At 37.7% G+C, this 288,358-nt stretch overlaps 6 protein-coding genes and 1 long non-coding RNA gene across 25 annotated transcripts in view; 3 read left to right on the top strand and 4 right to left on the bottom strand.

The window, feature by feature from the left end:
* The window catches only part of msn (serine/threonine-protein kinase msn), a 161,349-nt gene extending 68,382 nt beyond the window's left edge, over nucleotides 1-92,967 (bottom strand). For 4 of the 8 annotated variants that reach the window (XM_067790384.1, XM_067790390.1, XM_067790391.1 and 1 more), the window contains exons 1-8: nucleotides 91,861-92,967; nucleotides 64,915-64,980; nucleotides 12,351-12,795; nucleotides 12,037-12,279; nucleotides 11,092-11,471; nucleotides 10,818-11,021; nucleotides 9,288-9,308; nucleotides 1,186-1,526 (exon numbers count right to left, since the gene is read on the bottom strand). In XM_067790384.1, coding sequence (XP_067646485.1) covers nucleotides 1,186-1,526; nucleotides 9,288-9,308; nucleotides 10,818-11,021; nucleotides 11,092-11,471; nucleotides 12,037-12,279; nucleotides 12,351-12,795; nucleotides 64,915-64,980; nucleotides 91,861-91,932 — 1,772 coding nt within the window. In that variant the 5' untranslated portion in view covers nucleotides 91,933-92,967. The remainder of the gene's footprint in view (nucleotides 1-1,185; nucleotides 1,527-9,287; nucleotides 9,309-10,817; nucleotides 11,022-11,091; nucleotides 11,472-12,036; nucleotides 12,280-12,350; nucleotides 12,796-64,914; nucleotides 64,981-91,860) is intronic. The other 4 variants (XM_067790385.1, XM_067790387.1, XM_067790386.1 and 1 more) reach the window with 4 other exon arrangements.
* Nucleotides 92,968-97,562: 4,595 nt separating this feature from the next.
* On the top strand, nucleotides 97,563-99,542 carry LOC137251799 (transcription factor Adf-1-like). Its single transcript, XM_067786661.1, has 4 exons — nucleotides 97,563-97,649; nucleotides 97,716-97,854; nucleotides 97,915-98,068; nucleotides 98,128-99,542. Exons 2-4 carry the CDS (start codon nucleotides 97,722-97,724, stop codon nucleotides 98,615-98,617), a joined length of 777 nt encoding a protein of 258 aa, XP_067642762.1. The 5' UTR covers nucleotides 97,563-97,649; nucleotides 97,716-97,721; the 3' UTR covers nucleotides 98,618-99,542.
* Nucleotides 99,543-102,051: 2,509 nt separating this feature from the next.
* LOC137251798 (uncharacterized) lies at nucleotides 102,052-104,268 on the bottom strand. Its single transcript, XM_067786660.1, has 5 exons — nucleotides 104,079-104,268; nucleotides 103,948-104,019; nucleotides 103,300-103,601; nucleotides 102,300-103,243; nucleotides 102,052-102,235 (listed from the first exon to the last, which is right to left on the bottom strand). Exons 3-4 carry the CDS (start codon nucleotides 103,434-103,436, stop codon nucleotides 102,313-102,315), a joined length of 1,068 nt encoding a protein of 355 aa, XP_067642761.1. The 5' UTR covers nucleotides 103,437-103,601; nucleotides 103,948-104,019; nucleotides 104,079-104,268; the 3' UTR covers nucleotides 102,052-102,235; nucleotides 102,300-102,312.
* Nucleotides 104,269-112,447: 8,179 nt separating this feature from the next.
* kst (spectrin beta chain, non-erythrocytic 5 kst) lies at nucleotides 112,448-268,363 on the top strand. Of its 9 annotated transcripts, none has more exons than XM_067790372.1 (21): nucleotides 112,448-112,670; nucleotides 127,671-128,159; nucleotides 220,610-220,788; nucleotides 221,146-221,313; nucleotides 230,100-230,216; nucleotides 230,286-230,548; nucleotides 230,623-230,752; nucleotides 236,943-237,130; nucleotides 237,196-237,975; nucleotides 238,035-238,626; nucleotides 239,376-240,451; nucleotides 240,526-240,672; nucleotides 242,062-242,440; nucleotides 242,499-242,638; nucleotides 242,701-244,311; nucleotides 244,392-250,269; nucleotides 259,293-259,505; nucleotides 259,567-259,708; nucleotides 259,767-259,898; nucleotides 262,111-262,491; nucleotides 267,341-268,363. In XM_067790372.1, exons 3-21 carry the CDS (start codon nucleotides 220,669-220,671, stop codon nucleotides 267,586-267,588), a joined length of 12,705 nt encoding a protein of 4,234 aa, XP_067646473.1. In that variant the 5' UTR covers nucleotides 112,448-112,670; nucleotides 127,671-128,159; nucleotides 220,610-220,668; the 3' UTR covers nucleotides 267,589-268,363. The 9 variants fall into 9 exon arrangements, with proteins under 9 accessions (XP_067646473.1, XP_067646472.1, XP_067646471.1 ...); XM_067790371.1 differs by having other exon boundaries at nucleotides 127,668-128,159; XM_067790370.1 differs by lacking the exon at nucleotides 112,448-112,670 and adding an exon at nucleotides 116,712-116,880.
* On the bottom strand, nucleotides 124,549-172,647 carry LOC137253449 (uncharacterized). The gene is made up of 3 exons (XR_010953804.1): nucleotides 172,556-172,647; nucleotides 170,550-170,671; nucleotides 124,549-124,772 (listed from the first exon to the last, which is right to left on the bottom strand). It is a non-coding gene; the product is annotated as an uncharacterized lncRNA (long non-coding RNA).
* On the bottom strand, nucleotides 261,901-287,659 carry LOC137253448 (T-cell activation inhibitor, mitochondrial). 4 transcript variants are annotated; one of them, XM_067790376.1, is made up of 4 exons: nucleotides 287,592-287,659; nucleotides 286,815-287,513; nucleotides 285,813-286,756; nucleotides 280,305-284,208 (listed from the first exon to the last, which is right to left on the bottom strand). In XM_067790376.1, exons 2-4 carry the CDS (start codon nucleotides 287,361-287,363, stop codon nucleotides 284,136-284,138), a joined length of 1,566 nt encoding a protein of 521 aa, XP_067646477.1. In that variant the 5' UTR covers nucleotides 287,364-287,513; nucleotides 287,592-287,659; the 3' UTR covers nucleotides 280,305-284,135. The 4 variants fall into 4 exon arrangements, with proteins under 4 accessions (XP_067646480.1, XP_067646478.1, XP_067646477.1 ...); XM_067790379.1 differs by lacking the exon at nucleotides 280,305-284,208 and adding an exon at nucleotides 261,901-261,919 and having other exon boundaries at nucleotides 286,815-287,644; XM_067790377.1 differs by lacking the exon at nucleotides 280,305-284,208 and adding an exon at nucleotides 267,666-271,867 and having other exon boundaries at nucleotides 286,815-287,644.
* On the top strand, nucleotides 274,854-276,908 carry LOC137253019 (uncharacterized). The gene is given in 4 exon segments (XM_067789250.1): nucleotides 274,854-274,941; nucleotides 275,568-276,251; nucleotides 276,254-276,445; nucleotides 276,448-276,908. Coding segments are annotated over 4 exon segments (1,425 nt in total).
* Nucleotides 287,660-288,358: the final 699 nt, after the last annotated feature.

Raw genomic sequence — 288,358 nt, 5'->3', positions numbered from 1 at the left:
CTGCAGCTAACATTAACCACGGTCATCATCTCATCTCTTTTGTCCCCATACTGTTTCCGTATGTAGCCTTGTCCTAGTATTTATGCCTTGTTGCTGGTAACATTTAACCACTGTTCTCTCAGACCCTGCCTCCTTGCATCATCTGGTTAAGTCTGCTTTCGTCTTTAGTTTTCCGGCCGCCTTCGTCATCATCTCATCTCTCGAGTGTCTAAATTTGTTCCCGTATGTAGCCTAGTCCTAGCATTTATGCACCTTTGCCTTTGTCGTGGTTTTCATGCATTTTTTTCTTCCTCCTTTTCTTTCTATTGTTGTTGTTGTTGTAGCGATAGGGACGCTTCCCGAAGGCCTTGGGGAGTGTTATCGAGTGGATGGTCCTTTGCCGGATGAAGATCCGGCACGTTCCGGTACCAAGCCCAACCATCTCGGGAACGATTTGTTATGACCACATGCAACCTTCTAGGCCATAACGCCCTCCCACCCCTTAGATCCATGAGTAATTCGGTCTCGCAAAGCTTCGGCTGTTAATGAAACAGGATTCGCCACGGATAGGTGAGGTTGACAATTAGGTTTGGAGAAGCTATGTATTGCGCTGGCAACCTGTAAGAGCTGCGCTACACAAACCCCCTGAATCCGGTAATTTTGTCGCCTCTTACGACAGGCATACCTACCGCGGGTATATTCTAACCCCCTAACCCGCTGAGGGGTTTATAAATTGCTTCTAATGTTTTCTTTCTCTTCGTCGTATTTGCCTTCCTCTTCGTCCTCCGCTTTGCCTTTGACTTCGCCTTCGATTTCTTGTCCCTCTATCGACTTTGTCCTCCTCTTTCTCTTTCTTTTTCATCGTATTTCATCGTATGCTAATAATTCAAACATATGAAATTCACTAAAAATTTTCATTCGCTTCGCCAGTGATAATACCAGCCTTAATGGAAATAAAGGTCATTGCTGATTGCTGTTGATTGTTGTATCAAGTTTGTCCCTGATAAGGAAAATGGTCTTTAATAAGTTTCTTTGGATCAAATTAAATAAAAATTATAATAAACCGCTTAATAGCCCCACACATCGACTAAGCTTATGATCGTGAAGGGGTTGAATTGATGATGGACATGAAATATGTTCTCGAATGAATTAATTTGAACAAAAAGTTTTTATATAGCTCATACAAATTATATATTCATTACTTACAGTGGTTTCGGTGGATCACTTGCCAATAATGTGCCATCATTACGTCCACGTTCATTGGGCTCATCGGGTTCACTATCCGTATCGCTACTATCCAATGGATCCAATGGATTTATTGGCTGCGCATGATGATGATTATTCGCTATCGGCGGTACAGCTGGGGCCGATGATTTCACCTGTGATGATGAAGGTGGCACCGATTGACGATTATTACGTGGTGGCGCCTCTGGTTGGGCCTGTTGTTGCTGTATTTGTTGTGATTGCTGTTGTCCAAAAGCGGTTTGTGGCTGTGGCTGTTGAGAGACGCCCAATTCATTTAGTTGTGCTGCTATCATATCCAAATCCTAGTTTTTTGTTTGATTGTTTGTTTGTATGGTGAATTTGGATATATGGTGGTGTTGGTTGTGGTGGAGGTGAAGATGTGTTGGTTTTTACGAGGTGGTGGTATTGGTGATTTGGTGTTGTGGTAAAATACATTGTGGAGGATTTTCAATACAATTGCGGTTGTTGTGTACAGGTGGTGTTTTTTAAATTTTTTTTCGTTCAACGGTGATAGCAAATCAATATACCAATTCAATTGATAAAATTTTATTTTGTGGTGAAAAAATTGTGAAAAATAGTAAAAGTAGAATTAGAGTGGTTATTAAAAAATACGTCGCTATTCTCAGTAAAGATATCTGGAGATGCAGTAACAAGCAAGCACTTAAAGCTAATAACAGAACAACTCACAAAAACTCGAAAACACTTGACACAGCCTGAAAAGCTTTCATTTGCGATGTTTCTTTAGATAGGGGGCGTTTGAGAGTTTCAGTGAGCTGCTTTTATACGAAAACCAAAAGCTTTGTAACGATTAAAATTTCTATAGAAAAAGTTTAGTATTGAACATATGAGTTGGGAATATAAGCCACATACATATATCGACGAATGCGGCGATGCTCAACTGAGCCGTATCTTTACCTCTGTCTCTACTTTGCCAACCCTGCATCTGGCGCGATTTCTTCTCCTTATAAGTATCCCTTTCTAGTGTCTCATTTCTTACTGACCTAACGCCACCTATCGCGTATCACTGAAGCCTATAACCAAGCATCCATAAAAGAGCATACTGAAGTTTCACAAGCAATGTTCGAAACAAATTTCAAAAATAAATCACACATAGTGTAGAATTTTTTGATTTTTTGTACTGAACAAAATCGACCTCTTTTATTTTCTTCCGTTTCCTCTCATCCCCCTTCTCTATACCTTTAACTTCTCCCTTAAATTTCCACTTCTATTTCTCGTTTTTTACTTATCCCTACTCTTTCCCGTCCTCATTCTATCGTTTTGCTTGCTACCATGATGGTAGCGTGCTCCGCCTACCACACCGAAGATTCACGCCCCGGGCAAAGCTACATACATCAAAAGTTTTAGAAACAAGTTTTTTCAATTAGAAGAAAATTTTTCTAAGCGTGGACGCCACTCGGCGGTGTTGGACAGAGAAAACTCATCTGCCTGGCAGATGCCGTTCGGAGTCGGCGTAAAACAAGTAGGTCGCATCCAGCCAATTAGTAGGAACAATTAAGAGCACGGCGCAAATTGGAAGAGAAGCTCGGCCTTACATCTCTTCGGAGGTTATCGCGCCTTACATTTATTTAATTTATTCTACCTTTCTCTTCCTCTGCCTCATTTTCGCTTAGCCTCACTCTCTTCCTCTAGATTCATCTTCCACTCTTTAACGCTTTTGTTTTTCAATATTAACTCTGCTTCTTATTTTTCGTTTCGCTTAACCCAATCTCTTTCAGCGTAAAACTCTTCTTCCCTTTTTTGTCTTTTATCCCTTCATTCCTCCCTAATTTCTTTTCACTCCGTCTTCACCACCCCCTTCTCTCTTTCTGTCTTTCCTCCATTTCCCTGTGCATCCGATTCTCTCCATACCTTGCTACGGTAAAGTGAAATTACTACCAAATGAAAGTTGCAATAAAAATGAAATAATTTCCAACATAAAGTAATAAAATAAACGCAAATAAAGAACTTAAATAAGTCCCAATATATGGGAGTTATTCCATTCAAATCACATTTCGAAATAGTACTAAACAAAAGCCACGAAACTTGTTAAATCGTAATTTTAGGAAAAAATGAAATTAGTCCTAACAAAAACTAATTACTGCCAACCATACAAAAAATATGAAATAATTTCCAACACAAAATAGCGAAATATTATTTCATAATGAAACAATACCCATTTTGTATGACAAATAGGAAATTATTTCACTTATTTTTTGGGACTTATTTCACTTGGCAGTTATTTCACGGCACCCCTCGCTATATTTTTTTGCCAATTTTCCGTTTTTCTCTTCCCCTCCCACTCAACTCCTCATATAAAGGATCACTACACCAAACATTAGACATTTTTTTTGATTTTTGTGAAAGGGGCATGGCATCCGTAATTTCCCAAATTTGCATACTGCTTTATCTTTAGAATAGATATCCAATTCTTTTTTAATACTGGTCTTATATTTTATAGTGTCCCCTTCCCTTTTCACATTTCCCTCCACCTCTACGAACTTTAGTACCTTGGCGACAAATTATACAGAAGGCTTGGAGAGAAAATCGTTAAAAACAACAACAGAGAAAATCTGCATGGAGAAAGGTAGAAAGTCCTGAATGGTTTACTGGTCGTGTAAAACACACACAAATTGGGGTGTAATGCTGAAACACGTGACGTGATATCATAAGATCGTTACCACTACTACAGTACGTACTAGTTTATGAAGCCATATGCGGCAGTTACTCACGAACGTACGTACCAAAAACGTGTCAGCTGACACGACCTATCTTATGAGTGTGCAATGTAAACGAAAACTCACCGACGTGCAACGCCCGTACGTACGTAGCCCGGAACGTAGAAATCAAAACAATTTTGATTTTTTCCGTAAGAACGTGTCAGCTGATCTCTCTCTCACTAGACAGAGTTGCCTAGTAAACTTTTGTGCGCTAATTTTTGACCGTTTGCAGTTTTATGCAAAAACACCTAATTAAAGTTTGAAAAATTGTGAAAATAATTCGAAATAATTATGTAAAAGTGCAGATTATAAATATGTAATATATTTATATTTATTTAATATTAATTCCAGCCTTTTACAACATCAAAAATTAAATTGGAAAAAGTTGATGTTTCCATAAGCATGCAAGCAAAATGGTCAATGGCAACAGTGCTAATCTGTAAACAAAACACACACAAATATGTTATGTACATGTACACAGACGCACACATTGATTCCTACGTGCTTGAGGGTTCGGTCAAACGTGCTTCGTACGACAAACGTCCGTACGTACGGCACACGTCGGTGGGTAATTGCCGCTTTAGTCTCGTATGCAGTCATGTATTAAGAATATTAAAATGCTAAATAAAAATAATATTGATCGTGCCCAAGTGACTTACTAACCGTGATTCCTAACCAGTTAGATCGGGACTTTAACACACATGAAATACAACCATTCGGCAATAAGATTCAGAAGCCAGATTTTTAGAACTCGAGGCAGTGATATATTTAGAATGCTTTTCAGTGTGGTTGCGACATAGGATTACTACACGTCCTCACTGAATTTTAAGGAAAAAGACTGGAGAGTAGACAAATCGTTAAGTGTAAATCAGAAACTCTCAAATTACCATAATATAATTTGACACGTTGGAAGCATATTTTGTTTTCAGTCTATTTTTAATTCAACAAAGCTAGCATAATAAGCATAGAATGAAAAAAATTGTAGTAAATAAAACGATTAGAAACATTGTAAAGGGGAGTGTAGCATTTGAATTTATGCTTTGATTTTATAAAAAATTATGTTTACTAATGCTGGAGGTAACCACTCTAATAATCTACAAATACCAAGCCTTTATTGTCGCCCTTCTGCCAAAAGCAAGAGGACAAAAAAAAAAACCAGAATAATTTGCAAACCATATTAATGAAAAGTTAAGGGAAACAAATTTCTAAACGTTATTTTTAGAAACTAATTTGTCCCTTCTGCGGTTCCAGCGTAAGGGCGACAATAATATTGAAAATGTTAAATTTTTTCGTGCTGTGTTAAAACAAGAATTACAGGCAAGAAAACAGGGTTATCGCTGTATATTTAAGTTACTTTTGTGGCACCTCCGTTGGTAATTTTATGTATGTAGATGAATATGCGATGGTTACAATTAAATCCTGAGTCTTAAAAAACTTTATAAAATATATTATGTCATATACTAATGGCCGAGCCACAATCAATTTTTTTATATAGATGCGTTCAACGTAATCTTGTGCATTGCAGTAACATCGCTACAATCACTAGGTATGCAAACGATACATCGATGTTTTCCCCATTAATATCGATGTTAACAGCGATGTTTTGCTAGACGATACATCGTCGATACATCGGATAAAAAAATCGAGAAACATCGACATCGTCCATTCCTAAATATTTATAGAAAAAAAACGCGCTTTTGCATTACCTATGATATTGGGACAGAGACAATGCAGAATAAATCATTTGCAAGTGTTACAATACGTCCTTTGGATAAGTTTAGATTCCACAGTGGAACCCTGGGAAGTTTTGAACTGACATACATCTGCATATATATGAGAAAATCTTACAGGTATTTTCGCAGAGTGGAACATTTCTATAGACAAAGTTTCGGCAATCATTACAGATAATGACCACACAGTGATGAAAGTCAATCGTGAAATGTTTGGAGTAAAAAATATTATTCCTTGCTCTCACACGATTAATTTAGTCGTTACTAAATCTATTGACGAGTCAAGGGACTGGGCCGATTTGATAAATAAAGTTCGAGAAATTGTAAAGTTCATAAAAAAGAGTGTTATTCCAAGCGACGAAATAAGAAAACGACAAAAGGAAATGGGGTTAAAAGAAGGTAAAATCAAAAAATTGATACTCGATGTTCGCGCACTTTGGAACTCTTTCTTTTACATGTTACAGCGGTTCATTGAATTGTTTGAAAATATTAAACCGAAGAATACAATAATTTCGAATTTCAAAGAGGAAATTAAAAAGAATTTTCTAAAAAGATTTGCTGTTTTGGAATATTCTGCAATTCTTGCGATTTCAACTGCTCTAGATCCTGGATCAAGTTTATGCATTTCAAAAATGTCTTGCCAAAGCGAAAGTAATTAACTATTTAAATAAAGATGTGCGCGAGTACAGCGAACCTGTAGCTGATTGTGAAATATCTGTTGGATCTGATAATGATGACTCCGAATTTGACATCTGGAAGTATCATAAACAATTGATTCCCAAGAACATGAAAGACGACTCACCTTCTGTTTCGAAAAATGTTGGTGAAACTGAAGTTCATATGTTCCTTTTGTCTCGTGTTACACCAACAAAATTGAAATTTGGGAGGATATGAAATCCGTGTTCCCAAAACATGCGAAAGATTGCAAGGGCATACCTCCCCATCGTCGCCACATCTCTGCCAAGTGAACGGCTGTTCTCAGAGGCTGCCGAAACCGTCACTCAGGATAGGAATAGGCTTTGGGGAAGTAGATTGTCAAAGCTCATTTTCCTAAACTCGAACTCAAAACTTTTTATGTAATTAAACAAGTAACGTTTGTACCTGTGCATCAAAATCATATTGATGAGTGCAATTAATGTTAAAGTTCCTTGAAGGAAATTCCTAAAAAGTACATATGTACCTATATAAAAACGTTCCTATTTTATTAAGAATGTGTGTGTTGTTTTTAAACCCATTGGCTTGTAAGTATTGATAAATTTACATCGATATTTGCGTTACACTAATGGGCTTTTCCATTCAAATCCTATTTCTTGTAACGCGAGCTAGTATGGAAAAGCCCGTACTTTCAAAGTTAAAAAAAAACTCCTGGCAATACATTATATCCGTTGTTTGATTTAAAATGAAAACATCGGAAAAACATCGATGTTTAGACCGATGTTTTTTAACATCGATGTTTTTTGTGAGACTATCGATGTTGAAAAACATCGATGTTTGTTTTTGGCGATGTTGCATCCCTAACAATCACGCAAGATGCTATGTTTTTTTATTTAAACGGTTTTTTTTAGCTTGACTTGACAGGGTGGACGGCCGGCCGGCACGAATTTTGTAATTGAAATTTAAGTAACTTCCCGATAAGCTACGAGCTTAAAACTAGTTTAGAACCCGGTGACAATGAAACAATATGAAAAAAATCGCCGCTAGGTGCCGCAAGGATCGAGAAATTCAAAAAAGTCGTAAAAATCGGACATCATAGGTCGCCCAAATATGGACCAAATCTTGTGGTCCGATTTGGTCCATATTTGGGACACATAATGCATGTATGAATAGAAAGCGACCTATGATGTCCGATTTGGCTCATATTTGGAACAAATATTACATACAGTCCGGTATAAATGACATCAAAATATCTTGGAGTTGGAGGAGGGACAAGCATACTTGGCGCAGAGTCGAGTAAGGTCTTTGGAAGGACTATGTATTGAGGAATTAGATTGTAACAAATTGTCAGGAAAGTCCTTGCAGTAATGAGTCACTAAATGAACTAAATGGATTGAGAAATAATAGGCAATTAAATAAAGACAAAAAACTTGAAAATAAAATAATTTTAAAAAAATGTTTAAGCTAAACGGTTTTATTGAAAACAATACTTACATGAAGTAATAATAATACTAAAAACTAGAAAGTAAGTAGGTAGGTCCAACGCTTTTATTTGTCTGATCAACGGCCTAGATTGATGAGGAGTGTGATGACTAGTACCTAGGACCTACCTAATTATTTCCTAGTTTTTAGTATTATTATTATCCAACTTCCCAGAGATGATACGAGGAAGATAATTAAGTCTGAGAAGCGCTTCAAAATAGAGCTGGGGAACAGATGTACGTGGGACACCTCCAGGATTGAAGCGCTCCACCAGGAACATACTATAATATGGTACACCGATGGCTCGAAAACACCGGAGGGCATAGGAGCGGGGATCTTCGGCCTCCGAATCAAAATATCGCTATCACTCGGAAAATATCCCAGCATCTTCCAAGCCGAAGTTGTCGCCATAAGCAGAGGTAAATTTACAGCGGGGATATACCAACGAGAACGACAGTCAAGCTGCACTCAATGCATTATCTTCAGTTGAGATTAAATCATCAACAGTCCTTGGGTGCGTAGAGAGGTTTAACAGTCTAGGAGTTAATAACACCATCCGTCTAGCATGGGTACCTGGACACAGAGGAGTAGATGGTAACGAGCGAGCGGACGAGCTTGCCAGGTTGGCAACGGCCGGAAAGCCAATAGGACCTGAGCCTATGGTCCCAATAGGGTCACATACAATAAGGGAGGAATTTAGACAAAAGGAGGCGTGCCTCAGAGAAAAACACTGGCGCGAAAGTCCAGGACTTCGGCAGGCAAAAGCACTAATAGGAGGGTACAACTCAAAGCGATATAAAGCTATGATTAACCTCCCAAAAAGTAGCCTTAGGATTTTAACAGGTATACTCACAGGTCACTGTAGGCTAAAGAGCCATATGCATAAATTGGGCATATCGGCTAGTAGCCTCTGTCGATTCTGTGATGTCGAAGATGAGTCTGCAGAACACATCCTGAAGGAATGCGATGCACTCGCGAGACGAAGACTTAGGATCCTAGGATTATCCAAATTAGAAAATAGTCACATACACTCTCTGAAGAGAGAACCATTCGGGATTTTCTCAGAGAACTCGGCTTGGATGAAGTGTTGTAAAGAGAATGAGGGCACAATAGACCAATAGGTCGCAGTGCTTAACATCACAACATCTATCTATCTATCTACCTAATTATTTTCTAGCTTTCAGTATTATTATTACTTCATGTAAGTATTGTTTTCAATAAAACCGTTTAACTTAAAATTTTTGTTTTAATTATTTTATTTCATGTCAGATGGCGGCAGTGTCGGTTGATCTGCCGTTCTCCATAAAAATACGTGCAATTTACTAATCATGCATAAGATCGCGTTAAACGCCTCAGTATGAAAAACTGCTTATGTGACGGGGCTTTAGCATATACTTAATGGTATGTGCTACAAGTGGTGTGAGTGTGTGTGAGTGTTGATATTTTGTGTAGGAATTAAAACAAAAATTGGGAAACATACCTCAGGTCTCCTTGGTGGCAACTGTTTGGTGTTTCATGATGAATGACGTTTATGAAATGCGTGTTTTCGTTGTGTTCATACATAGATATAGTTTATTTTTATCATGTCAAGTGTATATGGGTATCCAATATTGCAGTTATTAAAAGTTGAAGGGACATCGTTGATTATAAATATGAAGAGGACGGACAGGCAACATTTAATGTGGTGATATCAAATGATATGTTTGTTGTTTGATTGATTGGTTATATGATGTTTCCGTATCCAAAAGCCAAAAACAAACAAATATTAAACGGGAGGACAACGAAAAACATGAAAATAAACATTTAATAATAAATATAAAAACAAAACAATGGAAATATTATTATAACTTATGTAATACATTTTTAGGTAATATACTATTTACAGGGCATAAAATTGTATCAACATTTAATATAAGCTTTTCGATATCTAAACATAACAGCAACAACTATATAACTAACATATATAAATATCGTCGATGTTTTTAGCCAAACCGCCTATCGATCAAATGCAATACTGCCTACAACTTAAATATGGTATATCAGAAGCATAATAAAGAGCATATGAGTCTAATATTTATTTCATATTCAGAAACAGAGTTCCTACAAAAATGTTTTGTATTCCTTTGCGGTTTCTTTAGACAAGGAAGTATAGCTGAAAAACATGGAATATTTCCTTCCATGCTGCAAACGGATAAAATGATCATATTATAGCACAATATAATCTTTTGCGCATTCTTAGTGGACGGCTGCCGTGGTCTTCCTTTCCAAAGGCTAGAATAATCAGACTAATTAGCCTGCATTGTTCCTGCTCAAGACCCTTCAGAGGCCAGTAGTAGTGTGTGCTAAATAATGGGCGAAAGGCTCTTCAATCGGCTATGTGTTGAGTTGTAGGAAGATTACTTCGCAATGCGGTATATATGACGAGGGACCCGTTAAATTGACAGCGAACGCAAATGACGCTTCAAAAATTATATGTGCTAATGCCATCCAAAATTAGGATATACATACATAACTGGGCATCTGACATCGGATAGACCGTCAAAGCGGATATAACTGATATGGTCTTGCATAAGGTATACGGTCTCGATTCGGACTAGGTCTAATATAGCAAGAGTTAACTGGCGGACGCTAATAGATTTCCGGCGATTGTCTGGGTTTCTGTTCGTACTGAGGCTACAGCTAGGCTAGGAGTGACACTCGATGGTCGTGGTTCTCGATAGTGGTTCTTGGTTTGGCCTTACAAACTTCTGGCAACACTATGGACATATTCAACATCTGTGAGAAAGCAGTAGCTGATCCGGACTTCGGCTTATAACCTTTTGTTTTAATGATTTTAAGAATCATTATCTAAGTGTACTTCTTGTTTGCAATCAATGGTTAACCGCTCATGTACAGTTTGAATGCCAACAGCTTTAGAGCGGTATTGGACAATTGCACTATAAGTGGTTTTGCAAAAGAATCGACGATATATATATATTAATACTAAGAACATTTTGACAAACACACATACCGATGGTTTGAAATTATTTTGTGAATTGCGCTGCTGTTGTTGTGGCGTTTGGGCAGCGGGTTCTGAGCTTTTAGGTGTCGGTGGCAATGGGCGATTGGCATGTGGTGGATTTGCGATTGGTGGATCTGGTACCACAATGACGCGAGTCGGCAAAGCCGGACGTGATGGCGGTCCTGGTTCTTCAATTTGTTGCCTTTGGTCACGCTTTATAAAATTAAAATAAAAAGTTAACACTTTAAATGGAAACATATTTTGTTTTAACCAATCTAGTTACCGATTGTGGCTTCTGGTTGCGATTAGCTTGCGGCTGTTGAGCTTGTACTTGTGCCTGTGCTTGTGCTGCAGCCGCTGCAATTTGTTGTTGTTGTTCGGCAGCAATACGACCTTCCTGAATTTGTTGAAAGTTGCGACGTAATGTATCGCCACCTGGTGCTTGTATAATAGAGCTTGGCTCGCCAGCAATTTGTGGCTCATCATCATCATTATCCGAACCAGAATAATGAAAGTCATCACGATCTTTCTCTTGCTTTCGTTTCTTGCAACGATCGATATGATCTTTCAACTGTATTCGCACCTGACGATCTGTGGGTTGATCTTTGATGAATGCGTGCTTTAACAGTTGTTCTGTGTAAGGCCGCTGATGGTAGTCTTTCACTGTGTAAAATGGATTGCAAATAAAATTAAAAAGATATATTGCAAGTGCGTTAGACTGGGTCAGTGCTCAAAAATAAAAAAAGTTGCACAAGGTCGCCCCTAAATTTGAAAATTTGAGTCCCGGAAATTTATTTATTCTTTTTTCCCCTTCGACACACTGGAAATTGTTATTCTGTTTTGTAATTTGGTCAGTTGGTTTCAAATTTTTAGAATTTTGAGCATTACTATCTATTGCGAAACGAACGCTTCTTTCGCCTCAGAGGCAAATCGCTCATTACTTTAGTCTGAAGGAGCCCTTTTTTCTTTGTGCTATGCAGTCGTTTTCAGATAGTCGCTATATTATAGTTTGGTAAATCGAGAAGCATACTCATAGCTCATAAGGACATACGTTTAAAAAAATGAGGTTCGGTTGCTTTTGCAAGGATCAAAGCTTATTTTTTTTTTTTTGCTTCACCCTCTCAAAATAAACTTTAAATTTAGTGGTGGTCCTTTGGAACTTTTTTCCTCGACCCAGTCTGAAATACCTATTATATTTTATTCTTATATGATCTATTTTTATTTTTACCAAGAACTGTATCAATAAAACCATGAAATTTCTTCGACCATTTTTTGGATTTTAGACGTGGCGGTGAATTGCGTGGTATTAAAAACAGTGCACGCATTGGATGCAGATCACACAGAGGCGGCTGAGATTCGGCCATTTCCAGTGCGGTTATACCTAGCGACCATAAATCCGATCGATTATCATATGTTGCTTCGGGATTTTCATCACAGGCAATCACTTCTGGTGCCATCCAATATGGTGTGCCTGCATGCAAAAAAAAAAAATAACCAAATTAAAAATTTTCTCGCACTTATAAAATATTTTTGTGTACCCACCTATGAATGTGTTTCGTCGTCCTATCGTGCGATCCAGCTGTGCTGATACACCAAAGTCCACTAATTTAACTTCAGCATTATCTGTAAGTAGCACATTCTGTCCTTTGATATCACGATGTATAACTTTATTTGAGTGTAAATAGCTAAGACCACGTAATATTTCACGGCAAATATACGCAATCCATTCCTCTTTGAGGCTCTGACCTTTCGTCGATTTGACGAGATCGGTCACTGAGCCGGCACCACAATACTCCATAACCAACCATAATTGATCATCTTTGCCAGGTGGAGATTTTTTTATAAAAGCGCCGTAGTATGTAGCTATATTACGGTGATTTGAGTATTTCTTAAGCACATTTATTTCCAATTTGATTTCTTCTTCTTCATCTTCGGTGACATCCATCACCTTAATGGCAGCCAATTGACCAGTCTTCGTGTGGCGACCCTGAAATAGTCAAATAGGAAAAAAATTTAAAATTAAATATTTTCATTTTCCGTACACAATGTAATCATCTTAATATTTAATTTAGTTCAAATGTTTGAGCGTGCAAGGCCTACAGAAACTTGAAATCAGCGAAGCACCTACGGGGGGAATATTTCTAGTCCACGGACAAAAGGATAATTAAAGAGCATTTTGTGTTTTTCAAAGGGTGGTGAATGAAGAGGTCAGTTAACGTTATACCCAATTCAAGTATCCAGAATATAGAAAAAGAAGCGCCGTAAGCGATTTCTTATTCCCAATTTTCTCTTAAGTTTAAAGACCTCATTCTCTATTACGAAACGAACATTCGTTTCGCCTTAGAGACGAATCGCTAGTGTATTTGCTCTATGTTAAACGATGGCAACGTATCATTTGACAGCTGGCTTCGTTTTCCTGTTTGACATAAAGTAGGAAACATAAAGGCCGAACGAAAATGGTAGAGAATACCATTGCTTAACGAAATCGTTTGGAGGCGCATCGTTCGTCCGAGCAATCGTTCACAATACAGAATGGAGCCCTAAGTTCAATAAATTCTTCTTATCTCAGAGTGAACCTCAGTACATACTTTAGCACCGTATCCGAAAAAAAAATTCTCTTTTCATTCGACTGAACCAAGATGTAATGAAAATATAAAACGCAACTGCAGTTCCACATTTGTTAACATTTTAATACATGGAGGTGCGAAACATAATAATTGATCTTATGGCCATGTAACACAAGATTTGACTGCCTGACAACTTCGGAAAAGCCGGATGGTCAAAATATCAATATCTTTGACATTGTAACCATTTTAAATTTGACGTTGTGATAATTTCATATAGTCATAACTCCAATTGAAGTGCTCATAATGTCAAATGAAGTTTTCGTCGTTGTCTTTATGGACGTCCGAATAACCGGTGAATCGGCTAGCACGTTGGCGGCGGACGCACAACTGTCATCGAGATGAGAGAGGTGCGAACCGATAATTTAATTTGTGACCGAAGTTACCAACCGGAGTGTGATTGGAGAGTGGGCTAATGCAGTATAAGAGTATTGAACTGAACAGACTTACCTTACCGAATACCGCGCTCTCAAGACTTTGTCAAGCCCCATTTGGTATTTTTAAATATATGTATATAGGTAAGAAATTTTAAAATGTTTGAGAAGTCAACACTATGTGAGGTCTTCACAGACCAGCCATTTCAACATTGCGTATTCGCGGTAGGCGATTTTCTCAAAAATCATTATGCCGGGATCTTTCATTTCGTTGATAACCATGCGGTGGGGTGTAGTGCTAACTATATGTTCATGAAGCTACTGACTGAAGCAGTCTAGCGACTGGTGTAATGGCTTCTAACGCTACTGAACGGGGCATTACAAATATAGATACATGAGTTAGCTTTACGCAGGTGCGCTACTTTCTCTTCGCCACATTGCCAATGTGCTCTCTGAGCATGGCGTCACACTATCAAGTTCTAGAAAGCAACGTGTGCCGAAATTCGGGGTTTCCTTGCCTATTATGATTGGTTTATAATTCACATTTGACGTAAATTCTGAAAATGTCTGTCCACTTCGAGGAATCCATGTTTTATGAATCCAACCAAGGCATGAAGAAGACAATATAATTTACAGAATTTTTGTGAATGCCGCCTACTGCGCGACGGTACAGCAGCCGATCCAAAGACTGCTTTATGCATAGTTGGATCCGCAAGCAGGCATTCGCTCGAACGGCTTCTACGCTGCTTGCATGGTACTTACATCGTCGTCGACTGTGGTTTCTTTATTCCCGGCCAATGTTTATTTAGATCAAGGGTCACACAAATTTAAACTGACTGTGTTGGTATACCATGAGCTACGCGAAACTGGAACATAGATGGCTTGATGATACTTTTTTTTAGTGTTTACTCTTATAAGAGTAAAATATTTGTAGTGGTACTGGTTAAGCTGGTGATTAAAAAGCAACTAGGCAAGAGGCTAAAAAAATTTAGTGCATATGTATATGTAAGCGTTTCTTTGAAAAATATGGTTTTTAAAATGAACAAATAAACCATTTCAATATTTCCACTGTGCTTGTTCAGTGACTACTAAACGAAAGAGAATAAAAATTTGTGTGAAGTCAGCGCGAATATATATTCCAATAGTTGACGGCCTCTGATTTAGATGTCTTGTTTCAGCGGCAAAGTCACCAGAGAAATGGAAGGGCATATCAAAGATTAGACCCAGCATGTTTGGGTGGTTGACAGCCGGTAGCATGGTGACATCGATGTGGATGCTTATTACACCAAGATGAATCATCTCATCTTCCTCGTTCAAATCATGACTTATTTGATGATAAAGTAAAGTCTCACGAAGTGAATAAGTAGCAGAGATATTAAACATAACCGAACAAATTAAAGGTCCTTTGGATTATAAAAAACTCTATAAGTTTTTAGAATTTTAAATACATCCTCAATGTCGAGTTAGGATCAAAAACACCTTCGCAGGTTGAGGCATACTTCGGCATGTAACATTATTTATTTTTATACTACGAACGAACTTTTTACAAAAGGTGTCTCAAAAAGACGTAGGGCAAGGTGCTGTAGAGAATGAGAAGCTAGGTGATTACAAAAATTTGAACAGAAAAAGGTAGAGAGAAAAGAAAGTAAAAAGTGCTAGGTTGAGGAATGGGGAAGTAAGTGTATAAGCTGGGGAAGTGGTAAAATAAATAAATAAATAAATGTAAGGCGCGATAACCTCCGAAGAGATCTAAGGCCGAGCTTCTCTTCCAATTTGCGTCGTGCTCGTCTTGATTTTCCCTACAAATTGGCCGGACGGGACCTACATGTTTTATGCCGACTCCGAACGGCATCTGCAAGGCAGATGAGTTTTCACTGAGAGCTTTTCATTGCAGAAATACACCCGGAGCGCTTGCCAAACACTGCCGAGGGGCGACCCCACTTAGAAAAATTTTCTTCTAATTGAAAAACCTTATTTCTAAAATTTTGATGTTGCTTTGACCGGGGTGTGAACCCAGGGCAAACGGTGTGGTAGGCGGAGCACGCTATCATCACACCATGGTGGCCGCCAAGTGGTAAGGAATGAAGTTTTCTGAAAAAAGTTCAAATTTGTTTGCAGGTAAATCAAATCTCAAATTCTGCAACGTCTTACGGATCCGCTAATTTAAATTATAAGCAAACAGCTGACTCTTTCAATCTTAATAAGAATTAGGAGGTCAATAATATAAGTATTTCTAAGTGGCTAATGATAACATATTTAGAGACGGGTTTAGTTATAGTTAACGACAATGTTTTCATCATCTTTCTCAGCCAAGACAGTCAGAGTCATTGAATCTTTGCTCATTGTCTAATTTCTCAAAGACTACAAATTCAAGATTAATATGCGAGCTCATGTTTGAGTGTAAATATCTACACATAGAGGAACATATTATTAGTGCTAAAATTGTATACATACATATATAGGAATCTATGCCGTATGTATGTATGTTTGTATGCCGAAGTGTATGGAAGTGGACTGCTTGGTACTTCTAGTGCCGCTTTTGCTGCTTTGTACTATCTTGAACTTTTACAAGGAGTGCAAGTAAGTTGGGATGCCGACACCCCGTCAACTTTTTTTCTTTTTACAACACACGCACAAACACAAACGTACATAACACATAGTTAATTCTGGTACAAGTCAGTGCAATCGCATTGAGAAGCTTTAACGTCACTCCCTCCAACAAAGTTTCGTCTCCTTCAACTCCTCGCCGCAAATTTGAGTCACGTAGACCAAGAAAAAGATTCGACAAGCTTCGTAAAATGACTGAGTGATTAAACAAACAAAGCAAAGTTGAGAAAGAGCAAGAAGCTATGCATAAAAAATGGAAGAAAAAAACAATAGAATGTGTTATTTATAAATAATAATAAAAAAAAAAAACAACAACAAAAGTATTTAACAGCATAAAAGCTGAAGAAAAAGTGCATAAGCGCTAAATAATCGAACTAAATATGTACTCATATGCATTTAACTGCTGATTGTGATGCTGACGCTGGAGCCAACGACGCTAACGCAACAGAGGTGAACGGGTGTGGCTGGTGGCAACAAATGCTCCGACTATGCATCGCATGATTTTCAAAGTGATGCAGATTAGGAGTACCAGTATTAGGTATGATTGTTGTACTTCGGTATTTCGGAATTTTATTTGAATTAGCTGTGGCACTCGATTTTGCAGAATCCCAACATAAGAAAAATAAAGAAATTCCTCAACTCTTGACTGCCCAGGGCAAAATCAGGCCAAATTGTTTATACCCCCAGCAACGCGAGTATCAGCAGAACTCATTAATTTAAGCAGACCTAAGAACTTTCACTGGGTACTATATAGGGCACTGTAAATGCGTCGCTCTGGCAAGGCAGAGCCTCTCCCATATAAATAGCGTGACATATCACTTCATGATTTTGAATGCGAGGAGGCACGGAAATTGTCGGCTATGCATATGATATTGTCGTAGTAGCAGTGGCTAAGAGACCTGATCTGCTTCAAGCATTATGTAATGGCGCCGTGGGAAGAAAAAAGGAACGGCTAACGAACATGGGGCTGGAGATGGCTAGCAATAAGACAGAAGTGGTTTTGGGGAGCTCAAAGCGGACTGTGGATGAGTTAGTCATAACCATAGGAGATTATCAAATAAAATCAAAGCCTTCATTGAAATATCTATGAGTAATCATTGGCTCAAAACTAACTTTTAAGGATCACTTCAGGGCGGTGGGGGAGAAAGTTTCTAGAGTTAGTGGTGGATATCGGCGGCCCAGGCGAAGCTACCCGTCAGCTAGTATCCAACGTAACCAGCTCTATAATATTATATGCAGCACCAGTACGGCACGGATCCAAAAAGGTCCACCAAAAAGATATACTAGCAGCCTACCGCATTACTGCTATACGAATAGCATGTGCTTATCGGACGGTGTCTGACGACGCGATCCATGTTTTATCCAGGAAAATCCCAGTAGATCTACTCTCAGGCCGATCACAGAACATGTAATGTTTCACTGCCCTCGTTTTTACGGCGAAATACTCACTGTACATAGAGTTTTTGGAGAGGAGCCTTCCATTAGGAATTTAGTTCCACGGGTGTGCGGACAAATAGATTGTTGGACTGCTGTGAGCAATATGGCCTTTATAGTTATGACAAAACTGAAGCATTCTGAAAGGGAGCGCAGAGAAATGCGCATACGAAGTATGTCTAACGGCGGTCTCACGGGGTGTGGACACATGAACAGGATTAGCCTGGTTTCATTGGGCCACTTGAGAGTAGTGCGCTAGCCCAACGTCCAATAATTAAAAAAAATTACTTCATGATATGGAGTAAAAAGCCTGAAGGGGTACTTTAATACATTAAAAGCCTCCACATTTAGTAATAGGCTCAAACGTCAAGCACAATAGATCTAAATCTAAATAGTTTATGCGCGCTGATTTATTATTGTTTAGATATTTTCGTACATAGACGCACAAACAAACAACAGTTATGCTGGCTTGTTGGTTTGCTCGCCCCTGATCTTGGTTTTTGTTTTTTCGCTCTCGAACGAGTATAAATAAGTGTGATAAAATAATATTAATATTGCATTACTATTTCATATTTTCAATACTTCAAAAACTCTGCTATCCCGTTTTTACGAGATTCCCATCCTTGCTGCGTGTGAAATTATGCCCAATCACTCGCACCGAAACCACACTTTTACACAAAGTTTGTACGCCGCTTATTCCCGACCCCGCGTTTCTATTTTGAATATGTGTGGGTGCGTGTTGGTATGTCAACCTTGATATGCGGTTACCAGAAATAATATTTACGCTTAAAAAAAGAATTAAAACGTTTAATTGCTGCCTCAGTTTGGAGCTTTCAAAGTCACTGCACTTTCATGACTCCAACTATGGACAACGCATGGTCGCCGTCGTCTTTCTTCCAGCTATTCCTGCTTGCGAGAATTGAATATCTATGCAAGCGACTGTTGCCGCGTTGTATTGTTTTAGTATCCGGTTTTTGATTATTATATTAAATAAATTGCCAACAATCGCATTGCAATTGTTGATTTCGTATGCATCACATCGCTTACAGAGAATTCGACGTTAACTGTCGAGATTAACGTCACAATCATTAACGCCATGAACAATATAAAATACTCAGAAAATACTTGCGAATAATTAAAAAAGAAAATATACATATTGTTATATAAATTTATGTAATGGCATTTAGACGGCTGAGTTTAATTATTCTCATCTTAGAATTTTTGTCCTAAACCAATAAAGCTGTTATGATGCCAACTCCGACCAACATCAGCTTAAGGAAGTTAATTTTTGCGCGCAATGCACTCATGAGTCACTTTCATTTGCGATGGTACCTGCCTTGGGAATTGAATTTGAGATCTTCGGTATGAAAGACAAGCACATCAGAAGAAAAGTTAAAACGCGCTTCTTTTGTAATTTGGTCCGTTTCACTTTCTCTGTGCAACTGGGATACAATCCAATATTTGACCTACAGGCTCAATTTTATTTCGATATCCCAAACTTATGTGATTTTGTATAACGAAGTTTTAACAAAAATGCATAAAAGACTCAAGCTAACAAAAATTTTTTTTTCTTCCATTGCATGGTCTTTTACTTCACAACCGGTTTATGGAATATTCTAAAGATATAGGTTAGGTTTGTTATTTCAAATCTGTGGCTATATCAGCCATATATGATGACTTATGTAAGTCGTAGCAATTATCTCACAGTGACTATAGGTGTAACGGGAGCTTCAGCTTCCAAGGGAAAAAGACATTTGCATAATAAAAGTAGACTAGGTAGAACCCACCACACGTTCTAAACAAATAATATTGTAACGAATTTTGGTTAATTCTGCTTATTCCAAACCTTCTGCTAACGTTAGAATCGCTAAACTGTTGAATTAATAACTCCAATATTCAATAATGCAAAATGGTCTTTATTAGACTACTTTGAAAGTACTTCACAATAACACTTATACTTCACAAACAATAGCGTGCTTAAATCAAAACTGATTAGTCATGCCTCAGCTTGCGCTGCTTTTATACTCTCGGTTTCCTCATTCACTCATTTCTCCTAAGGTCTAGTAATTTCGTGAACTTTATGCTTGGTTACCAGCCATATACATGTATATTTGCGTGTGTATATGTGAGTACTACTTCGGCTGATGGTGAGTATCTCTCTGTTGCCTTGTATGTACATGTGTAAATGATGATTGATTTGTTTCCATATATACGAGTGGCTGCTTAGTATCGGCTTAGGGATGCTAGTATCACTTAATGATGTTAATATTCGTCACAATATAAAACATTAACCCGAATCAGCTACTCGCCGTCATATCTCCCAAAGCTTAGATAGACAAGTTTAATTAGAAGTTGCCATAAAATGGGTTGGCAAGTCACTGAAATGCAGCTTTGTTCAAACGCATACTCATTCAAAGACAGTGTAGCGACAGTTCGATTGAGGCTCATATAGATCTCCTTACGCGCATTTGAGCTCCACTGATATAACTACATACATATGTTAGTACACAGATGCGTAAGCAGTGATGCGTTTGTAGAGAAAGTGCGTCCAATAACAATAACAAGTACGGCATCAATTATTGCTCAATTACCGCCTCCCATTGACAAATGAGACAAAAAATTACACCAGCAGCGAGTGTTTATGTGAATATAAATATAAAAACAGTTGCGAATAAAAAAATAGAACCAAAAATTATTGTGAAATTTTATCAGCTATTTCTTTAAAAGGCTTTAATGTATTGTACAATGAAAACTATGTAAAACAGATTGAAAAAACGTTTTCGAATATATTCCAAAAATCGAGTTTCAAAAAAATGTATTTTTCTTTTTTAAAAATACTTTCGCTTAGTATTGGCAAATTCAAGCATGAAGTGACTGGATGACTCCAACTTCTTAATTCTACATGCAGCTGCAGCAGAAAGGGGTTTTTGGCAAGTCGCATGAAATGCCGTTGAACAGTCATCCGTCAGAACACCAATCGCCAAGGATAAAGGAGCATTAGCTGACCCAATCACTTCTGCAGACCGCCTGCCATCCTCTTCTAAGAGCAGTCTTCAGGTGACAAGCAGGACTCCGGATTCTCTACGGCCGGTTTAATTGTACTCTTTCACGTTAAGAGATCCCCATGAGAGTTGGGTGGGATAATGTCTTGCCTCGGAGTATAGATGATCATAATCTTAAAATAATTTGAAGAAATTGAAGAGCACTTCCAGACCATCCCCAATCGCAGCACAGTCAAACTCAGAGCCTTGATTACCACTGGGCAATGTAAGTATATGTTACATTCTTAAGCCGTTGTAGTACTGGATAGTATTCCATTCATCGCATCATTAATCGCGGTGACTACTGCTTGGAAAACACTGCAGTGATCGGGCAACTTGAGCTTGCGGTTTACATCCCTTGCAACTTCGATCCACCCGTGAACCAGTTAATTGATCCACTGTTCCACCCACCTTACTGCGGTGAAGCCAAAGTTCACAAGAATGCTGCAGTGGCGAAAGTCAGAGAGTCCATTTTCCACTGAATCTATGTACATATGTTTAGCATCATGTTCATAGCCAAGGTGAGTGTTGTTCTGATTGCCGCTGACATCATTCCCCTGTGGGTTAGGGGTTAGAATATGCCCACGGTAGGTATACCGGTCGTAAAATGCGACTATAATACCATGGGTACCCAATCCATGTGTAAGGTGTTTTACTCGAAAGGTAGCAGGGTGGACGCGGGTATCACCCTGTGAGACCCTACGCATGGTCTTTATAAAAACTGCTACCGCGGGAGCAGAAGCAAGCCAATGTAATCTGATGCACTGCATCGTAAGATGCTTTGTATTCCGGTCTCATCTCCTGTCCTGGGATGGCCCCCTTGTGGGAGCATCGCGGGGGTTGTGGTTTCAAATAGAGTTCACTTATGACACACGCTCTGAGTAGACTTGTTTTCCCTTGGGGCGTGCAAACCCAAGGGAGTTCGGTCTCATACTTGCCACAGCAATCCCAATTTCATTGAGAAACTGACCCTGAGGGGCAGATGAAAGGTTGGTCCCATCCCTTGATTGTGGCAACCGGAGATGCCGGTTATATATGCTGAAAAACGGTGACAAAAGATGGTGAAGAAACGCATGTCTATCGTCAGCCGAAAAACAATCGATAATTGTACGAGTGGGCCGGTGCTCATCTCGTCTTTTGAGATGTTTTAAGGCTGCTTTAGACTGCGTAAGCGAATAGGAGGCGTTCGCGGAATGGATGGCCACATCCAAAAATGTGGCAAGATTTGACGCTGTCAAATCACTGCAGTGTGGCGGGCTGAAATGCAAAGATGTTGCTGGGGCAGGTACTCGGTACTTACAGGTCTGTGAGCGGAAAAGGTTGGACATATCCCTTTAATTGTGGTAGGAGTGTAATTGGAGGCAAAATGGAGCATAATTGTTGCGTAATTGAGTGAAAATTGGAGTGAAATAATAGTAGCAAAAATGGAAGCCAATAGTAGCACAATATGGCACACAATGTTTGTCAACGTAGTGTGGCCTCAAGCGATGTCGAGGGGCATTGTTGAGGCGGGCACTCGGCACTCACTGGTCTGTGTGCGGAAAAGGTTGGTCACATCCCTTGATTTTAATTGTGACGGAATTTAAGACGTAGCATAATTGGTGCCAAGCTCACTCTGTTTCTCAACGTAGTGCGGCCCTTAAGCAATATCTAAGCAAAACCAGCTCCGTCGTTAACAATGTATTTATACATTGTTGTAACACTGCAGGACAGAAAAGGTTGGTCACATTCCTAAATTGCGACAAAACACAATATCTCAATCTGATTAACTTGTTAATCAGATATCGAGATATCAAAATCAATGAAAGAGGGATTCTGAGGAACTCGCGGTGGAGTTGCCGTGCAACCGGTTGCCATTACCCGAAAATGGAAGAGGAGGATGGATAGTCCTCCTCGGCCAAACCAAGGCTGGTGGACTTGAACACCCCAGCTCACCGATTGGTACCAACTTGTTGGGCCGAAGATCAACGGATATTGATCTGTGTTTTACACCGGAGGTAAGTCTACCGAGACAGGGACTCCTGTAAGCACTCATTGTCTGTCTGTCTGCCGGTTTCGGAGCGATCGCGGTGTCCAATCTTTATTCTCAAGTTCACAATCCTTGGCGACTGAACCAAGCTCTTATGTGCCTCTGGACTCTTCCCTCTCTATTGCGTTCCCACACGACTCCCGCGACAATTCTGTTGCATGGAAATTTGTTAATGTATTCAACCAGAGCCCCCCCCCCCCCCCCCGGCTTCTAAATCAACCAGTGATCCTTCGGCAGCCCCCAAGGAACTTTCTTAAATGTCACTTCGATAATTAAAGGCAGCCAGGGGACAGTAAGTATATTTATTTTGAAATTTTATTGGTTTTTATTGAGGCTTCTCTCAAACTTTGTTGTCCTTAAGCGATTCCTGAGTAAGAGCGCATAAACCCAAAACTTATCAAATCGTTCTCAACAAAATTTTAATTGAGAATATTTTAGTTCTTCATTTCTTCAAAATTAGAGAAAAAGCTCTAAGGTTTACGTAGTCCTTTCAAGGTTGAAGATATAATAAGTATTTTATTATTGCTTGTTGGGTTGGCGGCTTAAACTGAATTTTCTGAAGTCATAATTCCATTACGAAATTTCTGAAATATTTCACGCAAGTTAATGACATTCGACAATTCTGGCTACCAAAAGAATCACAAATTGGTTTTGAATAATTTAAAACACCTCAAATATGTAGGGAACCTTAATACCAGTTTGAGGTGAAATCAACAAAAACAAAATTCCGCACAGCAGCAAAAAAGGTGAAAAACAAAAAGAGAAACGAAATATTGGGAGGCAGGCACTAAACAGATGTTGTGACTAAAACCCATATAGCGGTAATTTAGCTGACGTTTTTAATTTGACTTTGTGCAGAAAGTAAACTGCAATGCTTAAACAAATGAAGGTGCATACGAAACATAGCCCCGAAAAACGTTAAAAGTGATGAAATCATAAGTTTTAAGGAGAGCAACGAATTGGGTTTTTATGATCCCGGTCTTTGTAATTTTTCCGCTAAGTTAATTTTCTTCATTTTTTAGCGCACAAAATTATCAAATGCTCTGTTGTTTAAGGGGTGGTTGAAAAGAAAAGGAAATGCAAAATACATGATGATGGAACGAACGTAAAACAGTTAACAGTTAACCGGAAGGGTGACATAAGGTCAACGACCACAGCGTCAATTGACCTTATGACCACTTCAAATGGCCATACAGTCAAGTCTAAAAAAAAATGTTTAATTGAAGAGCGAAACAAGTGTACATAAAATTTTTTCGGATTTTGATAATTTATTATTTTCCTTTCCAATATCTTCCAGATAGCAACTGAAATTGATAATTGTATTTGTACATATAAAACTATTAAATGTTTTGATTATATTTTCTCAAATTTCTCGAAACTGTTCGGTTGTAATTATTGCGTTTTGATTTGGAACTCCTTACCTATAGTTACGTTGTAATGTTTTCGCTATATTTTCGTTAAGTCAAACATTTTTTTCTCTAGTCGTAAGGGTAATTAGTTTATTTCGCCCCTCCATGTATTAAAATGTTGACAGCTGTTGAATTGGAGGGGTGACATAAGGTCAACAGCTATAACGTCAAATTGATCTTATGACCACTTCAAATGGTCACAACATCAACTCTAAAAAAAAATGTTATTACTTTTCAATTACAGTTCCGTTTGAAGTGGCCATAAGACCAGTTGATCCTATGGCCATTTGAAGGGATCATAACATCAATTGGTCCTTTGGCCGTTGACCGTACGTCACTTCCCCTCTAGGACCTTCTACGATCACATCGCGATTGTTTTTGAGATAATTTCGATACAAATTCGCCACCATTTCTGCATTATTTGAGAACTATCTTCGGAACAATTCGGGATAGCTTCGAGATTATTTTGGGACTGTTTCGGGGTTGACTTCTGGATAATTTCGGGTATATAAATATCTAATCTTTCCGTGATAGTTTCATGATTTTTTTTGGACTAATTCGAGATTGTTGTCTCAATCATTTCGGGAATTTGCTCGGAATAGTTCGAGGAATAATTTCAGTTCCGTTATTTTCCGATTATTCTGACAAGATTTCAGCGCTATTTCAGTATCATTTGGGGGTCATTTATTTCGGTATCTTTAGAGACTATCTTCGGACCATTTGTTGTTTGGGGGATAAAATCGTGATCCTTACAGGGGCTGTAAAGTGTTGAAGATTATGTATAAGTCTTACAACTTTAGACTAACAAAGTTGCTTCTATCATTAAAAAGAGAAGACTGTAGACTCATGACGGGTATTCTGACTGGACACTGGCTTCTGGCGTCACATGCCTTTAAATTAGGCTTGGTCAGTGATAGCAGATGTAGGAAGTGCGGGTTGGAGGAGGAAACGATCGAGCACGTTCTTCGCTCGTGCCCTGCACTTGCCAGGCTAAGACTCTAGCTATTAGGAGTAATACAGCTGTCAGATCTAGAAGCAGCAAGTGGCTTAAATCCTGGGAAGCTTCTAGTATTTGCCAAGAGGACGGAGTTATTTTATAACATAGGTCCTGGTTTTTGGTAGAGTTTTTCAGTTTGGTCGTTAAAACAAACTTCTGGTAACACTACGGACTCAATCAGTCTATGTGAGGTCCTCATGGACCGGCCAGTTCAACCTAACCTAACCTAACAGGTCTTTCTCCTGATCATTTCGGAGCTATTTGGGAATTGTTTTAATGATAGCCGCGGGAATATTTCGGGATCAGTTTTTACAAAGTTTTTCGCGGCTATGTTTCATAAATGCATATGTAACCATACATGTAGTATAGACAGTTACATATGTATTGTTTTTAACACGGTGAATGGTGCATGCAGACTCAGCAAAGCGGAGCTGAAAGCATTTGCAGGTAAGTAAAATAAAAATAAAGTATGAGAAAAAAGAACAAAACATTTTATCAGCAAAATTTTGTGAATTTTTTCATAGTAAAAAAAATGTATCATCATTTCAAGTTTACTAAGTACATATACATATGTATGTGCGGGCACTTTGTTAACTGGCAAAATGAAAAATGTGAAAACTTTGAAGAGGCTTGAGCACAACAACAACAATCACAACAACCTAACACTTTCCGCGTAGAGGTATGGGATGTGCGGTGTTGTACAAAATGAGTTATTTGGTCTTGGTTATTGCTCATTGTTGCTTGATTTGTCGCAGGGTTTTGTGGTTTTACAACAACATTCGCTGTGACGGCTACTTAATTTCAACGCAAACAGTGAAAATGCATAATCAGTCAATTATTATTTAATTTTTTTTCTTTTTATTATTTCTTAAACATTTGCTGAGTATTGTGGTTTTGTGCATACCACACTCTACTGCGCTACTCGTCTCATATCAAGACAACAACAAAAGTGCTGACAATGGAATACACTGTCACAAAATCACAAGGCAGTAGCAGACGAGCGAATCTTTGGAAATCAGCAAACATATTCCATCCATGTTGCATAAGACCTACCTCCACAGGTGCACATAGATAATTTATAAACAATATGACATTACAAACTTACAATATGAACAAACAAAAAATAGCTAATAAATAAATACGAGGTAGCTCATGCAATACCAACAATCTAAGCATCTCAATTATTTCTGTAGAGAAGTAAATAAATAGATAAACAAGATGGATGCATGTGGAGTATCGGAGATATCAACAAAGATTTGAAATACTGAAACGCAAACAAATTTTTATAAGCGGAAAAAGTGTTGCGATATAAAATAATATTTTCCTACCATATATGATCAACTTTTGCTGGGAGCTAAGAACCTCCCAAATATGACGGGAACCTAATTAGAAGCACAACATCCATTTAATTGTTAATCTTGGCACGGACCCATATACCTTTCTCTTTTTACAGGGATATCATTACTATATATGAAAAAAAGACCCTAATTCTCTTACAGCAAAACAGCCAAGTCTTAATATGACATATGTATCTCCGCTCCAAATTTACATAATATTTTTTTAATAATAATTGTGATAAAAACCTGTTAAACATGGAGAAAAAACAAACAAAAACAAACATGTTACTCTCTAATCTTCTCTTTTTCTATGCATGCAATATAAATTGGCAAACCGTTCATTATCTTTCAATAAAACTTAGTCAAGTTATTGTTTACGCTTTGAGGAAGGTAATATAATTAAATTAAACAAGAAGGGAAGGCTAAGTTCGAGTGTATCCGAACATTACATACTCAGCTGAGAGCTTTGGAGACAAAATAAGGTAAAATCACCATTTAGGAAAATGAACCTAGGGTAACCCTGGAATGTGTTTGTATGACATGGGTATCAAATGGAAGGTATTAAAGAGTATTTTAAAAGGGAGCGAGCCATAGTTCCTATGAGCGTCTTTTCGAGAAATCGCAATAAAGGTGGACCAGGGGGTGACGGTCTTAAAAGGAAGTGGCCCTTAGTTGTATATGTGAACGCGTTTTCGAGATATCCACCAAAATGTGGACCAGGGTGACCCAGAACATCATCTGTATATATAATGCCACGCTGACTTCACGTGAAGTTGGCGGTTCAACATAAAAAAAAATTTGAATTTTTTTGTTTCGAAGTTATAAAATATGCCACTTATCTACGGCAAATTCGTGTGCAAGAATTATTTTCTTAGCTGGCCTCTCAGGTGGTTTTCTGAGGGTGGCACGCTAACTTCACGTGAAGTTGGCGGTGCACCTTAAAAAAATTTTAAATTTTTTTTTTCGGATTTATAAAATATGCAACTTATCTACGGCAAATTTACGGCAAATTCGTGTGCAAGAATTATTTTCCTAGCTGGCCTCTAAGGTGGTTTTCTGAGGGTGGCACGCTGACTTCACGTAAAGTTGGCGGTTCAACATAAAAAAATTTGAATTTTTTTTTTTCGAAGTTATAAAATATGCCACCTATCTACGGCAAATTCGTGTGCAAGAATTATTTTCCTAGCTGGTCTCTAAGGTGGTTTTCTGAGGGTGGCACGCTAACTTCACGTGAAGTTGGCGTGCCACCCTGTATTTTCTAAAATATGGCCACGGCAAATTTTTTTGTTTCACGGATAAATTACGGCAAATTCACGGCAATTTTCCCAACAGGTAATTTTTTTCCACGTAAAAGTTGTCTTGCCAACTTCAGAGAGGTGTTTTTTTTTGTGTTTGGCATTGATTAGCATGAATTAAAAGTGACTCCGTGGCGGCAACTCAAAATTAAACAACGCTATTCACTACATAGCTTTATACATAGCACACAAGCCCATTTCATAGATATAAGACCAGTAATAATCTTATTACACAAATCTCCTCACTCTCCAGCCTGACTCATTATTTAATGCGGTATAAACTTCCCTGGCTTGCAAGCTTATTCTCCATATCCTCGTTAGCTTTCAAGTGATCCATCTTGGTCGTGCGATGAAGTGCCCAACATGGCATGCCCAACGGCCTATTATGGGAAAGAAATACCATACGCCACAATAGCGCCTCTACCGTATAAAGAAATTCTGAAAGGATTCGAACCGCCGATCTCTCGACTGCATCAGGAAATCTGTGACTAAGAAGAGGCGAGGTTTTACTTTTCAAATCGAATCGAAATTCAGAGCAGGCCTAATTGTGTGTATAAAAAACCCCTCTCCCACACCATATTCTTCTTTCTCTCTCTTAAATTATTTCTCTTGGTACACTCTCGTAAATCTAATCAGATATATCACCATTTGTAAATGAATGTTTTTCCTCGTTTGGCGCGCTTTTTAGGTTATTAAGGAATTTTATAACGGGCCTTATAAATATGACACGGACCTTTGTACATACATACATACATACATATGTATGTATGAATGTATGGCATGTTGGTGCTTGACATCAATTTCATCAATTTGGGGTATTCGATAAACGATAAAATGTAATATCACAATTGTAATGCAAAATTTGTATAACCATGTAGAGTTATGTTTGTAAAGCTAGCTAAGGGTTGAAGCAACGTCTTGCAGATGCAGACGGCCTTAGACGAAGTGATGGGGGAGTTAAGCGCCATGATCGCGGTTTGGTTATCTGAGTAAATGCACACAACGTACCTTTAGGGGATACTACTATGGTCATTCTGCCTCAAGATCGTACAGTCAGACTCACGAAGTCTCACTGCCGAACAAGTTGTAGTTTGACGTATGTGAAGATCCAGAATTAGCTGATTTAGGTGCACATTAAGTGGATATGTTTGGCCTCAGTTGGATATGTTTGTCCATGGTCGTCCACTATGCTATAGCTCCATATGTTACTGTGGGTCTGACGACGGCCCTATATAGCCGCGTCACAAGTTTGGGTTTTAGACCCCCGTTTCTACTGACGCTTATTTTACACGAGTAGAAGGCTATGTAAGTCTTATCGACCCTACGTTCGATATTAGATTTCCAGTTGAGCATGCTGTTTATCTCGACGCCTAGATACTTGGCTCTCGTAAACAGAGTGAAAGCAGTACCATTTAAAAAGAGCAGACCAAACTGTGTAGTAAACAGTATCAACTTCGTCTTTCTAGGGTTTACGTTAAGGCCCAGACGTATAGCCATTGAAGCGCCTCTTCAAGTATTTCACCTAAAATCGAGCGGGTTATTGTACTCAAATAAAAATTCTAAAATTAGACGAGGCAATGAAATGAACAAGAACGAGCTATATCGGGTTAGGGGTCAGAATATATTTATATTTTATATTTATTTAAGTCTATGAAATACAGGTTTCTTACAGACTAAAAGCTATGCGTATCAAACAAACGTAAAAACTTAACAATATATTACAAAACTGTATTCAATATGTTAATAAGTTCATACTTAGATATTGAGAAGTCAAACGAGACAGTTAGAGATCCTGTAAGTTCATTGATAGCTCGAGCGATGGGAGCATTTCGAGCGTAATCAGTTCTAAGAATTTGCTCATAGAAGGGAACAACAATACGCAGAGACCTCCGCGGGATGTTAAAATTAATCCGAGCGAGAAGAGATGCACAATCTATGTCTCCACTGATAATATTGAAAAAGAAAGATAATGAAAGAACAACTCGCCTTGTCTTCAGCGTTTTCAAATTTATTCGAAGTAACCGCGAATTATAAGTAGGCATCGGCTCAGAGAAGTTTAGTAAGCGTAGCGCGAACCTAAGAAATATTTTTTGGACCCTTCCAATTCTATTTATTGTGGAAATATGGTATACCCGCGGTAGGTATGCCTGTCGTAAGAGGCGACTAAAATACCAGATTCAAGGGGATATGTAGCGCAACCCTTCAGGTTGCCAGCGCAATATATAGATTTTCCAAACCCAATTGTCAACCTCACCTATCCGGCGAATCCTGTTTCACTAACAGACGAGGCTCTGGCGACCCCAAGCTCCTCATGGAACTTGGGGGTGGGGAGGGGGGAATGGCCTGAAGGTTTAATATGGCCACATGAATCGTTCCCGAGATGGTCGAGCTAGCACCTTAATGGTGCTGTTGTACCGGAGCGTACGGATCTGTATCCGGCAAAGGACCATCACATCGATAACACTCCCCAAAGCCTTCGTAGAGCAACCTTATCGCTACAACAACAACAACAGCTATATCGGTGTGCTTGTCAAAAAAAAATGAAACAAAAATTACGACTTTTAAAGAACTATGTTTAAAAATTTTTTAAATTTCCTGTGTACGTTACACTGTTGGACGAAATTTGTCGAAATTCTGCTGCGGCCTTGCACTTATTATTATAGCAGGAATCTAAATACACAAACTGCATAATGTTCGCAAAAGGGAGAATTTAACATAGTTATTTTTTATTTGTTTTCGATGGAAGTTGTTGTGTTTATCTATTTATCTTACTTATACATTTCTATTTTTTTTCTGTTTATTTTCCCTTTTTTATTTTTTGGTGTCACTTTCGATCGAACGATTTTATGTTGATTACATAGCTTTTCCCAATATCAAATTTTGTCTGAACCTTTTTTATTTTTATTTTTTGCCTAATCAATTTATGGAAATTTTATGTAATTTAGCACTTTCATTAGGGGAATGTAAGATATTTTGTGTGAATTTGTGAAGCGTTTTCTGGCGGCTTTAAACATTTTTTCAACGTTCGTGTGCAACAATTAAGATCATTTAAAATTTATTGGGTTTGATGCCGGAATTGTATCACAAGATGCCTACTTTTAATTGATTTAATGATTTTGACGATGATTTTGATAATAATTAAATAATTTTATTCTTTTTATTGAAAAAACAAAAAATTGTCATATATAAGGTATATTTAGGCATATGTATGACTGTAAGTTTATTTCCTTATCAACTTCAAGATACACTCATACCAAGACCTAAGGGTCATCTTTTATGAGTTGCTTTTACTTAAAAAAAATTAAATCTTACAATATTATGCATGTGAATGCTTGTGTGGTTCCTCTTTTTTCACAATTTTATGATTCATTCATTGACCCACCATGACATCTAGCGGTTGTGTCGTCTGTCGTTAAATACGGTATGTATGTATGTATGAAAAGTGCAAGAGTTCTTGATCTGGAGCCTGGCCACTGTCATTGAAATGTCGCATGGGAAGTCGACAGAGAGCGTAACAATTATAACTTTGATTGGAATAAAATTTAAAATATATAAAAAAAAACAACTCCTTTTGCTCTGTTATACCAAGTTGTACACTGACTTGTGGCTTGTAATGATATAGAGGAATTGAGATAAATATAGAGTCCATACATCATAACTATTAGTGTCGAAAAAAAAATTGGTGAACGTGTTTTTTTGTACTGAAAATGGATTGGTATTGAAAATTGAAATACAACTATGCCTATTTTTTCGATATCGAAAATTTCACAAACTGACATAATTTTTAACGAAACAGGGCTAATGGATTTTTCATATGATGCAAGTTATAAATTTGATAAAATGTTGAAAAATGAGCGGGGCGGTGCTTAACAACGTTTAAGGGAATAGTATTTATATAAACTTAAACAAGTCGTTAATCCAAGGCCGTTAACTAGAGCATGTTGAAATTTGGCAAAGAGTTTATTCTTGCTATTAGCTATACTGCCGTCATCAGCAAACAAGCTGCAAATTGTAAAGAGTTAAATCAGAGAAAAGTGAGTTTTTGCATGAGAGCTTGAAGAAAATTTTAAGTAAACATTAAATTTAGTACCTTGTTTTTGTATTTAAAGGTGATTTTTAAATTAGTATTTGTTTAGTTAAACAGTAAATTATAATCGCAAAAGATTATTGACATCAAAATTTCTAAATGACTGTAGGTAAGATTTGGTTTAACGCGCCGGTCAATAAAGATTTCAACAAAAACTCAGAAATTTTCAAATAAAAAGTTCGAAGTTTTCGTAAAATATTATCGAAATTTTTCGAAAACATTTTAAGATTGCTAGAAGTTTTTCTTCAAATATCGATAATAAAAAAGAGTTTAACTGACGAAATTTGAAAAAAAAAGTACAAATGCTAATCTCTTTATACACAATAGATCTACACAAAGGTCGCTGTGCTTAATAATAATAATAATTCTCTTTAACTCAACAATCTATCTAAGCCAGATATTTGAAAATATTTGATATAAAAGGCTCAAAACTTAATAGGGGGACTCATGTAACCTTATAAATGCCTCATAAAGTGTGTAAACATATAAATTTATCTAGTGCGTAAACGAACTGTCAAATTTTGTATGAAAAATCATTTACATAATTTGTATAAACTTACGCGCACATTTCAGGGTGTAAACGCGGTAAACTCAAAGGAAGGCAACCTTGCACAAATAACAGCCGTCATTTTCATCAGAAATCGCTAACATCAGCAAGTCTCCCTAATATCTTTGTACCGCTTTACAAAAAAAAAAATTGGTGATATTTGCGGTAGAGTTGGGTGTATTATGTTAGATTCCAGCCAAACTAAGACTTTCTCACTTGTTTTTGACTAAGGCTGAGGGTGAGCGTGGATTAACCCACATTCCCATTTATGTCTTTTATGAATCATTTCAGCAAGTGCCAACCATGGCAAAATTATACTAAACATCGACCAAGCAGGTCCTAGTTCAAATATAAGGTACTTTAGATAACTATTCCTTTACGGTTCCTGGCAATTGGTCCCACTGAAGCAATTAAGTTATGGATTAAGAAAAATACATTGAATTCTTCATCAGTGTAAAAAGAAATTAGAACTATGAATTTTGGCCTTCAAATAACAGGCTCTTTCGGTCTTAAAAGCAAGATATAGTTTATTAAGAGGTTTAGGTATTTCAATTCAATTTGAACAAAAAGTAATGAAATATCTATCGCTTAAGTGAATCGATATATGTAGTTGCCTCTTCCATGATAGTTTTGAAGACCTTTCTCACTACAGTTGGTTTGCCTATACAAGTTAATTTCTACGATAAAAAGCCTTTATAGATAACATTCGAAGCCGGTCCTTATAGAGCAGTGCCGGAACACAAATGATCAAAATGCATCTCTGCCAAAGCTATGTTCCAGAGCTATCTACGCACGGTTTCATTAAGAACAACAACAACAAAAAAACAGATTGTACGGAATATAAAGAATTAAGCAGCACCAAAAAATAGATAATTTTCATAAAAAAATGTTCCTAGTCATCACTTCATTTTAAAGCTTATTAGAACTTCTAGTTTTTTGTTGTTGTTTGTTTGTTTGGCAATAGCATGTAAAAAGTGATTATATTGTGCGTTTCATTATCTGTGGGCGGTGAGCCGAAATAGGTCTACGCTTTCAGTTTTCTCTCTCCAAAATTAATAGTATTACAAAGCTTATGTGTATAAACATAAATACTTGCACAATAACTATAGATACATATGTACATATATGTATGTACTATAATTATGTACAATTAGGAACATAAAAGCGCACGTTCACGCTATCGTACTTTTATAATAGTCCATACTCTGATATAAATTTTATGAAAATATAAGAACAAAAAATTGTGTGTAACGTTGCATACCCATATGTATATGAGGGTGGCCCTTATAAATTAAACTTTCAGTTTTTTCCAGTCCAGACTATCAAACGGTAATACCAAGATCAAATATATCACATATAAATTTTTGTCCCGATTGGAAACGGTTAAGGGGTGTCGCAGACGGGACAAGGTAAAGATTGCTCAATGGAAACTAAAAAATCATGATGCAATTACAAGGTGACTGACGTTGGCAGCTTCTCTTTCTAATCCGCCATCTTGAACTCCCACTCTGAAACTCAATTTGCCTCTTTGCGAAACTACTTTTTCATTCAGAGGAAAAATTGTAAAAACCATACAAATCAATTTTCCTGGAAAAATATGCAAAGGCATCACTTTTTTCTCCAATTCTATTTTGAGCTGACTTTTCTATAACTCAAATGCGTAAAATTTTTTATATTAAACGAAATTGTTTTGAATTTTAATATTTCCATCGAAAATAATGGTAGGATGTTTTTTAATAATAATTCTAATACATGTTTTAACTATTTTATGTTTCTGTTTAACTGCTGTTGCAGGATGTATGTTTCGCAGCTCAACATCAAGGGCTGACTGGCTATGACGATAAGGTGAACCGTTTTGATATTGATTCTCGAATCCTGCGCATGTCAAAAAGAACGAAAGCATGTGCCTTCCGCTTGTCGCGAGTTGGTCGATCAGGCTGCGTTGTTTTATATGTCTGATGTTTGGGGGCACAGATGAACACAACATTGAAGAACAATGTACATATTTCACCTCATTATTGCGAAACATTCAAACAGAGCCATGAATCACAATATCTCTACCAGAATAATTTCTTTCATACACACTGTAATAAACATCGCGTGATGCTGCTTCCATCGCATCTTTTAATAATTCTTTAATTCAGTACAAATGTGTTTTTATGTAGCAGTTACCTATGCAGCTCAAAACTCGATCTGCATGAAAAAGTTTTAATACTCATACAGGTCATCACTATACCTCTTTCGATGTTGTTGTAGCGATAAGGACACTCCCCGAAGACCTTGGGGAGTGTTATCGAGTTGATGGTCCTTTGCCGGATGCAGATCCGGTACGTTCCGGTACCATGCCCGACCATCTCGGGAACGATTTGTTATGACCAGATGAGACCTTCTAGGCCATTCTGCCCTCCCACATCCATGAGGAGTTCAAGGTCGCCAGAGCCTCGGCTGTTAATAAAACAGGATTCGCCACGGATAGGTGAGGTTGACAATTGGGTTTGAAGAAGCTATATATTGAGCTGGCAACCCCTTGAAAGAGTTGCGCTACACAACCCCTTGAATCTATGTTTGGTATTTTAGTCGTCTCATACGACAGGCATACCTACCACGGTTATATTCTAACCCCCTAACGCGCTAGATTATCCTTCGATACTCGCCCGGCCATAAATCTTCCGGAAAACTTCTCTCAACACTCCAAGAGCCATTTTCTCTCGACTGGAAAATTGAACTGAATTTCGCCGAAGAATATTGGGCTAGAAATCACCCCTCTTATAAGTTTTACTACAAATATGACACCAAGCAACTCCAAGAGCCATTTTCTCTCGACTGGAAAATTGAACTGAATTTCGCCGAAGAATATTGGGCTAGAAATCACCCCTCTTATAAGTTTTACTACAAATATGACACCAAGCATCTCTCTACGGCTCTGTAGCGTAGGCAACTGTAAACGTTTCAATCGGCTGCTGTAGGGCGGAAGATTCCGTGACGTATCCCAAGGTAAATATTTCAAAGCGAAAATCAAAAATTGTTTTTTGATTGATTCCAGTTTATCACAAGGAACCTGATAACGAGGGTTCCAGATTATCGAATCCTACTCCAATATGGGCCTCACCAATGATGTAAAGAGAATTTTAGTAACATATGGACCATCGTTCAACAAACGCCAAGGTACCTTTAGCCCTATTTACACAAGATTCAACGTGTGATTTAAAATCAAGCCTGGGGTCCATTAATACGCCTAGTTCAGAGAAGCTGGTGACTTGGTCAATAATGTAATCACCAAGCACGTAAGCATGGGGATGAAAGGGCTTACGTGTAAAACTATTAGGTTATTAAGATCTGACTGAAGAAGTGCTCTACAATCTGGTAAGCTGATAGGCATAATAAGTTTGACGTCATCCGCATACATCAACGGCTTGCAGTGCTTTAAAACACTTGGTAGGTCGTTAATGAAAAGTAGGAATAGCACTGAACCCAGGTGACTACCTTGCGGAACACCAGAAGTGACATTAACAAAATGGGAACAAATATTTTTAAATATAACGGTTTGCTTTCTTCCATATAAATAAGAAGAGATCTAAGAAAGAAACACAAGGTGGAAAGCTCAGTTGATCAAGTTTGTACAAGAGTAAGCTATGAGAGACTTTATCAAAAGCCTTGCTAAAATCAGTGTAAATTACATCATATTCACAATTTAACTTGATGCTGTTGGATACAAGGGTTGTGAACTCGAGCAAATTAGACACAGTCGATCTCCCCTTATAAAAGCCATGTAGTGACAAGTCAATCACCGAAGATGCACTATGCGCTAGTTGCTTAGTGATTATTGACTCGAAAAGCTTTGGAGTAACACTCATTTTGCCAATTCCTCTATAATTTGTGACACAGGATCTGCTACCACTTTTATAGAGAGGAGTTTAAAAGACTCCTTCCAGTGCCTGGGAAACATCCCTTGTTTCAGGGAATCGTTATACAGAGAAGTTAAAGGTTGATAAAGATATAGAGCACATGTTTTAAACATAATTGATGGAATTTGGCCAGGTCCGGCAGAATAGGCAACCTTCAGCTTTCCTAGATGCCATAAAACATCCTCCGCGCAAATACTAGGGACTGACACTGAATTCAGCGGACACAGTCTAAATGGGTAATCCGAAGGCACCGAATTATTTACCTTGTTCACAGATTTTGGTAATGCTCGGTTGCCCGGGTATTTGGATCCCCCCAAATGAGTACCCGGGTATCTCATTACTGAAGTAAAATGATCACCTACCTCTCGCCAGGCGTATTGCAAACTAAAGCAGGCCACTGGTATTTCCATCGTCAGCGCAACGTCATCGAACCTCCTTCCCTCACCGCGTCATCTTATGTTTATGTTTATGTATGTATAGTAATAACTACTATGTAAAATAGCCGCAAGCATTAGTGGAGGACTTTGGTCTTCATTAAGTTGCCACATACCTTCACAATTTATTCTTCTTGTAATTAATTTTGCCTTTCGGAACACAAACTAAGCGAAATATCTCAGGTTTGCCATGCTACAACAAAATTCACGAACTTTAGGTTCACAAAGGCTTTGAAGAAAGGATAGTAATCTATTTGTAAGTGGCGGCCCTGCTTGTTTTATGCAAATTTCGAACGGCAGAAACTTTTAATAGCAGAACCAGAGGTATATTAGGAGAGCCTGACATAAACGTACTTTAATATAAGAATTATTTTCATGAAAAGTGTAAAAAACGTACATAGGCGTTGATACAAAAAAGTACTTTATTTAATACTATTTCATAAAACGGCCTCTTCTATTCTTCCCCTTTCTCTCATCATTCGTATTGTATGGGAGTTTTCAAAATGAGCTGTCACTACATAGACCACTTTGTCGTTATTACATCATGCTAAAAAATAAAATCTAATAATATATTTTTTAGTTTCCAATACCCAAAATCTTTTATAATATTGTAGGCGATATCATATTTTAGCGAATTCCATGAGTTGTCAATAAATCTTGGTTTCTGTTATCGTTCGAATCAGTGAACTGTCGAATAAATAAACTCAAAGGTTCTGTATACAAAATCCTCTTTATGTACAGCACTACTATGGTAGTGCTTCATTTACAATTGAAATTATTCGCGTACTCCACTTACAATATCTTAAACTCAAACTGACTGTATATTCCTTAGATTGCGCCTCTTTTATACTCAGTTGCATATTTCTCCCAGGGAGTAGACTTTTCGTGAAAAGCTTTCTCAATTAGTTGCTTATTTATTTTTCTTATCTCTCGGCATCTCATATTCGCTGTTACCTAATATGCATATGTGTGTAGTTTATATAATATGCGCTCTTTGTTGCTGTGTATATGTATGAGTAATGCGTCTAAGCTTCTCGCTGCTGTGTAGTTGAGGCGTAGCTGTTTGTTGTCTCATCTTCTTAGATTGATATTGTAGTTTTGCAGCATTTATTTACAAGCGGCATAGTGATATATCGGAATTGCTAATATGCGCCGCTTTCTATAAATTTTGCTTCTGATTTCAACCGGTCAAGTGGTGTGGCACAGTGGTAGGTTCCGATAAATAGTACCTTTGAGGCACCATCCCGACCATCTTGAGAACGAATTGGTATGACTACATAGAACCTTATAGGTGCCACCCCCTATTTCCGTGAGGAATTTGGGGTCGCCATTGCCTCGCCTGCTAAGTATGTATATGACACATTCATATTTGTAACAGGATTCGTCTCGAGTAGGTGAGGTTGACAATGGGGTTAGAGAAGCTGTGAAGCAATAAAGATTTGTATTGCGTTTAAAGCCCTGTGTGTCCCACATGAAGAGGGAAAGACATTCACAACCTTATTGTCGATTTCAAAGCAGCCTTCTTAGCCGAATAGTTTACATAAATTGTGAATTGTATTCTTAATGTTGTCGGTATGGGCGCGATTCCGGGCCATGTAGGCAGGTTTTAAAAAGTTGAAATTTTTCAAAATGCAGCCTGCATTTGTATAAAAGGCAATAGGGAATACAGTCCTCCCTCGACCTTCCTTTGACAATTTTCTTTGAAAAGAAATCGATATTTTTAATTAAATCTTCAGTACTTGGGTTACTACAAACACTGATGAGTTGTTTTATTTGAAAAGGTTTTAGCGGTAACATAGCTAGTTTAAGAAAATTGGCCGGCTTTTGGAAGGAGGAAGGCTCAATGTGGTCATATTAACTCGTTCCCGAAATGGTTAGGCTAGTATCTTAATGGTGCTAGGAAAAAAAAGACCAGTCCTTGATAAGAAAAATAATGCTTCCTAATAAATATTATCCTTTTATTGCTAAACCGAGACCGGAAAGGTGCCGAAACCTATTTTGTGGGGATTTTCTAATATTCCTTTCTTTCTTTCTGTTTCCTAAGCTCAATGTCATCGTGGATCACCTGAGGTAGCTTTTTAGAAAATTTCCAAAACTTGTTTTATTAACAACAATTTTTCAGGATGCCTAGTACAATTCAGTTGTTCTTAACATTATTCCATAATGTTTTAAAAGTGATCTTACAAAACAAAATTTTAAATTTCGATGGAAATAGTGAAACATGTTTTTGTAAGGCACGCCAATATACGTCTTGCAATGGAATGCATGAATGGAAGTCAGAAGTGTCAGAGTAAAATTTTACTAAGTATTTACTGAATATCTGGAAGATTGGCGGCGACAAATGGTGCCGTTTAATTCTTTCTACGTTCATACATACATATGTACAGCTGAGGACGGAATAATAAAAACAGGCTCGGACTTGTATGTGATGTATAGTAAAGTACAAACAAATTTAAGGTATTCGTCAAATATTTGTTCAGGTTTGCGGTTCCCAGTAGAAACACTGAAGGAAAATAGCCACAACTGGGGCCGCGTCAATGTTTACATTGACAGCCAAGCAGCAATTAAGGCTATAATCTCTCATAGCACAACGTCTAAAAGTGTGCTAGAGAGTAAGCAATCTTAGGGTAGAATCGAAATAGGGAGAAATATACATATGGGAATAGAAGGAAATAAAAAAGCGGATGAGCTAGCTAAACATCCCTCGAAGCTTGTTCCGTAGATGTCCCTATTGGATAGGTCGAGAGTTGCACATGATCGCCCAAGCAGGAAAGGCGTGGAAACAAAATGTTGAAGATCATGTGCAGGTCATACAACCTAACAAAGATAAAGAATAGGCTATGGTGGATACTGCCCTCTGGCTTCACATCTTTTAAATTTGTCCTTGTCAGTGATAGCAGATGTAGGAAGTGCGTGTTGGAGGAGGAAACGATCGAGCACTTTTTATGCTCGTGAGCTGCGCCCGCCAACCTGCAGCTAGTTATAAAGAGTGGCACAGCAATCAGATCTAGAATCAGCATATAGCAGAGGTCCTAAATAGGGTTTTTAGTTTGGTTGTTGAGCAATTTTCTGATAATGCAATGCACTCAATCTGTGTAAGTGCGGTCCTCTCGGACCGTCCAGTTCAACCTAACCTATTGTTGTGATGGACTATGTGCGATGCTTATTATCAAGTCCATAGCTGTATGTACTGCAGCGAACAGAAAAATAGCAGTGTCAATTTTTATCAAATTTGGTCAGTTAATTCTTTTAATTTAATTTTATCAAAAATTCTATGAACTTTTTAAATGAGTCTATGCAAACCAATCACAAAAACATGTTCGAAAAAATTCGATTTTCTAACTTTATATTTAGTTCTCCAGATTTTTTTTTTGTAGACAATGTTTTAGCCCAATCTATTTTAGTCTAACAAAATACAAGCTCTCTTAAAATTTGCATTGTTTTTTCAGAATTTTTATTCGAAAGGTTGTTTTAGATTTTCCTCAATACAAAATGGAAAATTTTTATTTTTATATGTAGGAAAATCAGAAAAACTTTTATTTTGAGAAACCTATAACTTGTACTTCGCTAGACTGTTAGACTAAAATTGATTGGGCAAAAAAACTGCATAATCCAAAAAAATTCATGGAATTCCAGGAATTTTTTCGAAAACGTTTTTGAGATTGGTTTGCGATATTTCAGTTACAAAATTCATTGAAGTTTTTCTTAAAATATCAAAAATGAAGAAGCAGATTACAATCGACCAAGTTTGATACAAATTGACACCGCTATTGTTCTGTTCCCTACTGTATGTATGTATATACTATGTATGCGTATATGACAGAGCATTTGTCAATTTTTGCTTGAGCGATTGGAGTGTTGGTTGCCTTTAAGTAGATAGTCATGTACGTACGGAATTTATAAAAAGCACACCAATAACAAAATTATTATGAATGCAATTGCATGTATGAATGTATGGGTGTGTTTTGGTGATTGCAAGGGGTATACACAACGAATATGTCAATGACTTTAATAAAATGTTTTTTTGCCATTTATTTCATACTTTTGTGTATAATTTGCGTAATAATTACTGCGCTAGACTATGTCAGCGCTAGCTAATGTGATTAAAAGCGTTAGTGAGGCGCAGGCGGTTATGATTGCTTCAGTGTGTTTGTTTGTGTAGTGCAAAATAGGCGCAACTGTGCGTATGATTTTCGAAAAACATGTTTTTTTGTGTTTTTATGTTGCTGCAACTAATTTGTCTCAGCAGCTGCGAACGGAATGATTTTGACATTGGCAATGCATACAATGAAAAAGTAAAAAAAAAAAACTATATATTAAAATAAAACAAAATAACAAACTCGCACATCACAACAATACACCGCCAACAATTACACTTGATCGTTAAGTTCAACTAACAACTGAAGTGCTATTAAATCAAGTTGTTGCTGATTTTAATTCCTGACAAACACGTAATGAATTTCAATTTACCTTTTATGAGGTCTAACAGTCTGTTAATATTTATGTTTTTTAGGAATGTTTTGGTTTGAAACACGTATGTATGTACAGCTGCGAGTAAAAAATAGTAGCAAATTTTGTCATTTTTATACTCAGTTGAGCAGAGCTCACAGAGTATATTAACTTTGATTGGATAACGGTTGGTTGTACAGGAATAAAGGAATCGAGATAGATATAGACTTCCATATATCAAAATCATCAGCATCGAAAAAATGTGATTGAGCCATGTTCCTCCGTCCGTCTGTCTGTCCGTTAACACGATAACTTGAGTAAATTTTGAGGTATCTTGATGAAATTTGGTATGTAGGTTCATGGGCACTCATCTCAGATCGCTATTTAAAATGAACGATATCGGACCACGCCCACTTTTTCGATATCGAAAATTTCGAAAACCGAAAAAGTGCGTTAATTCATTACCAAAGACGGATAAAGCGATGAAACTTGGTAGATGAGTTGAAATTATGACGTAAAATAGAAAATTACTAAAATTTTGGACAATGGGCGTGGCACCGCCCACTTTTAAAAGAAGGTAATTTAAAAGTTTTGCAAGCTGTAATTTGGCAGTCGTTGCAGATATCATGATGAAATTTGGCAGGAACGTTACTCCTATTACTATATGTATGCTGAATAAAAATGAGCAAAATCGGATGACGAGCACGCCCACTTAAAAAAAAAATGTTTAAGTCAAATTTTAACAAAAAATTTAATATCTTTACAGTATATAAGTAAATTATGTCAAAATTGGAATCCAGTAATGATTTGTTGCAATAAAATACAAAAATAAAAGGAAATTTCAAAATGGGCGGGTCTCCGCCCTTTTCCATTTAATTTGTCTGGGATACTTTTAATGCCATAAGTCGAACAAAAATTTACCAATCCTTGTCAAATTTCGTAGGAGCTTAGGTTCTAGGACGATAACTGTTTTCTGTGAAAAAGGGCGAAATCGGTTGAATCCACGCCCAGTTTTTATATACAGTTGACCGTCTGTCCTTCCGCTCGGCCGTTACACGATAACTTGAGCAAAAGCCGATATATCTTTACTAAACTTAGTTCACGTACTTATCTGAACTCACTTTATCTTGGTAATAAAAATGGCCGAAATCCAACTATGACCACGCCCACTTTTTCGATATCGAAATTTTCGAAAAATGCCATAATTCTATACCAAATACGAAAAAAGGGATGAAACATGGTAGTTGGATTGGTTTATATATAAAACTTTAGAAAAAACTTTGCAAAATAGGTGTGACACATTAAGTAGAAGAAAATGAAAAAGTTTTGCAGGGCGAAATGAAAAGCCCTTGGAATCTTGGCAGGAATACTGTTCGTGGTATTACATATATAAATAAATTAGCGGTACCCGACAGATGATGTTCTGGGTCACCCTCGTCCACATTTTGGTCAATATCTCGAAAACGCCTTCACATATACAACTAAGGGCCACTCCCTTTTAAAACCCTCGTTGATAACTTTAATTTGATACCCATATCGTACAAACACATTCTAGAGTCACCCCTGGTCCACCTTTATGGCGATATCTCGAAAAGGCGTCCACCTATAGAACTAAGGTCCACTTCCTTTTAAAATACTCATTAACACTTTTCATTTGATACCCATACCGTACAAACAAATTCTATACTCGCCCCTGGTCGACCTTTATGGCGATATCTCGAAAAGGCGTCCACCTATAGAACTAAGGCCCACTCTCTTTTAAAATACTCATTAACACTTTTCATTTGATACCCATATCGTACAAACAAATTCTAGAGTCACCCCTGGTCCACCTTTATGGCGATATCCCTAAATGGCGTCCACCCATAGAACTATTGCCTACATGGTGATTTTCCCTTATTTTGTCTCCATAGCTCTCAGCTGAGTATGTAATGTTCGGTTACACCCGAACTTAGCTTTCCTTACTTGTTTTTTAATACCATTAGTTAAAAAAACGTTGATGAATTGTATAACGAATTCGAAATTTTTTTTGAAAATAGTTCAAAAATTCGAAAATGTTTTCGAAAAAATGTAAAATGCTTTTATAATGTACATTTCAAGCATCTTTTTTAAACGGTTTTATTTAGCTTGACTTGAACGGCCGGGCGTACAGAATTTTGTAATTGAAATTTAAGTAACTTCCCGATAAGCTACAAGCTTGAAACTTGGAATAATGTAGTTCAGAACCCGATGACAATGCAATAACTATAAAAAGTGTCAAATTTCTATTGATAGTCATAAATAATACCAAATGAACCTAAATAATGTTATACTACGCCTCACATTTTTAGAAATTTGACGAGACCAACCCTTCCATTTAATTGTCTGATCAACGCCCTAGATTGATGAGGAGTGTGATGACTAGTACCTAGGACTTACCTAATTATTTTCTAGCTTTTAATATTATTATTACTTCATGTAAGTATTGTTTTCAATAAAACCGTTTAACTTCAAATTTTTTTTTAATTATTTTATTTATATTTAAATTGCAGGAAGCTTTTTGAGCGTGCTTTTCAGGTTTTCTCCCATACAACCTACAAAATTTTACAATTGTATGATGAAAAACTGAAACACCCATTGGAAAAAATGGTCAAAATTCAATGCGAGGTTTAAGATACTTCAAACTTGAACTAAGTTAGACTAAAGTTGATTGATTACAAAACTATATACTTAGAAAATTTCTAAAAACTCTAATTCAAATTTTTTACAAAAACGGTTTCAGAAAGTATATACAACCATTCCATATCGACTGCTGAGTGAAATATCACCCTATCTCGGCTGCTTTTTCGAAAACGCCCTATCTGAGCAAACTTTTGATTTTATTTCATTTTGACATTAGCTGGGTGTTTATAAAAAAAATTTGAGATAGGACGCTCGAAACGGCAGCCGAGATAGGGAGATATTTCACTCAGCAGTCGATATGAAATTTGCAAAATTTATTTTACAAGAAAGAATTCCGAAACATTATGATATAACATGAAAAAAAAGAAGAAAGAAGAAATTGCATAATAATGTTTTGCTGCTATTTTCGTGTTCACAGCTGTATCATCTTTAACACCTTAAAGTTTGAACCGTATGACCACGTGCATCCATAGATAAGCAAAGCAGAGGTCATTATGGGGCACAGATAAAGCTTCGATTTGGTTTTTAAGAACAAAGCTGATTTTATAAGACTGTACAGTAGCTATAAAGTCTGCTTATAAAATTAGGAAGATAGCGAGTATCAAAAGCGTGTAGTTCCAGCTAGCTCAAAAACATCGATCTTTGAAGATATAAAAGCCATCAGGTCTCAATTCAATTTCAAGCGATCTGTATAATCCACTACTATCCAAAAAACTACTAAAAGTAAGTAGTGATTTTTTCGAGTTTTCTGAGCTAATTTTCAGCGCAACTTGAGTGCAAAAGGCCAAAGGGTGACAATGACGACGTCATGTATCAAACGGAGGGGGGCATAATGCTCAAGGCTGGTTGAAAAATACAGCTAAAGAAAAGGCGTTAGGCCGAAAAGTTCGTTTATTTTATTGCTTGTGCATAATTGAGATTACTTACGTATTGCATGAGATAAATACTTATACATATATACACCTGCGAGCAAAACAATTGCACCAAAGATTATTTGCACTTTTCAAATTTTGTCTTTTTTTTTTTTTTGGATAATATAAACAAGAAAACTTGTATGCATTGTATAACAAAAACTATGAAAAACAGTTTTGAAAAATTTCAAAAATTCTAAAAGTTCGAAATTTTTACTTAGAGTTTTCAGAAACATTTTGAATATTTATGTTTCGTAGGCCAATCAGTTTTATAACAAAGTACAAATTTGAATTTATACATAATTCCATATGATTTTTCCTTTTTTACATAGAAGAAAATCTGAAAAAATGTCAAAAAGCGATACGAAGCAGAACTCAAATTGGTACTTTGCGACATCAGATTGAAATGAGTCGTACTACAAAACACTCAAAAAAATGTGAAATTAAACTTTGGAAATCTTCACGCAAATTTTTAAAAAATCCACATTTTTTTAAAACATTTTCCAATTTAAATTTATTTAATAATTTTGGAAAAATTTAAACAACGAGGCATCAGGACGGACAAGGCGTCAGCTATTTCGATTATACCTTGCAAATCTCTTCAAAGCCTTTTCTCCTGGGAGTGGGAATCGATACAGCACTCTTGCAATGGTTGAACTGTTACAAACACATTCAGCCAAGCCATGGCTTTGTTGTTGGCAGTTTCACTTTAAGAACGGATTTTGCTTTGTTCTATTTATAGAAATACAATTTTGTTTGCATTGTTTTCGTTATGGAATTCATATAAGTATTTTTAGAATCAACAAAAGCAACAACTGGTAGAATTTTTTGAAAATTTGTGCTGCATTTTTTTTTACTCACATGTGTATATCTGTATGTATGCAATTTGTGCGTTAATAATCGCACAAAATTTGTTTACCTGTTCGCGACGGTCTATATGTGCATATAAAAGAATAACGCACACCTCGGCCTAAAATGAACTAACTCAAAATTGTTAATTTATAGGTTGTGCATAGCATAAAATTCGACAAAACATTACGTAATGACCCACATACCAAATTCTATTAGAGCTGAGCTGCTTAGTACCAAAAACCCTTAAGAACTAGGTACACATCAAAAATCAAACTCCTATAGCGCATATGTTATTTAAATATTTTGAAAAACATGGGTTTTGAGTCACTTATTGTCGTTTGGATTTCGTTGAGTTTGCTTGCACATGACTAAGGCTGGGTTGCTCACAAATGTTTCTTGTTAGATCTGAATAGTCAGAGTAATAAAACTAAATACGACGCGAAACAAAGCAAAATAAAGTTATTTGACATAAAAAACGAATGCTCATACAATCATGTGACTGCAAATAGGCATAAAAATCGTTTAACGATTGTCAACATAATGCGCCGATAGTCACATTATTTAAAGACTATTTTATTGTTTGTTTAATTAAACAAGCAGTAAATTAAATAAATTTTAATGTAAGAAACCAGGAAGTGTAAAACGAAGTCATTTTTATCAGTCTTAAGTAATAACTAGCATTCATAAATATTGTGGTTTATGGGAGGTTCACGGTCGTACAACGCGTAGAAGTTCGGTGATGAAATATGGACACGACCTCCCACCACGTTATCCCTGTGTTTCGATAACTGACGCAATTTAGAAAGATGGTTGGATGATTTTATTACCTTTATATTAAGTCCCTTTCATGTTTGTCCCCTCATTTCCATACGAATTTTTGACCCACGGAAAAGTCTTTTTCGGTAACTTCCCGTAGAGCTAGACACTTGATACTTAGAACATAGTTCAGATCTGGGAGCAGTGTTGCCAGGTTAGCCTTTTCGAGGCTAGATTTAGCCTTTTGTTTTTGCCTTTAGCCTCGAAATTTTGGGTTTAGCTTCGTGACTTTTTTCTAGCCTTTTTTACTCCGAATGTATTTTTAATAATTTCTAAAATTAAATAATTTCAATAGTTCCTGTGAACACCTAATACCTAATAATATGAGTTCTCTACAAAAGTGTAGTTATTCTTCAAGTCAAATAGCATTAATAGAGCTGCAGTGGCGAAAACTTATAACTATACAATGGAAAAATGTACACTCCACCATGGAATTTTGGTCGGAAGTCCGAGAACATAAAAATGCATTAAACGAACCTCCTTTTTTAGAACTTGTCGAATTCATATTTAGTTTTTTAGTATTACCACTCAGTAACGCGGAGGTTGAAAGAATTTTTAGTGGCATGAAAATTCTGAAAACTAAATTAAGGAACAAACTAAAAATTAAAATGTTTAATGCGCTGCTTAATATTAGATGCTCGTTAAAACGCTTATCTAAATGTTGTAATGATTTTGAAATTACCGATGATCTCATATCTATGGTAAATAGCCAAACTTTATACGCAGACCTAAGCTCTTCTGATTCTTCAGACGGGGAATATTTTATATAAATAATTAGTTTGTAATATTTTTTTTTGTATATACACATATGCAATCATTTAAAGTAATTCCATGTGCTAGTCAAGGAAAATGTGCCTGATATGTTTTGAAACAAGAAGTTATGTTTATAAGTTTTTATTTTCAAATGTGTAAACTAAAATATAAAAAAAATGTTATGAATTAACCAAAAAAATTTCTGGCCTTTTTTTAGCTGCTTTTTTTCTAAATTTAGCTTTTTCTAACCTTTTTTTTTGCCAATCTAGCTTCTTTTTTTTTTTCATCACCTGGCAACACTGTCTGGAAGACATTACAATGCAAGTGAAAAAAATCCGCAAGGTGGCGCACGGATCGAGATATACAGAAGATTAATTTTAAAATGTAAATTTTGCGATCGACTTTTAACTAACTTCTCGGTGATCAAGAGACTTGAAACCTAGCACATAGTTTGCGAGTCGATGGCACTATAATTCGTGGAAAACAAAATGCCGCCAGGTGGCAGACGAATCGAGATTCACGAAAATCCCTGAAAAGACGAAAGGAACCTTGCGATCGATTTTTAGGTAACTTCCCGGTGAGCTAGAGACTTGGGCCGTGGGTCAGAACCCGGTGACAATGCAATATTTTATCAAAAAAAAATCCGCTAGGTGGCGCATGAATAGAGATATTAGGAAAATTAATTTTAATTTGGGAATTTTTCAATCCATTTTTAACTAACTTTTCGGTTACCTAGAGAGTTGTAACTTAGCATATAGTTCGAGACCCGGTGACAATACAATTTACTGTAAAAAAATTCCGCTAGGTGGCGCACTAAGTGAGATAACTGCAAATCCTTGAAAAACGAGGGGAATATTGCAGTTGATTTTTGTGTAACATCCCGGTGAGCTGGAGATACGAAACGGGAGCCGTAAGTCAGAACCCGGTGACAATGCAATATTTTATCAAAAAATTCCGCTAGGTGGCGCATGGATCGAGATCTTTGGAAATTTTATTTTAATTTGGGAGTCTTTAAATCCATTTTTAACTAACTTCCCCGTTACCTAGAGACTTGTAACTTAGCACATAGTTCGAGACCCGGTGTCATTACAATTTACAGAAAACAAAATTCCGCTAGCTGGCGCGCTAAATGTGATAACTACAAATCCTTGAAAAAATCTTCCAATCGATTTTAGAGTAACTTTCCGGTGAGCTGGAGATATGAAACTTCAGCCGTAAGTCAGAACCCGGTGACAATGCAATATTTTATCAAAAAATTCCGCTAGGTGGTGCATAGATCGAGATATTAGGAAAATTAATATTAATTTGGGAATCTTTCAATCCATATTAAACTAACTTCCCCGTTACCTAGAGACTTGTAACTTGGCACTTGGTTAGAGGCCTGGTGACAATACAACTTATAGAAAACAAAGTTACGCTAGGTGGCGCGCTAGTCAAGATAACTGCAAATCCTTTAAAAACGGGGGGAATCTTGGGACCGATTTTCGAGTAACTTCCCGGTAAGCTAGAGACATGAAACTTGGGACGTAAGTCAGAACTCGATGGCAATGCAATATTTTATCAAAAAAATTCCACTAGGTGGCGCATGGATCGAGATATTGAGAAAACTAGTTTTAATTTGGGAATCTTGCAATCGATTTTTACTAACTTCCTGGACTTGAAACCTGAACTCGGTGACAGTGCAATGTTTGATCAAAAAATTTGAGCTACGTAACGCACAAGTCGAACTATTTAGAAGATTAGGCCATACCTTCATGGCTAGCCTCCTGAGTGTTGCAGGCGTTGTAGAATTCCACCTCGTTGAAGGCCGAACTCAATGTACGTCCTTGCATACTTTTAAGCGTACGCGACTTTCACCACGATTCTTTTAGACTTTCAGGCCTATGCGAATTTCACCACGATTTTCAGCTGTGCAAATTAAGTAGCTGACAAACGAGGTGGAATTCTCTTGGTATGATGCGAGGTGGAATTCCGTTGTTTTCGCCAGTGTTGTCAGCGAAAATTCCACTAATTCTCTTAAATCTTGCTATTTTGAACAAATAAATAAAGATAAGAATTTTCACTTAGGGATTACTTAAATTACTAATCAAAGTTGCAATTGCCTTTTTGTAGGCAGTACTAAAAAATTGAAAATAAAAAGATGATAAACAAATTGTAAAAATAGAAGGCAATTTTTCCTTTAATACAGACATAGTCTTGTTGAATTTTGACTAAAAAACTTTAACAATAGCTCTAGTAAAAGAATTTTGGGTAGAGCGTGTGTTTAAATTTTAAATAATCAATTAGTTAATCCCAAGTACATGGTTTGCCTTAAATTGTAAGATTGCGCACCACCTTCATAATTTTAAAACCCAAAATTCTTTTACAAGAGCTATTGTTAAACTTTTTTAGTCAAAATTCAACAAGACTATGTCTGTATTAAAGGAAAAATTGCCTTCTATTTTTTGGTCCATTTATATAAAGGTAGTCCTTAAAATTTTTTATCATCCTTTTATTTGTTCTGAACCCATTTTATGATTATGAAATCATATTCATGTACCTGCATTCAGATTGTTTTCGTTTGCATTCGGAATTGGGATGGTTTTTACGCCGGTAGTTTTACTCGTTTAACTTATTTTGTGTTTTCAGATTTTGGTCGTTCATTTTATGCTTGGTTTCCATTAGGCCAAATGACTGACATCAAGAACTGCCTCAAACTGACCTTCTGCTCATTTAGTATCAAATGCGTTTCCTGTGACTCGAAGTCGATAATGGTGGTCAAAACCTAATGCTTGGTCAAATTTGACCACAAACTTGGCAATATATATGAAAGCGGTGAAACAATAGGAGATAATGAAATGGGTTGTGAAATAAATGAACACAAAATTTTAGCGAGGGTTTTGACCACGCACTACTTTATCGACTTCCGAGTCAGTATTGTGACATAATGGAAATGCTTTTAACTTCAACTCAGTCAGCTTGAGGCAGTTTTTGATGTCAGTCTTAAGAAAACCAAGCATAACCTCAAATTTCGCGTTAATTTATTTCGCAACCTATTTATGGAACGTACCCAAATTACGTGACCCCTTTAGGGGGTTCTTTAGGTATTACACATGGTCACAGGGAGATTTGTATTATAAATTCAAGGGACATCAGTTTGCCAATTAAAAAAAAATTCCAGTATATTGACAAATGAATTTTAGATGTCAAATTTGTCATACAGCTGAGCAAATGCCGTTTTCACTTAATTGTCATTTTAATTGTAACTTCATAGTCAAATCGGATGGCAAACGCATTTGACGTTGTATGAAAAGCCGTTTTCATTGATATGACAAAGCTTGCAGTGAAATTATGCCAATTGAAAACAGCTGTGTTTTTTGTTTACCGTGCATTGCAAAATATTTTCAAGGGTTCGTCTGAAAAGTGTTTGTGTGTTCATTTTTTATTCTACCGTGGAGTATTTTCTGTTTGCAGGTTTCCATGTTTTCAGGCACATTCATGAGTCGGCCTTTTGTGTGCACGTGAAGAAGACTTGGAATAGCACCATCATACCAGAGTCCTTCCTTGCGAATAACATTGTCAAAAAAAAAAAAAATGCGCAATAAAATGTAGAATACATTTTAAACTTCTCATTTGGAATGCTTAGAACAAATCTTAATACACGATTACGATTTTTTCGCCATTTTTATCGCATTTACTTATCGACCCTGGTAGAGTTAAATAGATTTCCGTGAAATAAGCATTGTGTCACGTCCGTGTTTACCTAGAAAATGTTTTATACAAACAACTACATTTGAACTAAGTAAGCAAAGTTTACAGCAAACGAGTTCATTTAGCTTTGCTGTTATGTCAAATAACTTGACGACGTTGATACATAATTCATGTTTTTCTTTCACTTTCAATTATTAAGTACTAAATTCATCAGTTAACGAGAAATAACGATACATTATATAATTCTGAAGGTCGTAATTATCAAAATGAGAACTTAATAAATATTCTTATTAATGAGCTAAATTCTGTCAAGTAAGTTGCAAAATACTGTCCTAGCTTCAGAAGACCTGGCTACGGCTCACAAAAAGAACTTATCGCACCTTCATCATATCCTAATAGAGCATGGCAAATTGAAATTACCTCAAGTACCATAATACAATCTACCTTTACAGAACACAGAACAAATACTTATCTAAGGTAAACATATTGTACAATTTTCTGTATTGAAAAGGTTTAAAACACACAAATACACAGTTCGACATTTCGTGATATGATAGGTGATTTATTTTCTATATTTGCTAACTTACAGAAGTCACGGAAGTATGTAAATAAATATTCAGATGGCAAACATAGCGCATTAAGCAAATCCTCTAGGAAATAAATCATTCATAACATTGTACAAAAATTCGATATTTATTTGTTTGGCCTGACGGTAGATTATTTAACTATCTGTTTTGAATTGCAAAAATTGTACTGCATAATTTATTTTTGAAACAGATAAAAGCAGATAATTTGAATGAATGTTTACGGTTCCCTTCCCCTTCCTTACCTTTAACAAGAGTGGGAACTCACAACTTTCAGATGTTTGCTGTTTCCTTATATGAAGAAATAAATCAGATCTACATAGAGTTGACAAATATTCATGTATCTGTGATTTTGTCGCAGCGACTGAAATGAGCTACAGCTTCATAAGTGTTTTTAAAACCCTGGAAACAGTTACTTTTTAATTATTTTTGTATCGTTATAACTCTAAGTATGCTGGCCTAGCCAAATAATATTGAGCAAAGAATGGTTATATACATATGTACATAAGTCGAGATCTATGTTGACGTTTTTAAAAAAATTGCCATTAGGGGGATGGCTCCTTGCGTGAACTGTTTGGCCTAGACCAATATTGAGCACTGTCAACCTCCCACTTCCTTCTCCAGAATCGGTTTAAAAATCGTTATAACATTCAGATAGAAATCTAAGCAATTTCTTCTTATTTTCATTAATAATCTTCCAAACGTTTTGAAGTACTGTAAGCCGCTAATGTTAATTGATGATGTTAAAGTTGTCATGCCTATCCGCTCACCAAAATCTTCAAACGGATCTGAAGATCCTAGTTGAATGGTGTAAAGTAAATGTTATGTCCCTAAACCTGCCGAAGTGCAAGTTCATGTGCTTCACAAGGAAGTCCTACCAATCACATGTTTAGCTTCGTAGACCTAGGCATTACGACGGACCCTAAACTCGACTTTAAATTGCACATAGAATGTTGCGTGGACAGAACGAAAGGAACTTTGGCGTTTGTCAAATGATGGTATAAAGAATTTAATGATCCATATTTTACTAAAACTCTCTTTATATCTTTGGCGTGGCCAATATTGAAATATACTTCCGACATTATGCAACCCACGTCATCAGACCCACTGCGACAAATTAGAATCGGTTTAAAAGCAATTTCCGCTTTTTGCGCTAAAAGACTTACCGTGGGATCACTCAAGAATTCTTCGTCCCTAATCCAGACGTTATTATTCATCTTCTTACATGACAGAGTCGTAGAGAGATTGTAGGTGTGTTATTTCGAAATGTACGAACCTCTTCGTTGTCTGTATACTGACTTCCATAAGTACTGCAAAAATATTGACACCAACGACTCCCTCCTTTAAATAAGCAGTGATTTGGGAGGGTGGCTTGGAATCATGTGCTTTCCAGCCGCCCACACTTATCGTCAGCTCCAACGATTTAGGCGGATGGCTTGGAATTACGTCCTTTCCAACATCCAGTACTAAGCACCCCTGTGATTATTGTGTGATAAATATACTATAGCTGCTCGACACCATTCATCACTTCCGGAATGTGTGGAAATTGTTTTCAGAATCATTTGGAAACAACTTCTGAACCATATCCATTTCGGTATAAATTTGGGTACCACTGTGAAACTATTTCGGTGTCATTTTGGCATTTTGGCACTGATAATTTCAGGATTGCTGTCGGTATAATTGTTGAAATAATTGTAATGGTCCCCATTCCGGGACTATTTCAGGATAATTTCCAAACTATCTCTGAATTATTTCAAGACCATTTTGGAATTTTACCTGAATCTGAATCTACTTTCTTGACTATGTAAGGGTCACTTAGACATTGTTTTCGGAACTGTTTCGGATTTGTATTGGGGACCATTTTGGGAACCATTATTTTACTATAAAAGGATTGTTTGCGTGATAATTTTGGACACTTTTCGGTATCATTTCTCGAGTGTTTTTCCGGCGATTTCAGAGTTGTTCTCGGGATCATTGCAGGACTATTTCGAAATTATTTTCGGGATCATTCGTGGACTATTCCCAGAACATTTCAGTACTTTATCGATTTTATTTCAGGGCTTTCTCCAGATCAGTTTAATGAAGTTCCAACTTTTATTTTCTTCATGCGATCCGAGCCGTATATTATATATTGAAAAATGTGCATTAATCTCTCAGGTGAGTTACAATTCTGATAGATAATGAAACAACTTGGTTTATTAGCTATTAGCATAATTATTATACCTAATTTTTTTAGCCATATTGCTTTCACTAAAGTCATTATTTTGAATAGCCAGTCATACGAAATGATCTTGCATGCCCATTAGATAAATGGAGATTCATGTTGCCTTTGTAATCCGGTTTGAGACGAGTTCCAAACGCTTTTGTGCATTGCGAGTGATTCACAACATGGTCCCCATAGTTCAACATCGTGGTGATCATCATCATCATTGGTTTCCAGGAATTTTAATTCATTTTTCTTATTAAACGACGCTTTGCGCGTTTTTTGTTGCGTTAACTCCATCCAAATAGGTAACGAAGGAATACTATATTTCAGCTTCTCGCAATTCTCCACTCGCATTCTTCACCCATTTATTTATCTTTGACGAGCGATCACATCAATTGAATGCTGCAGTTTCAGTTCCAGTTGGCTCTCGCTGACGCACGATGAGATGCAGGTGTTGGTGCTGGTTGCAAATACAAAATAACCAATATTGATCGTACAGGTTAAAGTACTCTGGTGGATTGGTGTGGTGGTGGTGTGCAGAGACGTTATTAGCTGACATGATAATTGCCATGGGGCTGCACCACTGATAAAAATGTTGGCGACATTTTACTCACGTACGTATTTACGTACTCACCTATTGGTGGTGTAGTTAGTGGGAAGGACCAGTTTCTCGAATGGGGTCACATGGTGTATAATACAATTGTTGTTTTTTTTTTCGGACGTAGATATTAAGCATGTTGGCATATTTTATGCTGGTTTGTGAGTGCATGTTACAACTAACCACACAGGCGAGGATGGCAATGCTTTATGACTTTTTGAACGACTGCTCGTATTTGCCTTTACAATTTACTTACGATCACTAATGATATTTTTTATAACTGTTTACGTTAGATGAAAAAAAAAAAACGAGAATAATGAGAAAAACCTGAGCTGTGGGATGAATAAAAGTTGCTAATTGGTTGTAAATCTATTTGAGGCAAGTCGAAACATTAGACATTGATTAGATAGCTTCTAATTGGGTTATCATCATTTTGTCAATCAGATACATTTCTAAAAACAATCATTTTAATAACATCTTTATGATAAGCTCATTTATGAGTTGGAAAAATGAAATCTTAAATTTTGAATTTCAAGGCATTTCTTTATTTGTTTATCAGCCTTCACTAGCGGATGCAACCGTACGAAGATAGAATATTTATAACTAAAAATCCCAAATTTCATGGATCTCGGTCTATGTAAATTTCTGCGATTTAAAAATTATTATTACTACAGGTCGAATAATGAGCCTGAAATAAGCTAGAATAGTCCCAACAATAATCCCGAAATTGTCCTTAAACCCATTTTTAAATAGCTCCGAAATAGTCCCTAAATGTTCCCGAGATGCTGAAAGAACTATTGGGAGATAGTTCGAAAACGGTCTAGAAATGATTTCTAAATAAGTTTGAAAATACCACGAATGGTGCCAAAAAATTGGCGTTAAAATCCTTCAAAAGATGCCGAAGTGCTGCGAAAGCCAACTGGATCCCAGTTAATAACGATTTTTAAAATAATCCCGCAATGGCTTTTAAAAAACTCCAAAAACAATTCCGAACGAACTGAATAGTCCCAAATAATGAAAAAGTATGAAGATCATCCCTTATTTGGGAAATACTACGAAAACGAGGGATGCCCAATAAAATAATCAACATTATAAAGGCAATGTATGCCGAATTTAAGTGCCGGGTCAGTCACGATGGGTGCCTCTCAGAACCCTTCGAAATTAAAAGCGGGGTGCGACAGGGATGCATACTCTCGCCGCTCTTGTTTATCTTGGCATTATACGAGATTATGAGAAACGCAGAAAATGATGGACACGGTGTAAAGTGGACGCCTTTCACTCAGCTAGGGGATTTAGAATATGCAGACGATGTCTGTCTGCTAAGCCACAGAAGTACTGACCTTCAACACAATTTAGAAGCTGTCAACACACATGCAAAGGAGGCCGGACTAAGCATCAATACAGCGAAAACCAAAGTCATAAGATGCGGCTATAGTATTTCATCAAGGCCATTGATGCTTACGGTTGACGAAAATGAAATCGAAGGTGTAGAGTCCGTTGTTTATCTTGGTAGTATTGTCTCAAATAAGAGCGGTGCAGATGAGGACGTTCAGTCTCGCATAAACAAAGCAAGAATCGTTTTTGGGCAACTGGCAAACGTGTGGAGGTCCAGCCAAATATCTTTAAAAACGAAGCTTCGACTGTTTAATTCGAATGTTAAATCAGTACTGTTTTATGCTTGCGAGACGTGGAAAAGCTCAACTTCAATTCAGAAACGTCTACAAGTTTTTATTAATAAATGTCTGCGCCGAATCCTGAAAATTCGATGGCCGGAAAGAATATCAAATGACGACTTATGGTCTAGAACAAATCAACCTAAGGCTGCCACAGAAATAACCAAGCGTAAATGGTCGTGGATTGATCACACTCTCAGAAGACCTCCAGTAAATATAGCCAGACAAGCATTGCGATGGAATCCACAAGGAAGCCGACGACCTGGTGCACCTGCGAAAACTTGGCGCAGAACTGTGGATAAAGAACTCGAAGCCGCAGGATATACGTTGAATGACATCACAAGAACTGCACCTAACAGAATAAGATTTAAGTCGGTGGTCGAGGCCCTATGCTCCGATAGGAGTTGAGGAGGATGATGATGATGATGATGAAGATCATCCTTAAGTCGTGAAGTAGTCCTAACATAAATCCTTACTACGATCCGGACACAGATTCAAATGATCCCGGTAGCATCCAAAACAGTCTTGAAATAATACCACAAATATTCCGAAAAAAGGCCAAAATACTTACTAAATTGGTGCTTAACCGCTTAAACAGTTAAGGCCGTCTAACACCACGGGAATGTTAATCGTTTTCCACTGGTCCTGCCAGCAGAGTGGGTGCCGCCCTCTTCCTCCGCTTCCATAAGCGGGTTTCGATAAGAATTCTTTTTTGGCCGGAGCATCATCTTTCAATCGCATAACATGACCTAGCCAGCGCAGCCACTGTGATTTAATTCGCTGGACTATGTTGGTGTTTGCATTACTGTTGACAGCCATAACTTCGAAATAGTATTTGGGAACCAGCATTAACACTAACAAAATCAGCGAATTGAACGCAGCGGCTACCCTGGCTAGGCCATGTTATGCGAACGACGCTCCGGCTAAGAAAGTGTTTCTATCGGAACCCGCCTATGGAAGCAGAGGAAGAGGACGGCCCCACTCCGCTAGAAGGACCAGGTGGAAAACGATTTAAACTCTCTTGGTGTGACCAATTGGCTCCAGTTGGCAGAGCGAAGATGTGACTGGCGCGCCAAATAGGTAAGTAAGTAGGTAAGAGACTGATGACGGCAAGTAATCTTTGTAGGAGTTTAACCTCTGAGAAGAGATAAATTTCTGTTAGTGGCCTTGGTAGTTTACAAGAAGGTATGAATGATGTTAATAAGCTGCATGCCCAGTAGGAGGCTAACGTGAAGTGCTCAGAGGGGAGGTGGCGCGATATGCTGAGGAAGGAGTGGGGAGCTGATGTGAAGTGCTCAGAAAGGAGCTGAAAGGGCGCTGCTTATTTGGAGTCGTATGCCCCTGAAGTGCTGAGAAAGGAGCTATATGCCCAGTAGGGTGCTGACACGAAGTGCTCAGAAACGAACTGTATGCCCCGTTAAGTACTTAGAAAAGAATTATATGCTTATTATGGGGCTGAAATGTAGAGTTCAGATAGGAGCTGACAAGCAGTGCACATTAATTTATATTGATATAGCAAGAGTTATTGAATTCTTTAGATCATATTTTAAAGAAAGTCAAAGCTCTTTGGTCCATCCACGGAAGTCTCAATATGTAATTCCAAACGAACTTGGTGGTTTATAGCGACTTGCTATAGTGACAAGCTGATAGTCATCAATGTTATAATTGTGCACCTGGTATGATTTTCTGGTACAATATGTAAACACATTTTTCTAAACGTAAGCCAAACTCAGCACGTGTTTTGTCATTATGTCATATTTCAAATATCCAATGACTAAGCCTAGTGAGCCAAGTGACAGAATCGCCACAAACAGCGGTTTTACAAGTTTTTTCTTTCCATTCCTTATTGTTTTACTTTAAGTAGTTCATTATTCCGTTCTTTTGTTGTCACTTGTCGCTTAAGCTCAATGCTAATGTACCCATGCCGCCACTTTGAGCCTTTCTTTGGCATGAGTCGGTTTGGATTCTGTGGTAGCCCATACAACAAATTTCCATGAGTAATTTAGGCAAATAAAAAAATGTTCTTTTAAAAATTACATTCACATACATACAAACCATCAGCCACCAGCCATCGTATAGTCCAGACGTAATCTAGCAAATTCACGCCTTCTGCTTGGTGAGTCGCGACTTCGATTTTACACGGTCTATACAAGAACGTCCGTTGCAACTGCCGTTGACTCGTATTTGTACTCGTTTACGTTTATGCACAGCTGTCTCACCACCAGTTAGCTGCTGCTTGTCTCCTTCACGTTACTCGTACCTTAAGTGTACCAAATATAAACGAAGCCAAGCAACAATAAAAAAGCAAAGACGAATCAGCTTGTACGTGGCTTTCAGCTTATGGTGTCACAATTGCGGTAGGCCCATGTCTTTGGTGAACTGTTTTAAGTTTAGTGTTAGTGCTGCCTGGTAGATTTACAAATATGTACAGTGTTGCTCAACAAAATGGCAACTTATCTATTACTTTCTGGCAGTATTTTTATTATTAGGCCTCGATGCACTGCGACCTTTATTTAGATCTATTGTGCTTGACCTTTCACTTAACTGTATGTGAAGGCATTTAATGTATTAAGATCCTCTTCAGACTTTTTACTCCACTTTACGAAGGGAATATGAGTCGCGCCACTTACATATATGGAGGGGTCTCTACTTTGCTAGAGCGACGGATCTGCAGAGATTGTGACCCTGCGTTTCATCCACCAGCTAACAACGTACAGATTTGTGTATCGAATAGATTTAACTTACTTAGGTGATATCATAGACTACATTGTCCCGCATAGTCCCCAGTGAGAGTTCGTAGGTCCTCTCTGCTTAGATTGTATTTGGCAGATACTCTCGTTTGCCCTGGCAATTCAATGCAGTATTGTCTGAACTGCTTTGTTTCCCAGTTACTAATGGTTGCCGATAGAAGGGCTCTGGACCTTAGAATGCTGCTATAGCGCCCTAATTGGCTAGGTAGTCTGCCTGTTCATTACCGTCATGTCCCTGATGCCCGAGAACCCATCTGGCAAAACCTTAATCCTGGCTCCCAGATCATCTGGGAATCCAAAATATTCATCCATTAGCTTAGAAATATTTTTTAAAGACTGCAAGGCACGTATGGCTGTCTGGCTGTCACAATGAGGATACTTCTCGGGGATAAGCCTCTTAGTAGACATTCTCTACAGCGAACTTCTATTGCATGAATTTCTGCATGAATAATAGTGGGACAGCATCCCATTGGTATTGATTTCATGACGTTCTGCCCATAGAACTAGCTCCTGTTTTTCTCTCATCAAATTTTGATCCGTCAGTGGGCCAGAAATCGGAGTCAAGGACAGTATATGGATTTCGTTTCCCAGTCTTGTCGAAGCCAGTAGGTGGTAGATATATACCTTTTGTCAGTCCATCTGAGTACACTCATTAACGACCTAACTCAGAATTGAGGGGAAGAACGCCCTATATCGGAATTTAATAAAAAAAAAGTGCCATCTCAGCGTAAATTTATTAAATTTTGCAACTGAGATAGGATACCCCCACGAAAATACCCCATCTCAGCTGCTAGTTAAAGAATAGTGAAAGGTGACCTTCCGCTCAGACGTCGATATTGTTTTCGTTAAGCGTGTACACGAATTTTTTATTGTAAGCAAAAGGCTGAGATTCATTAAAAGAAGTGATTTATTTTATAAAACTGTGGTGCCGACAACGTTATTTTATACTCCACAGGAAATAAGGTTCACCGACACCTATCTTTTTTTATGTTATTATCGTATCTCGTCATCCAAGCTCACCAATATTTTTCACGCGGCTATTTTGTTGCACAACACTATACGCATCTATGAGTTGATTCAAATTCCAGAGCGTTTGACTGGTCTTGGACTAGAGTTACATCGAACAGTAAATAATCATTCGATGATTTACAACTAGGCGGAAATGTGGCACACTTGATTGAGAGTTTTGTTGGTAAACCACAAAAAGTGCACTTGCGCCTGGAGTCGTAATTGCCCGCTTCCCTTGTGTGCTCCATACATACAAAGTCACAACGCTTCTGCGATTGGTATAAACACAGATAGATAAATACTGGTTTATATTCTTATCATAGTAAAATTTAAAAGAAAACAACAACTTTAATTTTAAATAAATAAAATAATAATAACTGCGACACTGTGGAGTAGACAAAGAAGACATCTATCAAAATAAAAGATAAAACTGAATAAAATTTAGATGGGGAAAGCGTTGAGCGAATGGGGACTAGCGCGAGGTATTTTTTTCTATTTTTTAACAATTTGCTTATTCATGCGTTCACTTTGAAAATTAGCAAAAACAATTTGCTGGTAATCTGCATATAGTTTCTTCTTTCTTGCCTTTCAAGCAGCTCCAAGGCAAGAGGGGACAGAAAATAATTTTTAATGTTTAATGATTTTTTTTTAAATTAATGCGATGCTTAATTTTTTAATGAGAGCAAAAAAAAGTGGGATAGGAGCCGGTTTATTTTATCCAACGAAAATAAAAAATTGTAACAGGCACTATTTATGGCGCCATCTAGTGTTCAACGGCAATAAACTTAGAGCGCTCAAGTTGGTGTAGTTTTGACACTTAGGGCCAATTCGATGCGGTTAAGTAGTAGAAGATGTTTAATAAATATGTTTGTTTAATGGTGTGTTCAATTTAAACTTATTATTTAAGAATTCATGAGCTTAAAACCGGCTTATAATGATTGAATATTCAATATAATAATTGAATATTCAATTATTATGTTTTTCTAAGAGAAAATGAAAAGAAACAAAGAAACATTTACTGGCATATTGCGATGGTACCATTTCGAAAACCGTCACGAATTCCTCATCAGGAAATTTCGTAATGTTATCAAAGGTAAAACTGAGCCCGAGTTTACAAAGCTTCTCATTCGCAACGAAAAAGAAACTTTACAAAAAAAAATCTACATACACACAAATTAATATAGAGCTCGAAAGTCTCAATTGTGTTGTTAGTGTAGAAATGAGATAAACTGAATTAAGCAAGGAAACAAGTACAAGCAGGATAGCCTTGTGGTTAAGGTGACTGCAGTTTCACCGTGTTATTCGCGGTTCGAATCTCGGTGAAACCTTTGATAACATTACGAAATTGCCTGATGGTGAATTCGTGGCGGTTTTCGAAATGGTACCATCGCAATATGCCAGTAAATGTTTCTTTCTTTCTTTTCAGTTTGAATATTCAATTATTATAAGCCGGTGTTAAGCTCATGAGATGCTTAATAAAATAATTGCTAATCATTAATCGACTAGTTGTTTGCATTCACTAAACGCATTAAACAGATTCGACTATGTATTCGCATAGTTCTTTCAGCACATATATTTTGTATTTTGCTACTTTAAAAATCTCGAAACTAGAAAAGAAATTCCATACACAGCTATGTTTTCGGAAACTCATTTTGCAGCTAACAATTTTATTTATTTTTTTTTAATTTTCATGACACAAAATTAAACTTATGAAATCGACTAATAGCTTAGCCGAATAATCGATGATAACAAAAGCCTTAGGGGAGGGTATGCGTGGCTGTGGGAGTGGCAGTACACTAACACGCTTGTTCGTCTACGAATACACTTATTTTATTTTACGCTTTTACAGTAATATGCTACTACGCATTTACACCAGTGCGACAAAACGCATATACGCTTTTCAGCTGTTACGCTAACACGCTTTCCCGCTACCATGCTTTTACTTTGGTTCGCTTTACCGCTACTACACTGATACGCTCTCACGGTTTTACGGTGTAAGTATGCTAGTATGCGACTTTGCGCTAATACACTTTTACGTTGATAAATTTTCACGTTTAATAGCTTTTGTGACGTTACGTTATAACGCTTTATCGCTAATTAATTTATCGGCCAAATTGTGGTTACACTAAAACCTAAATGTTTTCAAACACAAATTGTGATAAAAGTATTACCCTAGATCGTATCGTCTCGACATCAATCTTACAAATTAGATCCCTATCCTGCGGTCTCTGATATCAACAGATTTTCAATATATTTATGAGTTTGTGATAGTTGATGTGTATGTAAAAATGTAAATGCGTTAGCCGCCTTAGATGTTGAAACAAATGTCGATGGTGCTCTCAGCCGTTGAGTTGTCATGGTCAATGGCGATGATGAATCAGGCGCATATGCTTTCTTCAAAATGAAAATGGAAATAAGAAATAACCGGTTAGCTAGACAATCGGCGTGTGGTGCTAATGTCTTAAGTTTAACACTATTGCCTATTTGTACATGTTGTTACATATTATTTATTGGCATTTTTGCTGCTCATTCGCCAAGATCACGTTTTGCTGGTATAGACAGCTTGGCCGTTATTTTGATTTAAATTTATTTAGGAGAGGTGAGTAGAGTTAAAAAGTTGGATACAAGATATGCACGTACACATGTTAAAATTTTAACGTTTAGAGAAGCATGCTTTTTGTACTTTTTCCTCTCTTCCTCTGTGTCTGTCTTCCTTTTCTTTCCACTCTCCGTTCGCCTCTTGAGCACCAAGTTCACAATTTGGCTAATATTTGGCTCGGGTGGAAAGATGGGCCTCGTGTTTGCCGCGCAAGAGCCACTTTAAATAAAAATCTTAAACAAAAACATGGGTAAATCCCCCTATTTAGGGGCCTTAACGGATAAGGAGTGCTGATTGATGTTCTCGGTCAATGCAAAGGCTGACATCACCGACCTAGTTGAGATGCAAAACACAGGGCAAGACTAAACAAAAGACGGCAGCTTCTTCTATAAGTGCATGGAAAATCGAAATTCTCGAAGGAGCGCCTGGCTTTTAGATCGGTGTTCCAATATTCAGCCCCCATAACATACATCTGTAAATAAATATATAATTATCGCGGAATCAGCCTTCTTAGTATCGCATATAAGGTCAAGTGTAATGTGCAAAAGATAGAAGCCTACCTTGAATCGGCTGATTGCACCTTATCAGTGCGCCTTCAGACCTGGCAAATCTACCGTCGACCAGATTTTCAATATGCGCAAAAATTATACCGCTGTGCAGAATGACGTTGAGCAACACCATCAGCTCGCTCAGAATTGGGAAGGACCTCGCCGAGCCGTTCGAAACTAAACGAGGTTTCACATAGGGTGACCCCCTATAGTGCGATTTTTTTACTTTGATGTAGAGGAAAATATACTACCTACTGAACTTAGACGATATGGAAATAGAAACGGACAATATGGGTTTGAGGGTGAATGAGGACAAAATGAAGTACCTGCTGTTATGAAGCACAGAGTCAGCGAATTTGCGCATTGGCAGCCACGTCACTGTTGGCAGCCATAATTTCGAAATAGTAACGTACTTGTTATTTTGGAAACCAGCATAAACAGAGAGGCGCGCCTTGTTGAACGGCCGTTACCCTTTAAGCGTTTCAGCGCCAATTAAGTAAGTAATTGATTTCCCCGACCCCAAATATATGTACATATATCTCAAGTATAAGGTTCCAGCATTAAAAGATCTATTATATGCCTGTATTCATATAAACAAATCACTCACGTCTTGGTCAACGTGATGCATGGCTGTAGTGTGCCTCTAATTTCTAAACCGTGATTTGGATATAATCTGTGGCAGACAAGGCATAAACTGTACAGCGAAGAATGGGATCATAGGACCGTAAGGACAGTTTGGCCGTGGATATCATGTTACTGAATGGACAGCAACGTTAAATATACATAAATTTTTACAGCGTTATAAAATAACGAGGCTACAATAGCATTTGTTCCTTATCGGAAGAACTGTAGTTTGTAATTTGAGATTACGATTTCTCTAACAGTTCGAGAAGAGATTTCTGGCGAGTCTCGCCTTCTCGCGAGATTCTCGACTCTCGAATTACTCGTAAGGCTCGCGAGATTCCCGACTCTCGAATTACTCGCAAGGAATGCGAGATTTTCGAATCTCGTATTACTCGTAAGACTTGTGAGCTTCTCGACATTCAACTTAATCGATTCATTGGCTGTTTTATATAGAGCTTACAACTTCTTCTGGAGCACAAGCCAAAATGTCCGCAAAACCACAAGTAAAACCCCCGAAATGTATAGAATATTGCCAATGAATCGATTAAATTGAATGTCGAGAATCTCGCGGGCCTTACGAGCCTTACGAGTATGTAATTCGAGAATCTCGCGAGAAGGCGTACGCTCTATATGAAAGCAACCAAACAAGCCAAAATTCTGGTTTCCTTCTGCGGTGCACATAAAATAATTTCAAATTATTTAAACATTTAAATGCAAACTCTACACCAAATTATGTTGAATCTACATTAAAAACTGTAAAATTTGTGTCTTGCCCTGGAGAAAAAAAAATGTTTCGGTGTATGTTTCCGTTAACCGTTTCCGTTAAAAATTGAGCAGAAATTTATTTTACTTATTTAGTCAATGTAATATTTACATTAGAGGATGTCTAATCTACATGAACAAAATGCAACTTGTACAGTTTATTTTTACTGTAGACAATTTTTCTCACATGATCATTCAATAGGCAATCGAATATGACGATTTTGGAATAGTTTTCATGTAAATTTCAGTTTTTTGTCGCAAAAAGCGCTTTCGAAATAAACAATATAAGAAGTGTGGGCATAAAAAAAGCGAAAACCCCTGGTGCGATCAAAACTCGTAATATACTCGGCTTTGTTTTAGTTTGGTATAGGATTCATCATTACAGGTAACTGTGAAATCATTCCGCCACGAATAATAGGCTAATCGGCGATAAACCGCGTAAGTAATTTCAGGAGTCTCTAGATGCGAATTATAAAGCTGTTAAATTAAAAATATGACTTACTTTGTAAACTTGCCCGTAGGTGCCATTGCCAACAACTTCGATTAGTTCAAAAATGCCAGCGGGATCCTGCAACGAAAGAGGGTGGAAAACCAAAATGATTAACACACATATGACCCCTTAGACTATTTATCAGTAATATAACAATTTATGGTATCAATAAAACAAAATCAATTTGAAAGTACCGATAAATATCCTTACGCAGCGTACATGTCAGTCAAATTCTTTGTTTACAAATCACTTCAACCGCACTCAGGTCAATGACTTGAACGAAGAGAAAAGATAAAAATTGAAAAAAAGCATTACGAATGAGAGCAAATGAAAAATTGTTGGGAAAAACACTGAACAGATTTATTTATTTTAGATATTTGGATCGTAATTACTATAATTTCACTATTTTTGGTTGTTCTCTATGAGGAATATGCACATCCACATGCTCATATGGATTAGGGTGGGCAAAATAGTTTATACTAAATTTGTTCGATGACGCGTGAACAATTTTCGGATTTCATAGGCAATTAATATTGTAACGAATTTAGGGAAATTCTGCTTATTTGAAATCTTCTGCAAACGTTCGAATCGCTAAATAAATAAATAACTCCAATATTCAGTAATGCGAAATGGTCTTTCTGAGACTACTTTGAGAGTACTTCACAATAACGCTTATACTTCACAACTAATTGCGTATTTAAATCAAACTGATTCCTTATTACTCAGCTTGTGCTGCTTTTATACTCCCTGTTGCCTCGTCTGCATATTTCTACAAAGCTCTAGACGTTTCACCTTCTTGAACTATTGTATTTGTAACTACTTCGGCTGATGATTACATGTGTTTGTGAGTATCTCTTCGTTGCCTTGTATGTATGGGTGTAAATGATTGATTTGTTCATGTACACAACAGTGGCTGCTTTATTGTTGTTGTGCATTTATTTAGTAGCAGCTTAGTGATGCTAATATTCGTCACAATATATTCATTAAGCCGACTGCTGAATGGAATATCGTCCCATCTGGCGCTTTGAAAATGCCATATCATAACAAGCTCTTGAAACACGCACATAATTTGATAGACCAACATCCTAATTCAGAATTGTTTTCAAAAACTTTCTATTCCAGAATTCGTTTCGAAAACGCGTTATCTTAGTATAAAATCAATATATTTTGAACTGAAATAGGGCGTTTACGAAACAATTTCCGGCAAAGGACGTTCTTCAACTAAATTTCGAGATAGGTCGTTTTTAAACAAAAGCTTTGCTATGTGGCGGTTTTCGATCAAATGCTGAGATAGTGCGTTCTCGAAATGACAAGTGGGATAAGTCCTTGCAGTGAGTGCCAGACTGCGATGAACTAAGAGCACTAATGCATTGCTTACAACCATACAAGTGGAAAACAAACTGTGACTGCAGCGATAACAGGAAACTCACTACTTACTGATCTGGAACGAGTCACTCCGATGTTCTGCCAAAGTAATAAGTGACTTCTCCATGCATACCGGCTCTCCGGACGATTTTAAAACCCTTAGTAACCAAACCTCTTCGGCGTACTTGGAGTCAACAATAAAACAAAAAAATATATAAACAAATTTTACGAAATGAAAAAGAACAATGATATCGGACACAAGCGAGTCTTCGACTGACGTGAAACTCCGTCTCCGTCGACAACTACGACAACGGCTGTGAGCAATACGGTCTTATACAGAGCCTCCTTGCAATATGTAAGGGAACCCGGAGCGGAGACGCTTCTCACTCCTCTCAGGAGATGATGGTTAGTGCTTGCGTCTATGCTATCTATAGTACACCAAAAGTACAACTAGTAAATTACAGCAAACATACAAGTCAGTATCTACCATAGTACTCAGGAACTAAAAGCCAACCACTGTGCACTGGCTGTTAAAGTAGAAGGTAAACAGCAGGAAGAAAACCGAAGGCCGGATGATCAAACCACACAGCTACAAGCGGCCGTTGCATATGCTTGATAAGCTAACAAACAATGGTGCTGTAAGCGATTCTAAAGACATCGCCTACTACAAAGAGGAGGTGGAGCAGTAACAACGCTTACAAAAGAAGCACACGACCCCTCAACACACCAGGCAAGCAGATTCGGACGGTGATTTTTCTCCGAAGAAACCCAAAAGGACAGAGCCGGAATAAATGTCAGAGCGAGACTTTAGTGAAGTTGCCTGGGATCAACTGCAAGTGGATATTGTGAAATGTTGGATACGATCATTAACCACTGTCTCTCAAAATTCGCATTGCTTTTTAATAATCTTTTTTTTTAAAAGGTTTTTTTTAGATTTTCCTCCATAATAAGTGTGAACCATTTGAACCGGGCGGCCACCGTGGTGTGATGGTAGCGTGCTCCGCCTATCACACCGTATGCGCTGGGTTCGCACCCCGGGCAAAGCAACATCAAAATTTTAGAAATAAGGTTTTTCAATTAGAGAAAATTTTTCTAAGCGGGGTTGCCCCTCGGCAATGTTTGGCAAGCGCTCCGGGTGTATTTCTGCCTTGAAAAGCTCTCAGTGAAAACTCATCTGCCTTGCAGATGCCGTTCGGAGTCGGCATAAAACATGTAGGTCCCGCCCGGCCAATTTGTAGGGAAAATCAAGAGCACGACGCAAATTGGAAGAGAAGCTCGGTAATAGATCTCTTTTATCGTGCCTTATATTTATTTTTATTTTATTTTTATAAAAGAAAACCCGAAACACCTGAAAAATTATTGTCAAAAATCAATGCGAGTTCTGTGTGACCTATAACCTGTACTTTGTTAAACTAAGATTGACTGGCCTAAATACCTGCATACTCAATAATTCCAAAATAAAAATTTCGAAATTTACACAAAACTTTCTTGAGTTCTCCAAATTTTTTCGAAAAAGTTTTGAGTTTGGTTTGCATAGTTCGACTTACAATGCTCTTAAAAAATCGAAAAAAAATAATTAAAAATTTATTAAGGGCACTTGAAAAAATTGTCACTGCTATTGCTCTGTTCGTTACTGTAAGTTAGGATTAACCTAAGTAGTTCGGTAAGAGTTCCTGTCGTCCATACTAAGCCACAGGAATAAGGAGTTGTATCAGTACAACATATGCTTACCTGGCCGAGGTGACTGCTGCAAGCATACTCTGGTAATAGGCCGACGGAAATCTAAAATGCTTACTACTTCAAGAAAGCCTCAACTACAAACACTGCATATGCGTCTATTTGTGATATTTGGCTTCCGTGTGGGTGTGAGTGACTGATATTCTCACAGTCCTCCAACTACTTTTAAGATATTTTTTTGTTAAAAATCTATAGAATCCTTAAGTATCATACGTTTTGGCCAAAGAATTTAACCGCCCTAGCACCTGCACACACGCACACATTTCTAACTACCCACACAGCGATTTCAACAGGTACACTTCGATTACAACAAATTACAAAAACAATGCCCTCCACAATTGAGGCTACAGATGGATATCACAAAAAAAAGCATATGGATAAATATTTTTACTTTGTTGTTGTATTTCCTTGGTAAACACGCAATTGGGTACACCCACACATACATACATATCTACACAACCACAAACAATCCAATGAAAGAAAGCAAAGGTAAAACAATTAGAACGCCAGCACCAGGAGCCAAAGGAAGGATGCAAAACAATGATATGAAATGTAATCCATCCAGCAATAACAAAAACAACAACAATAGCTATAAAATCAACAAGCAATGACTGGCGAATAGAAGAGGTTTAAAAAGTAAATAAAAATAAAATAAAAGTAAAAACAATAGTGTGTTCAAAAAAAATCTGGCTTAAGTGGCAATGTTCGCTCGTAACTGTCTTGGGGGTGGGTGATAGTCGATAGGTGGGATGTTGGGACTTGTGAAAGGCAAAGCTTTTAATGTTTTTGCTTTTAATTTTTTTTATTTATTTACTGTCGTTTCACTTTTTTGACGTATTTGAGTACAAATAAACAAATTTTTTTGCTGTTTTTTGACTTTGACTGGCATTGTTTTAAGTTTTGATTAGCACTATCTCATGCTTTACGGTTGAAGCAGCCGAAATATGTGTCATAAGCTCATAAATGAACAAAACGCACTACAGCGGTTTGCGTAATTATATAAGCTTTCCGAAACCATTTTCAGCCTATGATTTTATGAAATCGAAAAATAAACTTCAATAATGGTTTACCCAACGTCCCTAATTCACCGGCAAATCGCTCTAATTTCAATCAGTTCCTAGCAAAACCCTTCTGTAACTTCAGACTTGTATTGCCACAATTAAGGAATGCGGCCAACCTTTTCAACTGGGGGGTGTCACACCGACATCTTCCCGTTGTCGATTAGTTTTTTAAATCTTGATACTTGCGCCACTTGGGGGCTATTTTTTCTTATACTGATACTAAAAATCAATTGCAAACCCATATCAGAACTTTTTGCTGTACTTGGTGCACTCGTAACCTCAGGGCATTCTTGATACCCTACCATTGGATCTTGCGAATTATCGAGCAGCGGCACCGTCAGCGTATAGGAGAGAAAGGACGGATAGCTGCGCGACTATAAAATGTGCTGAAAGCAACTCTATAGTGAATATTCCCAGTAAGCATTATTGGCCGGAGTCGGATAGGTGTCATGCTGTTGACACTGACGGTTCTAAGCTAAACGGCCGAGTTGGTGGTGGAGGCTGCTCAAAGGACCTAGGCCTATAACTTTCCTTCAGACTATCCGATCACTTAAGTGTCATCCAGGCAAAAGTTTTAGCCATCATGGAAGCCGCAGTTAGGATATGGACACACAACATCGGCAAAGATTTTTTTTTTCAGCGACAGCCAGGACTTCCTCCGATGCCTGGCCAAAATGAGTTACTAAAAGATCCCGTTACGTTTACACCCCAAGTGAGGTAAAATGTCCACATTTGTAGGAGTATAGGGAGTTCCCTTTCTGGATAATCTACACCCAAGTTCCCTAGTTCACCAGGAAATCTTCCCTTTGTAAACCTTGATATTAGGGCCATTTAAGAGTATTGGAGGCATTGACATGTCGTAACAAAATTCGCACACAAAATACATTTTCTAAAATGAGAAATAGTTCTGGTAAAACTGAGTAAATCAGTTAATAGCCGCGCCCACTTTCGATAATGCTAAATGTGGAAACAGTTTCTCGGTAAAATTTGAAAACCAATATCTCTGAATTTAAATGAGCTATACGATTGAAATTAACAGAGGAGTATACGCTGAGTGGAATATAATCCTATTCGGGCTGCTGTTTCGAAGACGCCCTAGATCAGAGAACTTTTGAAAAACGTACTGTATCAGTATTGCGTTGAAGAAAACCTCAGATATTTTTTTCCAAATCGTCTCACGTTATTTCAAAAACGCCCTTTTTCAAACGCGTAAATTCAATACATTTCGAGTTTGCGTTCTGAGATAAGAGTTTTCTTTCTACCAGCAAATTTGGGATAAGACGTATTCGAACTGACAGCCTAAATAGGGTGATATTCCACCCAAAGGTCGACACTGGACGTTCGCCCAGCAATCGGAAAAAATGGAAACCGCCTTCAATACCGGGTTGTAAAAAAACAGTCAAATTATCAAGCATCGAACTTTGAGTAGTTTTATGCCGCCCGACCTGAGGGCGAAACGAATAAATAATTCGCCCAAGAAGAAAGGGTTTCGAAATGAAGCCTTGCCAGCTCGGTTTCTCCGGCAAGGCTTCCTGATACATCTCTCCCCCTCTTCGTGATACATACAACTTTTAATATCTAACAACGAACAAATAACACTCCCACACTTACTCTTCCGCTTCTGCTGCACTATTTCCCTGATATAAATATACAGTTGTGAGCACATAAAAGGCAGCAAAAAATAGAATAGAACTTTGATGATTTGTATAACTAAAACAGAAGTCAAAAACGTATACTAAAATTTCGAAATTTCAACTGGAACTTTTAAAAATATTTTCATCACTTTTAAATTGTTTGCGAAAACGATTACTGCAAAGATGTTTGCCATGAAGACCGACAAAAGAAAAAACTCATTGGTTAAGGCACACTAGCAAAAGGAAAAATTTTCTTTTTAACTCGAGCGTTAACGTAACATGAGGGGTCAAACCAAATACATTTTTGACAAATTTTTTAAAATAACTCTGAAAAGCAATGTGAATTTTGAGAGAGCTATAACTTGTACTTTGAGCTACAAAACTCCATACTCAATAAAATCCAAATAAAAACTTTGAAAGTTTCTCAAAATTTCCCGATATTTTGAAAACGTTCTTGAAAGTGGTTTGCATAGTTTCAGTTACAAAATGTATAGAAGTTATTATTGAAATATCTAAAAAAAAAACTTCATTGACGAATTTTTGCAAAAATTTGTCACTGCTATTTTTCTGTTCGTTGCTTGTGTATGTATATAAATAAGGCACAACTACTCGCTCGTTTCATATATAAGCATGTAAAATATGTACATATGTGCAATAAGAAATATTTGTGGTGATTACTTCATCATTTGCTCTGAACTCAGGTGTTACCTACTGAATCTCCAACACCGGTATTAGAGTACGAAAAGTTGCGCATGTAGAGTATAGAGTGAGTGCACACAAACATGCATATGTACATAATGCATAACAAAAACAAAACGCCCAAAATTATAGTTAACTGAAATCTCCACAACTTCATGCAGACAGTAAATTAAACAAGAAATTTATAAACAAATAAGAACAAACACAGATAAGATTTTTGTAGAGCAAAAAAAACGAAGTATTTAATAATCATAAAACGCTAAAGGCCGCGGCATAATAAAATTTTTCATATAGATGCTTTTAACGCAAGCTTATGCATGATGTGTTGTTTGTACGTATTTTTATGGAGAACGGCAGATCGAGCGACACTGGCGCCATCTGATATGAAAAAGTAGTCACCTCTCAAATGTTGTTGCAAGCAAAGCATAAGAAGATTTGACATTTGCTTTGACTAAGGGTGCTGGCACGCTTTGCAAGTGAAATTATTTTTCCCACTCGTTGGTAACTTTTCTAACTTTTTTCGCAATTAAAAACTGCAATATAACTAATGAATACGACACAAAATATGTTAGCAAGTATTTTTGTTGTATAGGGAGAATGTGTATAACACTGCTTCGCGAAATTTTGTATGTGAGTGGGCAAGGCGAAATGAACACCAATTGCCAAGTCTGAAGTTCCTTTATATTTACAAACGCAACATCTTGGTTGATTGTGGCGATGTTACTCGAGTGCATAGGATTGCGTTGAACGCATCTAGAGTTGTGCTTTTTCGTTCATTTCAGATGAACGAACAAGATGTTCTTTTTGTTTATCTGTTCTTTTTTTTTCAAGCAAATTTGTTCACTGCTGCTCGCACCCGCGAAAAAAGCCAACAAGTATAGATGGGGGTGTGTATGCAGCAATGCTTTGTGTAGGTATATTTAAATGTGTTATAAATAAATAAGTTAATATATATATGTATAATTAACTTCAAAAAAAGTTACAAATTTCGTAAGATCCAGGAAATTAAAAGAGTAGAGACACAAATTGTAAATATGAACTTTTCAAGTTTAATAAATGTAATAATTAGATTCTTACAAAAGATGTTTTTCATAAATAGTCCATACATAGTTGTTGTAGCAGTGCCACACACACATGACCACACAAATCTTTAGTGTAATGCGGCAGTTACTCACGAACGTATGTACCAAAAACGGTCAGCTGACACGACCTATCTTATGAGTGTGCAATGTAAACGAAAACTCACCGACGTGCAACGCCGGTACGTACATAGCCCGGAATGTAGAAATCGAACCAATTTTGATTTTGTCCGTAAGAACGTGTTAGCTGATCGCTCTCTCACTAGACAGAGTTGCCTAGTAAACTTTTGTGCGCTAATTTTTGACCGTTTGCCGTTTTTATGCAAAAACACCTAATTAAAGTTTGAAAAATTGTGAAAATAATTCGAAATAATTATGTAAACAGACGCACACATTGATTCCTACGGGCTTGAGAGTTCGGTCAAACGTGCTTCGTACGACAAACGTCCGTACGTACGGCACACGTCGGTGGGTAACTGCCGCATAAGTGGCATCATCGACATTCGTGCTCACTGTGCATGGCGGAACGATACAAGGTGGCAGCATGGGAAGCTGATTATAACCTTTTTTATTTGATTTGATACATCAACTTCCGGCGCAGTACGTTTTGACATTTGTCCATCGAATTTACAAAAACAAAATACATGGAATTTTTATTTATGTTTGTGAGTATGTCACCATGCTGCCACCTTTTATCGTTACGTCATGTCACTGTGAATTTCAGCGTATGTGTGTATGAATTTACAATGTTCCCGAACGAGAAGAGAGAAAGAATAAATTTAGATAAAACGAACTAAAAGAACAAATAGAACCGAAATCGAAGATCTAGTTCACTTGTTCAGTTGAGAGACCCGGTCAATTGAACAAGTTCAGAACGAAACGACCCAACTCTAAACGCATCTATATAAAAACTTTAATGTGTTCCGGCCATTAAACGCATCTATATATAAAACGTCTTATGTGACGGTGCTTTGAATGAATTTTCAAAACTGTGGCAATGAATGTATGCAGGCAGCAGGCTATTATTAAATTTTTATGCCGATAGTGGAACAGCTGGAGACAGACCGACAATGGAAATGTTGAAAGCACAAACTAAAATTACAAATGAGAAATAGAAAATATGCAACAGACGGTCAGAGGTTGAAACAAAAAATTAAAAGCAATAGCAATATGAAACTAAAAACAGAACGAGAATCAAGGAAAGGCATGGAAGCCGTAGATAGCGCAAACGTAGATAAATATTCGTACATTTGTAGATATTCACATAAAACATAGTAAAGTAGAGTAGTCCAGAGAGTAGGAGGAGTTCGTTAGGTTAAGCAAGTCCGACGACAGTGAAGCCCCAGCAATAAGTATTTGTATATTTCCGGTATGTGCGTATTTACATATATATAAAGCATTTGTGAAGTAAATTTAGTAGAAATTGCTTTAGAAACTGAAATATATGTAAATTGCAAACATACTAACGCAATATGTCACAAGAAGCAAATTATAAAAAAAGCTGATGGATTGCTTCCTGCTATGCGTCATTACTCAATACAACGTTTATGACAACTTTGATAAAAATCATATTGGTGTTTTATCTACTACAAAAAGGGCAATAAAAAAGAGAGCGTCGCAATATAAGAAATTAATAATAATTTAATGAATGACCTTTTTTAATTTTTTCTGAAGTATATTGAAACAAACTAAGTATACCGGATTTTTAACCTGGGATCTTCCGTATAGAAAGGAAAAAACTTCTTTTTTTTTTTAATCAAGAACAAAGGTAAATATTTCAAAGTCTATAGATATGAAAACAATAATTTTATGATTTTTCACCACTTTTCGTCAAGCTGCCACCCCCCTTTTATATATTCACATTGAAAATAACCAACTCACATAGCTTAGTTTTTAAATGCGATGAAAAGGAGATAAAACAAGTAAGGAAGACTAAGTTCGGGTGTAACCGAACATTATATACTCAGCGTGAGCTTCAATTTCAGATAAATTACTTTTCTACATAACACGTGGCACCACCCGATTGAAAAAAAAATTTCTCCCTTAAAAATCTTTTATATAAAAGTGGGTGTGACCCTTAACCGATTTGGTTAATTTTTCTTCAAAGCATTCGTTATAGCAAAGGCAACCTCTCTGCCGAACTTTGTTACGATAGGTTTAACGATTTTTGATTTGTTTAATAATATTTGTAAAATTGATTTTATTACAAGTGGGCGGTGCCACGCCCATTTTAAGAATTGTTTTTCAAATTTTTATCAAGAGTCTCAATATCAGTCCAAATTTCAACATTCTAGGTGTATTATTTACTAAATAATCAGGTTTTTTGTTTTTTACAAAATTTTGTATATATAAAAAATGGGCGTGGTTATCATCCGATTTCGCTTATATCCAATACCAATCTATTCTTTGTTGAAGATAAAAAAAATAAATAAATGTAAGGCGCAATAACCTCCGAAGAGATCTAAGGCCGAGCATCTCTTTCAATTTGCGTCGTGCTCCTCTAGATTTTCCCTACAAATTGGCCGGATGGGACCTATATGTTTTATGCCGACTCCGAACGGCATCTGCAAGGCAGATGAGTTTTCACTGAGAGTTTTTCATGGCAGAAATACACCCGGAGCGCTTGCCAAACACTGCCGAGGGGCGACCCCGCTTAGAAACATTTTCTTCTAATTGAAAAACCTTATTTCAAAAATTTTGATGTTGCTTTGCCCGGGGTGTGAACCCAGGGCATACGGTGTGATAGGCGGAGCACGCTACCATCACACCACGGCGGCCCCTTGTTGAAGATATCTCAATATTTACTCAAGTTATCGTGTTAACGGACAGACGATGGACGGAAGGACGGACATGGCTCAATCAAATTTTTTTTCGATGCTAATGATTTTGATATCGATTCCTTTATTGTACAGGTATAAACCAACCGTTATCCAATCAAAGTTAATATACTCTGTTTGCAAAGCATGTTGAGTATAAAAATGTTAAACACTTCCTTTTATATACATAAATGGATCAAAATCCACTGGACACAGACATAATTTTGATGTATTTTGATTTTGACATTTTACTATAGGGGCATAGCATTGTAAGGGGTGGGACATTTTCACTCAAGTTTGCCGCAAACTTGAAGTAATTTCTCTTTAACAAGTAATTTTAGAAAGTTTAAAATTTCGTCTCTTTAAGGCAAAGCTTTGGTTTACATCAAAAATTTCTTTTTTCTAAGAATAACGGTTGGGACTACGAAATCAACTGACTATTAATTCGAATTATTTAAAAGTTGGCTTTACTATATCTTTTAGTGAGATACTAAAATCCAAATTGCACTTTAACCTAACCTGGATATTTTACAATGAAAAAATATATGCTCATTTTAGCTTGTGACGGGTGGGACGTTCCAATTGTAGCACACAATCTGTCAGCAAATTTCAGCTGCTTCGAATTTTCACGGATTAAAAGGCAATAATTTGATTTAAATTTTTTAGCCGAGATATCTTTCTCGCTATCGGAACTTTTTGTGAAAGGTATTTTACATCCTTTTTGTGTCCTCTGAAAATTTTCCAAGTCTTTAACCTAAAGGGCACCTACTTAAAAAATGAATCGCAAAATTTCAAGTCTCAAAGAATTTCCTAATTACTTAGACTTGTACGCCACCTAGCGGAATGCTTCTTAACTGAGTATGAGGTATTAGGTTTGCGGCATATAGAGTCTCTCAATTCTGAAATACATTTGACTCTTTCTCAAATATCTTTACACTTTTCTGAAATAAATTTTCCCGTTTCTTAAATACGGTTGGAAGGGATTTGGTAGAATATTTTTTTATAAATATTACCCATATTGTGTATATGGGTAGTTACTTAAAAATCGACCACAAAATTTCCAAATTCGGATGAGTTTTTCAAATATGATTTTCCTGACGCCACCAGCGTCACCTTTTTCTCTAATGTTTCATTGTCATCGGGTTCTGATGTGTGTTCCGAGTTTCAATACATCCACGGAAAGTTACTCAAAAATCGATTGCAAGATTTTGTACTGAAACTTCTGGATACAAATGAAATACAAGGCGCGATAATCTCCGAAGATTTTAGGCCGAGCTTCTTTTCTAATTTGCATTGTGCTCTTCCTTGTTTTTGACTACCACTTTTGTTATTGGTGCAGACCAAGATACGGAACTTTTTGGAACTGGATTGTAATTTTCCTGCAGGGCCTCGCTTCCACCACTCAATCTCTTTTCTTTCCAAGCTTTCTCTTCCACTCACTCCACCATCTGCTTTCTTTGTTTATTTCTGTTGCTATTTATTTTCACCATCTTTTAAATTTCTCCTTCTTTCTCTTTTTCACTCTTCCGCTCTTTCTCTCTATACTATAAATATTTTTTAATCTATCTTTTTCGATACTTCTTTTTCTTCCGGTTTCGCCCAAATTCCTTGCATATCTTCAAGTCAGAAGACATCGTTTGAAATGCTACACCTACTTTGCCAAACAAATTTGCATTCATCCAATTTTTTTAGTAACGATCGGAAGAAATTTTACTTCGATATCTTTTGCGACTCGAGTCTGCTCAGCCTTTCAAAGCAAAACGCCTTAAGACCGTGCCTAACTATATCTTGCTTTTTGTAGCTAATTTTATTCGATTCCACGACTCTTATTAAGACTGAAAGTAGAGCCAATATTGAAGGCATACATCTACATATTATAAATTTTATTATTTCGGAGTGCTTCAAGGACAAACAAAGTTTCCTATTTATTGCTTCTGATTACTTTAAAGTTTACCCCACTCCAAAAAAAAAACCTACATACATACATGTGAAGCGTACAAAAGCATACGAAATTTCAGTCATTGCAGTGAATAAATTTCTCCTCCACGTACTCCCCATACTTTGTGTGTGTATATGTCTGGAGTCCAATCAAACCCGTATTTTCCTTACCCACTCCAATAAGGGTCAAACCCATAAAACACCGAACGATTACAGTATTTTATCGCCGTAGTTGCTAAACTTACTTAAGTCTTGCTGGCGATTTCCGAAGTGCGTATATCAATTCGTAGATAATGTAGGACCAAAAAATTAGTTTACTCAGGCCAAGTCAGAGCAGCCTGCTATAAACATGAATTGGTTGGCGAAAGATAGAGGGGCACTGTCACGGGAAATGCATGCAGCTGGTTCAATCAGTAATGCCACACTTTAGTGTATGTGTATGTACAGTAGGGTGACTTTCGTTTTGGAAAATGTTCGGCTCCTCAACCTCAATCGCTAAAAAGCTAATAGTCGACAAGCACGAATCAGCATAGAATCAGCTGAATTCGGGGACAATTCGTTTTAGAATCGGCAACCAAAAGATGATTCTGAGTTTTTTTTTTTTTATACTCAACTGAGCAGAGCTAATCGATATAGATATAGACTTCTATATATCAAAATGATCTGGATGAAAAAAGAAATTCACTTAGCAATGTCCGCCCGTCCGTCTGTCCGTAACCACGATAACTTGAGTAAATTTTGAGGTATCTTAATGAAAATTGGTATATAGGTTCCTGGGCACTCATCTCAGATCGCTATTTAAAATGAACGAAATCGGATATAACCACGCCCACTTTTTCGATATCGAAAATCTCGAAAAACCGAAAAAGTGCAATAATTCATTACCAAAGACGAATAAAGCGATGAAACTTGGTAGGTGGGGTGATCTTATGACGCAGAATAGAAAATTAGTAAAAATTTTGGACAATGGGCGTAGCACCGCCCACTTTTAAAAGAAGGTAATTTGAAAGTTTTGCAAGCTGTAATTTGGCAGTCGTTGAGGATTTTGGCAGGAACGTTACTCCTATTACTATATATGTGCTAAATAAAAATTTGCAAAATCGGATGACGAACAAGCCCACTTTAAAAAAAAAAAATTTTTAAGTCAAATTTTAACAAAAAATTTAATATCTTTACAGTATATAAGTAAATTATGACAACATTCATCTCCAGTAATGTTATGGTGCAACAAAATACAAAAATAAAAGAAAATTTCAAAATGGGCGTGGCTCCGCACTTTTTCATTTAATTTGTCTAGAATACTTTTAACCAATCCTTGTGAAATTTGGTAAGAGCGTAGCTTCTATGACGATAATTGTTTTCTGGGTGAAATGGGCGAAAACGGTTAATGCCACGCCCAGTTTTTATATACAGTCGACCGTCTGTCCTTCCGCTCGGCCGTTAACACGATAACTTGAGCAAAAATCGATATATCTTTACTAAACTTAGTTCACGTACTTATCTGAACTCACTTTATCTTGGTAATAAAAATGGGCAAAATCCGACTATGACCGCGCCCACTTTTTCTATATCGGAAATTTCGAAAAATTAAAAAAATGCCACAATTCTATACCAAATGCGAAAAAAGGATGAAAAATGGTGATTGGACTAAATTAATATAACTTTAGAAAAAACTTTGTAAAATGGGTGTGACACCTACCATATTAAGTAGAATAAAATGAAAAAGTTCTGCAGAGCGAAATCAAAAGCCCTTGGAATCATGGCAAGAATACTGTTCGTGGTATTACATATATAAATAAATTAGCGATACCCGACAGATGATGTTCTGGGTCACCCTGGTCCACATTTTGGTCGATATTTCGAAAACGCCTTCACATATACAACTTAGGGCTACTCCCTTTTAAAATACTCATTACCACCTTTCATTTGTTTATTTATTTATTTATTTATTTATCAGTCTACAAATTAAACAATTATACAGATCAAATATACCGACACTTAAATCTCAGATGTAATACACGATATAAACAACATAAGCAGTCATCAATATTAAAGTAATATTTAAACAGTATTTAATAAACGCTTGAAAATTTCAATTAAAAACTTAGAAGTAAGCAAAAGCTAAAATGTTGTAAATGTGTTAAAATGTACTCATGAAGGAGCTATTAAATAATAATTTATGAAATTGACAATAAACCAAATTAATAGTCGATAAAATATATACAGAATAGCATTTATACAGAGTAAATTTGATACCCATATCGTACAAACACATTCTAGAGTCACCCCTGGTCCACCTTTATGGCGATTTCTCGAAAAAGCGCCCACCTTTAAATACACTTTTAATACCTTCCATTTGATGCCCATGTCATACAAACACATTCCAGGGTTACCCTAGGTTAATTTTCCTACATTATGATTTTCCCTTATTTTGTCTCCAAAGCTCTCAGCTGAGTATGCAATGTTCGGTTACACCCGAACTTAGCCTTTCTTAGTTGTTTTTTTTTTTTTTTTTGTGATTATATACCGCATATAAGTATTTACGTTCTCCATGCAGGTAAGGACCACTCTAATGTACCTACATATGCATATGTTGTCACTCGTCATCCTCATCGCGCTGTGCTGCTTACTTTTTTTTTATCATTGCAGTCGATTTCTAGTCTTTTTACAATCGCCACTATTTTTTCGAAACGAGCGTGGGCGAACATGTTTATCTTTCTGCCAAAATATGATTAACCAAATAGCAACACTGGAAATTTTGGGTAGGTAAAATCGTAGGCAATAAAAATACTAAAAATATCTATAATTCATTTTGAGGTAAATTGAGTGCATATGGCCTTATGTAACGTTAACTTTTAAGTTTAAATATTTTCTTCGAAAGATAAGAGTTTCCACGAAAACGAGACACCGGTTTGGTACTTTAATTAGTCCTCAAGCTAGTAACATATGAGAGAGTTAGAATCGCGGCTACAGAAAATCACATATTGCCTCAATACTTTGCGATAAGATCCCAAATTGAAGAGATTACCACTGTCAGATGTGATAGTCCTATTCCACATCGTCATCTTTAATGCTCTTTTTAAACGGTTTTTGCCTTGATTTGACAGACAGGCCGCACGGTCGTCGTGAACGACAATTATAACAACATACGCAATGTTTATCTTGCATATAGAATTAGTGGTGTATTTATCGAAAAGAGACGGCGCATGGACCTAAGTGCTTCGCCCCTTCGAGTGTGTGGATTTTAGTCACCTCCAGGTGTGCCAGGTATGCCTACAGCGGGAATATTCTAAGCCCCTTAACCTACTGAGTTGGCCGGGTACTGTTGTACCAAGCGTAAGGCTATGCGGAATCGGATATAGTGTGAATATGGTTAATAGCTGAGGATTTTTGTTGTTGTTGTTGTAGCGATAAGGACACTCTCCGAAGATCTTGGGGAGTGTTATCGATGTTGATGGTCCTTCACTGAATGTAGATCCGGTACGTTCCGGTCCCAACGATTTGTTATGACAACATGCGACCTTCTAGGCCATACCGCCCTCCCACCGCCTAGATCCATAAGGAGTTCGGGGTCGCCAGAGCCTCGGTTATTAATGTAACAGGATTCCCTACGGATAGGTGAGGTTGACAATTGCGTATGAAGAAGCTTGATATTGCGCTGGCAACCTGAAAGGGTTGCGCTACACAACCCCTTGAATCTATTTGGTATTTTAGTCGCCTCTTACGACAGGCATACCTACCGCGGGTATTTATTTATTTATTTATTTATTTAAAGTCAACTAACAAGAGTGGTCGACTAACAAAATATAAAGAAAAGTAACATAAAAAAAAAATAGCGTAAAAATATATACAAGTATAGAATTAAAAATGGAATTAATAAAAAAATTACAATTTTGTATGACGTTGAACAAGAACTAAAGTTAAACTATCGTTACAAATTAAACAACTAAACTTTAAGATATCAGTTGAGACTGAAAAGTATAACATTGCGTAAGGCAACAAACGAACATTCGATACTAATGCAATTATACAAGTCGTTATAGTACGAGCACCAAACACGTATAGGATCATTTTTGCCAAAATTTATACGACACAGGGGTAAATGGAAGGGTACGTAGTGTCTGGACGCCCTAGCAGGAACTGCAAAGTTCAATCGGCTTAGCAGCTCAGAGGAGTCAACCTCACCTAGAATTAGCTTATGCAGGAACATTACCCCGAGTAATATTCTACGATTTTCCAGAGTTGGCAAATCAATGAGAAGAAGTCGACTTCTATAAGACGGAAGATGAAGATTTGAGTCCCAGTTAAAGGCCCGTAGAGCAAAAATTAAAAATTGCTTCTGCACAAACTCAATACGCTGTATATGAGTAATATATAATGGACACCAAACATACGAGCAATACTCAAGTATTGGGCGGACCAGCGAAGTGTAGAGGACTTTGGTCAGATACGGATCGTTAAACTCCTTAGCCCAGCGTTTAACAAAACCATTGCTTTATTAGTAATAGCTGAAATATGTGAATTGAAGCTCAGTTTCGAGTCAAACAGAACACCTAAATCGTTAATCGAAGATATACGCTCCATAAAAGTGCCATAAAGTGCATAAGACGACAGGACAGGCTTCACGCGATGAAATGTCATGAACTTACATTTGGAACAGTTTAGAACTAATGCATTTATTGTACACCAACGTTGAAATGAGTCCAAATCAACCAGAAGTAGATTTGAGCGAGTTAAATCCGAAGGCAAGCATGTATAGCAAATTTTTTACATCATCGGCATACATTAGAGCTCGTGAATGATTCAAAATCTGTGGCAGATCATTAAAAAAAAAGAGTAAAAATTGTCCAGTGTAACCTCAAGTGTGGGGAGCAAGGGATCTTCAGGCAGGGATAAGGCAGGGATTCGACTGAGGCCAGTACCCATTGAACTATCAACAAAAACTAAATCTAACAACTTGTTTTTAGAGTTTACCACATTATTGATCTGAACTAGCGGCAATTCAATAAGCGAGCCAATAAAATCATGCTGAGTGACAGGAGTCAAAAAGTTTGAATCATCGTTGCAAATCCAACTAACGTATGGTAAGTTAAAGTCCCCAAGAACCAATAGGCGATCGTTATCACGCAAACGAGAATGCAGGCTGTGGATAACTGCTTTATGGTAATCATAAACGTACATATCATATATGTAGGAACAAGAAATATATAAGACAAAATTCGGGAACAAGAGCTTTACAGCTATGAATTCAATTTCAAGCACGTCATCAAAGTTCAAGAATTCAGTAGAAATACTGGACAATACAGCGATCAGGACACCGCCTGCTCTCGACTGGCGATCATACCGAAAAACAACGTAGTCATTTGAAAATAACTCTGAATTCAAATTATCAGGTTTTAGCCAAGTCTCTGTGAAAGCGATCACTTCCGATGTAAAAGTAAAACTGTTAAGGTAAACAGCATTTAGTTTAGAACGTAAACCACGAACATTCTGATAGTGAATAGTTACTTTTGAATCGTATTGGCAGGGCTGGTAATTAAGTTTTTTGAAACTATACGTGCGCGAGGCTCAACCTTCGACTTTGTGGTGTACAAATGTACTACCGAATGTATAGGCCAAAAAGATTTGTCAAGAACCATATCAAAAAAAATCATCTGGAACTGATATTTTAAATGATGAAAATCCCTCACATACTTAAAAACAAATTTATGTGCACTAATGTTAATAGAACCTGTACTATTAATCTTAGCTAAGATATAATTAAACACATCAGACTCCGTCAGAGATGGATACAATCTTGATACGAAAATTGCCCGTCTAGGCGGCACGGCAGTAACCAACCTAGGACCAGCCGGATATAAATTAGTATCACCCAAATTTCCAGCAACATCAACAATCAACAATGTTCTAACCCCCTAACCCTCTGGGGGTCGTAAACTTGAACGAACATTCATCTAGTGTGAAACTGATTATTGGATGAAACTTTAAGTCGTAGATTCGAACGGACAGTTCATACAATCCGATATTAGCAAAGGTTTCAATCACATCCCTTGGTTGTGAAGCAGTTTATCCTGGTGCTCAGTAAATGTTCGTCAGATCCCTTGATTCTTGTATTGAAATTGTGGAATTGTATCATGTGTCTGATTAGTAAAGCATTAGAACATGATGCAAGGAATTATTTATGCTTGGATTAGAATGGTAATAAAAATTAAAGTGCAGTTGCCTCGCAACCTACAGCTTGTATCTAACCAAGGTAAGACATTGTGATTGTAATTTGGTAAGAACGATCGTAAACTGAAGTGTTTGGATGAGAAACATGGAGCTGGTCGTTTAAACGCTGATCACGCAATTAGATCCGTGTGTTTGACACTGTGAGGTTGACCCTTAGAGGCAGTTTCTCACGTTAAGCATATATATGTATATAATTGTCTTTTCTTACTTTGTTGCTACAAAAACTGCATATACGAAGACTTACTGGGCTGAGTTAAGCTTCAAAAACAAGTCTTACGCCTTACACTCTGAAGTGCGCTTCTAAAATAAATATGTTCGCCACTTTAGAGTTTATTTTTTCCTAACTCGTGCCAAGTGTTTATTTCAATCCACAATACTTCTGTCTGCCAAGATATTTGTAATTTATTTCATCTTTCATCGACTAACTTCAGTCAAGTGGAATGACTTAAAGAAACTTAGTAAGCTCTTCCTTTTATTTTAGTTTTCCCATTTCTAGTGAGTTTTATGTCACTTTCTTTGTGTTTGTGCCACGTCGACGACATTTGTTTGATGACCTTTGTGCGCACAATACCGTCTGTGTACGCCTTTTTTAGCACATTGAACGCTCATTCAGAAGAGCAAAAAACCTTCTCGTAAATATATTTGTGCGTATTAAAATAACAAAAACAAAAAAGGGAACATTCATAAGCAGCAAAACAGCCGGCGAGACAGCGTTTCAAAGAGGTTGTTGCCACAGTCATTGCTCTTTCTATATCTATCTCTCCCTCGAGCTCGGGTTGGCATCATCATCACTCAGCACAGTTAAGTCAACGACGACAATTGCCGGTATTTTGTGGCTTATTAATAAAATTAACTTAAATGGCATTTGATAAGATTTTCACTGTCAATTTGGTAGTCATGAGGAAAGTCAGTGGAATGGGACGAAATTCCTAAAAATTTGTATCTTTTTTTTATTTTAAATTTTATCATTGTTACCACCAGCAGTGAAACATTGCCACCCGGACCGCGCATACGCCAAAAATGTTGAGTTAAGAATAGCAGAATAAAGGCGAAAAGCTTAACGACACCGGCTGGCTGGGCTATTGACATGTGATGGGCACACCCCCATTTTTAGTACGCGTTGGCACGCACTGACGCAAACTTTTAAAGGTTATTGAATGGAAAACACAGTCTGTCGGCTCAGTGGACTTGTTTATGTGTTTTTTCCAGGCATTTGAATGAAAACCGATGGGCGGTAATGGGATGTAAGTGTGTCGAGCAGTATATTAAAGGATAGAAAAGTTAAAGAATTTAAGAAATTGCATATTTGCAGGTTATGTTTGTTGTTATTGTTTTAGCACCATTTGAGCTTGGTGGGCGGTTATTTAACTGGCATTATGGATCATCTATCGGCAAAATTGCTGTTTCTAATGGGAATAAGGAATAATTGATGTTTGGTTTATGATTTCATGGAGATCATCATGCAGGAGGTGGGGAGGTGTATAAGTATAATTTCAGTCTGCTATATTCTGAATACCAAGACGACAACAAACTTAGGACTCAACCAGTGTGTTAAGAACAAACCCGCGATTAGCTATGGCCATCATAGGAGGCGACCATTGGTCAAACAAATCCTTCCCGTTGCAGTTGGGCCAGTATCAGAAGGTATTAGTGCCAAATTAATTTCCAGCAAAGGGCAGTCCATATCCCTAACACTACCTTAGACCATTGGGATGTGCTGTGGGCCTTCATAAGAAATTTAATTTTGTTTCAGCATCTTAAAAAAAATAAAGTCGGGAGCAGTGGAATAGTGGTGCCAGAAAGTGAAGGAACTAAAACCACATTAAATACTGAACATGATATATAAGGGTATAACTGGAAAGTTCTGGAGTGGTAGATCATCCTTCTCAGACCATGCATATAGCATACCCGTTAAGAAAGTAACTGTTACGGTCTGTCGTAGCTCCTTATTTGGTACTTTGGAACCTTCGCGGAGCATTGTTACTGCAGGTTTTTTTGTAGCGACATATACAACTTTATAGCAATTCAGCTTTTCGAACCTAATTTTCGACCTCAACTACACAAAACGAAGCCAGTACCGGATTAGCCCGCAAAGGACTGCCCATATTACTAAAACTTCAGTAAACTTGGGGGGAGTGTTATCCCGGTAACATGTTGTTGTAGCGATAAGGACAATCCCCAAATGCCTTGTTATCGAAGGTCATGGTCCTTTGCCGGATGCAGATCCGGTACGTTACGGTAACAAGCACCATAAAGGTACTAGCCCGACCATCTCGTGAACGATTTGGTATGACCACATGGAACCTTCTAGGCCATACCGCCCTCCCACCCCCTAGATCCATCAGGAGTTCGGGGTCGCCAGAGCCTCGGCTGTTAATGAAACAGGATTCGCCAGGGTATGTGAGGTTGACAAACTATATATTGCGCAGGCAACCCCTTGAGAGGGTATTTTAGTCGCCTCGGCCTACGGCGGGAATATTCTAAGCCCCCTAACCCGCTGGTGATCAGCATGCCGCCGACTTCAACGATCCCTTCAACTGGATAATTCGTCATGCCGCTATCGACTACACAACTATTCAGAAATTTCAATAATCTGTTTAATTCTCAAATGAGCGTATATGTATTTATATAAAATATGGAGTAGTCCATATTAACAACAAAAGAATGACAACATTTTCACCAATGATTATTTCAAGTATGGATGCGGGTACGTACGTAAGTAGTTAATATCTTTCAACCCTAAAGTTGCCAATAACAAAAGCGCACAAATCCAGTGGGTGAAAAGGCGAGCGTCAACAGTGCACTGCAACCAGTCTCACATCATTGGATATGCACGAGTGCGTGTGCATCTCTGTAGAATTCGAGTGCGCGTAATTGAAAGTGAATTTGTCAATTTGATGATTTCGGGTCCAATTGAAAGGCAGCCAAATGAAATGCGAAGTAGTAAAGAACAAAAAAAAGGGGTGGGTACTGCGAGAATGCAAGGCAAGTGAAGGAAATAAAATGCGAAATGAAAGTAAGTTATTGGCTGGAGTCGTCACCACGATAGCCAATTTAGTTCGCTTGGATAAAAAATGACTTTTGGCTTACTTTGAGTAAACTGGTCCCTTATCTTCTGGGAAGACCTTTTATGGAAGTGTTTGGCAAATTTAATACAAACGTTTTAGTTTCGAAATTTTCGATTGATTGAGAACTTTACGTGCTGTTTAAGACGGCATATACGACCTTGGTTGTTGTAAGGATAAAGAAACTATACCCTGCCGAATATAGATCCGGCATGTTTCGATAACTAGCAGCTTTAAGGTACTAGTCCGACCAACTCGGGCGCTACTAGATACGATCACGTATATGCAGGGATTCAAGGGGTTGTGTAGCGCAATATATAGCTTCTCCAACCCAATTGTCAACCTCACCTTCGAGCGGCGAATCCCGTTTCACTAACAGACGAGGCTCTGGCGACCCCAAGCTCCTCATGGAACTTGGGGGTGGGGAGGGAGGGATGGCCTGAAGGTTTAATGTGGCCATATAAATCGTTCCCGAGATGGTCAGCCCAGCACCTTAATGGTGCTGTGTTACCGGAGCGTGTCGGATCTGTATCCGACAAAGGACCATCACATCGACAACACTCCCCAAAGCCTTCGGGGAGTAACTAATCGCTACAACAACAACAACAACAACAACGTGTATGCGAGGGGTTGATAAACGCAGTTCATTGCTTCCGCAAACCAATTGGCAGTCTCACCTGCGCTAGGCGAATCCTGTTACAAATATGCATGAATCATATACATATATGTTTGGAACCAGGGCTTGGGGGCGGGATGGCCTAGGAGGTCAATGAGGTCATATTAAAATTGTTCCCGAGATAGACGGGCTTGATGGTGCTTGTTACTATAACGTATTATTATTATTATTTATTTATTATTACGGCGTTTTAAGGCTAAAACTTAGATTATTGCAATTTGTAAGTACATTGTAATAGTAATAGGATATCCAAAATTTGGGCTGTTTGAATGCATGCGATTCCGATCAGCACGGGAACTGGCGATCCCAACGGGCGTGTCCTGGAGTAATCTTATTTGGATGTTGGAAAGAACGTGTTCGCAATCCTGCCCTACTCCAAGACTTATGAATACATAGTTTAATTATTTATGTTGTCGGAATGCAATAGATTCCAATCAACACATATGACTCGGGTCTCAGAGTTATAAGGCACTTTTATTGGGAGGTTGGAAAGAACGTATTTCCAATACTGTCCTGTTCCAAACTTATGATTACAAAGTTTCGTTATTTATGCTGTCGGAATGCATTTGATTCCGATCAACACAAAAGCTAGCAGCTCAGAAGAATGAGCCACTTTTATTGGATGGTTGGAAAGGGCGTGTTTCCAATCCTCCCTGCACCGGCTTTTATATAAACATAATTAATCATAATATATTATTGTTTTTTTATTTTTGTTGGAATAGACGTGACTCTCAAGAACTCTCCAACTGTTTTTCTGAGATGTCCTTTTCGGGAACTCTTCCCAATTTGATTGCGAGCGATATATTTGATCTGACGCATAAGGTTCCTCTGTGTCTGTTTGGATTGCCCATGTACGCTCAAGGATCAGTAACATGAAATACAGATACAAAATATTTTATCTTATTAGAAGGGTTTTGCAATATTCTAATAAACTTTTTATGAAAGTGTTTACGTTTTCACAATTTTTAACATGATTAAAGCTTTTCAGGCCTATGTAAAATATATTTTGATTGTCCATGTCTGTTTTGAAAAGAGATAATCTAAAATTTTTATTTTCCCTAATTATGTAAGTGGGTTTCATTCACATACACAAGTTTTTCACTTAGGTAGACTTGTAATTTACCATGATTGATATTAAATACAAATTTCATACCTTGGTAAAATATCAGCTGTTTTACACTCAACCAGTTTAGTGCATCGATCATACTCTTTATGGAAGTGTCGTACCTCATTTTCAATATAAATCTCATAGCTTTGTTTTGCCTAATTTGTAACCTGAGGCCCTATTCAGTAACTATGTGTTTTGAAATGAAAATTTTTTTTTATTGGGCATATGGTTTGGGCTAGCTTAAACTAACTTAAACAAGGGTAATAAATTTATTTAACCCGTATTAAATTAGCATTAAATGTTGTGCAATTTAGTACGGTCTCGTTTTTTGCTTGTGCTGGAAAGGTTGGGCTAGCTTAAGGGACCTCAGCAATATCGTTAGGTGTATCATATGTCACACCTTTTACGATCATTGTCAAGATCTTTTCTTGTGGCCTTTTAAGTTTACAACATGCTTAACATGCTTCCACATTAGCTTGCTATTTTCTCCATGTATTTAATCTTCGCTATTCTCAATGTATTTAATCTTTTTAAATTTGTAGGACTTCGCGACCATCGGGTCTATATCCGACAAAGGACCATAAATATCACTCCTCAAAATCTTCTTCGCTACAATAACAACAACAACAATCACGTATAACCGTCATCCCTCGCTGGCCTTACCATCTTTGGAATTCATTAACGTTGATTTTAAACATAACAAAATATCCTTTGTTAATAAGTGAGCTCGGGAAAGTGCCAATTTCTGTCTTGTGATTTACCTACCGAAACAGTTAGACAAGACAAGGAATCAGGAGGTGTTTTTAGTCCGCCAGGACGTATATCCTGGTCGTAATAATATAGTAAAACACTATTAAAGTTGGGGGTAGGTGTTCCCTTGTCTGCTGATTGTTCCAAATTCTACAACGTTTGGCATGTTGAAAGTCTGTTTGCTATCAATCAATTATGTGATATGGTAAGGACCTTTAAATTTGAAAGGAAAGATACATTTTTCTGAATCTATGCACTGCGAATTATAGGTATATTGAATATATTCATCTATCCAAAAATCCTTAAGTTTAATCTCGCGACAGGATCGAATTCAAGAATTATGTACAGGTTCAGCCGCGCTGCCGATAAAGCGAAAGCGGCTACTAGACTATATGCCTTGTTTGGTAATGTGGCTTTTGAATATGCTGTGATCTTTTAAGCATGGCTTTTTATGTAGTTTATAGTTTATACCATTCTATGATGTGTTCTCCTATCAGCACCTTTGCTTCCGCAGTCATGAAATTTCAGGCAGATTTATTTCTCTGAGCATGCCTCTTCATGCCTGCAGAGGTATGGACATTTCGGTTCTGGTTTCGCAGATTCCCCTCCGATGCCTTCTATATATTAGAGCCATGGGTGCACCATATAAGAGTGTGGTTCTGGTGAATCGCTTCTAGTATGGAAGTGCCCCTTGTTCCTCAACTATACTTTGAATAGCTTCTCAAACCTAATTAGCGCTCTGATGCCATCTCTGGGAAATTGGATGTGTGTAATTCGTTCTTTTAATATTTCTATATTCCGGGACTATATCAGTTAGCATCTGCCAGGGTTTTTGTTGTATCATGAGCTTAGAATATACCCGGGGTAGATATGCCTGCCGTAAGAGGGGACTAAAATACCAAATTGATTCAAAGGAGTTCAGCTTCTCCAACCCTATTGTCAACCTCACCTACCTAACGGTGCCGAATCCTGTTTCATTTACAGCCGAGGCTTTTGCCACGCCAAGTTCCTCATGGAACTAGGGCGTGGGGAGGGCGAGATGGAGGTTTAATGTGGTAATATAAATCGTTCCCGAGATGGTCAGGCTAGTACCTTTATGGTGCTTTGTTACCGGAACGTACCGGATCTACACATGTACATATGTCCGGCAAAGGACCATCAACATCGATAATACAACAAGAACAACATACGAATAAAAGGAGATGAAATGGGCCAAGATGACCAACCCTTTGCAAAAAATTGGACCAAAGTGGTAACAGTGGTAGCCACTAATTATTCCCCGAGTATGTATGTGTGCATATATGTAGGTGTGGCAGAGTAATATGGTATGTATAGAACAGCGGTCGAGAGCTATTAAGCGCCCAAAAAAATCGTGAGATGTGTCAAAAGACACTTCTTGAGCGGTTCAAAAGCTATTCACGAAAAACAGAAAAATTACCAGGAACTCCACCGAAAGCGGTGTGGGATCCATAAAAAATTACCCGGTAACGTTTTACAAGTCAGTGCACCACGTAATTTTTATCAAAAAATTTTCAAAGGTGGTATCAAAGACCCATCTGGGCCTCCGTTTTTAGAATCCGGAGCGGAAATTAATGTTTTTATTTCTGTCAAAAGATAAAAGCAAAAAATCGGTTCTACTTTTCATGTGGTTGTTGTTTTTTGTCAGATTTGTTGTACACAAGAAAGGTGTTCTGCGCGCATTTAGTTTTGTTCCCCAAACCGATGTCGGACCCACCCAGGGAAATTTTTTATAAGCGCGGCCAAAGGCCGCCAAAGCATAAGTGTTCTATGCCAAAAAAAACTATGGATCTGGTACCATATTTCGGACCCTCTCGGAGTCTTTTTATGGTTTTATGTAAACACCTTTCGACAGAAGTAAAATTTTAGATTTCCGCTTTCGGATTCTTAAAACGGAGGCCGAGACGCGTCTTTTGATACCACCTTTGTTAATTTTTGATAAAAATTAGGTGATGCACCTATTGTAAAATGTTACTAATTACCCTGACTGGTCCACCAATGAAGTGGGATCAAAATTAAATCCGTATAATTTTTTTTTTTTTTTTCAAACAAAGTTAAAGTCATCTGCTTATAATTCCTGACAGAAGTAAAACTTTATTCCACCTACGGATTATAGTTGTCGAGGTCAATACGCGTCATTTGACAACTCTCTCTATATTTTTGGGCGCGTGTTAGTAGTGGCCAGCTGGTCTAGCCTTTTACCATAATTATTTGCAAAATGAGGAAGGAATAAGTAAAAATAGAAGTGCAATTACAAAAAATTATATAAAACTTTAATCCTGAATATGAGTCTATCATGACTGAAATACCCGCTGTACACCATTACAAATACTCTACGGTCCGGATGACGGCAGAAAATAATGTGCAGTGTCAGCAAAAAGCTAAACAGGCAACCGGCCACACCTATTCCAGCAACAGTGCAATCAAAACGAAAAACTTATTTAGCAACAAATGTCCAGCAAAGGCAAAATTACACGTCACAGAGCTAAATTGGATGACAAGCAGCCTAGGAGTAAATGCAGGTTTTCCAATTAAATATTTCTAATCAATTAAAATATAATTTAAATATGAAACTTCAATTGCTAGCGATCTCATAAAGTGATCAACCAATTGTACATACATATGCACATATATACATACATCTGTATACATACAAACAAAAGTAACTAAAGTTCTAAACAATAAATTAGAATTTGTTTTAGTTTAACGTGATCAGCAAATTATTTTCGTAAGCATAAAATTATCGATGGCAAAATATCAGTCAAATTACTGGTTACTAACCTTTAATGCATTCAAATCGATATCATCCAATGAGCAATTCACAGATGGGGCAAGTTGCTGTTGGTGCGCCATTTTGATTTGCTATTTTATGTTACCTCCTTTTATTTTTGCCTTTATTCACTTCTCTGTAATAATTCTTTTATTTATTGTCTTCTTATTTTTTTGTTACTGATATCCGCTGATATTCACTTTTTTATTTTTATTTCACATAATTCTTTCTATTCTATTCATGTAATTCTCTTTATTTTCGAAGTCTCGCCTTTGCACTTTTCACTTAACTTCTTCCTTTGTTTCTTCTCTGACCTTCCTTTTCACTTTTTCCTTAGTTTAATCACTTTGTTACATCCTCTACTTCTAATTTATTTTATCTTTGATGGATTTGTATCAAGAAATATTCTTCGAGTTTCTAAATGCAAAGAGGGAATTATTCTTTTATGAAATCACATGGATTTTTAATACATAAAATATTAAAACACTTTTCATATAAAGCACAAGATGGGGTGTTGGGGAGCAGCAGCAATAGCGGGTTCCCATTTATTTCGCTATGACCGTTTACTCCTTTTTTTAGTTGGCTGCTTTCACTATTCTCCTCAATCTTCTCACGAACTTTTCACAAACTTTTCTTTTTTTCTCGTTGGTTTTCCTTTGTTTTATGCTTGAGTAAAAATTTCTTTAAAGATTAGCAATTTTCCACGTCTCAGCCATTTGGAAGGCGGCGGCACTAGCAAAGATGACGGCAACAGCAGCCAAACCACCCAAGCTCATACAAATCAAACGGATTTTGTTGTTGTCAAGTATTTATTGGATACTGTTGCGTTGTTGTTGCCGCTGTTATTGGTAGCGGCTGCGGCAGGTAGACAACTGAAAAGTGCCACAAGAAAAATGAAAATTTGTATTATCTAAAACACGTTGAATATCTACACATTATTGCATGCAAAATTGTATTTCTAACTGCTGCTTAGCACAATTGCACTCAGTTGATAATAAAACTTGATCGCTGATTGCACTTTGCCACATAAGATCCGGTTTTAAATTTTTCTTTCACTAAAGGAAAAACCAATTTGAAAAAGTTTTTTCTCCACGCCCGAATCGTCGTTTATTTCCACCTCTTACATGAACGAATGAAGAATGAATGAAAAATTTCGTTTGTTGAAGAACATGTAATGAGAAAACAACGAAGGGTACAGCGGCGACATCTGTATATGAAGTTTGTTATAATACTTTTTTATAAAAAAAAACTGCTATGTAAATACAAGGAAAAGCAACCGTGCAGTCGGCCTGGGCTGCATCGTAGAAGGCAGTAAAAAGTAAAGACGTATTTAGTTAATGCTTTGGCCGCTTTAAAGCGATGGAAGCGCAAAGCATTTCATTGTTATCCTATGCCACAGTTGAAGCGTGTACGCGCAGTAACGCGGTCATAGGATCTGAATAGCCTTAAGGTGCGTGCACACTTAGCGGCGCGACATGTAGCGGCAGCGGCGCTTCACTTTTTTGCCTATTTGATCAACATTGCCGCTCATGGCCGCGTCGCGTAGTACTGCTGCCGCTAGGTGTGAATTGTTCCATAAGAATACATGCAAATAATATTTTGAAGCGCAGTGTAGTGCAGCTCAGTGTGGCCTTAGCTTTATAGCACATTTCTACTTAGAGCTTTATTCGATGTTTGGTCATCTGAAATGATTTAACGCAAAATGTTGCAAGTTTTATAGCATATCTCCACTAAGAGCTTTATTCGAGAGTTAAGGCCCGATTAATGGTGACTTATATGGCGTTATTATGTATGACGCAGAGCGACGCGAAGAGTCACTTTCACCCAAGTGAAACCAAATTCGTATCATATAAGAGCATTCATTCACTTCGGTGACTCTCAGTGACTGTAGGTGATTGTCTTACGTTTTTTCGTATTATATAGTGACGCAAAGTGTCACGAACACTCATTTTTGCTGTCAAAATATTCACTTGCTTCTGGGTCGCGTTTGCTTCATTCACTTCGTTTTTTCATGGTTTTTTTTTATAATTTTTGAGTAAAAATCTTAGCATTTCGGGAAAAAAAAGATTGAAACTTTCCATGGACATAAAGGTTATATCTAGAGCTTCGTTCAATGTATATTTCGTCAAAACATTTTGCAGGAATAAAAAAAACATAACCGAAACCTATAAAAATTATAGCCAGGGACCAGAACAGTTATTCCTTTTGTAATAAAAGTCCTTCAGAAAAAATGTTGGTATGGCCTAGAAGGTTCAATGTGGTCATATTAAATCGTTCCCGACATGGTCGAGCTTGTACTTTAACGGTGCTTGTTACCGGAACATACCGGATATTTATCCGGTAAAGGACCATCAACATCGATAACACTCCCTGAAACCTTCGGGGAGTTCTTTATCGCTACCACAACAACAAGGGTTGGTTATGGTTTTTCGATAACAAGTTTCTAGTGCTAGAAGCAAAGGTAACGTTTTACAAGACCACCTAATTTTTATCTAAAATTATCAAAGGTGGTATCAAAAGACGCGTCTCGACCTCCGTTTTAAGAATCCGAAAGCGGAAATCAAAAATTTTATTTCCGTCGAAAGTTATTTACAAAGAACCGTAAAATGACCCCCATAGGGTCCGAAATATGGGATCCAATCCATAGTTTTTTTGCATTGGCATTTGCGTTGGCGGCCTTCGGCCGCGCTTATAAAAAATTTGCCTTGGTGGGTTCGACACCGGTTTGGGGATCAAAACTAAAGGCGCGCAGAACACCTTTCTACATTAGTATGTGTGTGTGTACAACAAATCTGCCAAAAAACAACAACCACATGAAAATTTCAACCGATTTTTTGCTTATATCTTTTGACAGAAATAAAAATTTAAATTTTCGCTTTCGGATTCTAAAATCGGAGGTCGAGACGCGTCTTTGGTAATTTTCGATAAAAATTAGGTGGTGCATCGTCTTATAAAACGTTACCGAAGCAAATATTTTAAAGTGTCCCTACAGGTTTCAAATCCAGATATTTACGAGAATGGATTGGTAAAAAATTCGTTTCATTTGGATGAACCGTATCTTAGTTATTATATTAATAAAAAATATACGTCTGAATTTAACTTTTATTTTCGGACTTATAAAATAAATAATCGGATTTTATTTTTTTGTGTGTATTTTTTTGAAAAAGGATGCATGATTCGTCATGAAAATGCTATGGGTATCACCGGAATCCCATACACCTTCACCAAGGAATAGTTTTTAACCGGACTTTTTCGAGTCAAGAAAAAAACCTATTAAAATGAGTCACTGATTATAACTAATAGTTATACTATAGTTTTGTCACTATCCTTCGTCACGATCCTTATTTTCTTAGTTTTATGTCAAAAACTAATTCTGAGTAATAGGAAAATAAAAATAATAATTTTATTGTGGATTTTTTAATAACTATAATAATTAACCTCCGTGCTATTTTTTTTTTTAATTTTCTTATAAATCGATAATTCTGCTGATTCTCGAACATCGTAGTGAATTATTTCGAGCCTCAAAGGACTTTCGCAAATAATCTGTCTCATCGACAAGCAACGATACAATTCAGGTACGCAACATCTAAGCACAGAATAATTAGGCAAGGGGTATCACAGAGGGGTATCCTATCCTCGCTTCTTTTTAACTTCTATATATCGAAGCCCCTGACTGCACGATAATGGCTGCAGGTCCCGGGCCACCCATCGATGAGATAGGTAATAAAATAGACAACTATCTCCTGATCTCTCCAGTTTTTTGGCTTCGCGATCCCTGATATCACCGACCAAATCATCGGCGACTTTATTTATAACATGGATGTGCCAAATGTCGACCATATTGAATATCCACGTCGATGGCGTCACGTTACCGTCTGTCTTACGCCCAAAAATCCTGGGTGTGACGTTCTATCAGCACTTAAATTTGGAGAGCATGCAACCGCAATTATTCCTAAAATCCATAGCCGTAATAAAATCCTCAAATCTCTTGCCGGCATCACTTCGGGTAATGATAAAGAAACGCTCATTACTACTTACAAAGCAATTGGCCAGCCGATTGCATGCTACGCGTCTCCGATATGATCGCCAAGCCTAAAGACTACTGACTGGAAGAAGCTACAGGCCTGCCAAAATACTGCCCTCAGAACCGCCACGGGCTTATGTCCCCAGAACACCATTTACATAATGAGGCGGGAATACTCCCCATCAGGGAGAGAAATGAGATGCTAACCAAACAGTTCCTGTTGAATACCCACAAACCTGGGCATCCCAACAGACATCTGATTGATGAACCAACACCGCCCAGGGGCTTAAGGAGTCATCTCCGTAAGCATTATGAGGAAAAACAGCACCTGAGAACACAGCCGTATGAAGACAAAAAACACAAGCAGGTCCTCAGTTAACTCCACAAACAGGCGTCGGACTTTTATGCCAGGAATTGCCCGGTGAATCCAGTACTCAAAGAACAATACCCAAAACTTTTAGAAGAGGAACGCACACTACCCAGGGAAACGCGAGTCACTCTAGCTCAACTTCGATCTGGATACTGTAACTCTTACCTATACAGAATCAACCCCGACGTACAAAATGTATGCCCCGCTTGCAATGTGTCCCACATGACACCGACCACCGAAATGATGTAACCACGTCAGCTCTTGAACTATTTCAGAACTTACAAAACACATCTCCCACTTACCCGCCATCACAGATCTCATCAAATGCCAACATAATATTTTCCAAATTTTCCAATACCAAACGTTTTTCTACATACAGTTGGAAGGACGTTTTTGTCATAGTACTTGGCGAAAATGCGATTGCCATCATTGTCCATGATGCACATGCCTTTGATGACATTCAATGTCGGCTCCTGGACCTCTATGCCAGAAATTGCCCTGCGAACCCCGTTCTTAAAGTTAAATAGCCCAAACTCGCAGAGAAGGAAAGCAGAAGGGAGACGCGAGTCACTCTAGCTCAACTTCAATCTGGATACCTGTTACATGTTAAATTCTTACTTATCCAGAATAAACCCCGACATACAATTTGAAGGAACATTGAAGCAATTTTATAATGAAGTTCGAACAAGAAATCTTGAAACAAAATTTGGTTGAAAGAGGCTAAAGTGATACACTCAGGCATATGTTTGTTCTCTTTTATAAATTTATTTTTACATGTTCACAAAAAGTCAATAATAACAATAATAAACACTTCACATAAAAATATTACCAAACAATATTAATAATCTATTGATTTATTGCTTTACACTGTTTTCTCCATAGATGAAGTTTTCTCCATTGTTTACATTTGTTTGTAACATTTGTCAGGTGTTTCCCTGTAATATTGCCCGCTCGTTAAAACGATGTTATTCCGAAAAAATTGCACTGCAAACTTTTCCGAAATAACAAAAGTAATAAGTGGCTATACTGGCTACGTATTGGGCTTGACAGTCTCAGTGAATACGCAGTGACTACGTAAGAGAACGAACGCGAATACGTAAGAAGTTATATAATACGAATTCTGGGTGAATGTGAATGTGAGTGAATGCGACGCAAACATTCACGGTGACATACATAATAAGGGCCATAACCAGTTGAAACAGGTGATCGAACCTACCTTATAGAAATCAATGTAATCGATTAATGGTGCCATACCATAACGATAACGCCATAACCATACCATAGCCAACCAATTGAATTTTGGTTTTCTGCCATATCCACAAACAGCTGATTGTTCATTCGCCTATTTTTTTTTGCCATTATGTGTGTCTATATAATTTTTTTGTGTTTGCCGCTTTTTTGTTTTGGTAATTAAAAATTCTATTGTTTTGTTTATTTTAAAGAGAAATTAATTTCGTTTATTGTTTATGCAGATCATAATGGACGACTGCAAATTAATTGAATTTGTTTGCGATTTCCCATGCCTTTATGACAAGGCAAACCGGGATTTTAAGGACGCAAATAAAAAAATTGCCGCTTGGAAGGACATAGCAGAGAATTTAGGTGTGGATGGTAAGTAATAATGAATGATCTTATAATATATGCGTACTAAGGTATTATTATTCCCAATAGTGGCAGTAGCAGTAAGGCGATGGGGGAATTTACGAGAGCGTTTTAGTAAGGAGATAAGCAGTAAAAACACTTCAGGAAGTGGCGCGTCTGATGGAAGTCAGTGGGTTTTCTTAGAGAGTCTTCAGTTCTTAAGAGCCCACATTATACCCCGACCGTAAGTATAATGGAATTACTTAACATGTTTGATTATGAACAAATATTCTATTACAACAGAACGCGGCAGAGCTCTCAAAATATAAACAGAAGTGTTGAAGGTGGCAAAAGTACACCCACCATTTGCGAGTCACGCCCTGCAACTCCCACTTTACCTGAGCTGCTATCTACAAGTTTGCAGTCCCCTCCTATTCCTCCAGCGCAGTCACCGTCACTTGCTTTATCTCAGTCGACTCCGATGCCACAACCGCAGTCTGAGCCATCAACGTCTCGCGGACGAAAACGAACGGCAGTATTGCGTGATGAATTGGACGCTGCCATAATGGAGACCGTCCAAACTTTTAGGGATGTATGTGCGCGTAGAGCTCGCCGCGAGAATTACAGTGCCGATATAAGTGCATTTGGTTCCATGATGTGCTCCGTCATATCGAGTTTGAAGAAGAAAAATCAGACGGTGGCGATGCAACGGTGCACTGAGATTGTCATGCAAGCTCAGATTGAGGAGAACGACGAAGCAGAGATTGTGGAATACTTGTATGACAACCAGTAGGGTGATTGTCATTTTTATAATTTTAATTTTAAACCTAAACGGCTGGCACTAAAAGCAGATAAGAAATGGGTAATTGTTTAGCTCACAACAACTAAAACACGTCCAAAAATTTCGGGAGGGGAGTCAGAAGCCGGGCCTTGACCTCGGGATCAATACGAAGGCAAAAAAAAACATTTTGCTTCTATCAAAAGGTGTTCAGAAAAAACCAAATAACTTCCGGTTGAGCCAAAATCGAGAGCCTGATCCAACGCCGGGTACGCGATCTAAATTATCTCTGCATAATTGTGTGTGTGTGTACAACAAAATCATCAAAAATACAGCCACATGAAAATTTTAAACAGTTTTTGAAAATATCTATTGACTGAAATAAACTTTTTAATTTTCGCCTTTGGATTATTGATACCGAGGTCAAAACCCATCACCCGACACCTCTCCCAACATTTCTGGACGTGTTTTATCAGTTTGGAGCTAAAGTAAACAATTACCAAAAAAGGCAGGCATACAAATATATGTAAGTAAGAAGTTTTTGTATATCCACATTTTATACATATTTGTATGTCTGCCTCTTTACGCTTTTTAACGCAAGCTTTGCAATAGCAAAACCTATCTTTTTAGTTTATAAAGGAATTTACTGATTTTTCTATTTAATTTCCTTTTAAGTTGTAATGAAATGTGAATACATCCCGTGACATATATTTAATATGTCAATATGAATGCGACCAAATATGCCACGGGATGTTTAGTTGAGATTCCTAATGAAAGTACAAAATGTATGTATAAATAGATGTACAGTTTTGTTCACAAAAGTAGTAGCAAAAATGATTGCAACATTTTATCGGTTATTTGTTTCATTTATTAATTTTACAAAAAATTTGAATATATTGTATAACGAAAACTATGTAAACCATTCAAGAAGTTTTTGTAAATCTTCATAAAAATTTAAAACTTTTTACTTGGATATTTTAGAAAACTTTTTAGCATGGAGTTTTGTAGGTTAATGAATTTTAGTCTAACAAAGTGCAATTTTGAAGTCTGCCAAAATTCGCATTGATTTTTGAGACACTTCAAAATTGCACTTTGTTAAACTAAAATTTATTAACCTACTAAACTCCATACTCAAAATTTTTTTTTAAATTCCAAGTAAAAATTTTGAAACATTTATGAAGATTTTCAAAAACTTCTTGAATTTTCTAATTTGTTTGAAAACGTTTTTGAAATTGGTTTACCTAGTTTTCGTTATACAATATATTCAAATTTTTTGTAAAATTAATAAATGAAACAAATAACCGATAAAATGTTGCAATAATTTTTGCTACTGCTTTTGTATGTAGATATATTTGAGATTCCTAAGAAAGTACAAAATGTAGACTGAAAATCGAATTGTGATACATTAATTTCTTTATTTATTAATATATTATATGTTGTATTGCATGTTACATGAAAGTTGACCTATCCTAATATAATAATACGTTAATTCGAGTATAAAAAAATATGGTGAATATTGAATTGTGATAATGTAACAAAGAAACACACATAAGAACTTAAATTTTTATAATAGTAGATATGTACACACCTGCTCATATTAATAGTGAAAATAGTTTTATTCGTTACATATATTGATGTACAGCGAGCACTAAAATAGCAGTGACAATTATTGATGTATTTTATCAGTTATTTTCTCCTTTTATTTATTTTCGTTAATGGTAGAAATCACTTCATAAAATTTTTTAAATACATATTTTTTGCACTTTCATAAATACGCAAATTTAGTTCATATAAAAAAATATATGTAGCTTTAAAAATCCGTCACGAACTTTGAAATTTTTGAGCAGAATTTTTATAAAATCTCTTGTATGCAACTTTGTTTCTTATTCAATTTTGTTATAATAATGTGCAAGTTAGAAAGTGTTAAATCTTCATCCACTAACGTATCAAAAAAAATCTATGTTTAAGCTATTACTAACCAATGGGCAACAAAGCTGCATACTCAAAAGATTACCTAAAAATCTATTCTGGCATTTGTGTAAACTTTGAAACTTTTATATACATATGCGATTTTTGTTATAGATTATGCTATATTTTAAATGAATATCAATAATAACACATACAGCTGTGAACACGACAATAGCAGTGTGAATTATAAACGCTATTTTTTTCTTTTATTTATTTTCGCTAATTTTAGAAATAACTTCAATGAATTGTATAACCAAACAGATGTAAATTTATTTCGAAAACATTTTCGGGAAAATGCAAAAATGCGAAAGGTGTTAAAAAATCTTCATGCAAATTTCAAACTTTTATTTAGAGTTTTCAGAATTTTTTTTAGTATGAAGTTTTGTAGTCCAATCAATTTTAGTATAACAAAGTGCATGTTTGAAGTCTCTCAAAAATCGTATTGATTTTTGCCAATTTTTTCTAAAGAGTTTTTAAGATTTTCTTCCATAAATATTTACTCTTTGTATGGAACCAAATGTAAAACACTCTTTGAAAAAAAATTGGCAAAAATCAATACGATTTTTGAGAGACTTCAAACATGCACTTTGTTATACTAAAATTGATTGGACTACAAAACTTCATACTAAAAAAAATTCTGAAAACTCTAAATAAAAGTTTGAAATTTGCATGAAGATTTTTTAACACCTTTCGCATTTTTGCATTTTCCCGAAATTGTTTTCGAAATAAATTTACATCTGTTTGGTTATAAAATTCATTGAAGTTATTTCTAAAATTAGCGAAAATAAATAAAAGAAAAAAATAGCGTTTATAATTCACACTGCTATTGTCGTGTTCACAGCTGTATGTGTTATTATTGATATTCATTTAAAATATAGCATAATCTATAACAAAAATCGTATATGTATATAAAAGTTTCAAAGTTTACACAAATGCCAGAATAGATTTTTAGGTAATCTTTTGAGTATGCAGCTTTGTTGCCCATTGGTTAGTAATAGCTTAAACATAGATTTTTTTGATACGTTAGTGGATGAAAATTTAACACTTTCTAACTTGCACATTATTATAACAAAATGAATAAGAAACAAAGTTGCATACAAGAGATTTTCTAAAAATTCTGCTCAAAAAGTTTCAAAGTTCGTGACGGATTTTTAAAGCTACATATATTTATTTATATGAACTAAATTTGCGTATTTATGAAAGTGCAAAAAATATGTATTTAAAAAATTTTTTTGTTTTCCTTCAAAATGTTGAATTAAATTTTTCGTTTTCCGGCAAAATATTTAATCTGAATTTTGCATTTTCCATTTCATACTAAATATTAGTATGTGTAAACACTAAAATGGAAAACTAGAATAAGGATGCACAATACAAACTTTGTGGTATTATATTATGCTCTATTTAATATACAAGAGGCAGAATTGCAATATTTGATTTAGTGAAATTATTTGAACTAACTTTCTATATAAAAAACCATAATATATGTTTTAAAAATATATGAATTATTGTTCTTTACTGTATGTATACAGAAAAAAATTAAATAAACAATATTATTCTATGTAAAAATAATTTGAAAAGCTTATGATTTTGTAGCAGCATTGTGTTTGTGCAGCACCAATAGTTGTTGCTTTGTTTTGTTGTGTATCCGCCTTCCGCCGAAATGATCTATAAGGAGGTAGTGAAAATGTAAAATAACTTCTAGATAAGTGTATATAAGTTGGGTTCTTACCTCCTGAAATATATTACTCGATGTGATTTTGAAATGCTACTGTACCATCGGTCATAAAGTAGTTGGTAAAGTATTCCCGATACTCGTATGCACTATTTCGGCCCCTTCTTCGAAATGAGTGTACTGTTCGCAGCGGACCTCCACAAGTTCTTAGTTCGTTCCTCCATTCTGCACTCGCCCCTTCTCCGTCAGTGTAGTTTTCTGGGCAATACCACCGACTACTATCGTGGAACATAATGAAATTATGCAGCACTAAACATGCGAGTACGATTTTTTCTGCATTTTCAGGATAAAACTCCATTGTAGTTTTCAATACTCTCCATCGCGCAGTCAAAATCCCAAATGCGTTTTCTATAACGCGCCGGGCCCGCGACAGTCTGTAATTAAAAATTCGCTGTTCCCTTGTCGTATTCATTCCCGGATATGGTTTCATTAGATTGTTTTTTAAGGGAAATGCACAATCTCCAACGAAGAAATGCGGAAAGGGTTGTGACGATAATGGAAGAGGAGTATCTGGTGGAAGTGGTAATCGATTTTCCAACAGATCTTCCCCAAACCTTGTTGCATGAAAAATGCCTCCATCGCTTTGACTTCCATAAGCTCCTACGCTTACAGCGGTAAACTTGTATTTAGCATCGCATGCTGCCAACAAGACGATGCTGAAAAACTTTTTATAATTAAAAAACAGTGATCCTGACTTCGGATGACATTTTATAGCAACGTGCTTTCCATCAATAGCACCTACACAATTTGGCATGTTCCACATTTGGGAAATGTCAGTGGTTATATCTTTGTATTGCTGCTCTGTGGGTTCACTTAAATATATCGGGGAAAGCGTTTGCCAGATAGCCTCGCAAGTCTCCAAAACAATCATCTTCACAGTGCTCTTTCCAATTTTGTGGCTCCAAGCTATTTTTTTGAAAGGAATACCATGTGCCAAGTACCTAAAAATCATACTAATTAATACAATATACGATGTTAATATTTGGGAATCTTTTACTGAAGTGTAATGGATAAACGTTCTTCCACACCAATTTGTTGTTTGAATTTGGTCAGTGATGGAGCCATTAGTTTTAAAAAAGTGTCATAAACCGGCAGGGACATTCTTGTATGCGCAAAAAACTCGCTTTCGTCCATATCCTTAATTCTTAAGAAAGTTTTTTGGTGATATCCGGCATGAGTCCTATTAGCATTAATGGGGCGGGCATACCATCGTCTTTTTTGTCTCAATTTCCTTCTTTTGGCATAACGCCATTATGCTGAGGAACAAGTTGTCAATTTCTTCGTCACTGCTCATGTTAGCTTAAACAGGAATAAATATATATGTTTTATTTACTTCTTTCTTAATTATCCATTATATATATTGCGGTTCATAGATGCGATAGCAAGGAATTGCCGGCAGACGAAACCCCAACCAAGGAGATAAGAAAATTATTGCTCTCAATACCGAGATGAAGCAATTGGTCGACCAACACAAACAGGATATGCAACCTCTTTGCTGGTGTTGGTAATATGTGGTCAACCGTCAATCCCTAACAGACCCTACCAAATATAACGACAGAGTATTAATGCACTTCCCACGGCAGCCGGTTCTATGCACCAAAAGGTTTTGTGTGACAGTTTCCATGTTTTATTTGAAGATACTTACTGTTAAATTCACGTCCTTGCACTCAAATATATATAAATCTTCGCCTATATGTAGTGCTATATTTAAATAAATCTGTAAGAATACAGAAATCCTTATTAATTTGTTAAACTTGTAATATGTGAACAACTTACATTGTGGTACATGTAGATATGGGGCTTTATTCACCACCTAATTGTTTCATTATGTAGATATGCACCCAATTTGTTGCAGTATTAATAAAAATAATATTAAAAATGTTTTCTTTTACTTTATTTTGATTAAAAATTGCAAAATTTTGCAATCACTTTGCACAATCACTTTTTATAAACAAAACATTCCCAGCTCATGACAGCAATGGTCAGCTGTTACGGTTATGGCTCCATTAATCGATCACAATAGAGATGGTTATGGATATAGGTATGGTTACGACTATGGCGTTAGGGTTAAGGAAGTTTAATTTGGCTTTTAAAGGCCGAATTAATGGTGACTTATAACCATAAAGCCATAACCAGATAAAACAGCTGATCGAACCTACCTTATGGAAATCAATGTAATCGTTTAATGGTGCCATACCATAACGCTAACTTGATTACATTGATTTCCTGAAGGTAGGTTCGATCAGCTGTTCTATCTGGTTATGGCTTTATGGTTATAAGTCACCATTAATTCGCCCTTAAGCTGGAGACATTGGTGCTTTATCGGTAACCTTTTAACGGCTGATTCGACCAACCTTATGAGAATCAATGCAATCGATTATTGGTGCCGCTAAGGTCGTAACCGTATCGTAGCCAACCAATTGATTTTTTGTTTACCGTCGTAACGATAAACAGCTGATTACTTTAGGGATACGACTACAGCGATACGACATACGGCACCAATGACTCCCGCTTTAGGCATCTCAAAGGCTTTAACATTAAATCTTACAAGTTTTATCATACAAAGCTAAATCTTGAAACGCAGAAGATTTAAGTTAAATCTCCATTAAATCCTCAACCATTTGTTCAATAATTACAAATATATCAGGTATGGCAACCTACAATTCATATGGCATGTAATTTTTTGATAGTAAAATATTTAAAGGTTGGAGCCGTTCATGATTCAATCACAAGAGGTTTGCTCTACAGACGAATTTTTTGATAATTGCAGCCATTTTGCTCCCAAATCAAATTGACATCCGTTAACTGTGTTGTTTCTTTGCAATTTTTCGAAAAATATTAGTAGGAGAAATAGGAAGCAATAAGTTTACAAATCCCCGATAAGTACTAAACTGCATAATTTCTTAGAACATTTATTTTAATATTATGATGAATCTGTTAACTATGCCATGATCTATTAGTGTGGCTGAACATAGGTAATTTTTTGAAAAGTACGGACACCAAGGAGTCGTGCACTTTCGTAAACCTATGAACACACGAAACCTAAACCACTTCAAAATTCATCGTTCAACGTCAAAAACTCGACTAGTAAATCGATTTACGTAAAAATGTAATTAGTAAATATCGGGGATGCCATAACGAAATGTACTCATTGAGCATGTTAACTTATTCATTCGGTATGTTCGGAAAATTCGTCCCCATTTAAGAATTTGGGGAATCGGTTTATATTTGGCATATTATGTAGTATATACTTCTTTGATATATTCGGACCTCGTGAGGTAGTATGAAACGAGCGTGTTCCGAATATTCTAAATTAATGAAAGACTTCCATGAATACTCAACGTAAAGGAGCTTTCCGAAATTTCAGAATAAAAAGGTGAATACTCCCTGTGTAGCAGGACCGCATAAAAGCTGAACTCTTCTGTCAAAGTCAATAACGGAATATAAAGTTCTAAGACAATAAGCCGTTTTCTTTTACATTTTTTTTTTTGGCAGACCATGTCGGCTGCCTTTTCAATATCGTCCTATCTCAAAATATTTTTCAAAAACTTCCCATTTCATGATTTGTCACAAAAACGCCCTATATTAGAATTAGATTGAAGAACGCTTCAGAATGCTTTTCATTAACTCCCTCTTATGTCAAAATTCATTGAACTTATGCTCATATAGGGCGTTTTTGAAAAAATTTTGATAGTGTATTTTTGAAAAAATTTCTAAACCAACATAGCTCTTTATAAATTCACAAAGTATTTAGTAGAAACTCAATTATTTCCTCCAAAACCTGTTGGCATTAACAAATTTATTATCACTACGAATATACTACTAAAGGTACTTTTCTACTACAATTTTCGCTAAAGGGGATTGAATTATTCCTCGTTTTCCTTACTTCGTAAAAGCAACCCGTCCAGATTTTTCAATTTGGGAGTGTCAAAGCTCTGCCGTCATTGAAGAACAAACCTGTAGTAATTGAATCATGGGAGCCGTTTATAAATTCATGTATGACAGATGTTTTTTGAAGGTTTTTAGGTTAATATTTGTATAACCAAATGTGAGTAAGATAATCAAATTTACCAAGATGGAAGGATGGCCAAGAAGGTTCAATGTGGTCCTATTAAATCGCTCCCGAGATGGTCGTTGTTGTTGTAGCGATAAGGGCACTCCCCGAAAGCCCTGGGAGTGTTATCGATGCTGATGGTCCTTTGCCGGATGCAGATGTGGTACGTTCCGGAAACAAGCACCATTAAATACTATCCCGACCATCTCGGGAATGATTTGGTATGATCACATGAAACCTTTTGGGCCATCCCGCCCTCCCAACCCCTAAATCCATGTGGAACTTGGGGTCACCAGAGCCTCGGCTGTTAAAGAAACAGGATTCGCCACCGGTAGGTGAGGGTGACAATTGCGTTAAAAAAAATAAATGTAAGGCGCGATAACCTCCAAAGAGATTTAGGCCGAGCTTCTCTTCCAATTTGCGCCGTGCTCCTTTTTAATTTTTCCTACAAATTGGCGGGACGGGACCTACTTGTTTTATGTCGATTCCGAACGGTATCTGCAAGGCTGATAAATTTTCACTGAGAGCCTTTCGTGGCAGAAATACACTCGAAGTGCTTGCCAAACACTGCCGAGGGGCGACCCCACTTAGAAAAATTTTCCTCTAATTGAAAAACTTATTTCTAAAATGTTGATGTTGCTTTGCCCAGGGTGGGAACCCAGAGCATTCGGTATGGCAGGCGGCGCACGCTACCATCACACCACGGTGGCCGCCAATTGGGTTGGAGAAGCTATATATTGCGGTGGCAGCCCCTTGGTCGTGTCTATACCTTAATTGTGCTTGTTACCGGAACGTGCCGGATATATATACGGCAGAGGACCATCAACATCGATAACACTCCCCATGGTCGTGTCTATACCTTAATGGTGCTTGCTACCGGAACGTACCAGATATGTATACGGCAGAGGATCGATAACACTCTCCATGGTCGTGTCTATACCTTAATGGTGCTTGTTACCGGAACGTACCGGATATATATACGCCAGAAGACCATCAACATCGATAACACTCCCCAAAACCTTTGGGAAATGTTTTATCGCTACTAAAACAACTGGATTTTCCGTATTGTACCAAAAAATGGGGAGAACAACGAAGGAACTCATATTTCTCTTAAGCCAACGCAAATTGGACGATTGTTGTATTAAGCGAGGACATCAACCAACCTAAACAGCAGGGCATAGCACCTTCTAAAAGAGTTCATACATTAGCACATAACACAGAAACGAGATTTTGGATTAAGTCACCTTTTACGACAGGCATGCCTACCGCGGGTATGTATACTCTACGTTCTCTAGCCCAGCAAAAAGAAATACACCTGGGGCCATATTCAGTAACTATGAGTTTTGAAATGTACATTTTTCTTTCATACAAATTATATGAAGAAAAAGTGTACATTTTAAAACTCACAGTTACTGAATAGGGCCCCTGGTAATAGTGATAGAGCGATGCAAGTATTGACTGAGTAGCTTGGATAAACTTTTAAAAAAATACTCGAGAATTTTGGTCGATTCATTTTAGAACTGTCCTTGCTTTAGCCTCTATGCAAATACTGCGCTTCTGCAAATTTAACCAAAGGCAATGGATATGCCCAGGCGCGTGTATGATCAATGAAAAAAATATCATTCAGTGAAATCATGTTCGTTTACACAAAGCTTACACAAGCACAACCAAAATAAAGCAAAACTTGACTTGACAACCGTAGCCAAGCATTGACTTCTTGATTACTTTGAAAGCGGCAGCCACCAATATAAATTACAGCAAATAGTAGCGAAAAATTTAGAAAAAAATATTAATTATGTTTAAAAAATGCGTAAAAGAATGATTTTAGCTTTTATTATCTGTTATTTACTTCTATTTTAGTTTTTATTGACAAAATAAAAAGGACGCCACTCACTGTCGCTTCCCAAAAATAGAATTACGTTTAATATTCCCAAGAGATAGATTATAAGCTGTCAAATTGTCACGGTTTTCTTTTATTTTGTGCTTCCACTTAGAAATAAGACCCTGGTTCTAGTTATACAAAAAAATTTGCATCTCTAAAATTTGTTCATAATGACCGATTATCAAAGGGAAAAATGTGTACCGGAAATCTAATAATTTATTTACCGATTAGGAGAAAAGTACGAAAATGAAGATAGTCTAGTTATATGTAAACCAAGAATTAAAAAACTTTTCTCTACTTTTAGATAAAGATTTTAAATGAATATTGTGCCGAATATTAGCAGTTTTACACATCACTATGCTGCTAAGAAATAAATGCACAACAGCAAATCAAGCAGCCACACTTATGTACATGTACACATTAAAGCAAGCAGCCACACATACACATAACCAGCAGCTTGGAGCAAAAAGATTATTTCACATATACATCATCAGCTAAGAGCAGAACTCGTAAACTGCGTCAACTGGCAGCCGATGGTAACATTGGCATCCGACCACCTGCCTATACTTATTTCGCTCGAGCGTACCGCCGACTTCATCGTCACAGAAAAACGCACTTTCAATAACTTCAAAAAAGGAAAGTGGGACGAATATAAATCTTTTACAGACAACCTCTTTGCTGCCCTCCCTATGCCGACTGATGCCCGCCAAGGGGAGCGTGCCCTCCGCAAGGTCATTGAATCCACCTCGGCACGTTTCATTCCCGCCGGAAGAATTCCCGAAATTCGGCCCCACTTCCCGGCGGAGGCCGCAAACTTAGCGAGAGAACGTGACCTTATAAGAGAGCTTGATCCAGGCGATCCCCAAATAAGGGATATAAACCAACCCATCAGATTGCTTGTAAATGAACACAAGCGGGCGAAATGGGAAGAGCACCTAAGAGGTTGTAACCTCTCTACCGGTGTGGGTAAACTTTGGTCCACCGTAAAGTCCCTATCAAATCCGTCTAAGCACAAAGACAAAGTTTCCATCACCTTTGGCGATAAAGTGCTGTCGGATGCGAAAAAATGCGCGAGCGCTTTCTGCCGACAATATATAATGCATTTTACGGTCGACAAAGATAGACGGAGGGCCAACAGACACGCACATAAACACAAATTCAGCGCGTCACCAATCACCATCACCGCTAAAGAGGTTGAGGACGCCATTGGTCACGCTAAACCATCCAAAGCAGTGGGCCCAGACGGCATAGCCATGCCGATGCTTAAAAGCCTAGGGAAAGAAGGTTTCAAATATTTAGCGCATGTCTTCAACCTGTCTCTTTCCACCTTTGTCATACCCGAAAAATGGAAAATGGCCAAGGTGGTCCCGCTACTAAAGCCAGGGAAACCAGCTAACATAGGAGAGTCGTATCGTCCGATATCTCTCCTATCGCCAGTAGCAAAGACGCTTGAAGCCATTTTGCTCCCCTATTTCCAAGCAAATTTGCAGCTAGCCTGTCACCAGCATAGCTTCAGAAAACTACATAGCACTACCACCGCGCTAAATGCCATTAGCACCCAGATACATTGCGGTTTAAATCAAAACCCCCACCATAGAACAGTACTCGTAGCGCTAGACCTATCAAAAGCTTTTGATACGGTCAACCATGGCACGTTACTGCAAGACCTGGAAGGGTCTACCCTTCCCCCATGTCTTAAAAGGTGGACCGCAAATTATGAATGAATTTAGAAATGAAACATCAAAACCAAGAAGAATTAAACAGAGGGTGCCACAGGGTGGTGTCCTTTCCCTACTTTTGTTTAATTCCTACATATCTAAGCTACCTTCGCGACCAGAAGGAGTTACTATCGTTTCCTACGCCGATGACTGCACAATAATGGCCACAGGCCCAGGCCCAAGGGTCGATGAGCTTTGCAACAGAATAAACGGCTACCTCCCTGATCTCTCCAGTTTTTTCGCCTCGCGAAACCTGGCATTATCACCGACTAAATCTTCCGCGACCTTATTTACAATATGGAAGTCCCAAATGTCGACCATTTTGAACATCCACATCGATGGCACTACGCTACCGATTGTCCTACACCTCAAAATCTTGGGTGTGACGTTTGATCAGGATCTACATTTTGGTGAGCACGCAGCCGCAATTGTTCCGAGAATTCAGAGCCGTAACAAAATCCTCAAATCCCTCGCTGGCAGTACTTGGGGAAAAGATAAAGAAACGCTCATGACTACATACAAAGCAATTAGCCAGCCGATTACGTGCTACGCGTCACCCATATGGTCGCCAAGTCTAAAACTTACCCACTGGAAGAAGCTACAGGCCTGCCAAAATGCTGCTCTCAGAATCGCCACGGGATGTCTTCTTATGTCCCCAGAACACCATCTGCATAATGAGGCGAGAATAATCCCCATCAGGGAGAGAAATGAGATGCTGACCAAACAGTTCCTGTTGAATACCCAGAAACCTGAGCATCCCAACAGACATCTGATTGATGAGCCAACACCGCCTAGGGGCTTAAGGAGTCATCTCCGTAAGCATTTTGAGGAAATACGGCACCTGAGAACCCAGCCGTATGAAGCGAAAAAACACAAGCAGGTCCTTGGTGAACTCCACAAACAGGCGTCGGACCTTTATGCCGGGAATTGCCCGGTGAATCCAGTACTCAAAGAAAAGTATCCAAAACTCACGGAAGAGGAACGCATACTCCCCAGGGAAACGCGTGTCACTCCCGCTCAACTTCGTTCTGGATACTGTAACAGGTTAAACTCTTACTTATCCAGAATTAACCCCGGCATACAAAATGTATACCCCGCTTGCAATGTGTCCCCACATAACACCAACCATCTCTTTAATTGTAATGTGGAACTAACGCCTCTAACACCCCTTTCCTTATGGTCACCGCCTGTTGAAACAGCAAGTTTCCTTGGACTCCCGTTAGAGGATATTGATGACAATTTGTGATCGGTCGCGGCTGTTAGTTGGGGCGAAGCACTGCTACAACAACAACAACAGCAGAAGTTGTTACTCCCACATACACACGCATATAGCTAAATAACCAAGTATGAGATACAACTGTTCGAGAAGGCATGTTCGTGAAAATTCTAGACCTTAGGAGAAATATGTGAACAAGGCAACAGAGAGTATAAAAGCAGCGCAAGCTTAGGAATAATAATCAGTTTGATCTTAGCACGCTGGTAGTGAAGTACTACTTCCAAAGTAGTCTAATAAAGACCATTTCGCCATATTGAATATTGGAGTTATTTATTCGACAGTTCAGCGATTAACGATTAGCGAACGTTAACAGAGGGTGCATAATAATCGGAATGCCCCAAAAATCGTTACAATATGAAGAAATCGACTAGGAAATCATGTCATAACAACTTAGAGCTCTCATTAGTCGATTTCCTTCTTCGACCAGAAAGTCCACCACTGTAAAAATCCTTAACGGATCATCAAATATTTAAACCAAATATTAATCGTTTCAAGTAAATCTCGTAATGAGAACATGGCACTAGTTTTCTAATGGGCCTTAAGGGCCCATTACTCATAATTAGCATAGACTTGACTTGACTTGAGAACTGTCACTTACAGTTCTGTTAAATGAACATTGCATGTTACTGATTACTCAAAACTTGGGAACACTTAGAAGTCTGTTGAATTTTGATTTTCTATGTAAGTTCTAAGTGACGTTTACATTTTGAGATGCCATTTGTTTGTTTCCATTTAATTTTGACATTTTTTCATACAAATTGACATTTATTTAAAAATAAATTTCAAAGCTGATTATGATGCCAGATTGTATGCGCTAAGTGGAGTATAATCGTGGCTAAGTTGCCAAGTTTACGCCAAGTCAAGTCAAGTCTATGCTAAGTATCAGTAATGGGCCCTTTATTCACAATCCGCTGGGAAACGTACATTTTTAGGACGTAGTAGGCAACATTGAAATTTTAATTATCATTATTGCTGACGTTATTTTTAAACTGTTTTATTTTTCTCTCTTGTTTACGTGATATTTCTTTTTTACCCCTTCCCCAAACAAACAAACCAACCAAACAATTGTGCCAACGACGATGAGCAGTACCGCGTAGCTTGGAGATCAAACACGAGAAAAACAGAGCTCCAAAAAACCAGAGCAAGTATTGCTCTCCTGCAAAATCTGGGCGAAGTTTTATTTTAGTTTTGAGTTGTTTTCCGTGGTGAGTGAACGTTTATCTTGAAGATTACGGACAACGAGCTTTTAAGTTTGACTTTGGGAACTGAAAAGCAAAGTAAAGTGGCCAAAGTGGATGCAATAAAAACAAAAATAAGAAATCAGTGTTGGTGCTGTTGGGAAAACTAAAATATACATAAAACACACATACAAAAATATTAATTGCAAAAATACCGGCGTGATCTAATTGGAGAAATAACCGCAGTGCCAGAGTTTAAAGTGAGAGTCTAGTTTATAAGGGCTAAAAATCTTTGTACAATAATCGAATTGTTAAAATCTAGTATGTACTTTGAAAATTACTAACTTGCTTACGTTATAAGCGAAATTCTCTAAAACTAGTTTTATGCGCACTCAGCACAAATCCCTCACTGACTGAGCAAAGCAGCAAAGAGCATGAAGCATGGATCCTACCTGGGCACTCGCACACATGCATACCTAGGAAATTCAGTTTCAAAATAACTTACCGGTGCGCTTATCCTCTGTCAGAAAAAGAATTAAGTAACTTGCTCTCTTTGACAAAACATAACACTGCAATCAGCAAAAGGTAAGGTAACTGCGAAGCAAACAAAACCAGCGTTGAGCAGAACAAACTTTAGATGAGATGCACAGTGGGGTATTTTGCATAAATTCCCCTCAAAATCAAATATTTTTGCGAAAATAAAAAATCGCATGATGCGTCGACACTCATATAAAGCTTGTGTATTTCATCAGACGTACCTAGCGTATTTATTTTGGCCAACTTAATCTAAATCTAATTTGCGTTTAATACGTCCACCCCTCCGTTTCGTAAATTTCTTTTTGGTATGTACTCGACATTTTGGGGGTGTCCGAGCTTAACAGACTCCAGATTTATATATATGTAACTACTTTTATTGGGGCCGCCGTTTTCTGGTTGAAGTTTGCTCCGTCCACTACACCGCAGATCTTCGGTTCAAGTCCCGCGAAAGCAACATCAAAATTTTAGAAAGAGGTTTTTCAGTTGAAAAAGATATCCACATATATGTATCGTTACATAATTCAAAAAGGCCCCATACTCATTAAAATCGAAGATAAAATAAAGTATTTTTTTCCGCAATGAAAAAAATTTCTTAACTCCAAACTTGCATATTTATTTTTCTTCTCAAACAAAAACAAATTTGAATATTTTACTTTGTTTATTTTTTGGCATTGTGAATTCATACAAGTGAAAAAACTTTCTATTCCTCCATTGCCATACGTACCTGTCAAATAATAGCTGACAGGGAGAAAGGCTGACAGGGAGAAAGGCGCGACTGGCCAGAGAATGGAAGAAAGATTTGCTTTTTATTAAATTGAAGTGCCATGAATCACCCATTTGTATTTCAAATCAGCTTTTCTTTGAATTGACTATAGAGAAAATTAGATTACATATTGATTTTAATTTTCAAAATCTAGTTATTAGATAAAATATGAGCAGTCAGCAAACATTTTAAAATATGTAAATAATGTAATATACAAGTCGTTTACAAAAATGTTTGAAAAACACTACTGGCAAATGATTTAAGTAATCGAACAGCGATAGAGCAGGTGATCGAGGCTGTTTACTCTTCTGAACGGTTTTATCAAACATTCGTCACTTGTAAGAATTCACAAAGTTTTTATACTCAGCTGAGCAGAGCTCACATAGTATATTAACTTTGTTCGCACAACGGTAATCCGTAACGGGGCATAAACTAATCGAGATAGATATAGACTTCTATATATCAAAATGATCTGGGTGAAAAAAGAAATTCATTTAGCCATGTCCGTCTGTCCGTCCCTCTGTAAACACGATGACTTGAGTAAATTTTGAGGTACTTGATGAAATTTGGTATGTAGGTTCCTGTGCGCTCATCTCAGATCGCTATTTAATATCGAAAATTTCGAAAAACCGAAAAAGTGCGATAATTCATTACCAAAGACGGATAAAGCGATGAAACTTGGTAGGTGCGTTGACCTTATGACGCAAAATAGAAAATTAGAAAAATTTTGGACAATGGGCGTGGCACCGCCCACTTTTAAAAGAAGGTAATTTAAAAGTTTTGCAAGCTGTAATTTGGCAGTCGTTGAAGATATCATGATGAAATATGGTAGGAACGTTACTCCTATTACTATATGTGTGCTATATAAAAATTAGCGAAATCGGATGACGAACACCCCACTTTAAAAAAAAAAAAATTTTTTTAAAGTCAAATTTTAACAAAAAATTTAATATCTTTACAGTATAAAAGTAAATTATGTCAACATTCGACTCCAGTAATGATATGGTGCAACAAAATACAAAGATAAAAGAAAAATTCAAAATGGGCGTAACTCCGCCCTTTTTCATTTAATTCGTCTAGAATACTTTTAATTCCATAAGACGAACAAAAATTTACCAATAATTTACCCAAATTATTAAATAAATTATAAAAATTAACAAATTGCTTCAAATAAATGTTTTCATATATTTAAAAAAGCAATACGGGCAATCCCCGATTAAATCATACAAAAATTTACCAATCCTTGTGAAATTTTGAAGGGACATAGACTCTATGACGATAACTGTTTTCTGTGAAAATGGGCAAAATCGGTTGAAGCCACGCCCAGTTTTTATACACAGTGGACCGTCTGTCCTTCCGCTCGGCCGTTAACACGATAACTTGCGCAAAAAACGATATATCGTAACTAAACTTAGTTCACGTACTTATCTGAAGTCACTTTATCTTGGTATAAAATATGGCCGAAATCCGACTATGACCACGCCCACTTTTCCGATACCGAAAATTACGAAAAATGAAAAAAATGCCATAATTCTGTACCAAATATGAAAAAAGAGATGAAACATGGTAATTGAATTGGTTTATTGACTCAAAATATAACTTTAGAAAAAACTTTGTAAAATGGGTGTGACACCTACCATATTAAGTAGAAGAAAATGAAAAAGTTCTGCAGGGTGAAATCAAAAGCCCTTGGAATCTTGATAGGAATACTGTTCGTGGTATGACATATATAAATAAATTAGCGGTACCCGACAGAAGATGTTCTGGGTCACCCTGGTCCAAATTTTGGTCGATATCTCAAAAACGCCTTCACATATACAACTAAGGGCTACTCCCTTTTAAAACCCTCATTAATACTTTTAATTTGATACCCATATCGTACAAACACATTCTAGAGTCAACCCTGGTCCACCCTTATTGCGATAGCTCGAAAGGGCGTCCACCTATAGAACTAAGGCCAACTATGTTTTAAATAATCATTAACACCTTTCATTTGATACCCATGTCATACAAACACATTCCAGGGTTACCCTAGGTTCATTTTGCTAAATGGTGATTTTCCCTTATTTTGTCTCCAAAGCTCTCAGCTGCGTATGTAATGTTCGGTTACACCTGAACTTAGCCTTCCTTACTTGTTTGGTTTCCTTTTGTTCTGAGATTAATTTTTAAATCTCATAATACGCAAAAACTTCAAAAATAAAATCATGGCCGACCAGAAGAGAACGGTTATACCTCTTGTAGTGAAAAATGTAATATGAGGGGCGTCTATAAAAGAACTGAATAACTTTCGATAGGGTTGTCTAAGGGCAGATGCATCTCAATGGATAGCTGCACACGAGGCGTTGGCTGCATGCAAGCTACACGCTTGGAAATACGGAAGAACAAGTTTGTTTACATTTTTTGTATGCAATATTTTGTAGTTAGTTAGAAAATGCTATTTAAACATCGGAGGTGATTAAATGACTCTAAAGTGTTTCAAACTAGAATTCCTGTTTTTCACAAATCCGCGGTGGTGTAAAATAGAGTTACATAATTTTTAAATATACGGGGATGCACACAACTTTTCCTAATTATTTTCTTTTTCTTTCGATGACGACTATGGCCGTAATAAATTAATGTATGTATATTTTGCTCTTTGTAACTCCATGACGTATCTTGTACGCGTCTACGGCGCTTTTTGTGTAGATCTTGAGTGGAGGAATTGTAGCTATGACGCTGCGCCTCGTCTGCATCTTTCATAACTATGTAAACAACCAAGGAGATTTTCACTCTAAAATTGTGTTTTCAAAATCTCTATTTGTGATGTAATTTTCAAGATATTAGCGATTGTGTGTACATTATTCGAAATATTTGATTTTGAGACATATTTGTGCAAAATAACCCATTGTACGCATCGCGCTCAATTGAAAAAAGAAGTCAACGTCGTACAAAACATCAACAAACAAACAGAGACCGACAGCAGCAGCGCCGTATACAACATTCTCTTCTTTGCCGTCGTGGAGCCAACAACGCATTTGCTATTAGCGCGCAGTTTAAAAAAATTTAAAAAAGAGAAATCGCAAGTTATTCTTGAGCCATAAAACCTAATTTGTTTTGTGTTTAAAATTTTATTTTTTGTTAATTCCTAAGCTAAATTTACAATTTAAAAGTGCCAATTGCTATTTCAACAGGTAAACACAGATGCGATTGCATATGTGTGTGTGTGTGTGAATAAGTGAAATTCATATTTACCGCCATCTTGCATTTCCGCCGCGTTGTGCCATTTACCAGTTGCTTGTTGCTATTTCTTTTTTATCGCTGAACAAATTCAATTACAGAAAAGTGTTTCGTCAAAAGCCAAAGCCAACGTAGCCATAAGCAAATGGAACAAAACTTTAATGGAAATAATACGACTGTGTGAAATTCGAAACGAAAAAGTTAAAGAAAAACATAAAACTTCAATAGACCAAAAATAAGAGAAAGGTGGATAGTTTGTGTGAAGTTAACCCTTTCAGCTTTTTCATAACAAATGATCCTCAAATGAAATGAAAAAGTGAATATACACAAGTAAGGAAGTCTAAGTTCGGGTGAAACCAAACATTACATACCCAGCTGGAAACTTGAAATGCTGTTGTTGTTTGTTTTGTGTGCTTAATAGTGTTACAAAGCTGCGCAATAATACATATACATATGGTTCTATTCTGAACTAATTTTTCTTCAAGTTACGGTTCCCGAAATAGAAAATTGCTTAGTCATGAAAGGGACGGTAATTGTTATAAATCCACTTGTGAAATGAAACAACATTGATATAAAGCTCTTTTTTGCAAAGATATAGCTTATTTTATTCGTCCACGACCCTTTTAAAAATCTTTTATATAAAAGTGGGCGTGTTCATTAACCGATTTCGTTAATTTTTCTTAAAAGCATTCCTTATAGTAAAGGCAACCTCTCTGCCGAATTTTGATAGGTTTAATGATTTTGATTTATGTTTAATAATATTTGTAAATTTGATTTTATCACAAGTGCGCGGTGCCACGCCCATTTTAATTTTTTTTATCAAATCTTGATCAAGAGTCTCAATATCAGTCCGCACGTCAAATTTATTCTAGTTGTAAATTTACTAAATAATCAGGTTTTTGTGTTTTCCGAAATGTTATATATATAAGAAGTGGGCGTGGTTATCATCCTCATTTTCAGTACCAATATATTCTGGGTCCAGATAAGCTCGTGTACTAAATTTCGTGAAGATATCTCAATATTTACTCAAGTTATCGTGTTAACAGACAGACGTTCGGACGGACATGGCTCAATTAAATTTTTTTTCGATCATGATGATTGTGATATATCGAAGTCTATATCTATCTCGATTCCTTTATACCTGTACAACCAACCGTTATCCAATTAAAGTTATAATACCCAGTGTACAAGTACAGCTGGGTATAAAAATTTGTCATATATAGTAAAGAGTAAAGTTGTTAGTTGCTGTCGTGCTTTCCAACATAAACTTTGTTTGAAATATAGGACACCGCGACTAGGAGGTCTTGTGAAACACCTAATTGGTTTTTTCGAATGACAAGAAAAAACATCTAATTGTAACAGATCGGAATATGGAGTTCTTGTTTGGTGGAAAGCCACACAAAAAACAACATACCTCAAAAAATTAGAGGGGTATGCAGACTAGCAATACGGGAGCCCTTCTGCACATTCCACCTGTACACCTGGTAGCAAAGAACATAGCGTTAACAACTGCAACCAGGCTCGGTGCCTCGGGGCAGCTTGAGCGCCGACCATATGGCCATAGTAGTATAGCGTAATCAATCACAAGACGAACAGACTACCTGATTTCCTATCTGCGCTTCGAGGGAGATCTTAAGGCCACAATAGAGGTGGACGGTTGGCGAGAGGGTGCGCAAATGGCGGACGAGACGATACATGTGTACACAGATGGTTGCAAAGTAGTTGAAGGAGCAGGGTCCGCGGTATACTATGCTGATCCGGAAATAAGCAGATCCTACAGGCTGTCGGATTACTGTAGCGTTTTCCAAGCGGAAATATTAGCCGTAACCAAAGCAGTAGAAACCCTGGAAGAGAATAGCTTAAGCTGCAACCGTGTTAACTTTTAAGCAGCAATTAAGGCAAAAATCTCACACAGCACAGCGTCTAAATGCGTGTTGGAGTGTAAGCAGTCTCTGGAGAGAATCGGAACAGGGAGAAGCATACATCTATATTGGGTCCCAGGGCATATGGGAATAGATGGGAATGAAAAAGCGGACGAACTAGCTAAAAAGGGCGCATCCCTTGAAGCTTGCTCCGTAGACGTCCCAATTAGACTGGGCGAGATTAAGCGAAGGCGAGAGGTGCACATGATCGACCAAGCGGGAAAGGCGTGGGTTCAAGCGCGGGGCTGTAAAGTGTCGAAGATTATGTGTAGGTCCGACAACCTTAGACTAACAAAGTTGCTTTCATCATTAAAAAGAGAGGACTGTAGACTCATCACAGGTATTCTGACTGGACACTGCCTTCTGGCGTCACATGCTTTTAAATTAGGCTTGGTCAGTGATAGCAGATGTATGAAGTGCGGGTTGGAGGAGGAAACGATCGAGCACGTTCTGTGCTCGTGCCCTGCACTTGCCAGGCTAAGGCTCCAGCTATTAGGAGTGATACAACTTTCAGATCTAGAAGCAGCAAGTGGCTTAAGTCCCAGGAAACTTCTAGTATTTGCCAAGAGGACGGAGTTATTTTATAACATAGGTCCTGGTTTTTGATAGGGCTTTTCAGTTTGGCCGTTAAAACAAACTTCTGGTAACATTACGGACTCAAACAGTCTAGGTGAGGTCCTCATGGACCGGCCAGTTCAACCTAACCTAACCTAACAGATCGGAAGAAGGATGAAACAGACGCAAAAAGTGCAGAAAGGTTTTTTAAAAACTTTGAGAAGAGCAACAGGTGCAGGACTCAGTATGAAGGAGGATCTAAGTCCAAAATTATGTCTGCGCGTCTCACGAGAAGACAAGACGCAAATAATCCAGAAAGTTTATATAGTTAATCGAACGATTATATTGTGTCATTTGCATTCAAAAACTATGACGTAAAAAAGTACCAATGTCCATTGCAAATAGGAAAGAAAAGCTCGCGTTTGAAAAACAGTATGCAAACATGTCAGAGGAGTTAACAAAAAACGTTAGCAAGTGAGGTGTTAACACGAGCGTTTTAAGCCGTACTGTATGCAACCAGCGGTAAAGCATGGAAGAAGATCTTTCATGGTTTGGGGCTATTTCTTAAAACTTGGTCTGGGTCATTTGGTATATGAGGAGCTCCCTCCATTCGTTGTCCAGTTCAATCGCCAGACTTCAATCTCATGCAACAGTTGTGGTAAATTTTGAAGTAAAGCCGCACTAACTGGAAGTAAATTTTCTTAGAGATGAGGCGTCAATGGGTTGATATTCCATGAGAAATGTTATAAGACTTGATTCGAAGTAACTTAGAGCAAAGGTGGTAATGCCGATAAAGTACAGTTTTAAAACAAAGCTTTTTTTTGACAAAATTAAGTCATGAATGTGGTGTGCGACTATGCGAGACAAAATAATGTAGTAAAGGAAAGAACGAAGCAAAGAGAATGAACCGCAATATTAAGAAAAGCCATAATATACAACAAGCTCAAGTCTAATTAATTTCGAAATACATATGTCTTATGCTATCAAAAATTGATAAAGTATTGGGATTGATAAAGTATTCAAAAACGCTGTGTGCAAATAAGTGAAGACCACTAGACAAAATAAAAGACTAGTTATCTTAGACACAACAGGATTGAAAAATAAGGTTCCCAGGAATCTCACAGAAGGAAAGACCACAAGAGACTGGAAAACAGTGGTTAATAATAATAAATTGATGGATTTCAGAGTCAACAATTGAAGTAGACAAACCATACAGTATATCCAAAGAAAATTACATAGTTTAGACTTAATAGTAAATTAAGGAATACGTGATATCTCTGTGTATGTACATGCTATCTTTTTTTTGTAAAAAGCCATCAACGTTTATAGCATGTTAGCTTTTTAATTTTACGGTCTATGTGTATCTAAGTCAAATTAGTTTCGAGAATATGTTGTTACACTTGTACCAATTTAATTTTGATATCAGAGTTAAAAATAATTGCTTGTAAATATTAAAGTTAAGACACAAACCGCACGAGGCATGAAGGGTATACAGGGAGACCAAGAAAAGTTCGATTAGTTTACCAGAAAGGGCTGAATATATTTAAACGTAGTAATTCTTTTTTTCGCATAGATTTAATTTACTTAGGTTACCATGACAGTTGGTTGGCGCCTTCTGCTTAGATAAATGAGTTTAGCTGATACTCTCCTCGCTGTGAGTATAGACAATTTGGCTTTTCTGTGACCTGGGCGGTCAATCCAGTGTTGTATGAACTGCTTTGTTTTCCAGTTTCTTATGGTTCCCCCTATGTTCCATTGTGAGCTCATAGAAGGGTTCTGGACCATAGAATACTGCCGTCGAACCGTGCTTGGCTAGGTTGTTTGCCTGGAAATTACTTTTATGTCCCCGATGCCTGGGCAACTATGCTAACAGAACCTTGTTTTTGGCTCCCATCTTAATTAGGACTCTAATGTATTTACTAGCTTAGAAGTAGTTGTGTAAGACTACAAGGCGCACAAGGCTGCCTAGTTGTATGTAATAATGATACTGTTTGAGGATAACTCTTCGTAGACATTCTCTTCAATTTTTATTGTATGGATGCCTGCCTGAAAATTAGATGGGTCCATAGGTACCAGCGTCTGTTTTACCCTCATCAGATTTACATTCATCGTCGGTGAATCAAATGTCTGAGTCAGGGTCAGTATATGGATTCCCTGCATCTCAAAAAGTTCTGTCCACAACGAATTCCTCAAAGTTTTTAAAAATTCTGAGCATAGGGGCTTGCATCACGTAGTTGCAATATGCGATTTTCTATAACGTTATAACAAATGAATGAATCCCATCATCTCAATAAGCACAATCCAGACAGGTCAAAATACTGACAACAAAATTCCGACAAGACAATATTCAGACCATACATAATCCAGAAGAAAAGCAAATCTTAACAACTAACTTCGTGTCCGGATTTCGTCTTGTCGGGATTATGGTCAAAATTTCGCTTATCAAGTAGCATCCATCTCTGAAGAAAAGATTTTTTTTCTTCTAAGAAACATGTAAAGGCGAGCGTTGGTTTCACCATGACTTGGATACTACTATTTTCTTTATATACGAAATTTTTTAGAGCGTTTGCTTATGATGTGGATCTAAAGGAATTTAGTAATGTCTGGAATATGTATTTTGGAATTGTGTTATACACCCCATCTGATTCATCCTCAGTTTTCTCGTTTTCAATTCAACCAATTGTCCTGAAATCTTTTAACAGTTGAAATATAATTAATTTTTTTAATTGTTTTTATACTCAGTTGAGAAGAGCTCACAGAGTATATTAAGTTTGATTGGATAACGGTTGGTTGTACAGGTATAAAGGAATCGAGATAGATATAGACTTCCATATATCAAAATCACCAGGATCGAAAAAAAATTTTATTGAACCATGTCCGTCCGTCCGTCCGTCCGTTAACACGATAACTTGAGTAAATTTTGACGTATCTTGATGAAATTTGGTATGTAGGTTCCTGAGCACTCATCTCAGATCGCTATTTAAAATGAACGATATCGGACTATAACCATGCCCACTTTTTCGATATCGAAAATTTCGAAAAACCGAAAAAGTGCGATAATTCATTACCAAAGACGAATAAAGCGATGAAACTTGGTAGGTGAGTTGAACTTATGACGCAGAATAGAAAATTAGTAAAATTTTGGACAACGGGCGTGGCACCGCCCACTTTTAAAAGAAGGTAATTTAAAAATTTTATTTTTTTATTTTTTTTTTAATTTAAAAATTTTGCAAGCTGTGATTTGAGAGTCGTTGACGATATCATGATGAAATTTGGCAGGAACGTTACTCCTATTACTATATGTACGCTTAATAAAAATTAGCAAAATCGGAGAAGGACCACACCCACTTTCAAAAAAAAATTTTTTTTAAGTAAAATTTTAACAAAAAATTTAATATCTTTACAGTATATAAGTAAATTATGTCAACATTAAACTCCAGTAATGATATGGTGCAACAAAATACAAAAATAAAAGAAAATTTCAAAATGGGCATGGCTCCGCCCTGTCCTTCCGCATGGTCGTTAACACGATAACTTGAGCAAAAATCGACATATCTTTACTGAACTTAGTTCGCGTACTTCTCTGAACTCACTTTATCTTGGTATAAAAAATGAACGAAATCCGACCATGACCACGCCCACTTTTTCGATATCGAAAATTGCGAAAAATGAAAAAAATTCCATAATTCTATACCAAATACGAAAAAAGGGATGAAACATGGTAATTGAATTCGTTTATTGACGCGAAATATAACTCCAGAAAAAACTTTGTAAAATGGTTGTGACACCTATCATATTTAGTAGAAGAAAATGAAAAAGTTCTGCAGGGCGAAATAAAAAACCCTTGAAACCTTGACAGGTATTACATATATAAATAAATTAGCGGTATCCAACAGATGATGTTCTGGGTCACCCTGGTCCACATTTTGGTCGATATCTGGAAAACGCCTTCACATATACAACTACAACCACTCCCTTTTAAAACTCTCATTAATACCTTTAATTTGATACCAATATCTTACAAACACATTCTAGAGTCACCCCTGGTCCACCTTTATGGCGATATCTCGAAAAGGCGTCCACCTATAGAACTAAGCCCCACGCCCTTTTAAAATACTCATTAACACCTTTCATTTGATACCCATATCGTACATACATATTCTAGAGTCATCCCTGGTCCACATTTATGGCGATATCTCGAAAAAGCGACAACCTATAGAACGAAGGCCCAATTCTTTTTAAAAATACTCATTAACACCTTTCATTTGATACCCATATCGTACAAACAAAGTCTAGAGTCACCCCTGGTCCACCTTTATTGCGATACCTCGAAAAGGCGTCCACCTATAGAACTAAGGCCCACTCCCTTTTAAAATACTCATTAACACCTTTCGTTTGATACCCATATTCTACAAACGCATTCTAGAGTCACCCCTGGTCCACCTTTATGGCGATATCCAGAAAAGGCGACCACCTATACAACTACCACCACTCCTTTTTAAAACCCTCATTAATACCTTTCTTTTGATACCCATATTGTACAAACAAATTCTAGGGTCACCCCTGGTCCACCTTTAAGGCGATATCTCGAAACAGCGTCCACCTATGGAACTAAGGATTACTCCCTTTTAAAATACTCATTAACACCTTTCCTTTGATACCCATATCGTGCAAACAAATTCTAGAGTCAACCCTGATCCACCTTTATGGCGATATCCCTAAATGGCGTCCACCTATAGAACTATGGCCCACTCCCTCGTAAAATACTCTTTAATGCTTTTCATTTGATACGCATGTCATACAAACACATTCCAGGGTTTCCCTCGGTTCATTTTTCTACATGGTTATTTTCCCTTATGTTGTCACCATAGCTCTCAACTGAGTATGTAATGTTCGGTTACACCCGAACTGAACCTTCCCTACTTGTTTTTTTTTTTATATAAGTCTTTAGAGTGACAAACTTAGCGAACTTTTTTAACTACCCCTCGTTAAATCGTTGACTTCGTGAATTTATCTTACAAACATACATTCTCATTTTTTTGGTAAATCAACTTACCTCCTCCTCTGAGCTATCGACTTGTTGACTACTTGGCTGACTGGTTTATTCGCTTATTTATGTACATATATGTGGAATTGCTTCTGTGGCTAAAAAAATAGCAGCATCACATTTTGATTGTTATCATTTCGCGTGTTTTATGAAATGCGTTTTTGTTTTATGTTGTACTACTTACCGTTACAAATTTTGGCCAAACGAGCGTAACTTTCGATTTAAATCGCATTGAATGAATAGCAATTCAACTGCAGTAAATCGGTGGAAATAAAATAAACTTTTGTGCAAAGCAGCAGAGTTGCATTGAAAGGAAGAAAAGCTGTGCAATAAGTAAAAATACAACGAACAAAAGCAAAAAGAAAATAAATATGAAATTAATTAATCTTCATTTTGTGAATTGATGGATTTTTATAGTTTTTTGTTTGTTTTGTGCAGAATTGCAGGTGCAGATTTTTAAGCGTGAAAGTGGGCTTGGCTAACGAATTTGTAGGAGCAAAAAATGCGGATGTAAAAGGCAATAATCTTAGTACAAACCAAACAAAAACACCAATAATAACATTTAAGAAAAATCATAAAGTGTAAAATTCCAACAACGCAATAACGACAACAAAAAATAACAAAAATGCCTAGCAATGCGAAAGAGTAGTGAAAACGCATAAGTGAAAGAAGTTAATAAAATTGAGCAAATTCTTATAAGGGAATAACAAGAAAATGGTTTAAGAAAAAAAGATCGCAGCAAACAAACCTACATACATAAACTCTATTATTTTCACCGATTTAACAACCCGTTCGATTGTGATGTGGTCGCTCTCCCAACAACAAACCTAACAAACATTTTATTTTAAAAATTACTTTTTTTTCTAGCAGCATACGTTGCACTGTGGGGTGTTTGAATGGTTTGGAGTGGCCTAAATTATCTTTGTAATTTAAACCAGTCGTAAAAGAGATTTTCTACTCAGGGCGAAAATTCAGATTGCCCTACATTTACTACGTTCTCAGATCAGTGTTGCTTTTTCCAATACCAGTTTGGTAGTACATTCAAAGGAAATAACCAGGTAGATCTCAAAAAAAAGCGTGGTAGCTCTTTTAAATGCCAAATTCAACCGAGGCCGAAAAATATGTTTTTGGGGGACTAAAATATCATATATATTATTTCTAATTGCTGTTTTTATGTACGGGTCCCGTTTTCGCTCTTATTTGGAATCCAAATCTATCAATAAAGTTTTGGTTGTAAAGATGGAGATTCGGGCTATTAGCGAGCTTTGGCCAATTTTCGTCGTAGTGCTTTTGTTTAGCTATATTTTATTAAAATAATTTGCTAAAATAAACGATTGTGCGCATCACAAGGAAATCTATTTGTACTATGGTACTATTGAATATTTGCATTGCATTACCGGTATTTGCTATTGTACGCTAGATGGCAGCGCAAGTGTACGTTTTAATTGATTGACGGCAGTTGCTATTATACGGTAGATGGCAGCGCAAGCTGTTAATAGAGCACCTGATTTCTGTTGACATTTGATAAGAGACTTTTATATTGGTTGCGCAAGATGCGCACGGGTCAGGCTCGTGTTATTAAATTCGTATTGTTGAAAATAGGCTGTTATGAAAATGTTTGTATATAAGTTCGGCTACTCTAAACGCAGAGAAGGACCCAAACGCAAAATTCACTAAAAACTACTCAAAACCAAACCTGATTACACTGACTGTTTCTCAGGATAACTCTGACTCTATTTTTATACTACAAGCCATTTTTATACAGCTATTCAACGCCCGATTCTCTTCTGCGCGCAATTTCGGAGGACTCAAGAATATTTCATAGCCACGTTGGGAATCATCGCATTTAGCTTAAATAATACAGATACTACGGAGGATTAAAATTGTTTTCCTAGAAATTTCGTTCTACTATCTTAATGCTCTGGACAACTTTGCCAGTAGGTACAACACCGTTTATTCCACCACAGAAGATCTTCGCTGCGACATGATGTACAGTATTTCAATTTCATATGTACACATGAGTCCCAATAGTCCAATCCTAGCTGAGTACAGATCTAATAGGGTGATTTGCTTTGTCTTGCAAGGTGTACGGATTGTTTAGATCCGAGGACAAAAATATACAAGACTACGAGAGCACCCCGCTGTGAAGTAAAAGCAAGCATCTGTAAGAAGGGTCAAAAAATTTGCAGATTAAATAAAAAAAATATGAAAAACAATTCCCCAATCTTTTCGTGAGCGAAATGAGAGGAATGCCCGCTTTCAGATACTATAAATTGCGCGGATCTCATATAATTTTTTGCGTGTATTTTGTTGTGTTGACTTTACAATCGGTGCAGTCAGTGCATTCCGTGTAATCCGTAATTTCTGTATATATCGTACAAAATATTTGAAGATTGTATTTCTCACAAAGCAGCGAAACCTGCAGGCTGCAATGACTTCCACCTATTATTAGCCTCGTTAAGCCAGTGCTGAGAGGATCGAAGCCTAATAGGTCCCCTTCACGTTACTGGGAAACCAAGAGCTATTCTCACTGGAATAGCTCATAGGCCGTTTTTCTGTGTGTAACGATTTTCCAGAAACCAAATTTAAGAAATACTGTATGTACTCGCTATGTCCATGGCTCACTCTCTCAACCCGACATCCCAAAAAGCCATCTAACTATTCGGTAACGCCTGCCAGGCTTCCTGAATAGCACAGATTATGATTCCTTTATCCAGTCTCTTATCTCTATATCCCCTCGTAAGACTGAATTGTCGAAGCTCTGAGCGATTTAAATATCTAACCAAAAAATTTGTATGACAAAAAGAATGCCTTGGCTTGCTTCGAAGCGTGATTTGATAGTTTGTGGCAGATTTTCTTTGATGGATCAGACCACTTGCGAATGCCGTTTTCGAGATAAGTCGTCGTGACCTAATCGCCCCACAGACAGCTCCTCGAACTTTAACTAGCCTGTTATTCGCGTGGCTTAACTCGACTGCCTTCCGCCACCCCACTTCCACGCTGATAAGGATCGTTCAAATAGTCGGCTTGTACATCTAGGCAGCAAACGATTGCATGCGCTTTTTGAATTTTACTTACGTTTGTTAAAAAAAAGCTGACTTTTAGACACCGAAACATTCCAATACCCCACAGTGCGTCATGCGACTGGTTTAGCTTCTTAACTTGCCGGTTATATGATACATACATATTTACTTACTCAAATACCTGAATATATAAGTAGCTACACTTTCGAACAAAAGTCGTTGAATGGGGCGCAAGAGGGAATTATCGAAAATAAAAATATGCATGTAATAAATCTACCTAAATATAAATGAAATACTAGAAACAGCCAAAATTCAAAATCTTAACAGCAACAAAATTAAAATCAACCCAATACCAACTCAACCCATTTACAAATTTTTGTTTGAGCTAAGAGCGATTCTTGTCCTACAACTTGGCTTCTAAAGCTTGACCTTTTCGATAGAAGACAACAAACCAGAGCAGCTGCTTGCAACCAGACACTCACACACTAGCCTACATCAGCTACAACAGCTAGCAAAAGAGAAGAGGAAATAAAAGAAGCAACAAAGCCATTTAGAAAGTTACCAGCATCTCCATCACCAGTAGCACAACAACAACAAGTGATTATTCACCAAATAAATTTATTACCCCCGCACGAATTTAGACAAAACATTCACGCTGGATTTGGGATACTACGAGGCTGTTAAAGGTAAACAATAACAAATTTATATACATACTTACATAAATCTAACCCTTCTTGTACATAAACATTTAAAAAGCGACTATAACTATAGATATGTAAATAATTTTTCGTGCATAATAGGATTATTCTGGAGGCATTTTATTTAACATAATTGCATGAAAAAACAATCTGTGATTTAAGATTGTTTTCTCCTTACCTTTGTTTATGAAAGCTAATCCTAAGATCGAGCGATTCGCTTAGAATACAGCTTCTAAGCAAGCTACACCAAGCTGTAAACTGGAACAAGTTTGCATTTGAAGTACGCTTTTATGCGTTTCTTAATTAATTGACCCCCATCGTCTAGCCGTTTATGTATGGCCCTACAAACAATGTCATCCATTTTTGGGTTGGGTCGTATTCCTCCATACCAATACTTACTTACTTAATTGGCGCTTAACCGTCTAAACGGTTATGGTCGTCCAACAAGGCGCGCCAGTCGCTCCTTCGCTCCGCCAACCGGCGCCAATTGGTCACACCAAGGGAGTTTAAATCGTTTTCCACCTGGTCCTTCCAACGGAGTGGGGGCCGCCCTCTACCACTGCTTCCATAGGCGGGTTCCGATAGAAACACTTTCTTGGCCGGAGCATCATCTTTCATTCGCATAACATGGCCTAACCAGCGCAGCCGCTGCGTTTTAATTAGCTGGACTATGTTGATGTCTGCGTATAGCTCGTACAGCTCATCATTAAATCTTCTACGGTACTCGCCATCGCGAACGCGTAGAGGTCCATAAATCTTTCGAAGAACTTTTCTCTCGAACACTCCCAAAGCCGCTTCATCTGCTGTTGTCATGGTCCATGCTTCTGCCCCATATAGCAGGACGGGTACGATAAGTCCGAGAAATCGACGCCGCTGTTTCAGTGAACTATGGCGGAATGCTTTCGAAGGGACTCTCTATGGCTTACAACAACATTACTTCGCCTCTATTTGGCTCTCAACAAAAATAAAACCGATTTCAGTAAAAAAGACAACACGGTGACTTTGCTAGGGCTCACACACCCAAAAAAACGGTACAAAAATGAATCGACATTTATTGTCTCACTAGTTTATTTGCTAAATTGTTTTGTTGTAAAGTTTATTACTTTATTATTTTTTGGCTCGGTTACTCAATTTTTCATTTTTGTAATTCCGAAAAGGCAGTTGGGTTTCGTTACCAGGCACTACAATACAGAAGGGGACGATATCGCTGAGACGATGATCAAGGAAGTTTCCCAAATGGATATACCTTTGTAAGGCCACCATTGGTTAACTTCCTGAGAAAATTGGAGGAAAGCACTGAACCGAGATAGTCGCGAAGTCTTAAATTCCCCACAGCTGTGTTTGGATACGAAGAGAAAGAGACTCTGTTGTTGTTGTTGTTTTAGCGATAAGGACACTCCCCGAAGGCCTTGGGGAGTGTTATCGAGTTGACGGTCCTTTGCTGGGTGCAGATCCGGTACGTTCCGGTACCAAGCCCGGTCATCTCGGGAACGATTAGGTATGACCACATGCAACCTTCTAGGCCATACCGCCCTCCCACCCCCTAGATCCATCAGAGTTCGGGGTCGCCAGAGCCTCGACTGTTAATGAAACAGAATTCGCCACGGATAGGTGAGGTTAAAAATTGCGGGACAGGACATATTGCGCTGGGGTGCCTGGGTCCGTTTCTGTGTGGTTTCGAAAAGATGCAGCTCTTGTTGCTGCGAACCTTTCTAAAAGCTACGTTAGCCTCCCGGGGAGATAGGAAGCATCAATCATGTTCACTAGACAGTTATAAGCACCAAGATGACCCAAATTCATATCCGGCTGCCGACATTTAGACAACTCAAAAACGTTCACAATCCCATGAATCCTATTTACAATAACAACACTAATTGATGAACTCAATTTATTATGAGAAATACAACCAAACAGAATTCGATTAACACTTTGTTCGCAAATGTTGCATAATCGGCACATAAAAGTCACTTCACCTGCGCAAAAACTTCAACGATCGGCGATCGCTCTTCATTGAGTTCATTTGTTATGTAATGATGATTGGTGGGCCGTATTTTTATTCATTTATCTTTTAACAATTTACCTTAGCAAATCGCCATCATAATTGCGTGTAGTAATGTAATAAAATACGTACAGGGGGCAACAATAGCAAATTGATAGCTGTAACACAGAGACACCATTTCCACGAACACCGATACCGCCCATCTCGCGTCTGCAGCCATAATCAAGCCAGATTTAAAATAAATATGCATATTTGTTGTTGTCTGCACAGCCAGCGCACATGGACAAAAGCTAGCATTGAACTCTCGTATTGCCTTTTGTATTTGCTCGAGAGTGTTTTTGATTCTTTGTTGTATGCTTGGTTGGCTGGCAAAACCCATACCTACATACATACATTGGGCATGAAAATTGTGGTCATAGTTTGAGTTGGTTTTTGGTTTGTTATTGGCTTGTTTGGAATGCGGTGGAAGTGACATTCAGCCGACAATGCTTTTACGCTCAAAGCCGCTCGGCCAGTTGGAAAAAGAATTAACAGCAACAAAAGTGTCGTGGAAACCTCATAATTGCACGTCGCGAATCAGCAGCAGCAGCACAAATACATACATATAAGTCAGTCGCAGGTGTTGAGCGCTAAATGTGACCGAGCGTTGTTAACTAAATGATTGACTTATACTTTGCTAAGGTCTTTGTTTGTTTTCTATGCTATTTTGGTGTATGTCAGAGGAAAAGGGGCCTCGCGAAGTCGACCAGCCACATACGATTAAATTTTCCTGCTGTAGCACTTAAGACAGCATTGTACTCACGAGTATATCAAGCGGTTGCGGTGCTCAGGGTATACACACGTTGCAAAATTCGTCCTACAGGTCATTAAAATGAATAAAGATTAGGTGAGGTTAAGAGGGCGTCAATGGAATTTCCAATACTTCCTCTCGGAGACATTTTTGTTCATTGTTAGTGCCCTCAGTGAGTGCCGGGCCAACGAATCCTTTCTCTGATGAACTTAATTAGGGCCGAAAAATACACCTTCTTATCCTCTACAAGACTGCCGTAAATCTGATTCGTCTTATTTGCAGCCCTGGACATTGGCAGGGAAAGTGATAATCTTCGTCCTCATGTCAGCTTCTGCAGAGGGAGCTTGTTGGTATGCGTCACCGTAGTTGAATCAGTGCAATAACGCAGTCACCTCTGATGACACGCGTAAGTACTCACAGCAAATTTGTTAAGCTTGAAAAAAAGCTAGTTTCTCTCTTATCCAATCTCATATTCTTCGATTTTCATCAGGAGTTAACGCCATGGTGGTCGCACGAAGCTGTCCATCTCGCTTTTATCCATTTCGAAATCATTGGCCAGCTCTTCTGCAAATTCATTTCCTTTAATAGCGCTATGCCTAGGGAGATATTGAGGTGCATTATGGGCGCCATCGTGGCTGTACATCTTCACACAATACCCCAATTTACCACGTTGGACACTTATGTCTGTGAGGCAACCTGGCCGTCGACAAAGATCGTTACACTGGTGTCTTGTATCGTACTGTTCTGAGCAATTTAGCTGCTCTCTTTATGGTATAAACCTCCGCCTGGAAGGCACGGCATGAGTCAGAAAGTCGGAAGGATTGATTTATCTGCACATGCTTTGGGTACACTCCATCTTCAGTTCCCTTTTCCATTTTCGAGCCGTCTAAGTAGATTGTAATACCCCTACCAATTTCTAGGCCTTCCTCACTTGAGGAATATCTTATGTTCTGCACTGTGAAAGGAACAACCGACGTTATATAGTCGGTGTCGGATGTTAGGTAAGTTATGATCTCGTTTAACCTTCCCCTTGGAATATCATCTAATATCATCGCGTGTCCGAATTTGGTTGACTTGCACATCTTATTCGTAGATTCCTTTTCGTGGCCAATCCCAAAGATCACGTTTAACTCTCTCTGAGGTGCGCTGCTCCCTGCGACTCACATTGCCAGGCATGCTAGCCATTACCCAACTCTATGTTAACTGCTCTTTTTGTCTAACGCAGACCTTAAAAATAATTAATATAACGGATAAGGCTTGTTGAATTATACGGCTGGACTGAGCCGTATGTACTAAGTAATCAACTTAAAGCTGATGCAAAACAACAGTTCTAAGTATAACTCAAATTCGACGATTATAAGCCTTCTTTATTTCCATGGACTTCTTGATTTGAAGCTTTTGTATAGGAGCCCTTGTTAAGTTGTTTTGATTCTTTTCCAGTGGTAAGCTATGAACTATTTAGCTCTTACTATGCCGATCTATTCGTATGTAGGTATGGTAATATGTTGTTATGTTAACTAGGTTAAGTATGGCGTGTTGGTGAGTCGTCGTCCACCTGACGGACACTTTGTTCGCGATTTGTTTAGCTGTTTTGCTATTCCACTTAGGCTTTTAATCGTTCTCATCATTGAAAATATGTATGTAAAGACATACATAGCTACTAAAAGATACGCTTGGTGTGACAGTTATTTGTTGCTGTTCTTCACTCATGTTTTTGGTATTAAATTCGCAAAGTAGCTTTTTTTATTATCTTTATTTGTTTTGTATTTAGCTGCAGTTGGGTTTCCAGAATAACCTATTCAAGAAAAAAAAAATTGTTTATTTTATACTAAAACTTTCTATTCGTAAAAAATAGAGAGTTTTCTCATTTTTATTGCGGAGATTTTTTTATTCATTTCACTTCCCAACTAATAGTTATTTAGTGAGAGAAATAAAAAAATATAAGATTAAACTGGCATACCGGGTATAGGTTCTCCTAGCCCCGAATTTTCTCGCCAACATTTGAATCATGGTCATTCCTCTTCTTTTTATTACTCTCTTCTCGTTCCTCTCACTTTTTTCCTTTTGCATTCTCTATCTCACTCTCTCATTACCACTCTACAAGGACTGTGACTGCATTCTGATAGGTTTCCAAGATATAGGTGGATATAAAAATAATTATCATATATATTATTTCTAATTGCTGTTTTTATGTACGGGTCTCTTTTTCGCTCTTATTGGGAATCCAAATCTATAACTAAAGTTTTGGTTGTAAAGATGGATATTCGGGCTATTAGCGAGCTATGGGCCATTTTCGTCGTAGTGCTTTTGTTTAGCCATATTTTATTAAAATAATTTGTTAAAAATAAACGATTGTGAGCACACAAAGAAATCCATTTGTACTATGGCACTATTGTGAATATTTGCACTGCATTACCGGTAGTTGCTACCAAACGCCAGATAGCAGCGCAAGCTGTAACGTTTTAATTGATTAATAGAACAGCTAATTTCTAATTTCATTTATTAAGTCTATGAACACAAGTTCTTACAGACTACTAACAATTTTCATACAATTAAAAACAGACTACAATTAAGAAATACAAAAAGTTAACAAGTCAATGAAAAACTAGCACTTACAGACTAATATAAAAGTATTGATAACTAAAAAACACACTTTAATAAATTAGTAAAAACATTCTTCCACAAACAGAAATCAAGCTCGATAAAATATGAGATCTTATTAAATTCACTCATAGCGCGGGTAATTGGGGCATTTCTCGCATAATTCGTTCTACTATTAATGCCATAAAAAGGGTAAAGGCTTCTAAGTTCTCTTCTTAGAACATTAAAATTAATTTCCTCAAGAAGAGCAGCACAATCTGTATCCCCATGGATGATGCAATATAAAAAGGTCAAAGAAAAAATATACGTTCTCGATTCTAAAGGTTTAAGATTTAAAAGAAGTAAACGTGCATTATATGAGGGAAGAGGGCTAGTAAATCTAAAGGATCGCAGACAGTATTTAAGGAAAACTTTTTGAACTCGCTCAATCCTGTTAATTGCAAACTGTTTGAACGGTGGCCAAATGATAGTGGCATACTCGAGATGAGATCGTACAAATGAATTTTAGAGCAATTTAAGTGTATATGGGTCAGAGAACTCTGAACTATTACACCGAATAAAACCAAGCATTGCATACGATTTGGCTATGATAAAGTTTATATGGCTGTTGAAAGAAAATTTGGTATCATAAACCACACCAAGGTCTTTGATGTCGTTGATGAACAGGACGAAGAGCAAGGGTCCAAGAATACTGCCTTGCGGAACGCCGGAAGTTGCAAGGTATGGATCGGATGATACACCATCAATACACACAATACACCATCTGTTAATTAAATAAGATTTTAGCCACTGCAGAAAAATTGAGTGAAAACCAAGACAGGTAAGTTTATGAATAAGGATCTCATGTGATACCTTATCGAAGGCTTTGGAGAAGGCAGTATAAATACAATCCACCTGGTATCCAGATGCAAAAGCAGATATACAATACTCACTAAACTCTACTATATTGGTGACCGTCGAACGTCCCGCAACAAACAATATTGGCATGTATCATCATCAACTTTGTAAGAACATTCTTAGAAGCAGCTCCTAAATGTTCGAGCTTCCAATGTAGCATATTTCTGCAACCAAATTTTCCTTACAATGAAGCAATTCGTTTTCCAGAAAGTAGTAAAGAAATCGGTAGTAACCTTGTGGGACCAGTCTTTCTGGCTGCACCTAGATAAAAAGTCTTGAAATATAAAATACTGTCTAATTGTTGATGTATTAAGTATTTCGGCGTCCTGCACAAACCCTAAAAGTAATTATAATCTGGAAAAGACATACACATGTAGATAAATATTATTTTAGATTACATGGTTATGAATCGTAAAAACAAAGATAACGATGAAGACAAACATAAGATAAAGATGTAGATAAACATATTGTTAATGATACGTATAGAAATACTAGCAGACCAGGCAGACGTTGTTCTGCCCTAAATTTGGTCTCTCTGCATACATCTTAATAAGCTCTTTCCGTCTAACTCTGCCTCACCCCTCTTATACTTTTCTTAATCTTTTATTCACTCCTCCCTCCGTCTTTTTCGATTCATCTATCTCTATTTCGTCTCACTCTATCTCTTTCTCAGTCTCCTTCTCCTACCCTCTTTTCTCTTCTCTCAAGTTCTTCTCATTCTCCTTCATCTCTTATTGCCAGTCCCAGAGGGTGGTCCTAATCCCAGTTCCAGTCCGTCTCTGGCCTAGTTCCCGGAAAAAAGGATCGTAAATACTAATACAGGCAAATTAATACTCCAAATTTCAGGCAAATCGAATAGGACGTACATAGGTACATATATAGGTATGTGGGTATTATTAATTCATGTCTTTATTTCGGCTTCGCATGCTTATTTATCAGTTTTGCCATGTTGATGCTACTAAATCGAATATTACAATGGAAATTACCTTAAAGCTCTCAGCAATAGCTTTCATTTGATATCCATAATATACACACATTGTACAGGTATCCGGGTCGACGTTTTGGCATACATCTCAAGACCCTTGTCAATCAGCGATATAAAAATTACTCCGTACTAAAGCACACATCAACAGCTTTCATTTGCTATCCATATTACACACACCTTCTAGGGGTATCCGGGTCCACGTTTTGGCCTATATCTCGAGACCCTAGTCACACAGCGATATAAAAATTACTGTGCACTAAAGCACACATCAACAGCTTTAATTTGATACCCATAATGTAAAAACACATCCTAGTATTACCCTGATCCACATTCTGGCCTTTATATCGAGACCCTAGTCACCCAGGGATATGAAAATTACCCTGTACTAAAGCACTCATCAACAGCTTTCATTTGATATCCATATTATATAAACACATTCTAGGGGTGCCCGGGTCCACGTTTTGGCCTTATATCTAGATACCTTAGTCACCAATAGGTATGAAAACTACCCTGTACTAAAGCACTCATCAACAGCTTTCATTTGATATCCAATTGTATAAAAACATTCTAGGGGTGCCCTGGTCCACGTTTTGGCCTATATATCGAGACCCTATTCACCAATAGGTATGAAAACTACACTGTACTAAAGCACTCATCAACAGCTTTCATTTGATATCCATATTATATAAACACATTCTAGGGGTGCCCGGGTCCACGTTTTGGCCTATATCTCGAGACCCGAGTCACCCAGGGGTACGAAAAATACTCAGTATCAAAGTACTCATAAACAGATTCCATTTGATACCCATATTGTACAAACACATCCCAGGATTACCCAGGTCCACGTTTTGATCTCAAGACCCTAGTCAGAATGGGATAAAAAGTATCGTATGTCCGTTCCCTGGTTATAAGCTACCTCTCCACCAATTTTCAGCCAAATTGGTTCATCCGTTCTTGAGTTATGCGTAGTGTAACTAACACGACTTTCTTTTATATAGTATTTTTCAAAAAAAAAAAATCATAACTCAAGAATGGCTAAACCGATTTGGGATTTCAAAATCAAATAACCATCATCTCTCCTCCCTGTATCTTTCCTAAAAATTTCATGGCAATCTTTCTATCCGTTCTCGAGTTATGGAGTGACAATCAAAATGTACACTTCTTTTTATATATATATAGATTTAGACAGTCAGATAAACATCTTTACATGTGTAGATTTGCAAATACATAAAAAAGTAAAAAAAAAAATTACTTGGAGCGATATACTTCCAAAGAGATTTGGGCCGGGTTTCTCTACTATTTTGGGTTGTTCTCCTCTATACGTTTTCCTACAAAATTGCGGGACAGGACTTACATTGGTATTTTTTGTCATCTTCGAACGATAACAAATCGATTATAAATAGATATATTTTTGATGATATATCGATAACTTTTCGATAAATAACCGATTACTTTAAGATAATAGGTTACGTTGAACTGGCTGACTAAATGAGTGCATGGCGTTAGCAGAAGTTTGCTGAACGACCTAAGTGAAAAACTCTATCAGAAACCAGGACCTATGTTATAAAATAACTCCACGCTCTTGGCAAATACTAGAAGCTTTCCAGGACCTATACTACTTGCTGCTACTATATTTGATAGCTGTGCCACTCCTAATAGCTGGAGTCTTAGTCTTGCTAGCGCAGCTCACGAGCATAAAATGTGCTCAATCGTTTCCTCCTGAAACCCGCACTTTCTACATCTGCTAACACTGGCAAGGCCGAATTTAAATGCATGTGAGGCCAGAAGGCAGCATCCAGTCAGAATACATTCCTCTATTTTCAATGATAGGAGTAACTTTGTTAATCTAAGGTTGTAAGACCTCATGATCTTGGACACTTTGCAGCCCCGCGTTTGGTTACATGCCTTTCCTGCTTGGTCGATCTTGTGCAGCTGTCGCCTTCTGCTAATCTCTCCTAATCTGATTGAAACGTATACGTTACAAGATGCTAGCAATGCGCAATGGAAATGAAAAATCGAATGAGCTAGCTAAACACATTTGGATGTTTTGTTATGAGAGATTATAGCCTCAATTGCTGCCTGGTTCAAATGCAAAAATTCATACAGCTGTAGATAAAGCAATATTCCTCCAGTATTTCTACTTCTTTAGTCACGGCGACTACTTCCGCCTGAAAAACACTACAGTGATCCTGCAGCTTGTAGGATGTGTGTATTTCCGGATTTGCGCAGTATATTGTACACCCTACTCCTTTCATTACTTTGAAACTATCGGTACACCCATTTTTAACCTCATCTAAATAGCAGACTTAGCGCCAACCTTCCATCTCTATCATGCCTCTAAGAGACCCATCGAAGCGCAGGTAGTAACTAGGTATTTTGTCTGTCAATATTTGATGACGCTATACTACAATGACCGTCGGGTCTGCGCTCAATCTGCCCCAAAGCTTTAAGTCTTTTTGCAGTTGTTACCTCTATGTTCTTACCAGAAATGCGGATTAACATTTCTGACATAATTCTAAGAAATACAACTTATCTCAGCGAGAGTAGAACGAAGATACATTTTCTAGGCCTTTTTGCTACAATGCTGTCCTGAGCTCTACGTTTCTCTTCACACATTAACGCTTTTCTTGAAATTCAATTAGTTGATGATGTGATTGATGTTTATAGACTATTAACAGAAAATGTCTTTCCTCGTTGAGTGTTTTGTTGTTTGTTTGTTTGTTGAGGTTTAATCAAAGACAGTCTTCTTCACGGTCGCAATGACTTGGAATGCAAGCGAAAAACGCAGTCATTTTTTAAAAAGTTGCCCCAAAATTACAGCAAAAATATGCGCAAGGCCACTCCAGAGTATACAAAAGTCCATCAATTGGGAAGAAAAACTAAAAATAAAATAACAAGACAAAACAATCGCGAAATAAATAATAAACCAAAAAAAAGAAAATTGATTACACTGAGCGAAGAGAATCATATGAAAATAAACACACCATCCATCCATCTGCTGCAACATCAGCAACAAATGCAACAACATTTTGTAGCAACAACTTAGTAAATAGTGCCAATAATATCTACACATTGGTGTTGGCCTCAAGCGGCAACAGTCAACAGTAAACATTTATAAGGAATTGCGCTGTGGTTGATCGACACAAGGGCAACAACAAAACAAAGTTATAAGAAACACAAGACTACAAAAAACAAGTAAGGAAGGTTAAGTTCGGGTGTAACCGAACATTACATACTCAGTTGAGAGCTATGGTGACAACATAAGGGAAAATAACCATGTAGGAAAATGAACCGAGGGAAACCCTGGAATGTGTTTGTATGACATGCGTATCAAATGAAAGGCATTAAAGAGTATTTTATGAGGGAGTGGGCCATAGTTCTATAGGTGGACGCCATTTAGGGATATAGCCATAAAGGTGGATCAGGGTTGACTCTAGAATGCGTTTGTACGATATGGCTATCAAATTAAAGGTATTAATGGGAGTTTTAAAAGGGAGTGGTGGTAGTTGTATATGTGAAGGCGTTTTCCAGATATCGACCAAAATGTGGACCAGGGTGACCCAGAACATTATCTGTTGAATACCGCTAATTTAGTTATATATGTAATACCTGCCAAGATTTTAAGGGTTTTTTATTTCGCCCTGCAGAACTTTTTCATTTTCTTCTACTTAATATGGTAGGTGTCTGAACCATTTTATAAAGTTTTTTCTAAAGTTATATTTTGCGTCAATAAAACAATCCAATTACCTTACCATGTTTCATCCCTTTTTTCGTATTTGGTATAGAATTATGGCATTTTTTTCATTTTTCGTAATTTTCGATATCGAAAAAGTGGGCGTGGTCATAGTCGGATTTCGTTCATTTTTCATACCAAGATAAAGTGAGTACAAGTAAGCACGTGAACTAAGTTCATTAAAGATATGTCGATTTTTGCTCAAGTTATCGTGTTAACGGCCATGCGGAAGGACAGACGGACGACTGTGTATAAAAACTGGGCGTGGCATCAACCGATTCCGCCCATTTTCACAGAAAACAGTTAACGTCATAAAATCTATGCCCCTACCAAATTTCAAAAGGATTGGTTAATTTTTGTTCGACTTATGGCGTTAAAAGTATCCTAGACAAATTAAAAGAAAAAGGGCGGAGCCACGCCCATTTTGAAATTTTCTTTTATTTTTGTATTTTGTTGCACCACATCATTACTGGAGTTGAATGTTGACATAATTTACTTATATACTGTAAAGATATTAAATTTTTTGTTAAAATTTTACTTTAAAAAAATTTTTTTTTTTAAAGTGGGCGTGGTCCTTCTCCGATTTTGCTAATTTTTATTAAGCATACATATAGTAATAGGAGTAACGTTCCTGCCAAATTTCATCATCATATCTTCAACGACTGCCAAATTACAGCTTGCAAAAGTTTAAATTACCTTCTTTTAAAAGTGGGCGGTGCCACGCCCATTGTACAAAATTTTATTAATTTTCTATTCTGCGTCATAAGTTCAACTCATCTACCAAGTTTCGTCGCTTTATCTGTCTTTTGTAATGAATTATCGCACTTTTTCGGTTTTTCGAAATTTTCGATATCGAAAAAGTGGGCGTGGTTATAGTCCGATATCGTTCATTTTAAATAGCGATCTGAGATGAGTGCTCAGGAATCTACATACCAAATTTCATCAAGATACCTCAAAATTTACTCAAGTTATCGTGTTAACGGACGGACGGACGGACGGACGGTCATGGCTCAATCAAATTTTTTTTCGATCCTGATTATTTTGATATATGGAAGTCTATATCTATCTCGATTCCTTTATATATGTACAACCAACCGTTATCCAATCAAACTTAATATACTCTGTGAGCTCTGCTCAACTGAGTATAAAAATTATAAAAAAAAATAACAATAAAAAGTGCAACACTGGCAATATGCCACCAATCTTATTGCAGCGCACAACAAGGCGGCTACGTGGAAGTTATCTGAGTGACTTGACTTCGGCAACTTTTTCTTGCTTACACACACACACACAATGTACTATGGGCACCAGCCAACATGCTTCTAAATAAAATTTATCAAGCATCTGTAATTTGTGACTACTAAAATTGCGGTGCCACATCCCCTACAAAGCAATTTCTCCAATTCGTTAAAACTTCGATCCCATTGCGTTTAGATGAAAGAGAGGAAGGGAGAGACATTTTTTTCAAAGATAATAATTTGAAATAATTTGGAATATACATCTAAATGTAAAGTGGTATGTAATATAGGCAAAATGAGCGATTCCACGCCCGTTCCAAAAAAAAAAAATAGTTCGGTATGTCCCTAAAAATATAATAATATAAATCTAATATTTGGTGTGGTGATCCTATACATAAGACAAATGATCCGAGAGAAAGGTTAAGGCAGAGGAAAAGAAACGAACCCGATAGGTGGAAGAAAATTGTGAGATTGAGAGGCGAAACACGACGAGGTGGAGAACAAGCATCGAAAGAGAAAAGGAATCGAAAGATAAAGGGGTAAGATAAAAGGTAAAGGAAGGGAAAAATAAGAGGATAATGGTTGGGATTGGAGACAAGAAACCAGAAATAGAAGGATAACGAAGGGGAAAGTAAGTAGGAAAACAGAGAGTCAGTGAAAATAAAAGCTCGAGTAGGTTAGGTTGAACTGGCCGCTGAATAAAGACCTCACATAGACTGAATGTGTCCATTGGGTTACCAGAATTTGTTTGACGACCAAAAGGTAAAATTCCAATTAGGTTATAAAATAACTTCGTCCCCTTGGCAAATACTAGAAGTTTTCTAGGACCTCGCTTAATTGCTGGCACGGGACCTTCTTGGTGTTTATTCCTGCAGCCCGCACTTTCTTCATCTGTTATTACTGACGAGGCATTATTTATATGCATCTCACGCCAGAAGACAGTGTCCAGTTAGTATGCCCAGCATGAGCCTTAAGTCTTTCTCTCTTTAGAGATATGAGCAACATTGCAAGTCTGATATCGCAGGATTTGCACATGATCTTAGAAATGTTCCAGCCACGCGCTTGCCTGTCCTGTTTCATAGATCAAATGCAAATCCTGTCTCCTTTTAATTTCTCCCAAAGTCTACCGTTGATTCATCGAGTACTGCACTCTCCTTTGCCAACTTATCGGAGATAACTCCTTTATGACCGGGAAACCAGCATAAATGTTTGTTCCGACGTGAGCGAAGTCTCTCCCTTGTTTGCATGTGCTTGTATCGAGTAAAAAATTATCAGTTGTACATTTCCCAGCAACTCTTCAACTACAGTATTTTCGTTATGCGCCCTTTTTCCGCTGCGCAGAACCGTGTGCATATCTTACTTGTTAAAGTGTCCAAATCTTAATTGAGACCTCGCATATCTAGAAGCTCCGCAAGTGGTTGACCATGACGTGATCTATTAAGTTTCGCGTTTTTTTGACCGGAGATTGCTAGGTGAATCTTTTTGAGTTGGAGCGGCGACTGAATTTTCCGACTATAGAGCCAAAGGAAACTTCTTTGCCTAATCTGCTGTTTAAGTAAGCAAACAAGATATTCATAAAATACTAAGGAGCTTTCAAAAATATATTAGGGTTCCCAAAAACTCGAATCACTTTAAAATTTGTCGCAGAAACTTCTCCCAAGAAGGTCAAAGAAAAGTTTTCAGCTATTTTTTATATTATATTATTTTATCATACATTTTTTTTTATTTTATCATAAAACAAATATTAAGCCTTAGGTATCGGATGAACGCTGCTATTTTTAAAGAGTTGCCACTAATTCGTTTAATTTCTAAGGTGAACTCAAGGCGAATTCAACACCAGGTGTTCAGCAACAGCTGATTGCTTCTTGTTGATTATTTTCCATACAACGCCTTATACAACAATATGTCAGTTAATCGAAATCAATGAAAATTTTCTTTTCACTTGACATTCTTCTGCGCGGCGAATTGGTTGAATTCGCCTTGCCACCACCTGGTATGGATTCGCCGCCTTTGGTGAACTTTAAAGGCATCGAGCACTGCGGATTTCTGAAATTGACTTTACACAGCCGGCTAAAGTCGTCTGCGCCACAGTGCAATGCACTATTTACATATGTATTTAAGCATACATATTTACACTTACATATATACTCCTATGCCCATAACTTCATCGTCTTCATCGCCTTAGGTGGTGCTATTGAAGTATGTGCAACACGGTGATCGCACCGCAAGGAGGTGTCTACGATTGTGCAACAAACAAAGCAATAACAATACACGAATATTAGTACATACATATTTACACATTGTATGAACTTGGTGGCTACATATGCGTAGGTATGCCTAAGGTGGCGTTACGGGTGTGAGTCCATCGGAATCACAACCGAAATCACCGGTCGGAGCTGAGGACAAGATACACATACGCATCTCAGCGGGGGGAGCCATATCAAATCGTAAATAAAAATTATATTAAAAATTTCTTTAATCAGTGTTTAATGCTGCTGGCTTTTTCAAATACGCCTAAAGTTGCCCTTACACGAGCGGATTTTCTGACAGGTTTTCATTCGGTTTTCCAAGTAATACCTAATGAAGAGATCGACATACGTTATTAGTCTGTTTCCAACAGTTGAAAGCGACGTCGAAATCATAACTTCAAATTTATCAGAAGTTCCGACGGTTTGTAAACGAAATCGAAGCTCCGTAACATCCCTGGTATACCAGCCCATATGTTGCACATACCACATGTATACTTGGTGTGTCTATTTTTGATTTTATGGTGCCGTACTTGCAGCTGTAAAACCGCTGGCTCCGACTCTGGAGTTTGTTGCAATTCGAATCTTTTGAGTAAAATTCAAAGAAAAACGTCAAAGCTATTGCACAGAAGTGCGCATAAAGTATTTAAAGTGATGGTAGATGATGCCAACGTGTGTGTCTGGAAAAGGAAGTATGTACAAATCTATTAAAATACCCTATATGCATAAGAACGTATATATACAAACATATTTCTTCACAGACGAAAAAGGTTTATCTATAATTTCTCCCAACCATAGCTGTTACCATCGGAGCAAACGGGTGTCCGTAGACTCAAAGAATTCCCCAAATTCAAATCATCCTCGACCTTAATTTCGTACTCTGAATGTATCTTGTAAGAAGTTCTTCAATTTTGATGTGTGCTCGAACTTTTCCATCGTCCCTTGTCAAATTTGGTATGGAGACAAACCGATTTCGCGTTCTGCAATCTTCAGTGCACTTTTTCTTTAGCATAAATCCGTTTGAACGTTCTAGAAGACCTTTGGACATGCATATTAGGGCATATCTTTTCTAAGGCGCAACACGAGTATACGAAAATCTAATCAACTGAAGTTGCCCTCCATGAGCTTACAGACAACGTAAAAAGATAACTTCCCGATAAATGCACCTTTTTAGACAGAGACGGTTTCTTCTAGCGATGAACGCTGTCAGAGCTGGAAAAAATAGTCTTACAGGCAGGGTGGGTTTCTATTCCTATTATTCTACGTTGTCCCACTGAACTCATCGGGCTAAACAGAACTGATACTCTTCAATGAAGAAAACTGAAATCCACACTTAAACTGCCTTAACTCAACGGCGCGAGCATCGACTCGACGACTACCTCTGGAAGAGAAACGACAATGCGCATCCCTGCTTTTACGAGCAATTATAGCCTCACTATCGTAGTTGCAATCCTCCATACTGTCTACAACGGGTCCAGGCCGCTTCAGTTGTTCCTTGCTCTCTCCCCTTACTCTTGGTGCGAAAAGCTGCTGCCCTCCTAGCACATGAAGCCATGTTAGTATGTGTGTGTTTTCTATCTTAGCACACAAATATTGCATGATGAGTAAACAACGTTTACTTGCTTATCGCTCATGTAAAAGTAGCAGGAAAATGGACATTACACCAAATTTTACGATGTGGCTATATATGTATGTATATATTTTAGGAGTAATCAAGTCCTCTGACAGACGTACTGTATAAAATCCTGGTCCCGCGCCGATGTATCTTCACATTCATATAATTTAATTGGGTTCAACCATAAAACTCAGTGCGTCGGGTACTGGAGCGAGAAGCGGAGCTGCCAGAACAGGATTTCCGCTGTGGACGAAATATCATACCTACCTTTCACTTTTATTGAGCTTTGAGAGAATAACTTAGAGTCTTTTAGTATTACCAGAAATCTGTCGGCCCTGTCTCGGGACAAGTGCTAACGATCTATAAATTTTTTATTAAAAAAGCTATTATTTATACATATACTGGCAGACACGGCCAAGATTGTTCTGACATAGGTTTATCTGCATGACTTTTAAGAAGTTTTTATCCCTTACACCACCTCACTCTCTCCCCTTCTATCCCTTTTTCACGCTCCTCTCTCTCTTTTTTTTAGTTGTCCTTTTTACCATTTCATCAAATTCAATATCTGATATGGTTGAATGATCTCTCTGAATGGATTGTTCTCAGCGAACACACACACACAAACTGCTTTTTTTGTTCAAACAATTTGGGTTAAGTTATGAAGGAATCAATTGACTATATAAAACAAAACGAAAGTACATATGTACACGTTACAAAGTTTAATTGCAAGTCAGATATATTTCACTGGAGCTATTCGTTGTTGATTTAGAGTTGTGTAAATAACAGTTTTATGATTTTTTACCACATTATAGCAATTTGCTACGCCCGTTATAGATTCCTTCATGTTATATCCAAAGTAACCATTTCTAATATCCAAGCTTTAAAATACTTTCTGTGCAGAGCTATTGCATTGATATAGATTTTTACTATCTAAATATGAAACAAATTTGCCCTCGACGATCGCTTGAAATTTTGAAATACAGATTGTCTCGGGGGAATGAAGCAATATTTGGGAGAGCCAGTGACTTCCCGCTCAAGAAGGCGCTGGATAGGTGCCGGTACAGCTTTACTACTTTACACAGACTGGTCTAAAATGGACTGTAGTTCCGGGTAAGGGTCTTCTCAAAATTACTTAAAGTGGCACCTGGCAAAGGTGTTGCATACTCAGCCAGCATCCTCCAAGCGGAAGAGTTAGTTCAAATAGCCACTTATTGTTGCGTCAGGCCAAATTTGACGAAGTTATATTCAATTTGGCTTTTAAAATCGCTAAAAAAACATAATCAGACTAATAACAAATTTTTCTTTAATTAAAATACCAAAGCGAAACCTCACGACTTACTTTAAATTGAGTTGAACTCGAGAGTTAGTACATACTATTTTTTTTATATGATCAATTTGTTCTATTTAACCCTTGGCCAGCTGAGGTTCCACGCCCACAACAAAGCTTATTTTATGACGCATGAACTGCATTTAATGATTTACTCCGTTAACGTGGGTCAATTCGACTTGACAACTTAATGCGCCCTCTATATGTTTTATGAATTAATTTTATAATAAATATGAATGTTTATAACTAAAAAATATGAAAAACTGAATACTACTCCATCCATGTGTATATGTACTTACACATATATATATATATATATTAGGGCGGGTCAAATTGTATGGGGAAAAATGGGGGGAACAACTTCAGGTGCACATCCAGTTTCTGAATCTATGGGTCATATTGAGTAATATTGTCCATGGGACCATAGGTCTGAAATGAATTTCGCGCCTCCCTAATTTTGTTATATTTTATTTGTGAGAGCCGCTATTCGGATTGGGATATACAATTTTCTAACAAAATTAGGGAGGCTCGAAATTCATTTCAGACCTATGGTGCCATGGACAATATTACTCAATATGACCAATAGATTCAGAAACTGGATGTGCCTTTTCAACAATAAATTTGGCCCACCCTAATATATATGTATATGTATATATATATATATACATATATATATGCATGATGACAGGTAAATAATGTTTGTATGTAGATGACAATCAACGACATTTAACATTTACAACCCAAAAACTTTCAGGTGCGCAATTGTATTTTTTAGCCTTGAATTATTCAAGTTCCACTTCCCACCGCGTCTGTAACAGACGGTCTGTGTACAATACATTTTAAAGTTGATGCAAATGCACATTAGGCCGAAAAGAAAAAAGTAAAAGGCTCGAGTACCAAGTACTCGTGGAGCTCGATGTGTAAGCCGTACAGATGGACGTCTAGAAAATTTTTATATTTCAATCGCCCAGGGGTTGAGGTTAAGCCACAACACAGGTAACTTTACCGGCAACAAAATATTATTATTATTGATTACGAACTATTATCGTCGAGTTATCGTTTTGTTACCGCTTGCTATCGCCGAGCAATTGGCTTCTCACTGGTTTTTTATCGGCGTTTGGTTACAGATATCATCAATTTGACAACAATCCTATGTGTCGCCGTTTAGAAATCGATAACACGCCTATAATGAACTTTAAATTTTCGATTGCAAATCAATAAAGCGCCGATAACAAATTGGTAAAATAAATCGATAACTTTACGATACAAAATCAATAACTTTTGATAAATAATCTATAGTAAATCCATAACTACACGACAACAAAACCGTCATATGTTATTCGATAGAGACCTTTTATCGATAACTCTCTGATAACATATCACTATTATTATTATTTGGCCTCGATGCACTGTTACCTTTATTCAGGTCTATAGTGCTTGACCTTTGAGCCTATTACCGTAGGTGAGGGCTTTTGTCTATACCTCTTCAGGCTTTTTACTCGATATCACGAGGGGATTAAGAGTCAATCCACCTTGACGGGAGTGTTGTTTGAATTGCTTTATTTCCAAGTAATTTATGATTTCCCGTAAAGGCTCCGGACCAGAAAGCGCTGCTATAGCACCCTGCTTGGCTAGGTAGACTACCTGTTTATTACCTTAATGCCCCTTATGCATTCTCTACCGCAAACATCTATTGCATGGATTTCTGCCAGAAATATAGTGGGGTAGTATCCATTTGTATCGATTTCTTGAATTCGGCCCATAGATAACAGCTTTCGTTTTTTCATCATTAAATTTCAAACCATCCGTGAACCGGACCTCTTTGTCAGGGTCAGTACACGGATTCTCTGTTTTCTAAATAGTTCTGTCCAATGGACACCTCGAAAGTTCCGTGAGATTCTGAGCGTGGAGGCCATTGCATCATGTAGTTGCAAATTGTATGGGAAATTGAAAAATGCAAAGGGACCACTTACATAAATATCCTTATTAAGGTCCCAGTTTTAGAGGTTTGTTTTTTGTTCCGATAAATTTTTTTCCAAATGCCCTAATTTGTAGAAGGAAAAATTGTGCTTCAATCGGTATTTTTTACAAAATATTTTAGTTTTATTACATTCTCATTGTTATACTCAGCTGAGCAGAGCTCACAGAGTATATTAACTTTGTTCCCATAACGGTAATCCGTAACGGCATAAACTAATCGAAATAGATATAGACTTCTTTCTATATATCAAAATGATCTGGGTGAAAAAAGAAATTCATTTAGCCATGTCCGTCTGTAAACACGATAACTTGAGTAAATTTTTAGGTATCTTGATGAAATTTGTTATGTAGGTTCCTGGGCGCTCATCTCAGATCGCTATTTAAAATGAACACCCACTTTTTCGATATCGAAAATTTCGAAAAACCGAAAAAGTGCGATAATTTATTAACAAAAACGGATAAAGCGATAAAACTTGGTAGGTGCGTTGGCCTTATGACGCAAAATAGAAAATTAGAAAAATTTTGGACAATGGGCGTGGCACCGCCCACTTTTAAAAGAAGGTAATTTAAAAGTTTTGCAAGCTGTAATTTGACAGTCGTTGAAGATATCATGATGGAATTAGGTAGGCACGTTACTCCTATTACTATATGTATGCTTAATAAAAATTATCCAAATCGGATGACGAACACGCCCACTTTTAAAATAATTTTTTTTTTTAAGTCAAATTTTAACAAAAAATTTAATATCCTTACAGTATAAAAGTAAATTATGTCAACATTCGACTCCAGTAATGATATGGTGCAACAAAATACAAAGATAAAAGAAAATTTCAAAATGGGCGTAACTCCGCCCTTTTTCATTTAATTCGTCTAGAATACTTTTAATTCCATAAGTCGAACAAAAATTTACCAATCCTTGTGAAATTTGGTAGGGACATAGGTTCTATGACGATAACTGTTTTCTGTGAAAATGGGCGAGATCGGTTGAAGCCACGCCCAGTTTTTATACACAGTCGACCGTCTGTCCTTCCTCTCGGCCGTTAACACGATAACTTGCGCAAAAACGATATATCTTAACTAAATTTAGTTCACGAACTTATCTGAAGTCACTTTATCTTGGTATAAACTATGGCCGAAATCCGACTATGACCACGCCCACTTTTCCGATATCGAAAATTACGAAAAATGAAAAAAATGCCATAATTCTGTACCAAATATGAAAAAAGAGATGAAACATGGTAATTGGATTGGTTTTTTGACGCAAAATATAACTTTAGAAAATACTTTGTAAAATGGGTGTGACACCTACCATATTAAGTAGAAGAAAATGAAAAAGACCTGCAGGGCGAAATCAAAAGCCCTTGAAATCTTGGCAGGAATACTGTTCGTGGTATGACATATATAAATAAATTAGCGGTACCCGACAGAAGATGTTCTGGGTTGCCCTGGTCCACATTTTGCTCGATATCTCGAAAACGCCTTCACATATACAACTAAGGGCTACTCCCTTTTAAAACCCTCATTAATACTTTTAATTTGATACCCATATCGTACAAACACATTCTAGAGCCACCCCTGGTCCACCCTTATTGCGATATCTCGAAAAGGCGTCCACCTATAGAACTAAGGCCCACTACGTTTTAAATAATCATTAACACCTTTCATTTGATACACATGACATGGTGATTTTCCCTTATTTTGTCTCCAAAGCTCTCTGCTGAGTATGTAATCTTCGGTTACACCCGAACTTAGCCTTCCTTACTTGTTTTTGTTTTGCATTGTTTGTTATTATAAACTACGCCAACATTGTTGACTTAATTTATTGTATTTTTTTGCGTTTTGTTGTATTTGTTTTTTTATTTTGCAAATTTTTATTTTCAATAAATTTGTTTTGTTTGTAATTAAATTTTTTTGCCGTATATGGATTTGTTTTTCTTAAGCATCAGTAAAAACAAACAAATAAAAACCAACAACAACCAGAGCTTTAAACAAGTTCGAAACGCGCGCGTATTGATCGTCGTCGCCAGTCGATTTCGATCTCGTTCGGTGACTTTGTAGGTTGTCAATTTGTTTTTTTTCATCAACTCGTTTCGTCTTACGCGTTGCGGTTGGTTTGGATTAATTTTTTCTTGTCTCTTTTACATTGTTGTAATTACATATTCACGTTTGTATGTAATCAGGTAATATTTATTGTAATTATGCGAAGAGACGTAAGAAAACCCAGTAAGAAACTTTGTGAAGAGAGATTACGTAAAACGAAGGCAATATTTGGACAGTAATTGGTATACGTATCTTAAAGATATTTGAAGTAGCTTACAAACATGGGAAAGCGGGTAGTGCCGCGCACGTTTTATGAAAAAGCTTAATACGTAACATTTTCGAAAATATTTGGAAAATGTGTACAAGATACGGAAAAAAAGGTTTAGAATGGTTAAAAAGAGAAGAGGAAATAAGGGTATTGAAAATTAAGGGATGAAGGAGTGGAGAGAAATCACAAACGGAAAAGAGGGAGAAGTGGGAGGAAAAGCTGAAAACTTGACGACGCAAAAGTGGAAGGAATAGCAACAGACAGACGGAAAAGTGGAATATTGTAGGGGCAGTTAAAGAGATAGAGAAATGGAAAGAGTGAGTTGAAGAAAAAAAGAGGGTTAATAAAGCTGGAAAGGAAATGGAGGAGAACCCCAATCACCATTGATCGATAGATATTGAATTCTCAAACTAGACGGCATCTCATCCGTCTCATCTTAAATTGCGGCAAATTCAGCTTGGAGGCGCTGCAGTGATTGAGCACTTAAACTTACGGCTGACATCGAGCTCTTGACTTTACCGTCAAACTTCGACCCATCCAAGAACCAGTTAAAGAGTCCACTGCCCCATATAAATTTCTTTTCCTACTGTTCTTTCGAGGGGGTGACCCTTTAGAAACTTGCACTGGGGGCAATTGTTGACAGTTGTCTTGTTTGGGATAAATTCAAGGTTAGTAAGAATGCTGGAATTCCCTAGGTGAAAAGGCCATGGCCCTTGTCACGGAGTCTGATCAGTGACCGGTCTGCAGTGGCCTTGTCCGGAATATGCACCGTATGTACATATCTATGCTCAGCATGACCATCATGGCAAGGCAGGTGTTGTTCTAAGAGCGCCGCTCATACCAACCAGCGCTGTACGCTGCGTCACAACAGACCACTGTCCCATAGAGTAGGATCGGAAAGACTATTATTTCATAAAGTCTGTAGCTTAACGAGAGTCCCCAGCTCGCATCGATGCCCGCTTGCAGCTGTAAAAGGCAACCGAGACCTTCCCAGCAGAATCTCAAACATTTTCTTTCCCGGAAAGTTTCATGTCCAATATAATCTCCAGACCATTCAACCATTTAAAAAAGTACCTTCCAACGGTATTTCCCAAAAAGATGGTGTTTTGAAAGCGGGGATTGGCTTAAGTTGGAGGGCTGCGATTGCTTTGGAAATGTTTTATATTCGACCGCAGCAAAGCAACGTAGGATTTGTTAATATACATGCCTTATGCAAATGTGACGATTTATTGTTTTGCTTTGGGATACGTGTAGAGCCCTGACCTAAAATTTTTTCTTAAGCAGAAATCCAACTCTTTTTTCCCTAAGCTCACAGAGATTTCCTACAAGATTCAAAATACACAACAGCTCAGACATATTTACTTATGAACAAATCTATGGATATGTAAGTTTGTTCGAAACGAAACCAACGGCCTGGTTTGACCGGTACAAGTACTTGCTGTAATGACCAGTGGAGCAGACATTCGGAATTTGGCATACAACATTCCTTAGAAATGTTTTTTGACACAAACTGAATATACACACATACATACAAACATTTGTATACACACATGTGCATTTGAGGCAGTTGACTTTAATTATCTTCATACTAACCGCTGATCGAACCGCAAAACCGCAAAGATAAAACAATAAATAAATACACATGTACATATGTATGTAACTATGTTCAAGCTTACGTATGAATGATCAACAATTAGTAGATTTGTTTTCTCATAAAGCTATTAATCTGAGGAAATCGTTTTCTTTTAATAACATCAACTTTGATTTCATATAATTGTTTTGATCGTATTGATCATAATTAGTCTTAATTTCACAACTTTAATTTTGAGTGTAATATGACTCCACCAAATTAATCAGTGGAGTACAATTACTTTGATGGTGCCTAACGCAACGGGTGGGTGTGAAGCTCGACTTTGTATTACTCCACAAGGGAGGGGTGATCTACTGCCGCCCGCGGAACTATAGAATATACTTATTGTTTTTTGTTATTATTATTCAGAATGTGAACTGGCGTTTCATCGTGCAGTGATGTCGTAAACTACAGTGTCCCATATACATAGTACTGAGCGAGAGTTCGTAAGTCCGCTTTGCTTAAACTAATGAGGCGGGCTGATATTCTTTTTTATGCGAGTATAACAATTTCGACTGGGATGGTTTTAATATGACTAGTTTTATTTTCTAGGTGGAAGGAACTAGGGCAGTTTTATTAGGGTTTGAATCTCTATCAACTTTATATCACACCACCTTTCTATGAAGCGAAGCTCTTTTTGTAGACGATTGAATAGAGTGTACACAATACTAATTCATCTGCATGCTCTTCTGTGTAAAATCCATGGGTTTCCAAGAGGCGATGGACGTCACCTATGGCTTGGGTCCACAACAGGGAAAAGAACATCCCTTTCTTCCTTGTGCCCACAATTTACTCAGATGTCGTAATTAGCTCCAAATTGATTTGCTTCTTTTAATCATGAACAACACCCAGCACCCAGCTTGTACAATAGCTGATGGATCGTGTTATCGAAAGCCCATGAGGTGTAAATAAAGGCGCATATCTTAAGAATCAAAACCTCTCAATTTTCCCCGCAAGGCTATGAATAGCGGCTTTTGGGGATTTTCCTGGCTGATAGGTAAATCCTTTCCAATACAGTGGAAGTTTTTTTGGATTATACTCCTTAATGTGCTCTTCCAAAGTTTTCCCGGGGATGCAAACTCCGACCACCAATAGAGATGCTTTTTTTAAGTTGGATAGGGCACGGCGCAATTGTCCTAACCTGGGAGTGCGTTAAGAATTACTTCGGTTACGGGTGCACGCTACGTGCGCTCCACGGCTACTCTCACGCTAATGCGCGTGAGAAGTATATGCCCCGCTTATCTGCTGACCGTGTCCTATCTGTTACTTTGGTAGGTCATATTATTGATGATATTACCTGGAGATAGATCGCCAAGTATATCTTCTACCCTGCTTCGCTGTTGGGCAAAGTGCTCACATTAGAACGTGGCGTACACCGTCTCTAAAAGTTGTCAACTAAAAGTCGCCCTCTACGTGTAGTGGCTTTAACCACAGGTTCAGCTCAGTTCTTAGTTACCTAGTCAACTTTTCTGCTGCTGTTATTCCCAGTGTCGGATCGATTTTTCTATGCATCTCTCTTCCGACTGCTTAGCGGTTTTTTTTTGTCACTATGTCAGTCGTATTTGCGTGATATGTCGAAAGGTCTTTTCGAATTCGTTCTTCAGTCAGCAGGTGACACATACACTAAGTTAAATATTGTTGCGTTTGTATGGTAAATTCTTTGCCGCCGCTGTGCACCACTGGCGGTCTATATGTATGAGCACTAATCAATTGCGCTAGTCACTTGTTAGAATTCTTATACCACCAGACAAGCGTACCTACATCAATTGCATGAGCTCATTCTGATTTCTTTTGAAATTATTGCACTTTTTTTGCCATTCCTATCAATCTAGTAAATGTAGACTTTCGTGTATTGTAGACAATACTTTGAATGACATACAAACGATATCAAATGTGTCACAAGTCAAAGTCAACAAAAAGGTAATGCAATTAGGTCGCTAAGCAATTAACACTTTTTTCATTTACTGGTTATCTAAATAATGGAGTCATAATTGATTAGAAATTTACGGACGGCTATGCAACTAACGGTTCAATTCGAGTTAGCCCAGAGTTTCTTACTATGTATATATATATGGGGTATTCCATCCCATTTCAACCAATTTTGAACTCGAATTGGCTGAAAGTTTTTCTTCTTTTTCCAGCTTACGAAAGACGTCTTTCAGAAGTTTTTCTAATTTTTTCATCCAACTCAAAAAAAGTTATGAATTAAAAAAAAAACACCGTTTTTGTTTTCAAAATGCTATAACTTTTTCAAAAATTGACCGTTTGGGATCATTTTTTTTTTAAATATGTTTTTAAATGTACTTTTCGGAAAAAATACAAAAAAAATTTTAAAGTTCTTTTTTCAATTAAATAAAAAAAAAAAATGTTCAGCCCACTCCGGGATTAGTGGGGATGATTGCAGAATTGATTGAAGTTTTTTATGAGAAAAAAAAAGGCGAAATTCGAAAAATCTCGAAAAACTGAAAAATTACAAAAAAAAAAAAAACCTTAAACCTTTTTTGAATTTTTTCCGAAAAGTATATTTAAAAACAAATTAAAAAAAAACATCCCAAACGGTAAATTTTTGAAAAAGTTATAGCATTTTGAAAACAAAAACGGTGTTTTTTTAAAAATTCATAACTTTTTTTGAGTTGGATGAAAAAATTTGAAAAACTTCTGAAAAACGTCTTTCGTAAGCTAGAAAAAGAAGAAAAACTTTCAGCCAATTCTAAAGGGGTCGGGTTCAAAATTGGTGGAAATGGGATGGAATACCCCATATACTCCTCTAATTCGGGGTGGTCAATGTTTTGTTTTTTGATTTTTAATGATAAAGCTTTCAAATGATGGTTTATACTGGCCACCTGGCTTAGAAGAATATTTTGCCATGAGCTCGGAGTCAGCTGGATAGCTCGGAGTCGCGGTAGCGTTTTCCAGCTGGAGCTCATAGAAATTAGCTACTCTGTAGATGAAGTAAAGATAGATATTGCAATAATTACTAAAAAGCCACGAGAAAACAAAACCACTGATCTCAACTTGCGTAATGTCGAAAGCCTAAACTTGCTCGTGGTTGGTTCAAAACGATCTGGGCGCCATATTAAATCAGCACGCATGTTAACTGTCGCACGGACTATTTGAGCCGTCGCTGTGCAGCTTTGGGGGGTCAAACGGATACCTCTAAATTACCGGTAGAATTGGTGAATGTTGACGTGGAAAGCTGTTGGTCGGTGTCCATCTGGTGAATGCATTCACTTCCACTCGGCCATGCCAAGGATAGTTGGTGATCGTAGTCACCTACCAGAGTGGTTCTCAAAGGAGGAGTTGTGTAGGATAAGGGAGGTGGATATTGGAATGTTGACTTCGTACTGCCCGTTGGATGAAAGGAATAGATGTCAAATCGGGCAATAGATTGTAATAACGCTAAAGACGGAATCTAGTGTTGTTGTAAGATAATGTGGTCTTACAACGGACCGCAAGATCAACAACTTGTGCATCCTTTTAAGTCACCCTGTATCTACCACTCAAAGTTAAGCTTGACTTCTTTCTTCTTTAAATAATTTGTAGTTTGTTACGCTTTTTGATTATCGATTTCATTCTTTTGTAAATTTATTAGTTTCACGAGCTGCAAAGCGCACTAACAAAATACGGGTGGTATTGGCATACAAAATAATTTGTGTACAATGAGCCTCAAGCACCACATATGGGGGGACATACCGACTAAAATAAAAAAGAAAAGATAACAAAAGAGAAAAAAGAAGCAACACAAATAATTTGAAAAAACTGTGAATGCAGAAAACCGTGAAGTGGAAAGTAATTGAAGGGTCTTTTTGAGCTTGAAGAACAAAACTAGAATAACAGTAAAGAATACCTTTCTTTTAAATGTAATGTAATGCAAGATCATAACGTAACCATCGACAGAGCTAGGGATATACGAGTACCTACGTTTAGAGATAAGGTAAAACAGCAAAGAAACGGAAATATAAAACAATGAATTATGTTAACGCTTGTGGTCTGTTGCTCTTCTTCTTCTTCTTCACTAATTCGCAATTGTACTAAAAATAAAACCAACTTGATTTCAACAAGCTATGATTTAACCCAATCAACTTTTTTATTTAGTCCCGATTTCAGATACATTTGAGAACTAGAAGAGCATCCGCGAATTAAAAAGCACATTTTTATTAGCTACTTACAGCAGCGAACAGAAAAATAGCAATGGCAATTTTTTATTCAATTTCGTCATTTAAATTCATTCCTTTTTTATATCTTCGATATTTTAAGAAAAAACTTATATGAATTTTGTAGCTGAAACTATGCAAACCAATCTCGAAAAATTCTTGAACATTTTTCTAAAGTTTCGATTTTTTTTTTTTGAGTTCCCTGAATTTTTTAGAGCATGCAGTTTTTTAGCTCAATCAATTTTAGTTTGGCAAAACACAAGTTATAGGGCCCTTGAAATTCGCATTGATTTTTGAGAATTTTTTTCCGAAGGGTGTTTTAAATTTTCCTCCATACAAAGTCTGCAACCTTTCTTTTAAATGCAAGAAAATCCTAATTTCAGAAAAATATTGTCAAAAATCAATGCGAATATCGGCATGCATTTAACTTGTAATTTTTCAGGTAAGAATTTATTGGGCTACAAAACTGCATTATAAAAAAAATCTTAGGACATCAAATAAAATGTTCGAAATTTTCGTAAGAGTTTCTCGAATTTTACAGTTTCAGTTACCAATTTCATGTAAGCTTTTTCCTAAAATATCGAAAATAAAAAATGAAATTTTAATTGACGAAATTTGATAAAAATTACCACAGCTATTTTTCCATTCACTGCTGTATCAAATTGAGAAATCTCAAATTATTGAACCCCATCTTAAATATATATATACGGTATGAAAATCACAATAATCTTCAGGAATGCGTCTCAACTTATACTCAAGTTCAAAAGTAAGGTTTGAAAATGGTTTAGAAAACCATTTAATTTCAAATGATAAACAATGCTGCAATTACCACGAATATTTTTCATAAACAGCGGTGCTAAACCCCTATACATTTATAGCACTTTCGCTTTTGTTCCGCACTTAAAAATACACATAGAATAAAATTCATACTTTGAATATAAAAAAAATTTCATAGCACTTCCATATGCCCTCACATATAAATTCGATTCATATGATAGTGCCTGAATTTCATACGTAAGTGCAAAGAAAAAACACTTCCATATGAAGACGCGGCACTTCAGTATAATATTCAAATGTACACTAACAAATTGACAACAAAATTTTTCAAAAATATTGTAGCACTGAGAAAAATTTTAATTCAAAATTTATTCATTAAGGAGAGCATCAAAATTATTTAAACATTTAAAATATACTTTTTTTTTTTTAATTTAAAAAAGTTTCAGTGTACATATAATTTTGTATATGTATGTATTGTAATTTGCACGTCAATATAAAAATGTTTGAACAGCCCTGTGCATAAATAACAACGATGGATTCACATAGGTTGAAAAAAGTTTACTTCTGAATATTTAGTTTTGAACTTTACTAGAAGTCGGGAAGCATTTGAAAAGAGGATTTAGATTCCATACAGTGATTAGTTTGAGAACATGAAATTTCTCAATTTTAAAAGTAGTAAAAGTTCATAAGTGATGTATATTGAAACGAAACAAACCGCTTTTGGTGTTGTGCCATCTTCAGTGTCGTTTTTCGTCTTTCTGTTTGTCTCCGAACTAAATTTGACAAGGGAAGACGGTAAATCGTTCCAATATATGTACATTAAAATCCATAGGGTTGGTGAGTGAGATTGAACAACAATGTTTATTGGGTATATTTAAGTGTAAATTGATATTTTTTATATAAATCTTTTTTCAAGTAGCGAAATGTGAGTAGAAGCATATATAGTACATTATGAGGTCAAAATACTGATTAGCAAATCTAAATACGCTTTGACAGTTTTAATAAGCTAAACAATAAAGCTTAACTAAAAACAATTAACCATTTTCTTGCAATCATAATATGATAACTTCTACGTAAAGCGTGCTGTGAAATAATTCAATTAATCATTTATGTTCTTGAAAGCATAAAAAAATTCTTACTTTTCTGGAACTTACATATATACATATGAGTACTTAGATAAATTCAATTTAAGAAAACAGCAAAGCACAGTCTAACTGCACCACCCTCGAAGAACTGTTTACACGTCGATTTGTGAATACACCTTAAAGTTAATTAAGCGCAAAAAACTTAATTAATAATTTCACTTTTACGTCTAGTAGCGAGATGGCGGAGCTAGAGATGGAAGTGGCACGTCGTGGGTCACAGAGTATCGGAAAGTTGTTTGCAAAGTTCAGGGCTGTGAATGTCAAATGCCTTTTGTCGATGCTCCCGGAAAATTGTTCAGGCTGCTGTAACGAACTTGATGATTTCTCGATTTATTGTTATCGGTTCGTATTACTGTTTTGTTAAATAATATACGCAAGTAACTTACTTACTTACTTAATTGGCGCTTAACCGTCTAAACGGTTATGGCCGTCCAACAAGGCGCACCAGTCGCTCCTTCGCTCCGCCAACCGGCGCCAATTGGTCACACCAAGGGAGTTTAAATCGTTTTACACCTGGTCCTTCCAACGGAGTGGGGGCCGCCCTCTACCTCTGCTTCCATAGGCGGGTTCCGATATAAACACTTTCTTGGCCGGAGCATCATCATTAATTCGCATAACATGGCCTAGCCAGCGCAGCCGCTGCGTTTTAATTCGCGGAACTATGTTGATGTCTGCGTATAGCTCGTACAGCTCATCATTAAATCTTCTTCGCCATCGCCAACGCGTAGAGGTCCATAAATCTATACGTAAGTAACACTTCAATGTTAAGTCATCGTACTTCACTTACAAAAAATTTTAATCAAATTGATCAGCTGCTTCCGCTCACTCGCTTCTTTTATAGATGCAGATTGCTATGACTTGCTGACTTATTTGTCTTTACGCTCGTCTGGATTCGTGTACCACATTATCAAGTATAAAATAATAATAAATACTTTGCGCGATTTACCTCCGAGGAGATTTAGGCTAAGCTTCTTTACATCACTGACAACTTTTCATAGCATAAAGACACTTGGAGTATCTACCAAACCAAAGCCGAAGGACGACCCTGCTTAGAAACATTTTTTTATACTCAGCGTGCTTTGCATACAGAGCATATTAACTTTGATTGGATAACGGTTGGTTGTACAGGTATAAAGGAATCGAGTTGGATATAGAGTTCCATATATCAAAATCATCAGTATCGAAAAAAAATTTGAGTGAGCCATGTCCGTCCGTCTGTCCGTTAACACGATAACTTGAGTAAATATTGAGATATCTTCACCAAATTTGGTACACGAGCTCATCTGGACCCAGAATAGATTGGTATTGGAAAATGAGCGAAATCGGATGATAACCACGCCCACTTTTTATATATATAACATTTTGGAAAACACAAAAAACCTGATTATTTAGTAAATAATTCACCTAGAATGTTGAAATTTGACGTGTGGACTGATATTGAGACTCTTGATAAAAATTTAAAAAACATTTTTTAAATGGGCGTGGCACCGTCCACTTGTGATAAAATCAATTTTACATATATTATTAATCATAAATCGAAAATCGTTAAACCTATCGTAACAAAATTCGGCAGAGAGGTTGCCTTTACTATAAGGAAGGCTTTGAAGAAATCGGTTAAAGACCACGCCCACTTTTATATAAAAGAATTTTAAAAGGCCCGAGGACGAATAAAATAAGCTATATCTTTACAAAAATAGCTTTATAGCAATGGTATTTCTTTTCCCAAGTGGAAAAATTGGCGTGGCACCGCCCCTTTTATGACTAAGCAATTTTTTATTCGGGAGCCATAACTCGAAGAAAAATTAACGGATCGTAATGAAATTGGGTACACAAATTTTCCCTATAGCAGGAAATATTTCTAGTAAGAATGGACGGGATCGGTTAAAGGCCACGCCCACTTTTATATAAAGGATTTTTAAAAGCGTCGTAGACTAAAATATTAAGATATATCTTAGCGAAAAAGGGCTTTGTATCAATAGAATTTTACTTTCTAAATTGAATTATAATATTAAATTGGAAAACACTAAACTTTTTTAAAATGGGTGTGGCACCGCCCCTTTTATGACTGGCGCACACTAAAAGCAAATGGTGCAACAATCGACTGACTTTCATTGTGATCCATCACATGTATCCTAAGTGTTTTAAGGAAGCTTTGGGAGATGTGATTAGCAAAATAAATCAGAATAAACAACCCCGCACTACTTATTGTCAAAAGCTCCGCAATTGTGATGAACGTTTTCGGGATTAAATTTTACTTATATATCCATCCGTAAGAGAATCAAGCGCACACTGAAGACCGATCGTTATAATCATCATCGAAGCGGAAAAGTGTGATTACAAATTATTGGATATCAGATTAATATTTTTCTACATATGGTCATATACATACGAGTATAACTATTTTGGCAAGCTCTATTGGCCCATGCCAAAACAAAACAAAAACCCAGGCTTAATTCATGTTATAGAAACTTCGCAGTTTAAAATTTTTTTTTTCATTATTTATAAATTTTTCGTTAAAATAAAATTGTAGTTGTTTGCTTAATAGCTTTGTTATAAATGATCTCGCGAAAATATTCACACATACATGCATATATCTAAGTACATATTTGCGAGCCCCACACATATTTTTCTATATCCGCTCCAGAATTGAACTTGGTTGCGAATTCTTTGTTATATTCTGAGTCAACGTTTACGTTTATTTAATTAAACGAGACGGTAAAATTGCGCTTTGGAGACTCAGTAATTTATTTTAATATTTATATGAATTCGAAATCCTGATTAAAATGACTCATTGGCAAATTAAATAAATTTAGTTTAAGAGTTTAAATAATCGAGTGAAATGGAAATGACAGAATGCAATAAAAATATTTGCTCGAGTGTTGGATGATTTACCAAAATTTCATACTGAATTCGCATTCATTTCCATTGCGAAATTAGAAAACTACCCGTATTGTTGCTCGAGGAATTAGATGCTGTTGCTGTTGTTGTTGTTGTATTAACTATAAAGACACTACCCGAAGGTTTTGGGGATTGTTATCGATGTTGTTGGTCCTTTGCGGGATATAGATCCAGTACGTTCCGGTAATAAGCACCATTAAGGTATTAGCCCGACCATCTTGGAAGCGATTAATATGACCGCATTAAACCTTTTAGGCCATATTACCCCTTTTTAATTTTTGATGTTGACAATTTGGTTGCGAAAGCTTTGAAGCTAAAAAGCTTTGCATTGCGCTTATCAACCCCATGAATCCCAGGAAATAGATGATCTTATTCCTTTAAGGGAAAGCTTAATTTTTGGAAGCTTTAGCCTCCGACTCGAATCGCGCTCTAAAGAACTGGATGGCCGATTCTGAGATAAGTCGGTTTCGGAGTTGTGCCATCTTGACTGAAATTTTTCGATTATCATTCCAATATACTTCAATATTCACGGACTGACGTGAAGTGCTCAGAAAAAAGAATGAGGTGAAGTGCTTTGAAAGAAGCTTTAGCTACGAATTTGGTTTCTTTTGTAATAAACTCCAAACAAATATTCAAACAAAGAACACATTTTTTTTATGGAACAAAAATTCCAACAATATATCTCTCATCACTCTGTACATCAGTTCGTTTTTAATATCTAAATGATGTTTTCGAGTTAACAGCAGCTCACACAAAACTAGCAGTGGCTTCTTCTTTTTAATATGTTAGGAAAAAACTTCTATGAATTTTGTAACTGAAACAATGCAAACCAATCCCAAAAATTCGAAACACCCTGCGGTTAAAAAGTTGTTAAAAATCAATGCGAATTTTGAGAGAACAATAACATGTAAAAAGCTTGAAATTTTCCCAAAATTTACACACGTTTTTTAATTTTTTCGAAAACGTTTCTGAGATTGGTGTGCATAGTTTTAGGTGCAAAATGCATAGACGTTTTTTCTTAAAATATGAGAAAAAAAGAAGAATTTAATAATAAAAATCGCCACTGCTATTTTCTGTTCGCTACAGCAGCAAGTACAATGAAAGCACAGAGATTTTAGGCCGAATTTTCGTATGACTTTCGAGTGGATCTCAATCACGAACTCAATGCACGTACGGTCACCTGTGCTTTACCGCCGTAGTCATTATGTGCGTTTCGCGTTCTGGAAAACTTGTTTACAATTCCTCGCCAGCACAATGAATGGCACAATTATACTTTCATGTTCGAAGATTTCCAACGTGTTTTGAATATGAAAAATGAAAATTGTGCCATATTACATTTGTTATTGTAATTGTAATTGTACGTTCCAAGTGGCACTTGATGCATAATTATTTTCAATGTGCTAAATAATAAAGCGGCCAACAACTCAATCTCTAGCAATTTGATTCAGACAACCAACCGGCCGTACGGTGAGTTACCTGTGTGTTGTTAAATGAGAATTTTTAATACTTTAAAGTGTGTGAGCATTAGTAATGCCCTGAAGGTGGAACCGTGTTTCGCATGCTTTGAATATAGTCTCGAAACACTCTCGAAAATCATGCTGGGATGGTTAGGGCATAGTCCTGAAATCAATCATCCAAAAAGGTCCTGAAATTAATGTACCACAATAACGATATGATCGACAGATGTCAATAGTCCCGTAATGTAGTCCCGAAAAGAATGCTGAAATCGTCCCGAAGTTATATCGAGCATAATCCCGATACAGTGCGGAAATTATTCCGAAAGCATTCGCGAATTAGTCTAGAAGTGCATCCAAAAGGGTTCCGGAATATGCCGGAACGGTACCGAAATCGTCCCGAAAAGAGCGCGATAACAATCCCAAAATAGTCCTGAAATGATCCCAAAAACCTGTAAAGCTCCAATGTTATCCCGTTAACAATATCGAGAGGATCAATAAATAGTTCCGATAAAATCCCTAGAACAATTCCAAAAATCAGCACGAAATAAATCATAAGCTATCCTAGATAGTACCATCATTTAAAAGCTTAAAGTTAAGGATTATCAATATTCCAAGTCCCGCAAGTCGTAGGGGAATGCTAGGCGTATTATTTATGCCTAAACTACTGAATATACTAATTTCTAGCCCCTTTCTTTTGAACGAAGTAAACTTCAATGTCCCATCACGAGCATCAAGACATTACAAACCTCTTCTTTTGAGGCAGTGCAGAACTAATTTCGAATTAAATGAACCGCTTCGGTGTTTGTGTCATGTTTTAACTCTCATTCGAATTCATTTGATATAACGGATTCACTTTTTACTATAAAGAAAACTGTCGTACCCTGTCTTAACTCGTAACAAGAAAAAAAAAACAAAAAGAAAAAAAATTAAAAAAAAAAAATTAAAAAATCTTTATATGCTAAAAGCGTTAACTTATTTAACAATTTACTATATGTATAATTCCCAACTGTTATGTAAAATACTCAGCTAATGATTTTTATTCTGTAGCTGAGCTGTTTTAGATCTCGACGCTGAACAAACCTCCGCCTATCAACAACTCGGCAAAAACAAAATCCGTGCGTCATGCGGATGCGCCCCTCGTGTCAGTTGGGCGGGCTTTGAAGGGTATTAACTAGTTCCAGAAATTAATTCGAAACAGCTCTAAAATGGTCTGAACTTGATAGTGCCGAAATTATTCCAAAAACTATCCGAATTCATCCCGAAACGATCTCAAAAACAATGGCGATATGATACAGAGACAGCGACGGGCCTACATGTTTTATGCCGACTCCGAACAGCATCTGCTAATTTTCAATGAGGTGCTTTTCATGTCAGAAATAATACACTTCGGAACAACATCTCCTCCCAATCTGCCGTTTAGCTTAGATGTGCGCAGCACTAATGCTTATTGAGCTCATTCGCACTGCTCGGCAAGCATCATATACGTCCCCTCACAGATTGCTTATTATTTCACTGAAACTTTTAATAAAAATCAACTAGAATGGTGGGCTGTTCCTCAGCGTTCCTCAAATATTTACCAACTTAATGAAGTGAATGCAAATAAACCAAAATACGCAGAAACATAATTGTTTGTTCCTGCTTTTGTGGTTTTTACAGCGTTTGTTGTTTTTTGTTAATTTGCGTAGCGCCGAATAAAAGTTTTATTTAGTAAATGAATACATGGACGTAGCCGGAAGGATATATAGGGGGTGACTATTGTAAAAAAAATTACATATATGATCTAACACGAAGGTAAAAGGTCAGACCAAAGGCTCGATGAGATCTGCCGAAATATGAATTTTCAAAATTGAACTTTCTGGCCGAGGGATTTGAAAGTAAAGTAAAAATTAGAGCTAGGTTGATGACCCCGTCCCTATTTGGATGCGCACATGTATCTATTAGCAAACATATTGAAGACAAAGAGTTTCTGGTTAAAGTCTTCTGTATTATTGTTGATATTTCTACAATTGTTGCCGATTGGCTGACGCATTTTATTTTTATTGGCAATGCAATTGGAGCGGCAAAGTTTTTTGTATGAAACGTGTAAAATGCAAATTATCTTATCTTCATACAAACAGCTACTCAAAATACCTACAAAATGTCTATAAATGTAAGCTATTGTACAAATTTACATGCATTTATATGAAATATACTTATAAGTAAATAAATACGTTCATATACAAGTTGAACAATGAATAAATTATAATAAATATTAAAGTGTGAAATACAGCTGGTAAACACAAGGGCGAGAGAATTGTTAAAATTAATTACGTAATTAATTATTATTAAAATATATTTGCATTTGTTCATTTTCAAAACATATAAACATATGCATGTAGGTATGCAAGAGAAGTTCGATTTTTTTCGAAAACTAACATATTAATCGCGAATAATCTTTGAAACTATCTAGAAACAGTACAAAATCAAACCCAAAATAGTTCCAAAATAATCAATGTAAACAAGCTAAAATAATCAGGAGGCATTCCTAAATGGTTCAATAGATTATCCCTAAATAATCTCGAAATTATAACGAAAACAATTTAAAAATGAAACAATTATGAAACAGTACGGAAACAATTCCTAAACTAGACCCGAAATGGTCTTAAAATGAACCAGAAACTATCACAAATCTGCCTGAAGCGATACCAAGATAGTTTTGACAGCAATTCGAAAGTGATCCAGATATAGTTACGAAAAAGACACGGAGAAAATTTCGAAATGATATCAAATTGTTCTTGAAATTATACTGAAAACTGTATGCACTTCTAAAACGTTTTAAACCCCAATATATTTGAATCATATGTCAAATATCGTAAATCCGGTTTTATAAAAGCAGTTCATGGTGAGGGAGAACGATGAGGAGGGCTTCAAAGTTGCTTAGACTATATTACGCAGAACAGGAAGATGCTAAGTCAGGAGCGAGGGCATTATCCACTGTTTTAAAAATTTTTGGCCTCATACTTACAAGTTAAAACGTTTAAAATATATATCTGTGATTTCCAGGGGACCTGGACCCTTACTTTTTTCTTTAAAGATATAGCCAGTAGATAGTCCCAATTATATTTGCTATTTGTTTGTCACATTTTATCCAAATCTGTTCAGCCGTTCTTGTATTATTAATTAAGAATGAAATGTTTAAAACGCCCCTCGTTTGAAGTAGTTAATGGGAAAAATTATTAAGTTGAGGCTCACCCTAATCTGCGTCTAACAATAATTAATTTGAATTCTTAAATATCTCATTAGTTATATTTTAATGGAATTAAAAGCTTTTCCAGTAACTGCGACTGTCATTATTCTAAGAATAAACAATAAATAGAATTAAGCAGACTTTACTTACTTACTTACTTACTTACTAAGACTTAAGCAGACTTTAGAAACAGCTAAAATGGCTATTTTAGTTAGCAGTCTTACGATATGGAACTTCTCCATATTTGGTATTTTATTATATGAAATCCACGTATAAAATTTATAATAGTTAAAATCTTCAGAAGATGTTCAATTATCGAAATAACTAATACCCATAATACAAAATACCGACATTTATAGAAATGTGGACAAAGGACAATCTATTCAGACAGGTAAAAATCCAGATAAGATAAACTTGTTTGTAAAAATGTTCTCTTTTCTACGCCTAGATCAAAACAGCGATCAACTCAAAAAATCTCAATATTCAGGAAACACAAAAAGCTTATGGGCTTTCCATGTGTACCAATGGAATTTGGTTTACCAAGACCTCTTAGGTCAGTTCAGCAGGTTTTGAATTATGGTAATCGTCTGCGATATAGCGCATGGTGAAAATTATTTTTTTAATCACGTCGGGATTTGGTTGTGTTTGGATTGGGATTGTGAATTTTTGAGATTCTGTATTTCAGGATTTCCTTAGCTGCGATTATGATATACTCATACTCGGTATGAATTGTCTTAATTTTGTTCCATAAGGGTTTAGCTAATATTGGGTGCTAGGAATTCAAGTAAGATCCAGATTAGTTTTAAACTGAATTTTTAAGTATTCCGGCCATTTGCTGTGACAAATCGATTAAGAACGCCGTTCTTAAATGAGTGTTTTTTGTTGACACCAATTTACTTCCTTTATATTAGTTTCAAATTTGTCCTCCAATTCTAGTATGAAATTGTGTAATCTTTCAATTGATAACTGGGCAAATTTCCGTTGTTGTTGTTGTAGCAGTGCTTCGCCCCACCTAACAGCTGCGACCGATCACAAACTGTCATCAAGGAGTCCAAGGAAACTTGCTGTTTCAACAGGGGTGGACCATAATGAAAGGGGTGGTAGAGACGTTGGTTCTACATTACAGTTAAAGAGATGGTTGGTGTCATGTGGGGACACATTGCAAGCGGGGCATACATTTTGTATGTCGGGGTTAATTCTGGACAGGTAAGAGTTTTACCTGTTACAGTATCCAAAACGAATTTGGGCTAGAGTGTCTCGCGTTTCCCTGGGGAGTATGCGTTCCTCTTCCGCAAGTTTTGGGTACTGTTCTTTGAGTACTGAATTCACCGGGCAATTCCTGGCATAGAGGTCCGATGCCTGTTTGTGGAGTTCACCAAGGACCTGCTTGTGTTTTCTCAGGTGCCGTATTTCCTCAAAATGCTTACAGAGATGACTCCCTAAGCCCCTAGGCGGTGTTGGCTCATCAATCAGATGTCTGTTGGGATGCATAGTTTTCTGGGTATTCAACAGGAACTGTTTGGTTATCATCTCATTTCTCTCCCTGATGGGGAGTCTTCTCGCCTCATTATGTAGATGGTGTTCTGGAGACATAAGAAGACAGCCCGTGGCGATGCTGAGAGCACTATTTTGGCAGGCCTGTAGCTTCTTCCAGTGGGTAGCTTTTAGGCTTGGCGACCATATAGGGGACGCGTAGCACGCAATCGGCTGGCCAATTGCTTTGTATGTGGTAATGAGCGTTTCTTTGTCTTTGCCCCAAGTACTGCCAGCCAGCAAGGGATTTGCGGATTTTATTACGGCTCTGGATTTTCGGAACAATTGCGGCTGCGTGCTCACCAAAATGTAGATCCTGATCAAACGTCACACCCAAGATTTTGGGGTGTATGTCAGTCAGTATCGTAGTGCCATCGACGTGGATGTTCAAAGTGGTCGACACTTAGGACGTCCATGTTGTAAATAAGGTCGCGGAGGATTCAGTCAATGATAATGCCAGGTTTCACGAGGCGAAAAAACTGGAGAGATCAGGGAGGTAGCCGTTTATTCTGTTGCAAAGCTCATCGATCTGTGGGCCTGGGCCGGTGGCCATTATTGTGCAGTCATCGGCGTAGGAAACGATAGTAACTCCTTCTGGTGGCGAAGGTAGCTTAGATATGTAGAAATTAAACAAAAGTGGGGATAGGACACCACCCTGTGGCACCTCTTGTTTAATTCTTCTTGGTTTTGATGTTTCATTTCTAAATTGCACCGATGCCTGCCGACCACCCAGATAATTTGCGGTCCACCTTTTAAGACATGGTGGAAGGGTAGACCCTTCCAGGTCTTGCAGTAACGTGCCATGGTTTACCGTATCAAAAGCTTTTGATAGGTCTAGCGCAACAAGTACTGTTCTATGGTGGGGGTTTTGATTTAAACCGCAAATTTATCTGGGTGTTGATGGCATTTAGCGCGGCGGTGGTGCTATGGAGTTTTCTGAAGCCATGCTGACGACAGGCTAGCTGCAAATTTGCTTTGGAGTAGGGTAGCAAAATGGCTTCAAGCATCTTGGCTACTGGCGATAGGAGAGATATCAGGCGATACGACTCTCCTATGTATGCAAATTTCCGTAGAGGTGGAGTCTTGTAATTTGGAAAATACTTCAGAATCTGATGACAGTTTTACATGAAAAAAAAAATTTGGTAGCGTCGATTTTATTAAGGATAAAAAAACACAATTAACAGCTGATCGCTCAAAATTGGCACACACACGCAAACATCACTAATGGCCATATTACGAAAATCTATAAGGAAACACAAGCTAAACTTTTAAATGGACATAAACTGTGATAATTTTGGAATATATAGCATTTAGGACACATTATTTGCAGTAGTTAAGAGAAAATGTTTGCTTATATTCAATGATTTAGCTATTTTTTCTATTTTTTTTATAGTGGCCGCCGTGGTGTGATGGTAGCGTGCTCCGCCTACCACACCGAAGATCCTGGATTCACGCACCGGGCAAAGTAACATCAAAATTTTAGAAACAAGATTTTTCAATTAGAAAAAAAATTGTCTAAGCGGGGTCGCCCCTTGGCAGTGTTTGGTAAGCACCCCGAGTGTATTTCTATCATGAAAAGCTTCTCAGTGAAAACTCATCTGCCTTGCAGATGCCGCTCGGAGTCGGCATAAAACAAGTTGGTCCCGTCCCGCCAATTTCTATGAAAAACTAAAAGGAGTACGAGGCAAATTGGTAGAGAATCTCGGTCTAAAACCTCTTCAGAGGTTATCGCGCCTTACATTAATTAATTAATTAGCTATTTTTTCTACATTTTTCTTTAATATTGATACAAATATTGAAGGTATATTGATGCAATGCAACTCTGCTCTTCCTGTTGTTCCTCATTCCACTCCATTCGACTGCCTTCCACTCTATTCGCAACATAACCTAAATTTAAGCTGTCAAACCATATAGTAAACAATGCTCATAGAGCTAAAAACTTGAAACCTTAATCGTGGAGAAGTTACCTAAAACCCGATTTAAGTTCTCATCTAATTATTTCGATCCCTGCGCCACTTAACAGAATTTTTTCTCCTTTTGTTCCTTTGTCATGGTGTCTTAACTTATATGTGAGGTCTCACGTTTGTAGCTCAATGAGAAGTTACTTTTAAATCCATATGAAAATTCAAAATTTTTTAAATTTTCATCTAAATATTGCGACCATGACAATGCAACAAAATGAGAGACCATCTTCGGTTCGAGTTAATTGGAAAATTCATACGACTAGGTGACTTCCCGATAACCAAGCAACCTGAAACTTTAAACAGATCTTAAGGCCCATTTTCATTATAATTTTCACAATAAAAAAATCTTCTAGATGTAGCAGGGACAGAGATATGCAGAAATACATGGAAAATCCATTTAGAGCAAGTAGAATCTTGCGATCGATTTATAAGTAACTTCTCATTGAGCTGGAAACTTGAAAACTTACACATAGTTCAGGGGCCCTATTCGCTAACTATGAGTTTTAAAGTGTACACAAGAAATTGTGTAAACTGCGAAATTCTGATTCTGTAAAGCAAAACTGTGAACAAAAAAACTCACTGATAAAAACTTCGTGAGTTTTCTTGGCAGCCAGTGTACACTATTATGACATTCAACTCATGCGCACAGTTGCAGAATGACTTTTTTATTTTCATGGCTTTTGACATAAGACTTTTACATTCAGCGCCCATTCAGCAAAACAATGTGCACAATAATTTACAGAATTGCATGAAAATTTAAAATGTAAATTGTATGTGCAAATGAGTTTTAAATGAGTGTACATTTTTCAGGTTTTCACAGTTAGGGAATTGACCCCCAGGTCACCGTGGGTTGTTCACCAAGGTTTGGTAGAGCGCTATTACCGAACATAGAGGGGCAGTTACTTAAAGTAAATCTAGATGGGAAGCTTCACTGTAAAGAAACATGTATAGCTTTGTTTCTAATAGGTTGTTCACAATGTGTTGTTAAAATTTCGAAATCATCAGCAACGTTTCGTCTGTATTAAAGAACACATTTCCCGTTGCATTTTGATTCTTCTATCTTATCTTTTTTGTAACTTTTTTACAACCCTATATTTCATAGTTAACAAGAATTTTAAGTATGCTTGATTTAAAATTGACATCAATTTGTGCTTATTAAAAAGGCATTTAAATCCAAATATAGTTAAGTTAAAAAAAAAATATTATTGAAATTTGTAGATAAAAGTCTACACAAAAATCCCCTCACATAACGATAAATATTTCAATCAAATCAATTGCGCTATTTTGTCGGCTCATATTAAACGAAAAGGGGTCCAATAGCGTTTTTGGTGTCTTTTGTCACACTTCAATTTTGTGTTTCCTTAGCCCTTTGGCTATGCAGCTGACATTGTTATCGTCATGTAGAAGTCTTTAGCATTGGCAACCAATTAATAATATTCAATAACTGTAACGCATTATTTATTTTTTTTAGCTAGGCTGTGCAATGTTCAACAGTGAAAAGTTCAAAAGGTCATATTTTCATCTCAATGATTTTAGAATAAGCTTAACTATAAGTTTTCTTTGGGCGCCTGAATAAAAGCCTATCATTATAGCAATAGTTTATATATTTGAACAAGTTTGTCATACAACTTACAAGGTTACTTACAGACATGTTAATGAAAAAGTTCACAGAAGCGCTAAAACCGATGAATTGCCTGTTGTGCACGGCTAGCCCTAACAAAGTAAGACTTATAGTAATTTGCATGAAAAAATAACATACAGTAATGAGACAGATGACATGGGTCACTCACGAAAATTACATATGCAAATTTAAAAAAATTTTAGTTAAAAGGTAAGGTAACAGAAACCAATTTTAATTGCTTGTCGCATACTCACCAACAAATTTATTTTCCATAAATCACTTGGCGTGAATAGAAAAAAGCCGCGGCCTTGGCAAGTTGTCGTTGATAAAATTGTTGCCTACCGATGTCAAAAAAGTAATTGAAATTTGATTCCAGCTGAAATTGAGTAACAAGTACCTTAATTGCTTTAAGAGATTGTTGTTATATTGTTGTATGATATTTTTTATACACAGATGTCATATACTTGGGTTTAAAATACCTATTTTTGTTCCATCTCTATTTGAGATGCATTTGAGAACTAATGTATTTTCAAATCTCAAACATTTCAATTTGAGAATAGGTGTCTCAAATGTTGTTGTTGTGTTAACAGACCCTATTCATTTGGCGCGACCAGTAACAAATTGTTATCAAAGTCCTCTATCGGGAGTCCAAGGAAACTAGCAGTTTCAACAGGGATGGACCATAGCTAAGTTGGTGCTAGAGTACATTTCCGATAGCCATTGATAGCGTTCTAAAATAAAAGGAACATTTATAATTTGGCATGGTTCCCACTTCTCAGATTGAGAAATTTCATATTCCCCAACCCATCTCACTTATGACTAGCACGCAATACAACAAAGAGCCTCTTCTCAAATAATCAAAAATATTTTGCCAACCGAAAGAAATTAAGCTGGTAAAATCAACGAATCGGCTTTGTTGTTCTTGAATAAACAGACATTCGGTAAAATTGATCGCATTCAACCGAGTTCAAGTAACAATACAATGTAAAAATTACACACTCTGTAACTATTTTTTCTTAAAATCCGTTGGGTATTATTATTATTATTAAAGCGAACAACTGTAAATGTTATGCAAAAGCTAACTTTAATGAAAAACTTACGCTCACTAATTTGTTTTATGACAGTTTTCACTGTTATTCTAATCATGGCGGAACGATACAAGGTGGCAGCATAGGACAGCTGATTATAAACTTTTTTTATTTGATTTGATACATCAACTTCCGGCGCACTACGATTTTGACATTTGTCCATCGAATTTACAAAAACAAAGTTCATGTAATTTTTATTTATGTTTGTAGCTATGTCACCATGCTGCCACCTTGTATCGGTCCGCCATGATTCTAATGTTGACGGAAATCTTAGGGTGACAGTATTCATCGTTTGGTAACCAAGTTTACGTATGATGCATACTTGCTTATGTTGATTTGACAACTTAAACGGTCCATTCAGAATCAACAATTTGTGCGAAGTTGACTCCACAGCTCTTTGCGATGTATAAATATAAATAAATGTAAGGCGCGATAACCTCCGAAGAGATCTCTTCCAATTTGCGTCGCGCTCCTCTTAATTTTCCCTACAAATTGGCCTGACGGGACCTACATGTTTTATGCCGACTCCGAACGGCATCTGCAAGGCAGATGAGTTTTCACTGAGAGCTTTTCATGGCAGAAATACACCCGGAGCGCTTGCCAAACACAGCCGAGGGGCGACCCCGCTTAGAAAAATTTTCTTCTAATTCAAAAACCTTATTTCTAAAATTTTGATGTTGCTTTGCCCGGGGTGTGAACCCAGGGCATACGGTGGGGTAGGCGGAGCACGCTACCATCACACCACGGTGGCCCGTAGTTAGGTTAATTTTACAAGCTTCTTTCTTCCAGTTCACTATCATTTAACAATCGCAATCTTAGAAAAGTTTCGTTAAATTTTTTATGGATATTAGAGAAAAATCAATTTTTAATTAAATTTTTTAGTTTTCAACTTGATATTAAACACTATTATCCGATGTTTGAAAAACTTTAGGAAATCATGGTTCTCAAATAGATAAACAACTATAAATTTTAAAGAAACTACAGGCCCTAATTTGGTTAATCTTTTTGAGTTCAATGAGAATAAAAAAACCAATCCATTATTTACCTGAATAAAATGAGGTAAGAACATTGCTTTTATGACGATAAGAGTTTGCTGTATAAATGGGCGGAATGGGGTGGGATCTGCGCACACACTTCTACAGTAATTCTACAACAAGTAAAATAAATTTTACCTCCGAGTAGATTTGGCTCGAGCGTCTCTTCCAACTGCGTCATGCTCCTTTAATTTTTCCCAAACAGCAGCTACTAGGCAGATGAATTTGCACTAAGAAATACACTCGGAGTATTTGCCACACCGCTGCCGAGCGCCAAGCCCGCTTAGAAAATCTCTTTCGAATTCAAAAACGTGAGGGATTGAATGCTACCACCACTCCGGCTGATTATAAACTTGTTTTATTAGTAACAAATGTTCCTTTAGTTGACCAAAAAAAAAAAAAAGAATCGTATATCTGCTTAACCTTCTGCGTTTTTCTGTTTTTTGTGATCGTGAAAGATTTCAATGAATTTTTTAGTCGATCGGGAATAGGAGACATAGCTTCGGTTATTTAATTGAGCATTGGTTATAAAAATTATGTATATACGTGTATTACGAGAGTTCATAAAAAAATCTAACTATGTACGACTAAAATTTAACTTCTGAAAGAGTGAGATTAAAAAATTGTTCATCTTGTTTTATTGTTCATCTTGTTCTTTTTAGGACCACCCTTATGTCTATAGCATACGCACAATAACTTTTCCCTCACTTCCCGTCTAAGCTTTGTTTCATTCTCGAATAAATACCTATTTGTTTTGAATTCTTCCACTTGAAAGGGTGAAATTAAAGGCTGTTTATGTAACAAATATCATATGGTCATAGCAACGCCAACAACAACAAAAGCAACAACTAAGCAGTAATTTAGTTTGTGTTAAAACTGGCACATTTTAAAGTAATCTAATTCTTTTTATACTCAGTTGAGCAGAGTTCACAGAGTATATTAACTTTGATTGGATAACGGTTGGTTGTACAGGTATAAAGGAATCGAGATAGATATAGACTTCCATATATCAAAATCATCAGTATCGAAAAAAATTTGATTGAGCCATGTCCGTCCGTCCGTTAACACGATAACTTCAGTAAATTTGGAGGTATCTTGATGAAATTTGGTATGTAGGTTCCTGGGCACTCATCTCGAAATCGGACTACAACCACTCCCACTTTTTCGATATCGAAAATTTCGAAAAACACAAAAAGTGCGATAATTCATTACCAAAGATAGATAAAGCGATGAAACTTGGTAGGTGAGTTGAATTTATGATGCAGAATTGAAAATTATTAAAATTTTGTACAATGGGCATGTCACCGCCCACTTTTGAAAGAAGGTAATTTAAAAGTTTTGCAAGCTGTAATTTGGCAGTCGTTGAAGATATCATGATGAAATTTGGCAGGAACGTTACTCCTATTACTATATGTATGCCTAATGAAAATTAGCAAAATCGCAGAACGACCACGCCCACTTTAAAAAAAAATTTTTTAAAATAAAATTTTTACAAAAAATTTAATATCTTTACAGTATATAAGTAAATTATGTCAACATTCAACTCCAGTAATGATATGGTGCAACAAAATACAAAAATAAAAGAAAATTTCAAAATGGGCGTGGCTCCGCCCTTTTTCATTTAATTTGTCTAGGACACTTTTAATGCCATAATTCGAACAAAAATGTACCAATCCTTGTGAAATTTGGTAGGGGCTTAGATTCTAGGACGATAACTATTTTCTGTGAAAAGGGGCGCAATCGGTTGAAGCCACGCCCAGTTTTTATACACAGTTGACCGTCTGTCCTTCCGCATGGCCGTTAACACGATAAATTGAGCAAAAATCGATGTATCTTTACTAAACTCAGTCCACGTACTTATCTGAACCCACTTTGTATTGGTATAAAAATTGACCAAAATCCGACTATGACCACGCCCACTTTTTCGATATTGAAAATTACGAAAAATGAAAAAAATGCCATAATTCTATACCAAATACGAAAAAAATGATGAAACGTGTTATTGGATTAGTTTATTGACGCAAAATTTAATTTTAGAAAAAACTTTGTAAAATGGGTGTGGCACCTACCATATTAAGTAGAAGAAAATGAAAAAGTTCTGCAGGGCGAAATCAAAAGCCCTTGGAATCTTGGCAGGAATACTGTCCGTGGTATTACATATATAAATAAATTAGCGGTACGCGACAGATGATGTTCTGGGTCACCCTGGTCCACATTTTGGTCGATATCTCCAAAACGCCTTCACATATACAACTACCACCACTCCCTTTTAAAACTCTCATTAATACCTTTAATTTCATACCAATATCGTACAAACACATTCTAGAGTCAGCCCTGGTCCACCTTTATGGCGATATCTCGAAAAGGCGTCCACTTATAGAACTAAGCCTCACGCCCTTTTAAAATACTTATTAACACCTTTCATTTGATACCCATATCGTACAAACAAATTCTAGAGTCACCCCTGGTCCACCTTTATGGCGATATCTCGAAAAGGCGTCCACCAATAGAACTAAGGCCCACTCCCTTTTAAAATACTCATTAACACCTTTCATTTGATACCCATATCGTACAAACAAATTCTAGAGTCACCCCTGGTCCACCCTTATGGTGATATCTCGAAAAGGCGTCCACCTATAGAACTAAGGCCCATTCCCTTTTAAATACTCGTTAAACCTTTCATTTGATACCCATATCGTACAAACAAATTCTAGAGTCACCCCTGGTCCACCTTTATGGCGATATCTCGAAAAGGCGTCCACCAATAGAACTAAGGCCCACTCCCTTTTAAAATACTCATTAACACCTTTCATTTGATACCCATATCGTACAAACAAATTCTAGAGTCACTCCTGGTCCACCTTTATGGCGATATCTCGAAAAGGCGTCCACCTATAGAACTAAGGCCCACTTCCTTTTAAAATACTCATTAACACCTTTCATTTGATACCCAAATCGTAGAAACAAATTCTAGTCAGCCCTGGTCCACCTTTATGGCGATATCTCGAAAAGGCATCCACCCATAGAACTAAGGCCCACTCCCTTTTAAAATACTCATCAACACCTTTCGTTTGATATCCATATTGTACAAATGAATTCTAGAGTCACCCCTGGTCCACCTTTATGGCGATATCTCGAAAAGGAATCCACCTATAGAACTAACGCCCACTCCTTTTAAAATACTCATTAACACCTTTCATTTGATACCCAAATCGTACAAACAAATTCTAGAGTCAGCCCTGGTCCACCTTTATGGCGATATCCTTAAATGGCATCCACCTATAGAACTATGGCCCACTCCCTCTTAAAATACTCTTCAATACCTTCCATTTGATACCCATGTCATACAAACATATTCTAGGGTTACCCTAGGTTCATTTTCCTACATAGTGATTTTCCCTTATTTTGTCTCCATAGCTCTCAACTGAGTATGTAATGTTCGGTTACACCCGAACTTAGCCTTCCTTACTTGTTTTACTAATGATTGCCTAGACTTATTTGTTGTTTTACATATTCGAATGATAAACAAAAATGCCAAACGTTTCCTGCTGAATTACGAATAAATACATGAAAACTATACCAACGACGGAAATTCGGCACTCAAGCTTTTTTCTGTTGCATGAATATACAGCAGCGAACAGAAAAACAGCAGTGGCATATTTTATTGAATTTCGTCAATTAAACTCTTCTTTTTTTATTTTCGATATTTTAAGAAAAAACGCTTTCGAAGATATTCGAAAATTTAAGAAAGTTCTACGAAAATTTCGAAACTTTTATTTGGAGCTGTCTGATTTTTTCTTTTTTTCAATTATAATCTTACAAATTATAATATGTGACCTGGGATCATGAAAGGGGCCTATTGTGTTCACTTTTTGAGTGACTTATAGGAAATTTAACGCTCTTTCCAATGGAACGAACCGCAGTTTTCTATCTTTAGTTTCTTTGTTAGTTTTTTCACAAATATCATTTAAATCCAAATCGGACCACAAATATGATGTTTTGAAATATTTCGATCCATGCGCCACCTATCGAAAATTTTTTCTTATTATTGAATTGTCATGGGGTTCTGAACTATATTCCAAGTTTCAAGCTTGTAGCTTATCGGGAAGTTACTTAAATTTTAATTACAAAATTCGTTCACAACGGCCGGCCGCTACACATGCGTCAAGCTAAACAAAAACTTTAAACGCATTTTTCCCGAAAACTTTTTTTCGCACAATAGGTCCCTTTCATGATCCCAGGTCAAATATATAGGTCTGTCAAAACTCGCATTGTATTTTGAGAATTTTTTATTCGAAGGTTGTTTCAGATTTTCTTCCATATAAAAAAAAACGTTTCACATATTGTATGGGAAATCTGAAACACCTTTCGAAAAAAAATTGTTATAAATCAATGCGAATTTTAGGAGATCTGTAACGTTGTAAATTGTTTTTTCTGGAATATGCAATGTTTTTTTCGAAAATCTTTTGAGTTTCGTTTTAATAGTTTCAGTTGCAGAATTCAAAGAAGTTTTTTTTTTCAAAAAGCTAAAATAAAAAAGAATTTAACAATTGTCACTGCTATTTTTCTTTTCGCTGCTGTAGATTGTGTGTAGTACATAGCTAAGCTAGGTAATCTACGCCATAAGCTTTGTTTCACACTAACTAAAAAAAGGAAGTACATATTCACTAAGTCTATTGGCACAAATGTCCAAACTATTATTGAAGTGCCAAAAGCAAATATTTTTTTTTTAATTTATGAGAATTTTTGTTATATATTTACGAGTATAATTAGCGTTATTTTTGAAGCGTGCCGACATTTTGACTATACCTTGTACAAATAATGAATCATTTACAACTGTTTTGTTAAGTGAACATTCCATATAAACCTTATAAGGTATATGTATATATATTTCTATTTTAGTTGTCAATAATATTCATAAATAATATTTTTTATTTACTTGTGAATATAGGCGGTGTTATTGCTTAAAGCTGACATTGATCATCGTTGAAATTATGGCTTATGTCATAATAAGCTATTTTAAATTTCTAATAAGTAATAGCACTTACTTACTTTATTACTTAATTGGCGCTTAACCGTTTAAACGGTTATGGCCGTCCAACAAGGCGCCCCAGTCGTTCCTTCTCTCTGCCAACCGGCGCCAATGGGTCACACCAAGGGACTTTAAATCGTTTTCCACCTGGTCCTTCCAACGGAGTGGGGGCCGCCCTCTACCTCTGCTTCCATAGTCGGGTTCCGATAGTCAGAGCTCTGTTGACTTGACTTAACAAGTATTGCTGTCACCCGAAAAATACCAATGAAAATTGTTAAAATAACAGATTCCCGTCAATATTAGATTATCAGTGAACGTTGTTGATATGACAGAGGTTTCGATGGCACCATGGTCATAAAACAAAGTAGTGAGTGTTTAGCTGTTGAAATGACCAAATAAATCAGTATTTTAAATAGAAAGTCAGTTAGACTGATTGAGAATCTGTAATTTTTACAGAATATTGTAAGCTTGAGACCAACAGTTTATTTTCTGTTACTAAACAAATTTGTTCTCCTGACAAAAACTCGGTTTAATTAGCCATAATTCGATCAATTTTACCGAATTTCTGTTAATTCAAGAATAACAATTCTAATTTGTTGATTTTACTAGCGTCATTTCTTTCTGTGTTATGTTAGCTCTTTTTTCGCATGCATTCATACTCAGTCATTTAACAAAAATACCACTGTCAGCTCTAGGAGAATGTACAAAAATAACATTTTTATTGATGGTCTGTACTAGATCACTTTCATTTAAATAATAAATCTCTCAACATTTTCTGAACAAAAAGAAGCAGCAGGTTGAATTTAACATAATTAGCGTGTTAATGACCTGAAGAGTTATAGAAAGTTTTTTAATATAAGATTTATCTTAAAAGTTATCAATAGAAAACCGTAAAAAGTTAATACATGGCAAATCATCATAATTGACAATTAGTCATCGTTTTTTATGGCATTATAATCATTTCCAACAATTTCTTCCTATGACATTATTGGCTATTGTAAATCCAGCTGAGTCTATATCCAGTGCGAGCAATGACGCACTCTTACATTATGAATTTCAAGTTCAATTTTACCGTATTGCAAGGAAATTTTAAAACTTGACTTTGGAACGCTAATACATACAAATAAAAAACAAAAATATATTGCACAGTGGGTTGATAGCATTTAACAACAGCTGCTCGAAAACACCCCCATCCCGACGGCACTATTAATCAATTAAATGTGACTCTGTTCTGCTCGGCATCGCGTCCATTCCGACAGCATACTCAATATTACGATCATAAAACTAGACCACGTAGACTATCGCCTTCCCGTTGAGAATTCGGACTAAGAGAAAGAGATGATAGATGTCAAACTAATTATTTCGAACCAATCAAGAAACTCCTGCTATGGTAGTCGGAATCCCGTCCATCCCGACATCATCAACAATACAGTTCTTTTTTTGTTTCATTAACGGGATGCTGGATTGGAAACTTATTGTTTCGATCAACAAACCGTTACAATACAATTCTGAATTTATGTGCACTTCGTAACGTCTCAAAACCGCTTAGGTTATTCTACAAGAATTTGTATGCAAAATATCTTTAAATGTAATGCAAATCTCATCTGTAAGATTTGATCAATCTGCAGATGAAACAAATGGATATATATATAAGTTTGAACCCGCCCCTTGTCGTCTTTATGAAGCTTTTTTGAACCCGCCTCTTGAGGTCTTTATGAAGCTTACCCATATAATCGACTTTGGGATCGCATCCATAGCAATATGTATGCATACAGGAATCTTTTGTATCTGCCTTGTAATGTAATCCAATGGAAAAGACCTTGGTTTTTATAATCAGCTGGTCACGGCAAACAAAGAATATTCTTGTACAATGTAAAGGCATCAGCCAGTTGAGATAAATATAGGCTTCCATGTATCAAAATAAGAAGAGGGATGAAGAGAGTAGAGTTGGACGATGAAAAGCTCGTAAAATAAATTTTCAATCATACACGTTAACCCAAGTTAGAGCAGGGCATGTAAATATGTACTTATTTTTAACGAAATGGAATAGGATCCAAACTATTCGAATAATGAAATAACGAAAGATCTTATATCGGTTCGGGCCGGGAAGTAAACGGAAGCAGCCAAGATAGGGAGAACGACAGGGAAAGAAAATGTTGGATAGAGGAAGGGAGGAATAGGGAGAGGCATTTCTGAAACTATAATTTTTTTAAAACTATCGTGGCAACGCTCGCTTCTGATAAAATAAATTTTGTATACATTTTTATTCAACCCTGTTGAGTTGCCACCACAAAATTCATCATACGGAGAGTCATAGTGAACGTGCCTAATATAAACAAAGAAAATTAGTTCAGGACCAAGCCCATTTTTATAAAAGGGTTTCTTAAAAGGATCGCAGAAAAATAAAGCCGGCGATGCATTTGCTAAAAATAACTTGAAAATGGATGCAGTACGCTCCGTTTTTAAGCGAGTATTTTCCATTATCTCGGAAGGCATAACAGTTCCGCCAGGAAACTGGGTCGTTTTGCCTGTAGTAATGGACATCGGCCGAGAAAGTGATGAATTGACTTCTCTTCCTTCTCATCCTGACAGCTACTGTAGAGGCAGCTTGTTGGTATGCGCCACCAATAGAGTATCGGTGCAATGGCTTAGCCTGTAATGACACCCGTATATACTCTCACTGCCGATCTGTTTAGCTTGAGAAAGAAGCTGGTTCCTTCATATCCAAACATGGCCAAAATGACCTTAAGACCTCGCAACTATCCCGGTTGATCTACAGCAAGTCAAGAATCAGGAATCTTTCCTGGCCATCTCATTTGCAATTTTATTTCCTTCAAAATGGCTATGTGAAATATTGAGTTGCCCTATGGACCCCAGCGAGGTTTGACATCTTCGTACGATATCCCTCTTTATCAAACTGGATCTGAATGCCTTTTAGGCGGCCTTTCTGTCGACAAAGATCATTATATAGGTACCTTAGACCGTGCTGTCCTAGAGCAGTCTCTGTCTCTCTACAGATATGCTTTGGTTACAGTCTAGCCTCAGTTCCCTTTTCTCGCTTTAGAGCTGTCTGTGTAGATTACAATGACCCTACAACAGTTTAGGCGTTCCTCCCCCTCCAAGGATATTTTATGTTCTGTCCAGGAAGCCAACAACCGCCGTGATAAGGTCTGTATCGGACGTGAAGTCATTTATGATCCTGTTTAGTCGTCCCCTTGCCATGAAATATAAAATATCATCACGTGTCTGTTTTAGGTTGATATTCACAATTTCGTTTCTCCAAGTCGTACGTAGAGCCCCTTTCGAGGCTCAAGTTACAAAGTCGTCGACGTACATATACGTCTACCCGTGTTCCTTCTGCCCAAAATGTTTCAAGAATTTCATTAACTATCAGCATCTTTACTTAATGAGCCAGCTCCCTTTTTGCATTGACGATTCCAATCTTGGAACCTTTGATTCCATTCCGTTTAAGCGCCTTGCACATGGGCTCCGTTTCAACGTTGTTGAAGGCTTCCTTATGCCGAGGAACCCCGACAGGGTGTATATTTTGCAGTTCTCCATAGTATAACGTTAAACCGTTAAAAGTGGGTAAAATCCGTTAATAATACTAAGGCCCAACTTTTCAGTAGTTGGTTAAGCTAAGATTAAATTATGTTTGCTAAAACTCTAGTCAAATTTAAACTCCAGTTAAACTACTCAGCAGTTTTTCAGTCACAGTTTAAGGCCGCCTTTGGGGTTGGGTTTTTTGTACGGCAACATTGGTTTTTTTGTTATCTCGATAATTTGTAGATACGGCAACAGCTGGATTTTGTTTACCCAACAAACACGGAAAACAAATTTCTACAGCGAAATATACATATATCTAGTTCCGGAGGTGATATCCAACTTCATTCTCCAATACTACCAACATTTGAGAAATTTTGTAAAATTAAGAGTTTTCGAGTTGATCTCCAACGTCACTAATACTTTCCAATTATTATCCAACTTTCGAGAGATTTTCAGAAATGTATACTTCTCAAATGAATATTCAACAGATTTCTCCAGTTGATATCCTGACACTGGATATCGAGTTGAGGTGGAGTTGTAAAAAAATCTCTATGGTGTTTATTGTGAGAGATAAACACCTGGTTGATAGCAGTACCGAAGCGTAATTAATTTATTAAAAATAAATTATTTATATTTTATTTTATTTTCGTGAAAATACTGTAGTATGGAATTTTATATTTGAGTCCTATTAGAGAACCACAAGTTGTTCATTAAATTTTTTCAACTTAAGTAATAGCAAATTTTGTTTTACAAAAAATTCCCTCTTTGCGGAGTACGCTATGATTCCCGAGTTGAGCGACTGTTTCGAAACAACTCTTGAGGAGGTTTTAGAAGTATGCCTAGTTATCAACATGAGCTCTAATGGTACTCAAGCCCAAATTCTTGTTGGGTATATTCGACGCCATTTCGAACGAACCGAAATCACCGATAGGTTAACTAGAGTTTAACCCAGCCAGATCGACCGCTTAAGCTGAGCTTAAACTTCAGTTAAAGTAGACTGAAAAACTGCAGAATAAGTTTAAGCGTAGCTTAACTAACAAATTGAGTTGAACTTGTACTGAAAAACTGGGCCTTAGTGTCAAAAAAGTGCCTCAGTAAGATAGGAGAAGCAGTATCGCTGAAACTAATGGTGTTTTCTTTTCTGAAAAAAATGTTACCCTCATGTTGCACTCTTAAATTCTAACTTTTGATCTAGGTAATCTGCCGCTATGCAAAATGGCTCTATTTGTAGGTCATCGTACCCCTTTTCTTATTTAGTCAAAAATATTTTGTGAAAGGGATACGAGAGAGAAAAAAAAAACGCCATAAATGAACCATAAAGTCGAAGTCACATTTAGTTACTTGGTTTTTTTATACTCAGCTGAGCAGAGCTCACAGAGTATATTAGCTTTGTTCTAAACTAATCGAAATAGATATAGACTTCTATATATCAAAATGATCTGGGCAAAAAAAGAAATTCATTTAGCCATGTCCGTCCGTCCGTCTGTCTGTCCGTGAACACGATAACTTGAGTAAATTTTGAGGCATCTTGATGAAATTTGGTATGTTGGGCACTCATCTCAGATCGCTATTTAAAATGAACGAAATCGGACTATAACCACGCCCACTTTTTCGATATCGAAAATTTCGAAAAACGGAAAAAGTGCGATAATTCATTACCAAAGATGGATAAAGCGATGAAACTTGGTAGGTGGGTTGACCTTATGGCGCAGAATAGAAAGCTAGTAAAATTTTGTACAATGGGCGTGACACCGCCCACTTTTAAAAGAAGGTAATTTAAAAGTTTTGCAAGCTGTAATTTGGCAGTCGTTGAAGATATCATAATGAAATTTGCAGGAACGTTACTCCTGTTACTATATGTGTGCTAATTAAAAATTAGCAAAATCGGATGACGAACACGCACACTTTAAAAAAAAAATTTTTTTAAGTCAAATTTTAACAAAAAATTTAATATCTTTACAGTACATAAGTAAATTATGTCAAAATACAACTCCAGTAATGATATGGTGCAACAAAATACAAAAATAAAAGACATTTTCAAAATGGGCGTGGCTCCGCCCTTTTTCATTTAATTTGTCTAGGATACTTTTAATGCCATAATTCGAACAAACATGTACCAATCCTTGTGAAATTTGGTAGGGGCTTAGATTCTAGGACGATAACTATTTTCTGTGAAAAGGGGCGAAATCGGTTGAAGCCACGCCCAGTTTTTATACACAGTCGACCGTGTGCCCTTCCGCTCGGCCGTTAACACGATAACTTGAACAAAAATCTATATATCTTTACTAAACTTAGTTCACGTACTTATATGAACTCACTTTATCTTGGTATTAAAAATGGGCGAAATCCGACTATGACCACGCCCACTTTTTCGATATACATAATTCTGTACCAAATACGAAAAAAGTATTAAAGATGGTGATTGGTTTGGTTTTTGACGCAAAGTATACATAACTTTAGAAAAAACTATGTAAAATGGGTGTGACACCTGCCATATTAATTAGAGGAAATTGTAAAAGTTCTGCAGGGCGAAATCAAAAGCGCTTGGAATCATGGCAGGAATACTGTTCGTGGTATTGTATATATAAATAAATTAGCGGTACCCGACAGATGATGTTCTGGGTATCTCGAAAACGCCTTCACATATACGACTAGGGGCCACTCCCTTTTAAAACCCTCATTAATCCCTTGAATTTGATACCCATATCGTACAAACACATTCTAGAGTCACCCTTGGTCCACCTTTATGGCGATATCCCGAAATGGCGTCCACGTATAGAACTATGGCCCACTCCCTTTTAAACTACTCTTTAATACCTTCCATTTAATACCCATGTCATACAAACACATTCCAGGGTTACCCTAGGTTCATTTTCCTAAATGGTGATTTTCCCTTGTTTTGTCTCCAAAGCTCTCAGCTGAGTATGTAATGTTCGATTACACCCGAACTTAGCCTTCCTTACTTCTTTCACCACGTTTTGATATAATTTCCAGCATGCTTTTTACCAAAATATCCCACTGTATCTTTTCAGCTTGCTGAAATTCTATGATCACTTAAATTGCTTAATTATTTATTAATTAAAAATGTTTTCATAAAAATTTAAGTAGATTTTATGGCTGCCACTGTAAGCCTACAGCCCTCAGCTGAAGTGTGCACTCAAGCGCCAATTGACTACATTATTTTATGCTTCAATTACAGAGATAAGGTTTTCCTAAAAAAGAAAATTTATGGTATCTAATTATTTTCGATTTTATGAAGTCAAATGTGTTTTTGTTACGATCAGCCTAGCACGAGTCCAAGGTTTCATAGAAATTCCCGCTGCTTGATAGTTTGTGATATAACCTCCTTGTGAGCACATAAAAAGAATGCCAGCTCGTGGCATTAAACAAATATTCAATATTATTAACTAAAAAATGTTGACTGCAAAATAATGACATCATCATTAAAAAATCAACCAACTCTACTTATATGACTGTTGTTGTTTTGAATATTTGAATTGCTCATATAATGGTTTGTTTGTTTAAGTATAGCTCAAAAATATTGGCAAAAATTAGTCAAAAACATTGTTATTGTCTTTGCTATTCATAGGAATCTTTAAAACTAATTAGCATTTCAGTTTTCGTTTTTTATCCCTCTTCGCCGCACATTTCAGATCTCTAAGCACGTCCGTCATAAGTTTGGCACTCCCATTGTGTGTGCTCATTCAAATTGGGCGACTGATATTCAACAATGGATGTATGTACCTACAAAGTAGGCTTTGGGATCTATTGAACTAAAGAACGAAAGAACTATATCTTTTAATTGAACTAGTTCGCTAGTTCGTTTAGTAAAGCGAACTAAACTTTTATGTGGCAACTTTGAAAATTAAAATTTCAAAATGTATGGCAACTCACTTCTTTGTCAAAATTAAAACAGCTGATCAAATTTCGCGATGGTTACCGCCATATCGTCATTTTGTGAAGTTTTACAATTTATTTTAGAAGTTTAATGTTTTAAATGTAATAGTAAGTGTTTTCATTTTGCTTTCATAAATTTAACTAGAAAAATGTGTGCTTAATACATACTGATTTGTTTCAGATGCCAAAGCGAAGTTAAATATGGAAGCACTTTAAAGAAAGTCGTGAAGAAAACAAAATGAAATGCAAGTACTGCCGAATTTCCATAAGTGTTGCTGGCGGCATATATGATGTTTAAATCAGGGAGTGAGTAGATTTGACTTCCGAATTGAACTATTGAACTAGTTCAATTGGTTGAACAATAGTTCAATTAAGTGACCGAACTAAGAGCCAAAAGAACTAGTTCGATGGACTGAATGAACTAGAAGTGAACTAATCTTTTCATTGAACTAAAAAATCCAACTTTACTACAAAGTAATAGAGCACGACTCTGGGTTGATTTAAGAGTCTCATGACATCATCAACTAAGAGTGCAATCATTGTCGTCGTTGATCGAAGCTCCCCAATTCGCAAGTTTTATATAAGTAAGCGCAATGTCGTGTGTGGCGGAAAGAGCTGTGGGGGCGACGCTGACGGTTGATTGCGGTAAAGAATGACAATGACAGTGACTGCGCACGCGCACCAAATGTATGTACATTGAAATTATATATTTGCATGGGAATTTGAAAAATGCTCGTAGTTCATTGTTCAGTTGGCACTTGCAAGCTAATTTATTGAGTTAAAGATAAACTCTTTCCAGGTGGAGCTTCAGTTTTGCGCATATTTTTAATGTTTTTTTTTTTTGTTTCTGAGAGCGTACAGCAATGAAATTTCTCATTTGATGTACGTTTGTAAATTGAAATGCCGGCGTGTTTTGGCTTTTGTTTTGTTCAATTGCTTCTGTTTTTTGCCACAAATGATGAGCGTGATGATAATAATTATCTGGTTAATCAACTAACTAACTAATACTTAACCAAATAGTAAAAGCACAATACATATATCCGAGGGTGGTCTAAATATTAGGTTAGGTTAGAGTGGCCACCGGTGCGAGCACCAGTGCACTTAGGCCCAAAAGGTCCCATTGTGATACCCCGTGGATCTCTCCCCTACTCAAACCAGCAGGTCGATTCAGCAAATGTCAGGAATTTCTTAGTTCCAACTTAGCCAGATCACAAAGATCGTCAAAGAAGGGGGATCCCAGAGATTTCTTCCTCTTGCGCCAAAGCGCAGGACAGTCGCACAGAAAATGCTTGACTGTTTCTATCTCCTCTTCGTCTTTGCAGCTCCTGCAGTAATCATTATAAGGAGCACCCAGCCGTTGTGCATGCTTCCCGATTGCTATGTGGCCGGTTATAAGTCCAACCACCAGAGATATGTCCCCCCTTCCAAGAAGAAGGAGACTTCTTGTACGTCTCGCGTCTCATTCAGGCCACACGAGCTGGTAGCAGGATTCAAGATTGCTCCATCTCACATCCGTTTCCCTGAGGAAAATTCCTTTCAAAGTGAGCTTACAGGTAACGAGCGGCATGCTCTATTCCTTCCAGGACGACGAAAGTGGAACGGATGTGCCCCCTCTTGCAAGTTCGTCAGCCATCTCATTGCCCGGTATTTCCGAGTGTCCAGGCACCCATACCGGACTGAGGGAAGTTAGCTCAGAGATCTCGTTAAGAGATTTGCGGTACTTCTCTACTGTCCCGGACTTACATGTGACCGATCCAAGCGCTTTTAGTGCAGCCTGGCGGTCAGGGTAAATACAAATTTGGAGCCGTCAGTATATATCTGCAGCCTATCGCTCAGATCCGCTCAGATATCGCTGCTCCTTCGGCCAATAATCCCTATCCGGGATAACAGCCTTGTACTTCATATCGAACAATACAGTCGGAGCGCAATAGTCCGACGAAGGCGAATCCAGATTCTTAAGGATGGCTGCATGGTCAACCACCAGCCGTAGAGCAGAAAAGGCCGCACATTGCTTGGCCATTAAGTATATTGGCAACACATTAAAAATAGTATCCAGTGCCTCCGCAGAGATGGTGCACAGAGCGCCCGCCACGCAGACTAGAGCACTTCTTTGTAACTTCTGGAATACTCGTAGGTTCGATTTTGTATCTAAGCTCGTCCATCAGACCAAAGCCCCGTATAGAAGGATTGGTCTAACCACAGCAGTGTAGAAACACAGGGTAATATCCAGCGATAGTCCCCATCTTCGTGCAACAGCTCCCCTACAGCTGTACAGTGCCACCGTTGCTTTCCTCACACGCTCCTGAGCGTTTTCCCTCCAGGATAGTTTCCTATCCAAAATTACTCCTAGGTATTTAGCAGAGTCCCTCAGCGTCAGGGTCGTACCCGCTATCACCGGCAGCTGCAACACAGGTATCTTATATTTCCTAGTGAACAGAACCAGTTCAGTTTTGGCTAAATTGACCGATAGAGCTTTACTCCTGGTCCAGTTCTCCACCAGTCTCACCTTAGTTTGCATTAGATCGCATAGTGTCTGCGGAATCTTCCCGCTAAATAACAGCGCGAGGTCATCTGCATATGCGATTACCTTGCTGCATCCGTCGTCTAAATATTAGTTAGCCTGAAAAAGAAATTGTTAAAGTGAGTAAAAGATAATAGAGTTGTTATCATCATCATTAATTGCCGTTTAACGGCCTAAGCAATTTTTGCCTTTTCGTAGCAAGCAACGCCAGAATACAGTTGGCATATCCAGCAATTTTTGCTGAAAACGTAATTGTTTACTATGTGTGCTCAATCACAGTATTTTTATCCTTTACTGTGACTGAACTATAAAACAAGAAAAATTGATCAAAATCACATTTAGCAATCACGCATACCAACAATCGCAATCACAACAAAGCAATGAGCGGCTACAGAATTGAATCAATGAATCTGTGATTTGTCCAGCGTTTAAGTAGCATTAGATGGTAACCAACGAGCTAGAGTACTGCTATAAGCATTCTGAAACTTTTCGGGACCTTTTAAGGGGCAATTAGGGACTATTTTGGGACTTTCCCCAAAGCATATCATACCAGATTGAGACTTCTCGGATGCATTTATTAGGGTGTTTGATTATTCGACTTTTTTCAAAAACCGGTTTTCCGATTTTTCCAAAAATGTTAATTAGAAAAAAACCGGTTTTAAGTTCTCAAACCCGGAGAAAACCCAATAAACAGGTTTTTCAGAACAATAATAAATTTCCGTTCAGCGAAAAATAAAAGGATAACATACCAATAGGTAAACAAATTAATGTGTATTTAATACATCATATCAGATTATTAAGTCTCTTTTCATTTCACAGTATAATATTCATTTATGGTAACAAAAAGTCCTCATATGTGACGACTTTACTTATAGCGCTTAATCTTGTAAAGATAAAATACAGCTTAAATGTTTCGGGCTCAATCTATTCTTTTCTTTGGTCTTTATGAAACTTGAGACATTGCTCTTTTACTCAATGTGCTTGTAAGACTTATTGTCAGTGTAATGCGTTATACAATTTTTCAAGATTTTCTGTCCGTTTCTGACATTTAGAAAATATACAAAATCGTCCAAAATACTTTGGCCGCACTTTTCGCTGGGTCTACCACGTTATCCCCAAAATCAAAATCCCCAAACTCATAATCCCCAACACAAAATCCCCATTTTATGTGTGAAATAAATTCAAATTAGGTTTAAAATCGCCGCGACCAAAAAAGGCTAATAATCCATACCAACTTTCTGCATAGGCGGCCTTCGGCCGCGCTTATAAAAAATAAACCTGGGCTACGCCATGCCAAGTCCGGGTGTGTGGTGATGTCCTTCTGCCTAGTACACGCTTCTGTTAGCTTGTTCGAATTAGAGCGACTAGCAGTCCTATATATGGATAAGTAAAAATATGTATTGCAAAAGCGTGAATATATAGTTATACAAACATAAATATGAATGAAAGAGGAAAGAGATATTGCTATTTTTTACACGGTCATGATGTTTATCATAGCACTGGGATTTTGTGTTTGGGGATTTTGATTTTGGAGATTTTGAATTTGGGGATTATGTGTTTGGGTATTTTTTTTTTTTTGGGATTTCATGACACTCCCCTTTTCGCTAAATGATTTGGGGTTTGAATATCGCGAATGGTCTTATCCAACTCACTTTTTAAATCATTTTCTGAATCCGAAACACTTAGCTCTGTACTGGAATCCGATATGTCAGGTTAATTATCTTCAAATAAACGATCGTACAATGCTACAACGTATTTTTTTGTTTCACTTTGGGAAGCGTAATCTAAACAAGTAAGGAAGGCTAAGTTCGGGTGTAACCGAACTTTACATACTCAGTCGAGAGCTATGGAGACAAAATAAGGGAAAATCACCATGTAAGAAAATGAACCTAGGGTAACCCCTGTTTGTATGACATGTGTATCAAATGGAAGGTATTAAAGAGTATTTTAAGAGGGAGTGAACCATAGTTCTATAAGTGGACGCCATTTAGGGATATCGACATAAAGGTGGACCAGGGGTGACTCTATAATGTGTTTGTACGATATGGGTATCAAATGAAAGGTGTTAATGAGTATTTTAAAAGGGAGTGGGCCTTAGTTCTATTGGTGGACGCCTTTTCGAGATATCGCCATAAAGGTGGACCAGGGGTGACTCTAGAATTTGTTTGTACGATATGGGTATCAAATTAAAGGTATTAATGAGGGTTTTAAAAGGGAGTGGTGGTAGTTGTATATGTTAAGGCGTTTTCGAGATATCGACCAAAATGTGGACCAGGGTGACCCAGACCATCATCTGTCGGGTACCGCTAATTTATTTATATATGTAATACCACGAACAGTATTCCTGCCAAGATTCCAAGAGCTTTTGATTTCGTCCTGCAGAACTTTTTCATTTTCTTCTACTTAATATGGTAGGTGTCACACCCATTTTACAAAGTATTTTTCTAAAGTTATGTTTTGCGTCAATAAACTAATCCAATTACCATGTTTCATCCCTTTTTTCGTATTTGGTATAGAATTATCGCATTTTTTAAATTTTTCGTAATTTTTCGTAATTTTCGATATCGAAAAAGTGGGCGTGGTCATAGTCGGATTTCGGCCAATTTTCATGCCAAGATAAAGTGAGTTCAGATAATTACGTGAACTGAGTTTAGTAAAGATATATCGATTTTTGCTCAATTTATCGTGTCAACGCCCGAGCGGAAGGACAGACGGTCAACTGTGTATAAAAACTGGGCGTGGCTTCAACCGATTTCGCCCTTTTTCACAGAAAACAGTTATCGTCCTAGAATCTAAGCCCCTACAAAATTTCACAAGGATTGGTAAATTTTCGTTCGACTTATGGCATTAAAAGTATCCTAGACAAATTTAATGAAAAAGGGCGGAGCCACGCCCATTTTGAAATTTTCTTTTATTTTTGTATTTTGTTGCACCATATCATTACTGGAGTTGAATGTTGACATAATATACTTATATACTGTAAAGATATTAACTTTTTTTTTTTAATTTGACTTTAAAAAATTTGTTGGTGGTCGTTCTCCGATTTTGCTAATTTTTATTAAGCATACATATAGTAATAGGAGTAACGTTCCTGCCAAATTTCATCATGATATCTTCAATGACTGCCAAATTACAGCTTGCAAAACTTCTAAATTCAGAATTCGTTTTAGAGGTATGGTTCCTTCGGCAAAGTTTCTTATTTTGATCCCTAGAATACGATTTTCACAGAGCAATGAGCGATTTTTAAATCGACCCGCCCTACTGTACAACCAACCGTTATCCAATCAAAGTTAATATACTCTGTGAGCTCTGCTCAACTGAGTATAAAAAGAATCATGAATGGGAAATTCGCCAATGTTTAAGTACCACATCAATGTTCGGAGAACATGAATTTAACATGTTGCCGTATTTCGATAAACTTTCAAAGGCTTTTATAGTCCTTCTGAAAACCCGGTTAATCGAAGAAAAAACCGGGTTATTCGATATTCGAAATTTTAGAATAAAAAATAAACCGGTCAAAAAATTAAGAAATAACCGGCTTGAAACTGGTTCGGATAAACCGGGTCGACCACCCTAGTTTTTAGGGATTTTATTAGGGATAAGTTCGGTTCTAGTTTTGATTGTGTTCGGGATAAGTTTGAAATCGTTTTTGGGGACTCAGTTGAGCATAGTGTCAATACTATCTGGGAAATATTTCGGGGCTATCTGTTGAACATTTCGGAAGTGTTTTTGGTATATTTAGATATTGTTTTCAGATCATTACGGGACTGTTTTTGGATCATTTTGAAAGTAAATCGGCAATTGTTTTAGAGATAACTTCTAAACTATTTCGGAACTGTTTTGATAATATATCTGGATCATTTCTCGGCTTTCTTCAGAATATTGGGTAATTTTTTTTTGTTTTGGTTGTAATTTTTAGACTCTTTCTAGACTGTTTTCGGATAAAGGCCACTATGAGCATTAAATCTCATATCCTTCCTTCATGATTAGACCTTTTCGGTTCACCCTTATAAAGGAGAAGCTTCATACATACATACTTACATTTTTTGTATGTGCATGCGCAAAATCAGTTAAAACAATCAAACTCTCAAGAGTAATTGTCTTGGAAAAGTTACAATTTTGTATTGGACATTTTTGATTGCGGGTGAGACGACTAGGCAAATAAAATTGTGTTCATCGTTTTTATTTCGTTGTTATTTTTATTTGCGTCTTGTATTTATTAGGTAAATTTCTATTTAAGACATTTGTAAATATTTTCACTTTGATTTCATTGTTAGATGGACTGTCAAAAAAGTTGTTTTCAAGATCCTGTATGACTAGCTGGCCATGGTTACGCGAGGCTTTTGATTCATCTTTCACTTTAACCCTAGTACGGCCGACAATTTTTACAACTATTTTTGGCCGACGCAGTCACCGTGGTGTTCAACCCGTTACAGTTGTAAATCACTAAAATTATAAAACCTTTTTTTGCATTTTTTCGACTTAAAATTCATAAAGTTTAGAGGTTACGGAAAATGAGTTAAAAAATTTTATTAAAAATGTGTTTTTTTGAGGGGAGAATATGAAAAAGTCACCCCGGTGACTCGTCGGCCGAACTAGGGTTAAGAGCGGAATAATATGGGCACACTACGGTCATATTGTCTTAAGCAAGAGCATAATCATTGCCGGAAATAGTTTGTGGCAGAAACGTTTGTAAAACTCTGTTATCTTCATCAAAATATATTTACTTTAATAAATAAATTTAACGAAGTATTATTTCATTAGCCGAATAAACGAAGTAGTTGATTTGCGACTCATACAATCACACTTCTTGCCGCTACAGCGCAGAACCTGCGTTTTTATACAAAGAAAACAAAATGACTTAATTAATTTTTTAATCTACATAATGTAATAGTACTTAATATGTAATAGTTATCATTAGATGTCATTTATTTTGTTTTATTCATTTTTGGCTGAGTTAGCTGTTTGATGAGCTATCTCTAAAGTCATCACCCTTATCCCTCTACGCTATTAGCACTAGGGGGACTCATGAAAGCATATAAACTTATAAGGTGTAAAATTATATCCATTTACACACGCTGTTATATGAACGCACCAAGAAATACTCTTGATAAACTTGATTGTTTATCAGCTGTATTATTGCCAAACAAAAATTTTTTGATTGTTATACAAATTAAAAAATGTCAAGATTAAGTGAAAAATCAAAACTAAAACGTCTTTACTAAGATATTCTTGTAACTGACTTTCTGATGTTGGAGATTTCTGATGAAAATGCCTGCTGTAATGTCTGCAAGGTTGCATTCCTTTGAGTTTACCGCGTTTACACAATGAAATGTGCGCGTAAATTTATACAAATTGTGTAAATGATTTTTCATACAAAATTTGACAGTTCGTTTACGCACTAGATAAATTTATACGTTTACACACTTTATAAGGCATTTATACGGTTACATGAGTCCCCCTACTATAATTCTCTAGAGCTAATCATGTATCAATAACATAACGAAAATACATTAAGTGACCGGCAAGCATAATAATTCATCGACTAACTGCGATCGAAGTCCGTTGTAGTTCTACAATTATATAATTAAAACGATTTAGATTGAAAAATCTTTTTTGAACGATTTTCCATAGTGATTTTGCGAACTATTGTCTATTCCATTGGGAAGATGTACATTTGGCGCTAATGCTTCTCTTTTATATTTGCTAAATACTTAAAACTAAATTGTTACATAAATATTGACAAATAGCGTTGCTGATTGAGTGAGCTTAAACACAATTCTTAATAGTGCGCGAGTTAAATATGCATAGCACACAAATAAAACGTTGCTAATCAACCGAAGTTATTGCCCATGCTGTTTGAACAAAGTTCGTTTTCTATTTTATATATACATACAACAGTTATCTAATGAGCAAGTCCATTCTGAATACCCTATATCAGATTACGTTTTAGAAGTTCTGAACAAACCACTTGCTTTCTCTTGTAAATTTAAGTAGGAGCGAAAAATGTACCTTTGTACCCTCAGTACCCTCCCCTTGTCTGCAGTTCAGGACATCAGCAGAGAAATAGTCCTGACAGCTTCTGCAGAGATAGTTTGGTGGTATGCGCTACAGATGGAGCATCGCAGCAATACCGGAATGACCTGTGATTAGACTCGTAAGCACTCACACTGCAGATTTGTTAGGTTGAGCAGGAAGCTAGTTCCTTTCATCTCCAAAAATGGTCATAAGGACTTTGAGACCTAGCAATCATTCCGGTTGGTACACAGCAAGTCCGTTGCCCAGAACTTAAGTCGGTGGCGGTCATACAGAGCTGTCCGCCTCGCTTAGGTCCTTTTCGGAACCTTTCCTTGCCATCTCATCTGCGATTTCATTATCTTCAATATTGCCGTGACCAGAAACCCACCAAAGAGAGATATTGAGATGCCCTGCAGACGCGAGGCACCTTCGTATCCGACTTTATTAAGTAGGATTGTAATGCCTTTGTGGACAAAGATCGTTTAATTGGTGCTGTACAGAAGCAGTCTGGATTCTCTCTTGTTGCCATAGACCTCCGGCTGGAAGACACTACATAGTCATGACCTATTTAGTAGATCATCGGTTCTTTTCTGGTTGTACTCTGGCCAGATTAGTTTGGTGATTCTACAGGTGTCCGTAGAGTACCAATCACGGATTGCTATTTGCCTAAGATAGGTGAGAATGTCTCTTTTAATTGATGTGAGTGGTCGATGCACCGCGACTGCTTCCGTGATGTCTAATGATGCTCCTGCCTTTGCTATTTCATCCGCTTTTTCGTTGCCGTCAATGTTCCTGTGGCCGGGTCCCCAGCTGAGTGTGATAGTTGCCTGCTTAGCTGCTTCACGTAGCACCCTCTTACAGTTATCGACGGCTTTTGATGATTGTTACAGCTGTTTCACCTGCAGATGCTTTGAGTACAGTTCCATTTTCGAGCCGTTTTTGTTGTTGTTGTTGTAGCGATAGACCTTGGGGAGTGTTATCGATGTTGTTGGTCCTTTGCCGGATGCAGATCCGGTACGTTCCGGTAACAAGCACCATTTAGGTACTAGCCCGACCATATCGAGAACGATTTGGTATGACCACATGTAACCTTCTAGGCCATACCGCCCTCCCACCCCCTACATCCAAAAGGAACTTCGGGTCGCCAGAGCCTCGGTTGTTAAGGAAACAGGATTCGCTACGGGTAGGTGAAGTTGACAATTGGGTTGGAGAAGCCATATATTGCGCTGGCAATATTACGGTATTTTAGTCGCCTCTTACGACAGGCATACCTAACACGCTGGGGGGTTTTCGAGCCGTCAGAGTAGATTGTAATGCAGCGACACGTAGCGGTCTAGGCCCTCTCCCATTTCTTACTCTAAGAATATCTAATGTTCTGCACCTAGAAGTCAACAGCCGCAGTGATATTGTCCGGACATTAGGTCAGTTAAGATCTCCTTTAGGCGTCTTCTTACAGTGTCATCCAATGTCGTCGCCTATCCGTTTTCGGTTGATTTCCACATGTTGCATTCTCTTAGTCGTATAGCCTCTTTCACGGCAAAACACTTATAGAGGTATGAACAGAAAAAATTTCTTTTAACCCATTCCGAGATGCGCTCCTCACCGTTTAGTTTAGCTGAAATGAAATATTCACCGCTACTTCTTTAAATTTATTTCTCCACCGCCTACTTCAAACCATAATCAATTGTGAAGTGGAATTTCGTAGCGATCAATTCGGTGTCCATGAAACAATCAAATCTACAAATAGTAGGTGTGGCCTTTCGATCCGTGACTATACATAATACCGCATACAAATGGGTATGTTCATGAGCTTACACACACAAACATCAACCAATTGAATTCGTTAGATTCTCCCATTTCATTAAATTTGAATTCAAAAGCGTGTGTTATTTGGGATTTGGAAATGCGTTTATTCACAATGTGATGAGGTAATTCATACGTTTTACTCTGGTTATTTCCGTATTCAATCGAGTCTTTTGCTTAGGTTTTCAGAATATGTCAACCTTAGCAAGTTTGCATACACATTTTTAGTTGTAGGCAAATTGGGCCACTCGACTTGAGCAAAATATCCCGCCAAAATTTCTTCAGCTACCTGCTATTTGTTATTTATCTTATTTTTTGTGCGTTGAAGGCAATCAAATTTGAACATGACTGAAATTTTTAATTTGACATTAAACTTTGTATAATTTCAAATTCTAATATTTAGATAATTATAGGCTATGACATGTTAATACGATAGGCAAATTGGTTGATAGAGATTTGAAATAAGATAATTTAACATTTTATAATATATGTTTTAGTTTTATACAAAGTCCGTTATGAACTTCACTTTAACATCTCGCTTAAAAGCATTATTCTGTCTGTCATTCAACTTTGAAGCACAATTAATAAACGGAATTTCTTAAGTTAAGTTTGTTTTATCTTTGCTTGGCGGAGGCGTCGTTGTAAGCATTCAGTTTTCATTTGTAGTTGTTTTTTTTTTTTTGTCTCTACCTAACCATAAGATATTTAAAATAGTTTGAATTTAAATATTCAAAATGTTGCGATCAATTCATCCGGTATATAGAAATTTTAATGGAGACAAACACTTTTGTTACTAAATATTAATGTATAGAAATGAATATGATGCAGGAAAGCTTCATACGTTAGAAAGAACAATACTCATACATCGAAACAGTTAAGATCTAGTTCCACTGATGAATAATTATAAATTTAAATGAGTCAGAGATACAAATGTTAGAAGGTAGAAAGAATTTCGAGCGGAATGCCATTTTCACACAGAGGCTTTATCAAATAGCTAGTCAAGCGTTAAAGCCCTTATTGAACTCAATCTTCCATACAAAATGGAAATTCTTAATTATCTCTTTATCTCTTTATTGAATGTTTTATGGAGTGGAAAATCTAATCAGTTCTGCTTGGTGCTTAGGTATTTTATCGCCTATGTCTACAAATAACAATCAAAAATAAATAATTTTCGATAATTTATGGGAAATAGAAAAACAACAGGAAAATGCAAAATTTTACTTTTCCAGCATTGGCAACAAAGTATAATATGGCGTTTTTAAATATGCTTTTTTTTGTTATATTCAACTGTGAATAGCTGCGCATGCATTTTATTTTGTCTTTGAAGTTAAAGTTAGGGGGAAAAGGTTGCTATTCATTTTAACTTTTTTCGTAAAAAGCAAAATACTTTTTTTGGGGCCACTGACAGATATTGTAGTTGTATTGTATTTGTCAATGAAGCAAGTGGCGCTGTGTGAAAAGGAAAAACAAATTATTACATCAAACAACATTGTGAATTTACGAAGTTTCTGTGTGAAATTGTTATAAAATTCTCATGATATACATATTTTGTGTTGCTCTTATGAAATATTAATATGTATAGTAAACTACATACATTTTAATAAGCTTTTTCCGTCTGACTCTGCCCTCCCCCCTCTTCACTTTTTCCTAACCCTTTTATTCACTCCTCCCTCCGCCTTTTTCGCTTCATCTATCTCCATCTTCGTCTCATTCTATCTCTTTCTCAATCTCCTTCTCTCTTTTCTCTTCTCTCAATTTCTTCTCATTCTTCTGCATCCCTTATTGCCTGTCCCAGAGGGTGGTATGTATTTTATTACAGTCCCACTCCGAGTCTCAGTCCCGGTCCGTCTCTGGATAATATATTTAAAAAAAATGTCATAGTACCTCTAAATCACGGGCCCCCTCAGAAACCCCGGGCCCGGGGCTAATCCCCCCACCTTCTCGGCGGGACTGGTGATGTGCTATACTTGATATCATTCGCTATAATATTTGTTATTGATAAGGACGTTGTTGAATTAAACACCAACCAATTACACGGAAGTATATCGGCACCACCTGAAAATGTGAGTGCCGGGGCGTATACGTAACATTTTATTATTACGTATAAACAAATAAAAAATGTGCAATAAAAGAATATAAAATACTATAAACTGAGATATAACCTATCCTATATTTCAAGTTAGATCGAACTACACACGGGGTGCAAAACAAATTCAAAATCGGTTCAGTAGTTTAGGAGTCCATCGGGAACAAACATAGTGACACGTCATTTATATATTAAGATTTATAGCTATAGAATAGTTTTCTTAAATTCTTATGAAGGCTGTATACATAAGGGCTGTTCCGAAAGAAAGTGCACACTTTTGACTTATTATTTCTCGTAGTATGTAGTAGCGCGAAAAGAAATACGAATCCAAAGCTGTCAAATTATAAACATTTTTGAAAATTTCATAAATATATTTGAATTTAAATAAAAAGATGATAAAAATATTTTAAGGACTTTATATAATTTTAAATCCCAAAATTCTTTTACAAGAGCTATTGTTAAAATTTTTTAGTCAAAATTCAACAAGACTATGTCTGTATTAAAGGAAAAATTGCCTTCTATTTTTAGGTCCATTTATATAAAGGTAGTCCTTATAATTTTTTATCATCTTTTTATTTTCAATTTTTTAGTACTGCCTACAAAAAGCAATTGCAACTTTGATTAGTAATTTAAGTAGTTACTAAGTGAAAATTCTTATGTTTATTTATTTGTTCAAAATAGCAAGATTTAAGAGATTTTGTGGAATTTTCGCTGATAACACTGGCGAAAACAACAGAATTCCACCTCGCATCATAAGAGAATTCCATATCGTTTGAGAGCTACTTAATTTGCACAGCTGAAAATCATGGTGAATTTCGCCTACGCCTGCAAGTCTAAAAGAATCGTGGTAAAAGTCGCGTACGCCTAAAAGTATGCAAAGACGTGCATTGAGTTGGGCCTTCAACGAGGTGGAATTCTACAACGCCTGCAATACTCAGGAGGCTAGCCATGAAGGTATGGCCTAATCTTCTAAATAGTTCGACTTGTGCGCTACGTAGCTCAAATTTTTTATTGCACTATCACCGCGTTTTAAGCTATATTTCAGGTTTCAAGTCTTTAGATATCCAGGAAGTAAGTTAAAAATGGATTGAAAGATTCCCAAATTAAAATTAATTTTCCTAATATCTCGATCCATGCGCCACCTAGCGGAATTTTTTTGATCAAATGCTGCATTGTCACCGGGTTCTGATCCACGACCCAAGTTTCAAGTCTCTAGCTCGCCGGGAAGTTACCTAAAAATCGATCGCAAGATTCCTTTCGTTTTTTCAGGGATTTTCAGGGATTTTCGTTTATCTCGATTCCTGGCGGCATTTTGTTTTCCACGAATTGTAGTGCCATCGACTCGCAAACTATGTGCTAAGTTTCAAGTCTCTGGATCACCGAGAAGTTAGTTAAAAGTCGATCGCAAAATTTCCATTTTAAAATTAATTTCCTGTATATCTCGATCCGTGCGCCGCCTAGCGGATTTTTTTCACTTGCATTGTAATGTCTCCCTGATCTGAACTATGTTCTAAGTATCAAGTGTCTAGCTGAACGGGAAGTTACCGAAAAAGACTTTTCCGTGGGTCAAAAATTCGTATGGAAATGAGGGGACAAACATGAAAGCGACTTACTATAAAGGTAGAAAAAATAGCAAGTCCAAAAATAGTGTTTCTTTCCTAATATCATCTTCTTTAGATTTTACACCCCCTACTACAATACAAATATCTAAAACAAAGTGCTAATCATATATGTATGTAATACTCCTATATTGCTACAAAAGGCTAATAAGTACATTCCCAAACATCAGAGTGCCAATATATTGCTGTTTAAATGTTTTTGTTTTTGTATTCAATAATCGAATGTACCTAACTTTAATTTTTTCTTGTCACGCTTATGCTGCTACAATCACAAAAATTTTATAGGCTGTCTTGTTTTTATTTCGAATTCAAAACACATTGCGAGCATTTTCTATTAGCAATATAGGAGTATTACATATATTGTGCTAATGACAATGTACGCTTCAAAAATAAACATTTTGTAAAAAATTGCCAATTTATATATTGAAATTACCCTCTGTAAAAATTTACGGATGTTTTTTGAGATAGAGTGCTTAGAGAAATAGAACGTATAATTAATAATGCTATGTACAACATACACCAAATTGGCAATTTATACCATTTGGGCAATTTATGACGCAATTTATCATATAATAAATTAAAATAATAAATTACCAATTAAAAAAAAATTGCGTAATAAATTGTTCCAAACTGCAAATGCAACCTTGTAAAGTGTGTTTATTGCGTAGATTTAAACGTCAGTTACGCATGGCCCACTATATGGTTGGCTCATCTCATCAGCTGATTTTATTTTTTTTCATTTCACTGGAATAGCGATTGTCAAAACAAGATGGCAAACTCAAAATTAAACCAAAACATTGAACACATTTCCTTACAACACACAAAAATTTCAAAGTTTTATGTTTTCATTCCATTCTATTCGCCGAATACTAACATGCACATTTTGACAGTCTCAACAAAGGTTGTTGCTGTAGAGATGAGCCAACCAACTATCAAATTACTATTTTGTAAGCTAAATTGAGTTGTATGAATACCACTCAATTTAAATCGAAATTGCGTCAATTTATTTTTCTGTTTGAACATAATATTAAAGGACACAAACATGGATGAAAAAATAAACTGACGGATTTCAATGTAATTCATTCCAGTGTCAATCATTTACACAGCAAAGGTTGGTAAAAATCTCCTGAAAAATACGAGATTCAATTTTTTGGTTCCTTCCCTTAATGATCAACTATTTTTAATATGCTTGTCTACATTAGAAAAAAAAATTTGGAAAAAAGTGCAAACTCGCCGAATAACAAGTATTTTTTCGAAATAATCCTTACATATTTAAAAAACATATTTACTTGAAGTTCGAAAATTGTTCATAAATACCTCTAAGTACATATTGCCCACGATTTGAAGTAAAAACTGCGCAAGCGAAGCACCTCACCACGCATTCTCAAAGATGAACGTAAAATGTTGCTATTCTGTTGCATTTTACGGTTTCTCCTGTGGCACGGGTCTGCCAACACACCCACACAACTATATATATACATACATTCGTGTTTAAGTATATACATTTTCTTTAACTCATGTTGCATACATATGGTATGCATATGCACCTATATGTACATATATACTTTTACGTTCACAAATAAGGAAACACATTTCCCATTGCGTACCGTTAACGCATGAAGTTATTACTTTCTCTTTCTGCTCTTGACTTCATGTGAATGATATCTAGAAATACTTACAATGTTTACGCTCATAAAATGGCAATTGTGTTAAAGTGAATGTTTAAAAATACATACGTATTTGTATTTGTTTATGAATATACACATGGCTTTATATATATGTATGATATGTACTTATGTAGTATTTTCTTCCTTCGCTTTTACGCGTAACGATGTAATTTGTAACAATATTCATTTTCGAAAAGTCCATCTTTAACTGCCTAAATATATGCAACATAATTCTTTTGTGAGACTATAAGCTGGCCTTCTTTCCGTCATCATTTTCTGATAACAAATGCTTTATCAACTTCGTTGAAATTTCGGCCGAGTGATAAGAATCGGGCTCGATTTGTATGGACGAAAGTTAACCGATATCGCGCCATCGATTTTTCGATAGGATTTGGGCTCAGGAAAAAAAGTTCCACTACGCATACCCAAAAAAATAATTTTTGAGCCTGCGTAATTTCATTTTTTTTACTTTTTCTCGACTTTGATTTTTAGGGTTTTTTCATGACCTACTAAAAAAATGTTCATATGTACACCCTGTCCGACCCAAAAATTTCCGCTAAAAACGTTGTCGATAACAGTTTTTTGAAAGAAATATTATTATAAATCGACCCAGTCTAATGTACATACGTATTAGAGATGTACGCCGCCGATTAGGGTCGTTTTTCGCACGTCGCCGCCGAATGTCAAAAATATCGGCGCGTTTAAGACTGTTTAGTCCATTTATTGTTCATCTCGAAAATTTGTCGGATATGGTCGAAAGTGGTATCAACGGATGCGCATCACCGCCAGTTATAAGAAACTAATTGCGAAATTTAACCCTTTCTAACTGTTCAAAAGTTATTTAAAAAACAGGCGCTTTCGATGTCAGCTTAACACGGACTTTGCATCATAGCTATACAAACTATACAATAGCGTCTGAAATGTTAATTTTGATTTTCACACTTCATTCTTCAACGCCCAAGTCTCCCGGTTTAACATAAAGTTGGCGGCCCTATCCGAAACTAGTCCCTTGGAGTGAATCAGATTGATTATAGCCTTTCAACCAAGTTTAAATATCACCTACACGTTACGGCTCCTTTTACAAATGTGAATACGTAAACACATATATATATTATTGACGGTGTGTGCTACTACCCTAAGGTAGTGGACAGTCGAACTAGTCTGAAAACTGAAGCTTCGCGGTCATCCATAAGGAGCTCTTATATCACAAGGCCCGAAAACAGCAGAAACCATCTTTCAACTTAAAATAGGTCGACTTTCATTCTAAAATATCGTTTTGATTTAACGAAGACTATCGAAATCAATGTTGTGAAACCAAACGTCTGCAAACTTTGGTATATTTTAAAAATTTTATCCAGGGTCCTTGTAAAATGTTAATTATGTAGATGCGCCGAGGATTATACGAGTTTCACCCATTACGCAATGACTTCCACTTAGATTGCTTATGATTTCTAAGGCGGCATCCTCGCCCGAATAGTCACTCCCTAACGTTTCAAGGTGTTTCTCTGGTGTAGCTCGGCAGCATAGCGCGATAAAAGCATCCGTTGGAAAGTCTTCGAAGCTACACCTAGAGTTTCTAGGAAAGTGACGTCGACGAAGGTATGAGTTCGAAGTCGCAGTCCTATAGCTTCTGTGCTGGCATATGGTTTGAGGGTCAGGAGGCGTGGTAGCGACTGGTGGTCGGGATTGCTACTGTTCGCACATCGGGAATTGTAGCTCTTAAAAACAGCCGAAAAAATTGGGGGCGCCCTGTGCCACGAGAGTCATGAGTATTAATAGACCATTATTAGCAACCGTAAGTAGCCTTTTTGCGTGGCCCCCAAGGAGCCACAACTGATTCGCGACGATTATTAGGAGTTAACCCTAGGTGAAACTACGCTTTGCACGAGATATACAGACAAAAGTGTGGCTATTTTATGTATCTCTATTTCTTTTCAGCAGACGCAGCAGTACCAATTCCGAAGACAGGGGTTAGGTTCGAAGCCTATCTGAAGTCTGCGAGATCTTGAGGCAAAAACCCCGGATCATACCGAAATGGCCAACACGTTGATTTCCTTAAATACATAAAACAAAACCTTTCCTAAATACTATTTCTTTAAATAGAAAAATCAAGCTTTTTAAAGGAAGAATACCGGCGTACGCCGGCGCGCCGCCCATGCCGCCGCCGCCGGTATATAATAGAGCCTACGCCGCCGCCGCCGATAAAGTAATCGGCGTGAACCTCTAATACGTATATACATATAAATGTAATATTGAAAGTAAAGGTAAACAATAATTCGCCTTGACGTGTAAGCGCAATAAGCTTTCAATTACTAATAGTAAGATTACTTAATAGACCATCGTCGATATGAGTGAGGCGAGTACGCTACCAACATACAACAAACAAAATAGTTCAGATGAATTTTAGGGTAGATATGAGAAATTCGACCTTAAACGTTTATATTCAGGGTGGGTTATGTATGTACATATGTATATGAATTTGAATATATTTAACAATTTTATTTAGTTTAAAAATACTGGTTCCCTGAAATCTGCTTACCACAGACCCGGTTTGGTTAACACTCAAAACCGCACATCATTAGAATTCATATCTTATCTTTATTGTAGAATTTCTTACTTTAAAGTTCAGCCCACTCTCCCCAAATGCTCTCACCTTACTACCAAATGCTGACTATAACTGATAAGATAAACATAAGGGATTTGATTGGCGTTTTTTATTGATAAAAGCAGGGACGGAAAATAATTATTATTTTTTTTCGGAGTCGAAAAAGTCCGGGTAAAAAAATTGTCCTAGGTGAAAATGTTTGAGTTCTCAGGTATCCCTATAGCAATATCATGTCGAACTAGTTAAATCCGGACTTTTATTTTTTAAGGGCAAAATAAAAGTCCGGCTTGATAACAAAGAAACGGCTTATCCGAAATACATTTTGTTTTTTAATTCGGATCAGCCGTTTCTTTGTTATTTTGGCCTTAAAAAAATAAAGCCCGGATTTAACTTTTATTTCCGGACTTATATTTTTAAAAGTCCGAGTTTAACTAGTTCTATCGGACTCAGGTAATAAAAATCGGAAAATAATGTTTATCTTGATCCAAATATTTTAAAAGTCCAAAATTAATAGTTTTGCAAGGAATTATATTATAAAAGAAATAACAGTTTCCGTCCCTGGATAAAAGTTTCCATTTATTATTGTTTGCCGACGAGAAGAGAATCAAATAAAAATAAGCAAAAACAAGTAAGAAAGGGACTGTCTTCGGCTGTGCCGAAGACTTCATACCTTTCATGAATGGGGCTGAACAATAATCTTATCCCGTTCGTAATCTCCAAATATTCGGATGTATAAGATAAGAAATATATAGTGAACAGATCTACATACCTATACAATTTTTAAGATAAATATAAAATAAAAAAACAGGTAGGTACTTTGTGTGAGGATGCAAAGTTTCAGGTTTTTTTCGGTCTGCGTGTAAAAACTATGACTACGAATAACGTATTTCAACAATATATGACGTAAACGTAACTATTTGATGAAATTTGATGAATTTTTAAGGTTCTTGCTGTAAAAAAGGAGCAAAAATGACAGTTTATATGGGGTATATAATATATATACCACCGATCTCTATGATTTTTTCAGACAACAATATATGCTATACACGTAAGCATTTGGTGAAATTTGCACATATCTAAACGATTTTTAAGATAAATATAAAATAAACAAGTAAGGAAGGCTAAGTTCGGGTGAAACCGAACATTACATACTCAGTTGAGAGCTGTGGAGACAAAGTAAGGGAAAATCACCATGTAGGAAAATGAACCTAGGGTAACCCTAGAATGTGTTTGTATGACATGGGTATCAAATGGAAGGTATTAAAGAGTATTTTAAGACGAAGTGGGCAATAGTTCTATAGATGGACGCCATTTAGGGATATCGCCATAAAGGTGGACCAGGCCTGACTCTAGAATTTGTTTGTACAATATGGGTATCAAATGAAATGTGTTAATGATAATTTTAAAAGGGAGTGGGCCTAAGTTCTATAGGTGGACGCCTTTTCGAGATATCGCCATAAAGGTGGACCAGGGGTCACTCTAGAATTTATTTTGTACGATATGGGTATCAAATGAAAGGTATTAATGAGTATTTTAAAAGGGAGTGGGCCTTAGTTCTATAGGTGGACGCCTTTTCGGAATATCGTTATAAAAGTGGATCAGGGTTGACTCTAGAATGCGTCTGTACAATGTGGGTATCAAACGAAAAGTGTTAAAAAGTGTTTTAAAAGGGAGTGGGCCTTAGTTCTATGGGTGGACGACTTTTCGGGATATCGCCATAAACGTGGACCAGGGGTGACTCTAGAATGCGTTTGTATAATATGGGTATCACATGAAAGGTGTTAATGAGTATTTTAAAAGGGCGTGGGCCTTAGTTCTATAGGTGGACGCTTTTTCGAGATATCGCCATAAAGGTGGACCAGGGGTGACTCTAGAATTTGTTTGTACTATATGAGTATCAAATGAAAGGTGTTAATGAGTATTTTAAAAGGGAGTGGGCCTTAGTTCTATAGGTGGACGCCTTTTCGGAATATCGTTATAAAAGTGGACCAGGGTTGACTCTAGAATGCGTCTGTACAATGTGGGTATCAAACGAAAGGTGTTAAAAAGTGTTTTAAAAGGGAGTGGGCCTTAGTTCTATGGGTGGACGCCTTTTCGGGATATCGCCATAAACGTGGACCAGGGGTGACTCTAGAATGCGTTTGTACAATATGGGTATCACATGAAAGGTGTTAATGAGTATTTTAAAAGGGCGTGGGCCTTAGTTCTATAGGTGGACGCTTTTTCGAGATATCGCCATAAAGGTGGACCAGGGGTGACTCTAGAATTTGTTTGTACGATATGGATATCAAATGAAAGGTGGTAATGATTATCTTAAAAGGGCGTGGGCCTTAGTTCTATAGGTGGATGCCTTTTCGAGATATCGCCATAAAGGTGGGCCAGGGGTGACTCTACAATTTTTTTGTACGATATGGGTATCAAATGAAAGGTGTTAATGAGTATTTTAAAAAGGAGTGGGCCTTAGTTCTATATGTGGACGCCTTTTCGAGATATCGCCATTAACGTGGACCGGGGGCGACTCTAGAATGTGTTTGTACGATATTGGTATGAAATTAGAGGTATTAATGAGAGTTTTAAAAGGGACTGGTGGTAGTTGTATATGTGAAGGCGTTTTCGAGATATCGACCAAAATGTGGACCAGGGTGATCCAGAACATCATCTGTCGGGTACCGCTAATTTATTTATATATGTAATACCACGAACAGTATTCCTTCCAAGATTCCAAGAGCTTTTGATTTCGCGCTGCAAAACTTTTTCATTTTCTTCTACTTAATATGGTAGGTGTCACACCCATTTTACCAAGTTTTTTTCTAAAGTTATATTTTGCGTCAATAGACCAATACAATTACCATGTTTCATCCCTTTTTTTCGTATTTGGTATATAACTATGGCATTTTTTCATTTTTCGTAATTTTCGATATCGAAAAAGTAGGCGTGGTCATAGTCGGATTACAGCCATTTTTTACACCAATACAAAGTGAGTTCAGATAAGTAGGTGAACTGAGTTTAGTAACGATATATCAATTTTTGCTCAAGTTATCGTGCTAACGGCCGAGCGGAAGGACAGACGGTCGACTGTGTATAAAAACTGGACGTGACTTCAACCGATTTCGCCCTTTTTCACAGAAAACAGTTATCGTCCTAGAATCTAAGCCCCTACCAAATTTCACAAGGATTGGTAAATTTTTGTTCGACTTATGGCATTAGAAGTATCCTAGACAAATTAAATGAAAAAGGGCGGAGCCACGTCCGTTTTGAAATTTTCTTTTATTTTTGTATTTTGTTGCACCATATCATTCTGGAGGTGAATGTTGACATAATTTACTTATATACTGTAAAGATATTAACTTTTCTTTTAAAATTTGAATTTAAAAAAAAATTTTTTAAAAAGTGGGCGTGGTCGTTCTCCGATTTTGCTAATTTTTATTAGGCAGACATATAGTAATAAGGGTAACGTTCCTGCCAAATTTCATCATGATATCTTCAACGACTGCCAAATTCCAGCTTGCAAAACTTTTAAATTACCTTCTTTTAAAAGTGGGCGGTGCCACGCCCATTGTCGAAAATTTTACTAGTTTTCTATTCTGCGTCATAAGTTCAACTCACCTACCAAGTATCATCGCTTAATCCGTATTTGGTAATGAATTATCGCACTTTTTCGATTTTTCGAAATTTTCGATATCGAAAAAGTGGGCGTGGTTATTGTCCGATATCGTTCATTTTAAATAGCGATCTGAGATGAGTGCCCAGGAACCTACATACCAAATTTCATTAAGATACCTCAAAATTTACTCAAGTTATCGTGTTAACGGACAGACGGACGGACGGACGGACATGGCTCAATCGAATTTTTTTTCGATACTGATGATTTTGATATATGGAAGTCTATATCTATCTCGATTCCTTTATACCTGTACAACCAACCGTTATCCAATCAAAGTTAATATACTCTGTGAGCTCTGCTCAACTGAGTATAAAAATAGGTAGGTACTTTGTGTGAGGAAGCAAAGCTTCACGTTTTTTGTGGTCTGCATGTAAAAACTATGACTACGAATCACGTATTTCAAAAATATATGACGTAAACGTAACTATTTGATGAAATTTGATGAATTTTGAAGCTTCTAGCCGTAAAAAAGGGCCAAAAATGACAGTTTATATGGGGTATATAATATATATACCACCGATATTTATGATTTTTTCAGACAACAATATATGCTATATACGTAAGCATTTGGTGAAATTTGAAGCTTCTAGCTGTTAAAATGGGGTAGAAATTGCGAAAAGTTTCTTATCTGAACAATCGGTTGCATGAGATATATACTATATATACAACCGATCTCTATGATTTTTTCAGACAACAATATATGCTATATACGTAAGCATTCGGTGAAAATTTGAAGCTTCTAGCTGTTAAAATGGGGCTAAAATTGCGAAAATATATATATATATTATATATACCACCTTATATATACTAAATATACCACCGATCTTTATGATTTTTTCAGACAACAATATATGCTATATACGTAAGCATTCGTTGAAATTTGAAGCCTCTAGCTCTTAAAATAGGGCAGTAATTACGAAAAGTTTCTTATCTGAACAATCGGTTGTGGGGGATATATACTATATATATGACCGATCTCATCAATTTTTTCAGGCAACAATATGTGCAATATACGAAAGTATATGGTGAAGTTTGAAGCTTCAATCTGTTAAATTGAGTAAGATATTACAAAAATCCTCTTTTTCTGAAAAATCGGTTGTATGGAGGATATATGCTATAGTGGTCCGATCCAGCCGGTTCCGACAAATGTCTAATCGGACACCCAAATACACTCGCTCACCAAATTTTATCAAGATGTCTCAAAAATTGAGGGACTAGTTTGTATACAAACAGACATACGGACAGGCGGACAGATGGACATGGCTAAATCAACTCAGTTCTTCAACCTGATTATTTCGGTATACTTAATGGTGGGTCTATCTATTTTCCTTTAAGGACTTACAATTTTGGGTTTCGTGACGAAATTAATATTCATTTTCATGAAAGGTATAAATATACGAAAAATAGAGCATGGATTACGATGCGAAATATTTATCACTAAAAAAAATTTAAGATTATAAAATGGTATTTTGCAGTATTCGTTTAACATTCCAAATATTTTCATATTGGTAGGTACAATATTATTCTTTCTGATTTGATATTTATGTTTAAAGAATTTGTTGAACATTCTTTGTGACTTATAAAACTGTTATGGCTTTGCTGATAAGCTGAAAATATATTTAAAACTTGTGAGCGTAGATGTTTTTTGTGGTTGTATGTAGATATATTTGTATTTACTCTGTATATTGCCAAATAGGACGGGGTGGTTGGCTGAATCCCACTTTATACCATATACTATATATGAAATTCCAACAAGTTGTCGCCAACTTCAGTGGTTCTACAGAGCACGCGGCGTTAACTACGCGTAATAAGAAGAAAGTAACAAAGACGGGTCAGGCAGCACCTAAACGGCAAATATATATATACTAAGTGATTGAGGTGTTTCGAAATTTATTGGCTATGCTAATAGATACATACTTACATATATGTATATTGGTTGATTGCATAATATTGTGAAACGAAATTAAATAGAAAACAAGAAAAAGCTGTGGTGAAGTTGAGCTTAATGCTTACTTACTTAAAACATAAATTGTTGTAAATATTAGACTAGCAGAACAGTGCATAGCAGAGATTGATTACACAAAGAATATGCACTCAAACTTCTCAAGATATCAGTATAAACGATATATATCGTCCGACAGACGATATTTAGGTATGTATGTCACAGAAAAAAAAAAAAGAATTTTAAAAGCTAATGTTAGTAAAACAGGCGTACGTACTCGTGAAGTTCGATGTGCAAACAGAAAGGTGTACCCCGAAAAAAGTAATATTTTTAACTTAAGTAGAGCTCGCTCAGAAGTTGAAGTTAAACCACTTTAACAAAAGCAAAAATAACTTCGAAATTTTTAACAGGAGTTTCGTTGGCTTTTTATCTGTAACAACCGGCACCGACAAGTTATTACTTTATTATTGGCTTATTATCGACAGCGAGTTATTATAGTCGCGTTAACAATTTGTTATCAGCTTCTTATAGCCGGGTCTTCGGCTTTTTATTAATTTCTTATCGGCTTGTTATAGCCGGGTTACAGATGTGTCATCGTTTTTATAGTGAAGTTTTATCGGTAACTAAAAATCCTCAGTCGTCGATAACAGATCGATGGCAAGTCGATAATATATTGGTAACGAATTTTAAAATTGAAATCAATCACTTTTTAATAACAAATCGAAAATGTTTCGATAACAAATCGATAATTTTTCGGTAGCAAATTGACAACACGCCGATAACAAGTTGGTAATACGCCGATAGCAAATCCAAATCTTTTCGGCAACAAATTGATCATTGTTTGATAACTAATAGACAAATTTTCAATAAACAATTTATAACATCACGATAGTAAATCAATAAGTTTTCGATGGCAATTCGAAAAATTATTGATAACTAAGCGATAACTTGCTGGTTAAATATCAATAGCTTTCCGATAGCATATCTATAGATTTTCGTTAAGTCGATAACCCTTCGAAACCAATCAATAACTTGTCGGCAAAAAGGCAGTAGCTCACTGTTACCTCTGTATAACACTTTGATAAAAATTCGATGACTCGTCTATACTTCGTCGATAGTACACCATATTAAACCGATAATTCATTGACAACACCCTGTCAACTTTTTGATCGCAAATTAATAACAGCCGCATGCTTCGATTTTGACTTTTAATGTTTCCTATCCTCTCCCCTTATATTTTTTGCTTTACTTTATTTGCTTTGTTTTGCCTAGCATCGTTATTATCATTCATTCGTTCATTAGTTGCTAAACTGCCTAAACGATTTGGCCGTTTCGTAACAAGTGACGCCAGCTATCCCTGTTTCGCGATAACTGACGGCAATTGAGAGAATCAAGGGAGGTCAAGCCTTCCTTTACCTGCCTCACCCAACTTATTGCAGGTTTGCCTTCCTCTGTTTCCAAACTGCGACTTTGACTTAACTACTATCTTGACCGGAGCGTCTTCGTCCATCCGCATGACATGACTTAGCCAGCATAGTATTTTGGCTTTAGTCGCTGATCTATCTTCCTTTCTACGTATAGCTAACACAGCTCATTATTATACCTCCTTCGATACCTGCCATCGGAATTGCATCTACTGTCGTCACCGTCTATGATTCCGAGCCATACGTCAGGACAGGTATGATGAGCGACTTGCAGAGAGTGATTTTTGTTCGTCGAGAGAGGTTTTTACTTTTCAATTGCCTACTCAGTCCTAAGTAGCAGTTATACTGCTAGAATCTTCTCTAGCATTATGTTAAAGAAATCGCACGAAATGGATTCAACTTGTCTGAAGCCTCGTTTGGTTTCGAATGGCTCGGAGCAGTCCTTACGGAGGTAGTAGTGTTGTTCATTTGGCAGAGCTTTATTAACTTTGTAGAGAAGTTAAATTCAAACAAAGCAGCATACAAGCAACTTCTTCTTGCGCTATCAAAGACTGTTGACTGTCGGTTCTCATATCGTGCGTCTTCTCTAGAATCTGACGCAATATGAAGATTTTGTCGATAGAAGATAGCCGTAAGCATAGACGATTGGAATATTTTCTGGTCGGAGCGTATATATCCAATGGTTTAGCATGATATAGCTGACGTCAAGTTCGTACAGCTCATCAGCTAAGTAAAGTCCACTATTTTTGTAATATATTACTCATCCAACTGGTATTCGGCAAACACACTGTTTACACACAATTCTAAAGTCAAGTGGACAGTTATTTTGGGCGACAATCGCTATATCAGCGACTATCTTGAATAATAACGAGAGTTTATTAAAAAAATTTCCATGAAAAAGTAACAAAAAGCAACAACAAATATTCACTCTACAAAGGGTTTAAAAAAGTATGATGAATTTGTTATTATTTCAAAGCTCTTATCAGCTGCTAAGTTTACGAATGGAAGGTGTAGACTAATATTAAACGAAAGTTCAAAGCTAACAAATACAATAATTATCACGCAAGCACCCGAAATACAATAGAAAATAAAAGCAGTTTTGCCCACGATAAAGTATAGAGGAATATATTTCCACTTGTAGGGCTGCACTATGACTGAGTATATGCAAAACTAACAAAACCTAGACAATAGCTGCTTAATACTGAGCTTGCGTCTTGAAAGTTTGTATCAGTTAAAAGCTTCGCTGAAAATTTAGCACTAGCGCAGATCGAGAAAGGAGGGCTTAAGAGTAAACGAGGACAAGGCGAAGTACTTGCTGACAGTTACGTTGCTATTGCGAGCAAGGTGGCAGCATGGTGACATACCTACAAACATAAATAAAAATTGCATGTACTTTGTTTTTGTAAATTCGATGGACAAATGTCAAAATCGTACTGCGCCGGAAGTTGATGTATCAAATCAAATAAAAAAAGTTTATAATCAGCTGTTCCATGCTGCCACCTTGTATCGTTGCGCCATGATTGCGAGCTACCGGAAGCCTCTTCCAAAGAAAAAAAAATTATAATTTAAGTTATTGGCACGTGTCATCATATGATGATCTCATTTGTGTGCGTTCTGTAATTATCAATTTCCTCCGAGTACTCAGCAGTTCGCGTGATTTATCAAGAAAAAAGTGATCTGTGATTGTATCTTTGCAATGATAGAATGGTAGTCTGACGCAAATCCCAGTTCACCATATTCGTTGCTAGATGTCGCATTAACTCTTATATAACATTACTGTTCTGCGACATTTTTGTACCCTCACGCCATAACAGCGTATTATTAGGGCAACTTATGAGAACAAATTTTTATGAATTTTGCAAACCAATCTTAAAAACGTTTTCGAAAAAATTAGAAAGTTCGAGAAAATTTTACGAAAGTTTCGAACTTTTTATTTGCAGTTCTCTGCATTTTTTTGACTATGCATTTCTGTAGCCCAATCAATTTTAGTCTAACAACGTGCAAATTATAGGTCTCTCGAAATTCGCTGTTGACTATCTTCTACAGTATATGGATCCGGTCTAGTATATTTTATTACTAGCTGTCTGCTTATTTGTTCGAAGTTCGAACCCATCGATTCTTCCGGCTTGAAGCGGGCAAAGTACTGTATGCCTGTATGTAACCTACTCAGATCAGGGTTCTTCAAAAGTGAAGCTGTGAATGTGTTGGTAAGAGTATCATGATTATAGTGGGAGTGATTTACTCGTTGATTTACGAGCACCGAAGTAAGACGTATAAACTCATTGTTTGCTATCAGTAAAAATAAATATTTCGTAAATACGCTATGAAGATATAACTTTATTGCATGAGAGTATCAAAGAATTGAAATAAAATATCACACTAAATTTAAAAGCAATAAATATTCCGCGCTTGAGCTTTTTTTTTTTTGCAATGCGAAAATAAGCAATAGCCTCTTCCTCTTGTTGTTACTTCGCTTTTTCAACGACGACTAACACATTAATTAACAAAATAGCGAAGCAATCTGCGTGAATCGAATTTGCAAAATTGTGCTATAAAATGACGACCCTTGTTTTAGATGCATCGAATATTATATTATAGATTTTTGGCGATTCAGTGAAGCGAATAAATCCGCTGGGGCCGCATTTTGGCAGAACAAACAGGAATGCAAAATGACAATTCCGATTTCATTTAAAAAAAAATGTTATTAAATCGTTTAACTAAATTGATGTTTTAAATATTTACTATCATAAAAATCGTGGTAATCGTAATTTTAGCTTTATTTTTGTATCAGAAATCTGGATATATTCTTTTGAGATTGATGAATATAATTTACCTAATTATAAATTCTATGCAAGTGCTAATGATTCGTATCCAGCTGGCGGTGTAGGGGTTTTTGTTCATGATTCGTTTGACTGTAGCAAAATTGAACGACTTAGTCTCACTAGTGCTGACGCTATAAAGGTTTCGTGCTACATTTGCAAAATAAACTTTGTATTTGTCTGTATTTATAGACTTCACTCGCAACCTGCTCAATTATTTATCGATGACTTCAATTCATTATTAAGTAGTGTATCAACGATGAATCTTGTAATTTTGGGCGATTTTAATTTGGATCTATTAAGTACAAGCCCTGTACTTAATAATTATAACATGGTTGTGTCAGATCATGGGTTATATTCACTTATAAACGAAGCTACTAGACCAGTGGCAGGTACGTGTCTTGATCACGTACTGTGCCGCTTCTTTGGTTCTTCTTGGTCTGCCTGTTCCGCTATTAACTCGGACCTGGGTATCACGGATCACTGTATGAGTGGTATTCTCTTTAAAAACACAATGGTTGAGAAAGACGTTAGAAAAAGAAATAGACATGTTGTGGAAAAAATTTATTTTGATCAACTAAATATTGAACTTCGCTTAAATATTTGGAGCAATGTATGTATACGCCGAAGAAAATGTATCAAGGGCATACGGCTTGTTTTTACATAATTTAATGCAATGCATTAACTCCTCAACATACTGCGTTAACAAAAAAGCATCAGAAATCAGACTCAAACCGTGGATAAATAAATGCCTTTTGAATAGAATTAGGTTCAAAAATAAATTTAAAAAAAGTGCAACAAACATCCATATGACACCAATTTGAATACTCGTTTTAAGCAAATATGCAAACGAATCAATGGAGAAATTCGTAAATTTCGGGACGATTATTATAATAACTTAGTCAATAAATCCAAAGGTAATCCAAAAGAAGAGTGGAAAGTAATAAATAGGATTATTGATAAAAACACAAAAAGGCAAGATTCTCATTTTGTTTTACAAAAAGAAGGCGTTGATATTTCTGTTCCCATAGAAATAGCTAATGATTTTAATGAATACTTTACTTCAATTGTGAAGTCAAACTTTCCGCCAAATGTGACACCCCTTGCGATTGTTGCTTTGATTTTCGAGTAGCTAAAGATTCTTTCAGAAGCAACAGCTTCTTTTTTGAGCCAATCTCAGGATCGGAAATTTTAACTGCAATCAAATCTTTGAAAAATAGTAATTCTTCCGGTCATGATGGAATCTCTAACGTTATGTTAAAGAAAATCTCATACAATATTGTTGATGTTTTAAAACATATCTTTAACTTGAGTGTTACAACTGGGATTTTCCCAGAACAATTAAAATTAAAAAGGTAATAAAAAAGATATGGCTAACTATGGGCCGATTTCACTTTTGTCATCAATTACTAAAATTTTTGAAAAAATTGTAAAAGTAAGGATGTTATCCTACTTTGAAAAAATAAATTTTCTTAGTCCTTTGCAATTTGGTTTCAGGGATGGTCTTTCTACGGAAGATGCTCTTTTGGACTTCTGTTCAACTATATACAAGGGTATTGATTCAAAAAAAGATTGTGCTGGGCTTTTTGTGGACATTACAAAAGCATTCGATATGGTTGATCATGGCCGTCTTTTAAATAAGCTTTATAATTTGGAATTCGTGGCTTGTTATACAATTGGTTTGTTTCTTATTTAGGAAATCGAACCCAAAGAGTGAAAATAGGCAACACTCTTAGTGAGACCAAAGTCATAAACTCTGGTGTACCACAAGGATCGGTTCTGGGTCCGCTTTGAAATTGAAAAAGTGAATAGCTTCAAATACCTAGGAGTCACAATTGACCGTAATCTATACTGGAATGAGCAAATCGCAACTGTAAGAAAATACTTACTTTCAGCCAATCGTATACTTTACCGTCTCAGAAAATACGTTCCAAACCATACACTGAAAACAGTTTATTATAGTATATTTCATTCAAAATTAGAATATGGAATAAGTTGCTGGGGTGGTGCTCACTCCAATAAAATAAATCAATTAACTGTACTGCAAAAATGTGCAGTAAGAAAAATTTTTAATTGTCCACGTCGGACTCATTCCTTTGACTTATTTAGAAGATCAAATATATTCGCAGTTCGGCATTTGCTCTATTACAAAGTTTTAAAAATTTTTTACATGAGAGGTGGCTATTTGCAAAATCCAACACGAGGAATGTACAGCCTGCGTAGTAACCATAGCACACTTGTTTCTTTGCCAGTTTTTTGAACAACATTGTTTAGAAATTCCTACACTGTCTTATCCTGCAAACTTTTTAATTCCATTCCAGAAAACATACGAGACATTAGATCCAGATCTGTGTTTTTAAAAAAAATAAAAACTTGGCTTCTTGAGTTTGATACCAACCAGATAGAAATTTTGATGCACTACGTTGTATAATATAGTCTTTAATTTTATATATGCATTGTATAGTTTTGAATTTTCTTTTTGCTGTTTTCTTATGAGGAATTCTGTAAACTTAGCTTTTGTATTCTTTCTTCAAATTGTTTCATGACTTAATTTAGTCAATTTATTTTTGAAATATCTTATTCTCATTTAAAATAAATTTTTTTTATATATATCTTGTATTCTTTTTTTTGTTCACCCCACTACTACTATTTATACAATGGAATTTGTTAAAACATGATGTGACATACAACACTATTTTTATTATATAAAATAAAGATGTCACTAACTATTCTCTAAGTAATGATATTGTAGACATGTAAAATTAAGCTATCGAATATGTACATACGCTTATGAGAATAATGAAATAAATAATAATCTAATAATCTAATTGCTTTCATTGCTAAGTTAATTAAATCCGTTAATAATCAACAAATGAGTAAGCAATTAAATTTGTTGAACAAGTTTTATATATGATCGAAATTTTTTTCTGCACTTTTGTGAAGTTATGAAAGTAAAGAGAATGTCGGTATTGCTGCGCTTGGGCATAGCGGATCACATGGCGGCTGACATAATCAGCGTGTCAAATCGTATCTGATCAATGCGAAAACCAAGATTTTGTTGATGTAAATAAATTATAAATGCCAACACAAATACATGACTACCTATCGATTTCTTGGTGCTTCCGCAAAAGCTTTCAATTCTACACAATATTTGCGTTCTTGTATGGCTTCTGAAGAGATTTTTTAAGTGAACATTCTTTAACGTACATACGCATGTATTACGATGTACGAGTACCAGAGAATAGCGTCAGTGACCGTTTTTGTTATCGTAACTTGGAAAAAAGGCTGGCTGGATATCTCAAGCACTTGCACATTTTCCTTGAATATTCAAGTGCAATATGTATCCCATCTTCAAGTTATTATAGAATTATTAATAAACTTTGACCTTGAATAATAATTATTATTACCCTATTAATTTTATAACATTGAAAGTTTGGATGTCCAGACGTTTGAGTTGAGTTGAAGTGCCAGATGGCTAATAGTCTGAAAGGAACTACTGGTTTCTTTCTATGGTAAAGTAGGCATCCCACATCCTCTGATAAAAGTTACTTTTTCTTAACATACTCGTAGGTTAACAATAGTGTGGAAGAATATACTAGATATACTTATTAGAAAAACTTGGCGATTTGGTCCTACAAACCTTTGGGAAAGTAGCCTTTTTAATTATTTTTAGCAAATTTGTTGAGGACCCTTTCGGGACTTCTTTGAAACAATTCCAGAATAATTTCGCACAGCATAAGGCTCTGCCCGATTTACCGGGGCATGACGAACATGGATCGACTAAAGACAATCATAGATTTGAGATACTGCACAAATCGCTGAAGATCGCTGTCATCGGTGCAACGAGCAGCACCACATGTCAACACACCTCGACGACATTCCACCACCGTCCCACGATAGATGGCGAAGAGAGCTCCGACGGAGCCCTATCAATCCACGTCACGGAACAAACCCTGTGGTGGGAAGCGGACGTCGCCGAAGAAGAGATCGAACGACGGGAAGATCCTACAGCAATACTAGCAACAACACCACCGGGCGTTTCCGGTTTCCGTCGTTCCGACGTTTCCGACCGCCGCTGATGAAAAGCCTTCAAACGTACAACGCGGGGATGGCGGGGAGACACGTCCTTTCCCCCCATCGCACCGCTCTACCGGGCGGCGCCGTGGCGACGCGAAACCACGTCCGTCCCGCTCGTCACGACGCTCAGTTGGTAGGGCGGCCCCGTATAACGTTCGTGCCCAAGTAACCACACTCGCGCGCCAACCAACAAGGCCAGCCGGCTTCAGAACGGGACGCCTCTGGGAGACGTCTCTAGCAACGATCATTACACGCGCATTTGTAGCCATAGCTTCAACGGCGGTCGTTCGGATAGCAGCAGGAGGGAAGCTCCACGCAGTACGCGCCCTTATCGATTCCTGCGCTTCGAATTCCATCATCGATGCAAACCTCGCAAGGGACCTCGGGTTAGAGCGTACCGGCACGTCCTATCACGTGAAGTGCACGCTTGTTCTGCGAGGGGAATTCGGGGTAACGGGAGCAGTGACGACCCAGGCCACAGTGGTGTCATGATATTCAAGGCTTAGTCCAACAGCAACTCTGGATCCATCGGTAGCCACGCCATTCCAATTTATGAAGCTGGCGGATCCAGCTTTCCACCGGTCTACACCTGTCCGGCTCACACTAGGTGCCGATGTCTACGCCAGCCTAATGGTTAGCGGCACACCACCGTCGAACGTAGGCGGGCTGCTCACTCAAGCCACCATATTCGGGTTGGTAGTGTCTGGAGCCCACCAACAATAATCAGGCAACTGTCCATTCAATAAGAATTCCACGAAGAAGCGTCTGGCGTCGGTCGAATTATGTATCCTGGTCATACTATTTTTTCTTCCATACGCATTTACTGCAGGGTCTAAATTTAAGTTGAGATTCGTTAATTTTAAGTTGAGATTCGTTCTCGCAAGCCCTTTGGGACTTGGTTGTTGGGGGCGTTACGGTCGTTTCGAAGTTGCTCGCCGCAAGGGGGCCGGCATGTTTAGGCCACAAGCCTAAATATGGCGGTGCACCCTCGTATCGCTTTAGTTTTCTTTTTCATTTATTCATATCGGTTTATACCGATAACCGTTTACCCCGCCGGATAATAGTTAAGCCTAGGATTCGGCGGTGGCCACGAAATAAAGTCTTTTTTACCTCTTTAACTTCTTTTGCGAACGTTTAAGAAACCGCCAGCAGCCAAGCCACCGAAGGTAAGTCCTTTGTCAATCAAAATTATAAAATTCATTTTATACACTCCGCAATCGGAAATCTTGAATTGTTACTAATTGGATTAATTCTACAATTGCATTTACTTTCACTTCAATAAACATTATTGTGTATCTTTTTATAACGAATTCGTTTGTGTTTTCTCCTTTCTTTTCTCCCCACCATTATTACGAGCGCGCCCTATCTGTGGTCTTGCCGCCGTAACAGGATTGTTTTCGGGACTATTTCGGGATAGCTTGAAGATACTCCCGCCTTTAAAAAAGAATATGCCCAGTAGATCCTTCTTGAGTATTAGCTATTTGTGAGCCAAGCTTTAGCGGAACAAGTTCAGCCGCGCTGGTGTATTAAGTCGCAAATCAACATCTGGTCATCCCAACATCGAAACATCCAGATATCCATGTATCCATAGGTACATATATACATATATAGATTTTGGTCTGAATAATTTTGGAAAAGCTATCAGTTTTCAGATTACGTTATTTTTGGATTATTCCGGAACAATTTCCGGAAAATTTCGAGATCACATTTGCGGATCATCTCACGAATTTCTTCGAGTTGTTTCTTGGTCGTTTTAGGGCTATTTCTGAAACACTACCAGACTAATTTTTGGACCATTTCGTGATTATTTTCGGGTAATTTTTGGAGTCATATCGGGGCTATTTCGGGATAATTTCGGGGCTACTTCTTGATTATTTTAGGACTATATTGGCATTGTTTTAGGGAACTTTTCGGAGCTATTTCAAGACTTTTTGAACTACTTCGAAACGGTTGTGGGATTGTGATCCAGATCTTCTCGGAACTGTTTTGGATCAGTTTTGTTGTTGTTTTCGTGATAAAATCGCCGAGATCATTTCATAACTTTTTCGGAGCCCTTTCGAGATCGTTCGGGAATCTTATATGAAGTATTTCTATTGGAACTATGTATATCACGGTCTGTTAGTGATAATTTCGTAAAAAAGTGTTTCAGTAGAGCATTAGGTACCAACGTTTTAAAAAAAGCCAGTTTATCCTTTCTTCTGTGTTTTTTAGCAATCTTATCTCCGGACTATTTCGAGATTATATGCGTTTTAATTTCGAAATGTTTTCGGGGCTGTTTCAATAATAATGTAATAATTTTGTTATATTTTTTTTTTTGTGCGGGCTGTTTTCAGAGCTTTTTTGTAGAACATTCAATTCTCCACGAGAGTCCTTATGCATTTCTCTGACAAGTAAGAACATATGAAAGACCATTGAATTGTCTTTCTACCTTTATTATATGTATTTACGCAAGTACATATGTACATACAAATATACATATAATTTCTTCTGCTTGATTCGTTATTTGGCCTAGGGTTGTCGTGGCTGACTGATATCTACAGAGTATTTTCTTTTCTTTTATTCATTTTTTCTATCATCTGGTTGTTGGTAAATATTGTTATTGTTCGCCGCTCTGCAATTATAAACAAAAACTTAATTGAAGCAAACAAATGCGTAACTCGTAAGGTAAACATTTGTGCGTAGTAAGCTGCGCACATTTTTTTTGAAGGCATCGAAGAGGTTAAAGTACCGCTAACTGCTTATGAAGGTTATAAGTTCTTGAAGTGATCTTATATGTAGCCATAAATATAGAGTATACTCGTGTGTCTAACAATTAAGAGCGTCCAAAGCCTAAATCAAGACTGAATTCGTGGGGTATGGGGTGTATAAGTTCGTTTCAGCAATCTATATGGAATTTTGCAAAACGGGGCGATGTCAGCTTCCGACCAGGGATAAAGCTGTATTGGCTAACTTATTATGTTTTGTTGATTTTCCGACAGGGTGGATAAATGATGTATATTGGAACGATTTTCCGTCATCCCTTGTCAAATTTGGTTTCGAGACAAACTGGTTTCGGCGTTGTGCCATCATCAGTGTCGATTTTCGTTCTCCGAGAACACAACTCCGAAACCGGTTTGTCTCGAAACCAAATTTGACAAGGGATGACGGAAAATCGTTCCAATATACATCTGTATTGGCTATATCCACAAAACGAATTTGGTTTTGATATCCTATATACATATACATATATTTACGAGGTGGAGAGCTGAAAGAGAGGGTATATGCTGAAGTAGGGGAAGAAGAGGAGCAAGCGGAAAGAAAGATAAAACAGCTAATAATATTTTACTAAGAGATCTAAAATGAAGCTTTTCAGTCGATTTGTTCATATTATGTTCTATTTGAATTTCATAATATTTACTGGCAACTTTAGAAATAACTTTCTCTTCATGTTGTACGTTAGTACAAAATTAACTTTCTTTATTTTTCTTTGCAGCATCACAATATGAACCAGGTGGCTACTCGTTGCAGGCTCAAAATCGCAAAGATGCCACCATGAACCAACGAGATGGCATTATAAAATTCGAGAATGAGCGCATTAAAACGTTACAAGAGGAACGTTTACACATACAGAAGAAGACGTTCACAAAATGGATGAATTCATTTTTGATCAAAGTGAGTAGAGGGATCCCCATAAACGAGTTTAATGGTAGTTTTATATGAGACCCGTTGATGTGTACCACCTTAAACTAAGCTTTCCTTTATATTGTCACCTTTTCACTATCAGTTACTCCATTCCGATTCCCATATCTATCACTATCCCTTTCTTTATCCTTATCCCTATCCCTATTCCGATCCCAATCTCTAGCCCTACCCTATCACTATCCTTAACTCTCCTTACTGCAAGACACTGCTTATTAATTTAATACTAAAACTTACTTAGTCTATAAATAAAATCAAGTTTTTCATTTTCTTAAAAAACACTCATAAATACATACAAACGTGCTTACTGAGCATTTGTTCTGTTTGTAGGCAAAAATGGAGGTCGAAGACCTATTCACAGATTTAGCTGATGGCATCAAATTACTTAAGCTCCTGGAGATCATATCATCGGAGAAACTAGGAAAACCGAATAACGGTCGTATGCGTGTACATAAAATCGAAAATGTCAACAAGAGTCTGGCATTCTTGCACACCAAGGTAAGCAGGACAATAAAAACAATAAAAGCAAATTTAATAATAAGTAAAACCGTTTAAAAACAGCAACAACAAGGGAGCTTAGCATAAAATTGTAGTTGCAACTAAAATATTAGCTATCGTCGTCAGTTTGTGTTGTTGATGCAGTTATTTTTATAGAATTGTTGCTGTCAATTTTATTTATTTCATAGACAAATTAGTGTGGGCTAAGCCCCGCATGCATTTTATGAATACATTGTGGCATGTGCCAGCCAAAGCAAACTATTTATACGAGAATACACAATATTTGGAGGGATAGTCTTATGCGCATGCGTAGCTGATGTGCACCTACTAAAAGCAAGTCACGAGCGATTGCGTATGAGGATTGTGTATGGAATTTTATTTTGATTTGTATGGAATTTAAGTAAAAAGCATTGATGCTGGTCGTCAGCGAGCTGGTCTTTCTCTCGGGGGGCTTAACTTGTTCGGCTCATGGTGGTAACAGCTAACGTGAAGGATTCTCGGCGCCACCGAAGATGGTTTAGTCCAGAGGCGGCACATTTATTCTGCAGGGATATGTGGAAATATTTTTGAAATGCGTAATCATTCTGATTCGTTAGACACTTTCTCAGACGAGAACTTCCGGTGACCATAAATTAAAAAACCGTTTAACTAAGGCAGAGCCCAATGACGTAGCAATTCCAACGTTACTCCCAGAGTCGGACAGTTATGCGGCAGGTATAGGCCAACACGGAAACGCAGAACACCTTAGAATGTGGGAAACAGTAAATTCGATACAATTTAAGTCTAGATTCGAAGCGTTCTGAAGGAGAAGGGTCACCCCTTTTTGTTGTATAGCACTCACAACTCCCATCCACATAACGGAAACTCAGGAAACTTACAATTTCAATAGGGTTGGACCAAAACGACACGGGTTTGAGAAGCGTTGGACATTGCAATTTAAAAGATGGTTGATGTCATGTGGCGACACATTACAGGTATCACATAGATTGCGATGTCGGGGCTGATTCTAAGTAAGAGTTTAACCTATTACAGTATGCAGATCGAAGTTGTGCCAGAGTAACGCGCGTCTTCCTGCGAAGTTTGTTTTCCCAACTGCGAGCATAGGGCTTTGTCGACTTTTGTGGATGACTCTGGAAATCTTTTTATGCTCTATTCTGTAAACACACACACACAACAGCGTTGCAGTTTCCTCCATTGTGTAACTTCAAAGTCAGACGACCTTATCGAAGACGCGTGGCATACAAGCGCCAGGCCAACTGCTTCATAGGTAGCTTTGAGTGTTTTTTGCTTCGCCCCAAGAGCTGCTAGTGAGGAGCGAGGACATTAGCATTTTGTTACGGCTCTGAACTTGAAATACAATTGCAACTACATGCTCGCCAAAGTTCAGGACATTATCGAATGTCACACCCAATGTTTTGGAGCATCGGACACTCGGCAGCGTAATGCCATCGAGGTGGATGTCCAATATTTCCGATACTTGTGTTTTCCACGTCGTGAATATGGTCGCTGAAGATTTGGTTTGTGATGGTGTCAAGTTTCGCGAGGCAAAAAAGAAAACTAGAAATACTTGAGAGATAGCAGTTAATTTAAGAGCATTTGCTTATCAATGGAAAGGCCAGGACCTGTTGCCATTGTCGTGCAGTCATCGGCGTAGAAAACTGTGGTAACTCGTTCGTGTGGGGATAGGACCCCATCTTGTTAAATTGATGTTACGTTCCTGAATTGAACCCATGCCTGCCGACCATACAGTTTGCGATCCCCTGATATAAGCATCCTTCGTTAGCTGTTTTACTGAGACTTTAGAACACCTACTGCCCTCACCACTTTGGATTTTTAAGAAATGTTGATTTAGCAAGTTTGATTGCTTCTTCAACCTCTGTGGCAGTGATGTTAAGAGGAGACACTCTGTGCTTTTGTTGACAGGGTCACCTCGGAAAGGCTATGGTCAAACAACTCCTCTATGGCATCCGTAGGATCATCGGTCATACACTGCGGTCTTGATGTGTAAGAGGCTCTACTATACGGATCGTTGACACCCTGTATAAAGCTAATACACACATACATATCTTTATGTAAATATGCTTATGCACTTTCTTTAGGTTTGGTGTGACTTTTGAATTTGTAAGCAAATTGTTTATTTGCCTTTTTTTGAAAGTTTGCACTCAACGGTTGCCATGTTTACCTATTCACCTATCATAACATACATACATAAAGAAAATACCATATCTATTTAGTGTCTTAATTATTCGTGTAGCATACTCATACTCCCTGAAAATATTTAATTAACTTGGCGTAAAATAGTAAATTATAAACAAACTAAGAAATCATGTATTGAAGGAAAAAAAGCTTTGAAACTGATGAGAGGGAAATTGGAGAAAGAATACGAGGCCCGTAATATTGGAAACAGTCCAAAACAATGCATAAACAATCAGATTCAAGACTGCCCGGTTAACTACAGTTGGTGTAAAACGGTGGGGCGTAGAGTGAGACAAATTCTAAAAAATCCGTTGCTCCCCATTTACTGCACTAGATAACACACATTTGCATCTTGAAAGGTTGATGCAAATTGTTTGGCCCTAATTTTAGCAGCGCTGGATTTCAAAGGATTTTCACTTACTTAATCTAATTAAAATAATACTTGGATTGGCGTTTATTGGATGGGTTGATGTAAGGTAAATAGTTTGTCGGTTAACCAAATAGGTGATAGCGCTTAAAGAGAGACGAAGAGTTCAAATCAACTTTGTATGGTTGTTACATTAGGGTGTGTCAAACAAAAGTTAGCGTTTCCCTACTGGAATTAAATTTTTTTTATTTTAGATTTCACCCAAAATATTACTGCAATATAATATTATTAAACTAGATTGGTTAGTCAAAAGGAGCTTTCGAAATGTTTGCAAGAATTTTGCGAATACTGCTAATACTTTTTGCTCCAACATATTAAATTGTCTGTTATAACATTTTGTTGAACCAAAATTATACACCCTTATAGTTATTGTCGTCGTCGTCACTGAATGACGACGACTCACGACGACGGGTTAAATTTGGTATTGCCGTCGTCGTTTTCGAAAACTATTGACGACTATCGACACATGTTGGTTTTACTGACGACAGAAGGAAAATTTATAAGACATTTCTTTTTTAATTAATTAAATATACAAACATGTAATATGCATTATTTTTTTTTTAGATAGTCAAAATGAAAATAACGAGTGCGCAATAATTCGACATTCTTGTAGCTGGGCTAGAAATAATCGGAGTTATTTCTGATTTTTTATTATTCTATTGAGTTAGCTCCTCTTTATTATTTTCGTCACTAGAGCTCGCACTACTGTCATAATAAAACATTTTTGTAAAATCTTGAAATGAAATATTTAAACAAGTCTCAAATCGCGAAAAAAGATACAGGAATAGTAAAAAAAAAACCGAACAGCTGATCCATAAATGGCAGAGATAGTATATTTTCCTTTCGTTTTATCGATAAATTGTGGTCGTCGTCTCAACAAGCTTAAGCGCCAAATACATGACACAAACATTTCCGCGAACATTCCGCAATCTTGTTCGCAGCTTTGGCCATACACAATACGAACTTTTGGCCGAACATTAGTTCTCTTTCAGACAGCGATGAATACGGACAACAATTGTGCTGCAGCAATATTGCTCGTTGTGGCAATTAAGCGTAAAAAAAAGAGAGAAGATCGCAAAAAAAGAATTTGGTGCAAAGAATGGTTTAAAAAATTCAATAAATTCACTCAGACATTTTTTATTGTCCATTTTACTTTTCCGCGCACGTCTGTTCCGTTCAGAAATTACTACGATTATGAGCTATTTCGCCATACACGCACGAACAGTTCGCGCAAATGTTCGCCAAAAATTAAAATATTTTGATTTTTGGCGAACATTTGCGCGAACTGGCAAACACCACCATACACGACAGAAAAGGCTGCAGAAACATGACATAACGGGAATGTTCGCGGAAATGTTCGTGTCGTGTATTTGGCGCTTTAGCCAATGCCGATTTGGTGTCGAAGTGACGACGACGTCGATACGATGTGACGTCGACTGAAAAACGACGACGATGTCGGCGACGACAATGATAATAAGGGCGATAGTTTCTTTTTAAACAGAGTTGGAACTTTACGGCCGTTATTCGAAGGCAAAGTTTTAAAATTTCCATTTCCCTTCTACGAGTTTATATGCTTCCCCCTCTTCATCTGGGAGTCTAGTCTAATTTAAAAACAAAGTTACTGAGTGAAGTATCAACCTATCGCTACTGTCGCTTCGTAAACGCCCTGTCTTAGACAACTTTTGAGCCACGCCTCATTTCAGAATATTTTTCAAAAACGCTTTAACTCGGAATTCTGTTGAAGAACGCTCTCTTTCAGAATTAAATTCAACAAATCTTGACTTAAGCTGAAAAAAATTCTGGGATAGTTCTTCAACCGAGTTCTGAGATTCAGCGTTTTTGAACTGGCTACTGAGATAGCGTGAAATTCCACTCCGCCGTCAAAATTTTGAGATGGGGCGTTCTTCAACCGAATTTTGAAGCACACCCTACGCTTCAAACCTATTCCGTTATGGGGCGTATTTGAAAAGTTTGCTGAGATAAGGCGTTTTCAAAACGTGACACGAGATAGAGTGATATTGCACTCGTAAGAAAAAAAGAATAGGTGTTAATAAGAAATAAAAGTCTTTCCTAAAACCTATTGTCGAAAAAATATCCGAATATAGCATTGAGATCTCGCTTCCATCGTAAGATGTGATTTTTCGACGCAAATGTTGCTAATGTCTTCTTAAAGTGATCTCTAAGTATCACAGCAAAGATTCTTTTCAGTTTCGCCACTTCAAATAGTAATACCACGGTTAAAGGTATTGCATGTAAATTTTGTACCCGATTACGGTGCACGTTTAAGGGGGTTTTCTTGGGGGAAACTGAGCTTTGAGCAATGACGAAATGCCTTAGCCACAATCAATCGGAACCCAAATTTATATGATATATCTTTGATCGTGGATTTAAGGGGTGGGTTATTTGAAGGGGTGGGACTGAAACAAATTATATATTTGAGTTCTATGGGGAATACCGTAAACAAAGTTTTTACATCCTTTTTCGTCCCAGTCAACTGTCATTGTCATCCACCAAATCCTCCATATTTACAACGTACAGAATGAAAATGGTCGACATTGAATATCCACGTCGATGGCATTATGCTACCGACTGCCTTATATCCAAAAATACTGGGTGTGACGTTCAATCAGAACTTACATTTGGGGGAGCATGTAGCCGCTTGCCGGCCGCTTGTATGCTACGCATCCCCAATATGGTCACCGAGCCTAAAAGACACACACTACACGAAACTGTAGGCCTGTGAAAACACCGCCCTCAGAACTTCCACGGAATGTCTTGCTATGTCTTCGGAACATCATCTACACAGTGAGAATACTCCCATAAAGGAAAGAAATGAAATTCTGGAAAAACAATTTCTGCCGAATACCCAGAAACCTGGGCATCCCAACAGGCATCTTATTGCAAAAGCCCCGCCTCCCAAAGACTTAAGAAATAATTTCTATACTCACTAAATCCGGCACTTAAGAGTTTAGCCGTCCATAAAAAGTTGTCGGACAACTTTGCCATGTATTGCCCGGCGAACACCGTTCTTAAAGACAAATACCCTGAGCTCGCAGTGGAGGAAAGCAACCTCCACTTGACACCAACCATCTTTTTAATAGTAATGTGAAACCAACGCCTCTAACACACTTATTTCTCTGTCACTTAGCGTTTTTGTTTCTAATTTCATTTCAGATAAAAATGAAACACCTTAATGTGTATGCTTGCAATATTAAAAATATACGTGCATACATTGAAATAAATGATGCATAGCTCTGCATATGTGTGCGTGTTTCGGCTAGTGAAAGTTTTTACTCACCTCCCGTTATATGCTTATGTTTGTATGTATGTACATTTGTACATATTTGGCTGTCATCAGCAAGGTGCATCATACGGCTGTCACGTCAGTTTTCACTTTACTTCATTTGTTGCATTTTTGTATTCAATAAACGTACATTTGTAATGCATATACATATGTATGTATATGTAATTGAGTCCACCACGCCGAGTGTTTGCTCAATGAAACCAATTTTAATAAGCTCCATTAATTAATTCATTATGGCAAGATATGTATATGCATGTATATATGTATGTATGTATGTATGTCGGCAAAGCGGTGAATTGTAAACTCTTTTAACGGTATTGATACAATAAAATGACTACAAATTTGGGTCACATCAACTCAAAGCCATTTCTTTTAAATACGGCCTTGTCAAAATCCGAGACACAAGCGCTCAATCTACCTGTTTTTAGTTTTTCAACGTTTTTCTTCTTCAAAAATGTCAATGGAAGACAAACTCTATCCTAATCAAGCCTAGCGCAATGAACGAACTAGCTCGATCCACTTGTTAATAATTAGCCGTTTTATGATTATTGAAGTCATAATTGCTTAATTTCAAAGACTGCCTAAGTCGTGTTACAGCGCCGTGTTCCTACTTACGTAGTATCTAGAGGTTACCCATATAAAAAGTGTTCACGTGATTTATTCGGGAGAAAAGTCAGGACTGCTTTCGCGTTATGGCCGTTTTGGGCCTCTAATTTTACAGGAATTTTAGTGCTTTCGGTGCAATAAAAACTCTCATACCACTGATATTGTTATGTAATGCGAGTCTGACTTTGTTTTAATGTTCCTTCTGCGAAAACAGGAAGTTTTTATCTTAAAATAAAAGATCCCTTGCCCGAATGTATGACGTAGTTGGATAGTTCAGGGAGACTGATATCGAAAAGCCTAAAAGTAAAGTGCATAATGTTGATAAAATCTACAAGCTATTCTGACCTTTATACGTTTTCGTTTGTCCAGCGATTTTGTCTTACGTAATATCGCTCTTTTTTCCTAATTTTTTAGTTCTCTTCGCCTTGCATTCGTCTTTCGCTTTTCCTCCCGTCCCATCGATTCCCTGTTTCCTCCTCTTTCCCTCTATTTTCTTCCACCAGTTCCTTATCACCCCATTTTTATACTCAGCTGAGCTGACTCACAGAGTATATTAATTTTGTTCGCATAACGGTACCCCGTAACGGCATAAACTAATCGAGATAGATATAGACTTCTATATATCAAAATGATCAGGGCGAAAAAAGAAATTCATTTAGCCATGTCCATCCGTCCGCCTGCCCGTAAACACGATAACTTGAGTAAATTTTCAGGTATCTTAAGAAATTTGGTATGTAAGTTCCTGGGCACTCTCATATGGCTATTTAAAATGAATGAAATAGGACTATAACCACGCCCACTTTTTCGATATCAAAGATTTCGAAAAACCGAAAGTGCGATAATTCATTTCCAAACACGGATAAAGCGATGGAACTTGGTAGGTGGGTTGACCTTATGACGCAGAATAGAAAAGTAGTAAAATTTTTAACAATGGGCGTGGCACCGCCCACTTTCAAAATAATTTAAAAGTTTTGCAAGCTGTAATTTGGCAGCTGAGTATGTAATGTTCGGTTACACCCGAACTTAGCCTTCTTACTATTCAAAATTTTTCGCCACCTGTTACTCATTTTCGTCATTCATAAATAGGATTGCTTTATCAACTCTGGAATGCAAATAAGATTTCGGGGCGTGGCACCACCCACTTTCTCAAAACTGCATATTACATCATCTTTAAGATACGTATTCCCAGTCTTCTACAAACATTAGCCTACTCATGTACAATTTAGCAAATTTCCCCTTTCTTCCTTCCTGTCTTCTCGTTATTACTTCTTCTGGGTGTCGAAGATCGCAGGTAATCTCCTCCTAACTTGGCTGTCCCCACAAAGTGCATTCTAGCAAAGGCGTGGCAAACGAATAGATCATTCGCCTCATTTGCCTCAATGCAGGAAGCGCAGATTAGAGTAAGCGATAATATTGTTTAGCTCCTTAGAAAGGGCTCCTCATAGTCTATCGCAATACTGCAAGGGCTGCAGTCTAATTCCAACGGTAAGGGACGCATAATTATGTTTAGCTCTGGGGCACCTAGCCTGATAAAAATTTTAAGGTAACATACTGGCAAACAAGCACATTAGTACCTCATAAAAAAGAATGGATCTCACAACCGCAATGTATGTATATCCTCCGATTTATACAGGGTATTAATCCCCTTCACAGGCCATCTTCACTGACTGATAACAAACATAGGCGCAAATTATTATTCGAGTCAGATTACTTTTGAAAATTTCAGATTTCTCTTCATGTTTCCAAAATGGTGTTTATAACACTTTCATGCCAGAATATCTTGAAACCCAGGCGCTTTAATCTGCATTGAAATATCTTTAGTATTAGGAGAAGGGTGTATGTGATTCCAAAGCATTTCCTTTCGCATTGCGATACAGAGTCAGGTCCGAGAACTTGTGCAGGTAAACTGATACTGTTTTCAAACTCAGCACCAAAAACTGGCTGAAAACTTTTCCAAACGCTTACAAACTAATTCTTAATTTTTATTTGTGTAAGCTAATTTGGTCGAATGTCCTTTTTGTGCGAATAAAAAAAAACTATCTATTCCACTGTTAAATAAAACCCAACGTTTCGCTAATATTTGTCAGCTTCTTCAAGGGCATGTAGCATTAGATCGGACTAGCCCACAAAACTGAAAATTCAAAAATAATACATCACCGCAGATAGTATAACCAAAACAACACTAAACGTTTTATGTTCATACTTATAAAGTTGAAACTAGCAGTTAATGATTTAAATTTTACATTATTTAAGGTTCGCTTGGAATCAATCGGTGCTGAGGACATTGTCGACGGGAATCCCAGATTGATTTTAGGTTTAATCTGGACTATAATTTTACGGTTTCAAATCCAAGAAATTGAAATTGATGTGGTAAGTAAGCAAACAATAATAATTTAATTTTATTTATTATTTTTACTTTGAATTCGAATACATTTTTAGGATGAAGAAAACGAATCATCCGAGAAGCGTTCGGCCAAGGATGCACTGCTTTTGTGGTGCCAACGTAAGACACATGGCTATCCCGGTGTTAATATACAAGATTTCACATCATCTTGGCGCTCAGGTTTGGGTTTCAATGCGCTTATACACTCGCATCGACCTGATCTATTCGAATATAGCACCATTGTCAATTCGAAAAATACGAATATTGACAATCTAAATCACGCCTTTGATATGGCTGCTTCAGAGTTGGGTATACCAAGGTAGGATTGAAATGAATTAAAAAAAATTATTATTTTTTATGAATAATTTGCATGCAATTTGTCGCTATTTTCAGTTTACTTGATGCTGAAGATGTTGATTCGGCGCGTCCCGATGAGAAATCCATATTAACTTATGTAGCCTCCTACTATCATACATTTGCGCGCATGAAAAATGAGCAAAAGAGTGGCAAACGTATTGCAAATGTAAGTGCAAATAATCGTCAATACACAAACGATCGACGAATGTATTGTACAAAAACGATCATAACTGAGTACTAAGATTCTTCACCTGAGTAAATTTGCATAGCTCATTTGAACGCGCTGAAATTCTATAAGCTTTTTTATGAATTTTTTTTTTGCCAGAACTGCCGGTGATGCACAAAACCCTAACCGGATCCTTCAAAAAACCGACAGTTTTAACTCTATACAAGAACAATATCCTCACTTTCAGGTTTGAATCGATAGTAAGTTCTATTAAAGTATTCCAAGGAAATTTGAATAGAGATCGCACTTTTTTAGGCTCAACGACTCCGACAAATTTCAGACCAAGCAGAACTTTCCAAAATTCTAAATAATGGCTGTATGTTTTTGAATTTCATGAAGGTTTTTTTAGTTACTCGCCCTCATAACTTCATTTTTTTCTGCAGAGAGGAAATGAAAATGTTTTAGTTAACGGAACTGAATGACTGATTCTTCAGAGTATAACATTATCCACAACTAAGGAATATAGGAACAGACTGCTCTCAGAATCGCCACGGGCTGTCTTCTTATGTCCCCAGAACACCATCTGCATAATGAGGCGAGAATACTCCCCATCAGGGAGAGAAATGAGATGCTGACCAAACAGTTCCTGTTGAATACCCAGAAACCTGGGCATCCCAACAGACATCTGATTGATGAACCAGCACCGCCTAGGGGCTTAAGGAGTCATCTTCGTAAGCATTTTGAGGAAATACGGCACCTGAGAACCCAGCCGCATGAAGTGAAAAAACACAAGCAGGTCCTTGGTGAACTCCATAAACAGGCGTCGGACCTTTATGCCGGGAATTGCCCGGTGAATCCAGTACTTAACGAAAATTATCCAAAACTTGCGGAAGAGGAACGCATACTCCCCAGGGAAACGCGTGTCACTCTTGCTGAACTTCGTTCTGGATACTGTAACAGGTTAAACTCTTACCTATCCAGAATCAACCCTGACATACAAAATGTATGCCCCGCTTGCAATGTGTCCCCACATGACACCAACCATCTCTTCAATTGTAATGTGGAACCAACGCCTCTAACACCCCTTTCCTTATGGTCCACCCCTGTTGAAACGGCAAGTTTCCTTGGACTCCCGTTAGAGGATATTGATGACAATTTGTGATCGGACGCGGCTATTAGGTGGGGCGAGCATTGCTACAACAACAACATAGGAACAGACCGTTGACGACCTGAAACAATATCATGAAGTCGCGGATGTGAATCTGGAAGGCTTGTAATATGAAAACTTGGGATTGATGGTATACGATCCCAGAACCCATTATTTACATATGTAGACCGAGCTCCAATAGGTTGAGGCTCATAAGCAGAAATAGTTGAATGCTTCATAAAATCAGAGCTTATAGTTTTACCTGATGGCTAAAAAGAGTATTTGGCTTTTAAGAGTATTTTTCAAAAGCCATATGCATTCTTAACCATTAACACATCATTACTAAGCGATATTACTAAGCGATACTATCATCACTAAGCCGATACTAAGCAGCAACTCGTATGTACGTAAACAAATCAATCATCATTTACATACATGCATACAAGGCAGCGGAGAGATACTCACAAACGCATGTCATCATCAGCGACGTAGTACTCACGTATACACGCGCATATAGCTACAAACTACAAAGTTGCCGAAATTACTAGACCTTAGGAGAAATGGGTGAACGAGGAAACCGAGAGTATAAAAGCAGCGCAAGCTGAGGCATGACTAGTCAGTTTTGATTTAAGCACGCTATTGGTTGTGAAGTTAAGTGCTATTGTGAAGTACTCTCAAAGTAGTCTAGTAAAGACCATTTTGCATTATTGAATATTGGAGTTATTTATTCAACAGTTTAGCGATTCGAACGTCAGCAGAAGGTTTGGAATAAGTGGAATTTCCCTAAATTCGTTACAATATGTATGTATGTCAAGCTGATATGAAATGAAAACCATACATACATTAATACATACCTATAAATGCACTCCCGAAGTTAAATAACGCTAGAGAATGCTGGCTTTTTACGAATATATACATACTAGCAGACTCGGCAGACGTTGTTCTTCCCTAAATTTGGTCTATCTGCATACATTTTAATAAGCTTTTTCTCTCTAACTCTGCCCTCCCCTCTTCACTTCTTCTTAATCATTTTATTCACTCCTCCCTCCGTCTTTTTCGCTTCATCTATCTCGAGTTTCGTCTCACTATATCTCTTTCTCAGTCTCCTTATCCTTCCCTCTTTTCTCTTCTCTCAAGTTTTTCCCATTCTTCTTCATCCCTTACTGCCAGTCCCAGAGGGTGGTATGTATTTTGTTCCAGTCCCATTCCGAGTTCCAGTCCCACTCCGAGTCTCAGTCCCTATCCTAGTCCTAATCTCATTCCCAGCCCGTCTTTGGTCTACTTCCCCGAAAAAAGGATCGTAAATACTAATATAGGCAAATTTATATAATTTCAGGCAAATCAAATAGGACGTATGTAAATAGGTTTGTGGGTATTATCAATTCATGCTTTTTTTCGGCTTCGCATGCATATTTATCAGTTTTGCCAGGTTGATGCAACTAAATCGAATATCACAATGAGCAACAGATTTCATTTGATATACATATTACACACACATTCTAGGGGTATCCGGGTCCACGTTTTGGCCTAAATCTCGAGACCCTAGTCACCCAGCGGTATAAATTACTCTGTACTAAAGCACCCATCAACAGCTTCAATTTGATACCCATAATATAAAAGCACATCCTAGTGTTACCCTGGTCCACGTTTTGGCCTATATCTCGAGACCCTAGTCACCTATAGGTATGAAAACTACCCTGCGCACTCATCAACAGCTTCAATTTGATACTCATAATGTAGAAACACATCCTAGTGTTACCCTGATCCACGTTTTGGCCTATATATCAAGACCCTAGTCACAGATAGATATGAAAATTACCCTGTACTAAAGCACTCATCAACAGCTTTCATTTGTTATCCTTCTTGTATAAACACTTTCTATGGGTATCCGGGTCCAAGTTTTGGCCTCAATCTCGATACCCTATTCACCAATAGGTATGAATACTACCCTGTACTAAAGCACTCATCAACAGCTTTCATTTGTTATCCATATTCTATAAACACATTCTAGGGGTACCCGGGTCCACAGTTTGGCCTATATCTCGAGACCCTAGTCACCCACGGGTACGAAAAATACCCCGTATCAAAATACTCATAAACAGCTTCCATTTGATGCCCACATTGTACAAACATATCCCAGGATTACCCATGTCCACGTTTTGATCTCAAGACCCTATCCAGAACGTGATAAAAAGTATCCTATGTCTGTCTGCTGGTTCTAAGCTACACCTCCACCAATTTTCAGCCAAATCTGTTCATCCGTTCTTGAGTTATAACTAGTGTAACACATTAGAAACTTCAAAAATAACAGTATTTCTCCACTATTCAATCACTCTATCTATTAAAAAAACGCATGAAAATCAGTTGCGTAGTTTTAAAGGTTTAAACATTCAAAGGGACATGGGACAGCAAAAGCGACTTTGTTTTATAATATGTAGTGATAGTGATACCTGCAAAAATACCAAAGAATTTTGAGGAAATGTTTAATATTTTTAACGAAAGATTATTTTTCAATGATGTATGCATTCTTAACATTTTATGTTGCATTAACAATTAACCATTTATGTTGCATAAATATGTATGGTATGTACATTTATGTCAAGCTGATATGATATGAGAATACATACATATGTACATTCATACATGCCTATAAACCTACGCTCGAAGTTAAATAACGCAGCGAATGCTATGTACATATGTACGTATGTGTCGCATCATGCCTCACTCAAAAGCAATTAGCGCGCATAGTTGACACCGAACAATCACACACACGAATTTTTTGGTAGAAATGTTACTTTTGTTTAAACAATTTGGCTGATATAAGAAAGGAATCAAGTATTTGTTTTTTATGCAGAACGAAGGTAAATATTTCAAAGTTTTACTGAAAAGTAGAATTTTTCAAATCCATCCTTCCGTTTATAAGTTATAGCTGTGTAAACAAAAATTTTATGATTTTTTACTACATTTTGGCAATTTGCCACGCCCCTATAATATATACCTTCAAATTATATTAACTGTACCATCTCACGTAGCTAAGCTTTCAAATGCAAAAAACTGTTTTAAAATCAGAGCATTCTGTGTGAAGTTACGTGCATACATGGCATTTAGCGACTTTATTTTATAAGATTTATAGATGTACATCTATATACATACACGCAATTCAAAGCAAGTTTGCTCGTACAATTCACAGCGAACATACACTGCATTTTCAACTTCAGAATTTTGCGTCACATTTTATAAAATTTCACTCTCATCATTTTTTCATAACGCGCCTTAAGAAATATAACTTTAAAAATTATTAAATATTAACGTAGAGGAAAAGTTGCCTACGTACCAAATTTCAAATAAATCGCTCATTACTGAGATTTTTTGGAAGCGTTGGTCCCTGGAAGCAGTGCCTACTGGATTCAATACAGACTTATACAACTAGCTCTCAAATCCGGATCCGTTCAAGTATCCGTCACCGAGCTTGACAAACCCGGTTTTTTAAATTCCCTTATACTTACATCACTAATGCAATCGTACCCATATTTTACATATACGCTTAAGTTTTGCAATAACAACTGTTATAGATGCAACTCAATACTTCAGCTTCAAATACTGTAATTGAAATGTTTAACGCTCTATTTGATGCCTCGCTGAGGTTCAATGACTAGCCCATAGAATTTGCATATCTAGACGCTGTTGATTTTCATTAATCACATGATTTTCTATGGTGACAAAAACTTAGGAAGTTGTTAATAAGTTTGCTATTGTTGTAAGGGCGTGAAACGTTACCTTAACTCATGTTAGAAAGCTTTTTACGGTAGAGACAGACCTTGACTGTTATAAATCGGAGTCGTTCGGAGCCGAAAATATTTTTAAAAGCAGGATTATAGATACAGAATGAAAGCGAAGGTTGATATCAAGATTTTTTCAGCTCATTAAGACAAAGGTTCTCAAAGGTCATTCCTTGTCAAAGCAATCAAATTTAGAAATTTTTCGTTCGGGCCATTAGTGAGCAGCCAAAAAAAAAAACAGAAATCCGCATCCGCCATCAGAATATGCTTAACGGGTTGTGGTTCGGCCCTAACTGCAAAAAGTGGAAAAATAATCACTGGCGGTTGAGTGTGTTTTGCAAAAAACCCTCCACCGGGACCCAGATTCGGATTAGCCCAGCTCTAAGGTCCTATCTTAGTATACTTTTTAAGATCATCCTACCTTAAGGTTATTTTATACAAAACGCACCGAATCAATCAGCTGAAAAACGTCATATCTCAAAACTTGTTTTAAAAACTACCCTTCTTAGCTGAAATTGGTTTGAATTTATGATAAAATGGTTTTGAAACAAGTTCTGAAATATGGCACTCTTCAACCGGATTCTGAAACATCATCAATCAAACTCTGTTTTTATAAGTATTCCACTCAGCAATCGAATTTCTCAATTTAATTAGTCTTTTTTATTTTCGATTTACTGAAACTGATTGATTGGTGTGCATCCCAAACACTTTTTCGAAAAAATTCGGAAAATCGAAACAATTTTATGAATTTTTCGAACGTTATAAATGAATTTTTTTGAATTTATTTTGCAGTTTTTTAGTCCAATCAATTTAAGAGTTAGGGGTCTCTCAAACTTCGCATTGATTTTTGATACGTTTTGTTCGAAGGATGTTTAAGATTTTTCTCCATACGTAGTGTGAAAATTGTGTTTATGTTGAAGAAATCTGAAACATCCTTCGGTAAGAATTGTTAAAAGTCAATGCGAATTTTGGGTGACCTATAACTCTTACTGTTTAGACTTAAATTGATAAAGCTAAAAAACTACAAATTTAGAAAACGGCAAATGTAAAGTTCGAGTATTTCGCTAATGTTTCAATATTTTTCGAAATGGTTTGCATAGTTGCAGTAAAATAACAAGAACAAAAGAAGAATAATTTTTTTTTATGAAATTTGATAAAAACTGCCACTGCGATTTTTCTGTTCGCTGCTGTATCGACATACGAATACGAAATCGAATATCAGTAGGAATAAGTTATAATCCGTTGTCTTACTTTGTATATTAAGATTGTGGGACAGTTGATGGATGCTGATCGCAAGAAAATTCATTACGAGCGCCTCACAACAAATCTCTTAGGTTGGATTAGACAAAAGACATTGGAATTGAAGCAAAGAGATTTTCCGAATTCTCTGGAAGGTATACAGCGTGAATTGTTGGCATTCAAAGAATATCGAACAATTGAGAAACCGCCAAAGTAAGTGATAAACGAGTTATAAAAAAATGTTCTCTCTTTCAACTTCCGTGCTCTCTCTCACATAGGTATAAGGAGCGTAGTGAAATTGAAGCGCTCTTCTTTACCATCAACACACTACTGAAAGCGCTCAATCAGCCGCCCTACAACCCACAAGAAGGTCAATTGGTGAATGATATTGAAAAAGCGTGGCAATTGCTTGAATATGCTGAGCATAACCGCGAGGTGGCGCTGCGCGAAGAATTATTACGTCAAGAAAAATTAGAGCAATTAAATTACAAATTCGAAAAGAAGTCAGTACTGCGCGAAGGCTATCTCAAAGAGATGATTCAAGTGCTCTCCGATCCACGCTATTTGCGTCAAGTGGACGCTACACTAAAAAAACACGAAGCCATTTCGGCGGATATATTGGCGCGCGTGGAACGTTTTAACGATTTAACAGCTATGGCCAATGAGTTGGAGCGTGAAAATTATCATGGCAAGGAGCGTGTAAAGAAGCGCGAGGAAGAAGTCATGGATAAATGGCGTATGCTACTAGAACTGCTCGAAAATCAGCGTTTGAATTTATCACAAATGAGCACACTAATGAATTTATTGCGTGAAATTGGCAGCACAACCGAAGCGATAAGAGAGTTACAAACACAATTCGCTTCCGAAGATGTAGGGCCACATTTGTTGGGTGTCGAAGAATTACTGCAGACGCATTCGTTGCAGGAATTGCAGGTAAATACTTATGGCGAAACATTAAAACGTTTCAACCGACAAGCACAGCCATATAAAACATCGGAACAAAAAGATGCAGCTTTGCTTTTGCAACGACTCGATGACCTTGAGAAAGCCTATGCAATGTGAGTATGAAGTTCGGTAATTCAAAAATAAGTTGTTAATATATAATTCATTTTTGCAGTTTGTTGAAGTTGTGCGCAAAGCGACGCGCTTGCCTCGAAGAAGCAAGAAACTTTTATCATTTCATGGAAGATTACGACAATGAAGAGGGTTGGCTGGTGGACAAACAACGCATCTGCAAGACCGGCATCACAGCAAAAGACTTGCGCGCTGTGCTCTCACTACAACAAAAGCACAAAGCGCTTGAAGATGAGATAAAAGTGCGCAAACCAAAATCAACACAAATGTTGGAGGCTGCCAAAAAGCTTATTGGTGAGAAACATCCGCGTTCGGCTGAGATTAGAAGCCGTATTGAATCATTGGCGGAGCATTGGAAGGCGTTGGAAGAATTGGTGGATATACGACGTCGTCAACTTGAGGATGCTGCTGAGGCGTACCAATTCTATACAGATGCCAATGAGGCAGAATCTTGGCTAAATGAAAAAATGGCTCTGGTAAACTCAAATGACTATGGTACTGATGAACCCTCAGCGCAAGCGCTACTACAACGCCATCGTGATCTACAAGGCGAATTGAATGCCTATTCTGGTGATATTTTAAATTTAAATCAACAGGCGGAAAAGCTTATCAAAGCTGGTATTTGCACGCTTGAGGTACGTATCGTGATTTTTATACTCAGCAGGTGGGCCGTAATGGTAAAAAGAATTTGAGATAAGTGAAGACTATCAAAATGATCGGCGCCGTAAAAAATGTTGATTGAGCCATGTCCGTCCGTCCGTTAACACGATAACTTGGGCATATTTGGACCCAGAATAAATTGGTATCGAAAATGGACGAAATTAGACTATAACCATGCCCACATTTTCGATGTCGAAATACTGAAAAACTGGTATAATTGATGGACAAAGCCGATTAAGTGATGGAACATACCTAGTGATTAGATTTTATGATGTAAGATACATATTTTGTGCAATTTGGGAAAATACATGGTGTGGTGGTAGCGTACTCCGCCTACCGCACCGAGGGTTCTGCATTCAACTCCCGGGCAAAGTAACATCATAAAATTTAGAAATATATTTTTCAATCAGAAAAACATTTTTATCATCGTGGTCGCCCCTCGCAAGTGATTTGCAAGCACTCCGAGTGTATTTCTGGCATGAAAAGCTTCTCAGTGAAAATTTATCTACCTTGCAGATGCCGTTCGAAGTCGGCATAAAATATGTAGGTCCCGTCCCCAAAATTTGTAGGGAAAATTTAAGGAGCACGACGCGAATTGGAAGAGAAGCATTTCTGTTTCAGCTTCTCCTTAATATATGCCCGATGTAGACTTCCTTAGTTGTTTTTTTTATGCAAAACAATTTTGAATTGCTCAACTAACTTTCCGACTTCTTTATTAATCAAGCTCTCAGCTGCCGAACCTGAAATGCCTGAGATCGAACAAGAAGAATGGGTCAACGAGACCCGCCTCGTACCGAAAGAGGTGTGGGAAGATGAATGGGTAGAGAAGTTGGAGCACAAGAAAGTGACAGAAATGAAGCTGTTGCCACACGTACGCTCAATGTTCCCCTTCGAGGGCCAAGGCATGAAAATGGATAAGGGCGAGGTAATGTTGCTTAAGTCTAAAACGAACGATGATTGGTGGTGCGTGCGTAAAGATAATGGCTTGGAGGGCTTTGTACCAGCCAACTATGTGCGCGAAATTGAACCACGCGCCGTCCCCTGCATTGTACCCAAAGCGGAGAAGATAAAAACGTTGCAAAAGGTGAAGAAAACCATTTTGGTACGCCAAGTGGTGCCAGTGAAACGCATTAAACCAATTGCAGCGCCACCTCAACCACTGGTCAAGCGACGTGCCCTGTCCAACAGTATTAACGAGAATGCTGACAGCGTAGAGAAGCGTCAGAAACGTATAAATAGCACATATGATGAACTACAAGATACAGCACAGAAACGTCATGCGTTACTCGAGGACTCCATACACCTGTTCGGTTTCTACCGTGAATGTGATGATTTTGAAAAGTGGATGAAGGAAAAGGAGCGCATAATAAATTCAGATGATGGCGAAGGTGTTGAGAATGCAAAACGTAAATTTGAAAAATTCCTAACAGATCTATCGGCCGCATCGAAACGTATCGAGGAGATTGATGGTGCTGTTGATAATTTCCGTCGTCAAGGTCATTCACAATTGGACAAGGTCATAGCACGTCAACGGCAAATACATCAAATTTGGCAACGTTTGAATAATGCGAAAGTGCAACGTGAAAAGAGCTTAGAAGGTGCATCCAGTGTGGATCTGTTCAATCGCACGTGCGATGAGGCTAAAGTTTGGATGAATGAAAAAATGTTACAGCTAGACACAGCGGTTATAAGTCCAGATTTGAAGACAGTGCAAGCTCTGCAGAGACGTCATCAAAATTTGGAACGTGAGTTGGCGCCTGTTGAGGAGAAGGTGAACCGTGTAAACTATTTGGGCAATTCGTAAGTTATTTGGATTCGGATATTACGAATGGTCCTATTTTCATTGATCTATATTTCTATTATCTTTTATGCAGCGTTAAGAATGCGTATCCAGCTGAGCGTAATAATGTGACGGCTAGACAACAGGAAGTATTGGATATGTGGAAACAGGTGCATGGCAAAGGCAGTGAATTGAGGGCGCGCATTGAAAGCGCTGTTGGACAACAAATTTTCAATAACAGGTAAATATTTGTTTGAAAAAGTCGGTATTTTAATGACATTCAGACTGGTTGATGCAAGCTCTCAGGTTCTGGTTAGCGTCGTTCAGCCGACAATAAAATTACCTGAATTCTACTGAATTAAATTTTTAAGTTGACAGCACGGGACATATCGAAAATTTTCTTTTGCCGTTCCACCCTTTTCAGCACCATCCATAACTCGAAGCCATACAATAGGGCAGGTATGACGAAAGCTTATTGAGTTTGTTATTTGTTTGTCGAGAGAAGACTTCACTTTTCATTACCTCCTCAGTCAAAAGTAGCACTGGTTGATTCTCCGGTTCTAGGCTGCCATTGTTACAAGTATTTATTTGCTATAAACGGATATCACAACAATTGTTTCCTAAAATGCCGTACGCGTCAAGGGAGATATCACTAAACTCTAAAGACCAGAAGGTTCGTGTGTTCAGAAAAATTATTACCACAACAACATGCGGGGTTGGGGGTAGTGACCTGGAAGTTCTTATGTACGCGGATGGCTGGATAATGGACCTGCACTATTCTTAAAGTAACTGTAGGTCAGGTAGTCTAATCGACTTCGTCAATCATGGACTCCAACTAGGACGAGCTTCTTTTCAAGGTATTAAAGGGTTGTTAAGCGCATACAAAGTTTGTTTAGCGTTACAGTTTCCCCAACAAAATGTAAACATTACCTACCGAGGCGAATCTTGTTACAAATATGAATGTATCATACACATATTTAGCAGGCGAGGCCCGGAACTCGAGGTTGTGAGCTGGATGGACTAGATAGTTCAATATGATCATATAATATTATTTGCAAGATGGTCGGGTAAGTGGCTTAATCGTGCCTGTTACCGGAACATACCTTATCCATACCCGGCAAAGGACCAGCAACATCAATAATTCTAGCCAAAACCTTCGGAGAGCGCCTTTATCGCTATAAGAAGATGAAAAAGAAGAAGCTTCTTTCCCAAAATAACTAAAGGTGCTATAAGAACGATGACGTTTACCAAGATTTTCTGCCTGAGGAAACTATCAGGTTGAAGAGAAAAGGAGCTGATTAGTTTTGTTTAACGGCAACAACACTATCCGAAGGTTTTGGGGAGTACCATTAAAGTAACAGTTCATTTTCGAATAATGTTCCGATACTTAAGTCGCGGGAACGAAAATGAGTCTATTTATAACTTCCTTTGTCGATGTTTCAGGGAATCTGTCGCATGTAAAGGAGTTTAATCTTTCATTTCTCAATGAGAAAGATTATGTAGAAAATATCTGGTTGGACGAACGAAAAAAATTATTCAGTCTTCTTGGGATGCTTAGACTGCCATTCAAACTCCTCTCACAGCTCCACTGAAGGCTTTACTAAGACAAGTCATCAATTTTCTCTTTTAGTGCGAAAACGTTGCTGGCCTGGATCGACTCCGTAAAGGATCAGTTGAACGCCGACGAGTCAGCACGTGATGTAGAAACAGCCAATAATCTATTGAAGAAACACAACGACCTTGGCGACGACATCAAAGCTCACGAAAATGAATTTGCTGAAGTAATCAATTTGGGCATACAACTCTCAGAAGGCAAACCAAATATGGAAGAAACCGTTAAAATAATTGATCGTCTAAGAGCCGAACAAGATGCTATACATCGTGGATGGATAGAGAAGCAGAAATGGTTACAACAATGCGTTGAGTTGCAAATATTCAACAGAGAAGGAGATAAAATCGATGCAACAACAAAAAGTCACGAAGCATTTCTGGAATACAGCAACTTGGGCGTAAGTTGATGTTTGGTCAAAGCTTAAATATAATGTGGCTAACTGAATTTTATTTTAGAATTCACTCGATGAAGTAGAAGCTATACTAAAGCGACACCTTGATTTTGAGAAGAGTCTTATGGCGCAGGATAAAATACTGAAAGGCTTCTCCGATAATGCCGATAAATTAATTGCTAACGATCACTACGATAAAAAATAGTAAGTAAACTCACAATTATATAGGTTTCATAGTATTTTACGAAAATAATCATACCTTTCAGCATTGACGATAGACGCAACCAAGTTTTGGGCAAAAGAAAAGCAGTTAAGGATCGTGCATTTGAGCGCAAACGTTCGCTACAAGCTTCAAAAGATTTTCACAAATTTGCCGCTGAAGCTGACGATCTCTCCGTATGGTTGAGCGATAAAACGAAAATCGCCGGCGATGAAAGTTATCGCGATCTAACAAATTTACCACGCAAACTACAGAAGCATAAGGCTTTCGAGCGTGAGCTGCGCGCAAATGAAGGCCAATTGCGTAACATCAATAAAGATGGCCAAGCATTGATAGCCGCAAATAATCGTGTTCCTGCTGTAGAGAGCAGAATGGTTGATTTGAATCAAACGTGGAAAGACTTGCTCACACTCGCAGAGGATAAAGGACGTAAATTAGAACAGGCCGCCTCGCAGCGTGAGCACAATCGCGCAATTGATGATGCCAAACAAAAAGTGTCCGAATTAGATGCTACCTTAAGAAGTAAAGATGTCGGTAATGATTTGCGCAGCTGCAAAGATTTAATAAATAAACACCAAATGCTCGAATCTGAGATAACAGTGTGGGAACAAAAAATTGTCGAGCTTGTTAGCACCGGCGATGAAATGGCACACGAGGGACACTTTAATGCAGTTCACATCAAAGATGAAACGAAAGATATACAGAATCGTTTCAAACTACTACGCGGTCCTGTGCAAAAACGGCGTGAGGAGCTTGAGGAGAGCTTAAACTATCATAAGTTCGTATTTGAACTGGATGCTGAATTCCAATGGATTAAGGATCATATGCCAGCAGCTAAGTCCAAAGAATTGGGACAAAACTTACATCAAGCACAAACGCTGTCAAAGAAACATAAAAAACTTGAAGCCGAAATTAAAGGACATCAACCGATGATTAACAAAGCTTTGCAATCGGGTCAAACTCTCATTTCACAAAAACATCCCGAACGCGGAAATATTGAAGCACTATGCGCCAAATTAGAGGAGGCTTGGGCTGATCTAGAGAGTAATACGAATGATCGCAGTAAGAAGCTGGAGATGTCATTAAAGGCTCAGCAGTACTTGTCCGATGCCGGTGAGATTGAATCATGGTTGGGTGAGAGAAGCAACGCCCTCCGCTCTACGGAGTATGGGCGTGATCGCGATTCTGCCGCTAAATTGCTGACCAAACACAAGACAATCGAACTGGAGTTGGACACGTACTCTGGTATTGTTACTGAAATGGGGCACAATTGTGCCGCTATGGTAGCCGCCGCACATCCAGACAGTAAAATTCTTACTGCGAAACAACAACTAATCGAGAAAATGTTAAAATCATTACACAAGTTGGCATCACAAAGGCAAATGCGCTTGATGGAGAGTTTGTATATGCATGAATATTTTTTGGAATCGGATGAAGTCGAACAATGGATAAGGGAGCAAGAGCAAGCAGCATCATCCGAGGATTACGGACAAGATTATGAACATTTGCAATTGTTGCAAAACAAATTCGATGATCTTAAGCATCGCGTTGAGGTGGGTTCCGATCGTGTTAATCAGTGTGAAGTATTAGCGAAAAAGCTGGTAGACACCGAGAGCCCGTACGCCACAGATGTCGAAAAGCGTCAAGAACAATTGAGGTGAGTTTGAGTTGAAAAAACCTTCTATATATGATCGTTTGTATGAAACTAAACATAAAACTTGCTTGCATATGTTCTAGGGATTCTTGGGATAATCTAATTGGTCTACTAACTCAACGTGAACAGAAATTGCATGCCGCAGGTGAAATCCATCGCTTCCATCGTGATGTTGCCGAGGCGCTCTTCCGCATTCAAGATAAAAATGCTGCACTCTCTTCAGAGCTTGGTCGAGATTTAAACTCTGCTTTGGCTTTATTACGGAAACACGAAGGTTTCGAAAATGATCTCGTTGCCTTAGAAGCACAACTGCAAGTTTTAGTTGAAGATTCGGTGCGCCTGCAAGCGAAATATCCTTCGAACGCTGCCGCCATAGCGCAACAGCAAGATAAAGTGGTAACAGCTTGGAATGATCTGAAAGAGCGTTCAGGTGCACGCAGCGATCGTTTAGCCGCCAGCTCAGATTTACAATCTTTCCTCACCGATGTACGTGATATTATGTCTTGGTCATCGAATTTACGCGCTGCACTACAAGCAGAAGAGCATGTTAGTGATGCAGCTGGTGCGACAGCATTAAAGATTCAGCATGATGCTATCTATGGTGAAATTGAAGCGCGCGAAGATAAATTTCGTTACTTGAATGAGTTAAGCGATTCAATGGTGCAAACTGGCCACTATGCGGCTGCAGAAGTTGAAGAAAAATGTGCTGCTATGTTGGACGAGCGGCAAAAGTTGCATGCTGCATGGAATAAGAAGAAGATTATGTTGGAACAGAAGATAGATTTATTCTGTTTCTTGCGCGATGCCAAACAAATCGATAATCTTTCCAGCTCACAACAGGCTGCTCTAAGCAGTTCAGATTTCGGACAAACCGTTGAAGATGTGCAAAATCAAATAAGGAAACATGACGAATTCGAACGTCTCATACATACGCAAGAAGAAAAGGTGGCTTTGTTGCAGGAGCATGGGCGCAAGCTGATAGAGCAACGTCACTACGATAGCGCTAACATACAAACTATACTACAAGGTGTCTTGACGCGTCGTCAAAAGGTGAAGGATCTTTGCGCTGTGCGTCGGTACAAATTGGAAGATGCCTTACTTTATGCACAGTTCGTACGCGACTGCGCTGAGGCTGAATCGTGGATAAATGAGAAGAAGAAGAAGCTAGAGGCTGATGCAGCCTCTTATGCTGAAGCATCGAATTTAGATGAAAAAATTAAGAAATTGCAAAAACACCAAGCCTTCCAAGCCGAAGTCGCCGCCAATCAAGGACGCATACGAGAAATACAAGAAACCGGTTTGATACTCTTGACGAAGCAGCATGAATCTTCAAAGGAAATTAAGGTGGCAGTAGAGCGCGTGATTGCCACTTGGAAGAGTTTACTCGAAGAGTTGGACAATCGTGGGCGTGGACTCGAAGAAGCACAAGATATATTGGAATTCAATAATCAACTAGATAAAATTTCTGCATGGTTGCGTGATAAGGAAATGATGATTCAAGCTAGCGACACTGGACGCGATTTGGAGCATTGCAATGCGCTCGTACGTAAACTAGACGATGTTGACTCAGATATGCGCGTCGATGATCAACGCGTTAAGCACATCAATAATTTAGCTGATAAACTCATTAGTCAAGGCGAAGTCCCAGCTGAGACGAAAAATATTGATAAGCGCCGTCGTGACTTTAATAGCAAATGGCGCGAATTACAAGGTGCTCTCAGCGCCTATAGAGCGCTATTGGGGGAGGCGAATGAAATTCACGTTTTCAATCGCGACGTCGACGACACATCCGATCGTATTGCTGAAAAAGCATTAGCTATGAGCTCTGATGATACCGGCCGCGATCTTGCAGCTGTTGAAACGCTTATACGACGTGAGGACGCCTTGGAACGTGATATGTCGGCAGTTAAGCAAAAAATCGATGAGCACGAAATCAGTGCACAAAACTTGCTAAAACGTTATCCTGATCGCGTTAAAGATATTGAACATAAAATTGATGAGTTACGTTCATCGTGGCAAAATTTGGAAGATTTGTCTGTAAAGCGACGTGCTGTACTCAACGATGCCTATCTAGTACACAAATTTGTGTCAAACGTAAAAGAGCTTGAACTATGGGTAAACGATATGGTAAAGAAAATGAGTGCCGCTCAAACGCCAATGACCATAAACGATTGCGAGACAAAATTAGAGCTGCATCAAGAGCGTAAAGTGGAAATTGATGGACGTGGTAAAGCTTTCAGGGAACTAAAAGCGCATGGCGAAACACTTAACGGCAAGCACAAGTCAGCTAATATAAAACAATATTTGCTGATCCTCGAGGATTTGCATAGCACATTACATGAAGCGTGGAACCAACGCTCCAAAGATTTAACCGAACAACATCAGCTGCATTTATTCAAAGCGCAAGTCGAGCAAGTGGAAATTTGGTTGGCAAACAAAGAAGCTTTTCTCAACAACGATGATTTGGGTGATTCTTATCCGGCAGTAGAACGTTTGATTAAAAAGCATGATGCATTCGAAAAGCTTTTAGACTCTGATAATGTAAGCGAACTGCAAAAGTTTGCTCAAAGTATTTTAGAAAGCGAGCCAAAGGATGCTGATGTCATACGAGAGAAACTTGGCTATGTGCTGCGTCGTAAAGAGAAATTAAATGCCTTGGCGCTAGAGCGCAAGCAAAAATTATTGCAATCTCTACAACTACACGAGTTTCTGCGTAGTCTATACGAAATCGATCGGTGGTTGGTGCAGAAGATGCAAGTGGCGCTGGATGAGAATTATCGCGAACCGAATAATTTGCAAAGTAAAATACAAAAGCACACCACATTTGATAGCGAGCTCTTGACAAATGCATCACGTGTCAAAGATGTGATAAACGAAGGCGAGCGGTTGATTAAAGGCGAACACTTTGCCAAGGAAGAGATAGCTCAACAATTGAAAATGCTTGAAATCGATTGGCACAAGTTAAAGACGGCTTCCGAAGAAAAACGTGAAAAGCTGCAACAAGCTTACGAAGCGCAAGCTTTTAATCGCAGTTTAGATGAATTTAACAACTGGATGGATGAGGTCGAATCACATTTGTCGAGTGAAGATTATGGTAAGGACTTGGCCACCGTAAATCATTTGATTAAAAAACATGAACGCCTCGAGGCAGATGTCGCGCATCATAGCGATTTGGCCGACCAAATCAAACAAACCGATGAGAAATTCTTTCAAGCCGATCACTTTCTCAAAGATGAAATACACGAGCGCGCTATGACGACAATTAAACGTTATCATACGCTACATGAACCTATCGCAATACGACGTGAGAATTTGGAGGATTCTTTAAGTTTACAACAATTCATGCGTGATGCTGAAGATGAGTTACAATGGTTGACCGAGAAGGAAGCCATAGCCAACTCACAAGATCTAGGCAGCAGCTTGATTGCAGTTCAAGTGCTACAAAAGAAACATCAAGGACTTGAGGCTGAGATATTATCGCAGGAGCCTCTGATCAAGGCATTATTACAGCGTGGTCAACAAATGATACGCGATGATCATTTCGCTAGCGAGCAAGTGCAATACAAATGCGATATGCTGCAAAAGAAATTAGTGAACTTGCGTGATATGGCAAGCATACGCCGTTTACGTCTTTTGGATGCGGTGGAAAGCCAAATGTTTTATGTGGAAGCGAACGAAGCCGAAGCTTGGATACGTGAAAAGCGTCCTATACTTGCTTCGAGCGACTATGGGCGCGATGAGTCATCAGTGCAGTCGCATCAAAAGAAACTAGAAGTACTGCAACGCGAGCTAATCTCTTTTAAATCATCCATAGAGAAAGTGAATAAGCTGGCCACTGGCTTGGTTGAGCGCAATCACTTTGATAGCGTCAATATAACGCAAAAGAATGACGCTGTCACCAAACAATATGATGAGCTGTTGCGTTTGTCTAAGGATCGTGAAGTGCGTTTGGGCGAATGTAAGAAGCTATTTGAGTATTTGCGCGAAGCTGAAGACTTACACGAGTGGATTGGCGATCAAATGGCTGTTACCGCTTCGGAGGATTATGGTGAGGATGTTGAGCATGTGGAGCAATTGATTTTAGTATTTGAATCGTTCGTATCTAATTTGAATGCGAATGAAGGACGTGTGCAAGCGTGCTTGGAACACGGTGATGCGCTCATTAAAGAAAATAATCCCTATCGCGCTTCCATCAAAACTAAACGTGATGAGACCAAACAGTTGTGGGAGGAACTGAAAGATCTAGTCAATGCACGCCAGGATGCATTAGCTGGTGCGAAGCAAGTGCATGTCTATGATCGCGTTGCAGATGAAACTATATCGTTGATCAATGATAAAGAGGCTTCGCTTATCTCCGAGGATTATGGACAAGATTTGGAGAGTATACAAGCTTTGAGTCGCAAACACTCCGTCTTCGAAAGTGAGCTGGTCGCAATTAAGGAACAAGTCGATGCAGTGCTTGTTGAAGCCACAAAATTGGGTGAAATTTATCCCGATGCTAAAGAACATATTGAGGTGAAACGCGATGAGGCTGTTGAAGCTTGGACGGATCTGATGAATAAGACGAATGCGCGCATGGAAAAGCTGCAACAGGCAGAGCATTTACAGTCGTACTTTGATGAATATCGTGACTTGATTGCTTGGATCAATGAAATGTTAGCTAAGATTACAGCACCCGATCTAGCGAGCACAGTCGCAGGCGCCGAATCGCTTTTGGCAAGCATTAAAGAACACTATGCCGAGATACATGCGCGCGATGAGACTTTCGCCAATTTCACAGCCAATGGAAAACAATTAATTAACGAAAAACATTTCTTAGCGCAAGAGATCGACGAAAAGATTCAGGTGCTGCAGCAAAGACACGAACTTTTAGAGAATACGCTGCAACAGCGCAAAGAAATTTATGAACTGAACTTGGACACGCAAATATTCCTTAAAGATGCTGAGATACTGGAAAATTGGATTATCAGTCGTGAACCCCTGCTAAAGGATGCTAAACTGGGTGATTCGATACCACAAGTTGAAGATTTGTTGCGTCGTCATCAAGACTTTGAAAAGACCGTTGCTGCACAAGAAGAGAAATTTCAAGCCATCAAACGCATCACCTTGCTGGAACAACGTTTTCGCAAGCAAGTCGAAAGTGAGAAGTTGGCGAAACTTAAAGAGAAAGAACGTTTGGAGAAGGAACGTCTGGAGATGTTAAAACAAAAAGAGCTGCAACGTCTCAATGACGAACGTAGACGCACTGAGCATTTGAAAAATCGGCAAAATGAGAAATCACAAGAGAAAATACCCATCTTCTCAACGCCCATGGTCAACACAAACAATGGCTCACAATCACCTTCAGCTACGAATATCACATCACCGCTACGTTCACCCTTTGACGAGGATCAATATTCATTGCAAAAGAGTAGTTCGAGTGGCATGTTTGGAGATCGCTTACGACGTGGCTCTGATACAAATGTAAAACGTGCCGAAAGCATGAAGATACAACAAAAGCAACCCAAGCGCACACCTTCGTTCACCACACGCCGTCGCGCGCAATCTTTCCGCAAGAATCAAAAGGGTGGTGAAGGTTTCGATTTGCCACCAGTCGAAATTCAAGGTATGCTCGAACGTAAACATGGCTTGCAATCGGGTGGCAAGAAAGCGCCAGTACGCTCATGGAAGCAATTCCATACAGTGCTGTGTGGTCAACTCTTGTGCTTCTTTAAGGATGAAAATGATTTTCTACAACAGAAAACAGCGAATGCTCCGGTCAATATACTTGGCGCGAAATGTGAACGTGCCGAAGATTATACCAAGAAGAAGTATGTGTTTAGGTTGAAATTGCCTGATGGTTCGGAATTTCTTTTCGAAGCGCCGTCGTTGGATATAATGAACGATTGGGTGCGTAAGATATCTTTCCATGCTAGTCTGCCACCAAATCTACAACTCTTGAGTTATGATGAATCAATGAAGGTAAGTTTGGGAATATTTTGAGTAAAGCCTTTTAACTTCAATATAATACATACATATGTATATGTATGTAATACACTATGCTAGCAATAAGTTTTGAATTCGAAATCAAAAAACAGGATGTTCGGCGTATAGGGTCGACTATCTTCAGCGGGTGATAGAAATATACACAGAATGAGACCACGATAGTCAATTAAAAATCAGGTGATCTCTTCTATTTGTAATTTTTAAGTCTACGCAGAAGTTATCACACCTGTCTTATCCCCAATGTTGTACATTCGATTATTGAATACAGAAACAAAAAAAAAAAAACATTTAAAAATAAATATGTCGGCACTCATGTTTCTGAGTGTAACCAGCCTGTAGTAGCAATATATAAGTATAACATATATCTAATATATATTATAAATGGGAAAGTTTGGATGTTAAGATGTTTGGATGTTTGGATGTTTAGATGTTTGGATGTTTGGATGTTTGGATGTTTGGATGTTTGGATGTTTGTCCAGACGTTTGTCTTTGTGACTAAATAACGCAAGAACGGCTGGACCGATTTGGATGAAATTTTGCACACATATAGCCAATAGTCTAGAAGGATCTACTAGCTATATATTTTTCAAAAGAGGCGTGGTCCCCGCCCCCTAGGAACAGTTATAATTTAATCTAATATCTAATATATATTATAAATGGGAAAGTTTGGATGTTAAGATGTTTGGATGTTTGGATGTTTAGATGTTTGGATGTTTGGATGTTTGGATGTTTGGATGTTTGGATGTTTGGATGTTTGGATGTTTGGATGTTTGTCCAGACGTTTGTCTTTGTGACTCAATAACGCAAGAACGGCTGGACCGATTTGGATGAAATTTTGCACACATATAGCCAATAGTCTAGAAGGATCTACTAGCTATATCTTTTTCAAAATGGGCGTGGTCCCCGCCCCCTAGGAACAGTTATAATTTAATTATTATATTTTTTCGTCTTTGCGACTGAATCACGCCAGAATGGCTACACGGATTTTGATGAAATTTGGGACACAGACAGTAGTCTACTAGCGAAATTTTTTTCGAACATGGAAAGAGGGGTGGGGGTCCCACGACCCTTCGAGAAATTATTTTTCATAATTTTTACACATTATAACTTTACGTATACTGGCCTTCACCAATATCACAGACTCAAGGGGTCAAATAAGTCGAGGGCTTACAAAGTAAGCAGTGACACCCTCCGCCCGCCCCCGTTTATCTCCCCCTCTGGTGTAAAATCCATAAATTGTTATAACTCAATCTAAATTTTCTCCTAAATCAATAGTTTTTGGTATCTGGTACATACAGAACGAGATCTAGACAATTTTGGAGGAACGATCAGTGGTCCTCTCCTCTACTCCCGCCATCCGCCCTCCATCAATTGTTTTTATTAGCACGCTTTTATTAGCTTTACCTGTATGTTTCTATCTAACTTTTTATTCGCTCCAATGCGCCTGCTGCCTTATTAACATGGTTTTATAATTAGCTTCACCTTATTTGTAATCCCGTAAGGGTCATATCGAGACCCTTCCGGTATCATTTCTGGACGGTTTTCGGGATCGGTCCGGGATTACGCCGGGGTAATTTCGGGACTTTTTCGGGACTATTTCGGGATCATTTTGGGACCCTTCCGGGATCATTTCTGTATAGTTTACGGGATCCGTCCGGGATCCCGTCGGGGTTATTTTGGAACATTTTCGGGACTATTCCGGAATCATTTCGGGACTATTTCGCGATCATTTGGGGACCCTTCCGGCATCATTTCTGGATGGTTTTCGGGATCCGTGCGGGATCTCGTCGGGGTCATATGGGGACTTTTTCGGGATCATTTGAGGGCTCTTCCGGCATCATTGTTGGATGGTTTTCGGGATCTGTCCGGGATATCGTCGGGGTCATTTGGGGACTTTTTCGGGATCATTTGGGGGCTCTTCCGGCACCATTTCTGGATGGTTTTCGGAATCCGTCCGGGATCTCGTCGGGGTCATTTGGGGACTTTTTCGGGATCATCTTGGGGCTCATCCGGCATCATTTCTGGATGGTTTTCGGGATCCGTCCGGGATCCCGTCGGGGTCATTTCGGGACTTTTTCGCGACTAATACGGGATCATTTGGGAACCCTTTCGGCATCATTTCTGGATGGTTTTCGGGATCCGTCCGAGATCCCGTCGGGGTCATTTCGGGACTTTTTCGCGAATAATACGGGATCATTTGGGAACCCTTTCGGCATCATTTCTGGATGGTTTTCGGGATCCGTCCGGGATCCCATTAGGGTAATTTCGGGACTATTAGGGGATCATTTGGGAACCTTTCCGGCATCATTTCTGGATAATTTTCGGGATCCGTCCGGGATGGCGACGAGGTCATTTCGGGACTATTTCGGGATCATTTGGGATACCTACCGGCATCATTTCTGGATGGTTTTTGGGATTCGTCCGGGATCCCGTCGTGGTCCTTTCGGGACTTTTTTTCGACTAATACGGGATCATTTGCGGACCCTTTCGGCATCATTTCTGGATAGTTGTCGGGATCCCGTCACGGTCATTTCGGGACTATTAGGGAATCATTTGAGGACCTTTCCGGCATCATTTCTGTATTGTTTTCGGAATCCTTTCGGGATCCCGTCAGGGTCATTTTGGGACTTTTTTGGGGCTAATACGGGATCATTTGGGGATCCTCTAGGGGTCGTTTCGTGACTTTTTCTGTTTTATTTCGGGATCATTTAGGGACCCTTCCGGCATAATTTCTTGATGGTTTGCCGGATCCATCAGGGTCATTTCGGGACCATTTTGGGATCATTTGGGGACCCTTCCGAGATCATTTCTGGATCCGTCCGGGATGCCGTAGGAGCCATTTCGGGATTTTTTGTTGACTTTTCCGGGATAGTTTTTGGACCCTTCCGGGATCATTTCTGGATCTGTGCGGGATCCCATCTGGGTCATTTCCGGACTATTTCGGGATCATTTTGGGATCCTTCCGGAATCATTTCTGTATGGTTTTCGCGATCCGTCGTTGATTCCCTCGGAGCCATTTCGGAACCTTTTCTGGAGTATGTCGGGGTCATTTGGGGACTTTTTCGGGATCATTTGGGGCTCTTCCGGCATCATTTCTGGATGGTTTTCGGGATCCGTGCGGGATCTCGTCGGGGTCATTTGGGAACTTTTTCGGGATCATTTGGGGGCTCTTCCGGCATCATTTCTGGATGGTTTTCGGGATCCGTCCGGGATATCGTCGGGGTCATTTGGGGACTTTTTCGGGATCATTTGGGGGCTCTTCCGGCATCATTTCTGGATGGTTTTCGGGATCCGTCCGGGATGCCGACGAGGTCATTTTGGGATTATTTCGGGATCATTTAGGATACCTACCGGCATCATTTCTGGATGGTTTTTGGGATTCGTCCGGGATCCCGTCGGGGTCATTTCGGGACTTTTTCTCGACTAATACGGGATCATTTGCGGACCCTTTCGGCATAATTTCTGGATAGTTGCCGGGATCCATTCGAGATCCCGTCACGGTCATTTCGGAACTATTAGGGGATCATTTGAGGACCTTTCCGGCATCATTTCTGGATAGTTTTTGGAATCCTTTCGGGATCCCGTCAGGGTAATTTCGGGGCTTTTTCGGGATCATTTAAGGATGGCTTTCAGGATTCGTCCGGGAACCCGTCAGGGTAATTTCTGGACTTTTCCGAGACTATTTCGGGATCATTTTGGGACCTTCCCAAGATCATTTCTGGATGGATTTCGGGATTTGTCCGGGATGCCCTCAGGGTCATTTTGGGACTATTAGGTGAGCATTTGAGGACAGTTCCGGCATCACTTCTGGATGGTTTTCGGTATCCGTTCAGATTCCTGTCGGAATAATTGCGGGACTTTTTCGGGATCATTGGGGTCCCTTCCAAAATCATTTCTGGATGGTTTTTGGGATTCGTCCGGCATCCCGTCGGGGTAATTTCGGGACTTTTTCTCGACTAATACGGGATCATTTGCGGGCCCTTTCGGTATCATTTCTGGATAGTTGTCGGGATCCGTTCGGGATCCCGTCAGGGTCTTTTCGGAACTATTGGGAGATCATTTGAGGACCGTTCCGGCATCATTTCTGGTTAGTTTTCGGGATCCTTTCCCTGTCCCATCAGGGTCATTTCGGGACTTTTTCGGCATCATTTAAGATTGGTTTTCAGGATTCGTCCGGTATCCGTCAGGGTAATTTCTGGACTTTTCCCAGACTATTTCGGGATGATTTTGGGACCCTCCCAAGATCATTTCTGGATGGATTTCGGGATCTGTCCGGGATGCCGTAAGGTCATTTTGGGACTATTAGGTGATCATTTGAGGACCGTTTCGGCATCACTTCTGGATGGTTTTCGGTATCCGCTCAGGATCCCGTCGGAATTATTGCGGGACTTTTTCGGGATCATTTGGTGTCCCTTCCGGCATCATTTCTGGATCTGTGCGGGATCCCATCTGGGTCATTTCCGGACTATTTCGGGATCATTTTGGGATCCTTCCGGAATCATTTCTGTATGGTTTTCGCGATCCGTCGTTGATTCCCTCGGAGCCATTTCGGAACCTTTTCTGGAGTATGTCGGGGTCATTTGGGGACTTTTTCGGGATCATTTGGGGCTCTTCCGGCATCATTTCTGGATGGTTTTCGGGATCCGTGCGGGATCTCGTCGGGGTCATTTGGGAACTTTTTCGGGATCATTTGGGGGCTCTTCCGGCATCATTTCTGGATGGTTTTCGGGATCCGTCCGGGATATCGTCGGGGTCATTTGGGGACTTTTTCGGGATCATTTGGGGGCTCTTCCGGCATCATTTCTGGATGGTTTTCGGGATCCGTCCGGGATGCCGACGAGGTCATTTTGGGATTATTTCGGGATCATTTAGGATACCTACCGGCATCATTTCTGGATGGTTTTTGGGATTCGTCCGGGATCCCGTCGGGGTCATTTCGGGACTTTTTCTCGACTAATACGGGATCATTTGCGGACCCTTTCGGCATAATTTCTGGATAGTTGCCGGGATCCATTCGAGATCCCGTCACGGTCATTTCGGAACTATTAGGGGATCATTTGAGGACCTTTCCGGCATCATTTCTGGATAGTTTTTGGAATCCTTTCGGGATCCCGTCAGGGTAATTTCGGGGCTTTTTCGGGATCATTTAAGGATGGCTTTCAGGATTCGTCCGGGAACCCGTCAGGGTAATTTCTGGACTTTTCCGAGACTATTTCGGGATCATTTTGGGACCTTCCCAAGATCATTTCTGGATGGATTTCGGGATTTGTCCGGGATGCCCTCAGGGTCATTTTGGGACTATTAGGTGAGCATTTGAGGACAGTTCCGGCATCACTTCTGGATGGTTTTCGGTATCCGTTCAGATTCCTGTCGGAATAATTGCGGGACTTTTTCGGGATCATTGGGGTCCCTTCCAAAATCATTTCTGGATGGTTTTTGGGATTCGTCCGGCATCCCGTCGGGGTAATTTCGGGACTTTTTCTCGACTAATACGGGATCATTTGCGGGCCCTTTCGGTATCATTTCTGGATAGTTGTCGGGATCCGTTCGGGATCCCGTCAGGGTCTTTTCGGAACTATTGGGAGATCATTTGAGGACCGTTCCGGCATCATTTCTGGTTAGTTTTCGGGATCCTTTCCCTGTCCCATCAGGGTCATTTCGGGACTTTTTCGGCATCATTTAAGATTGGTTTTCAGGATTCGTCCGGTATCCGTCAGGGTAATTTCTGGACTTTTCCCAGACTATTTCGGGATGATTTTGGGACCCTCCCAAGATCATTTCTGGATGGATTTCGGGATCTGTCCGGGATGCCGTAAGGTCATTTTGGGACTATTAGGTGATCATTTGAGGACCGTTTCGGCATCACTTCTGGATGGTTTTCGGTATCCGCTCAGGATCCCGTCGGAATTATTGCGGGACTTTTTCGGGATCATTTGGTGTCCCTTCCGGCATCATTTCTGGCTGGTTTTTGGGATTCGTCCGGCATCCCGTCGGGTTCATTTCGGGACTTTTTCTCGACTAATACGGGATCATTTGCGGGCCCTTTCGGCATCATTTCTAGATAGTTGTCGGGATCCGTTCGGGATCCCGTCAGGGTCTTTTCGGAACTATTAGGTGATCATTTGAGGACATTTCCGGCATCATTTCTGGATAGTTTTCGGGATCCTTTCGGGGTCCAGTCAGGGTCATTTCGGGACTTTTTCGGGATCATTTAGAGATGGCTTTCAGGATTCGTCCGGGAACCCGTCAGGGTAATTTCTGAACTTTTCCGAGACTATTTCGGGATAATTTTGGAACCTTCCCAAGATCATTTCTGGATGGATTTTGGGATCAGTCCGGGATGCCGTCAGGGTCATTTTGGTATTAGGTGATCATTTGAGGACCTTTCCGGCATCACTTCTGGATGGTTATCGGTATCCGATCAGGATCCCCTCGGAATCATTGCGGGACTTTTTCGGGATCATTTGGGGTCCCTCCCAAGATCATTTCTGGATGGATTTCGGGATCTGTCCGGGATCCCGTCAGGGTCATTTAGGGGTGCGTTCGAGATCCCGTCAGGGTCATTTCGGGACTTCTTCGGGAATATATCGGGATCATTTCTGGATGGTTTATGGGATCCGTCCATGACCCCTTAAGGGTCATTTCGGGACTATTAAGTGATCATTTGAGGACCTTTCCGGCGTCACTTCTGGATGATTTTCGGTATCCGTTCGGGATCCCGTCGGAATCAATGCGGGACTTTTACGGAATCATTTGGGTTTCCTTCCGGCATTATTTCTGGATGGTTTTCGGGATTTGTCCGGGATCCCGTTGGGGTTATTTCGGGACCTTTTCGGGGCTAATACGGGATCATTTGGGGATCCTCTAGGGGTCGTTTCGTGACTTTTTCTGTATTATTTCGGGATCATTTTGGGACCCTTTCGGCATAATTTCTTGATGGTTTGCCGGATCCATCAGGGTCATTTCGGGACCATTTTGGGATCATTTGGCGACCCTTCCGAGATCATTTCTGGATCCGTCCGGGATGCCGTAGGAACCATTTCGGAATTTTTTGTTACTTTTCCGGGATAGTTTTTGCACCCTTCCGGGATCATTTCTGGATCTGTGCGGGATCCCATCTGGGTCAATTACAGACTATTTCGGGATCATTTTGGAATCCTTCCGGAATCATTTCTGTATGGTTTTCGCGATCCATCGTGGATCCCCTCGGAGCCATTTCGGAACTTTTTCTGGAGTTAGTCGGGATAATTTAGGGACCCTTCCTGGATATTTTCTGGATGGTTTCTGAGATCCGTCCGGGAGCCCGTCAGGGTAATTTCGGAACTTTTTCGGGACTATTTCGGGATCAATTTGGTACCCTTCAGGCATCATTTCTGTGTGGTTATCTGGATAAGTCTAGAATCGTGTAGTTGTCATTTCGGGTTTTTTTGGGACTACTTCGGGAACTTTTGGAAACACTTCCGGGGCGTTTCTGGATGGTTTTCGGGATCCGTCCGCGATAGCGTCGGGGTCATTTCGTGGCTTTTTCTGGATAATTTCGTTATCATTTTGGGATCCTATTAGGTTATCAGCTCATAAAGTTATTTTTTTTACTCAATTACAAAAATAAAATGCATTAGACAGAAAAAAAAATGTTAAACAGATAACTTTATAAGCAGGCTAACGTGAATAGCCCACATATTTCATTTTCTCCTTGCGGACGGGGCCGCGGGTAAAGGCTAGTGATGTTATATGTGGGGTAATCGCAGTTTCGTGCTATCAAGTATAGAATGTTAACACTATGGCACCAAACTGTAATCACCCGAAATAAAATATTGTACAAAAACGACGTAGGAATGCGGCGTAAAGGGTCGTCTTCAGGACATTCTTAAAGCATAACCACCATATGCAACCTCAGCCGATTAACGGGCTATACACGATCAATATCAAATTCAAATGTTTTCCAAGACCTCAAAACTTATTTAATCACAGTTTTGATTAAAAGCAAGTAAGGAAGGCTAAGTTCGGGTGTAATCGAACATTACATACTCAGCTGACAAAATACAGCTTGCAAAACTTTTCAATTACCTTCCTTTAAAAGTGGGCGGTGCCACGCCCATTGCCCAAAATTTTACTAATTTTCTATTCTGCGTCATAAGGTAACCCGCCTACCAAGTTTCATCGCTTTATCGGTCTTTGGTAATGAATTATCGCACTTTTTCGGTTTTTCGAAATTTTCGATATCGAAAAAGTGGGCGTGGTTATAGTCCGATTTCGTTCATTTTAAATAGCGATCTGAGATGAGTGCCCAGGAACTTACGTGCCATTTCATTAAGACACCTCAAAATTTACTCAAATTAACGTATTTACGGACAGACGGACGGACGGAGGACATGGTTAAATGAATTTCTTTTTTCGCCCAGATCATTTTGATATAGTTTATGCCGTTACGGCGTACCGTTATGCGAACAAAATAAATATACTCTGTGAGCTCTGCTCAGCTGAGTTTAAAAATAAGTGTTTTCGAAAGCCTTCATGTCAGCCCTTCTTTTTATTGTAGCGATAAGGAACTTCCCCGAAGTTTGCGTGGAGGTTTACCGGTGTTGATAGTCATTTTCCAGATATTGTTCCGGTACGCTCCGGAAAATAGCAACAAATAGACGCCCGTGTCGGAAACGGTTCCAATTCAGCATAGCATGCCACGAGTGCCATAGCTTCCGACTTATTTCGCCAGGGTCTCAGCGTTTCACAGCAAAAATTACTTAATGAGTCCTTTTGTGGTTTTTGTTAAAAAAAACTTTGTTGCCCACCTTTTCCCCTTCTCCCTCCACCTCCACCTCTACCTCCAGCTCACTCTCACAATCACTTTCACTCTCACCTCCATCATCATCATCATCCTCTTTATTTGTAACAACAGCGATTGTACCTAGAAAGTCCCAGTTACGCCCTTTTTTAGATTTAAGATATTTTACTCTTTAAATCTTCTCTGTATGTAATTTTATATATATTCATATTTACAGCAGCAATCAAACAGTTTTCCGGATATTAAAGTGGCCAGTGGACAACTAGAGTCACCAGTGAGCTCACGTACATCTTCACCGGACTCACAACGGCATACCATTTCGCGCAATGACTCAGTCAATAGCGGTATGTCGACGAACTCGGCGACACCACAAATGAACTTCCTCCAAAAACAGATGCAACAGCAACAGTTACAACAACAGCAACAAAGGGTGTGTGCTACATTTTAAGTCAAAAACATAAAAACATCCGGTTTTTTTTTTACTCCACTAGACTTCACCAACCTCACCAACATTATCGTTTGGATTCGATCAGAAACCGCCAATACCACCCAGAGGTGCACCACCACCAGTACCACATCGTCAAAGCACCGAAAATTTGGTAGTACTTAGAAATCGCAACAACTCTAACAATGGTGAGATTTAACAGCAAATTTTATAAAATAGGTTTTAATTTCCTTTAATTTATCAAAGACTTAACCGATTACGGCGGCAGTTCAACGCGATTACAATCCTCTACATTACCTGCAGGCATATCTGGTATACAAAATGGTTCAAATGAGGATAATGGCGTACTTAAACGCAATAGTGAGGCTAGACAATCAGGTAAATGTGTATTACGCACATAACGAGAATGATTTCCCCATGCCCCTGCTCCAATAAAGTCACATTCCTTGCTAATTAACTGACACTTAAATGTCTTACATCCTTGAACAAAAACTCAATAAATATCGATAACTTCAATTTGTTATCAAAACATATTTACAAATACATTAATACAAATTTGTATTAGGTCGCGCAATATTTCGAACTTTAGTCTATGTAGAAAGCAAGGTATAAATGTTCGTTGGGACATAAAAACGTGCGAAAAAGGGAAAAGTGTCCGCAAAGGCTTACGATTCTCATACCTAAATTTGCGAGTGGTCGCACCAATTTCATGGGGTGAAGCACTGTTACACAACAACATCCCTACAAACATAAGATGGTTAAAACAAACGCAAATACTAAAGCGAGATTTGATTCTCTTTCATTATCTCTATTACGAACTAATGGTCAAGTTTTGATCAGCTCCTGATTAAAAAAAAACAGGGCACCAAGGGATCTGAGATCGTTTTGGATTGCCTTGCCAACGGAGTGAAACTAATTGAAAATTTCTTGATTCTTACAACTGTACACCCAGCAGACAAGCCCTTCATACGGCTCCGCCTTCCGAACGAATAAGGGGGCATCTTCCTACCCACCCTGACGTGGTCCTGCAACACATAACCTCACGTTTTTATCCATGGCAACACATGCAGTAAACGTCCTAGGGAGACGCGATCGATCAGATTAAACTCTTACTTATCCACAGTCAACCCTTACAAGCACAATTTACGTTCTGAACGCGAAGTGTACCCACATGACAAAAATCATATTTTAACGAATTTTGGGAAATTCGGCTTATTTGAAACCTTCTGCTAACGTTCGATTCGCTAAACTATTGAGTAAATCACTCCAATATTCTATATTGCAAAATGGTCTTTATTAGACTACTTTGGGAGTAGTACAACTATACTTCACAATTTCATTTCGCAACTGATAGCGTGTTTAAATCAAAACTGATTAGTCATTCCTCAGCTTGCGCTGCTTTTGTACTCTCTGTTGCCTCATCCGCATATTTCTCCAAAGGTCTAGACGTTTCAATTTCTAGAATTGTTGTATCTTCTGCTTGGTAATCAGCGATATAAGTACATGTATATTTGTAGTTTATAGCCATATGCGTGTGCATGTGTGAGTAACTACTTCGGCTGATGACTACATCTGTGTGTGTGTGAGATAGCTCTTCGTCGCCTTCTACATAAGCGTTGCTAGCTTGTACATAAGAGTGGCTGCTTCATGTTTTTGTTGTTGCGTGATTATTTACTAACAGCACTAACAGTGACGCTAATATTCGTCACAATATTTATGCTCAAGCCTTGTTGAAACTAATAGTAGTGTTACAACAACAGCAACAGAGTGGGGAATCCGTCTTCCTATGCATGTATAGTGGGAGCCGACAAAAAACTTCAGTATTTAATTCGCTAAACATTAATATTGTCTTTGATTACGAGCTCCTGTTCAGCATATTCCTTGAGTGCTTCATCACTTCCTCCGCTTAAGAGGACAGAGTAGTGTTCCATTCATAATCTAAGCTAATTTGCACTTCGTTTGCACAATGAGCACATTCAGTCTATGTGAGATATTTATTGACCGGCCAGTTCAACCTGCATTTCGTTTAGCAGCTTAACGTTCTTACAAGAATTCGCTCTGAGCTTGAAACCTTCACTCTTTTGCCGACTAGTTGCTGAAGCTTTTGAAGACTCGCTTTTTTGCCTCTACTTTTTTCTTTCTGCAAATTCTATCTTCAACTCACGATAGCGTTCGCACACTTTTCTCATGGCTAACTATCAAAAAGGCCCTGTAGACACGGTTGTAACGCGGCAATCATCATTGTACCAGGTGTGTTTCCATGATCGTTAGTAACGAAAGTTTTTTTATTGGTGTTGAAGTCGCCATACACGAACTGTATATCAAGCTGAGAGCAACGTTGTTATATGCTTTCCAAGCAGTCGTATAATGAGTCCTTCTCGCCGTCGTACTGCAATTAACTGAAAGGACGTTTTATGGCTTAACGAACATTTGGGGATATTTTGCTATTTTAGCTCAACAAAATTTTTTTCGTACAAATAAAGGGCGCCTAATATACTCATACGTATGTGTAAGTTAAAACAAAACATTCATATTTTCATTCGAACAAATTTCAATCCAATTAAAAATCAAACCTCGAACACAAATTTAGAAAATCCTCCACCTTTACCTGCAACCATGCCCCCCGTGGGTAGCGCTCATTCTCACCATCCGCAAATTCAACAACGCATCAATGCTTTAAATGCCGCTGCAATGCAACATCCGCACCTCCACCAGCAGCATCATCATCAGCAACAACAACAACAACAACAGCAAAACCCAGAACATCACTCCACACAAGTCAATTACGCGTTACGCTCACAACAGCAGCGTTTAATTTCACGCCCACCCGTAGCAAGCGAACGCGCTGATGCCTCGCGCAAATTTATTGAGGTGGAGTCGAGTGGTATTGGTACCGTTACACCGAATGTGACAGCCGCAAAGCGTGCTGGGTCGAATTCAAGTGGTATCAGCGGCACCAACAACAACAATGGTAAACATATGTCGCATACCAATAATTCCGGGTGCACAACCACAACAACAAGTACTACTACAGCGACTAGTCGCACTGTGTGGCATTTTACTTCAACCGATAACAACTCCATAAATAATCCAAGTTACATGAGCTTGAATAATAACGATGGAACCGGTTAGCAGTTACTCACCCATTTTAATACATACATTTCATCTCTGCACTTATAACAACTTTCTTTAACCCGCTTATACTACACTTTTTAAATACAACTTAAATTATTTATATACAAATATTTTGTATATTTTTTGAGGTGGTCTGTTTTATCTTTTCTCGGTTTTGCATGAAATGTCTAATTTTTCTTTCGGCTCGAAAAGCTTGGTATTTTGTATCCTTAGCCAAAAATAATTGACTTTTACTTAAAAGATGTAATCCAACTAAAAGCTCACGTTTTATGCATGAAACTCATTAACTAGACCATGATAGAACACAGATTTTAAAGGTCAAGCCGAATCGCACCGAACTACGTCCGATGTCGGTCGAAGCCGAACCTAACCTTACATTTCATTTACGCTCGAATAAAAAGCGATTAAAACTTTTTGAAAATTTGGGATTTTTATGAAAAAGGCAAAAGGATGTCAACAGGAAATATTTCCTCAAAGCCCGTGTTTTTTTTTTTTGGCAACTTTCCGACCAAACCTACAACGAAATTAGCCAAGAATAAACAAAGTTTTCTTGTTCTTTATTAAACAATGTATCCTATAGGTGAGATGTTAAGGTGAAGCAAAAGTACTATTTATCCAGCTCTTTTTGCATTCTTTTTAATTGCCACTGAACCGTCTTAACCATTTGACCCGGGGCTGGCAAGGCATGCCGATCGTTTAAACTTGTTGGATATAGAAACGAAGCAAAGAAGTTAAAAACTTATCCAATACGTTCTAACTCTCTAATTTTTGAGTTTAAGTCGACACTCCCCACCCACAGGAAGAAGTAAACAATAGTTCTTTGGCCGACAATTGCTCGCTTGGGACAATAGGATAAAACTGAAAACTGCCATGGGATGACTCTTCAAGACGACTGAATTTCACATTCATAGCGCGGCTCAGATAATCGAAGTTAAAGATCACAGCACCATACTTAAAACTCGAGGGTGCTAACTTGAAAACTTCGATATGAATGGTGGATTATCTAAATGGCCCATTACTCATACTTAGCATATACTTGAATTGACTTGAGAACTGTCACTTACAGTTCTGTTAAATGAACATTGCATGTTACTGATTACTCAAAACTTAGCGACACTTAAAAGACTTAGGAGTCTGTTGAATTTTGATTTTCTATGTAAGTTCTAAGTGACGTTTACATTTTGAGATGCCAATTTTTTGTTTCCATTTCATTTTGTCATACAAATTGACATTTAAGTCAATAAGTGGAGTATATTCGTGGCTAAGTTGGCAAGTTTACGCCAAGTCTAGTCAAGTCTATGCTAAGTATCAGTAATGGGCCCTTAAGAATCAATATTAAACGTGTACAGATACATATATTTTAGGCCTACTCTTCAAAAGATAACAAAAACAAGACCTGATTTTGTGGCATCAATATCGTTATGTCGTATAGCATCAGACAGGGATGAGAGTGGGGTTGCCGCTTAGTAGTTCCACTGAGGCTCGGAGGTTTTAGAGACGCGGTTCTTACCACACATACTTCCACGGAACAGACAGTAACTTAACAATGCACCCAAGGTGGGCCCGCACGGACGACGCTTAAGAGTCTCAAGCTCTACAGACTGAGCTAACTAGGCTACTACCATGCCAAGCTACCCCTTTTGCTTACTCGGAACAGGCGTTCACATGCATAACAGAACGCAGGCAACGATTAGCGCTGATCATAAAAAGAGTATTTGGTGCTACGAACTGCATAGTGTTTTCCTTAAAAAAAACTATACATACCCCGTCTTTGAACCAGGATTTCCCTGAAAGCGTTCTTAGCCTATTGGCCAAATAAAAGCAAATCTATAGAAACAAATCATTCTCGCCAAAAAAAAATTCGAAGAGTCCTGGGATCCGAGCAAGGTACATATATGATAAGCACAATACAAGCTTTGTAGCTTCACAGCTTGTCAACATCACCGACCCGAATATAAATATGAATGTATCATATATATGTATATTTAGCAGACGAACTAGAGGATGGGTGGGGGTATGTACTAAAACGCTCAATGTGGTCATATTAAATCGTTCATCCATCAACATCGATAACACTACCCAAAACCTTCTGTGAGTGACAAGAAGAAGGAAAGGTACAGGAACTCACGCGCTCTACAGATTTTCGAATGAGCTGAAGGGACGGTATCTTGAGACTTAGTACGGTGAAAAAGGGAACTTAGAACTCAATGCTTTTTCTTCTAAACACCAATTTTGATAGTACAGTTTTATCAGTGACTAAATAATTAAAAAAAAAACAAAATGAGAAAGGACGACTAAAATCGTGAACGAAAAAAACCAACCACCACAATCGCAATACATTTTTATACCCAACCCACACACCTCGCACACAGTAGTTTTTTTCTTTTTTTTCATCAACATTTTCTTTAGGGTCGTCTTTCCCTGTTACGAAGCGAACGTTCAATTCGCCACCATTTTACTGTCAAAAGTAAAAGTTTCTGCTCGCATCAACAAAATGAATTTATAAAAAAATGTCTACGGTTTCTATATAGTTTTATCAACATTTTGAGTGCATTAAATATTTTATTTATCTTTTCGTACTAAATGCTTTATCAGATCGTAAGGATGCTTCTTCTGTAAGTGGTGCGTTCTCTGAGAGTTGTATATTTGGTCTAGAAATCGTGGAATATTTTCCACGATTACCACGCTTCCTAGAGTGAGGGAAAGTATTTTTTCTAAGTCGAATATCCTGGCTTCACATCTCGGCTGTCTGTTCGAAACGCCTTATCCCAGATTTTCACTGAAGACTTCCCTAAAATTTTATAAATACAACTTTATCTCACAATTTGGTTCAAAATCATGATTCAATCACAAGAGGTTTGCTCCACTGACAATTTTTTTAACAATTGCAGCCATTTTGCTCCCAAATCGAATTGACATCCGTAACAACACAGTTCTTTGCGATTTTTCGAAAAATATTAGTAGTAGAGATAGGAAGCAATCAGTTTACAAATACCCGATAAGTACTGAACTGCATAATTCCTTAGAAAAATTATTTTAATTTTATGATTAATTTATGAACTATGCCATGATCTATTAGTGTGGCTGAACATAGGTTTTATGAAAAGTACTGACACCAAGGAATTGTGCACTTTCGTAAACTTATGAACATACAAAACCTAAACCAATTCAAAATTCATCGTTCAACGTCAAAAACTCGAATCACGTAAAAATGCCATTAGTAAATAATAGAAATGCTATAACGAAATGTACTCCTTGAGCATGTTAATTTATGCATTCCGTATATTCGGAACATTCATCTCCATTTAAGAATTTGGGGAATCGGTTTATATTTGGAATATTATGTATATTCGGACTTCGAGAAGTAGTATCAAACGAACGTGTTCCGAATATTCTACATTAACGGTTTATCCGGAACACTTCCATGAATACTTAACGTAAAAGAGCTTTCCGAAATTTTAGAATAAAAAGGTGAACACTCCCTGTGTAGCAGGACCGCATAAAAGCTGTCAAAGTCACTTCTGTCAAAGTCAAAACCGGAATATAAAGTTCTAAGAAAATAAACCATTTTTTTTAATTTTTTTTTTTGTCAGACCATGTCGGCTGCCTATTCAATATCGTCCTATCTCAAAATATTTTTCAAAAACTTCCCATTTCATGATTTGTCACAAAAACGCCCCATATTAGAATTAGATTGAAGAACGCCTCAGAATGCTTTTCATTAACTCCCTCTTATATCAAAATGGATTGAACTTATGCTCATATAGGGAGTTTTTGAAACAAATTTTGATATAGTGTATGTTTGAATAAAATTCTTGTACTACAATTTTCGCTAAAGTGGTTTGAATTATTACCCGTTTTCCTTACTTCGTAAAAGCAACCCGTCGAGATTTTTCAATTTGGGAGTGTCAAAGCTCTGCCGTCATTGAAGAACAAACCTTTAGTAATTGAGTCATGGTTCAAAACATGATACAAAAAATGGTTCAAAATGTATATGAATTTTAGACATTCTTCCATCAAATTTTGAGATGAAGCGTAAAGCAAAAAATCTTTGAGATATGGCCATTTTATTTTTTAAGGGTGCTTAGATAAAGCATTTTTGAAGCTACAGCTGATATTGCACTCGGCAGTCAAGCTTCAAGGCAAAGTGTAATTTTTTAGACATTTTTTGATAAATTTTCCACGGAAGAAAGAAATTGCTTATGATTTACTTGTAATTTTCAATTTAGGGTTCTTTGATTCATTAAGTAATCATTAACACCCAACTCTGATGTTTATAAACTATTCCAAGTCAAATTAATGCATGTTTTCGAAAAAACAAACACGAACTATCTTCCTTTTAATTGTTGTATTTTTGCATGTCTTGAATTGAAGGACCAGCGTTTAAGTCGGTAAAACTGAGTCGTTCTTATCTACGCAATAGTATGCAAAGTAAATATTTGGTTTTGGTTAAAAATATTTATTAAATTAATTAATTAGTTAGTATTAACTATTAAGCAGTTAATCTAGTACTTTGGGTAGCTTACCGTCTTTCCTTTTGTTTTGCGCGCTGTTTTTGTTGTTTTAATGCTTGGTTGACGCTCTATATTTTTTCTTGCTATTTAACTTGTTTTATTTAATTAAATTTTATAAATTTTCAATTACTTACAAACTAACACTAATATTATTTTTGTTATTATAATTAGGTTGGGGCACATCCCGTTTTGAAGCCAATCGCCCAGTCTCTCTACAACCAGACTCGATCAGTTTCTCACGCGCCTCAGCGGAGAGTTCTAGCGAAAGTGAAGCTCAATCGATTTCCTCGGTATCCGGCGTTAAGGGCAGTAAAAGCAAAGAAGAACGTCGTAGTGGAATGTTCCGAATATTTGGACGCAAAGGCGGTGATAAAGAGAAAGAAAAAGAGAAACGACGCTCGAGCCAAACACCTCAATGATTGAAATAATTTAAAATGCGCATGTGTGCAAATTATCGAAACGAACGAGCGTTATTTACGAGCGAATATGTAAGCGGCGATAATTTGCAATAAAAGGAGCAGCAAGAAAGATTCGAAAAAAACACACACACACAAAAGCATAAATCTATAAACTGAAACATGGCATATTGATTAAGCTGTTGTCCCGTCGAAAACGCGTAAATTTATTTATTTTATTTCTTAAAATATTATGAAAATTAATTAATGTTGTTATTTTATATATACATACATACATATATACTATGTACTATATATAATCAAGCCTACTTACATATTTTCTAAAAAAAATAATAATTAATAAAACCTTATTTAGTCAGCAAGTTTTCTATTCTATTATTGAAAGTATTGAAAAAAAAAAATAAATAAAAAAAATATTTTACACACATACATAAATACTTAGTTGTACGAAGTTAAAATATTATATAGTGCATACATACATACATACTCGTTTAAATTTTGTCTAAATGTACACTTGTTTCGTACTCCGCTTTCTTACTTAACTAAAAGAAAATTTCTAAAAAATTACAATACAAAAAAAGATTTGATTTGATTAACTATATTGATTATAAAAGATTAATTATTTGCAATAAGCTAATTAAATGTCGATTATTTATTTTCGAGAAAAATATACATACATATACAATATACAGTCTATTACAAAACTTAGTTTAATCAAAAAAAAAGAAAAAATTTTATTGATGTTGAATAAATCACTCCAATATTCTGTATTGCAAAATGGTCTTTATTAAACAACTTTGGGAGTAGTACAATTATACTTCACAATTATACTTCGCTACTAAATCAAACTGATTACTGATTACTCAGCTTGCGCTGCTTTTATACTCTCCGTCGCTTCATTCGCATATTTCTACTAAAATCCAGACGTTTCGCCTTCTGCTGTATCTCCTGCTTGGTAATTGAGCTACATATATGCGTGTGCATGTGTGAGAACAACTTCGGCTGATGACTACATCTGTGTGTGAGTTATCTCTTCGTTGCCTTGTATGCATGTGTGTAAATGATGATTGATTTGATGTACACAAGAGTAGCAGCTTGCTTTATTGTTGTTGTGCCTTTATTTATTTAGTATCGCTTAGTGATGCTAATATTCGTCACAATATAATGTAATGTTATCAACAGTGATTTGGCCGACTTTTAGCTTGAGTTTTTGTCGGCGTCCTGGTAAACGATGTCCAGAGAATGCTTAGATTGTGTAGGGAACACTTCTCTGTGATCCCAAATGGAGAGAACGATGTAACGCTCAAGGAAGATGGTGAGTCCGAACACACAATCTATGATGATGGAATAAATGGAATATCGAACGAATATTGTTGTTGTTGTTGTTGTTGTAGCAGTGCTTCGTCCCGTCCAATAGGTGCGACCAATCACAAATTGTCATCAATGTCCTCTAACGGGAGTCCAAGGAAACCTGCTGATTTAACAGGGGTGGACCATAATGAGAGGGGTGTTAGATGCGTTGGTTGCACAATACAATTGAAGAGATGGTTGGTGTCATGTGGGGACACATTGCAAGCAGGACATACATTTTGCATGTCGGGGTTGATTCTGGATAGGTAAGAGTTTAACCTGTTACATTACCCAGATCGAAGTTGAGCTAGAGTGACGGGCGAGTGCGTTCCTCCTGTGCTAGTTCTGGGTATTTTTCTTTAAATACTGGATTCAGCGGGCAATTCCAGGCATAGAAGTCCAACGCCTGTTTGTGGATATCACTGAGGACCTGCTTGTGCTTTTTTGCTTCATACGGTTGTGTTCTGAGGTACCGTATTTCCTCATAATGCTTACGGAGATGACCCCTTAGGACCCTGGGCGGTGCACAGTGGGCCACGAATGGGTCAACAGTGGCCATAGTTCAAAATCTTATCGAAATAGCTTACAAATTGCTAACTTTAGATTTTTAATTTTTTGGTTTTAATTTTCTAAAACTTTGAAAAAAAAAATTTTTTTTTCGTAATTTTTTTTAATTATATATATTTTTTTGTGTTCTTTTTTTGTTTTTGCTTTATTTTTTAAATTTTGAGTAAAAAAAATTTTTTTTGTAAATTATTTATTTTTTTTTTGTTTTTTGCTAACTTAAGATTTTTCATTTTTTGGTTTTAATTTTTTTAAATTGTGAGCAAAAAAAGTTCGTTTGTTTGTAATTTTTTTTAATTATATTTTTTTTTGTTTTTTGCTAACTTCAGACTTTTTTTGTAACTGTAAACTGCAGTGTTACCGTCAATGGTATTTCCAGAATCTTCTGCTTTTGGCTTATCCACAATAAGTCCTAATTTAGATGTAAACTTTTCCTGGATGTGTTTCTTTCTTTCAGCAAATATTGATTTTTGATCAGAGGTACGTATTTGCCATATCTTAAGATCCAGCCTATATGAGATTTTTAAAAAACAGCCGAAAAGGTTAATCCACGCATGTAATGGGCTAATTCCATAGACAAGGGAGTTTGGGTTCGGTATCAAAACTCCTTTTAGCTTATTCGAAAGATCGTTAAATAATTTGGATGTGGCATGACAGACAGGACATGTTTGCATACTTTTAGTACCCGTAATGATATTGAGCACCTTGCCATCTATTAGAGTCAGGAACAAAGAGAAATGTATTGAAATTTTCCGATCATCATCCACAACAGCCTGAAAACTTCCTAACTTGTCGATTTGATTCAACTTTTGCCTTAGGATGACTTCCGCTGATTCAGAAACATTTTCCAAAGATATAGGTCGACAAAATCTGGCTGATTGTGGTGATCTGTTATTCCACAAAACATTATTATTTACGGTTAACATTCGTTGTGGAATGAGCGTAGTTGCAAACCAATTTTGGTCAGTTGGCTTCGAAAGGTTTTCATCAGGAATTGATTTATAATGTTGGTTATAAGCTGAATGACCAGAACTGCCATCAAATCCCCATGAACATATTAAAACAGCAGTAGATTCGATAGCGCCGTTTGCAATCATATCATGTATAATAACATCCTTCTGCAATTCAACAATTCTCTTTGCTGTGTGGTTTAACAAAGCTTGTAGTGACACCTCAATTCTGTTCTCAGAAATAGAGATTTATTCTTTAGATGGTCTACATTGAGACTTCATTTCCCTTACATCATTATATGGTGGCCAGATATCGGCACCACTTGATTTGGATTCTAAACGCATATTTGTGTATACGCTCTTAGTAAGATTATTGTTCAACAAAAAGGCTAAAGCTTCTTCAGTGGGTTTTGCTTGGATTGAACTTTCAAACAATTTTCGAACTTTTCTTGGTTGCTCAATATTTTTTAAAACAAAACTTATGACTGAATAAAAATCTTTGTTTCCACTTCTACTTGCTGACTGGCGACATGCTATTAACAACGATTCTGGGCTATGTTTTTGATGCGAGTTAATTTTTGAAACTTCACGTCGTTTAAATCGAGAAGATTTGTCATCAAATTTAAGACTCGGACGGCCAGGGCGAGGGCGCGAACCCTGCTCTTGTATTACACAATCTTCCATTTCCAGTTCAGGGATATTATAATATTTGTAATTCAACAATTCTGCATGCTTTTGTTCGAATCGAGATTTTATTCTACATTCAGCGCTATATTTCACATTCCGCTTACCATTTAGAGAGTTAATTGATAGTTTCAGTCTAGAAAGAAACTTATTGTCCACTTTGGAAATACCTATATTTTTTTCTGAAAAATATAGTTCATGATTAAATTAATCAGACCAATTCTAAATATTCTCGCGGAATTTTGTTCTCGCGGATTTTTTTATTCCCGCGGAAAAATTCCTCCAATTCTTTTCTCCTAGGGAGAAGAAAAAATGGGGAATAGGAATTTCGAATTTTCGAAGTCAGCTGTTTTGTCAATTGAAATTTCGTTGCGCATTTCTTATTTTGTTTAAAAAATTGAAAAGTTTAATTATTGTTGCGAATTTGTTTGAAATTAAGATATAAGGTATAAACAATGCACATTATTGCATTTCATGTGGTATTCACTGAAATGAGTAATGAATTGGTGCCACAGCAACATCAGAGGAGCATAATAAGAAGATGGCGGGATAACACAAATCCGCCGGAGTTGCCTGCTTTCATTCTGCAAAGCAATTTTCTGGCGCCCACGTCGAGTTGAGTTCGCCATATGCCAAAATCGAATTAAGCCTTCTTAAAAAATCCTTGCGCAGTTTCTGGATAGCTGCATCAAATATACAAAGAGCTCTTCCGTTGCTTGTGATATACTTTTCGACTTAAAATAAAGAATATTGTGGTTGTTGTTGTTGTAATAACAGTGAGAATATTGTGGTAGAATGTAAATATATATTTTAGCACAAATTTGTACAAATAAGTGTTCTTTCTTAAAAGAACGAATTTCCTTTAACTATTTTGATGCATTCCCTTTAATTTAACTAGTGAAAAAACTCCTATGAAATGGCAAAGAAATCTCCCTCTCCCTCACATTCATAATACCTACTTTTCTCCCATAACCGGTTTCCTCTTTTTCGAACATTGTTCAGAATAGGAGGAAAGGGAGAAGTGAAAAAACTCACAAGGAATTTTTATTTAGAATACGAGGAATGGGAGAAGGGAAAAAACTCGCACGGAATTTTCGTTTAGAATTGGGCTGAATATCTTTTAAATCATCTAACTGCTGAAGAATTTCCCTTTTAGTAAATTCTGCCATATTTACGTAAATGTACTTAATCGAAAGAAACAAAAGCACGAATATTTAAAAAAATATGCTAAAAAAGCTGAGTTCAATGAAATGTATACTTGATATTAATTTAATTATTACTGCAAACTAAAAGTTGACCACCAATTTTCGACAAACCCACGACAATAATGTATTTCAAGGAAATAATGAATGTGACGGGACGGGAGTAGCGCCAGTTAAAAAAAAAATGAACAAAAATTAGCAAGATCATAGTAAAGTATATTAAATGTAGAATATATTTTATGTTAAGCGTTTGTGATAGGAGGTGGTACGTAGGAGTACAGGCAAACGATATGGAGCACGACTCAAAAAAAATGAACATTTTAATCAATAAAATACGCTAAAATTTATAAATAGGGACTTTTTTAAATCGCTTTTTACTATTTTTTATCGTAATGAACAGTGTTAATAAGAAAAAGAAGAGAAACGTTAAATATTTACTATTTTATGCAATGAAAAATTCAGTTTCAATATATACCCCACCTGTAAATTTTAAATCCAACGCTCTTAATCAGATTGAAATTGTGACCTTAATAATTAAGCAATTGCTATAATATTTTACGAACAATTGCCTTAGTTATTATATATTTTGGCTAATAACACGAAAAATTAAAATTGCAACATGGACTTTTGGCCGTTTTTGACCCCTTCCTGGCCCACTGTGCGGTGTAGCCTCATCAATCAGATGTCTGTTGGGATGCCCAGGTTTCTGGGTATTCAACAGAAATTGTTTCGTTAGCATTTCATTTCTCTCCCTAATGGGAATACTCTCATTATCTAGGTTGTGTTCTAGGGCCATAAGAAGACAGCCCGTAGCGGTTCTGAGGGCAGTATTTTGGCAGGCCTGTAATTTCTTCCAGTGAGTAACCTTTTCGCTTCGCGACCATATCGAGGACGCCATTGACGTGGATGTTCAATTTGGTCGACATTTCGCGCGTCCAAGTGGTAAATAAGGTCGCCGATGATTTGGTCGGTGACAATGTCAGGTTGCGCGAGGCGAAGAAACTGAAGAGATCAGGGAGATAGCTGTTTATTTTGTTGGACCACTTACAAATTGTCATCAAAGTCCTCTAACGGGAGTCCAAGGAAACTAGCTGTTTCAACAAGGGTGGACCATAGGGAAGTTTGTGTTAGAGGCGTACGTTCCACATTACAATTGAAAGATGGTTGGTGTCATGTGGGGACATACATTGCGTATGTCAGGGTTGATTCTAAGGGCCTAACCTATTACAGTATCCAGAATGAACTTGGGACAGGGTTGTTGTTGTAGCAGTGCTTCGGTGTAGCAGTGTTAGGCAAGAGTGAATGTGTCTTCCTTAGTAGTATGCTTTCTTCTTCTCCAAGCGTACGATAGTGTATATTGATAACGGGGTTCACCGAGTGCGTCCTAGCAAAGACGTTTATTGTTTCTGTACGGATTTTGCCTGGCGCCTCCTTATGCTTGTCTGGATCAAAGGGCTACGTAGATATGTGTCAGATCTCATCATAGTTCAAATGGAGATGTTCCCTTAGCCATATTGGAGGCGGAGCCAGAGCAAGCAGTTGTTTGCTGGGTGTGTTTGACAATTTAACAAAAACTGGTCAACACTTCGTTGTGCTCTTTATTATTGACCTATTTTGACTCACTTTGTAGATGTTTTTTAGGGGTTATTGGAAGACATTCCGTAGTAGTGCAACGTTCAGCGAATTGAAACACTTAACACAATTAAAGATGATGCCCCGGCCAAAAAAAGTACTCTTATCGGAACCCATCTATGGATGCAGAGGAATGGGGTGGCCCACTCCGCTGAAAAGAACCAGGTAGAAAACGATTTAAATTACCTTGGTGTGATCAATTGGCGCCAGTTAGACCAATGAAGAAGACATTTGCGCGCCTTGTTACATGGACATAACCGTTTAAACGGTTAAGCGCCAATTAAGTATTTCTCGTTTTTTACTGCATGGCAAGCATTTAAAGAAGTTCCACTGAGCGTTTGGTCAACATAATATGTAGTTTACTTCTCCAAAGCTTATAGTGATCATGCTTTAACAACTGTGATTAGTATCGTTGTCCATCTTCAGCCTCGTTAATTTTGCCAGCAGTTGTGCCAGAGCTAAAACGCTTTCTTAGCTAACGATTTTTATAAGCTCTTGATCTATCTGTTTTTTTCCTTTCAATAGCCTTCCAACGATGATGGTGTATTATATCAGTGATCTTTTGTACGACTGGCCCTGATACTTTGCGATAAGCGAGGGCTACTCTCTGAGCTTCGGCTCGCTGTATGGATGTTAAGAGCTGTGGGTTTTCCCACAGTTAGGAGCCACACAGTGGCGTAGATAGAGTGATGCCCATCAGCAGCTTGCGTCAGTATATTTTCGGGAATATCATGCCTAAATAGTTGACTACCTTCTTTGATGTCATATTTTCAGAGAAAGTTTCTAATCCAACTTCTAGCGCAATTTTGTTAAGAGTATAAACTTGTTTTTTTCTGATGTTTGATGGTGCATAAGCGTCTGACTACTCTTTGTGTTTCGAGTTGTAATGACTACAGCAATGTCGTCTGCGTATCCGCATAAGGACGACTCATCGGACATTTTAAGATTGCAAATTTCATTGTGGCTGATGTTTCGTAAGTCAGGACGGAGAATCGATCCCCTGTGACTGTCATGGTCCGCGGGCTCTCTGAGGTGAAGTATATAAACTAGGAATATGGTAGGAAACTTTTGATGATGCGCTGTAAGCTGTCTGCCTCGTATCACGCTGTTGAGATCGTGTATTGCAAGGAAAATACATGCACTTTACCTATACAGCATGACCGCTGGGCGCAATTTCTTCAATGGCTTCTGCCGGGATTCTGTCTAGCCATGAAGCCATATTGGATTAGTTTCAACAGTGTTTGACAAAAATATGTAATAGATGGATCCGCAGATATTTGAATTAGCTCACAAATAATTGGTGGAAATATTCTATTGATATGGGAGATGGGCTTGGGAGAGGTGGAGGAAGTTTGAGTACAATTAAGGGCGGTAGTGACAGTACGTGAACCTGGGACCGTGAGTCTGAGTGATAGGAGAATAGTGACAAGGAAGGAAGAACGGACCATTTTTCAATTGTGGGCAAGCAAATTTTCGAATATGCCGGTTCAAAAAAAAAGGAACGGAATACTAATTAACTTTTCAAGTAGAGGATAGGAAAGACTGTTAGACAAGAAGTGGCTGATCCAGAGAGCGCCCAATGAGCTTTTTATAATCCTAGCACAGACACAAGCGACGGAATATGTATTTGAAAGAAATAGTCCGGGCAAAGTAAATAATTCGACTCTAGTGGATGTGCACGTGAGACTCTTCAACGACATGTTACAAAGGAACGCAGCGATTCACAATGCAGGTTCTAAGGGATCTACGTCAACGATAGCGAAACAAACAAATGTAACAACTGAATTGGAGAGCATCTTATGGGAGACTGTAGACAAAATCCTTTGGAGTTCTGCATTATATCTTTTAAATGAATTTGCGAGTAATGCACAAAATGTAACTGTAAAATATATAGGCTACAAAGTTTTATGGCACAAGTTGAATGTTGAGAAGTTACTTTACGATCCCGAACACATCATAGACTTATATAAAACGAAGAAGAACGTATCAATAACCGATCAAAGCAACCCATATGAGTTCAATTCACTTGAGTTGGAAATACGTAAATACCTCATTGAACGTTGTGCTCAATTACTTGAATTACCATTACATCCCGTAAATTACAATTGAAACATGAACCAAATCTGCGATAATGAGCTGAGTTATCCTGTGGTGCGTAAAGTGCTCAAACAACTCGATCTGCTGAATGAAGATAATATGTACGAAGAAGTTTTGAATATTGTATTCGAAGCTGTTGAATTATTAGAAAGCAAAAATAACATTTCCGTGTTCCTCAACTGTTGGGGTTGGAACGTCTAATAACGCACTTAATCTATTTACAAAGAAATAATGAGCTCCGAGCACAACTCTTCTTTAATGTACAGAAACTTGTAAACGAGTGCGAAATGAGCAAATTGCCATCGAAGTATATGAAATAAAACGGTATCTTCTTGCCAACATCGCTGAGAACCCTGCGCAATACCAGCTCAGTATGCATACGTAAAATGGAAGCTTTGATTATCTAAGTGAATGCGCACAACCGACTTTGATGTGCACATATTCGAGCGCATATAAATATCGTTCAGTTTTTCATATTGAACGTTTGTTGGGCAAGAAATTTACATTTCATAGCACATTTTGGAATCGATATATTAGAACTGACGATAATTTTACGAATGGCAATTATACTGCGCCAGCATTTATTAAAAATGTTAGTGGTTCGATTATGCCAAGCGTTTGGCAAGCAGTTTTTATTGGAAACAATATTGCATTAGCGGATATGAGCATGCAACTATATTTATGTGGCGGTGATCCTGCTATGTGGTCGAAATCAGAGCAGTATGCATATACGCGACGCGCTGAAGATTTTCGTTTGCATCAAAATAAGTACCTTTGGTTCACTGAGGATTGCAGTTATATTGTTGTTGTTGTTGTTGTAGCAGTGCTTCGCCCCACCCAATAATTGCGACCGATCACAAATTGTCACAAATATCCTCTAACGACAGTCCAAGGAAACTTGTTCAACAGGGTGGACCATAATATGAGGGGTGTTAGAGGCGTTGGTTCCACATTACAATTAAAGAGATGGTTGGTGTCATGTGGGGACACATTGCAAGCAGGGCATACATTTTGTATGTCGGGGTTGATTCTGGATAGATAAGAGTTTAACCTGTTACAGTATCCAGATCGAAGTTTAGCTAGAGTGACTCGCGTTTCCCTGGGAGTGTGCGTTCCTCTTCCGCAATTTTTGGGTACTGTTCTTTGAGTACTGGATTCACCGGGAAATCCCTGGCATAGAGGTCCGACGCCTGTTTGTGGAGTTCACTGAGGACCTGCTCGTGTTTTTTTGCTTCATACGGCTGAGTTCTCAGGTGCCGTATTCCTCATAATGCTTACGGATATGACTTCTTAGGCCCCTAGGCGGTGTTGGCTCTTCAATCAGATGTCTGTTGGGATGCCCAGGTTTCTGGGTATTCAACAGGAACTGTTTGGTTAGCATCATTTCTCTCCCTGATGGGGAGCATTCTCGCCTCATTATGTAGATGGTATTCTGGGGACATAAGAAGACAGCCCCTGGCGGTTCTGAGAGCAGTATTTTGACAGGCCTGTAGCTTCTTGCAGTGTGTAGTTTTTAGTTTTTAGGCTTGGCGACCATATAGGGGACGCGTAGCATGCAATCGGTTGGCCAATTGCTTTGTAAGTGGTAATGAGCGTTTCTTTGTCTTTTCCCCAAGTACTGCCAGCAAGAGATTTAAGGATTTTGTTACGGCTCTGGATTTTCGGTACAATTGCGGCTGCATGCTCAAAATATAGATCCTGATCAAACGTCACACCTAAGATTTTCGAGTGTGGGACAGGCGAAAAAACTGGAGAGATCAGGGAGGTAGCCGTTTATTCTGTTGCAGAGCTCATCGATCTGTGGGCCTGGGCCTGTGGCCATTATTGTGCAGTCATCGGCGTATGAAACGATAGTAACTCCTTCTGGTGGTAAAGGTAGCTTAGATATGTAGAAATTAAACAAAAGTGGGGATAGGACACCACCGTGTGGCACCCCTTGTTTAATTCTTCTTGGTTTTGATGTTTCGTTTCTAAATTGCACCGATGCCTGCCGACGACCCAGATAATTTGCGGTGCACCTTTTAAGACATGGGAGAAGGGTAGACCCTTCTAGGTCTTGCAGTAACGTGCCATGGTTGACCGTATCAAAAGCTTTTGATAGGTCTAGCGCTACGAGTACTGTTCTGTGGTGGGGGTTTTGATTTAAATCTCAATTTATCTGGGTGCTGATGGCATTTAGCGCGGTGGTGGTGCTATGGAGTTTTCTGAAGCCATGCTGATGACAGGCTAGCTCCAAATTTGCTTTGAAGTAGGGGAGCAACATGGCTTCAAGCGTCTTGGCTACTGGCGATAGGAGTGATATCGGGCGATATGTCTCTGCTATGTTAGCTGGTTTCCCATGCTTTAGTAGCGGGACCACCTGCGCCATTTTCCATTTTTCGGGAATGACGAAGGTGGAAAGAGACAGGTTGAAGACATGCGCTAAATATTTGAAACCCTCTTTCCCTAGGCTTTTAAGCATCGGCATGGCTATGCGGTCTGGGCCCACTGCTTTGGATCGTTTAGCATGACCGATGGCATTGTTCACGGAGTAAGAGAAAGAATATTGTTTTCAAGCAAGCTAAATTTAACGTTATTATTTATTAATTTACAATATAATTAATAGCGCAGCAGGCTTTAAAATTTTTTAATCTATCTTCCCTCTCTTCTCTCTTTTTCTCAAGTGACGATGACAATTACCAACTCTTGCCCGAATATGACATTCGTTCAGAGTTGCCTGAGAGAAGATAGATTTTTAGAGTTTCCAAGCCTACATTAAATAAGTACAAGGTTTAATATTACAAATGAGTTCAACTAATATCATGTTCACATTAAGTGTTAATTATGGCGGTAACATTCCCCCCCTCGTAAGTAGCCCCGGTGCTTACTAAGCTATTACCGACATCTAACTTGGCTATCTTCGTCGCTGGTCGTTCCATTATCCCTAGAGGGGTCTTTACCGTCACTCGCCGAACTTGTCCGTCTTTGGCTACTATGGTGCTGATTACTCTTCCTTTCGGCCATAAGTTACGAGGGAAAGTTTCGTCGATTACAATAACCACATCATCGATTACTATGGGTGTAGCTTTTTTCAACCACTTGGCTCGCCTGGTCAGTATCGGCGTATACTCCTTCACCCAACGTTGCCAAAAGACGTCTGGAAAGAGCTGCGTTTTGTGCCACCGTTGCCTTAGGTCCATACCGTCGCTGAACGCGGGTTTATGACCATCTGCCGACCCCAATAACATGTGGTTTGATGTGAGAGCAACATCATCCGACGACTCAAGACTAACGAAAGTAAGCGGTCTCGAGTTTATGATGAATTCTACTTCCATCAGTGCGCACCGCAAGCTTTCGTCATTAAAAGAGTATGAGGGGCATATGCTTCGCAAAATGTTCTTAGTTGTTCATACGAGAACGTGCCTCCCATGTGGGGTGCGCCAGGTGGTTTGAAGCGCCACTTAATACGGTCATATGTCGCTGTAATTCGATCGAAGTCAAGCGTGATCAGTTTTTCTCGGACGAGTTTCTCTGTCGCTTTAAAATTGGTGCCGTTATCGGAAAAGATCTCCGCTGGAGTACCACGACGTGCCATGAAGTTTCTAAGAGCCATAATACAAGAATTTGTATCGAGACCATGAGCGATTTCAAAATGTACTGCCCGGAGTGTCAAGCAAGTATAAAGCACTCCCCATCTTTTCTCCTTATGTCTTCCTACGTTGACAAGTATTGGACCAAAATAATCGACGCCTGTGAATGTGAAGGGTCTAGTAAAACTGGCTAATCTTGCAGCTGGTATCGGCGACATTTGTGGAGGTTCTGGTAAGGCGTTGTTAATTTTGCACCTCTGGCAAGATTTTCGTATTTTATTGTACAATACTCGTAGACGCGGAATACAATATTTGCCTTTGACATTATTAATGACTGTTTCGTGTGCCATATGATGGTTCTTTTCGTGGTAATCTCTAAAAATCAAAAAAGTTATGTAGCTTTCTCTCGGCAGTACGATGGTATCCGTGTGCTCGTTAATTGAATCTAATCTGCTTCGTATGCGCAGAATACCTTTGTCGTCGAGATAAGCGTTAAGCTGATATAATTTGCTTTGCTTGCTCAGCGTGTGACACGCATACAGTATATTAATTTCCGATGATTAAATTTCAGCTTGTGCTTGTTTGAACAGAATATTTTCGGCGATCTCAATCATATCTGGTGTAACTTCTTTTGGCATGATGCGCCTTACTCGTCTGGATTTTAACTTGAATATGTACAAGATGAAGGTCGCAACTGCTCTATATAGATTGCGCCACTTTGAAAAATACTCAACATTGAGAGCTATTGGTGCGACTTTATAGATTACGCATACTCGCTTTCGAAGCTCGGTGGTATCTAATACCTCGTTATGCATATCGGAACTCGGCCACATGCTACTATGTAGAAATGAGAAGTTAGGCCCTTTCAGCCACTGTTTGTCATCGACCGCGCTGTTAATTTTTGTGGCTAGATCGGCTACGTTCAGCTTCGTAGGAACCCAGCGCCACTGTTTGCTGTCGGAACTCTCTAGGATCTCTCCGACGCGATGCATTACGAATTGCTGAAAGCTGCGTGGGTCCATATTAAGCCATTGCAGTACGGATTTGGAATCTGACCAATACGTGGTGTTTCGGTGTTCAAGCCCACGTATTTTTCGTACCTTTTGCGGCAAGCGTACTCCCACTACGGCGGCTTGCAGTTCCAAACGAGGAATGGAGACTGGTTTTAATGGAGCGACTTTACTTTTTGCCGCTATCAATGACATGTCGACGTCGTCTCCTTGGCGTACCCTCACATAGCAAACTGCAGCATAGGCATGTTCGCTGACATCAACGAACGTATGAATGCCGACGTCGGTAGCGAATTTCAGATTACGTGAGTAGCATCTCGGAATTTCTACCGCTTCAATCGGTGGTAAAAGTTGCCTCCATTTTAACCAGTCTACGTATAGTGTCTCGGGAAGTTCTTCATCCCACCCAATATTTGCTCGCCAGACTCGTTGGCACAATATTTTTAGCCCCACTGTATAGCGTGCTAACAGCCCCAAGGGATTGAAAACCGACATCAGTACTTGGAGTACTTCCCTTTTAGTTGGAACTACGTCCTGTGTGAACAGATCTCGACGCAGTCGGGTGAACCTGAGAATAAATTTAAAAACGTCAGACTGTGGTTCCCAATACATACCTAGTATTTTTTCGGTATCTCCAAACTGGACTGATGTTTGCATGCCTGAGTTGCCGCCAAGTAGCTTTGCTAGAACAACTACGGAATTTGATGCCCAATTACGTATTTCGAATCCGCCGGCTAGATGGACTTTACGGACTTGTTCCGCTACCTCCAAGGCTGCCTCGTCGTTGTCTGCCGCGTCAATGTAATCGTCGACATAATGCGCATTGTTGATGGCTTCATATGCGCGTGGATATATGTTGCGATACTCCTCTGCATTTCGGACATAATGGGCGATACAGGGCCCGCAACTTATGCCGAAAGTCATTGCGCGCATAACGTATACCTTTGTTTGGTTGTTCGACTTATCGTACCACATGAACCGTTGGGCGTGCATGTCTTCATCGCGGATGTTGATTCTGTGAAACATCTCCGCGATGTCACCGCACACGGCCACCTGACCAACTCTGAATGCTAGAAGTACTTCGACAAGTGGTTTTAGTAAATCCGGCCCTGTTAGCAAAAAGTCATTTTATGATTTGCAATGAGACTTTGCGGCGGCGTCCCACACAAGTCGCACCTTATTTGGTTTATTGGGATTAAGAGTTATAAGTATTGGTAAATACCAAGTGCGGTCAGGCTTAATTGCCATTTCGTTTTCTGATAGTTGTAACGCATATCCCTTTCGAATTAGATTGTCTATTTGATCGTTGATTTTATCATACATTTCTGGCTGTCGACTTATTTTGTTTTTAAACATGTAAGAGGGTTGAATGCGTTCGTGTAGCTTTCGCGTAGCGACTCGTTTTCGTTGCGCCACAAAAGGCCAATATAAAAACGTCCATCTGTTTTTGTGCAAGTTCGACCTAGAATTTACATAGCCTTCTTATCATCATTAGACTGCAGATTGTGTGGTTTTACTGCGTCTAGATTAAAACTATCTTTAACGACGTCGTTGAGCTCTTGCTACCCACAATCACAGTGATGCATCGTCACGTAGCTCGCTGCATTCGAAGTTCCTTGAACGCCCCATCCCAACAAACATTTTGACGCGATAGGTTCGCTTCACTTGCCTTCGCGTATTTTACGCGGAACAGCAATTTTCCAATTATCGGTGCCGATGAGCAGCATCGGTCGAATGTCCGAATATGACGGCATAGGAATAACTCTTAGGTGCGAACACTTAGATTGGAGCTCTTCTGCGTTCATGGACTGCTTGGGCAAAGCGATGTTTTCAACCGTATGCACGTCATTGAGCCAATACAGCTTACTACTATTTAGTGCGGAAATTTGAATCGACGCTCGCACCGAATTATTTTCATTACCCGTAGTATTGCTGGTCCATTGCAAATATATCGGTGCTGGAACCCCTTTAACACCGAGTTCTCGAAACATCGACTCGTCTTTAAGCGTTACGGAAGACCCTTTGTCCAAAAATGCAAACACTTCGACAGTCTTTCCAGCTGAATGTAGGTTTACTGGCATAATACGAAAGTATTGTGTACTATGCTTGCCGCCCTGATGCTCTGCTTGATCATTGGCCTTATTTTCAGATTTTTGTGTACGATCGCTGTGAAGCAACGGGTGATGTTTTAACATACAGCCATTTACGCCGCACTTCTTTTTTGAAAAACAACTTTTGCGATGACTCTTGAGACACGTATAGCAAGCCTTGTTGGCCTCCGCCATGTTCCACCTTTCTTTTTCCGATCCGTTTTGAAATTGTGTACAGTGCGCAGCGGAATGGTCCGATGTGCCACACGCAATACATTTCACGGTCTGCTTTGGTTGAGACTCGATAACGTTGCTTTGAACCTCTTTAGACTGAGTCTTTGATCCGCGGCTGTCGTTGCTACTATGCGTGTTTATTGAGCCCGTTTTGTACATAAACGCTGGCGACACAACTGTTGATGCCGCTTCGGCTATACGATACAACCAATCGCTGAATACCTTGATGGATGGTGAAACATTGTCGCAAGGCTACATCGCCCAGTTGAGCTTGTGGTGATTTGGCAATTTGTCTACAAGTTCTTTTAGATGTGCTTCGAGTTTGCACGTCTCCATTGTCGCGCAGATATTCCGCACCGCGAGTGCAAATTCTATAAGTGACTCAAGTTTATCTTTTGAACAAGGAAGCTTTCGTACCTTGTCGATCATCCTCTCCAAGATATGTTCTGGCCTACCAAAAAACATGTTTAATGTGTTTATGACATCCGGAACCATCGCCGGCAAGAGAAGTTTATCTTTCACCAAATCACGTGCCCGCCCTTTTAGACACCTTTGTAGCCGGAGCATGTTTTCGACATCTGATAACCCAGCGACGGATGTGCTGTGGTCGAATGTACTTATAAACATCGGCCACTCTTCCGGGTCACCACTGAACGTTGGTAAGTCTTTGGGGATGGCTTGCCTTGCAGCTATTTGAGCACTTGATGGCCCATTGTTTGATGCATGTTGCATCGATGATAAAAAATTCGACGTTGATAAACAAGCGTTGTTCATCTGTGAAAGTATGTTATATTTTTGTTCTATAAATCGTTCCTCGGCGGCTCTTCGCTCTTCGAGCATGGCCAGCATGAGCCTTTGTTGATCACCAGGTTCGTCCATAGCATTGCATGGTACTGCGGCTAATTTTAGTGAGCTAGTATCGCTCTGATTTTCGAGGTTGGCATTAACCGATGTGGTCGCTGGTGCTGGTGTAGCAGCCGATGTTGTTGTTATTGTTGTAGTTGCTGGCTGCACTGCGTTTGCAGAAGTGTGTGGTGCGTCCACACTAGGTGCCTGAGTACAGGAAGCACAACTCCAGTCGCGATCTTGCACGCTAGCTTCTACTCCAGCACATTAGAAATGGAACCATAATTCGCAGTCGTCGCACTGCACCCAATCCTCAGTACCACTAGCATTTGCCTTTTTTCCGCAGACATTGCGAATGCACATGCTTGATGATGAAGTATATTAAGTTGAGACTCCTAAAATACGAACACGCGTTTACAAGCGTTAAATCGGAAATGGATCGATTCGCAAACAAAATGTACGCTTTTATATGCGGATGCTGTTGATTTTATTGGATTTTATTCTTGCGAATGCCTTCGTCGTTGCCGCTTTTTCTATCAAAGTTTTGGCGGCACGTGCGTTACCGAAGGTTGGTCGGTATAGCTAATCCAAGTAATAATCTCCAATCGCAATTAAAAAATTTTAAAGAATTGTTCACGGAGTAAGAGAAAGAATATTGTTTTCAAGCAAGCTAAATTTAACGTTATTATTTATTAATTTACAATATAATTAATAGCGCAGCAGGCTTTAAAAGTTTTTAATCTATCTTCCCTCTCTTTTCTCTTTTTATCAAGTGACGATGACAATTACCAACTCTGCCCCAATATGACATTCGTTCAGAGTTGCCTGAGAGAAGATAGATTTTTTAGGGTTTCCAAGCCTGCCTTAAATAAGTACAAGGTTTAATATTACAAATGAGTTCAACTAATATCATGTTCACATTAACGGCCCGATTCTTAGCGTTACCGGTAAAATAGTACCCAGAACATTATGTAACCGAAAATCGTTACCAGTTGTTTTATTCGCGATTCTGGCCAAAGTGGTAACGCTGTCATCACCGAAAAACTCACCAGTGTCTGTGGTGAAATTTAAAAGTTGGTTTTCTTCACTTTACCCATGGCGGAACGATACAAGGTGGCAGCATGGGACAGCTGAATATAAACTTGTTTTATTTAATTTGATACATCAACTTCCGGCGCAGTACGATTTTAACATTTGTCCATCGAATTTACAAAAACGAAGTACATGGAAGTTTTATTTATGTTTGTAGGTATGTCACCGTGTATGGTTCCGCCATGGCTTTACCGAATATGTGTCACTCGTAGATACGATGTTAACGAATAAACGGGACGATGTGTATATACATATGTGCATACATGCATACGTTTTTACATAGCTATATTGTAATATATACTCTGAAAGTACATGGAAACAAATATGTATAGCAAGAGGCAACAGTTTTTTACTATTATGTTTACTTATTTGCGCTCACAATTCTTGATTTTTCAGTATTGCCTTTTTCTAAACAACAGCTTTTGTGTGGTTACATCGATGTTTCCACCTATTTTAGTGGGTAAACAATTATCCGGCTACTTTCGGGGGCAGAATACCAAAAGGGTACAAAAGTTACTACATGAAGAAAGTTGCCGTGGTGAAGAAAGTTGTTACCACATTAGAATCAGGCTGTAAGTGTTAATTATGGCGGTATTGTAATTAATATATTTATCTTCAAGTTAATGTAAAGAAAATTTTTTTGCATATTTGAAATTGAAAAAAATAAAATAAGATTAAAGCACTGATTCAATAGATGCGACCACTCCTAGCCTCTCTACACATTTACATAAAAAAAATTTGTATTCTAGCGAAATATTTATCTTAGTTTCAATTGTAGGAATAACTTGGAAAGATTTAAATTATACGGATATTTACAAATTTGTGTTAATAATAAAAATACATAGCCACAGACATACATATATATATATATATATATATATATATAATATTCAATTTGCAATGCTACCTTGGTATAAAGTCCCAGGGTATGCACACAATACCGTCCGTAAGCACCGAATAATAATTTGTTATATGCAAATTTAATTCTTTGAAATGCATGCCCTCACATTCTAATAGCTTGTTCAACGTGTCTATCATTTTATCTGGCGTTACGGAGTCATCTTTAGTTAATGTTTGTAATTTTAGTTTTTCTGTGCACTTTGCAGTCAATTGTCGTTCCACTGCCTTTTGTGCTTGATACTTTTTCGTATTTTCCTTAGCTGTATTTAAATTCGCGGTTAAAAAATCGACTAACATGAAGCCTGGGCATGTTGCTGGCGCAATTAATTGACCTTCAGGATTTACCATCAGAGGACCAGCCTCTGATTCGATAACAATTTCATAGTCTTCCAGTGTAGCTGGCCAAGTTTTGGGAAACTTATTTACAGTTAGGTAGTCACCGATTGTTGTTGTCACCTTAATTAAATGGGATGCGTACTCGCGTGCTTGTTGTTTAGGCATAAATTTTCTACGACCAATTTTTATATTGAGCAATACTTGAGACAATGTGTTTTCATACAACGGAACCCTTTTTAGAAACTCATCGTGCTCAGGAATGTTTTTTATAAAATCTTTCCAACTTGTTAGCACATCGCCGGTAAATAACATTATGTGTCCTTCGAGGCTTACACCAGTGAAGGGTGCAAAAACTAATATGCGATTTTTCAACGAGCCCATTACATCAGCATGCAAATCGGTCATACGTTCTAAAGATTTCAAACAGCCACGAAAATGTTCGTAATTCCATCCGCAATCATAACGTATATCCTTTAGTTGTAAACGCTTTGTTACAGCTTGTTGTAATTTCTTTACTTCATCTTTCAAATCATCTAATTCAGCGGAGCGCATTTTCGCTACTGATACATTTTCCTTTAACCAAGCATCCAATGTTTTCTTTTGCTCTTCCTTTGCCTGTAATTAATATATTAGCTTAAAAATGCACTTGCTTTGACACTGACTTCAAACTTACATAAGTAAAGGCATTTTCGAAAGCTGAGAATTGAGTGCCGTAATTATAATCTCCTCCAGTGTTGAATGGATTCACGGCATTGGCGAAACCCGCCGCGGTTGCTGTGGCGCTTGTTGCTGCTGCGTACGGCAATGGTTTGATCGTTTTGACATATTCCGTTGGAAGATTACACAATTCCAACAAGCGTTGTACTAAAGCTTTTGGGTCTTTTGATCGTTGATCCAATGTCACCTTAATTAATTTGAAAGTATCACGCGAGCTCGCCTTATCATCACGTATGTAGAACTGTAACGTTTTAGTTTCATGCAATGCGTGGTATTTGCGCTCATATAATGATTCCATATGTGCGCTCAAAAGCTTTAAAGAATTTTCATTTACATTGCGTTGCTCCGGATGTTGTCCAAACAAATCTGGATGCACCGCAAAATAGAAGGGTCGGAGAGCGTTTGTCAGCTCACTGCTAATATGCCTCCATAAAATGTCTGACCATGGTAAGGATTGCAATTTGTTTGAATTTTTCGCAGTAACTAAATTCCAACGGGAGAACATCTCTGCTGGCGGTAAACAATGATGTATACAATGATGTATTTTATTGAGCACCGAGGAACATTCAAAAAGCAAATTACTCGGTAACAATCATATGGTGTATTCTAATTGCTTTAAATAATCATTTTAAGATAATGGCGAAAATTTTTTAAACTGTAACACAATTTTGGACATGAAAAATTATTATTTTGCAGCAAGTATTAACTTGCGTAAAATCAACTAAAAACCTACCGAAAATAAAAACAAAATGAAAAACAAAACAGGAATGAGCTGAGCCAACAAATTTTGAGGGGTTTTCGACTTGTATGGTTGCCAGGCGTTTCAATAGGGCGATACGGCGAAATCGGGTTTGAAAATAAAGAGCGGAAAAGGAAAAATGGAGCCTTTCAAATTTTAAGCAAAGACGAACATATGAAAGGAAAGTCTACGTAATTTTCTAAACTAATTGGGTCTAACATCCTCTGAAGGTTGATTTTAAGGCTATGATCGGAGATGGTTATGCAGCTCCTAATCCAAAAAAAAGGTGCTACGTGTTGTTTTTACTCTAAGGGATCACAGTGCTGACAAATTATATAAGCTCCCAAATTTCAGTTTCGCTACGCGCAGAAAAGCAAGCAACATTTAGTTCCATATGGTCATACGTCGTATGTAAGAAAGCTATGGAATTTAGCTTTTATAATTTGTCAGCATTATGATCCCTTAGAGTGGGGGCAGATCAAAGTTTTTCTTTTGTACGGCGTTGTGTTTTTTATGTGAAGTTGCTTTTAATATTTCCAAACTGTTGACCAAAAACGAGAGCAGATTTCTAAATTTTACGAAAATGTGGAAATTACCGAATTGAATTGGCTTTTCGATTTAAATTGAATGGTGTTCATACAAATCAATTTAGCTTACACAATAGTAATTTGATAGCTGGTTGGCTCATCTCTACATCAACAACATACCTTTGTTCAGACTGTAAAAATTTGCGTGTTGGTATTAGGCGAATGGAATGGAAT

The sequence above is a fragment of the Eurosta solidaginis genome, chromosome 5 (genome assembly GCF_040869045.1).
Source record: "Eurosta solidaginis isolate ZX-2024a chromosome 5, ASM4086904v1, whole genome shotgun sequence".
NCBI classification, from domain to species: domain Eukaryota; kingdom Metazoa; phylum Arthropoda; class Insecta; order Diptera; family Tephritidae; genus Eurosta; species Eurosta solidaginis.
This window is presented reverse-complemented; position numbering and strand designations above follow the sequence as displayed.

Bases quoted from the DNA above. Each gene is read 5' to 3' on its own strand.
- LOC137251799 (XM_067786661.1), top strand. From the start codon at position 97,722: ATGGACGACTGCAAATTAATTGAATTTGTTTGCGATTTCCCATGCCTT. The intron at 97,855-97,914 runs GTAAGTAATAAT...TATTCCCAATAG, and splicing joins AGAGAATTTAGGTGTGGATG to TGGCAGTAGCAGTAAGGCGA. The intron at 98,069-98,127 runs GTAAGTATAATG...CTATTACAACAG, and splicing joins GCCCACATTATACCCCGACC to AACGCGGCAGAGCTCTCAAA.
- LOC137251798 (XM_067786660.1), bottom strand. From the start codon at position 103,436: ATGGACGAAAGCGAGTTTTTTGCGCATACAAGAATGTCCCTGCCGGTT. The intron at 103,244-103,299 runs GTAAAAGATTCC...TATGATTTTTAG, and splicing joins CGTTTATCCATTACACTTCA to GTACTTGGCACATGGTATTC.
- kst (XM_067790366.1), top strand. From the start codon at position 208,964: ATGCACTCAAACTTCTCAAGATATCAGTATAAACGATATATATCGTCC. The intron at 209,028-220,609 runs GTATGTATGTCA...TTTTCTTTGCAG, and splicing joins GTCCGACAGACGATATTTAG to CATCACAATATGAACCAGGT. The intron at 237,976-238,034 runs GTGAGTATGAAG...TCATTTTTGCAG, and splicing joins CTTGAGAAAGCCTATGCAAT to TTTGTTGAAGTTGTGCGCAA.
- LOC137253448 (XM_067790376.1), bottom strand. From the start codon at position 287,363: ATGTTCTCCCGTTGGAATTTAGTTACTGCGAAAAATTCAAACAAATTG. The intron at 286,757-286,814 runs GTAAGTTTGAAG...TATTAATTACAG, and splicing joins TCGAAAATGCCTTTACTTAT to GCAAAGGAAGAGCAAAAGAA. The intron at 284,209-285,812 runs GTAGCATTGCAA...TTCGTATTTTAG, and splicing joins CCCTGGGACTTTATACCAAG to GAGTCTCAACTTAATATACT.